This window comes from Achroia grisella, unplaced genomic scaffold, assembly GCF_030625045.1.
Source record: "Achroia grisella isolate CSIRO2021 unplaced genomic scaffold, CSIRO_AGI_Agris_v1 utg782, whole genome shotgun sequence".
NCBI classification, from domain to species: domain Eukaryota; kingdom Metazoa; phylum Arthropoda; class Insecta; order Lepidoptera; family Pyralidae; genus Achroia; species Achroia grisella.
The window spans coordinates 79,251-322,098 of NW_026713022.1; the positions used below are offsets into that span (position 1 = coordinate 79,251).

Consider the following 242,848-nt stretch of genomic DNA (forward strand, 5'->3'; position numbering starts at 1 on the left):
CGTTTCAATCAGAATTAATATTTATGTTAAAAATAATCTAAAGATTTTATTCAATGTTGAATTGTGTTTTTTTTACGTAAGATGCAAACACATAAAGAAATAAAACAACAGAAAAAGGAAAGACGTTAAGAATAATAGTAATATATATACTATAACAACATAATGTATTAATAAAAAATACTTTATATTCTCAGGGTGTCACGGTGATCCTATTTTATTCAACATTTTGAAATAAATACCTAGGTATATAGGTATGTCAAAAGCACTGTGTTTCAAGTCTCAGGTAATATCACTAGGGTGACATTTGTCTGTGTTAGTCACCTGTGTCGCTGTATCCCTATATTATTGATGCTACACGCCTCTTCACTCCCTTTTGCGACGCATACTAATGTAGGCATATCATTGACAACTTGACAAGATTATAGTAACCTTCATACAGGGTTGCCATTTGCTGTAATTGAAGTTTTATGTTTACAAAAAGTTGGAAGCATTTTACTTAATTAATCATATGTATACCTTTGCATATGTAAACATATAGAAACGTTAAATCTGTATTTAGAAATACTGTATTATAAAGGAATAGTGGAGAAACAAATAGTGGACTTTTTTAAATATTTTATTATTTGATACCAGTATTGTATTAGGATAAGTACCTTAAAAATCATTTTGAAAGATTGTTTAACCAGTTGGTTATATATTCAATATTTTTTTTATTTGAGTATTAAATTGAATTAGTGCTAATTGGTGGTTTATATTCATCACTTAAACTTAAAAATGTAAAGTAATAATAAAATTATTTAAAAGAGCAACACGCAAGTTTCTTGCTCGGTCTTCTTGTGATGAGACAGCTTTCCGAATGAGCGGTAGTTTAAAAAAATGTAATAACTATTCAAAAGTGCTTCAATGTAAGTTTATTTGAATAAATGATTTTCTGTTCTATTCTATTCTTTACGAACTATAGGCATTAGATATTTACGACTCGACAATTGTAAGATACCAATACAATTTTCATGATCAATTGGCAATATACTATCCATAACAAGACTGCAACATGACCCCATTACTACTGGAGTTTGATCCATAGCCATATCCAATCTGTAATCAATACCGAGCCCTTCAATAACCTTACCGTTTATTTTATCGCTTACAACAACCGTTACTCCTTCAATAGTAGTACATGCTACAAACTTTCCCTATTCCAATCACCATTTATATTACCAGTAGATCAAAACTTACACTAGCTGTATTTCTAATCTATGGTCACGTAGTTCATAAGCGCACGCAACGGTGTCTTTTATTACGATCAGTCGCGCCCCTATTCAACTCTTATCGAGATCTCACAGCTTCCTAAATTAGAATCGAGATGGTGAGATTATCGTCAATCGAAAAGGGTGCAGAGACGTCATGCTGTGATCATATTGGGGTCACTAGTATGCGGCCACCTGTACGACGACGGGGATATACCTACATCCAAACAATTTGTATTTTGTTTTCGAGACGTTAATTACAACGATAAATACACAAAGGTTTTTCGTTCCGTATTGGGTGTGGTAAATAAAGTCGGTATGTTGTTCTACCCTTCCGTTTCTTATGGACATAGTCGATAGATAGAATAACATTCTGTTATTCTACATTTGATTTCCGTTTGGGCGAATTGAGCTTACAAACTTTTTCTAAAGATGTTATCTATCTATCTATCTAAAGATATACAATTCTAGGTCCTCCTGGTGATAACATGTTATAATAAATAACACGAAATAACACCACTTGTTTAATTAACAAGCTAGATTCATTAGACTGGGTTACGCATTGTAATGGAAACCAAAATTTAGACAAACTATGCGCGCAAAAATAAACTCTGAGTTAGCGTCACAGGAGACAATCAATATTGCCATAATTGATGTTGGCGGCCGACCGCCACGAACTCTTTTGATATTTTCATCATTTTAAAATTTATATTTTTAGAACAGTTCTTTTTATATGCCATGTTTTTTATACATTTCGCTTATTTACCGTATTTTGTAGATGTATTTTAATATATTATACTATTATAATCTACGTCTTTTCACGATTCAACCATTCAGTCCACATATCTGTTATAACTTGTATAAAATATACAACAATATATATGAGACAACGCACGATAAAGATAATGTCTTTATCTAAAGATATTTTCATAATATGTTTAGATTGCTGAGATTCATTTTGTTTTTACAAAAAATAACTCGAAACACGTAAATCCGGAGAAACATGAATATTATGTTCATATTAAAGATTAAATTGGTTATTAAACGTTACAAGAAATTAGACGAACACGCCAATTGCTAATGACTACAAGCTAATAGGTACTTTATATTGTAGTTTTACATTGATTCTTCAGGGTAATGAACTATAGTCTTATGGGCATAATGAGATACTGTCGTGATTACTTGCATACTTGTATGCAAATTATTTAGTGTGGAAATTATTTTGCTATGTCTGTAGTCACTTAAGTAGTTTGTCTGTTCAAATTAATTTCTAAATATATCAATTTTATAATGCCTTGAATTGAATGGCAATCATTCAATCAAGAATAATAAATATGAAAATGCTACCATAAGCTTATCAGACATAACAAAATTGAAAGATGGCTATATGATAGGAACTTTTCGTAAAACAATAAAAAAGGTTTCCATATGTATATGTACATTTATGTACATATATGTATACATTAATGATGGAAATGTTCATTACGTTGTATTAAATATATTTCAGTCATATAGGCCTACTCTTGCAAGGCCACTGCTCTGCTATTCTAAATAAAGAAACGGACCAAATATAGGACTATATAAGCTGATGGTTTTGTATGCAAGAGTCGTACTGAATAGCCTTAATATGGACGTGCTTATATCTTATCCGTTCATAAGCGAACAACTGGTCAGTTCGTCATGGTATGTCATATTAACAGAGCAATTCTTATTACTCATAAATGTCAATAGCCGCCGAAATACCTACCAGTATCTCCGGGCCCGAAAATAGAAAGTAGAAAAATATCTTAACATATACCATACATTAAAAATTTTTATTTAGTTCAATTTTTATTTAGCTCTGTAGTTGAAGCTCCTTTCAAGCATAAAATTGCCTGTGCCAGAAGGCTCCACTCTGCCATATATACTTAGTTTATAGAAGTTTTGAAGTACCTGCATGTTCTATTAAAATAATTAAAACAATAATTTGTCTCAAATACGAATTTAGATAATAAACAAAATCATCGTCTCATGTGTGTAGTTATCAATGTAAAGATCGCTCAGTAATATAGAAAGCTTCCCTAGGATATAGTTTTTCCAGAAATTCTTGACTGCATACACAGATTAGTGTGACATATTACCTATTTACTCTAACATTCTTCTTCACGTATATTAGTCCATCGGTGACACCTTTCATATTCAAAAATATTTAGTCGTTATAACCACAGATAACATAATTTGTTATAACTATTACGGGATGTCTTATCTCTCTTATTTTGACAACCGTGCATACAAAATTGTAATGGTAAAACATTTTTTTCATATTTACAAGCAGTAAACGTATTTAATCTATCCACCATGGGAGTTTTAAATAAAATCTCCCTGATGGAAAATATGCATAATGTAAGTATATACGTACACAACTTTTCTGCGTATTTGTGATAGTGGTTATCTTTGAAGAAAAAAATCTTCTAATCTACTCATGCAATTTTTCTTAGTATTTATCATTGCTAACTATAAGTAAGTATACATTTTTTACTTAGATATGAACTGATATTATTAATATAAACATACATCTGTCTGTTTATTACATTTTCAAGTGAGTTTACGCAGAATCGACGAACTTCAAAGATAGATTATAGACTTATAAAAACTCTGTTACAAAATATGAACCAAACTCGTATAATATCTAAGATTTATCGACTGTTAAACAATAAAATATTAAAACATGTAAATTGTGCACTTGGCATGACAACTTCAGGTAGTATGAAATGAACCACGAATCAAGTTCATAGCGGCACTATGTAAAATATACAGCCACCTGATGGTAACTGGCAACCACTTATCATCCAAGTCGTTCGTTACCTTTTCTCCAATCTGTTAATAAGAAGTAATTATGACAAGAATTCTATCAAATTGTTGGGAGGATGCATGAGGATAGCTAAAAACTAAAACGTGCTCATGAATATCAGGTAGCGATTAGCTTGTTTACAAAATCACTATCATAAATGTATGAAAATGTTAAAATATCTAGTATTGCCTACGATATTTCGTAAAGGAAATATAATTATTTTTTACTTTTTAAAACTAGCTTAAAAGTCGATACTTATCACCGGCTGTATTATAATTACTACTTTCACAATGTAATGATATTGTTTTACATTCTTATATATTAATTTACGTACTGAATCTGATATGATAGTGAACTAAAATTTATAAGATTTTAGTCTACACACAAAATAAAATCCCCGTAGATAGTATACACCGTCGTTAATGTAATAAGTAACAACAATAGTTGCGAAGTAACTATTTTGTAAATTCGTCATTACCCTTCATTAAAGGGCCAGAACTTTCTATTATGCATAAAGACCTTAAGTATAGACTCTTGGCCTCTTCACAAAACGTCGGTACAAGGGTCTCGGGTCAGTTTGACCTATAATTAACCCGATGTGGTGCTTGAATTTCACAATACTAATAGTACCTGTTGAAATATGTATCGTTACTAAAGTCGTTTCATTCATCGCATATTGAACGACCTGGGAATGACCAAATCTAAACATTCTCGTATAACAATAACAATAATATTGTATACACTTACATGAATGCTGATAAAATATCTGAAGATGATGGCAATACATACCTGAAAATAATAAATAATGTGCTTAATATATTATAATTTACAACAAATATACGTACATATATAAACGTATATAAAATACTAAAAAATATTATATAAGGAAAAATAATTGACCATATGACAATTTTATTGTTTGTTTTTTATTTACTTTACTATAAGTAAATAAGAAACAAACAAGAAAATTGTAATATAGAAAAGATCTGCAAAGACACATTACATGAACTACACAAACCGAGAAGGATAGATGAAATTGATGTAAGTACACTAATGACGCCTACTGTTGTGAATGCCGCAAGCATGATTAGACAAAGTTGTTGATAGTATACAATAATACCACAGAGGATTACACATAGTGAAAGCTTTTTAGTCCGTGGTAATTCTGGAAAGTTGTGTCCATTGAATGTAGTGGTATCTTTTTCTTTGAGTAATACTAGTTTCTAGATTGAGCTAGGTCCTAATTCTAGGAACATTTTGGCCTTGGTGGCAATCACCACCATAATTGTGTCAATAAAAGTAATTACTATGCATCATAAATCACTACATAATTGAAAGTGTGTAATGGAAAGTCGCCAGTACTATTTTCTTTCATAACATGCAAATAGCATTTCGTCCGGTTTTCGCTAATCTCGTACCTGACATACAATTGTTATCTCAACTTGTTCTAAATCTTGTTTCAAATCACCGTCATTCCGATGAGAACTTGATCAAGTCAAACTCGATTGTACGCAATTTGCATCATTTTGCCATCTGTCTTTTGATATTTTAGGTTTGTGGATAACTGTGTGAATTAGTTAACAGTATTTCATTTAAGTATAGTTGTGTTCTTTATTAGCTGCAGATATTTATATGAATGGTAAGATGTGCCTTTTCATTTTTAATGACCTATTCCTGTTTTTATCACGATTTTGTATTTGCTACAGATGTTTTAAAAGCTTCTTTAATTACAACATAATATCATTAATATTTAAAACTATACAACGGATTTTAAAGTCTTTTTTTTTAATACATAGAGTGATGGAAGAGGAAAATTGTACATGTACACCCGTGCTAAGCCGGGCCGAGTAGCTAGTAAATACATAAAATATACTTTCGGTGCGATACATGATGTATATTTTAAGGTTTCTTTTACACATTACACTCCAAATATTGAAAGTACCCATAAGACATTTTTGATTCATCAGAAATTTATTTTGAACTTGTTTGGTAACAGTATTATTTACAGTATTAATAACTATAATATAGGAAGAGACAAAGAGAGAGAAGAATGTCGAGTATTACGAGTACCTGCAAACTGCAGAAAAACTTTATGGTGCAAATAAAAGCAGACAATATAGTTACGATATTAGCGTCATGTTTTGCGGTTGGAGATGGTAGAAACGTTGTCAAGTCTTCAAGGCTACGGCTTAAATACTTGTTTAATGGTACTACGTACTTGAGTAATATATCACATTTGATTGCAGCACCCACACAGGGTATCAGTATCAATATCTGGGTATCAGCAATGGTGTAAATGAGATATAACTTTTCCAGAATGCATGTTGATACTTCACAATTGCATGAAATAATTTAAAAAATATAAATAAAAAAATTCTTTTCTCAATAGTGATATAATTAACATATTTATTTAAATACCTATTTCTACAAATCCCGCTATTTTAATTTAATCTGTCCGTGATTGCTATCGCGCGAAGTCTGAAGCAGAAGCAGCTTATTGTCACTTTAATCCAACGTCAAGTATAACGACCCTAATAAGCCATAATTAAAAAAGCAACAGTGGCAAATATATTTCCAACGTCAACTAACATCGCTATATTGTACCTAAATGATTATAACCTTTTTGCCAAAGAAGATCATTATAGAATATATTTAGTAGAAATGATATTCACTTTTTAAATATCTTTGATAATTTAGATTTTTTTTAAGAATTAATGCCTCATAGGTAAAATAAACAAAATGTCTTGTTTCTTACATTTTTTATTTGAAATTCGTATGAAAAACGGAATAATGTCACGATTATAACTTATTTCATGAAAACTTATTATTACATTTCATAGAATTAGGGGCAAGCCAATACTTCAAGCTGTAGTAATTTAGTAAACAGTTTCCTAGTAATCGAAACAGTAATTATGACCCCATAAAATGCGCAATCGATAATGTAGGTGAAAGTAAATAGACACAGGCCTTCGGCGAAATTCCTTAAGAATTAGAACAGACCTGATTTCATGTCAATTTTGCACAGTCGCTTAAACTTTCATTTCGATAAAATAATTGTATGCATCAGCTATGATTATTGTAAACAGTTTCAAGACGTATATAATTATTGTAAAGCGTCACCATCAAAATAATTATTCTTCTAATAGTAAATAGAGCAAATTTATGAAAATTTATTCTCTCTAAATTTTAGCACAATTTATACTGCAAAAAATAAACGCGTAAGAACCGGTTCTAATCATTATAAAAGCTAATTGCCTGATACTTAAGTATGTGTACTCAGAGAGATGAGGTAGAGTTGTGGTATTGACATTAAAGGATATACAAATAAACGCATAGACGTCAGAAATTGCATTTATGTTCATTTATAATTAATTGTTATATAATCTTATAATAAGGTCTAATACTGTAAATATTGAAAAGAAAAATATTACAATCTTAAATTATTGGTAAGAAAAATAATCAAATGGACTTGATGATGACATGATGACACATATTATTTATATTTTTGTACATTACCTTATTCGATATATTTATAAAATCTATACAGATTATTATTTAGTCAGGAGAAAATTATTTCCGTTTTGGTCTACTACATTAGTATTATCACAAAAATTTAACTTTCGTAAGTTATCTTTCTCTTGTTATATTAAGTTTATTCAGAACTAACATTGTATTTACAGTAAATACACGCTTGACGATACTGTAACACCGCCGTAATCTTTGTGTGGCTGTATACCTTAATTTGAAATTATGGTCCGCTGTTACGACCCTCGCAACCTAACTCCAGGCTTTGTCGAGGAAATCTATAGACTTTGATTAAAACTAAACGAGGTTACTTTTAATCGACTCCCGTTATTACGAAATGTTTAATTTGCTGTGTTTAGAAATTGATGCCTTGGGAGCACAATCAATCATTTCTCGGTGAAATCGTGTTACAGTGTCTGATAGGTAGTGCATTTAATATTTATATCGTCCTTTCCTAGTGCATACAATAATTGCTCTTCAAGTTAATCGAGTTCACACCACAATATTAAATTTAGGCAAGGAATAGTACATATTTAGTATTATATATAGTATTAATTACACAATATCAAATATAGGTATATCTAGTATTTGATTATTGGTATTTGTCTTTTCAATTTATACGTAATACTAGATTTAATATTTTTTGTCTTTGGTGATTCATTTATTGTAATATATCTTTATTTCTCATATTTTGATAATAATCGATATCTTTGATAAATAATCACTTTTAAAGTTTTTAATTATATTAATGACTTTAGTAATTTTACATGTTCAATAATAATAGTCAAAGTACCAACTGAGAAGGTGTAGCGCTAGGTAGAGCACTCTACTTGTTTGCCAATGACTCCAGATTAGATCCAATTCAATTATTTGTATTTATGACTTAAGTATATTAGTTTATGAGATATTCTATTTATGTATTTGCAAACAAATAGATAAGTAAGTTTATATCAGTTGTCTAATACCCATAGACCAAGTTCCGCTTAGTTGAGGACGATTTAATAAACCACATATAAAAAGATTAACGTTATAATAAAACATGAAGAGTATCTTGAAAGCAAATAAATAAGTAGACTATTTATATTCATACCCGATGACAACTATAGACCACTAATATACATATGCATTGATGAGAACTTACAATTTCTGTAGATATTGATCACGCCTAATAACTTTAAAATATACAAAGATGATAATACTACAAAAGATAATAACACCATACACAATACAGAGTTAAATACACGGGAACATCTAAAAATTTTTTAAGATTCTGTGCGGTGTTTTATTCCAAAAGGGGGTGATATTTAATGTTTTTTGGACAATAGCGGCACAATGGGTTTTTATATCACAGTGCGACCCAGTGGCACCGAAGATGTTCTCACAAAACGACAATGGGACACAAAAGGATGCTGTTATTCACACAGTTAACTCTTTATTACATTATACTGTTTACTGTTAATGGGAGTATGGATAGACAGATGTCTTACAGGTTGATGTTTTATTAAGTAATAAGTTGAGATGCATTAAGATGTGAAGGCTATTTTATCCATCCATACTTTTATACTAATATTACAAACACGTAAATGTTTATCTATCTGTGCTGTATGTCTGTATTATCTTTTCATTAATAAATAGCTGTACGAATCATAATGTTTAACGTAAAGATACAATTTATTTGATTTATAATAATATTACAGCATAAAAAAATAAACGGTAACTGCTACAGATATAAGCCTGACACATTTTAGTTGCCTTCTAGAATTTTAATAATACACAATTTACTAAGAATATAGTTCTAATTATTAGTTTTAATAACTAGATCCGACGCTAACTCTGGAAAGAATTTTCAATCGAATACTTTAAGGAATTTGCAAGCAGATAAATTTTAAAACATCCTGTAGATTGATCTAGTTCACGGCGCAAGGTGAAGCGAGACAAGTGTACAACAATACTTATAAAGGGAATAAAAACTGAAAACAACGCCATGAAACTACCCTTCTCTTATAAAAAGGTCGTCAACCTTTCTTTGTATTTTTTCTTAAACTCACCCTTTCACTTTTGTTTACTTACTTTAAATTTGTGGTATGAACGTTGAGGAATATTCGACGCTTTCCACTTTTATTTAAGAATTTGTGGTCTTCTACTTTCTTAATACTTCGTAACCATGACTGTTGTTTTTATTATATTTTCGTTATTCACCTTAGATATTGAGCTTTAAGTTTTCACGCATAATAGCTGTGGTATTAATAGTGTAATTAACCTTAAACCTTAGTTTAAAAAAAGATTAATACAATTATTTCTTTAACTAAAATATTAAAACAATTTAATTTCAATCAGCACATTTCAAGCTACACAATGTTTAAGTTCCGGTAATTATGTAGTGATACTTATCTCGTAAATTCTAGTACTGAAACACTAATTTGAATAGCTCGAACTGAGCTACGAATGCCTGCTTTTTTTAAATACAGTAATTTCTAACATTATGTAACGTGAGACGTCTCCACAATAGTCATAAAATATTACTTAATCTCCACTATGCTTTAGAGCTGTATAGAATGACATTCTTGCTTCACAATAAGTGAAATGGGAGGTATTAAAGACATTCTCGCCACAATAGATCTTTGAATGGTATTGTCCAATTCTTCGCCTTCGAACATGCATTGACTTTTAAGGGCCTAATGTGAAATTTGGGCAGGATTATGTTACGTATGAGAATGTGAGTAATGAGTGTGATATATTAGCTAGTTTATTAGTAGTACTCCCCACATAGTTAAAAAAATCTTAATTCACCAACATGACTCTATAAAGTCGTCTCCGCCAGCAGTTTGCTTTGAGAGCTGTGTTTCGGTTCTGTAAATTAGTTAAGGTAGTGAAATAACAGAATAAAATGTATAACATCCTATTTACGATTTCTTGAGCGTCACATGTTAAAGTGATATCATACTGTTCATATATACTGAATATTATCTCAGCTCATTTGCCATTTTAACCAGATAAATAGAAAACGTGATTACCATCCTGAATCAATGAATAAAGCTAAATTTTGCTGAAGAAAGGCTACTCTTATAAATATTTGACTGCCTCGGTGGTCAAGCGGTTTAGCACACCGTTTTACTTCGGATATTCGCGGGTTCGATTCCTCGCACGATGCAAACATTTGTTCATGAGTATGATGTATGAATGTATGTCTCGGTGCTGTTTATAGAAAAAAAAAGGATTTAAATATTTCTATTAGTTGTCTAGTCCCCATAATATCTGACTAGCTTGAGACTAAATGGCATTGTGGGAATTGGTTATTAATATGATTAATATTGACATTTAACAAAATTGTGTCGATGAGCAATTTATAAACTGAATTTCTGTTTGAAGGGCGAGATATTGCAGTGATTACCGCATACGAAAGCATGACACCTTAGGTGTAGCCATATAGTGATGTAATGCCTGAGGAAGGAATAACATCACAATAGGGCTACCACAGGCACCATATGATTATCCATAGTGATGTTCATACCTATACGTAGACAACTTTAAATGTAATGTAAATGTAACTTTAGTGTAAAATTATTTATTTTCAGGTAGGCCGTCAACTATTCCAGTTATATAAATAAATACAGCTCACAATAATTAGTACTCGTAAAGTCTACTATTTGAGGATGTCGCAGTTATTGATGAGGTATAAAGTTACACTGACCACCTTTTGAATCATAGGGTTGTCCATTCTTCCATGCATGCATTAGGGTTAGACCCCTCATTGTCACGTAGTATTGCATAATGCATATGTGTTACATTACAATACTTCTAAGTCCGGATTACAAGGGCTTTTGATTTGTTTGAATAAAAGTAAAATGTATGCAGAAATGTATTTTGCAATAGTAATGGGATTATGCGCAATACTTCAGAATGAAGTGTACAAATACTTGAATTTGGTGATATGGACTTTTTATATGGTAATTATGCCATAAAAATATATGATTACTCAAATTAAATTATTCTTTTTATTTCGAATTTATTCTTTATTCTATTTTCACGAAAAATAAAACATGTAATATTATATAATTAAAAGCATACTATTATGTCATATATATGCTCATAAATGTAGGTATGTAATGTAACAACTTGAACCGGTGTAGCAGTACTGCTAATATATTTTAGTGTATATACGAGTATATATTACCTTACTGGAGAACTAAGTAGATCCGTTGAGCAAGTAAAGTGACTGTGAATATCTAATAAATACATATATTTTACAATGTTCATTTTAAAATGGAGAAATAAAAAGAATATATATTTCAACAAAATTATATAATTAGGTATGTGATGATGTCTATAGTAAGTCATATGACTGAGAAATTGATATAGAACATCCGTTATTAAACTTTTAATCTTTCAAAACTAAGAGTTGTTTATATGTAGGTATTAACTTGCTACTTTTATACCATCACTGCTATATATACGTTACAAAATACTTTGTAGTTTAAGACTTAGAATTATCGAAATTAACATAATCGAAGCAAGCATCCATGAACACGTAGTGTAAAGAAATTTTGGGGCTTATAATCAACAAATGAAAGGGTACGTAAGGGTTTGCATAAATTAACTAATTTGAACCCTAACAGAGCACCATAAGATTTATAATAGTTTATTTTCTTAATACAGAATTTTAAAAGTTGTGATTTTTATTTCTTACTATAAGGGCACTGACCTCAACAAAATCGTATTTAAATTTTTTGAGGTGCTAACAATAAATTAACGTGTAAATATATTGCCATGCTATTGTACTTACCCTATAGCTCTTATTAAAAGTTTTGTTCAGTAAGTTCATGGCTATAAACCACAACTTTATCAATAAGCGAAAGCAACATGAATGAAAAATTTCCATCTCCGTCTAAAATAACTAAATTACGAAATTTAGCAGCAATGTTCTTTGGTCCTTCTACTACTCTAAATGCGTCATAGGCATTCCTATAGGGATTTATTTCAAAATTTCGATCCTCAAATTGCGATAGATTTATTATCTAGTCTTATTCAGGTAAAATCATATCTGCAACTTAAACTTAACATATACGTATATATAGGTATAATATATATGATTTAATTTTCAATTATATTTTAAAAACATTCCATAGTCAACATTGTAACATTTGTCCTTCATAGTTTTAAACTTACGAATCGAAACATAGCTAAACTGGGTCATCTCACCTATTTTCTAGCGTCATCACTAGTCTTTAAATGAATATGACCGGAAAAGTAACGCAACGGAAACCCCAATTCGCACATAACAATAAAAATAACGTGAAAAATGTGCGAGTGGAGGTAATAAAAATGGCAATAATATCTCCGTAGTTGATAAAAGGACATGCCCAAATTGAAAGGGCGACGTTTTTATAGGGCGATAAAATGCGTTCGCAGACATTGCAACTTTTAAATAACGAACGATATTTAATCATAAGTATTAAAGAAATTAAAGTTTAATATATTTTGTAACGCATCATTCACACGTTTGCTTCTGTATAAACCTTCTAGAAGCAATTATCTAAATGACAGTTAGTCTATAATGAAAAAATAATGAGTTCTTCTTCATAATTTAATTTAATAATAAAACTACAATAAATAAAGGATAGTTTGCACTTCTTAATTTAATTGTCATATTCCTAAATTTTCTTTAATTTATATTTTAGACCTTAAAATAAAGGAAGTTTGCTATTGTCAGTGTAACTGCCATATTTCTAGTTTTCTTTAATGGGCTGTATTTCAGACTATTTAACTTTACTTATATACGTAACAAAGTAAGTCAACTTCTACCATCTTCTTTTTACAAAACTGATTAAAATCTATTTGTTAATTTTAATTATTACATAATAAGGTTTTCATATGCAATAAAAACTTACATTTTGTAATACTGAATATAATAATTTTTTAAGGAATTAATTTCTAAAAATATCATTTGTCTAATATCTAAGTAGGCGAATTAATATTGACTTTAATTTAAACTTCAACTTTACCCTGTCTATTAACATACTTAGATATTATTAGATATTGGAATTGTTCTAATTCGTGTTGTTATTGTAGTGGACCACATCCATACTAATATAAAATTATAAGTATATCCGTTTATCTCTTAAACTGTTTGTGACATTTACACGCCTAACAGCTGAACTGTATCACGACGATATACATACATATCGTTTATTTTAAAAGAAGCAGTCGAAGTCGCTTATCAAGTCATTATTAATATTTCTATTATATGTATCAGTAACGTGCTGATTTATCTTACTTATAATTAAATTGTAATTCGCAATGTACCAACGTACGCTTCAAATTCATTTTATATGATTATTATGGAATATCTAATATCTCTTTTTTAATTAAGCATATTATGAATTTCAAATAACAACTAGTAAACTTCAGTAACTAAATATTTGAACAGACAAACATACCCAATAAAATCATACAACAAGGGGATCTTTATTGTAACATGAGTGTTCCACTTCAAATTGCAAACCATTGTCCCACTCATATTTGGTAACCTTTTTTGCAATGTTATAAAAACAAACTTTTTGTTTGTCTGTAGTTGGTAAACTCATTCGAATAAACATATTTGCGGTCTAGCATTTGATTGTTGTATTTTAGATTTTATGTCCTCTGAATACGGATTTGAATTTATTAATGAAACCATAGCTGTTTCACCAGTATATGAAGTTCATTGAATGAAAAAACCTAACTGATTAGTATTATGGGAACAACCACCAGATGGTTATACTAAATGGCGTATCTTATCAACTTAATTAATATTTTATCAGAGCTTTCCAGCCTAATTGTTTTTGACATTAATAGCCAATTAATTATCAATCGATTTCTAACTCGATAATAAAAACAGATGGCACGTTATATTTTTTATGTTCCTTTACACATTTGAGTGTACTAAGACGTGATATAGTCTTTAGATATATTATTATAGCTTATATACTAAATACTTTTTATATGGTAGTAGTAAATATTTGATAAGCAAAGAAAATTTCTAGACTTTGTGTTTTTTTGTGAAATCATAAGAAATATTTTGTGGTATTTTCGACAAAATTTAGATACGTCTCCACGTATCTAAATTTTGTCGCTAGTTTTGTTATTGTAACAATAAAATATTATTTTTTTTATTTACATGAAATTACTTTAGGCTTTCATGTCAAAAATGGCTATTAGTTGTATTTATTATTATAAATACAAGTCTTGGCACGAAGATATAATCAAACTCATTATGACAAAAACTAGCTTCTAACTTTAATTTTATTTTGCATGTGCAGCTGTTAATTTTTATCTGTACAATAACTGTATCTATACAACAAGTTTAAACTAGTCAAACTGGTATAAATATGAGATATAATTCAATATGATAACTGCTAAAAATATGGACAAAGCAACACCTTTATGAAGTGTTATTTAAGTTAGAAAAGTTTGGTAAAAGTATAGACCTTTTATAACTATTAGTATACATCTGCTTCCTTTCTGTATAAAAGTATATTATCGAATATAAAAATCGAGTCGAATATATTGAATTGAACATTTTGTTGATCGGAACAGCCGGATATGCTGTCCTGTTATGGAACAATTCCTTTGACCCTCAACTACTACTGTGCACGATATACTAGTTTACAATTTTTTTCTATATTTAGACTGAGATAACTTAGATTTATTTAAGACAAGGTGGATATTTGTCATTGATCTCATATTGATTTGTGGCTCAGGCGCCGTTTATACAGTCAGCTTAATATATGTAGATCATAGTGAAATTACGGCGAAATGATTGTAATTTTTTGGGAATTCATCATTGATTCTAACCATGGTTACAAAAGAGTTTTCGGCAACGCGAATGTGACACCCCTGTTATTTAAGGCGTAGCAGTGTTTAATATTGACAATAAATACATATTACACTTACCGTAGTCTACGCTACGGTAAGTGTTTACCACATTAATTTCATAATTGTGTAAAACAATATGTATTTATTTCGTAATACCACAGATAACATAATATTACATAGTAATACGTAATTGAGAATGGGAAAGCGTAAGCGCCATAGCTTACATGACATGTACATATATACTTCTTAAAAATACTGTTTAGTTTCAGAGATGCAGTAGGCTTATTGCAGTGATAAAAATAATAAAGTAATTTTGTATGTACGCAGTGGAATATACATATTTTATTTAGGTAGGTACATATAATAAATATAATCCATTTATTTAATATTTGGTTTTAACAAAAATAAATTGGTTGTTGAATATTATTTATAAACTCTATAAATATTATGTTATATTCATATAGGTATATACAAGCCTTCTGAGAAATCACTGCAATCTTCTGAGTGGTGGTATCTCTCATCGGTTATATTGAATGTTCTGTATTACACATATAAATACCTATATAAAATGTAGAAATAGCCAATTAGGCAAATGTATATAGTATTAGGGAGGTATTTGCAAACAGCAAGTCATGAAAATAAGCTAAACCTTTCCATTACTTAAGGCAGATAATAAAAGCTATTTAAAGAGCAAAAGACGTTTTTCTCAATTATACACGTTCCAAATAAAAGTGAAATTACTACTGCTGTTACCCCATAAATTATGCGTTAGCTCGGGTAATAAAGTCAAGGTTCTCACCCCTATTTTCTTAAGATAAATGAGTCGGCAACTGGCATTATCAGGGTTCTGTAAACGATATTATAGATGGATCAAATTTTTATGCGTTTCAATCAAATTATTACGCCGCGCCGTCTAATGAATTAGGACAAATTTTAAGATTGGAAGTTTTGATGTTCGATTATAGAGTAAAATGGGCTCATATCGAAATGAGTAACGAAATCAGAAATTATTTTCTTTACTTTCTTGATTTTCTTTTCAAATATATTTATTTGTATATTATATAGTAATTATTTATTAAAAGTAAATATTTAAAAATACTGGACCTACAATTCGAGAAGCCTACTCGCAACCAACCAATTGTTTACTAATATCAAACAACACAGTATTAAAAGGAATACGCCACGGTTCCGCGTCATTTAAATTTTATAAAAAGACCTTATTTCGGGTAAGTTACAAAAAATATCTTTTAAGTAATTAACTTTCTGCCCTTTCAGTGAACTAACCGACGCAACTACTTACGACGTTACAAACAGGATAATTAAAGAGTGCTGTACAATTTGAGATTACTTTTTCCGTCGGAAATAATTAAGAAATGTCAGAAAGTTAGCGTTAATTAAATCAGAACAAGAGAAGTAACGAAGCGTAATAGTTACGCGTGCACGGTCATAAACGAGCACAACTTTTAAACTTTTGTAACTTTTTTAGAAATTTTTATTGCTATTTGCCCTTAACAATATTATCTCTAGGCTTATCCATACAAGATCTGAATAGTACTTACTTGTTCATGTAACATATTATTAATAATTTACTGTTAAGACGTGAGGAAAACAGCCTTATTATTTACCAATTAAGCACTTCGTTCAAATTATGATGGAAAGCATGTTGATACACACTTGAAAATAGACGAAGGCAAACGTTTACGTGGTCGCTAAAAATAGATCATTCATGTTGTGCTTATTCAAGAAACATCAAAGTCAAGGTAACTACTGTTTTGAGTTCCGACGATACACTGCCAAGTTCATAACCTATATTGTAAAATACTCTTTACGCTCCTATCTTCAAGATTTTAACTTATACTGATCTGATTACTTAAACATATATGTAGTTATGATAAAATACCTTTGTTTATTGTTGATAAAGGGTTAATGAATACTCACTTCTAGGTTTGAATTCTATATTATACTTTATTCATGAAGTATAGGAGTGCTCTCTGGTCTGGGAGCAAAATTAACATTTGAAAATTAGGTAAGGATATTTCTTTTATAATTGTTCCAATTTTATTTTTGTTTCTTTAATGGCGGGCATTCCAAAAGATGTTTCTTAAATTGCAAAAACTCCATCATATTTTTATCCATATGACTAAAATGATAAATAATATAGCATCTACTATACTACTAGATACTATTAAGACACAACATAAACTTAACTGAATAATTGTTCATTGTGGATAAGTAAATGAATAGCCTTTGGAATCTAAATAATCGATAGCTTCGGTGGACTCGCGGTTTAGCACATCATTCCGATGGTCGCGGGTTCGATTCTTTGGATGATGTTAATATTTGTATTCATAAGTACGATTGTTTGTATTCTGGGCGTATTCTGCGTATATATTTACAAAAAAAATGTATTTTAGTGTTTCAGTCGATAGTCTAGTACACATATCACATGCTCATACTCTACCCATAACACTCGATGTAGATGTGTGAATTGTTCAGTGTTATTACTGTGACAATAGTGGAACAGATTAAATCGTGGTGTATAGTAGTAGTAACTATAGTAATCGCTGCACAGCACTATAAAGTTCAAAAAGTTTGAATCAACCAGGAACTGCGGCGCAGTTGATTCTGTGCAATTAAACTACGATGCTTTCTGCAGTTTTTTGCTTCCCCACTTTTTCGTGAAGTAGGTCAACAAAAGTGTTCATTATGAATTACATTTTTTTATGAATAGTACACCGAGTTGTTAATAAAATAACGATTAAAGTACTAATATACGAGAAGGTGGGGATACGGGATAGATACTTACAGAATGTTTTGATTTTTACAAAGCCTTAGTGTAATATTTCTAAAGATAATGGGATATAAAGAGAGTCAACCATGTAAATGTTTATATTTATAAAATTTTGTGTATTAAGATTATTATACTTAATAGTTTATTCTAACGTAAAATACTGTCAGTCTCGTTGAATATAATTTAAAACAGTTTGTTTACAATTTTGGTCAATCTGTCTATCTAAGGTGCATAGATATTTAATAATAATGCTGTACAATTTAAGGGGTTGATGTTCATTTGGTATGAGTTTTACGTTTTTACAAAAAATCCATCACACACGTGTAACAATTGGTTATTTTAAATTTAAAAAAAGGGTGATTCGCTACCTCAATGCGTACTCGGAAATTAAAAATGCAATCTTTTGTCAAAAATTCTTCTACTATGCGCGTTGAAAAAACAATTTTTAATTTCGATTTCAAGTATTAGAACTTCATTCGAACACGCGTACGACAAAATTAATTAGTTCCATCAATCATTGTGTGAATGGTGTCGGGGAAGCGGCCCACTGCGTTTGAAAAAGACCAACTATGAGATGGGTCTGTCAGAAAATAAATGTAACGTGATTCCAGTATTGTGCATCAACCCCTTCGTTGTCGTTGTGAGTAAAAAATGCTTATTTTTTTAAATCCAGGTTATGACGTGCGCATCGGGCGGGTTATTCAATGCTGGGCGGAGATTCGTGGTGACAATGTTTTGAATATGGTTATTTTTATTTAGATTTGAAGAGTACACGCAGTGTATCTCGCTTTAGAATTACGGTACTTATTTTTATTCAATTTGCATATATTTAATATATATAGCAACGACTTGCGAATATTGTCAAGTAAAAAAAGTTGTCTACATTGCTTTTATAGGTCTAAATAACCCACCTTTGAAATATTTTGTAATTAAAGTAATATATTTATGTTCTATAAAATATAATTTATAAATACCGTATTTATACAGGACATGTAATGTCCTATCCTGTATTTATACAGGATAGGACACTATCAATAATGCATTCAAATCAATTATATTGATTAAATAATTTTAATAATAATATGTGGTTAAAGAATATGGTAGGGACAATACTATAGGATTCTATTTCAGTTTGTTTCCCCATAAAAAATAGAAAAAGCAAGTAATTAGTAACAAAAGTCTGTCAAACTAGAAGCTGTAGTGATTTCAATAAGAATATCGGAATTCGATCAATGTTATGTCTCATTATTACATGAATAAACTAACATAGTTTTGACAATCGGCTTAATTAAACCTACGAAATAAATTTCTATTTAAAAAAAAGTTGTACTCTATGGTGTAATCACGCATGTCGGCCGTTGTGCGTAGCAAAGTTATGTTATGAAATAACTTTGGTGTTCGTTAAAACAGAATAAAGTTAAAATTATTATATTAAATGAATCGCACCCTTAAAAATTCGCTTTTTCAACTTTAATATAAAGGGTATAGACATTCATCAGTGACGTACAATTATTTACATACATAAAGGCGAAAGTTTGAATGTGACAGCAATCTATCATTCGGTGACAATGCGCACGCGCCTTTTTCGAGCGACTTTTTTGACACTGTTAGGTAGGGACTTCCGTAGCAGTGCCTGTTTATACATTGTGGGGTGGGGTATTCTTTGACGATTAAGTGATATCGCGACTACTAGCCAAAATAGTACAAATTAACAGATTCAATTTCATAATTAAAATTATATATCTGCCGTATTAGTTATAGATATTACTACCATACAATTCAAAATTCACACAAATATCAATGAAGGTCCACAATTCTATGTTGATATTACCCTTTGCGTGGGTTTTTGAAAAATAATACTTTTACTATGAAAACAAACAGAGAAACGAGTTGAATATGTATAAAACAATATTTTCTACTTCAAAAGGCATTGACAAAACCATAGACACGTTGCTGTAAAACGGTGCATTGAGCACAGTAATAATAAATGTTATTTGCAGTATTGCAGACTACTCTTTTGTGGGTTGTATCAGAGGACTAACTAAAATAGTCAATCTATTATAAAAGTTATGTGTTTCGTACATACACATGTATCGTAAACTATATATAATACGCAATAATATTATAAAGATGTACAATTGCATTTTAAAGATAATATTTTTTTTCTTACAAAGTTAATTTTAAGATTTTAAATGGAAAGAAATTATTATAATGTATAATATACGCTAGCTGAGCCAGCGATTACCTATATATTTTAACAATACCGTTTGTAAACCAATTGTAATAAAATAAGCAATAATTAAAAATGAATGGGACTGACGTAAATACTGACAAAAATGGATAAGTTCCTAATAACGAAAAAAAACTAATTCATAGTCAAAGCTTTATTAATATAAAATTGACAAATGTAATTTTTTCCAATAAACACGAAGTGTCATTGTTCAAAGACGTTGAATTTATTTATTGATAGATATGATATAGATATAATAAATATATATAATATTATATTTGATTATATATATAATAAATATAAATTATATATATATAATATGATTTATATTTATTGATTATATACATTTATACGAGTAGATATACCGTATTTAAAATACGAGTATATAAATAATTGTGATCAAATAAACTAAGTAGATACTTAATAAATTAATACCTACTTAAGATATTACTAAATATAATTTTTCCACTTATTAACAGGCAACGTTGACCAGCCAATCCTATTTTTATTTAGAGAGTTATTTCAGTGTTATAGAACACCTAAAAAATAACCAAACAATATTATAAACACAAATATATACAAACAGAAATGGTGGGCTTGACACATTAACATTGTCATAACGCAGTTTGAATACATTTGGCATAACAATGACGATCTCGCACATCTTTTTTCTTCAATAAAGAGTCTCATTTGCATTTGTCATTTGTTGGACGTCACTATCAGTCAGTAACAAAAGAATTCGGAAATATTTTTAAAACATATTGTTACAGTTCGGTACGAATGTTGCGAAGCTAAAAAAACTTTGATTGACTCGTAACATGTGATGATTTCAACTGTATGTATAATCAATCAAGCGTACCTACAGTGTACAAAGATAGCATACGTAGACTTTGTACGAAATGTATACTTCTTTTAATTTGACGTGCTCGTTATTTATAGGTGGTATAATTAGTAAAAATCACGGGATCTTACCACATTTTATTTTTATCGAGTTTCGGTAGTGTTTCAACCGTCCTGATCGTAATTACATACGTGACTTATTAAATACGTTACATTATTAAATACGTAATATGGATATCGTGGTAAGATCCTGTTTTTTAATAATTACTCATAAGAAGTACTACTCATTTACGTAGGTAGACCGTACTCTTATCTATTTCAGCCGCCAAGCAGCTGGCTTTGTAAGATGTGTTTAGCTTGATAGATGAAATAAGGCAGTGAAACTGGTAAGATACAGGATAAAGGGTATGACATCTTAGTTCTCTGGAATTTCAACCCATGAGTTGTATTACATGATAAGCTATTACATGATAACGTGTCCGTAGTGCTGTTTATGTATACAGGGACAGTTACCGGTTACCACCAAGTGGGTCGTTAGCATGTTTGTCAATACAATAGCATAAAAGACATATCTAAAAGTAATCTCAAACGATTAAAGGCTATACTTAAATAAAAAGTAACACCTATACTGAGAACCCTCTTTTTTAAATATTTCACATAGTACATATTATTTCTTCATAATTTAAATAAAAGAAACAATAACACAGTGCTAGCTTTTAAAAGCATAATACAGTAAAGAACACCTGTTGTGATGAATTACTCAATTAATTGTAAAAAATATAATTAATAGGTACAGAACAGAACCAATCTGCGAGGAACCTTTGCAATCTAATTTTAACGTTTGTTTGCATTGTGAGAAAAAATAACCCCAAATTATGGTGCGTTGTTAATTTGCAAACATTTGCATACGGTGGTTCACCTTTTTGTTTCATTTCTCGCAGCAATTTGTTAAAACATACTGTTATAAATAGAACAAGGTGACTCAGTAAGGTATACATAGGACACAATATAAAATATTGGTTTAGAACTATTATTATACAATAATATAGATAGTAATAATAAAACTACTAGCAACCCGTTCCGGATTCACACGGGTACATCGCAATTCTTTCTCTGTTTAGTAATAGGCATTATACGTAAATACAAATCTGCCTCTTGAATCACTCTATCTACTGCTGAAAACTTCATTTTCATTACATAAATTTGTATGAAAAGCATTATTGTTAATAACAATTTATTTGTCTTGACGTTACAAAAACTGTTTATTGATATCAAACTCTGTTACGGTACCATTGTATGTAACTTCTGTTTTCATTAACCCTCATAAATTTTATCTACGAACTCCAAATCGAAATTCTGTGTGAGTATAAACAGACACGGAAAGTACAGTTACGACATATATTTATCGTGTACTGAAAATATAAATAACTAGGGCTCCATAAAAAAGACAAAATAAAGGTCACGAACCCAATAAACCCACTCCAATCTACGCTGTCACAAAAAAATAACAATTACTCCATCTATTTTAAGGGTATTATTTGGGAATACCTATTCGATTTATCACTGTTCCAAAATTTTGCAAATACTGTTTTTTTGGGGTGATACTGAAATACGTAACATCGGGCTATCGTTAAAAATGGCAACAGTAAATATTACTTCCGTACTACAAAAAATTAAATACACGTTTTAATATCAGTATTAGAGAAATTGTTTACCATAACTATTACGGGTCCTTTACAAGCCAACTTTTACTATAATTACTGCACTACTTCCATATACATATATATTAAGAGTTTGTTTATTCTTTTAAGAAGAGTTTGTTTGTTTCATTACGATTTTTCGATATTTTGGTGTTATTACACTTTTGTTTTTTTTATACCATGTTTGTGGCAAACAAGTATACGGCGGCGGTTCTGAACGGTAACCGTAACCTACGGACGCTTGAAATACCCTGGTATTAGTATATAGGGGTATATACCGAAATTCATGATAAAACCCCATACTAGTAGTGTTTATAGAAAACCTCGACAGATCGATACATTCTACAATCTCAGTGTACGCGGCTCCTCTAAAACCGCACTATCCGAGATCACTTAGGTTCCAGGATTTACGGACAATATATTATATTTCACCGAAATATCAACATTACAAATAAAACTGTCCTCCCATTTACACACACCATTATATTTTTAAAGTGGTACTGTTGTCTATAATATTATCGTAATAAAATAAATTTAGAATGATAGTAAGTAACTATTATACATGTCCGGCGCACCGATTTCTCTTCATAAGAAAAAAATATCATCCAGCAATTACTACAGAGGCTTGGTATAGGGTTATGCTGGACTTATGAAAAAAATGTAATATATATTAATAATAATAATAATCTCAGGACTCACAGCGCCATCTAGACCGAAGTTAAGTTAGCTAAATCTTGAGTACTAGATAACTGATACAAATATATAGATATATATTTTTTTCGTATATATCAATACACATATCTAGGTGTACCTACTCATATATTAAACATCTCAGTAATCTTGTGAAATTTGTTAAACAGTAAATCTGCTTGTCGTTTATCTAGAAAAAATGAGATAGCTTTGTCCTAAGTCCCAACAAAAAGGTATATTTACATTCAATTTGTTTGCGGACTCGTTTCTCTATACAATTGTATCCTTTTTCATCGTGTTTTTTGTTCCCAGTAAATTTTGTTGTTGATTTGTATGCTTTGCTTTGACCTACCGCAAATGGAGTGTGTATTGAATAAATTGACTCCGAATCTGCATATTTTTGTTACATTATAATTTAAAACAAGAAAAAGTGAATATACAACTTTGAAATACTAATTATAAAAGTTTATAAGAAAGGTATTCATTAATCAAGGTGTTTAATTGGAGTGGTTCAATTGGATTGTATGTAAGTTGTGCAAACAAATTCAATGTTAAAAAAAGGTATGACTCTCTTTTTTTATTATTGGATAATTTAAAAAATCTTAGCGTATAATAAAAATTATGTGACTTATACAATAAGACAATTAAAAATATTTTAAATACCTACTATAAGTGCACAAAACAAGATGTAATAAAAATATTTAGGTATGCATTAATTCAGACCGACATATGGTTTATATAGTTAAAATATAAGTTCACCAAGCTCAGAGTCGTCAGTTTCTACTTCTGTGATATATATGTCAATTTTAATCATCAATAATCACCTTTTATTCCAATAAATGGCAAACAGCAATGAACTAGATATATTGCAAAATCAAAAATAAATTTCACCAAAGCATTTTAAACATAAAGCGAGCTTAATGTTCTAGAAATCAAAGTTATCTTTTAGATCAGCTACCACCGGTAACACGCGACAAGCCGATAGTACAAAATAAATCGCCCGTGAAAATTGTACATAATCGTAAATAAAGAGCGGGCATAACACCAACAATGCACTCTTGACTCGACAATAACTGACGCGTTTTTGTCAAACCCCTTTTTCTGGATTAAAGCAATAAATTACGTCAGACCAATCTGACAGTGACCATAATATAGCCCCGTTTCCGATTTGAAAAAGCTGAGAATAATGATACACTATGTTGTAGATTGAAACAGTGAGGGTTCTATTTGAAGTATTGTAAAATTATTATCCTTACCTAAAATTATTCTTATTTAAATTTACTTGTAAGTATTTATGATTAAAGTAAGTCATCTAATCCAATATCATGTTTTAATGTGGGTCAGTTTTGCCGTTCATGAACATCAAGTTTTTTTCCCTTCCATCCAGTTCAGTCAACAAACAACAAATTGTCATCTGTAAGAAATTCTGATCTAATTTGAGAATTTTATGAATTGTTTCAAAAGGTAAACATTCGTTTAGAAAAGTATTTCATTTCAGCTTATCGGCTCCAACGGTGCAAAACGGATTCAATAAAAATAAATTTAATTTATTAACTAATGCAATACTGAATGTAAGTACTTAACAGACTATATTATACACGATTTACTTAAAAAATATACTTCATAAACTTTTTTCTGTACTCACGGAACCCTATAACATAAATTGAACGGTCACAGTTGCTGATTACGGACAATCGCACGCGTCTCTTATTAAATTATAAAGAAAATAAACCGGTGACAACAGTGTAACATTAAAACATCGTATGTTTCATACAATTTGCAAGTGTTATAAGACATTTTGATATGAACTGCTATTGGGTAGGGGAGCCACCGGAAAGGACCATTGCCACGTGTCTTCCAGGTGGGTGTGATTTTTTGTGCTATACTGTGGACGGAAACAATCTTCTTTCACCGGTTATTATTCCAGTTATTTGAATAATGTGTTAAGTGTTACATATTCAAGAATGTTTTTAGTATATTTTAAATTTGCAATTGTATGTCCCAATTATTTCCATTTTGGTTTTAAATATAATGTTTTAATTTTCGTAACATTTAAATTAATATAATTACAATTAAATTAGTTGTAAATCAATATACACTCATGAATGATTTTGGAAATCAAGATTTAGTTTCGATATTCGCACATATTTTTAATTAATGCATGTTTTCGTAAACAAAGTCCTTATTCAGTTATAAGTTTATTTAGAAATTGATCTGATCAGAAATATTTATTATTAATTTAAGGCAAGTTTATAACGATGTGTTTAAATTCAAAATGAAATAATAAAGACAAATGTTGATGAAAGTTACACAATTTAATACCTACGCGTATGACTGTTAGTAAAGTTTTCATGTTAAACTGAAGACCTTACTTGAATGAAAATTGGCAAAGTTAAAGTTTGAAATCTAATGTGAGACAGGTGACACTGTTATTAGATATGTGTAGAATGAAGTTCGGTGTCTTGAAGTAGGTAGAAGATATTAATAATCTACAGGTATCATATAACAAAGACTAAACGTAGCTATCTTTATATGAAAGGTATATAAAAAAAACTATATCTAATGAACTATCAAGGTACCAGAATCCAAAACAATAATTATTAGATTTTTTTACTATCGTTTCTTTTGTGCGCGTCAATCTCAGAAATGGCATCACAAATGTGCGTGCAGTTATCTCCTACTCTCAAAAACTTCACGAAACAAAAAGATTTTTTTTATTATTGAAATCGGTATAAATTCAAATTCAAATTTTTTCAAATTCAAAAATCATTTATTCATGTAGGACATTTTAGCCGCTTATGAACGTCAAATTTTAACATTCTAATTTTATTTTTTTCCCTACCGTCCAGTTCGGTATATAGATCCAATTGAGAAGAACTGGCAAGAAACTCAATTGAATTACTTTTTTTTTAAAGCCAGTTTATTTACAATGTATATTTATATAGGTGCCTATGTCTAACATTAAATGAAAATTCAGTGCATGAACAACTATTGCCATGCACACTCGTCATTCAAGTAATCGTTTAGTGAGTAATAGGCTTTGCTCAGTAAATATGATTTAACAGATGTTTTGAATTTATTTAAGGGTAATTCCAACATATCCTTTGGTATCTTATTGTAAATTTTTATACCTATTCCCATAAAATACCTATTAACTTTTTCTAAACGATACTTGGGGACAAAAACAAAATTAAACAAAAACTTATATGAGAACGAAGTATTGTGTTCAGCATGTATTTATATAAAAACTCTCATTTTTCACTTTCATTTTCCTCACTTGAAGTTCGCTAAACATATTTAAAAATTTTGCTGACTATACGACGCATAATCGAAATAACAAAACATGATACAGACCACTGACCCTCAATATTATTATGTTTCGTTATTGTATTTATTTACCATAGCCATAACATTATTACAAATAACTTTCTTAGCAACATCTGTCTGTACGTTTAATGACTGGAAGACTTTCTTTGCTAAATGAGCCGAGACAAGGAGTTTCTTGTTCCATGACGTCGTTAATTATCTACAGGTTGTATATAACTTACCTATAACAGTTTTATTACTTCGATTAAAGTTTAAATTGAATTTTATTAAGCTGACAAGCAATTATCAAGTGCACCACTTGATAATTGCTACGAATACTAACAGTCGTTTATATACATGAACAGCACTACGGACAACATGTTATTCTATGGTGCCTGTGGTACCACTCATGCATTGTCATTCCAGGGTAGAATTTTCAAGTCCCTTGTCGTGTAATTTCACTCAACAACTAAATAACAACCTTCAACCGAAACACATCTTACAAAGCAAGCTCCTTAGAGGCTGAAATAGGCAGGCTGTTTTTTACTAAGCCTACCTCGGTCACTTGTCATTAATTACACGAGTAATGAGCAGTGAGACGTATTACAATTGAGTTGTAATTGTAATAATGGCTATGATTATCACTAATGAAACATAATGCTTTCCGATAAATGTTTTTGTAGGTATAAGGAAATCGATACATTGGAATCCATAGATATAAACAGAACGCAGTAACTCAATTTACAGGAAAACTAAGCGTGTCGCTCCTAAATTACTTCTCCCTATGTCGGATCGAAGAGGAAGACATACTGCGGCTATCGTAAATAATGAAAGAAAGGCAAAGCAATGTGTTTTTATTTTTTCAGTTCAATTAGCCCAACAATATCTAAAACTATTCCAAAATTTCAAGCCTATAATTTTGTAATGACAGATAATTTATTCTGTTATGAGAAATGTAAACTAAAAAAATGTAAACTCTGGAACATTTGCAACATTTCGGGAAATTCTGTTACTCTTTGTAGATAAAGTTCATTAGTTCAATATAAAGCGCTGTGACAAAGATAAAAGCAATGAAGGGAAAGAGACAAGCATGCACTGTAAGGGATATTTAATGCGTTTCAAGCTTTTTGGTTCGGAACTATAAAATGAGACCACTGTTTGTATTAGTAATCGATGCTTATATCCCATAGTGTGTTACACTTACAAAGTAGACACTAACAGATAGGTTAAGTACATTACAAACTCACTGGTACACTATCATTGTTGCCTAATTAGATTCAGTTATCTAATGAACCTCCCGCAGGCCTGTCTCGTCTGTAAATTGCTTGCGCAGTAAGTATGATATGCTCCAGAGATTATTAGGACGTAAGGTAACTAACTGGTCAGAACGAAACTTGTTGACGAGTGAATTAATTGTAAGTTATAAATGTACCAAAAAATATTATGTATTTGTTACTAAATATTTTCTATGTATATGTAAATATAAAACGGCTGATTGAGATCACCATCCGAATGTTTTTTTATTTACGGATTATCATCCACAAAAGTAAAAACATTGTAATGGTGCCAACGGTATACGTTAGCAGGCTAACAGTGAAATATAATAGTACAAGCATGTGGTTAGTCAGATTTAGAACGAATTACAATACTCAGGTATCTACATGATTTCTAAGATCATTTGAGTTTATTTTTCATTATTCCCTTAATAAGTTTGCTCGAATTTTTTTGTTAGACTACTTAGAAGCCTCGTCTCCAGTAAGGCGCGGTAATCAGGCCTATATCCACAGGAACTTGCCATCGTGCGAGGGATAGGTAAAAACGAGTTGTAACCAATAGTATAATACTACTGAGTGCCCCTCGTACTATATTTTTTATGATGCATGAAAAAGGTGTTTGTAATGCATAGGATCTACCTGAGTACCTCGTACTTCCAGGTGAACTGTGCCTGGATGGAATCATTGCTTTTATGTAAAAAAAAAATTGGTAAATTAAAAATATTTTTTTTTATTACCATAGATAACATAATCTATACTCTATACATATAAATAAAATTGGAGTGTCTGTTTGTAATATTGAAATAACCGTTTTTACTACATGCGTATGAATATAAATACGGTACATACACCAAAATAACATTTTTTACAATTTTTGTCTGTCTGTCTGTTTGTTCCGGCTAATCTCTGAAATAGCGGGACCGATTTTGACGGGACTTTTATTGGCAGGTAGCTGATGTTATAAAGAGTAACTAAGGCAACTTTATTTTAGAAAAGTATAGTTACATTTCACGCGGACGAAGTCGCGGGTGCAGCTAATATTACATATTATTACTATTCACTTCGCTATTGTAACTATATATTAGTCTCATCTCACAAAACAAGAAATTTACTCTACAGAGTATGGTATAGCGCCATCTATTCGTACAAAAGTGAACTACTAAACATAAATGTCAGGTGTAGGTAGTGACATCTAGTAATACATTGGAGTAAGCTACGAGTAAGTCGATGACTATGAATCAAATAATTCACAATGTGACTGTCAGATTGCAGTAAAATGTAATTCAATGCAATATTCTAAATAATAATTCACTTTCGTGAAATTTCGTCAAAAGTACGTCTAAAATATATTTTCTGTTCCAACAGAATAATAACTATCTTTCGTGAGACTAAAACAGGCTCACACAGAAGCTCCGGCAATTTTAAAAGTATCATCGTATTTTTTTTGACAATATTATCGAATACCTGCGACAAAAAATTGGCATACTAATGTAGTGGTACATTTATCTTACGTCATTCGATTAAGAATAACACTAATGATATTTAGCTACATAACAAAGGTTAAGTAATAAAAAACACGTTCTAAGTTTTATAAATAACCCTCTTTCCAGTAAAGTACCGGAGCATTTCATACTCGCAGCACACCATTTTTGTACGTACATACAAATAGGTGGGTAGGTGTTATTTTATTCTAAACTGCGAGAATATAAGAAAACCTCGGCTCTGAGTACATTCCGTAATTTGAGCATTCACGGTTGAAAGCTCCTCTGAATATAATAAATAAAAATGTTCGTGTTGAGTGCACTATTTGGGGACATTCCACGCTTAGTCAGTTTGTATGTAATAAAAGAATCAACAGATTCCATTTTAATATCTAATATGGAGTACAAAATTAAACGCTTCCCCTAATGTTCATTTATCCATACCGTCCAATATTTGTTTTCTTTTACCCAAATTTGTGGACATTGGTCCGCAGTTTCGAGGGCAGGCGTGATCCATTTTAATGAAACTGTATGGGGCAAGTCGTGTAAACAGTATCGTATTACGTTGTGCAGTTGCTTCGGTGCCATTTCGCGATAATAACATTTTTATATTAGATTTCCTGCACATTCTATTATGTTTACTACTAGTTGTATCCGCGGTTTCACTTGCATAAAATTTATAGCCTATAGGTTATTCTTATATATAATCTATATTATTGCAAGGTTTCAATAAAATTCATTCAGTAGTTTTCGCGTGAAAGAACAACATCCATACTCACAAACTTTCGCGTTTATAATATTAGTAAGACTTAGTTTGTATGCTTTGGTGTGACTTTAGCCGTATTGCAAATTTAAGTTGTGTTGTTAAAATACTTTTTATTATATTACAGTATAATTAATATTGCATTTCATTTCAGGTCCAGTGAGAATCGAATCTCTATTCGTCCAAAAAACCATCTTGGCGAATTCGCCATAATTACATTAAAAAAATTACTCATACTCATTAAAAAAATCATTGCTCAAACAGTAGGTACTAAGTAAGTATAATATAACTCAGAATAATTTATATTCTATTTTGAAACTAATGTTTATTTTGCAGTAATATTTTATAAGTAGTAAAACAATTATCACTAAAGACGAAAACACAGTAAGTTCACTTGACATGTCAATAATTTACTATCATATAATTGAGAAGCGAAAAATACGGAAAGGTCCAGCTTATAATAATAAATATTTACAGTACCTATATTGGATTCTTTATAATATATTATTAAATATGTTTGACCCTGCTTTGAGAAAGTAAGCTAGGATATATAATACATCCTTACAGTCAATATATTTCGATTAGCCCTTCCCTTTACATGATTGAATGACAAACAGACTCAGTCACGTCTATCGGAAGCCAAAGTTATGCAATATCACGACTCCTATAGAATAAGAATATCGATGGATAATATTATTAGCCCTCTACCATCGCAAGATTAAATCTGTATTTAAAATTTTATAGGTTTGTTACACTTTTTTTTAGTAAATTACATACATTTATACGGAATTAAATTAGATTTATGTTATTTACAAAACTTAGAACGTCATTTTAATATTTCAGAAATTTAATTACATATCTAAATATATAAAAAAGATATTGAAATAAAAATGGTGGAATGTTACTCCAAATTTTGACGTTTTAATTCAATTTCAAGTGTCAGTTTTCAGAATGACCATACCTTCAAGTGAATAATAAGACCATGTATTTTATCTTTCATATATTTAAACCTATTTGATTTTTATGTGACCAATATCAGTACTATTACAGTGTATAGTTATGATATCATCGTATCGCCCACGCAAACGCATTATCTTCAGTTCCCGTGGGAATTGCAGGAAGTCCTTTCGTAGTCTTACACTTTGTTAGTCTGCAATAGTACCTATATATATAGATAATAGTTTGTAGTTCAAATTCCATTGTTAATTACTGCAAATTACAGACAGTGTCTCATGGATCTAGAAAGTTATATTATTGACCCAATCACATGATTTTTTAAGTAACTGGATTGGTAATGAAGCAGATTATCCTGTGACTTGATAGTAGGTGATACTGTCGCCTGAACAACACTGCGATTTATACGTCATCACATGACACCTATGATGCCACTCATACGAGGATTAAAATGTCTTGCCTCCGCACTCCATAATATCACTGCCTTATCTCGCCCTTCAACCGAAATATATCTCACAAAGCAAGTAACTTAGCGCCTAATATAGGTGTGACAGATGAGTAACTACGGATAAGTTTGTACCTAGATTATATACATTAATTTCGATTTCGATTTTTCGATTATACAAATACAAGAAATCATATACAATGATATAATATTTAAAATGCAGTGGTGGGTTGGGAATTATAATAAATTCCCAATCCACCACTGCAATAATGAGATATTAAACGACCTACAATATTGCACAATTTATAGGTCTAGACAACTATTACCGCAACTAATGCTAGGAACAACGTACGTAATGATATTAAGCACGTGTCGCGTTATCCAACTTGATATTAAATCCAGAAGCCATTTTATATTGTTATTCAGGTTATATTTGTCGCCATAATAGCATATCTTTCTCTCACTCTTAAGCTACAATTATAAAACACTTTTCCCTGACTATTTGTAATATCAAAAACAGCCAAAAAGAATTTTAAACATTACTTTCGAAACTGAACGACACCACTCGTGCAAAGTCTCAGTCAATAACTAGTTTGATATTATTGTGAAGTTTTACTCCATTCCATAACTTTTCTACCCCATCGACCATCGCTGACTCGGCTGATATGCCTGACCCACTGCCACTTCAGCTTTAAGAGCTGTTGTCCACTTTGATCCTCCTTCGAAATTCCTCGTTTTATATCATATGCTTTAGAAAAACTCCGAGCATACCTACAGCTCTCCATCCGCCCACTGTACGATTTTTAATTTAGGAACTAGGCCTACGGTTAGCGCTCATGTTTCTGCTATACATGTAATTACTGTATTTTCAATATTAATAGACAATAAAAATAACAACTAAAAAAACTAATCTTCTTAACCTGCAGTTTAGTAGGTATTATATCTTCTAAATAGCAGACATTTTGAAAATAATGTTATAGAACAACAATTCTGTAGTTTTATAATCAAAGTCTCATGTTCTGTAGTTTTAAATATAAGCACCTAAGATGTAATCCCACTGGATATAATATCAATATTAAACTCAGACGAGAGAGTATAACAACAATAAAAACCTCTACAAAGTCTTCACTAATAAACCTTGAAAAGTATTCAATATCGGTTTCAAGCTGTCTTTTGTTAGAACTTTTAATTAAAACTCGAAAATCTAGTGACTTTTAACGAATGGAGGTCGTAGCCATCGTTAGTCTCGATCGAGAAAATAGAAGATAGTTTTCTGATTTCTCAGTGAAACTGAGTCGAATTCCCGTTCGATTATCTTTGATATCAAATAATGCGAACTTACCTTGTTATAATAACACCATTATAAAACGATCCGTCTGTATGTCGTATTCAAACGATGAGAGGTCTTGAGGTAATGGTCGTTTTAGAGATATTTTATTGTAAGCGATATTTTCTCGGTATTGGGGATAAAGTGACGCTGTAACGAGAGTATGGCTTCGATAGGTATACTTTCGTCATACGTGACAACAGAGTGAAAATTATTATCAGTTAGAACATCAAGTATATATTCCCTAAAAATATATTTTGACTTCTAAATTCATGATTAAATTTGCTTTTCTGCTAAAAAGTAAGTACTTAACTTGAAAAATATTGATTTGTATTTAATTTCAAATAGTGACTTAGTTACTAAAACGGTGTCAATATTAATTAACCAAAGTCTTGTTATTTATTACTAAAGTTGGGTTATTTCTTGATTAACCTAACCAATTTTTTCAGTGTGTCCTTCTTTGGCTGAGTAATATTTGATGAATGTAAGTCCTCCTAAGTTTTAATCTAAGATTTGATTCATTGGTACACATACCATGAATAAATTATCATTCAAATGATTTCAACGATTTAACTATGAGTAACGATTTATAAATAAAATAAACATGTCATAAACACCTATAAAACTAATATTTTAATAAACATAGAACTAGCAGTAATTCGCGATATTATTCGTATCTGAGTCAAGTCAGAAAGAAAGATTCCTATAGCTATGCTAATATAGTATATACAATTAATCACTACATCAAATTTCATTCAAATTTCTTCAGCCGTTTAATTACAAACGTACTAATATCAAGTTTAATTATAAACATCATAATATAATGTAATATGTATACATTTGAATTACAAACATATCTGTACAAACTTTGACATTAACGTCACAGATAATATAATTGTATGAAATTTTAATTATGTTCATTACTTCAGATCTGAGTGAAAATTTGTAAGTAATGTAAAGTACATTAAGATTTAAAAAAAAAATTCTAAATATATCGAGACATAGTTACGAATAACAATAAGAAGTTATACCACCACAGTAAAATATTAATAACAGGTATGATTTAGAATACGATTCCCATTTATCATTAAACTATTACTGAAGTTTTGGAAGTAGACGTTGAAAATTAGTTGGAAACTTCAAACGTTATATCTAACTTCAAATGATACGTAATATCTATTACTTTATAGAGGTGAAATTGTTTATATATAATTTTCTATAATTGAGATTCTGAGGTAATATATCTAGAAAATTATGATATTATACTTATTTTTATCTACTTTTTATGTGGACATTATTTAAAATATTAGGTATTCTTGATTTTTTTTTTATTATTTGATAATAATAACAAAAATATATAACAATTGAGTACGCATATTATTTTATGATTTTATTTCATTTTTGTATATTAACCCAACGATAACATATAAAATAAATTTGCAAAGATTTACCAGAAAATATTTTAAGATTATCGGTGTCTACAGGTTTTTTTTACAAATACTTACATGCGAGTATGTAATTGAGTACGAATTATAGTAAGAACCAAAATATTTTTATAAGTAACCATACATAAATGTAGTATAAAGTATTTTATGCATATTATATATCAGTATAATTCATAAGTCATCATTACATATGCAGCGTCAATGTAAACACATTATAATTTTTCGCATGGATTCACATTTCCTCCCTTTTCTCGCTCATCTCATGCATATTTTATAATTTCAAGCATTACAAATGCAAACTGTCAACATAAATATTTCTCTCCCTGTCATCTTTATTCTGTACCAAGTAAAGTCATTGTCCGGTAACAATTAAGTTGTAATAGAATCTAATGGATGTAGAAGCTTAACAGTTAATAATTTTATAAGTATAGATACTCCAAATAGAACCACTGTTGATACATAAGTAGAATTTCCAAAAAGTCGCCTGCTTGGCATTATGTGGGTCTTATAGACTCACTGTTTGGACACTGAAATAGGTTCTAACTTATTTTAGTCGTGTCAACAGTTTGTCTTGTATACTAAGTCTTAGATGAAGGGTCAATAACGTAGTGTCATTACCCAATTGGAGGTACAATATTTAAGTTCTCCGCTGCTGGAGGACTTAAATATCGTACCTATATATATCACGGACGTCATATGATTACGTGATGTCCGTAATGCTGTGACTGCATATAGCCGACTTATTACTTACCATCAGCCAACATCATCACCATTCTAATTAATAAAAAATAAATTGATAACTAATATAATCAACGTGATTTTAATGATTATGAATGTAGATCCTGAGAAGAAACGGCAAGAAACAGAACAAAGTTTTTCCAAATCAAACAATTTACTTATTTACAAATTGTTTGAAGTACCCGAACTTACAGTACGATTTAATAATTATAATGGAATGAGATATACTGATTGTGTAAATCACTTTTCATTAATATTCTTTTATATTCAATTTTAAAATCATTCACCATTAAAATTAGTTTAGGGCTGTAAAGATTTGCTTACTCCTCTCGTGGTACTGATTTATGTATTTATCTTTGTCCATTTTTTATTCGTGATAGGATTCATGAAGGATATATATGCATTGTTGAAGATGACATCTAGCTTTAATTTAATCTACGTACTTACTTCTTCTTCAATTTCTTTTTACATCTCTATTTTCATCGAGATGTTTATAAGTCATCTATATTTATGTTACCTATAGTATATATGTCTGTCTGTCTGTTGCTTACTTTTTCACTGCTGAATGCTTGTGTAATATGTACGTATACGTAAACGACATAGGTTTTTTTTTATTAAAAACGAAGATAGTGTAACTTGTTATTTGATACTCATAAGTTGACGATATTGTCATATATTAGGCCATTTTATTACAGCTCAAAAAATATCGAACAGACTTGTGAATTTCTTCTGTTCGTGACTTTTCTTTTACTTAGACATTTATATCTTAATAGAAAATAAACTAGGAACACACTGGCGATCTGCTCATCTAACGTTATATTTTGTGTCACGGCTCGTTACCCGCCAAGCGGATTCTATGCACACCGTTGTGTAACAGGCAACAGCGCGGTTAATTATAAGTCACTGTAGCACGGCCTTATTGCATAATACTGTTCGTTGTACTAATTATTCGATAATTTAATTGTATTTTTAGATCAAGTGCAATCGTGTACAATGCCGTTGTTGTTATCCTAGAAAGTGTTAACTATAGGGCAATTATTTCTTTAATTTAATGTTTGGAACATGATACGTTTAAAATTGGGAGCAGAATGGTAAGAAGGTATATGGAGGGCGTTTCGCCTTTGATCGACTTCCTAAATAAAGAGGTTCCCAATTTGGTAGTATATTTTTAAAAGACTGGCAAAAGCCTGATTGCTTTTTCTTGCCAATCATAAATATTGTCCGCGTCACTGACTACCTAAGGTCAATAATTTATAATATATATAATATTTGTACGTAACCACGTTACAGAAGATTTGTCTGAGTAAACTGTATGAAGATTAAAAATATAACTGCTTAACAAAATATGGGTAGGTTACAAGTAGGTTATCCAAAGCTAAATCCATTATAATGATTTGTCTGACCTATCTTAGATTACATCTGTGCGTATATATTTTTAATTAAACAATATACACTATGGCGTCTACAAAGTAGTAAGATTTTTGTCTTGATCAAATTTTGATTCTGTTTTCAACGTTTTCCCACAACATTTGCTTTTACATGTTTTTTTAGTATACGTTTTCAAATAAAGTTCTGATAGGTGCTACCTTATACTAAGGATAATAAAATGTTTCTGAATTTGTTTTTTCCTAGACGACGTCACTGCCAAACGGCGACGGCTGAGTGACGCCCCGCAGGACGGTTTCATTTAGTTTTACGATCACAAACAATGTTCCAGCTTCTTGCAAATATTACATAGAAAACATGCCGTTGACCTTTGATATTGTTATGCATTAATATAGGACAACAATGTAGGACGAGTTTTTGTACTACGTCTAGCATATCAGTAGGTAGACGAATGAGATGAATAGGAAAATAATATGCTTGTTGAAGATTGAGAAAGAGGAAAGTAAACAAATACCGATTATTTATTCACTTTCAGACGGGATCATTCTCAAATTTCTTTCGTTTGGGGTTTCAATAAAAGTAAGCAAATTTAGCTAACAGTCAATCCCACATTTTACTGATTTAAAAAAAAATCTGCGAGACTACATCTATCACCTATGCCAGCGTACTAGCTTGCTTTGTAAATTGGGCTTAATAGTTGAATTGTGAGACAAAACTGTGAAATTACAGGATGGCATTATGATGCATGATCTTAGTCCTCCCGAAATGGCAACGCATGAGTTGCAACGTGCTTAAGGTGTCACTCATGAGAGTCCCCAGCTCGGTCCCCATTCAAGTTACATAAATAAAAATCTTTCTGGCACTACACTGCTAGTACTGGCTAGATATACTAGAAAAATATATTGTTATTTATATGAAGTTATAATGATAACTTCATATAAATAACAATATATTTTTCTAATGCATCTAAAACTGTTTTACTTGCTTTTATAGTACTTAAAACTACCCGTTAAATGCGACTTCGTCGTCGTTGAATTTTACAAAAATGCACCAAACACGGTTGTTAACGCACAGTTAACGAAATCTTACAATTTCTATACTCCAAAAAAACTTATTTATTTTAATAACAAAAAAGAGACCTACGGAAATGGTAACAATATATTACCCGTGACTACGTCCACGTAAATTTAACAAAAAAGTGTACAATTAGTTCGCAGAGTTTTCGAAGACTTAATAACTTTGGGTAAATCATAAGTTAACTCGACCGTTCTGACAGGGTCACATTGTCCAAATTAGAATTTCATTAAGAAATTCAAATGTATCCCACACCAAGTCAAATTAGGACAAAAATAAGACTATTACTAGTGATTTACCATCTGAGATACGTAAACAGCAATCCGCGATGTTCCTATAAAAAGTTATTTGCGAAATTATACCGGGCGGCGCCGTTCGGCCGGTCAGCCTTAAAATCGATACGAGGTGCAAGGAATAGAATATAATTACATATTAATAGTCACAAAACATTAATACTTATTGGAGACATGTATTCTGAGAGCGTTATGGCCTGATGGTTTAGTATATCAACTTACACAAGTTCGAATCTGGGCGGTTTAAAGAAAAACTTGTGCGTCAAATTATATTTCTAACCAACTCTCCGCGGAGGGATCTAGAGATAACATGACCATAAAATAATTTAAGAGACGGCAGTAGACTCGTCTTTTGCCACATTTGATTCAAATATATCCAGTAAAATATTGGCATGTTAAATATTGCGCAAATTGAAATATCCTATAGAGAGGAATAGAATACCTACTTCTTACGGCAGGTTTCATCGTAAACCGTGTATACCTGTATACCTACTTACAAGTAGGCAGAAGTTGATAGTCTACAAAACGGTACATAGTGCCTAGGTTAGTCGTTCAAAAGAGATAGAAAAATATGTCAATCGATAGTGCTACTTCCGTGACCAAATTGGAAGCGCACTCGGCTCAGATAGCTGGTAGATAAAGGTTCGAAACCTTTAATATATTATATATACCTTTACATAACTAAGCCTTGCCTAAAGGTAACAATCGATTTACAAATAAGGAGAAAAATCTTAAATAGATTTTACATTGTGTACAGAACTGAGAACTTTTTTTATACGTGAATTTATTTTCACATATCTTTTTACTTAATCGGTGCGGTGGACTAATGTGACCGTAACAGTAGTTTTTGAATCCTTAATAACGCGATTGAAGTCGATTTTTTGTGGTCTAAACACGGTATAATCCATTGTAACATTGAGTATTTTTTTTTATTAATATAGTTTGTTCGTATGTATATGGCACATTAATATTTTCATTATTGGTTGTCTGCCAATTTAGAGTAAATACATATAAATATTCTCTATTTAATTTTGCCTTTTTTATCCAGATGCTTTTAAACAGACACCTATATATTTATTGTTTCAACATTTTAATTGTATCGTTTCATAGTATATTCGTTTCATAACGTATCAACTAAACCTATGTAGTTGCGGTGACTCAGTGTATTATTTTTATTCTAATAATACTATGGAAACATACCTTTATTATCAAAACTACATAAATAACGATACAGTATTTTAAGCTTAGGATTTTCAATTCGAAACTGGGTTTAAGTCTGCAATATCAGCTTAAGTTTTAAGGCGGATTAACAAACAAGATTTTACTGTATTAGTTTGTGGGGGTTCCCTGAATAATTCAGTAGATGGTATGATCTCGGTTAGTATTCTTACTTGAAGTTTTAGCGATATAGATAGTTTGCCTTATGTTACAGATTGGTATTATGGATTATTATATAATTGCTATAACAGCAAAATTTGAAATTACTACGAATTATTACCAGATTAGCCTTTATTATGTTATATTTAAAGATGTGCGAATTACAATAAAGTTTAATAGAAATAATATTTATTTAATGTTCTCGATCATTATCAAATAATGATGTTAGTCTATAAGGTATTTATTATATAGGCCATTGCCTGAAATAAATGATTTGGTTGCATAATTGTTTTAATCATTTTTTACTGTCGTCACTGTGATAATGTACGTATAAGAGATATACAGATAGTATAGCTCTTTTATGTAATGTGTGCAGTCATAGGTTATTGAATTATTCACAAAGAATAAAAAATCACCCCAACTGCTTAATAAAATGTATAACCTAATTTGTTGTTGTTACTAGTAGCAAAAACCCCGCTAAATGGAGTTATATTTTTGAAAAACTAAACAATAATACAGTACAGCCGTTTTGGTTCGTTTTCCGCACGATACATTAATTTGCATTCCTGAATAAGAATTTTGGATAGGTTTCGGTACTGTAACTATGCAAGTAGGTATATATTGTGTATATATTATCAAATAATATATTTCTATTAGCCATAGTACTGTTTAGATTGGAACTAGTTCACGCTGTGTAAATTATCTTATTATTATTATTATAAAACATACCCATTTTGCTGCGGCTCCGGATTCTCGTCGGCGTCATTGCTGACAATGGACTCTAACATTTGTATCTTCAACATTGTAGAACGTCACATGACAACAAATTAACACTATCACTCATTCAATTTACTGAACATTGAAACACACTCATCACAGTCAACTGATCCTTCTTCTTCACTTCATTGGTAGCGGATTGTTACATGAATCTGAAACAAAAGAAGTACTATTTTAGAACGTTCAAGACGAAACAAATTATTGTACATATTCTATTCTTAGGTATGACTTTAGACTATTTTTATGTGCCATTAGGTCACAGGAAGCACAGATAGATCCGTTTGAAATTTATGAATTATAATTCATTTTTAGACTAATGCAAATTATTTTTTTTTTTGCTGTAGAAAGTGACTCAGTGACTACTCTGTATAGGAAACTGTAATGTTTAGAGTTTAGTCCCGCCTTACAATTAGGCATACATAAACGTAATATTTTTCTAGAATGGTGATGATATGTTCATTTATCCGTATAATAGACGTTCCTAGTAACGCAAACGAAGTCAAGAGTAAGAGATAGAAATAAATAAAATTTCTATAGTACTTCTGAATATAATAATATCTGTTCCATCAGCTCTTTGAGCAATTTAAAACTTGGTTCGTGTTCGGTGTTTCCACTTTCTTTGATCGTTAATTAATTTGAATAATCTTTAGTATAAGTTCCATTACGTCAACTATGTTTTTAATGTAGTAGCAAAATTCTAGGCCTTAATATGAGTTTTAACACATGTTATCAATAGATTCGTATGATACATCTCATGTATAGGGAATTTCACTGCCCTATCTCATTTTTGATCTGAAACACATATAACATAAATTTAATTATATATAAGTATAGTTATATCCTATGAGTAAACAAATACTACTAATATATATCTTCCATTGTCAAGCCGACCAGAATACAACTTCTGGGTACCATAAAATCTCCCAAGAGTGTTATTCGTTAACAATAAGCCTAAGTCGCCCCGTCATCTTTTTCTATTATCCACAACCGTAGCAATTTATGTCAGGTACCTGAATGCCCTTCGCATCATATTGAGAAATAAGGGTAGTAATATTTTTTCACTATGATTTCTGTAACTCGATTTTAAAGTTTTGGGTATTTTTGAGTATATATAGATTTTTGGGCTCGTTGTGTGGGAGGAGTCCGTTTCTACGCGGTAAGTGCGACGTTGAGTTCAAGCGCATACAAATTTAGATGGATGTGAAGTACTCGAAAGTATGGAACTATGATCAAGCAGCGTAATACTGTTTGGTGTGGAAAGCGAAGTGCCTAGCACTCAACACCACCGACGTAGAAGATATGACTTCTCTTTTGGAAGGTGGGGCGGAAGGAATTAGTAGTAATGGGGCTTGTGACTCCAGAAACCATCTATTCTATAAAATTTTATCTAATAGGTCTGACATCTTCATTTCATCATCATGTAGGCGAGATCATACATAATTTGAACATGAATGATTAATCTTATTATAATATTAGTGATATCGTTTCTCTGATAGGAGTAGGCTTCCTTAAATACAATAATTATTATTATATATCATATTCTTAACCATAAATCTCTTTATATAGTGACAAAACTTCTTCAAATTTCTCTTCCTTCCAAAAACAGTCAACATACCACCTCCTCAACATGATTCATAGTGACTCATGCGTAGAAACTTTCTAAATATATGAACAAATTATTTGTGTTGACATATATTAAAATGACCAACTGATTATAAATGTGTGAGCCACAGTTTCAAATTAAATTATAAATCAATGATAAGATTGATTAAAATATTTGTTTAGGACTGATAAGCGAGTACGACTTTAAATATGCCCTTGTTACAAAAACAAAAATTTGAACAGAGGCATGAATTTTCACTGGGTACTAATGTGTTTACTTTTGTGTTACGAAGCTCGAATAGTAGGTAGTAATAATATTATAGTAACCGATTTTAATATGATGTTAATACTACCAAATTATTTTTAGCACTAATTATAAACTGTATTACTAGCAACAGAAACTAGACTGAGATATATTCAAACAGTGCTGAAGTCAATAGCAACCCTAATTAATAAACAGAAATAGTATTCAAATGTAAATAACCCTTTGACTTTTAATTATGCTTATAGTATTAATTCATATCTAGTTTAAGCCAACCAACATTAACCTACGAATGGCTCAGTTGTTCTGCCAAAACAAAGTTCCTTTTGAGATGTTTCTAATGAGTCCTTTCTTTGCAGATGTTACAGGAATATTCTTGTACACAACAAAATGGCGCAATAAATTGCTGCTCGCTTGGCTCAGGTGTTTGTTGTAATGATACGATTCCTGAAAGCCTTTTGAGGATGTCGGATTTGTTTGTGGATAGCTTTATGTCACAATAGAGGTATCAAATTTCTACCATTTTTACAAATTTGTATAAATTATTAAACATATGTATAATGTTGAACAGGCAGAGATTTTTGAACTTATATACGTGGGTACGCCTATCTCACTTGTTTTCACCGATGAATGTTAATATGTTGATAAAGAATATTTATTATTTAGATTTAATATATTATCAATATTAACATTATAAAGGTAAAGTGTATCGATTGCAAGAAACACCTGTACCCGCAAATAATAATTTACTATCACATCGCGTGACAAACTATAAAGAATATGCATTCTTTAAATATGCATCCGTTTTGAAGTCAAAAAGAATAATTTATTGAACCCGTATTTCCTCATTACTTTATCGGTGCCTATTTATATTACCTCAACCTGCACTACTGCTGTTTAAGATAAATATTAAAAAGGTTGTGTTTATTTAATTTGTTGTAAAGAACGGATATTTATAGATATATACCAGGAAAATTTAAATAAACTAACAACGTAAATTTACAAATATGTATAATTGTTAATTATTTATACAAATCTACCTAGTTACCTATGTGACAAATGAAATAAATAAATTTAAGTAAAACAATTAAACTTTTAGTATTTAGTAAATAATTGAATTAAAAAATGGTGTCAAATAACCTCTTCTGCGGTGATGGTGAGAACAGTAAATTGAACTCTAACCACACGGAGTCGAGGAAGATAGTCCGGCGCTAAACCTCTCCCTCAAACTCTTTTATTTCACATTACACATTAAATTTGAATTTTGAGCTGCGTTTAGAATGGTGCAGGTAAGTATCAAATCAGTCAATCAAACAAGTCATTTCATTGGTCACACTAATAGTGTACGACTTACCGAGAAGAGAGGGACACCCGATTTATTTTATTGCATTGTGGTATTTCATTTCAAATTTAACATAAACATTATAGCGCGATTTGGGAGACACTTTTCATGTAAATGTTTAGTTTAAAATTAGCGTATTTCTTTAAATAATCGGTAGTAAGATATTAATATGGTATCAGTGTACTAGAATATTTCAATTAATTCTTAAACTATGATATTTTCTGTTAATATGTCGTCTGCTTATGTTAATATATTACTACTACTGCCATCTAGTTTTTATTCCTATTACTACTTTTTGTATTATTTTTTGAGGGTACTCTAAAAAGACGTAATTGGACATCAGTTCACAATTGTGGAAATAAATTGCTGTTATACGTAATACCTACTAGGTACTTGAAGATTGCAAGTTATTGATAGAAATTAATCCTTAAAGGAAAATGCAACTAATATTCGTAAACAGGTAAACCGGATTAGTACCTACGTTTAATTGTTGCAATAAGTATCATAATATTTATATGTTGTTCTAATTATTTTACAAAGTCTGTCTGGTTGGTTTTTTCCTGTACCTAATGTTTATTGTATAAGCATTAGCAATAATGTTACATGCTTATCCTAATAATTAGGATAAGCATGTAACATTATTCATAACTTTAGTCAACTTATTCTATTCTAAACTAATATAAATATGATAATTTCCATTCTATTGCTAATAAAATGTAAAAAATATTATTAGATATATTTGTATTGTAACTAGGTACAGACCAATTTACCATATATGTATACAAGAATTTTATATATTAAAAATAAATTATTACATAACATTTTATTTCATAAAAATTTATAGGTCCATTTATGATAAATGTCTAGTTATAGAATGTTATTCTTATTAATAGGAAAGTGAAGTATAAATCATTCACATTTATTAAAGAATTTAGCTAACTTTGTAAGTTATACGATAGTTCGCCATAATCTGGTAAACAAAAAGGGTTGTGTTTATGTTTTTTTTTGAAATTGAGTTTATATGTCTAGAAAGTATATATAGTATTGTGTATAAAAAAGTCGCGAAAGTAGGTTTATCTATCTGTTAGTTACTTTTTCATGACTGAACTGCTGAACAGATTTAAATTCAATTTCACATAAAGTTAAATGAAGAATGTATATATGTATATGTAGCTATTTTATAATATGTATACTAGCTGACCCGTGGATCTTCGTCTGAGTTATTCACATTTTACTCGTTTTTGCATATTTTTTCATGCAGCTCCGCTCATATTGGTCGTAGTCGTTATATTATGAATGTATCCGTTTTTTATATTTGAAATTTCATTATTATTGTTAGAATTACGTGTTGATGAAATAGCTTGTTAAATTGGTGTGGTAGAACTGCATTTGACGAAAGACGTCTAAAACACCTTATCTGTGTGCAACAAAAGTACGAGACGTTTATCAGCAGTAACAAAGATCACAATAGACTACGATAAAACTGTATTGTATTCTAAAACTACCCAAATCTGAGCAGGTAGAAATACTAAAACGCGCTTTTAAAATTTTTCTACATTTCACTATATATACTGTTTTTAAAGATTTCTAGGGGGCGTCCGTTTCTCCGCGTTGAACCAGTTGGAAAAAACAGGAGCTGGTAAAATTCCTGTAACGTTGACGAAGGTGACGGTGTTTTTACCGTGACCTGATTTCTCCAGTGACTACCTCCTTTGATGATGACTCCGGTACTTGGCACTGAGTGCATGCCTGATCGTCTCAACACTAACGTCGAAGAGTTTTTGACGCCCTTTTGGTGGTGATTCATCCTAAACTGGATCATTTATTCTAATCAGGGAATTCATCCCCACACGCTAGAACCTAAGTGATCTCGGACAATATGGTTTCAGAGGAGCTTCTTTTAGCGTACACTTACTTAGATTGTGGAATGAACTATCAGCCGAGGTTTTCTCACAAGACAGCAGCATAGGGTTTTTTAAGAACGGTATATTAAGGTTTCTAAAGGATCGGCAATGCACACGTAACACCCCTGGCGTTTCAGGTATCCATAGGCTACGGTAACCATTTACCATCAGATGGACCGTATTTTTGATTGCCATTATAATAGTATAAAAAAATAGACTTGAAAGGGACTCCAAACCTTAACTAGACAAAGTAAGTATTATACATATATCAAGACACTTTAACGTAGTGACTTCTTTATAGCTAACAGATTTGACTGTCTGACTGAGTAATGCATGTATAAAACCCTGATGTGGAATCTGAAGTCCTGACTACGTGATTTAATTTTAAATAGGAATAAGTCTCATTTTAGGTTTGCATGATGTAATGAAATATTTACATATGGGACTATGGTTATTGTGAACTGATCTTGACCACCGAGCTACCAGCATGTTAAGAACTATGTATTAAGTTTATAGACAATATAATAATTGTATTATTTCCAAGAAATTAATGCAACTAACTTCTCCATGCTAATTAGCTTCCACTAGTCTTACTATACTTGGCTACGCCTTTTTGGCTTCACACCTGCAAATAGGTCACATATTACGCAATTATTAAATAACATACACTCTTAACACAATGTAACTTTGACGCATTTATTAGCGTCATAACGTCCTTATTGCAACGTCGCCGTACGTCGCTCTTGTTACGAGTTACCTCAACAAAGAGCGGACAAAATAATAGGTCGTTTATAGCAGGTAATATTACTGGGTTTTCGTATAAAATGATACTTTTTGTTTATATTGTTAATATTTATAATAAAAAAGTAACTAGTTGGTGCTTCTACAGGGAAAATATACAAAAAACATTGGTGGATCTTATAAACACAAAAACAATTATAGTTAGAATTCTTGTCTGTAAGTCTATGAGTTTGTGCGTTGTAATCAGAAAGTAATAAATTGTACTTAAAATATAGTGTTTATTCTATACTAATTGTTTTACAGATAAAAAAGTTATATTGGTATGAAGTCGAGAGTTCAGCTACTTTAATAAAGACAGTAATTCCTAAGAACACGAAATTTGTTAGTCTTGTTGTTAGGAATGTGACGAATGTAGAGTAACTTTAATGCTATATTTTGTACAGTAAATAAACTTTTCTGATCTGTGCTGTTATCTATCATATATTAATGTCATACTACTGGATGATTTTACGTAACATATGTTATTAATGTTATACAATCATTTAAAAATTGTATTACTATTATTTAAAAAAATACTTTAATTACAATACAACAAAACGCTAAAATATAGAAATATATATATATATATATCATATATGATATACTTAAGTTAAAATATGTTATATTTTCTTTAAAGACGTATAATATAATTTCAACTATGTAATGCTAACAATAATAACGACCAAGAAGCCTTCATCAAACACAAAATCATTTATTCATGATGAATCATTAATTCATAGTTACTTAGGCAAATAAATGTTTTATTGCTACCATCTGGCTAAGTCTTACGTTTCAGTTTAGAAGATGTGTCAAGAAACTTAACTATTGATCATTTTAAATTCAAAATATTTATAATTATTTACTTATTTCTGTCTAATATAAAATAAAAAATCCCATACATATACTAATTTAATGCAGGCTTATTGAGATAACATAATATGTTAAACATACGAAAATCACGTTATAGAAAATTATTTATGAAATATCTCTAATGTCTAAAGGAAATCATTCAAAGGAAAGAAATAAATCTTTACAAGTAACTTTTCACTTAAATTTTTGTGAGTAACTTCTTGTTCACTTTTTTATTTTGATACTTTTGTTGCTTCGTGTCTTCATAAAAATGTATTTGTCTTTTATTAACTAACCTACCAATGGGTTATAATTTTACCTTAATTAGAATATTTCCATCTAAATATATATATATACATATATATGATATTGTGGAAAGTTTTTTTATTTTTCAGTAGCAACTATTTTATGCCACTTTTAATAATTGAAGAGTGCCTTAACGTATTCTGATACTATTTTACCGTCCTGGGTGGTCTTGAAATAGCCATAGCAAATAACATAGTTGCGCGGATAAAATGCAACTTTTATTAGAAGCATCATAAATTTTCCAAATGGACTTTATTTGTAGTTTACAACTCCTGTGGTGACAAGTCGGCTATCATGCTGGTAGCGATAGCAATAAAAATGGTATACAGAAAAACTGTATTATAAAATGAACAAGATAAATCGAACTATTTAAAACTATAAATATGTAATAAAAAATGACAGATACAGTAGTTAATTCTATAAATAGTGTTCTCTTTATCTTACTAATATATGTAGATATGTATACCTGACACGAAAGTTTGTATGTGTAGCTGGATGTTTGTTATGGTTTCACACAAAAACTACTTCAATTTTGATGAAATTTTAGAATAATATAGCTTATATACCACATTAAAACATACACTATAAAATTTATTTTAGTACATTAACTTTACATTTCCTGTCGACATTAACTTTTGACAATAATAATATACAGATAAAGCGTTTATTTGATTATTACAAATCAGCCAAAATTAAAAACTTATATAAAACAATTTGTTACTTAATTTTGCTGACCATATCTTTATCATAAGTACTGGAAAGCGACAGATAATACATTGCTTTGTTCTTTTTTGCTATCGACTATTTATGTGTATAATTAAAACACTGTATGTACTATGGTATATATAAATATAGTTTTATTACTCCTCAGCAACGAAAAGCATTTATTTGTGTATTTCATTATAATAAGATAATTAAATATCTTATTATAATGAAATACACAAATAAACGAACAACAAGGTGTATATTTGTAGCTTGTCGAAATTATGGTATTTATATATTTTTTTAATTATAAATCTAAATTTAAATATAAACTGTGATTAGCTGAATTAAATCTTATTGGTTATCCTAATTTGGTTAATTAATCAAACCGTTTACAGTTTTTTATGTATACACTATCAGAGTGGGGTCTGATAGTGTATACATAAAAAACTGAGGAAGTTGAAACCCATCTCGGAATAGAGTATAATGCGATATGTTCGCCATACGTACCTACAAATTATTTTCGTCAATGAAATTGACAGTGGTAACACATATTGATTGATTTATTACTCTGAAAGTTTATTTGTTAAATAATTTGAATCTTAAAAGTCTATAAGTATGGAAAGATAGACGGTTGAATGTATGTTTGTTACTTTTTTACTCAAATACTACTGAATGGATTTTGATGATACTTTACTGTAATATAGCTTATATATAGGAATATAATAACACAGCTACAAATTTCATGCGGGTGAAACATCGGGCACAGATAGTAATTTATAAATATTTCGTATTAAAACTATATTACACAAACTATCGTATATTACAACCTGTGTAACCTACATTATATTAATCTACTCGTATGTACTTGGAAGTGATTCGTAGGTGCATAATGTTTCATGGTCGACTGATGTCGATGATTAAAAATGAAAACTCGATGCACCGATGTGAGTCCGAATGGAACAGTCCGTTCAATATCACAAGGTTATTTGATAACATATGGCATATGTTATTAGAAATAAATGTGCTTTTACTACTAGTAGTCTACGAAGAACCCGAATATTATTTATATATTATTTGGTAATGCCCTCGACCTGGATCACTGGGTGTTACAGATTCGAATCATAACAGATAAAGCTAATGGCAATAAATTAAAAATAACATTACCTGTGGTCAACAGGTGTTGGTGAAATTTTGAATTTTTTATTCTATTGGTCCCCTTTACTAAATAAAAACAGAACATCTTCAACCCAATAATATATATTAATTATAATATTATCACACATGTCTAACTGTTGGAAAATGCAATAATAAAATCTAGCATTAAGCATATTCATTTCAACCTTCAGAGCGCTGAGTTTCTTAACTCAACTAAGGATACTTTTAAAAGTTAATGCACTTCACAATAGTTACCAATTCTGAATTTACTGCTGCAGTTTGATTTATTTCACGACTAAATATTCTTAATTTACCACATTGTAAGTACTTACTACACTTCTCCCCTTTATCATTAATCACCATTGTAGTATAAAAAAAATTGATTGTGGGTCCCATTCCTGCATTATACACACCTTATATCTATTTATATAAGATGCTTTTTTTATAATACCAATTGACATTGTATTTATATAAGTTTATTAGTTGTTTAATATCTATTACTGTGCTCAGGCTGTGACTAGATAGTATTTCATATGCCCGAGACTTATTATTATTAAGTCAACAACGGAGCCTGGGTTCTTTAGACCAAGCTAGTATTGATAGAGAAGAACCCTCATTTTTGTTTGTTATTGCCCTTTTGTGTGTCGGCTAGATCTTGTTTATTATTGCTTACTTCAATATTTCCTTTTGTATGAAATATAGCCCAGTATTGGAGTATAATCCTGACCGGTTCAGCCCTTTTGAGGCTATATCAAAGGTTTATTTTCATTTCTATTTATCCCCGTGTACTGAATTGAAGAAAGAGTAGGGTATCTTCTCGATATATAAGGATATACATCAACTTTTTGCCACACTAGTTAGGCGACTGATTGGGTTTTCTTAAGAGTTATCTTTTATTAGTATGTTGTGGAATAGAAAGCGGTGAAAGAGAATTATGTTTTCTTGTCATATATTTTCTATGTATATTATGTAAAAATTATATAAGTATATATTATTGCCAAATAAATATATACTTAGGTATTTCTATTATTGGCTAGTAACCTGACTACAAGCTTTACTACTTACCTGCGTCATTATTGTTTACAATATCCTAATATGTAGTTGTAAAAGGATTGTAAAAAAGTGTAAGAAAGTACTTTATCAGTAGTCCAGTCCACGCTTTGTCAGTCGGGTTTCTTCTTATACATATCTTTTCTATACAGGAATAATCTGTATAGAAAAGATAGGTAATTAATGATAAGGCACAAATTGTTATCATTTCTCATTATTTTCTGGTATTATTGTTTTTTTACCTTGTATATATATTAGTATATATAACTGAGTATCACTGAATTTTAGCTTAGACAAATTAAGAACAATTTTTGAAAATTATTTCTAATCATTAGATAGTAGACATTACGAAGGAAATAAAATAATGATGATGATAAAAGTAATAAGAAAAATATAAAAATACATTAAGAAATTTATGAATAAAACCTACTGTTCGATGTTCAACAAATATCAAAAGACATATATAGACAAAAGTATGTTTTGTATATAAATGTGCAAATAATAAGAAGTCTCACGGAGATGAATGAAACGCGTGATAATTGATGAGACAATAATAAATATGGTTGTCGACTATTATAACGCAAAGGGGAATGTATACATGGGTTCGGCTTCATAAATATACGAGTATTAGATGGCAGGGTGGATGGTTGTAAATTATGTTAAAATTAAGAAAATAACGACGTTCATTACGTTTTAATGATTCAAAGTTGAATACCATTTCATAGTAAATTACTATAAATATATAATGATTATTTCTTCCTTCTATTTTATTGAGGTCAACAAACAGTGCATAAAATGTTAATTAGTACAGTATATTTATATCTTATTGCACAGCAATACCATTAACCACATTTTTTTATACAACAGTAGTATTATTAGTGATAACACAACTTAGTAGTAGTAGTATCAACGATACAATTAACAGGTAGAAATCTGAATCATATTTGCAAAAATCAATTCAAGTATTGCATTAACATATTTTTGAAGTTACTAATACGAGTTACAATAATATCAATAGAACAAAATTTTACGTGTTATCTGATTTATAAGTTGAGGAAGTAAATACAACGACATGAAGTTCTAGCATACGATTAATAAACATGTTTTTATTTTTATATATTACTTACTCATTAATATATATATATACCTATATAGTATTTAATTATTAAATGATGACGTACGAAGTAAGCTTACCTAATATTTTCGTAAGCACCATGGGCTTCGTACATATTACCTCCATGCGTATGCCATGTTGTGGAGGACTGAGCTGACATAAGTTATCTTACATTACCTTTTATGTCAAGAGCCTCATCTTGAGAGACCTCGTTATACCCATAAAGTAACGTAATATATAGTCTGTATTCTATTTTCAGAATTAACGAGAAAAATTCGGAGTACGTAGTTTTCTGCTTCTCCTGATATATAAAAGGACAATAATAAAACCGGATGAAATGGAATAAAATTCCTTTATACAATATTACAGTAAGTACAAATAAGCTGACGGCTCACCTGGTGGAAAGTGATAACCGTTGTTTATACTTGTACACTTGAAATAAAATGTATTTATTTGCTTTAAAAATAAATATCTATAAAAATTAGGAATGCAACACTTATTTTCATTAGGTCTTAATCAATATTAGTTACAGGTAAGATATACTATTAATTTTATGAATAAATAATTACCGTAACTGTTAGCGAGAAATTAATTAGATGTCTAAAAAATGCAACATTTTCATTGTAAAGTGAAAATTTGAAAGTAATTTGTGTAGCTTTTGGCTACATACGTTACATACGATTTACTAATGAACTACAAAGTGAAATTTTTGCGATTATATGGCATAACTAGCCTAGTCTAGAGTAACTTACTAGACAATGTTATATATACTTGATTCCTAAACAGGTTGTCATTCTATATACAGTATCTAGTAGTTATTCTATGCTAACACATAGATACGCAAAGATACCTTCATATTATTAAAAACCTCTTCGATTTGTCGTTTGAAAATACACTATAACATGTCTCTCTGAATTTCAGATCCTATGATGGCCGTGAAATTGGCATAGCCAGGGCCAGAATTAACAGGTGTTGATGGCTGGGCAGATTCCAGTTGGATACACCCTCTTTGATCATTGGATGCGTACGTAACGACGACGTCACGCATTGAAATTGTAGACCTTGGGTGCGTCGGCGGGTTTTCATTATACATATAATACTTTTAATAGTAAGAAAAAAAGGTCAGAACAGACGCATCCAATCCTAAAAACTACGACGTCGTACAAACAGAACATATACAACAGTTTTTTCAGCATTTTTTACATGTTTGATATCAACAAACGTGTTTACGGCACACTTGATAACGGTCTCGATGGTCAGTTTAGCACATCGCCTTGCTTCCAATGATCGCGAGTACGATTCCTCGCATGTTACAAACATTTGTATTCATGAGTATGATTGTTGTTTCAGTCAGTTTTCTGTGCATAATATGTATTTACAAAAAAAATCTATGTATTTGTAACAGCTGTCTAGTACCCATAGGATAAGCTCTGCTTACCGTGAGGCTAAAGAGCGGTGTGCTAAGGTGTGCAGGGTTATTTATTTATTTAATTACTGTTAAAGTATATTGTTGGTATTTCAAAGCAATAAAACTGGTATTATTACTCAATAGTAGTAAATGTCTATTATAATCTTCTAGGTACATAACAATAGTACATATTCATTACAGACGTCCGCTGAAGCAGAAGGTCTCCTTAAAGTTGCTGCGGTTTCGGTTAACTCACTTTGATTAATTATCTTCAGCGGTTCATGAATGATTCAAAATGTGTTTCTTAGTTACCTACGTAATTGTGGTACACATATTATGTAGTATTGTAGAAAATCATACAATTCGCAACAATACTAATGTAATAATAGCAGTTTTGTAACCAATTTAAAAGGGAGGAGCTTTTATGTTTGTAGACAATGTACATATGTTTTATGTATCTTTATCATTTGTGGATCGATTTTGAAATTATTCCATTAGGGTCACCTATAAGAGCCTTTGACAAATTGCTATATTTAAAATAACATTCACAGTAATAAAAAATAAATTTGAAAATATACGCAAGGGAGATATTTTGTAAGACTTACAAAATATCTCCCTTGCTCCCTTTTATGAAAAGTGGTAATAATTCATGTAAATATGAACATTACGTATATTTTCAAATTTATTTTTTATTATGAGTATCTTGATAAAGGTATTTTCTGTATTAGAGATTAAATTGTTTATTAGCTTTCAGAAAGAAATACTATTAACGTTATTACGTTGGAGCATAGTCACGTTAATAGTATTTCTTTCTAGCAGAAAAAACGAGGTCGAATTTAAGATTAACTAGTTGAAATCTTTGTCGTGGGTTTCTTTCATATCCAGAAAGACCATCTGTTAAAAGCAACATATGACAATATATATATTTACTTAACGGAGAGCCCGTTAAGTATAAAGTTTTGGTATAATGGTGTGGTTTATCCACTTATGCTGGCTACGGTGCATTGGTGGAAGATGATGGAATGTGGATGAAGTCAGATTTGTTAGACAGACGAGGGGTATTCATCAGAAATTGAAGTAGTTCTTGTGACCTCTACGTGGGACCTCAGTTGTTACGCGAGTCCCCCTACAGTTTCCAAGTGGACCCGAGTAAAAGCTGAGGAGTTCGTTAACTGACAACTAACCTCCATTACTAACAATCCCTTTCTTTCAACATAATTTAATACGAATAAAATGTCAGTTACGTATCCAATGGAAAGTTAGGTAAACTATGTAGGTACCGTCTAAGAAACCTAATACCCTTAGGATGTACTGAGAATACTGTATACCTTATAAATAAGCACGTAAATAATTCTCAAAGTGTAAGTTACCTCCTACGCCAGTACATAGGGGCCATTCTTGAACGTCAAAGTTTCTTCCCATTATTAGGATTGGCGAAGTTCGTACTTTACTACTTGCAGAACTCATACTAATATCGCTAGTAATTTGAGAACACCTTTCATAAATTGTAGGTGACGAAGACGCTCAGGTTAATGAGTTCCATATAGCTGATGAGATAAATAAAACAAGTTCCCAAAATTACGCGAGTAAATGGGATGGACTGGTATAAGTATTCAATTACTTTGGTGTTAATTAATGTTATTTTTTATTTAATACGTAACTCATTAATGTTTAACATGTTGAATTATTATATTTGAATTTATATACTTCTTTACAATTGTATTTATTTCTAAATATACAACCTAACAATCATAATTGCAAATCAATATTGATAATAACATAGTAGGGATGTTTATAATAAATGTAAGTAACTTTTATTTTATTTCCATAATACTGAAATGATTGACTTGAGAAATAATATGTAAAAGATTAAACGTATTATTACTGTTCTACTTAAAATTGCATAAGGATCGTCAAAATTTTGGATTATTAAATAAATTACTTGGCTGACTACTCCATCCAGGGCATTCGCAACGGACGTACATACATTCATTATTAAATCTTAACTTAAAGCTGAGAACACTCCTGTGCAACACTAAATTGATATATATTTTATGTAATAACATAGATTCTTTCCGCGTTTCCGACAATGCCATCTTATACTGTCACTTAAGTTTACGTTGGGGATATGTAGGCATGAGATGGGATATTACTCGGTGATTTCCCAAAAGTATTCTCTATTCTCCGTCATTGCGTATTTTTAATACATACTTGATTCTCATTATTTAATTCTGTTGACTCCGCAATATGAGTGAGCACTTTTACATCTGGCTGCGTGTGACTATATTCATGTCGATGCCATCTAAATTGATTGGTGCAAGAATTTAATAAAAATCTAATCCGTTAAATCTCAATAAATAAAAAAAACGTGCATTCTCAATCAATTTTTGAGTGAAAAATACTAATATTACTATCGTGAAGAATCTTTTTCAATGAAAGGTATCCATAAAACTCATCTATTCCTAATTATCAAAGGTAATTTTGAGAGCCTTTGCGTTATTTCGACGGACGGACCCTAAACTTCTTGTATAATTAAGACAAGTGTTCACCTTATTTGAGTAATATAACACCTTCTGGGTAAAATTGGCAAGTAATAAGTTATCGTATCATTATTATCGTAATCTACTCTAATATTATAAAGAGAGTTTGTTAAGGGATTTGAAAAATTCCAGTAACTGAAGGGAATAAAGATCCAAATGAACATATCTAGCGAATTAGCACACCACTTCGCTTCTGATGGTCAGGTATTCGATTCCTCGCAGGATGCAAACATTTATATTAATGAGAATGATTACTTGCATTTCTCTGGGTTTCTTCTATGTGTGTTGTATACCTATTAACAAAAAAATGTATATAAATATATTTTTATCAGTTATCTTAATTTAAGACTAAATGGCGCTGTGTTAATTGTCCAGTGATATTCTTGTTTTTGTTGTAAACATATAAGGAAATTAATATTAAAATATAAGAAATATATCGATCCAATAGGCAAGACATTTTTTATTAATTTTTCTATAGTGTAAGGGCACTAATTCATTAAATCCAGATTAAGTACGCAATAGCTAGCGATTAACCAAGAATTAAACTTCGTTACTACAAAGTAAATCCATTGTAGTAGAATAATAGGGTGAACGATAGACGGTCCTATATAACAGAAAGTTTCAGGCATTTGAAGTAATTTGACCTTTAGGTGGGATTAGGAACGTTAACTCTACAAACTAACTACATTTATGCTGAAATAAACTAATAACAATTAACCAAATGTTATCTCATGGTATTACGTTGATGAGTTAAATAAACACGTATACAACGATAATAGGGTCTCGCCGCTAAAATAGAATTAATACAAAATTAAATTCCCAAACTAAGACTTCATAGTTGAACAATTTTAATTTAAATTGATGAGATGATACATTTAAAAATGTTTAAAATTACAATTTTAAGTAACCCCTTTAATTTTAAGTAAGCTATAAGTTATTAAAGTACTTTTAAAACTCTAATAAATAATAGGTAACGAACAACTTGATCACGTTAGATGTTTATTATCTATGACCAAACCAATATTGATGAAAATTTACAGTAATATACCTTATACATCAGAATAATACATAGGATATAATTTAAAAAGTAAGTTATATAGGTATCACTATAATTAAGTTATCTATAATCTTAAATAACAATAGGTTAGTAGTAAAGTAAAAGTAGACATACAAATAAACCGGAGAAGGAAATCTCTTAAGTTTTACGAAGGAAATTTGCGACATGAGAGGGTTGCTGACGTGTTTCCGCCCCTTTAAGAGCCTCTAGCCTTTTTTTTTTAATATACTGGTAACGCAATCTCAATGAACAACGACATATAGTAAGCAGTAGCCTGTTAAAATAAATTTTCTAAATAAGAACTTAAACTTTATGTTTCAGCGTAGAAGGTCTATTATTACCTATTCCTTAACTCACCGTCAGAACCGCAGCGCAGACTTTCACTAGGCTTCTAAATTCAACTACTTCACATAATACAACTACATTATATCAACAATTTTAGAACTTATCGGGCGAGAGGAAATGATTCACGAAATTAAACTCTGGCTTTGTTACTAATATAATTTATTTCAAAATATTTTTTTCCTGGTTTCGTATTAAATAGCCAAAATTACAAATCTTTAAATATTTAAAAAATACAATAAAGTAAAATATTCTTATTTCTACCGGCTCTGCCGTACAAATAAATACAACAAATACATCTCAATTTCATAAAAATCGTTCAGACCGTTTCGGAGGAGTTCGATAAAAAACACGCAAGATATTTATGATGTAAATATAAGTATATTAAATATTTATTTATTTTTATACTATATTACATACTATTAATAAACTTCTAATTCATAACCACGTGACGGGAAATGGCAGAGCTCTATTATTTTATTATCGATTAAACAATATAACCAATGTAAAATTTTATGAGTCGTTGCAGGATGAACGATCATTCAATTAATAAACATTAATGGAACGAAGTTCAAGGTGAAAGTCGTGATGTTTCGAGTATTATTTATTTTTACAACATGATTTTATATTCAATACCCGTAGGTTGCTTGATGGCTTCGATGGTCTAGTGATTAAGATCAATGTCCTTACTTCCGATGGTGTCGGGTTCGATTCATCGCAAGATGCAAACATTTGTATGTGTATGATTGTTTGTATTGATCTAGGTGTTTTCTATATATTATTTATGTATTTACAAAATATATATATATTTTAGTATTTCTATCAAATGTAAAATACTCACAATACAAGCTCTGCTTACCTTGGGACTAGATGGTGCTGTGTAAATAGTTTAGATTTAATAAAAAATGAACGAATGGCTATCCATGGCTATATATTCAATTTAAGTAATGTTATGTAAAAAGTTAGAGTAAAGAAGAAAATAACCAATTATAGATACCGAGATTTTAATTCATTCTTTAAAAAATTAAGAATTCACTCCTTATAACCTTATAACTCATAACATTGGTTGAAAATATGTGGAGATTATATAACCCTCTTATATCCGCTCTTAGCAATCTCAAGATAGTCTACCGTCTTCGTAATAATCCATTTTAACGTCCCACTATTTACTGGGCACGGGTCGCTTTCCATTAGAGGAGGATATTGATCTACTATTACTATTATGGTCAGGCAATTTGTAATAAGGATAGGTCTTGAGTTTACCTATTCTTCTATTTATGTTTTATTCCATTAAATCGTTTATTCCTGCCTAAGAATGCAAAAGAGTGTTGATATTATCACCATCATCACCATTAGTCATCAAACTAAGGTTTCGTAGTATTTCAAAACCTTTAATGTTTTTAAATATCATTGTTTTTTTAACAACATAAAATCTATAAAAGCATACATGAAAATAAAATAAAAATCGGTTTGTCGTTAAGTATTTATTGTGTCTTAACTAGAATTTACGAGTAAATTCATTTTATTTGCAGATTGTTACTCGACCTCAGTTTGCTACCGCCACATTGCTTTTTATTGAGCTCGTAAAGAAAGAATTGCTATAAATTCTTAGAATGAATTCTCTAAATTACAGTTACATTGGAGCGGTCGTTTGTATATGGAAAGTTTAAGGGTAGTATGTAGAATAAAATATACAGAAGAACTTATTTTTAATGTACATGACAACTAAAGTGGTAAGTTACCTAGTAGTTTTGCCGTGAACTTCAGCTTGGATGATAGTTTAGAATAAAGTGTTCCTCTGTATTATATATTGTCAGAAATTTTTAACTATCATAAAAATTTTTATCCATAACAATGATTAACGAGTGTACAATAGTAAAAAGTTTTCACACAAATGAAGTAAGAAAACTAATAGTTGGTAAATTTTTTCCACTTCTCAGCGATTACAGAGTACGACATTGGAATGTTACAATTTCCTACTGTAACAATTCCTTAATAATTGTTTCCAACACTTCGATGCAAGGTATATGTGTCATATGAATCTTCTCATGTTTTGAGGAGAGTACTATCCGTAGCATATATTTATATACATATATATTATGTATTTTTATAGTGGAAATATGATTCTAATATAGAGATCAAAAGGATATCATCTATCACTATTATTATGCATGCAGAAGCACCGAAATTTGACACCTACGAGTATATCGGAGAATTCATAAAAACCTTCAATAACGTCGTCCATTTCGTGAGCAATATAAGGGTATTTTATTCTTTGTAGGTGACGAAATCTCCATTCAAATCCATATCATAAAGGATTGACATTTTCATCCCATATTGCTCTCAAATGTCGACAGTGCCTATTTCGGAAAGTTAATATTATGAAGTATCGGTGAATAGAAAATATAGGTAGTACATTTATTGAAATGCACATATAGCAAAAATATAGATTTGAAAAAACTAGTAGTAAACGAGAATTTAAAAAGTATTCTTTTTTTAATTTCCCGGAGCTAAAGAATGCTTCTTATTTTTTTTTTGATGACAATCATAAATGCAACAACATACCTACTTGCTGTTTCATTTATCATCCAAATTAGTTCATGTGACGTTTACCTTCCATTTTTATGTCATTATAATTCCACAACAGTACAACAATAGTTGTCTACAACAAGAACGCACGTAGAACACCTAAATTATAGTCACACCGCCATTGTTCCTGTCAATGAATATTCCATGCGCGCGCGCATACAGTGTTAAATATTTCGTTAGAAAGTCTCCGAGGAACTCTCGGATTTGTTTAAGGACAATGAACATTCATAATAATGTTTTTCTGATTTTATTATTTTATCATAATTTGTCGCTAATATGGAAATTTAAAGTATATAATTTAAATTTCCATATTAAAGACAGCTTGACCAACTTACTCTTGATATAACATTTTTTATACCTTCAAAAAGGGAGAATTTTATCTATTCGACTGTATTTTATATGTGTCTTACCACCTAACGTTCCTGTAATATAACAGATTTTGATGACCTTATTTGTTCGAGTTTGTTAAAGCTATAAATTTTGTGCTTCTCAAGTGAGCCCACGATTTGTTTATTGATTAACGTTTCATTGAGACGATTTTCTCTCTTATATTATTACATATATATTACCACATATTGTGGTATAGTGGTATCTTTTTACTAAATAGCGGAACCTTTAGAAGGATAGCTGTATCTGAATCTATCGACTTTAATAGATTCCTGTTGAGTAGATGTGTGAAGTCGATTTCAATAGAGGCCTGGTAAATAGTAGTTATGTGTGTATATATAGTATGTGACATGTGATTACATAGACAGTAGTAATTAATTTAATTAATTTTCCAATACTTCACAGATCTTGCACAAGGCAACTCAAAGTCATCAGACAGTTACACAAGCGATACAATAACAGTAACATTAACGTTTTGTTAACAAAACACCGGTCGTTAGTTGTTTTTCACAATTCCCTTGCCATTGTTTCGTTAAAAGGCGATTGAAATAATTATTCTCACGTTCCAGAAGATATGAGCTATTGTCGTGGGTAAGGTTCTTCAATAGTATAGTACTTTCGACGTGCGATATCGAATTTCTATAGATATTTTATTTACACGATACTACTATACTAGTTACATGACTATGATACGATATATATTACAAGAGCAACGAATAGTACGAGGTATGTAAAGGAAGTGATCGTTCTAGGCACAACAACTCCCGAACCAGACCTTCTTGATGCTTGAAAAAACAAAAAAATGTTTTTTAATTATTGTTTTTATTTAGGTATAACATATTTAATTAATTAAATTAATATATGTCATTTGAATATTTATAGTAAAGACTAATTGTGCCACCAATAAGAATAAAAAAATTACCAAAATTAATTTAGAAGATAACGTATAATCGACTGTATTATCATGAACTTTTAAAATTACACATGGTACCTACTTACATATGAAATATTTAACCCGATCATTCTTTGTTCGAGATTTCAATATCAAATTCTTAAGATTTCCACTGCCATAATTTCATATTTCGAATATACATACACGATGTGAAATTATACGATAAGAATATTTTAGACCTCAAGAACGAGAACGCATGCATAGTATCGCGAGCGTCACGTGCATAACGTGAAATGCTGTTTTCATTGTGAGTTCCGGGACTTTTTAGCCGAATGACGTATTTTATATAGGTAATCTATAATCTAATATATCAAATCAAATCTAATATATCAACTTACTAAAAATATATTTGTATGACGTACAAAGTAGCTTACTTATTGAAATAAAATTAACATGTCAAATGCAGCCTCGCCTCCCGATACAATCTGTACCTACGGTTAGTGTGCCATACTAACCTTTGGTTACACAACGTCCTTGGTAGCATTGTTGCCTGAAATAATTTTTTCAATTCCTTACTATTTATTATTTACAATTTATCATGAATTTTATAATGTTCTAAAAAGTTCTAAAAGTTTAAAAATAAAGCAGTATTATTATTAAATTGACACTGTCTGAAAACAATTTATTATTGTAAATTTACTGATAGGCGCCTTAACATTTTTACATGATTACTAATAAATTGTAATTGTTCCAATAATAATAGTATTTAATAAGCATTATTATTACTCGTAATTATGACTTTATGTATAATACAATCATGCAAAAATAATATATTAAGCATTTGTAATACATATTCTCATTCTCATCTCGTATCTCATTGCGTGCTCTGTCTCAACTATTTTAACCTCTGAGTAGCTTGCTTTGTAAGTTCTGTTTCGGGTAAAGGATGTGACATGAAGTGAAACTACAGAGATGCAGTCACGACAGCCTAGTCTTCCCAAATGGCAGCATATTCCACAGTGTTCACTCGAAATTATATAAAGTTTTAGTTTTACCGAGACTGATTTCGGACATAGTCTTCTGCGTGCTCTGTCTCAACTATTTTAACCTCTGCTTGCTTTGTAAGTTCTGTTGTTCGGGTAAAGTATGTGATATGGGGTGAAACTACATAGTATGGAGGCAGATAACCTATTTTCCCAATTAGCGACATATGCAAACGAACCATTAGAACTAAACGCTACTACTGAAATCGTCAATATATTGTTTATACATTAGTTGTTAATTTATACATTTTATTAGGTTAGGTATCATCATTATCATTTTCAAGTATTTCAGACAAAATAATATATAGTCTTAAAATATTATGAATACATTCCAGAGGTTTCAATATATTTACACAGTGTAAAGCCGATCTCGCTTTTCTGCCTTACCCGGCAACAACACAATAAGGTTCGACACACTGCTTTGCGCTGATACGCTCCTTTGACATGTCTTGGCTACTCACAATGGCGTGAACTGAATGAATTTCTCGCTTTCACTCTTTATTTAATACTAGTTGTTGCTCTATGTAATTTTGTGTAGTCGTGGCTTCATGTGAGATTGTGTTATTTATTAAAACAAATAATAAGTTTTAAAAATGACCTATGAATAAGAATCATGTTTAAATATAAGAAATACCAAAGATAATTTCGCACTTCACCTGCAATGAGCAATATTTAATTGTATTTCAAAATTAACAGGTAATGTACAGCGAGGTATGCTAGGTGTGAAGTTTGTGACCTACTGGCTGTCATCCTCGTGTTTGTTTTCCATTTTATGAGATAAAAGATAGGCATGTCTGTCCTCGTGCAACATGTACAGGTCAATTTTAAATAAGAGTCGACGTGGAAAGGTAAGAAACATGGATACGTTTATAGTATTAGTATAAATGACTGTATAAATGCTTCGCTTGATACACATTTTAATACAAGTTGCAGACATCACCAATATCAACAATCAATATTTTTAAAACATAGGATGTACAATAATAAATTGAATTTACTATATTTTTGCCTTTAGAAACAATAATTTCAACTTCATCCGTAAGTCTTTAGGATGCAATGCGGCGAATTCGTCCCAATAAGATGAACATATGAAATGAACATAAGTTTTAATAAAGTCTTAATTTTTAAAACTTATGTTTATATAATTTTATTGGCAATATTATGTTTTTGCATTTATTTTATATTGGCAAAATAAAGTAGTACTTTATTTAAGTGTGATAATTAAATAGTACTACTACTATTCGAATAGAAAGTACCTACATCACAGAAATAGTGATATAAATATTAACTACCCACAGCTTGACACGATTAAGTTCCAGATATTCATAATTCAAGGAAATATCCTGTTTTAATAATACGGGAATTCTGAATTATATAATGGTTCGCTTGAACGAAACAAGATGTCTACTCTCTAAATTTTACTCATAATTACACAAGTTTAATAATTATTGTTGGATATCGTGCCAAGTTCAGTTTCATTTGTTAAGGAAGCGATGGTTAAAACATGGTTAGATAATATACCTAATACGCTTAACATTAGAGTACAAAATTGGATTACATTTTTTTCGTATTTTTCAGTCCGATCCATTATTACATATCTATAATATAATACTACCTTCTACACAGCCGATGCTATAACTTAAGAACGCATTTTTCTTTTCTATGTCTTAGTTTTTCCATTTATCAAGTGACACCTGTCAAAGTAACAAGAACTCACTACAAGGGCTTTAGAGATATCATTAGTTTGGGAAAAAATAAAATCTGTAATGCTAATATTATTCCTTTATCTATATATTTATTTATTATTAATATATTATTATATATATTTATTTTTATACGTACGACTCGGTCCATTTTATTCTTAAATTTTAACTGTTTCTAATATTTCGTTGATGGATTTTACTGAACGATAAATTAAGAAAATTGGACGATTGAATGCACGAACTGCTAGACAGTTCGTGCATTTACTGTCTAACAAATCTGTCAGTAAACATTAATAAATGAAGTATACCTATATGAAACCTTAACCAAAAGAGTAAAAAATAATTATTATATGTACAAGCAATCTTGTAATGGAATGCAATTTTGTCAGTACTTTTATCTGAGTATATTATTAACCTACTTCCTATAAAATACGTGCCTCGCATTTCTACCCAATACCCTTTGAATCCATCCAATTCATTCAACCTACATTCATAAACTACTCTTACTAAAATTTAAACTAAAATAGTATAATTTCTTTTTAAAAATAGTGAATGCCTTTTTACATTTCCATGAAAATGTAAAAGGCATTCACTATTTTTGTAATCAAAATCATAATTATTATGATTAAATCAAGTGTTAAATAAATTTATATATTGTACTAAATTAAAATTATTTTTTTATAATTCTTCATGTATACGAGTTATGCCTTTAGATTTTGAACATATTTTTCTAGTTTTACGATCTATAAATGACTATACTTAATACTTCTGCATACAAACCCAATTTTTTATAGATGCTTACTTTTAATATTTTGGTGCATGAAAATTTCAAATGATATTTTAAAATGTAGTATCGTTAATTTGTATATTTACTTCAAGGTCAGATTTTTCTTAACCTTCTTTATACACTTATACATTACATTTTCATCAAATTAGACGTTTCTCTAGAAGATTGATTTGGCATTATTCAGGTTTTTTAAATTTTGTAAACGATTGTGTAACCAGACCTTATATTATCCTTATCATCTAATACAGGTTGTGATCTACTTACTTATAAGATTCGATATTGGAGTGCTCTAATCTCGCACAGTGTTATTTGTATACTAAGCGTACTTCCAGAATCTTTTTTAATGATAAGAAAATGATCAGAGAATGGAAAAAAAAATTCTTGACATTGGATAAATAAGAAAATAACGATTTTCTTTGAACGAGCCTATTATTTTTTAGTGTTTCAAACTTATCAAAAATTATAGATAAATGAATACTTTTCGGAGTATCGCATTTAAAAAAAATTAAATACGAGCTCCTGTAACTATAACATACCCATTTCCCTGGAAGGGGATTGTTAGTCATGTGAACCAATAACACGATGGCTAGAAATGCACCATTCCAGTTTGACCTCCACACGGTTCCCCTTGTAAACCATCGTGGTAAATTGCTATTTGCCAAGATGAGCTAACTGACCTGACCTCATGTTCATTTTATCATCCTCCAATGGTGCCCCGCCAGCGTAAACCGTTAGCGCAATGCAGCCGACATTATTTTATTATAATCCATAAAAAAACATTGCCTTTTCGTGTAAAATATAAGACGTCTCACGAGCAACTCGGTACTGATGTAGCCATAAATGACGTGCTTTTCAGGAATAGAGGGCAATAAAATGTGTAAGGAATCTTTAACGATTTTAGACGTTGTATAATAGTTGCTGTACGGAAAGGAGTAGTATTTATTTTGTCTTCGTATGGCGATCAAGCTGATGGCCCGATAAAAAGTGGTATACGTCGTCTATATACAAGATTAGTAGCACGAGTTTCACCGAATACACTATGACTCTCTTGCATTACCATTCTTGAGGACTAAAGTGATATACCTTTTCTTTAGTTTATTTATATAGTTATGTCCTCTCTAGTAACATATATTATTGTACATTCAGAGTAGATTGTCTCACTGAACAATATTCTCAAAAGCCTTAGCCTATGTAAAAGTGACTTGAGCTACGAAAATATTCTTTGTATATATTATAGAATAATCTTTGTAAATCAAACTTCTCATAGAAGATAAGAAAAGTCATAATGTTGCTATATAAATTATTGATCAAATTGCAGTTAAATCTGTTAATAAATAGAAAAAAATATTTTACTGTTTGGTGGTAACAATTTTCTATAATATTTGTCTCTGTTCTTTTTTTTGCTAATTATTGCTCAGGTTACGATATATACCGACATAGATAAGCTTTTCCATATCCATTATATAGAATCAAATAATCATATACTAAAACAGGACAGTACAGCTAAGTTTTTAAATAATATAATTTAAATAAATGATAAATCCTGATTGTAACTATAACGTATGGCAACATTACTTGCGGCGTACTACAAGTCGTAAATTACCTCAAGGCAGCAATGGGATTGAATTCTTTCCTTAGCAAATATGTCACCCAACATTCATTTAGAAGATAGAAATATAAAATAGGAAAAATTACATTTCCATTAATCCCGACTGGAATTTTTTTTACAGACTCACGTACAAAGATAAATTGTATCATGTTTTTCTATAACTAATTATAGAAGAAATATTGAGATTTCTGTAATATATGTAATGTAATTCTAACTGTGTCTAATGTCGATATAACATTCAAAATAAAGAGGAAGTAGATTGTTAGTAATATGGACTGATGACACTAACACAAGCAATGTATCATGACAAATTGACTCGGTTCCCCTGGAATTATTCATGCTACATTCCTGGAGAATTTGTCATGATGGGCTAATTGACCTGATCTCTTAATCTGGTGCCCACCAATGGAAGATGATGAGACCAGGCCGATGTAAATCGTTAGCGTAGGCGCATGCTCCATTGCATTATCTTCAATTAAAACTAACTATCAACATATTGATGGAGAAAGAAGAATTTATTAAAAAAAAGGAGAAAGTTTAGTATTTTAGCAGCGATACGCTGCTAAAATACTATGAAGACATACATATATTAAAAATATAAGTAATTGCTATCTGTACATGGAGTATATGAAAAACAGCTATTACTGGGCGTCGTTATTAATGTCACAGAATACAAAATTATGATTGTTAGATTATATAGCTCTTTGCCTATGCGATTATGCGCATTAATGTCAGATACGGATTAATCAATTTGGGTGTGGATTGTACTATTGTGTTGTGATTTGAATTGGGTACGTAACATTTAGTATAGGCTTAGCCAGACTTTGGTAAACTTGTAATTCGAATTTGAAGTATTAAGTAATTGTCTAGGCATGCAAACCATACTTACAAAATTTGAATTTTTTTGTATTTGGAATTTGACATTATTAAATACATATACCTATATTGTTATATGTACAATATTTGTATTTTATAATACATATTTATAAATAATTACCGCAATATTTGTTTGTTTGTAATACTTTATTGTACAATATTATTATAAATAAAAGGATACAATAGACTCAAAAAAAAATGCGTACAATGGCGGACTTATCCCAAAAGAGAGATTTCTTCCAGTCAACCTTTGAGTTACTGAGAGGAATTGTGGAGTGGTGGAAATAGGTACAATAAATAATACGCGTCACAATGCAAATGCCATGCATAAAAGATTAGCAATACTATATAAATTAATTTAGTATAAATAATAAGAATTAACTACTTACGGATTTAATAAAATAATAAATAAAATAAAAATCATTTCTTTTGCGATTACGAATATTTTTAAGGCATAATTACAATTAAATGTGAATCGAAAGTTAAAACAAATTGGTATTGTATTGTAACAAAAATTTAGCAAACGTCGGAAATAATTGGAATGTACCTACAAGTTAATTATAAAATATAACTGTTGCTTGTTTCAATTGTTGTTATTAATCAACAAATATTTAACGAACGCTGAATAATTTACGACTGACAAAGTTTCAATTATCAAGTACAATCATTATTACTTTTGAGTATTTTTTTCAGTACATAATTAAAGGAATACAAAGTTTATAACTAAAGATATAAATACATTTTGAACACTAATCTATCAAATTATTACGAATAGAATACCCAAATAATTTCAATAGTTATTCTTTTATTCTACCGTTCATTCGGAATTCAGACTTAAATATATTCAATGAAGTTATTAGATCATATTATGTATCAAAGATCTACTTTTAGTGAATTTAGACTAACATTAAAAAACTAAATTCCTACTATAAAAAATGTTTCGTGAAGAAAACTAAAAGAACTATGAAAATTAAACTAAAAATAAAGAATATAATCTTACAATTTAAGTTTATGATTTGGCTACAACTACTACTACTGTAAAAAAGTTTATGTTCCCTAATATTCAAAACAAACCGATCGTGAGCAGATTAAAAATATTTGCATATCACATATGGAAATGTTATTCAGCTGTATTAACTATATGAAATGATTAAATTTTCATGATTATCCAAATGATCTTAATTGTAAAGACAAAGACTTATCAAATAAGGAGACGAATGAACTCATAAGTATTATATAAAAATGAGAATATTCCCCGTAATTGATTAATTTGGTGTGAGCACATTGCATGCAGAGGCTCAAAAGTCATGTTTTATGTGAATGACAAAGGGACGAGATAAGAAAAGAATCAGGATAAAAGTGTTAAATTTAAAATGCAAAATATAAAACAGAGTTCAGGTGTCATGGACAGAAATAGAAAGACGTACAGTAACCAATTTTACCAGGAAGCTTGTACGTTTCTGGGAGGAGCTTGGCTGGTTACTTTAGTATAGGCTGGGCTCTACACATATAACGGCTTAAATGAGAGACTAATATATAGTATAACACACAACATTCTGGTGAAAGATCTGAAGTATTACGTATTTTTGTGTATATTAACAAGATTAACATATTATATCAAATAGACATGAATGCGTTGTGACAAGATGTGACGAATAACATAGATTACGGATGAAATGTGAATAAGACGAATGGCGAATAAGTTCCCCTAGTCATTGCCCTCGCATAATATGTAGGGATTATCTGCCGCACTAGAACATATAAATGAGCAGAAACTACATCTTTTATAATAATCATGATATCTGCTATAGAAAATTGACAAATATTGTGTTTAGATTATATATTATGATCCCATTGGGGGACGTATAGGAAACGTATCTGACCGACATAAAAGAATACATATTAAATTTATACAATTAGTAACATTTCTAGCCGACTTCGCAAATTAATGCGGGAGATGTCAATACATTTTATACACATTTCCCTGCAACAGTAGATGAAATTATAATGAAATGTGACTTATCCAGTGTTACGTGTACTATGACGCTGACATTTGACAATGCCTCTGACTAAACCATCCACTAAACCACCACCAAGTCTATTACTACAATATTATTATATTTAGATACAATGCCATTGAAAAGCAAGTAGCCAATTTCATAGTAAATGGTTGACGACGTGTGATTACATTAGATGCATTTAAGAAGCTCATATTGAGAAACTGATGAATAAGAACCAATTCATTTAACTATGTAATTTAGTTCACTTTTGTGACGTAGGTTCCAGTTAATTCTATCACTGATGAGATATTCCAGACCTAAGATGATATTCCAGAATTAAAATAACGGTTAGCGCAAATCATATTTCTAATCCCACGACATACAAACTTGATTACGTATTTTTCGGCAAACTAAATTACAATTGCCATAATTTGATATTCATTTCTTAGGTGAACTGACACTGATTTGTATATACCTTTGTTGTGTGATGTAGATTAGTTAAATTGAACCGTCATCAATTGTAATAAATAAGTCTTTTAATCTTGATTTACTATTTTTTTATTCATAATCTAGATACCTTGACATCTTTTCTATTAGTTTTTACTGTAAAGCAAAATGATGTGTTAGTTAAATTAAAAGATAAGAGGTATCACATCTTAGTTTCTGGAATGGCAACGCATGATTGGAATTGTGAGTATTCCTTGATAACGTGATGTCCGTAGTACTATCTATAATATATATATTTATATATATAGATGTAGGTCACCGCTTACTATCAATTGTGGTATTAGCTTGTCAGGCATTCCAACTACATAAATCAGCACCACACGAATTTATAGTTGTATGACCTTCATTACCTAATGTAATCCTAGTAATTTAAATTATAGCACACAATATTTTTCTAACATTTCTTTGGATCTGTATTTGTAATTGACATTTTATGAATTCGTTGAGTCTTCAGACCCAATAAATCAATCAATGCAAATTACCAGCGTAATAGATGTCTGATAAATAGTCTGATTTATGTCATACAAAATTGAATACGAAAAATATGAACTCATTGATCCCTGATAACAATAATAACCAGTCAGTAAATTATATTTACTCTGAACCATTGATTTTCTACCTACTTCTTCTTGTGTCATAAGACGTGACTAAAGAATTACATCATTCTATTGCTTAGGAATTATTTATAAACATTATCTATACATCACAGTCTAAAAACAGCTACTCGTCAGTGTATTGTTTTCATTTCAGAACTGTATTTTAATTTCATTCTCATTTTGATTGACCTATATATTATAGTTTACTTAAATACTGAATACTTAATTCTAGAAGTGAAGCTTAAGCGTGAAACAATAGATTGAAGCAAAATCACTAGAGACAAGATTAATTTACCGAGAAACCATAATATAACACACTATAATATAATACTAAGTTATCATTGAGTAAATAGTAAAATATACTTTCTATAATAAATTTAGGGATATATAATACTCCAAACTATTATATATTATGTGGGATTAGGTACCTAAGGAACTAAAAATAGGACTCTATATTTAAAAACAGCAATGAGAACCTATTAACCATATACCATGCCCATGAAGTATTTATATTGAAAAAAAAAAGTGAATTAAAATACTTGCAGATATAAATATAATGGAAAGTTGTAGAAAGTTATATTGCAAAGTTAAAAATCCAATCTTCCTTCATTATACATATTCTAAATACGTATAAAAACAACATACTCTCTTTATAACAACTCATCATCATCACATAGTTCAAAGCTATACGTAAAGTAATAAAAATTAAATTGTATAATATTGAAAAAATAACACAGAAAAATAGTTTTCGATTTTAAAATAAAAATAATTCATAATTTCATTTTAAATAATTATAATGAAATAAAATTCCTTCTCGGAGATTTAGAAGGGAGTGTAATTAATCTTGTGATGTTATCCCAGTTGAATGGACGTTGTACGTTCTCAAGGGTACTTAGCTGAAGTGGTTCGAACTGGACGTCTTGCCAAACATAGTACTCAATCATGCCGCATCTTGATTTAACAGCCTTGAAATTGATGGGATAAAACAAACTTAGACCTATAAAAGTTCCTTAAGTTGTTTTGTAAAATATTCCTTAATACTTTAAGGCCGTTTTTTATGTTTTGTACACTTTCTAACAAATATACTAAAATAAAAAAAATATATACATTTTTGTAAAATAAAATTAATTATACTTTTATTTAATTAATTTCTTTTTATTACCAAAAAAGTATTCAGTAACAAAATTATACCTAATCCTAATATTACGTTGCTTACTTTATTGAAGCAAAAAAAAAATTAAATGTACCTATATATACTACTGTTATATAATATTTTTCTTTATATTTGTGGTCTGTTGTCAGTCTAATACTATACTAGTTTAAATACTAAATAATACTAAATTCTATACAAATATTATAAAAGTAGAGAACGGATTGTGTTGTGAGGTAAAACAAAGTAACATACTCTGGAACTACTGCATTATTATCAAAAATACTTTAACAGTTTGAAAAGTCCATTTCGGAGGCACATATAGACATTTCTTACATTGACCGTTTCAAAACTGGCGTGCACAATTGTAAACATAAGATATAATTTAATATATACAAAACTTACAAAGTTATATGTACCATACTGTTTGTCTGTTATGTTCTTTGTTCTCTTATTATGTACCTCAAAAGTAAAAGCCGGAGCGCGTATTAAGGTATAATGTCCTTCCTATTTTCTGAGGATTATTCCTCAAAAAATAGGAAGGATACTACACTTAATAATGCTCTTCTAAGATGAATACACTGGTTGCTGCTTACCTGCAACAAAAATTAAATCATAATATTATTATTCAAAATAATGTGGACAGTTTATTTTGTATCTTTTCATAGTTGATTTCACTCGAAATCAAAATTATGACTTTATACTCCTACGCAACTTTATAATACGTAGTCATATTGTATAACGCATTATTATAAGTTAATAATATATTCTATTGGATTCGGATTAGCTCATCCATGATTGAAAAAACTTCTCAATTCTTACGTAAGTACTTATACAAATGTCTTTGTTGACTTTCAACAAGTGCTTAGTACGTTTTAGACTTATAGGTAAATGGTAGGTGGCAAGTATAAGAGTATGTATCGTGCGAGGAATCGAACTCGCGACCTACGGGAGGCAATATAATAAATCCTTTGACCACCAGACCGTCAGTTATAGGTACTATAAATGAATATTCATAAATACCTATATGTGTAATTACATTCCTGAAAATTTAGTAGTTAAGTCCTATGTTGTCACCAAAGTGATGTGCCACCAAATTTTCAATCAACATACCAATTGTATTTTTATGTAAGAACTGTATATTTATGAAGTATATATGCTTTTGATACTACTTACTTTGATCTCCTGTTTAAGCCCCTTCCATGTAATTTTTTAACATAAATTTAATCTATGGTCATAGTCGCGATATAATCTATCATTTAAAATTTTATTAAGATACATTCAGCTGTTGAAATGGTAACAAACAGACAAATAGAGAGACAAATACATTGTTGTATTTATAATAATGATATGAATTACTCTTTAAGTAATATATTATTATTTTTTTTAATTATAAACCTACTTACAGGAAAAATATTTTCTATTCTAATTTTAAGTAACGATTTGTTGGCACATCTTGCGAATACTTTATACAAGTCACGTCATCAACTAATGTAAGCAAACTGAATCCGAACGGCTGATTGAAATGGGATTATACAAATCTCCAGAGTTTCGCCTAAGAAAGTCCCCGGGGATATCTTCAGGGGTAAATTGGAACATTGTGAACACGACTTGTTGGTGTAGACCGCTAGGCTCTTATCGTTTACTACAAACTTCTCCGCAGAAAGTACCTTAGAGAATGTTGATTGAAATAATATTTGCTCAAAAAATATTTTGAATAAATTTAAAACTGTGCTAGTTTTATTAATCTTGTTAAATAATTAAGATTTTAATTAGTTTATGACTTACTTATGATTAGTTTATGGTTGTTTCGTTTAAAATTACATATTTTTTTATGACAAGCAAACGGCCCTTCTGTTAGTAAATGGTATATAGGCTATGGAGGCCTGAGACACCAGGTATGTATGTCAGTTTCGTGAAAACCTTTACTATAATAACAATAATATATTTTTATTTCAGGCAACTTAATATTATGACAACAATAGCACATATGTATATACATGAGTACAGTAGTTTGTATCAGTCTGGGTATTTTCTATGCATATTATGTATATATTATCTATGCATATTATATATGTTAAAATAATCAACAGTCTAACAATAATCTAAGCAAGCAGCAACAATCTAAGCATTTATATCAGTTGTCTAGTACCCATAACACAAGCTCTGCTGGCCTTGGGACCAGACGGCATTGTATGAATTGTCCGGGTGTATTATTATTATTATTAATTTAGTTTTCTTAAAAAAAAAGTAACGATATCACCGGGATGTCATCATAATTAAGTTATTATATATATATATATATATATATATATATATATATATATATATATATATATTAATAATTTTAAATCATACGTACCTACATACTATTATATTCATACGTAAATGTCTCAAAAGCACCTTTTGTTTTTATTCGTCACCGTAACGTATTATGTAGATTCTTAATCTAACAGATCGCAAAGCAATCATACAGCGGATTCAACTGGGAATGAATTTTATCATCACTTAAGCTAGGCCGCGACTTTTTTAAGAAGTAGAAGTTGAACATCAGATAAAACAGTAAAAAACTTTTTCCATCTCGGATAAATATAATTTTCGCATTACCTAACAAAATGACCTCAAGGGCGAAGCGGAGGCACTGGCTGTAAATAAATTATTTAGAAAAAAGTTACCGGAGTGAGGTCTCGATAAGATTATGCAAATCTACCACGTAGGGACTGCCATTGTACTTACCTGGAAGGGACTCGTCTAACTGTAGCGTGCACATAGTCATGATGTAACTTTGACTTTTTGTCATATTTTGTTTCTAAAAGTTCGGGAACGTGATTTTTTTTAATAATTGGAATGGCAAGCGTCGGGTGTGCTAGCTAACCGCACATCTGACGTTAAGCTTTTTTTTCGGACTACTCTAATGCTATTGGTCGCAGTTGCCTTTACAGCTTTACCGGGTGGTAGGGGGCGAGTGCAGATGGCGCTCCAAAACCCGCAGAAGGACTTATGAAGCGGTTTAAGGCCAACTCCCGCCTGACGGGTACGACTTTAGCCTGAGGGCACCGCTACGGGTTCGAAACTCGGCTCAGACCATCGTAATTTCGATCCCCATTTGAATTGGACAGGGGATCGCTCGGAGGGGCGACCGGGGGCACCCGTGTGGAAGTAACCGTGGCCTATATACACGAATAACACTGCGGGTATTAAGCTTTCATGTGACACCTGCGATATCACCTACGCATTGCCAGTCAAGAAGCCTAAGATATAATGCTTCACTGCTTAATCGCACATTGCAACCGAAACACAACTTTCAAAGCAAGCTGCATAGCGGCTGAAATAGGCTGACGTTCCCCTCAGTGTAATTTACGGATCTGGCCTGATGGAAAGTGTCAACAGTCGCCAATATATATTATAGAACATTAATAGCACCTCGAAAGTCACATCATCATGTGAGTGTCAATTATGGGATGGTACATATTGCCATTCCTAACAACTAAGGTGCTATCCGTGTCTTAAAAGTATAGAAAAGTATTGTATTTGTACACTAAACCGTACTGCGGTTGATTTTGACTTTTACATAAGTGAATGCTGCGTAAGTAACCATTTTCTGTTTTGATTTGGTTTCAATCATTACAAATTGTACTGACTGATAAACATACACAATTAAAAAAAATTACTAAATCGATAGTTCATTATTGCACACTTTGCCAATTATTCAAGTTAGCATATCCTCGTTTATTTAGTAACATATAAAATAGTCTTTAAAAAAATACAGTTGTAGTACAACAATATGTATAATCGAAATAAGACTCTTTATTAGTTACTACAAAAACATGTATACATTTGTTTTCAGACGAAAAAATATTATCTTATTATTACTAGAGAGTACTAATATAATAAATAAACTTTATAGTAGTTACATAACTAAATAAATATCTTAACTGGATATGAGCCGAGAAAAATAGAAATTGTCCGTACACCCACAATATCAATCATTTGTATTGTTACCCTATTCCCTTCTGGCAACAAACATTTAAAATAGAAATCATCAAGACTTTTCCATAGAGCAAATATAATTATATCGCGGATATTGAATTTAAATGAAAAAGTTATTATTGAACATTGTATAAAAGTTTCTTCCTACAATAAAATATTATATTTTAAACATAGATGGAAACTCACTACTACATAACGGTAATAAAAACGTTATATTTCACAAAAGGAATTCATGTAAATGTTTGTTCATTCGCTTCATATATATATGGGTAGAGGAGTAGGTATACAAATTTAGTTTCAGATATATTTCCGCTACAATAAAAAATTAAAGTGCTTTTTTTTTCAAGTATCTATTTGTTGGCTTGTTTTAGCCTTTTGTTTATTAATTTTACGATAATATGATGACTATACAATGACACTGAGTAGGCACTGATGACGAAGGTAGAAGTAGGTGATATCAACTATATTTTTGAAACTTTCTTCGCAATGTGTGAAATTTCTTCTGCAAACAAAAAAGGTATAAAAGTAGAGATTTCAAATGAATAACAAGCTCTTATCTACCATGTCATCCAATTAAATATACGAGGATAGTTGGTATATGAATTTATGAGAAATTCCTCATCGTTTTGAAGTGGTTCCACTGTACTTGTGAAATCCATAAAGTAGGCAATATCTAGTACAAAGCAGCCATTCATCTACTATCTGGTTGGTCATTTATAGAGAGATGAAACAAGGTCCCGGTAGTGAGGTGCAAAGCTTCATCGATATCTGTAGCAAATACGATGATGAAATCCCAAACATATATGATCTCGTAAGACAAATAAGCACAATTTTTTTCCAATAAGTATTGGAAAATTTCAAACAAACATCTGCTAAATTTAAATAAAAATTCCTTGGAAAAAATATTTCTTAAAAAAACATATGTTACTGAGATAGGGACTGTAACCTATGGCAATTATTCTTAATTAGATCATAGGTTATACATATATATGAATCTAAATATAATGACATCAACGCAGATAAATTATGAAAAAGAATTCAACGAAATTCGATAATTTTCTGTACCCAGTAACATAAATTCAGTTAATTTGCTTTCTGTAATTTATATGCAACTGCCGATATGTAACATTTGTCTCATCACTTGCTGGTGCCGCAATGTCGAAAGGGTGCAGTGCTTCAGCAGTCGACGACGCGCTGACATCTGACTAGAGAAAGGTCAGTGACCCGCGTCTATCTACTAGTATGGCCAACTTCAAATATAACTAAAGATCACTAAATTTGTATATCATTAATATAAAAAAGCAGGATTTTTATTTACTTCGGAGTATTTTTTTCATATTGTATGTATCTACTAAACTACTTTTTTAAGATCTTACTAAACTTATTTGATATTTAAAATTCAAACATATTAATTTATATACACAATGAATATTATGTAGAAAAAAGTGATATGTTACATTAGATAAAGCGCGTAATCTTTCTGTTTTCTTTTTTAAATACGTATTTGTTTTTTTTCTATTAAATACATATGGACAAAAACACGGAATAAACTTTAAACTTGTCCTACAAAATAAATAATACAAAGTAACCCTAGAACTATACTGAATTGCTAGTGGACATTTTATTGCGCCTCCAAGATTATTCAATCATGGTGCCTTATCTTTATTACTATAAAACTCTTTTGTTTATTTATTGAAATGTTAGTCTATCTATCCAAGATTTACGCATGCAGTTTTAAAGAAACAGCCTGTTCTAACTAAAATCTATATAAAATATTACCTACCAATACAATGGTTAATAATAATGTATTTGACTTCTCTTGACTTCTAATAATAATGTATTTGACTTCTCTATATAATTCAATTATTTATTTTTATTTTATTTACTATTTTACTTTCAATTTTTTACTTGACTTCATTTCATTTATTGCGACTTGACAAAATAAATATCATTGGCTATTTGAACTTCACTCCGAAGTTTAAATCACATTTATCGGTCTCCTATAAATAAATGCGAATGAAATCTGACATTTATTACTTAATTCTGCAAAAACAAGGAACGTGATCTCATAAAATGTCGTATTACGTTGTAAATAATGGATATAATAAGATTATTTTGAATTTGTTTTATACGAATTCAAAAGGTTACGAAAAAGAGCGTGTATTAGATAGTCCTCGAATTTATGTTGGTCATTTATTTATTCTTGCCTATTTATTTCTTAATTGTTTTTTGATTATTTACTCAAATTTATATGAATCTACTCTCTTTCTGTATAATCAGGGATTCTTTCTGGAAACTTAATATTTTGTTATAATGTTGAGACACTTAACGGTACAGTAAATACAGTCTATTTTATTAGTATTTGCAGTTCTGCTTACATATGAGATATACATAGATATTACGAGTATAAGAGAAAAAATATATTAAACTAATACAACCTTTAATGTACAGACTTAAAATGATACAAATTGATGAATCTATTGTAATTCTTCTTATTTTCATAATATTGAAATCACTACTTATAATTTGTGAAAGCGCGCTCAGGTATTAGATGGATATTATTATATTTTAGGAATAGTCTAAATGTATATATTTTAATATTCTTAAAAGTACCTTATGCAACCGTGTTTAAAATCGCATTTTCGTTGCTACCGCATCAAACTCTGTGTTTATTCATATTGTTCTGATATAAACCACAAAAGGTCGAATGGGCCGAATTTGCCAAATCAAAGTCAACATATAACAAGAATTGCCATACGAATTCCATAAGGACAACTTTACTAAACTAGACGCGTATCAAAATAACCCTTTCGGTGATTTCCCTAGAGATTTCTATGATGACAAGAGATATATCTGCTCATGTTTGGTTGGTAATAATAAAATAATTTAGATGAAGTTTGACTCCATATGATGAGGTATTCAATAGATTATATAATTATTAAGCGTAGTATGATATTAACTTTCACAAACAGATACATTTTGGTAAAATTAAAAGATGTATTAATTTGGATATCGAATGCAGATTCGGTGGCAAAAGAATTCAGTTGTCACAGTACGAGTTGATTTTATATATCCATCAGATCATACATGATAACATTTACTTATTTTCCAATATGTGTAAAATTATCACAATCTTTACTTATATAATCAATGTACTCCTTTGATCCATCAGTCAATGACAATTTCTTTATAATATAAATTGAATATTCTAATATTGAAATTGTTATCTGTAAAAAAATGTCTATAAAAATTTAATTAGGCTTATAAAAATAGATCCTCATTTAAAAATGTAATAAACCTGTAATTTACGCGAAGAACCTTTGAATTTTCATCAGTTTTCCTTTGACGAATCTTGTTAACGGAAAATCTGGGTCGGGTGTTAGATAAAGTCATAATTATTGCTTTTATAACTTTCAAATTTATTTTTATATAAAACGCAGAGTTCTTATAGATGTTATACATAGCTGTATATGTATATGACTTGAACTGGAAGAAAGTATCACGTTTCCATAAAAAAGAGATAAAAATAGCGAACGTGTATAAAGGAGCACGATATTGAAGGCGTAATTCTAGCTGTTTTCAAAATATTCCACATAAATATAAAGAAAAGTTGTTTGTGATATCACAAAATCTACTTTCGCATGTCAAGTACAAAAATTTCTTTGTTTCTTTCAGTAACGTTTCAAAAATAATACCTTGGTGATAAGTCTTAATATATATATATAGTAGTCGTATATAGAACTACGTTCCTAATCTCGTTGTGAACAAAATAAAGATATAAAAGTAAAATTCGAAACTGACGAAAACTGACCCTTTGAGGTAAATAAGATTATTTTTTGTAGCTGTGTACATTCTTCTATTCTTTTTTCGTACTTAAATTATTTTGCTTGCCATATTTACAGATACCTAATTTTCGTTAAAACAATGATTAATATTTTTATTATAAAACAACTCAAGTACCTGTATAGATTGATTATAAAATACATTTAATTAATAGCAATTATGGTTATTCTAAAATTTAATACATTTCGTTAATTTATATATTTATATAATTATATATTAGACAATTTTCATTTATTAAATACTTATTCAATAAGTAATACTATATACTGCAATATTCTCTTATCTGTGGTAATACTAATATTTTTCATATAAAATCTAATATTTTCATTGTTCGATCACACGTTTTGCCTGACAGGGGTATAATTTACCTATTAATTATAATTGCAATTACCGACATGTCTCAACCCTGGATCACAAAGTAAATGAAATTTGATACTCATAACATAATATTTCACGTTATTTTATTATACACTGTCTACTTCACAGGTTAAAGAAACATTTCTATAATAATTTATAACCATTTTAGACTTCCAGTGCATATATAAGTTGATTAACTAAGGTTATTATATCGCAAACACTATTATATATATGAATATGAAATGATGAGAGACAAAGCGTGCAAATAATCATCGTTTGCCCTGAATGAGACTAGATTAACAATATTGTTTGCTTCTGTTAAGTGTTTATTGTGTAATTTGTGTCATATTCGGATACGATGTATAGATGAGCACAATGAATGGTATGAAATGATCAGAAAAACGTCAATTTTGTATACAAAAATGAAGATATTATTAAACATGATTAAATTAAGAAACATTATTAGCTAGTTGAGCCCAGAATTTGCATCAGTATAATTTTTTGTTTCCAAAAACGATCGAAATAAATCAAGCACAAAATTTTAAGTAAAAGTTACCACGACGCATTTATGATAATCGCACTCAAATCGGATAAGCCATTACTGAGATTAACGCGACGAAACACACTGACATATAGACAGTTAAAAAACAACAATCATAGTTTTGGGTTCTGTTGCGTTGATAAAGTCCCTCGCAATTTTTTCATGTACGGACAGCAATCAGTCATATTAATAGTAGAGATATTATACCGATATGTATTTCTATAAATAATTAATGAGTCGATCCTGAATTATTAAATTCAGTTTATAATCAATAAAATTGTGTCGAGTAAATAGGCAACCATCTAATCAAGGGTACCTCGAGACTGTACGTGTATCATCTGTACCTAAATCAGCAAACAAAACACGTATTATTCATGGCAGTATCTCCCTAGCAAATGTTTCGTTGTTGTCCCTAATGAAATGTTGGACACTAATTAATTTTGGTCGGTACCAAAATTGACCTATGCCCGCAGACTAGCGGTGGCAACCCTCAATGACGCTGTAAAGAAAATTAGACGTTATGCAATGGTAATAGCATCACTATTTCACTTAGCAAATATTGTAAATTAGTGCTTCATTAAGCGTGGTTAACAATAGTTATCTACAAGTAAAAGTGCAATAAGGTCAGCACGTCCGGAATTATAAGTTCGTGTATAAAAGTTAATGTACTGTATTAAGTTATTATACAGTACATTTCTCTATACAGGGTTAGTCGTAAAGCGTACAAGCCAAAAGCAAAAAGCCATGTAGTAAAGTCATGATACTATACTGGTTTTCAGCATTTTGTTTTTGTAACGATTCTAATGTTGTTATCTGACCTTTACCGTTTCACAGGACTAAAATGGGGGCTATGCAGAGGGTACTCCAAAATCCGTAGAAGAATTCATTGAAATTCAAAATATCTTTACTCATGTAGGTCTGTCAAATCTACCGTCAGTTCAGAATGATTTCGAGATGAAGAATGAATGAGAGAAGATGAAGAACTGACAAGAAACTCAGCTAGTATTATTTTCAAGTAAATGTTGTACATGTGTACAATAATACCGATTCACTTTTAAATTAAAATTTGAGAGAATAGAGTGACCACCAGCATGTGCTATTGCAAACAAGCCAGTCTCAGTATGGACCTGCTGAAGGCCAACTCTAGCTTGACAGATACAATAATTTACCGGAAACAAAGTGTTAATCTCAAAACTGATCTTTTTTATAATAATGTATCAATTGTATCAATTTATAAATGAATTACAAAGGTTTAAATAATTTAAAATTTTCTTATTTACTTTTTGTGGAAATTTGTTATGTTTCATGAATGGTTTTTGACTTGGACATATACTATAATAACTCAGAAATGTATTCAGGTATTCAGTAACAAGTAACTTCTACTGGTTAGGCTATATGGCTGGCTACGCATAGGGCCTCACTTTAGTAGCGAGTGATAATAAAATATTGATTGAAACGTTTTCATTTCTTTCATATAGTTTCTGAAAAGTATGTCACTTCATAAAAATTATATATAAAATATATTATTTGCCCAAAAGTGTCCTACTTAGAATGACTCATGATCAACTATACCATGATTCAGCAAGTTTTTACAACCTATGACCTTTGCCGATACAGTCGTGAAGAAAAATGCTTCCATTTACAGTCGTCTTTACTGCTTTACCGTTAGAGTTCGAAATAGGCCGAAATCATATGTTCAATCAAATGTAGCAAGGTTGATAGCAAATTCATGATGCCCTGATTTATATCGCCTGAAGACAGATTGCGGTCTGTTTACCTACTGCCTTTTTACGGGTACTTTGATAAGAATACTGATAAAAGTTAAGTTCTTCCTTTGTTATATACAACATATAGTGTGATTTGTATTTTGTATTTTGCATAAGTATCAATAACAGATAAGAATAAACTTTTGAAAACACTGGGAACAACTGTATATCGATTATTTATATTATTAACCGGGTCTTAACATGGCTAATTTTATGACAACTAAAAAATATTTTAATTATTCAAATTTTAATAATTTACCTCTCTCGACGTTTCGACTAGGTTGCACTAGCCGTGGGCACCTTTACTTGCCATAAAATTAGTTCGTAATAATATAAATAATGTATATTAAACACGAAAGTTTAAAAATAACAACTCTATGTCGAATTATAATAAGTACAAGAATTTATTATTTAGAACTCATGATATTCAGCTCGGAATATAGTTTGAGCCGAGAAGAAGTGACAAAAACTTGGTTCAAACACTTAATAAATGCAATTATACAGAGTTGAAATAAGTTTATACTAAGAATAGAACTGATAGCGACAAATTGTAATATTTTGATTAGAACTTAGAATCATCATGTACAAATTGTCCAATGCAATCCATATCTTATTTTCTATCGTTCAACGTACAAAATACCAAAATAAATATTTAGACAGCAATTAATGGCCTATTTTGTATACCTAGATAAAAAATAGGAAATTAATTGCTGTCTAAATATTTATTTTGGTAGAAATAGGTAATCTCTATAACCATATGAGTTGTCAAAAACTCTCTTTCACTAGTAATTACTCATACGTATAAAGTACCCATTTCTATCAGAATAGAGAACCAAACTACAATCCATGTCGTATTTATATCGCAGTACATGAATCTGCACGATATCAATAAAAATCTCGTAATTTCCGATTCTAATAAAAAGTAAATAAATCATCGTGATGACCGAGTTGAGTGGTTAACGTTCCTACCACTACAGTCTGGTGTAGTATTAATTAACTGCCAGTTTATTCTGAACTGACTTTACAAGGTTCATTGGATTCCGTAATGGAGAAATCAATATTTATTCTAATCCAGTTTTACAGTTCTATAAAATAAACCTGAATATTTACCTACCCCATATGTCACCGATGTTTCACTAAGGGATACTTGGTAAAAGGCCATCAGCTTGTCTACCATTCCAGTTTCATAAAACTGAAACCTGATGCGAAGATATAGATAGATAAATAAATTGGTATAATACGATTTTATTACAAAAAACAACTTATCAATTATAAAATTATGCAAAAATTAATTTATTTGATGATTACCAGTTTTAGGAATACGACCACGGATGAGGCCATATTGGAGATCTGAGTACCTGTGAATCAGATTCAGAATCTACGAGTCTGCTGCAAATAATTTCGCGAGTTTCTTGAGTCGGTAATACTTCAATATAGGAAAACATCGGCTTACGAACAACAGGTGCCTTGACCCAGTTATCCGTGCATCGACAAACTCGCAAACAACGGTTCAAACACGTGAGCATGGACTATTATGAGGTGCATCTACACAACCTAATATATATATATGGATATATATTAAGTTGTGTAGATGTATACATTAGTAGGATTTCTTCATTATTAATCCATAATATTAATGAAGAAATCTATACTAATGTTATAAGTGTGAATATTTAAAAGTAGAATTAATGAATGGCTATTTGTTACTCTTTGATGCAAATACTATTGGATGAATTTGATTTGGAATAAATTTGGTGTACAGATAGATAACCCTTGGAGAATTAACTTGACCTATCTAAGTATTTATACTTAGATTTTTTTGTAAATACATACATAATATATGTATATAGAAAACATCCAGATCGATACAAACAATCATACGCATGAATAAAAATGTTTGCATCGTGCGAGGCATCGAGCCCGCGACCATCGGAAATAAAAGGGTGTGCTAAACTGCTAGACCACCGAGGCCGTCGACTAGATGATATCCTTAATTACAGTCTAATAACTAATTCACGTGTACAGTCATGGAATACTAAATTTATGCATTAAATAATAAATTTATTTCCGTCACTCATTTCAGAACAGCTACACTAATTTTTGTGTTTATATATACTACAACAAATTATATGCAAGTGATAAATTTAGACAAAAAAAAAATTAATTAAAAAATACATATACAGAAGGCAAGTTTTGGAATCGTTCTCGTAACAGTGTGAAAACGGAATTCTATTCTAAGTTGATATTTAATTATGTAGATATATTTAGGGACTATAATTATTGTATATTTAATACATGAAGTCTCTCTGTAGCCACGGTCCGGGTAAATTTATAATCCCTCTGTACCTCTACGTTTCCCTTCAACAAAAGTACATAATCTACGCCCTTCCCGTGTTGTTACTGTTAAATTCGCCTACATATAAGTAGATATTATTCCGGTTATCTACATCATTTTTATACTCATTACTTCCCTTGTTTTAAAATGTGTATATTGTAAACATTAATTAAAAATGTGAGGTAGTATATGCAATATACAGAAATACACTGAATATAAAAAGCACATGGTAATCATACAAAATATTTGTGTGATTACCACGTGCTTTTCATATTGTTTTTATAATTGCTTCTATTCTTTATACTATTAAGTCAATACTGGATAAAAGATTTTCTATAAATGCCAAAATGTTGTTTTTAATTCAACTAAAACTACAAACAAAAGAATTCAAATGTTATCTATATTAAGTCCTTACAATTTGATAAAAAATAACCTGCCACGATATCGATCCAACAACATCAAATACATATCATCATTAATTAAACAGTTAACTTGCTTTTGCCAGTTTATACGTAAGAAGGTAACAGACACATATTTTCACACTTACAATAGTAGTATGTATTAGTAATATGTATGTACTACTTTATTACATTTCACTAATTGAACAAAATGTACTTTTTGTGATAAAAATTAGTATGAACTAAAACCTAAATATACTACTTACACACACAAAGAACGGCATGCATTTCTATAATTAAAAATATGACGTTAAAGGTTTTCTACCCACTCCTCATTTTCACGTCATATTTATAGCTGAAACCGTCATTCGGTGGTTATGTGGATATATAATTAACTCACTATAGTCGTGACTATGCTAATGTACCTAAAATGAATGTTTTATTTTAATGCTGGCGGACACTGGTAGAGATTATGAATAATGTATAGGAGTATGTATATACTCGTAATGCCATATAACTTGTAATAGTAATATTAATAAAATAGTAAATTTCTAGCTTATAAGCATTCTTCTCATTCGATACATCCTTGACAGAACGGTTGTGGTCATTGTGAGGTGGGGTACGAGGCTAATGCTGACAGCTCGCCATTTGTCTCTACTGGCTGCCATTACTGCTGCTGGTATACTCGAGGAGTGGACCGCCTATTGCTGCTTTGACTTGGTTGTTCCATCGCATGGGTGTGGACGAACACCCATGCGAACAACCCAGAGTTGACGGTACTCCGGCAACTCTGTTTTATACGACAAATCGCTCAATGGTTGCGTCGTTTCTTTGTGAGACGTGACCGAAGAAAGTAAAATGCGCGAGTGTGTTATTGCTGAAAGACGCTGTGTAATGCTGTGTTCTTCGAGTACAGAAACATTTGTCCTAAATTCAGTCCATGATACCCGAAGTATTCTTCTCCAGCACCACATACCTAATACAAATTTATTTAAATCAAATTGAAAACATATTTTAAAATATACCTACTATGTAGTTTACTTTCTATGTATATTATTTACCATTAAAATTTACATGGGAAATATTTTAAGCATATGAAAGTAGCATACAAAAATTACAATAAATCTCGGAAATCTGTAAATGTGGAATGTACTCAAAAACGAACATAAAAAGGCTACAAAACTACCCCCAGAGGAGTTTCAGTATTGCACCTATTAATCAATGTACATAGTACAAAAATACAATTTACATTGCGAACTGAATTTCAGTACAATTTTAGCTTTGCTTCGATTTTATTATTATAATTAGTTTTTAACTTTGTTACTTTTTTTGGTATCCTTAATATAATTGTTGAAAAGGTATATACGAGTAATTATATAGTAATTATTACATATCTAGTAAAACATTTTGATATTTGCTCATTATTGCACGTAATTCTGGGTCACTTATGAAATATGTTTTAAGTAGGTATAATTCTAACTTGGCCTTCTATACTTCAACTCGTTTCTTGATTTTTTACTACTGGTTTTGTTTTTGTTCTTACTCTGAATATGTTTGCAAAGATAAATCGTTTTCATGATTTATCCTCAACTCATTCTACCATCAACATATGAAGTCCTTTTTTTCAATAAATTGAATTTCTGAACTGACGTGCGAAAACTTTGACTGCGCGAAATTGTAATTCAATTGTCCGTTGCACCGACTCCGTTTATTATGTTAAAATAGTCGCCGCGCCGTGAGAACAAGTTTTGATATAACTTAATAAAAATTAGATGGTAAAACAATCATTATCCTTAATATTTTTTAGATTTATTAGTATATTTACAACTTAAGTAAAGCTTAATGTAGTTATAGTAAAAACATTGTACGTAATCTGTCACAAGAGTTAAAAGAAATGTCCAATTAGGTACTTATAATGTTATTAAATCCTGCCTTTAATAATATTTACCCTCTATAATTTTAATATTAATAAATTGTGGTAATAAAAATAAAAAACTTAATAAATTAAATTAGTAATTTCATAACTTACTTATTAACTTTTTATTAATTAAAATATTCTCAAATTAATGAGTTATAAATGCATATGTTCTGAATCGTCTTTACGATTTACATAGTAGCCAGAACTGCTAAATTAAAATGAACTATAATAAAATAGTATTAATAATGAAACATTCCGTACAGTAAACTATTCTGAGTGTACGGAGACTTCTGGAGTCTTGTGGAGTAAAGTGGAATAAGTATATGGTAGAAAACGATAAATCACTTAATCATATTTTTGAAATAACGCAACATTCGTGATAACAATTTCAAATTCACTACTGTACGAGACAATTAGTCTGTATATTTGTTCAATTATTATTGTAATTACAGAGCTGTATGCTGGACTACAGTTTAATGTTTACTATAACGCGACCTATAACATAATATAAAAAATTACACCATCTGGGATTAAGGTCATGAACATATTTATTGTTACTCCCTGGACGTTCAAAGATTACGGACTCCATAAACAATAATGGTTTCTTGTTATTATTACATAAAAAGTTTTATTAGTACTTTATGGCAGTTTCTTTCTGATGTAGTTATATCGTTATTATATTTTCTTAAAAAGATTTATAGGTGCTCTGTAAAATTACACGTGTAAGGTTCGTTCCTTTCGTTTTCATGTAAGTAATTAAGTGAGTTGAAATAAAAATATAGTTGTACTCGTAAAACTAATACCTAAGTACTGAAAAATCACGCCATAAAAAATAGGAAACAAGAAATTAGTATTCCAGGTCGTCCGGTGATTACAGTATTTTATTTTTTATAACTTTTATTGTATATGGCAACTACCTATGCAACTTTATATCATCCAAAATATTATCACATTAAAATGTTAACGGTATAATAAAACACGAAGCAATCTGTATCCGCAGTGTCTAGACTCCAGACTATACTCCAGAGTTTTGCTGGCTATTTGCCATATATTCAAGAATCATGCTTTCAAGTTTAAACTACAGAGTTGTACACTTTAATACTCGTAAATATTTTTGTTAAGGTATTGCACAATTACAAATCTAAGAAAACATTGTCACAAAAATATTCCAATTTTGACGAAATTAATTAACCCCTTTTGATCAATATTTGAATTATTTTAATTGGCATACATATATTACTTCAAAAGATAGATAAATATATTCCAGTACACTGAAATACACAAATTCACAAAATATTAGGGATAATAAAAAATATAATGAAATACTATATATAAATCTGAAACTATCTAAAAATGTCAGATTTTATATTTCACAGCCAGTGTAGTAGTCATAACTATAATATGACTATGTTAACAATAATATAATATTTTCGTTTGGTAACTACAGTTGATGCCCTAGGAAGTTTAGCTTATTTATATAGTTAAATATTTTACGGATTCGTTAATTTATAATGACATTATGAACTTTAACTATTGTCAATAATATTTCAAAATTATAACAAATAAAAGTACTTACAAAGTTTGTTAAATCTATTTATAAAAATATTCTTCTATTTCAATGCGTAATGTATAGGAAAAACATCAGACTAAGTGATAAAAATTTAATAATCATTATTTGTGGCGCCAACTTACTACCTACTAACATATATGCACACAACTATAAAGCGGATGTTAAAAGACTGCCTCTTTTAAGAAGGTAGCAAATACAGCTAGAAAGGGAAAACACAACAAAAAGAATCGCTAAACCTGTACCAGATTTGTGGCTGGTGGAGTAATTGTAGATACATATCCTTTTAGAAATAACCCCAGAAGTGGTGATTATCGATAAAGTTATTGATTGAACAAAATATCGTACAACACAAATATACAGTCTAATTGCTCATAACTATGCATTCATAATTTAAAGCGTAGAGGAAGACGTTATGCATAGTTCTCTGCATGGATACCTGTGCCTTACCTGTTTTAAGGAATAATGTTTGCTTTGCAAGCTGTATCTCAGATCAGAGTAATCACTGGATACTCAGGAATGACACCTCAAGTTCCCAGCCATGGAAATATATAAGCACGCGTACTATGCTACATTATTTTTGTGGTGCTGTTCCTCTGTACTAATATTATAAATATAAATTAATTGTTTCTTTTGTAAGCTTGTAATAATTAAACTCAAAACTACTTAACTGATTTTATATATTCATGAACATGGGTTTGCCTTTAAATTTAATAAAAGTTTGACGTCCCTACAGTACTTGTAGTTTGATGGTGGGGATCGTTATTAGCTGTGTATATTTGTAACAGGCAAAATTTCTTTTTTCATAAACGTTGTTGTTGATCGCCGCTGTAGGACGATATTTGTACTGTTTATCTACAAAACTGCAACAATACAATAAACTTACATAATAAAATTTTATGTATTAAATTACCGGTATGTCTATAATAATAACGCTCACCCACTTATCTTAAACTGTTCTTGCGTTCATGATAATAAAATTACGATCCAAGCTGTAATGTATTGTGCAATAAGAGTGCGTAACGTTATTGTACGCAATGTGCTATCTAACGTTGTATTATTGGGTGCATTGTTGTCTTTTCTTTTGTTTAGTTTTTTTTGCAACAGTATCAGTATAGTACTATTTGTAGAGGTTAACGGTTGCTTGATTAAAGACTTATTATAGTGGGGATTCATATTGCGAATTTGAAAAATGGTGACAACTCTCCTGATGAAAACAGCCAATAAAAAAATGGAACAGTAGGTACTACTATAAATCATATACGTTAATAATTGATAAATCTTGCCACTTGCTGCTTTTGTTCATGTCAGGTATTATTACCACTTGAAATTGCTGTTCCGTTAGCAAATTTACTATTCCAAACATATAGGCAAATCTAGTATACCATCATTCCATTATAATAGATCAGTACTTTATTTGGACACAATAAGCTAATTGGTTTTCTTAGGAAATACACCATCAGTGTATCACTAAAGGGAAATAGCTATTTTGATGTGTTTCTTTTGATTTTCCAGTTCTACATCTGTGAGTCCTGATAGATTATAGTGAATTCTGATTGTTTTGTTGCTAGTAGCTTGCCATTCCTATTATAAATTTTATTTTCATGCTATTTTTTTATGACACTTTTGCCTGGCTTGCGATATATCCTTGCGTCCTCTTTGAAAATATATACATGTAAAAATCTCAAATCTCTGGTTTTAGTAATTACTCAATTAATTGATCACTATAAGACCGACTTCGTATCAATTCGAAATTAGTCTGTCCGAATAAACTTCTACGCAATCACTAACCATGTATGTAATACAGTAACGTTACAAGATTTGTAGGATAGAATCGAATATAGAACTTCAAGAAAAGGTTGTGTTCTATTGAGCTATACTGTTTAATATGTACTTTATTTTACGCAAAACGTAGTAGTAAAGTTGGACTGTTTTTTTTAACCGAAAATATTACTTTTAATGTTATTTAAGAAAGCAGTTCTTTATAGTACCCAATCGACCTCTCACCAAAATAATGTATCAAACAAAATTTAAAAAAAAAAAATAATTTCTTAAAAAAAAGGAAGAAGAAAGTCAACGTAAATACTTAAATGTATATGTAAACAAAGGAATTTAATACTTTTTGTTTCTACATAATTACTGATACAGTAATATACGAAAAGATCAGACCGTAACGGAAGTAAATACGAGTTGAAGACAAGCGTCTCGAAATATGAAACGGAGAATTGTGTAACATACACATTATTGCAAATGACCGTACTGCTTTTGGGAATCTTAAATAAATAGTATGAATAAGTTTGGTTTTTAGTGAGACATTTAAAACTCTTACAGAAACTAATTAAGTTTGTGTTCAATTTGTCAATAATGAGCCCTTTAGTAGAAGGTATTGTAGTATTCCGTATGTTCTTATATTAGTTGGAGATGGCTAGATTCATTGCGGGAGCGTCATTTAATGGGAAACATGATAAATACAATATAAACTGTAATATGTAGCTATAAACTGTTTTAAATTTCTAAAGTATATTTATAAAGACGAAAGATTTTATTTTTTTAGTATAATGTATAAATATAATATAATATAATAATTTTCAATACTTTACCGTATTTAAAATTATTATTATTATTATCACAAAACTATACCAACGAATAACACGGGGTGAATATTATTATTAATATAAAATATATAATTATAATACCACCAGTGCCAAATCGGGGTAAGTGGCTAGTGATGAATAAACTTTCAAACTCTGTCTCCCTGTATACATACTATACTATGTGGCATCAAAAAACATACGTTTCCACTTATGAATTCGTTTATATCCACTCCACTAAATAATTCTAACGTGCTTTTACTTGTTTGAAGAAGTCCTTTTACGCTTCAGTAAGTGGACGGATCGGGTTGTTTCAGCAAATAAAAAGCAGGACAGTCATCTTATCTTGAAATGTTAGATAGCAAAACATTTTCCATTTGAATACATCTATGAATATTCTCAGAGAGAATAATGCTGAAACATGTTGCTAATAGATTACTATCGATTTATGTAGTTTTATCTGGTATTTCTCTGCTATTATAAATATTGTTTGTTGGATACGTATCAAAGAATAGAATAGGTATATTTATTTACTTATATAACAATCTCTACGCCGCGTAATAGATAGCATACCAAAAAGTATGCTATCTATTAACCTGGTATAATATCTATATGTTTATTATAAATTTATATCTGGCCAATAGTTTTTGGATGAAAGAGTAACAAACATGCATCCATTCATCGTCACAAACATGTGCATTTCTATTATTAATAGGATATTAACATAAGCATATAGCCTGCTCTTTAAAATAGATCATCAACTGAGAGCGTAACAAACAGGCTCAGAACTATTAGGTAGATGAATTTCATTCATGACCATATCGCAGACAGACTGTCACAGTTTCCTTATACCTTTCATATGCTATTGTCTTAAAGGTTAGTTTAATAGAATATTTAATTATAGGATACTACCTCAGTCTCACGTATTCCAGCTATACCAACGGCGAAGCAGCATGCTATGTAAGATGTATTGCAGTTAAAGGGGTAAGGCAGTTTAATTACAGGATAAGAGGCATAAGATTCTTCTATTAATCCATATCACGAATAATCGTTTATAAAGTTGCACTCCGATAAGATATATAGCATCAAATGTGTCGTAAAGTTCATATTTGTCAATAAAAACAAAAGGTAGAGCAAAATAGATAACACATAATTGTCACCTATTTTGTTCTATATAAACGTATACAAATATATTTATATATTGATGTTTTTTATTTAGTCTACTATACATTTTATTTTCTAGTAATCTATTTATTTCTCGGGGTGCAACTTTACGCACGCGTATGTAGTGTAGAATCATAGAAGAACAAACATATAGAGTCATTACTAAGCGGGATCGACTAAATCTATAAAAATTAACCATAACGTTATGTTCCATACAAGAAAAATAGAAAATATATTATTACTGCCAAAAAAATAAATAAAAAAAATTGGATATATCGTTTCAAAATAGAACGATGAGCTCTATCGATTGGCATATTTACTTAAATGCTATTTTTAATGAAATACAATGTGCCTTTTTAAATTTTCGACAGTGTGTGACGGTTACTTTTTACTATCAAGTGGTCCATCAGCTTGTTTGCGATTACAAATGTAAGTTCGCTGAAAACTGTCAAGGGTACGAAATTTGAAAGAAACTTGTTTGGAGAATTGTCGATGTACAGACTTCGTGACTACTTCTCCTAATGTGGTTATATACATCGATTATTACCACAAACAGTAAAAGTTTATACAAACAAAGCATCTAAGAACTAGTTTAACGATAAAACTAAATTTGTGTCACCCAGGAAAGTTTTAATGTTACGAGTTGGTCTATCAGCTCTTTATGTACTAAGTATTAAACTTTGCTTAGACGAAAAACATTCAAATATTTACGACAAATGTAGCAAACATTTGATTTTTATTTCATGTAGATTTATTTACAAAAAAGCATAATTAAATAACGAAGAGATTTTATTTTATTTGTGTAGTCTAAGATCAGTACTCATGTTTATATTATAATTGTATTTTACTGAGAGAAACACAAAGTACATCTGTTTCATGGGAAACGAGGTTCTGTAAACATTACAATATTAGAACAATTCAATGGACATAATCCATACTAATATTATAAATACAAAAGTATGTATGTCAGTCTAGTTCTTACATTTTCACATCTAATCGGCTGACCTTAGAGATATTTTACATAAAATATCACGACGGGCTTCGTGATATTTTATGTAAAATATCTCTAATACTTTTGAATTTATTATATTAGTATTTAATGTTCAGTTATACCATAGATAACGTAATACTTAGTCATTATTTGATGGTTCATCTTACCATGATTTGTCGGTCATTTAGATATAACAAATAATTAGACTACATAGTTTAAACTGCAGAACTGTAGTATGAAATAAAGTGTTGTTATCACATTGGAAATAAAAGAGATAAAGTAGTAAATGGTACTATAAAATAAACTTTATGTAAAACTCCATTAAATTCTGATAAACTGAAGCATATTACACTTTGACCTTGATCATTAGAACGTATTGTGTCAGAAATTCATTCAATTAATCTTGCCATTGCATATGGTTATCGGCTGTGCCGGCTTGCAAAAGCCAGATGTTTGATATCTATACGCAAACATTGTTTGCACAGTTGTTGGTTGATGGATTCCATATCTGTTTCGACCAATAATATCCTTGTTGATAATATATTATGAATACTATGATTGATTTCGCCTGTAAATGCATATCTTGATTAATAATGAGCTCTGTGCAACTGCAGATTTTATAGTAACACACTATAGATATTTGCGTGAGTGAACTTTTTTAATTTAACTTCGCGTTACGGCTCGAATAATGACTAGGGAATACGGCATTTTACAGTAGTATAGTACAGTATTTTATATGCCCAATGATTAAATCCGTACTAATTTTATAAATGTGAAAGTGAGTTTGTTTATTTGTCGCCACACATAGCTCCAAAGTAAGATACAATAGCTGACAGAGCATACGTCGTCCTGCTCGTAAAAGCAGCCTACCGGGTCCAATTGTGTGTACAACGATACAGGAATTCATCGAAATATTCATTTAAATTTGTCTAAGCGTTTAGGTATTAATATTATTATTTTTCTTGGATGGTTACTGTTATTACTCATATATAAAACATCGGTACTACTACGTGGGTTCATCATTGTAAAAGCCTAAACAATCTAGCAATATATTACAGTCGGTGTTCCAACTTCGTATTATTGATGATGTAATTTTGATAACATAGAGTCCCGATTTACTGAGCACTATGGAGTGAGACCTTAACAAGGTCATAGGTTCATTAGTCTGGGTCGTACGGTGAATCCACCGAATCGTAGTCACTCTGGATTCTTTTTCTTATCACTTTATTACCAGATGTCTGTAAATACTTCAAGAGGCATTTAGGACCAATTTTTATTTAGTTTCTTTATCTTATATTTGTCTATAAAATTATTCTATTAAAGATTGGTCTTAAAGGATATATATAGGCGACATCTAGTGCTAGGACTTATAAAAAGTAAAGTAAAATTAGAAATAAGATTTAAAACTTTTGTACATATTATACATTCGCGTTGTCGATATAGCGTGATAAGCTGAAATATTGTGTTATATTTGACTTTTGGTTAGTATACGTTTTAACACTAACCCTGTATAGTTCTTTGGTGATGAATCGATAATACTTCGCATATTTTATTCTCTGTCACTCCGATTTCCATGCGTCATCATTATATTGCGTATTTTAAACCTTAGAAACCGTGAATAATAATACAGAAAGAACCCAAATATTACCAAAAAGTTTAACGGTAGTCGCACAATATTATAACTATAAATATAAAATACTATAAAGTATGTAAATGACTTATACTTACTGTTTGTGTACGAGATATATGGAGCGGCTAATTTTCTAGGCGCCGTTGTTTTAGTGTATTCTGTATTACATTGCTTTGTTTCTAGAGCAAGGATTAAGGAATTACTAGACTCGGTGTAGTCTTGTAGTGTGTAGGTAACCAAGTAATTGTTTAATTAACCTTGTATATTTGAGAGATCCTTTTTATTAGTACCTACCGCATTAACTGTTTTAAATGATAGTGGTTTTAATCAAACATTCACTATCTTTTTGTATATTTTACCAATTACAGAGGAAACTTTTAAACATTTTATGGTATTTGCTTAGTTTATTTACTATTATACTAACTGTAGGCTTTTTTAAAATATTGCAAATAAAAAATCAAAACGTCCAACTACTCTATGTAACGTTCTTCTTTTTTATGTACATTTTATAATCCTGTCGAGGCGAAAACTGTCTACCAGTCTGTTCGTATGTTTGTCTATTAAGGTTTCGCTTAAAAGCAATTTCATGAAAAATAATGAAATTTATTCATTTTTTATTTAAAGAAAATATAATATAATGGAGCTATTTAATTTTTAATAAAAAATACCTTATAGAATAAAAAGAAGTAATACAGATCACATCGTTTTTTAAAAGGTTCTTCTGTGTCCCAAATTTAATTTCTTATAATCGATTTTGTTGCGTAAAATATATTTATAGATAGCAAAATACATAATATATGTTTACTAGAGATTCCACAATTACGAAGTAACTTTCAGAGTTTCGGGTATGTTTGTACACCTTAACCCCATCTATAAAGGTAAATTTACATTGGGTCACTTACAGACGTCAGTACTGACACGTACTTTATGTACGTTTATATAACGTATATATTATTTAATAGTATAATGTGTGTTGTTTTATCTAAATATATTCAAAATTTTTATTTGCTACTTGTTTATCGAATTTCGTACAGATATAACAGTTCAATGCAGAATACTGAAATGCTGTCAAGGACTAATAAGGATAAAATTTGTATATGATACCGGCTCTTGTCATCAAGGTTTTAGGTAAATATAATAAAATGTAATAAAAGAATATCAATAAGGAAGAATAATTTTGGGAAAACTGTTGTAGGAGTTTTGGAGAGAAGTTGATGTCATTATATGCGATACACAATATTGTAAGCTGTGGTTATAGAAAGTACCTGTTTCTCTACAAAAAAAGGTGTTGTAGTTTTATATATTATATATATATATATATATATATATATCTATCTATAGGTTAAAAATACAGAAAAAGACTTGGAATATGGAGACATTAGGAAACGATTGTCGAGACAATGAAATATAACCAAAAATATACAAGAAAAGAACTATAAATTTAAATACAAATTTAAAATATCTTTCTGATCTCTTATATGCTATTAGTAAGCTTTCAAAAATAATCTATTAATTAATAATTGTTTTTTTTATACAGAATATAACATCTATATAGTCAATGTGATTATAGAGCAAAGTTATGAAACAATGAAAACAACATCAGGGAAGCGAAAATCCTCTCGCGGCCTACAATAATATTATTTTTATTATACCTCTGCAGAACATGGCGGCTAACTGACTACAGAGATATCTAATTTACCCGTGCCACGTTGAAAAAAAAATATCTCTAGCTCTTGAAATTCTAAATTATGATAATTAAAATGAATTATGTCGCATAAATACAGACCAATTAGTTTTAAAATTAAGGTACATATTTAAATGCGGGACGCACTTTTATGAAATGGCTGGAATAATTCGAGTAACTTATTTTCATTTGTATAACTACATTTAATTGTATTATTTATATAGTACTAGGTTTTGCTATTTCAAAAACTATTTAACATTAAACAATTTTGACAAAACATTAAAATTTTTAACAATTATTAAAATTGTTCAGTAGTTTTAATTTTTTATTGAGTTTTGTTTCAAGCAACCACTTTTGATAAAATAAATACTCAATGAACATCTGAGTGAATATGAATAACATTTTCTTTCTGGTTAGATATATCCTAATTCATGCATACAAATGCGCTGATTACATGTAATTCTAGTAATATTCTAAAAGTAAACGTTTATTTGTTTAAAGACAAAAACGTCATTTCGTAGTTATTGAAATCATTTACTTTTCTTGAAGATAATTAGTATATAAAAAATACATAAATTAAATGAACATTATTTACACGTAAATAAAATTGATTAAATTAGTACATATGAGACAATTATGAAATAATGAATCTATTCTAATACTGTAATACTAAAAAAATATTAAGCTCACAAGAAAACCGATGTAAAGCATTTTAAAAAAACCTACTCGAGAATGGCGACTTGCGGTATTCTTCACCCCAATCCAGTACTTAAAACGGAAGATAAGGCACGTGCCAACAATTGAAAGGAACCTAAATTGCTTAAGTACCCTCCAGTATCCTTACAATGTGATTGCGAAAGATAACTTGTGTTTAAATAAGGACTCTTACGATCTATGGCACGTACTATAATGGAGTAGGCACTTGATACGTTTATGTCGTGTCACCATTTTGTGGCCACGTAAGCTATTCAATTGAATCATTTTGTTTTGACGATTAAAATTAATATGTATAACTTACTATTTTTTTATGTAACGTAAATGTAATGTAAAAAATGTAAACCTTAGATTTTTTTTTAAATTTGTTTAAGTAAATAATTCAATAGATAGCACTTATTATTGATTGACATATTTATCTAAACATGAACTGTATTTGAAAGAAAATGCATTTTCCCTTATTGTTATTTTCGACCCAGTGTACGACGCCGCGCCGGCACGACGTGTGTGTACTGAACGATAGAGCTTAATATCTATTTACAATTTGTTTAACCTACTTGATGGGAAAAGAAATTATGGTGTTTACAAATGGTGTGTAATTAATACTTATCATATTTACAGACATCACATCGATAATGAAGAAAGTGGGTTTCGTTTTATTTGACAATAACAGTCGAATACAGGCCAACCGTACATCGGTAAAGGTTTATTGAATTATTTACAAGAAAATTATTTTATTAATATTATACGGGAGTAGGTACAATATAGTCGGTAAAATATATATTATGAGAACTGAAATGATGTGACTCCATACTAAGTAATTTCACTGCTATCTACATTCAAACCGAAGTACTAAATTGCAATATTACATATTCGTTTTATTACAGCTGTGCTCAAGGGAGTATCACAGGAAGGTAAATATTATCCTTACATAAACATTGACTCTTCGGAGTAATACTATAAATATATTATTACATTTTTCCCATGCTGTTAAACAACTATTTGTATTTTCTATAGATATATTCGGATTCTCTGAAGACTTCAGACTAAATATTAAACTATGAATTATACGAATAATATCTATAAACGTGTTTATGTTATCATGTAGATGCCACTTTTTATGTGAATATACTATTATTAAGTTTAGTTAAAAATAATTTTCTGATCGTACTATAGCTATTTAAAAACAAACAAATATGTACATTATTTAATACTGAGATAGTATGAAATACGCTGGGTCTGTTGGTAATTTATAATTATTACGGTGTATACATAAATTATTTCGTCATTAATTAATTATGTAACCCTTGACATAAACTGTCATGTATACCGCATGCATATACATATATATTCACACATCTAAAGTACAGAGTAGCTATTTTTGTATATGTGTAGTGAATAGTATAATAAGTTGTAACCGTGTATATATCAATGAAAGAACTACAGATATGACGCTATTATGTAATGTCCGTGATGCAACTCATGCGGTCCCATTTCGGAGGGCTAATATGTCATGCCTCTTATCTTGTAATTAATCTGCCTTATCTCATTCTTCAACTGAAACACATCCCTAAAGACACTACAGGTACCCGAGATGTTTACACACTCCGAAAACTTAGATATTTTGACTCCGTTCAAAGCTGAGTTATGGGATTTTTCTGGAATACATATTGAGCCTTGGTGGAGAATTTAATTTCTAGTGTTAATTTTAATACCTGTATGAGTAAAATTTCAGTGTACCAATCGACAATTTACATTCAACCCAAGACGAAACGTAGCTCATAAATAATATTGTTACGATAAATATTTCATGTATATAATATGTACAATTAAATATTACATAATATATTACAACGAAATTAAAAAAAAAACATTTCATTAGACTATGTATAAATAAATGCAAACACAAAGATAAAAACCTCTTAAGAGAAGGTGGCATTGAATAAACAATCAAATATTTATCTTGAACGATCAGACGATAGTCGCCGCAACGGATTTCAAAGTTAAATTACTATCTTTGTGTTTATTTGATTACGAACACAACAATGAGCTTTAATGGAAATCCTTATACTCGACAAGCAGCTACAAAACGAAGGGTGCGAATAAATCTAATTGACGGGAAGGCATCCCGCGGTGTTCATGAAATATAGATGAGATACCTGGGAGCATGATGGATAACGCAATCCTGGTCCATGTGTATGGCATAAATGAAATACCCACTACCAGTGTATCATCATTAGTTTTATAACTTTATTACTGCTAGGTAATATTTACAGCTTTGCCACTTGTGCTTTACCACTAGCAGAATACAGCAGTTTTTTCTCGGACTACTGTAATGCTTTGCTGGACGTTAGTGGGCGAGTGCAGATGACACTCCAAACAAACAGACGGACATAAGAAGCGACAGAACACCAACTCCTGCCTGACGAATATGACTTTAGAAGGAGTTCGAAGCTCGGCTCAGACAGTCATAATTTCGATTCCGTTTTGAATTGAACGGAGGATCGTTCGGCGGAGCCTATTAGCAGTGCAGATGCATTACGTTTTACGTAACAGATTTCAGGGGGATCGCAAATAACCTATTATAATTTAGAATCTTCGGAATTGGCGTGTATAAATATAGTATACGAGTCATATACTTTGAAGTACAATTATAAATAAAAATAACAAAAAATATAAAGAACATTCTTTATATTTTTGTTATTTTATATAGTGAAATAAAAGAATTGTCTTTCTTATTATATTTTATTTAGAAACTATTGAGTTTCTAAATAAAATATAATAAAATAGATGGTAATGTTTCGATGTTTGTTGCTTTTTACGCTAACCCACGTATTTGAACGAAATTTTGTACACAGATAGATCATATAGTATAGACGACATGAGAGAAATGAATTCACGAATAGCCATAAGACAAGGTCTGTAGCATATAAACCACAAACAAACCTATATAATTAAAAGTTAAGTATTAACGAGTACAAGTATCTTACAAAATATCATTATCTCTATTTACAAATAGATCAGACATTAAATTTTCTACGATGCTAAAACTCGGAATGATCGCTCCAAAACACAAGCTTATCTTTTAATAAAACAACAAAGCCAACCTCGTAATCCAAATACAAAACTAATTTCAAACTTAATCACGACCAAAAGTTTCTAAATATGATTTATTTTAAATCGCAGCTATTTATCCTGTTAAATTATTAACAATAAGTTTATTACTGTATTCGTAAAAAATACCCTTAATACCTTTACCCTTTAACTACCTTTATCTTTAATATTTGATTTTATTTTACTGAGAATGTATTACAATGACAAAAGTTTTTTTTCTATTGTATTGTATTTCACTATCTAAATTAATGTTATAAATGTCTGTATTTCTGTATCACCCCTTCGCGGCTAAACGGCAGAAAATTGATTATTTCTATTACTATTTCACAAAAAACTGAATAATTCAGATAGCTTTTTCATTATAAATACTCTTTAAAAAATCCATATTCTCGTAGTCTGAAAATATCTTTTATGAGTAACCCTCAAACGTCAATAGTCACGTTAATATTTGCATGAAGTTTTCAATAATAAGAGTCCGCATTGCGTACAGTTCTGAGTTAATATATGCTTATCATATAGATAGGTATATATATTTACTAATAATATAAAGAGGTAAGCACGAGTGAGTCATCAACAGTAAGCGGCAAACTTCTAAAGTGTCGTTTAAAATATAGATGGACTACAGTAGATTCGTTGTAGCATACGATAGATAAAAATGGTAGAAATGCAAAATGCTCCGTTCAAAAGATGGCAACAGTGTCTGCTTTTAATAAACTTTAAATAACTTATAGTATTTTCTGAGAATTTTTAACAATATTTACTTAATTAATTCGAAACATATCTAATATCTTAAAGCAACGTACGTTTTTTGAAATAATACTCCTATGATTTATCAACGTAATTATCGAATTTAGAGAGAAAAACCAAAATATGCAGAAAATCCAAATATTTCTTTATTCATTTTGCAAAAATGTAAAATATATACTTTCTAATCAAACTCTTATGATTCATCAACGTATTTATCGAATTTTAAAATGAAAACAGCAACATGTAAACATAAATTTATTGGTTCATTTTGTAAAATTATTGTACAGTTGTATATGTATATGTAAAGAATATTTTTTCCACAATATGCAGTATTCATACAATGCACGATTATATTGGGGAAGTTCTATCAAGAACTTTTAGGCATGAATGATTCACATCTGGTTCGACTGTGGAGTTTACTTTACATTAAAGTATAAATTATTTACAAATCGGGCGGAGAATTTTCTACCTGTATACTGAAGTCATTGTTTCAACCCAAGATTGGATTTTGGCTTCAACTAAGTTATATGTATTGCTACCTCTATTTTGGTTATCGCGATATTTGTCTTTCAAAGAAAATGTCTATTTTTATGTATGTTTATATGAACGTGTAAGTTTGAAAAGGGAGAGGACGTTCAAAAGAGAGGTGGATGAATTGTGTGAAAGATGATATGAATAAAAGGAGAGTATGCTCAGACATGACGGCCAATTGGGTGGAAAAGGACATACTGCGCTGACCCCAAACAACGGGAAAAAGGCAATGTTGATCTTCGATGCGACATGTAGCTTAAACAGATTTTAATTTATGACGGGATTTAATAAATAGAATGGCGTTAAATATTTTTAAATACTACATAATATAATCTTTTAATGGTATATCCCATTTCAGTTACGACATTTAAAAAGGAGACATATTTAAGATAACATAGAATGAATAATTGATCTATACATTAGATGGTCCTGTTCATCTCCATCCTATCATACATATTTATATATTGTAACCTAACATATAACTAATCCTAATAGTATTTTACTTACTAACCTACTTCTATTTGAGATCTGTAGTATATGAAATATGTTGTGAACTCTAAGATCGATACTCTCATTAGATAATTCAACATTGTTATCCATGGAAGGGGTAAGTAACTTATTGAATGCCGTGCTCCCTTCAAAACCCCTAGCGTAAAATATTCATAGCTTTCTAGGCCAGTAGACCCTCTAACAAAAACCGTTTGTACATTAGTTTATAGTTCAATGAAAAACCACCAACTGTGTATGTGTATATATATATACATTTGTATAGGTAAATACGCATTTATATAACACACAAGTTGTCCTTACATATGCTAAACTACAGAATAGAATAGAAAATCATTTATTCAAATAAATTTAAGCACTTTTGAATTGAATAGTCAACATTATTTTTTAAATCTACCGCTTATTCGGAAAGCTGTATCATCACAAGAAGAATGAGCAAGAAACTTACATTTTACAAGTCGAAACGTGTGAATACAAACTACCAACCAGCACTAATTTATTTAGGCTGAAATATAAAAACACATTAAGACTAAATCAGTCGTAGTGATAAGAGCAGACCAGTCCTTACAAGCAACACTCGTTCACGAGTATGACGGATGAGCCAGTCGTCACTGCGCTCCACCATATTTTAGGGAGCCCAATGTCCCAATGAATGAATGAATGATATTTGTAAGTAATCGAATTTTTGGATAAAATATGATTAATAAAAATATGGTACTATATACGAAAAGAAGCTGCAATGCATAATTCAAATGACGGAAAAACATTTGTTTTGCAGAATTAGGTTTTAAAAATCTTAAAAATGATGTCCAATGTAGTCTTTAGCCCAATGTTCATAATCTTATTTGTTATATTTAATGTCAATTTCCAAAAAACTGATATTAATTATGACAAATTGTATTTTGACAGAAAAACATAATACGATGACCGTCACCATTCTATGTTTTACTGTCTCGATAGTCATTAACCGGTTTTAAGCCAACGACAACATCACTAATAAGGAGCTTCTGTTATGAGTCAATATAAATAACTAAACATCTTATATTTGAAAACGATTTTCAACTTTAACACCTTGTTATAGAGCTTCTCCTATTATGTCTATGTCTATTGATGTGGTAACGGAATTTCTATCCAATGGTGAGAGATAGCTGATCTAACGCCTGGTTTTCTTTTTTACTGATTTAATTTTCAACGTAAGCATCGTTTACTTATGCTAAGCTCTTATAAGTATTATTTATCATGTTGTTCCATTATTACTCACCAATTTTTTGATACAGATTATTATTTAAAAGATATATTTTCAAAAAGATTAATTTTTCATACAATTTTATAAATTCTTAAAATGGACAAATTATAAAAATTGTTAGAATGTTGACAATGACTCTGCAATTAAAATCATGAAGATATTATTAGTATGGAATAATAACAATTCGTATACACGCGTAAATCAAGAGTCCATTACACATTTAACTCTAAAATGAATACATATTTAGGATCAAAATAAATTATTATTAATAAACAGTCCCTCGTTATAGTAAATTTGTTAACGGTTAAATTTCGATAATGACACCTAAAGACAAGAATTTTTCTACTGAAATTTATTATTATGGCTATTAAATTAAATTGGAGATGATATTATTCTTTCTTTGAGGAGCACTCTTCTTGAAATTCAAATTCATTATAAATTTTTATACTAAAAAGTAGTAACAAAAAAATACCGTTTCTAAATTTAAACAGAAAAAGTTATTGAATACATATATAAACGTCGCAAATTTATATAAACAATATGTCAAATAATAATGTACCACTAATGTATTTAATGAAAAATTACCTACTGCCTCCCAGGAGAATCGTTGTCTACTTTGGCATGAGAGGTACCTACACAGATAATCCAAATTATTCCTAATTATTTTACGAATATAATCTACTCCTTCCGTCTACACTAAAATTATAACGTGGCCACTAAAGAAGATGATATCATAAGGACGAAATAAGTCAGGTTAGTTAGCCCCATCGTGACAACCAGAAATTAACCGATGTATTAATGAGAACCTCATGGAGTGCGTCCATACACAGTACTAGCAATGGTGCTAATATTTCGCATTACTAACAGTCACCTCCATCTTACACCAGAATTACTTGTAACCTTAACTCTGTTCCAAGACAAAGTATAAAAAATTGGATAAATAATCTAAAATATAGACTAGTCTCTTACTGGTAAAAATAATCTTATTCTTAACTAAGTAGGCACGTAAGTGATCAATTATGAATTTTATTTAAAAAAATGTACAGTAGTCATAGCTATACATATAGTTTCTGATGCCAATGTTATACGTACATTTTGTCAACGATAGAATGTAATATTTGGCGTAGTTGACACTATTTGGCAGAATGATAGTGGAAATGTGATAGATGTGACGTAATGCGTGTTTAGCAAAACATGGTAGACAGATATTACGTTTTATTGTATTAAAAATACGTAAATAGTTTTCAATTCATTATTGAGAATTTAGGTAAGTATTGGAAAAATATAAATTTTACTAAACATTTAAGTTCTTATTTATATTACCATGCCTTTTCCTTAAACCCCTACTGTCTAGACAGTTAATCTAATAGTAACAAAACAGTTACTTTGAGGTTATGTCATCTACAGGGAATTCGTATAAATGCCTTACGCGATCGTTTTCTGTGAAGATATTTTCATGATTAAATGATTGATTTAATTTGTTTCAGATTCTAGATTGAGCATATCAAGATTCCAAATAATTCAAAGTTCCAGGGTTCAAAGGGTTTTTAAAAAGAAGACGCCAAGTGTTTTTTTGTAGGCAGTGAAAACATGACTTAATGCTGATCACGGAATAATAATACCTGGAAACTATTTAGTGGCTGATAGATTTTCTTTTATAATTTCTAATAATCTAATTTATAATAATCATTATTTCAACTAGGTACTATATGCCTTATTCATGGCAGGACCTATAGAGATAGAGTGTGGGCTCACGTATCTATCCTTATATAGATATATATTTCTTTCTTATGTATCGTTCACTTTCATAACTAGATATTAGAGAAAAACGATACCTTTTAAATTATATTACGAATCACCATAACAAAGAAAAATAAGGTATTATGTACTATCAGTATCAAGTTTGGTGAGGAAATTATTCATTGTAACGTTTTGGGAAAAAAATCCATTAACATTTACTGAATGAAGTATCGTCTGCGTACTGGGAAATAAAAGATGAATGAATGCCCGATTTAAATTAATCAACCCACACATTATATATTATATTAGCATTATGAATTGAAAATCACGCATTGTAATTGTAAATCGAGGCACTTGCATTGTAAAGCAGGTTTAACTTACACGACATGATTGTATATTGTAACATCTTAAAGAAATAGCTATTATGGATAGTTATGAATTTATGATATATGAATTATTACATAGTTGCAAGGTTCTTAGAATCAATAAAATGTCTACTACATACGTAGGGTTAGTTCATATTTAAACATAATTTTAATATCTAATAACAGAATTTCCATGTATATAATATTTAATTAGCTGTAAGTTATGTATATATTAAGATTTTTTATTCAAATATATGTATGTTATTATACATATGAAGTAATATACATATTTATTACATACTGTAAGGTATATAACTATTTAATGTTGTTACATAATAATCAATATTTATTTTCCGAAGCAGGAACCGTATTAATAACATATATTTTTTTCATTTATGTTGGCAAATTCATACATATTCAGTTTTAAATTTAAAAGAGAACTTAATTGATATCAAATTAATTGCAAATTGAAATGGGAGGAGGAGGCGCTGACTAAAACTGTAGTACCAACAATGTGATGACTTGATTGACACTTGATGCAGAACTACGTGTATCATCATTAATTCAAAATTTTGACAAGCTCACAAACATGTACTCGCAACAAAACTAATTAAAGAACAAGAATAGGCTTTGCAATGCTGAATTCCAAATTCTAGGAGAAACGTGCAATGAATAGTCAAATCGGCAGCCGTAACAGTGCACAATGCCTGTAATTATTCAACATAGGCTTAAAATCGTAAGCATACGAGTACTATTAAGGTGTTACTCATATATGAAATTAAATACAATACTGTATATTGTATAGTTTCATTTAATGATAATGAAATCATGCATCCGCCTGTGTTAGTGATATATACTGGCAGGGTTGGAGTGGAAAACCATATGATATGGTGAGAAGTCGTGTATTATTATTTCCAAGTAGGACCGTGTCGAAGTCTAAGATGATAGGGTACATAATTAGCGATGGACAGTATGTATCCCCCAATACAATTATATCTGCAACTGATGATCTAATACATATAAACACTTATTACATTTTGTGGCGTCAGTTTGGTGCTCTTCGTATATTTTTATGAATATAATATAGCGCCATTTATATCATCATTCATCACGTAGATCGTAACCTCGTTTGTTGTTTCAATTATTAAAAATAAATTATAAATACTTATTTACTTCATAAAATTAATATATCTTTGTGAAAGTAATTTTACTCCACTATATTTATGCAATTAAACTCTTTATGTGCAAATCTTATAGATATATAATAAAACACGAACTGAAGGCGACACTTCCGTTCATGCAGTCATTCGTTATTTGCAACCAGTCCGAGTAATTTCCGCCAAAATCTCTCCGCCTCTATATGTATGCGTTTATACTCGTAAAACTCACTGTTTGTTAGTCTCGCTAAAACCGAGAACTGCTTAATCAACTTAAATCAATTGTTATTTGGTTTATTCTCGAGATTCTATAGAAAAAGAAAAATGAGAGATACAGTATTATTTAACATCGGAATCATTATTGATTTAATATAATTATGTGCTAGAGATGTCTTGAGTAAAATTTAATATACAGTCTAACATATAGATACATATATCATTTTATGTGTATAATTTTTTATTTTAAGTAACTGAATTTATCCGAAAACGATGCGGCGGTTTGATCGTTCTATGCTATGTTAGATTCAAGTGCAATCAGCAAAATATAAGCATGTTAAATGTTACGACCAGTTCAACAGTTGACAATATTTCTAACTAACCCATCTAATATACGCCGTGAAGATATTTTTTTATTTTAAAATGTATACTAAACGGAAACAGAATGCGAACTACAGATCTTTTGTTGGAAACAACTTACTGAACCACTGCGACCCATGATATCGTTAATACATTTTTAATGACCTGTCCTTTTTATGAAGTCTCTAGAGGAGGATCGTTGTCCTTTTATAACTCCCTCGGAGATACTTTTGGCCTTTCTATAATCTATTAAATAATAACAAAAATGTTACAGATAACGTAATATATTAGTAGACTATCAGTAAAGAGAATGCTTAATAAAACTCTATTTTAGAGCAATAATAATAACAGCGTATCTTCACGACTATTCTCACAGATGGGATAGGCAAAAGCATTATCAATTATAGACGTGTCCATCAGGCCTGATGACGTAGAGTAAAATACATCTTATATCTAATATAGCTTAACAAGTTGGGTTGTTAGTAATCAAGACTTATATTCCAAAAGCTAGCAAATAGAATAGTTACTATAAACGATATAATTTATATATAATCTACTCGCTACCGGTCAGTAGTTATTTAACTTATCTCGTCCTCTTTCAAGACTCTTCAACTTAATTAGCTATCAACAGCTTCAACTTATTATTATATTTTTCAATAATATATGGAATATAGATGTATGGATATATGTATATGAAACATAGAGAAAAGTAAACCTCTTTCTTTACGGGGTTATACTGAGAGATCCGAAATTAAAGGTGAAAAAAAATTACATACATTGCTTGATCTCATCCGTCATCCACTTTCATTACAGTTCTCATATCGTATATTCGGCGACAGTTCCGGAAACTCATATATATATTTACTAGCTGTTTCCGCTCCTCAGTCCGCGTGGAATTTAACTTTATTTTTCTAAAATCAAAGTAGCCATTTTGTTCGTCTTAATTTATTCGTTCCATTAGGTACTGATAGGTTCAAACTAATACATTGACATCCTGCATTATCCCTTATTTTATCCCCATGGGGGTTGAATTTATCAAAATCCTATTTAAGCGAAAGTCTTCAACATAGTAGCTCCAATCTTTAATTTCAGTTCAATCAGTCGAAAATCTAAGAACATTTATACAAACTTTCATCCCCTATTTTATTCCCTTAGGGGTGGAATTTATCAAAATCCTTTCTTAGCGTAGGCCTACGTCAATTTCATGCTGAAATATTCAGGCTGAAATTTGGCAACATCTACCTGCATGCCAAATTTCAGCCCGATCCGTCTAGTGGTTTGGGCTGTGCGTTGATAGATCACTATGTCAGTCACCTTTGAGTTATATATATATTTCGATACTAAACTTTGAATCCGAATTTTAACCATTATTAGTTTTAATTATTGACGATAATAATCTTACTAATATATTATAAATACGAAAGTTTGTAAGTATTGCCGGATAGTTACTCTCAAGCAAAAACTACTGACAAACGTATTTTGATAAAACTACATTAATATATGTAGCTTGTACATAATATTACAATAATTAAAAATTGTGGTTTAAAAATTATACTTAGAGAAAGGATTTAAAATTATAGACAGTATCTAGATAAATTTGAGAGAGATAGAGAGGTAGTTAGACTAACTTCATAATCCTATCGTCTTGAAAAATAAAAAAGTACATACATGCGTATACCATTAGCGTAGACAAGAGCACCATTCCAATATCAGCAATTAAAAAATCATGGTATAATCTGAATAATGTTACCTAAATTGCTAGAAACTAATAGGATTCTTTAAGGATTTACCCACCCAAAAATTGTTTCAGGCTGAAAAGTAAACTGAGGTATCTAATTTATATATTTTTCATAAAAAAAATAATAATAGTATTTACTCATAATTGTGACCTGTTTGCTGCATACCGTCAAGGCGTCATGCCTTTTTCAGCAGGTCTCGGCAACGTGCGTGAGCCCCATCGTGATCTGCATCAGCAATCAGAATTATCAGCATGATCATGAGTTCTCATGCATGAGCACATTTTTTCAGATTTAGAAGTCACATTTATTATTATAATTTTATATTTCATAATAATAAGCGCCTATTGAAACTTGTCAAAACTGCTTTATAAACGACATAAAATATGACACTACCTATTCTAGTGCTCTTTGTGATGATGAAAATAAATTAAGGTAAGTAAATAAATATATAAAAAACTTTTAAATAAGATTTGATGCGAAGTTATTCAATAGGTAAATTCAATAGGTAAAACAATAATTAAAAATTGCATCATTACATACTGGTGAAATCGTACAAACTCGCAGCCGAAAAAACTACCGGCCGACACATTTTTCGTGTGCACTGTTAGAAAAAAAGAACAAACGTAACATGCATTACCTGGAAAATTGTGAGCCAACGAACTGCAATAATTTTCACTGTGTCTTCAAAATCCCACTTGAAACAGTATTTTTATATTATCCACACAACACTATTTACACTTGGCTACAAAATGTATAAAAAAATATTCTAAATTCAAAATATGTTTTTAAATTTGGACCTGTATATTCTACTTACGAATCCGTTTTGTTTACAATGTTCCGCGATATTATGAGCATGCATCAAGTAATCGAACGAGCTCTCTCTCCGGTTGTACACTGCGAACTGGATAGCCGACAGCGGATGGCGGGTGGCGTGCTGTAGCGATGAAAATGTATATTCGCCTGTTGAGTACGGAAAATGTCGCATAGCGTACAGTGGTTTGTTTATTTTCCAATTGAACTATGAACAAATATTTTACTCCGCTAAAACATGTTAGCACAATATTGGATTTCGAAATTCCGTTTTTATATGACTGTGACACAATTCAATTGTAATTTTAGCGACACTTTTCTGTTAGTATGAAAAGTGCATGCATCCCAATCGAATTTTCTAGATTTTATAATTTCTAATAATGTAAACCTTAACCCTGCATTTGACTTAATCCCAAAAGCAAAAACAATATAAAACTAATACAATTTAATAAAGAGACAATCATTGTTACAAAATAATTCAATGTTATAAAAAATTATGATAGAGATATATATCATAATTTTTTATAATAAATAACATGGTTGTAACAAGAACATTACTGTAACAAGTATATTACTGCATATGCATGGTATTCTTTCTTTCATTACAATTGTATGTTTATGCGTATCATCTTATTACATAGGTATATGCAATTAATACATTGTGTTATATTACACAGCATTCAGTGCCTTAATAGCTGCTAAAATTACTTCATATACATATATAATGCATTGAAGTTAAATAAACAAATGAATATGGGTATATTTTTCTACTGTACACAATGAAGTACATATCGTAATAAGGCTTCGTAACTGAAGATAAACATGATCTGGTATCAGCAAGTCGAAGCGTGACAGCTTTTGATGGCTTCACTCCCGTGGAGATGAAACGGAAAAATTCTCAGTTGTCATCATTAGCATGAAACCAATGCAAAAGAGAGTAATTACTTGTATGCCTCTATTAGATGTAATATAGGCTAGTAATAACGATAATACAAGCCAATTACAGACTATGTACCTACAATACTTATGATATTTACCACTACTTTTATTGTAATCAAAATTAAAATAAAAAAAATACCGGTCTATATTTATTTGCAAAGAAGGAAATTCTAGGCAGGAATTCCAATTTATATTTTCCCAAATGAAAATCATTGAATATGATCAAGACTGGCAGTCTTGATCATATTCAATGTATTTATAAAACTATAATATATCAGTAAAATCGTATATCATATCTATTAAGTAGTTATATCTTTGATACATTATGAATACAAACTGCAGATGAATTCAATTCCACTCACCACCAACCAATAATTTGATATACTTAATTAGAACGCACTAAACACTTGAATATACATAGATTTTCTAGTATTTCACTTAGACGATGAGTAATGTCAAACTCACAGGTACTAACAGTAGTCATAATAATGTTAGTGTACACACGAACAGAATAATCTTGGTTCTGAATAATATATTCAATTTCAAAAATAGAATTGGACGAATACTGAATTATTTGCTACATAATCTATGAACGCAGGGTACGCTATCATTAATAATAACTTAACGATAATAAGAAAACTACGATAAAGAAATTAACTATATGTCACGCCATTTACGTGCGTTCCATTTCTTTTTGTAATAAGTACTTATAACACGCACATTTTGATTAAATTATTTTTTTTTACTTAATGAGAGTGATGCGCAGTTTAATCTTTTAAATACAATGTTATTCCTAAGCCGCAGGCGCTGTAATATATCACCAACAACTAATTGATATCGCAAGATATTATTTCGATTGGTCATACAAAAATAAACAAATATTCTTCTTACAGCCTATATATACCTCAAGTATAGGCTGCCAATTCTTTGCTATATTCCTTTAAAACTACCCGACATTCATGATTAGTGGAATGGAGCTTAAACAAAAAAAGCAGGACTGCGACTTTCAAATATCGCTTAAACTCAGGAACAACAACCGAAAGCTTCGGAAATAACTATGTCATACATAGCACAACCTTTGTTCTTTTTGTCTAACGGTGGCATATCTCAATTTTATATAGTTATTAGCAGTATTGTAGTTTCTGTTAACATACAAAAATTATTAAGTGTGAAGTGTACCTTGGACTTCACTATATATTTTGTAATATCCTTGTTCCGTGATGTTATGATGCTATGTAACTTATGTACCTAAGTCATATAAAAAATATGTTCCATTCCACACTCGATCTTGACCGGTCAAATACATTGTTGTGGGGGGAAGGTGATTATTAGTAATGTGGGCTATTACTCCATTGCTAGCAGTGTACCAGGTCAGGTTGACCTCCACGCGGTTCCCCCTGGACACCATTGTGGTAAATTGGTATTTGTCAAGATGGGCTAACTGACCTGACTGCTCATTTTATCATTCTCCATATGTCAGCGTAAACCATTAGCGCATGAGGGTGCCTCATTAATAAAAAACACATTTAAAGAAACTGCCTAGTTTGAATATTATGAGAAAGCATATCAGGAAAATGAAATCAATGTAATATATTTTGGCAAAGACATTAGCTAATATGTAAATATTCAGTCAGTGGATTGCCTTTTTTATGTTCATCCATTACCCTTGGTTCAACGACCCGCCCTGTTGTACTTACAACCATTTTTCGTAGCGTGACGTCCTATGTTCCAATTAATAATTCTATATTTGGACATCGATACCAAGTTATGAGAACCTTTGTAGTACAAAATATAATTAAAAATAAAATATACAATTTCGCCTTCTTTGTACCACTGTAGTGGCCTGATTATAAAAGGATAACTAGTAGAAATCGTCGCCTACAGACTTCACAAAGTACACGCTAACGCACAGAATACCCCATGCGTTACTAATACCACAGATAAGGTAGCATTCTGATACTTAGGTACTATTCATGAGGACTAGAGTGTTGTCTCCGTATGCGTAATTTGAACTCTGTTCTGTATGTAATACACAAGATGGCGACATGACACAGAGGAATTTTCAGGAAAATTCAGATTACTTCATGGGTCTGTATCAAAGAAATGCTTATGAAATTGTGAACCATCTATGGAACAAATTGTTTTCAATAAAAATGAAGAGACAGAGAGTAGTAGAGAAGTAGGCACGTAAACTTTTTTTAAACTAACACACTTGATTGCAATTTTACTTCAGCAGACATTGGAACATTGTATTTATATCATCAAAATATAACGAAGGTTGTATGAATTTGCATTGTATGTTTTAGACTATAGTGAATAAGTTTTATATTTTGGATGATTAAATGGAGACAAAGTGTAGAAGTTATGTTTACTTATATAAACATATACATGCATAAATCTTTTTAATTACGTAAAATATAAAAGTGTCATTTGTATCTATAAATATAAATATAATAAATAATAATGTTTTATTGTAAAGATACAATAGATTAACATGGTGAGTTTTATTTATTTCATCAACATTTTGAACCATTCCAATAAATGCGTCCTTATAGAATTACGATATGTCTAGGAAACTTCAAAAACAGGTTATTGTATAATATTACATTCTTTATTCAAAAGATATATTTTCTTGATGTCATAAGACACATATAAATAATTATTTAGGTCAGGTACATAAAAAATTAGTTTTTTTTTAAAACGGCTATTTTAACCAATTTACTATAGTAATCCAGTTAACGTCAGTACGTGTAAAATTAATATAGGCAAATGTAAAACATTACTTGTTTATTTTTGCACCGCACTTGCCTTTGCATACTGATAAATTAATAATTTCACCTGGAACTCCCCTTGAGTTTCAGCTTTTTATCAAACCCTAGTTCCACTTTGATTATAAATGTACTGAAATGACTTCAATGTCATTGGAATAAGGGTGAAGATCAGTCTCGACTGCAGACTCAACTTAGGATGTAGTGATGTAACTAGTGATGTACATTTCATTGTATTCACACTAATATAGGTCGGTGTAGGGATAACAAATGTATTTTAGCAAAAATATCACATTTTCAAATTAACTTCAAATGTTTTACTATTAGATATATAAATAAGTAATTGTGGTTTTACATAGGTATTTTTACAGTTTTGTATAAGTTCTCTGAGTTCTATTTTAATGATAAATACGATACAAATCAATTTAGTCCGAGAGATAAACTGGTTTACCCTAAATGCCGTTTAACTAAAGTGAGCAATTTGTTTTATGGCAATTGCGCAAGGTTTTATTACAAATTGTCTGAGTCTGCCCTAAATCTGTCAGAAAAATAAGATTCACAACACAAAAAAATTCTTTGTGAAAACTTATCATAAAATTGAGGGGGTGTAGAAAAAACTAACTTAAATAGCAATATTATCTAATTACTCAAAGAATAAGTAGCGGTTTCTATGTTGATTGTGCCACGCCCCCTCCTTGTTAATGGGTAACCTTAAAAACATATTAATTTAAAAACTTAAAAATATATCTATTTACACATGCAAGTTTCTTGCTCAATCGTTCCGAATGAGTGGTAGAATATAAAAAATATGACTGACTATTCAAAAGTGCTTATATTAAGTTTGTTTGAATAAAAAATATTTCTATTTCTAGATAGATTTTACTGCGACGTGCCTTGAATTTATCATAACAAATAAGTAAATTTATATATTATATTGTAATAATATAAATATAAATTGCTGTACTTGTTCTTGCTGAGACCTAAAACCAGCCTAAAAGAAAAAAAAGCCATATGACCGAAAAGTTTGAGAGGAAAGTTGAATATGAAAATTACTATTAGATTAATTTTAACTTAATCGTTATTGCAATATTATTTATATTGTGGTTTTATCTGTTTACTCCTTTAGTTCCATTAGCTCATTGTTTTATTTTACAAAATACTTCTTCATTACTCGTCTAGACTACAATAATATCTATCAATAAAAACTAAAATATTATTACTATGTTATTCACAAATGTAAGTTTAAAATAAAAGTAATATTTCACATTTTTGATACGTCATATTAATGAGCTTTCAAGAGCTTGTCAGCCTGTAACTGACAGTTAACAATGTTCTCAGAATAAATTATTTTATAATACATGAATAAAAAGCAATGAAAATTATAATAAAACGATTATTTATATCAAGACATTTATAAGAATTGCAATCTTTGTTTATTTTTATTTTTCTCTGTCAGTTATTCACTTGTCGTTGAAGAAGTAGAAAGTAAATAAAAGAATAATACAAACATCGTTATTAGAAACACGACAATAACTTTTGAGTAATTTGCAAACTTCCAAATGGAATTTCGAATTCTATTTCGATCTCGGAGATTGTTATTTCTATTTAAAAACAAAATCCATTTTCCACGTAGCTTCTCAAGCGGTTTTGGATTTGTATCCTTGGTTTCACCCGCTTGATATTTATACTCGTAGTCTATGTGTTATTATGATGTACAAGCGATATTTTTTTAAAGGTTCGTTGAAATTCATTCAGTAATTTGCGTAAAAGAGTAACAAACATTCATCCATTTCACAAACTTCCGATTTTGTAATATTAGTAAGATGTAAGATTAATTTTGTAATATATACTTGTTTATATATAAAAAATGAATAAAACCATTAACAAAAGAGATCATTCTTCCCGGGTATATTTTTTACTTACATTACAAAGGAAAGGCCTACGTAATACTTTTTATTAATAATACAACAAGAATAGCATCAGAGGGAAGGAAGGATGATGTGGAAATCAGATTAGTTCATCTTGACTATTTCACCTGCCTTGCATGCATGTCGATCTGATAGAACTATTAATCCCCTTGCTAGCAATGGATCTAATAGTATTGAATACTAACAGTTCTACCGTACGTTACGTTAACTTCTACCGTATCTACATTAAAATATAATAATAAAATATACTCAAAATGTTACCCAGTCCCAATTGGAATCTCTAAGACCAAATGAAAGTGAATTTTAATCTCGTCAAAGGAATAATGAAATGCAAGACTGGAAGGGTCCTCTTTCGGGACTCGTCCGCTTTTGAGATGTGTACTTTCTGAGTAATGAAGGTGAGACTCACTTTTGTTATTACTATTCAAATAAACCTGGAGTGCCATTTACTGTATTGTTGAGCTTTAAATGACGTCATATCATTACAAGTCCTCTTAAATTATTGACCGAATACTTAAGCTGAATACAATTTAAATTATTCTTATAACAATATATCCATATTATATACAATAGTATACCTGTACGTACTCAATACGTAATGTTATTTATCTTAAATCCGGAAATTGTGACAACACAGAAACTGTCTGTTTGTCTGTTGGTCTGTTAATATTTCACGTAAAAACTGCTGAGACAATGAGAATGAAATTTCCGCACAATATGACAACGTAATGAAATGAAGACTGTTTATTGTTCCTATCCCAATATATAGGTTAAAACCTAAAGTAATACTTGTCCAAGGGAAATATTTATTTTAGTGAATATTTTTAGTACACATATTACAATTTTAATATCTAATTAATATAATATAAAATTATAAATATCATTATATTGTTCAGATAGTATTAAATATGTAAAAATAATTATTTCCTTGTTTGTTCGTATTGTAAATGACCTATAGTGAATAAACTGTAATAGTAGAATTTTAAAGATCTTAGAAAGAATTTGTAATCTACGATACAGAATTGAATAGGAACTCGAGACCTCAATTACGCAACGTGCATAGATAGCGCTTGCACTGCGGTATAGAGGTCAATAATTTTGAACTAATACATTAGGGAAGAGTTTCATCACATCAATCCCCAGATTTGATTTCGATATTCATGGCCAATAAATCTTAGCTATATATTAAACCAATCAGTTCTATTGAAATGCCAATACCCGAGGGTCGGGCCCCTCGGAACTGAATTATCCCATTAACCACAGGAATGGAGTCATCAACGCGCGAAACTACACTGCTTCCTCGCCACACGGTCGGTGAAGCTATTTTCTTATAAAATTGTTTTAATTAGATATAAATTTATTATAAAATTATAATTTTAGTACAAATATGATTGTCATGAAGTGGATTATCTTGTATATAATAACATCTAAATTATTCTAAATGTAATAATTATACCTGAAATATACGACGTCATGTTATATAAAGGTTTTTTTTTTATAATTGGTGATTATGGCAATTGTTCGCCTACGCTAACATTTACGCTGGCTGGACATCAGTGGAGGATGATAAAATGAAGATGAGATTAGGTCAGTTAGAGCATTGTGGCAAATTCACCAGGAACGTATCACGATGGTTTCCAAAAGGGACCGGGTGGAGATCAACCTGTTACAGTACATTACTAACAATCCCATTACCCCGAAGAATATGTGTAAAATTTAGTTTTTTTATGTTTTTTAAACATATACATAATTAATACTGTTATTATTATCTCCAGGTAAGTGGAGCGAAGATGTAGGTAGAGCCTGTTAAGATAAGAAACTAAATTAAAACATGTTTTTTTTACAAAATTGTAAATTATATTGAAATAAATGAAATGGCCTTTGTAAGTACATTTTGATCGCCATCCATAATATTGTAAAAGTGAAAGCTGTTTACTTGTTTCATATGTCATGACTAAATTGCTGAACAGTTCTTAAGTAGACGTGAAGTGATGTCGCGGGATATGGCTAATTGTATAAATATTTGCTATATCTAAAAATTTCTAGAGTTCAATGTAGCTAATTGTCTATTAATTTTTATAATGTACCTAATACAGCTGCATATATTGGTACAACTTATGCCGAGGGTAACAAAGTTAGTTGTAACACAGGTTATAGCAAGGCAGCTCACCGGATATCCAGATCGAGTTGCAGCGGACGTTTGGTCCAGTTATGCTATGAGATACACTAACTAATATTATAAATGGAAAAGTGAGTTTGTTACTCTTTCACACTTTACAGGTTTAGCAGTAATAGTAATATGATTTATAGGTACGAGTACAAACGTATATTTGAGACAAGACAAGAGAGGAAACTCTAAAAAGGAATAAATTTGCTCCGTGACTTTATAAAATAGTCTTCCTCGATAAATGGGCTATCCAACACTAAAATTGAATTTTGTTGTTTTGTTCAAATTGAATTTTCCTGAGATTAGCGTGTTCAACTTTTTATCTTTATTTATATTTAATTAACAGCCTTAAATATGTTTTAAGCTTCTAGCTTTAAAAATAATGACACCTTCATACAATCTTTTATAAGATTTTAATTTTAATCTTTTATTCCAGTTGTCATGAAAAGAGGCAATGATGTGAAATGATTATTATACAAATATACACAGTACACCATACTTTCATCTCCTCTTTCAATCCTATACAACCCTTTTTCTCATTAAGAAGTAGCATATGTCCTTTGCAGGGTCAAGACTATCTGTGTACCAAATTTCATTTAAATTGGTTCAGTAGTTTTGGCGTGAAAATGTGACAGACATAGTTACTTTCGCGTTTATAATATTAGTAAGGATATGCTGCTATACATCAGTAGCATTATCATTATAAGAAATCTAGACATGTTTTAGCTATATAACATAATATAACTAAGTAACCAATACTACTATATTAGAATACTCTCTATATTTAAGTTAATCCGGCGATATCGCAGCGAGCATGACGGACGTCCGGACCGGAATGTATTCGACGTTCAGTTATAAATCGTATGTTTATTGATGCTATATGGATGAACATAAATATTTTTTTAGAATATGTATCAATTTAATTCTATTTTAAGCTTTAATATTTTCTTAACCTAGTTTAAGTACTTTATTGCTTATCTTAATGACTGGCTCTGTAAGAAAAAAGGGGTTTAGCTAGAGGTATGTGAAAAAGATTGGTGAAAGTCTTGTTCGGACTTGTGCAGCACCATTCGTTACTTTTAGAGTTCTATTGTTAATCAAAAGAATTGTAAAAGCTATTTAAATAATATTTTTAGTTGAAATTATAAATAACTGGCAGTCCCGGCAAACGTTATTTAGCCATAAAAATGAAGTACAAATATCGGTATTAAAGATAGGTGACAGAAGGGTGAAAATTTAAGAGTTTGTTTATAATGTAGAAATAAATATGAAAGTATTGTAGAAAATGTAAGAGATGGATAACTGATTTAGAGGTATGAAAAAGAGATAGTAGCCGATTTTCAGGCCTACTGACTATGCGTAACAAATTTTAAGAAATTTGTCTGCATGACCAATTTTTTCTCATGCCGTATCGGAGAGAATTCTATATAGTATTTAAATAGCTTTGACTATATATACATTTTCATATATATAGTCAAAGCTATACCCTTGAAAAATTATTTGTAGACAAGTTGTAACATGAACAGTAGATTTTAAGATTTATATGGGCCAATCCCGGCGGCACTGCAATGCCGGGCCGACCCGTGACGGGAGTGGAGCGAGCCCCGAACATCCCGTCGATTTACAAAAATCAGTTTAATATACTGGTCCCTCAGTGAGGGAACTTTCAGATATTAAGCTGAAAAGAACAGATACTACACTTTGATCTTAGCCAAAAGGCCGAGAAGCGATACTGACGAATGGCCGGTCCAAGGAGGTCATAGAATGTAAAAAAATATTTATATCGCGTTGTAGAAAACTTTGTAGAATGCTCTCAGCGACATCTATCGAAAAAGCGATGTACTACTTAGTATCATCTTAGTTTGTGACGGTAATTAAAGGTAAGATTAAAGTGTAATGTTAGTCTTTATTATACGTATAAGTAATTTATTAATATAGTTTTTATTATTTTTCATTATAAATATTTAATAGTTAGGATCACTGGAAGAAGATAACATACTACGCCGACTCCAAATAATTGGATGAAGGAAAGGCAATTTATTTGTTACATATCGTTATAGTGGTTTAGATAGTTTAAGATAGTGATATACTACTATCTTTAAAACGGAACCACGATATTGTGTGCACAGTCCAGTTCGGTTTAAACCTCGTTACAGTAATATCTTCCTTCGTTTAAACGCTACAGTAGCTACGCTAAGTAAAACAAGAATTTCATAGTCTTCGTGATTCGTTGCCGTTTCCGCCCCGTGGTAAAAGGGTCAGGATTGATCAGATGTTAAAAGGATTGCAAGTCTGCTTTTTTCGATGTTAACATGATTCAAGTCATTGTTTTTAGAACAAGACAACGATTTTGTCAAAGCCACAGGTGTTCATGAATCCACGTAATTGACGCTTACGCGCTTTACGCTCCTGACATTTGTCCCTTTTACTTCTTCCGGAGTGTAGGAGAAAATTTCATATTAGTAATAACAAATATATTTGTTATGCTATTTGAAGTAAAAAAAAAACATTGTATAATTGAAATAACGTGTATTTTACACTTTTCAGTATCAATAGAATATTAATTTCATTATTATTAAACCTATGATTACAAAAATAACTATCCCTATATCAACTATTAAACATATTCATAATTACATTCACATACATTACATGTTTTGCCTTTACGATAACTTATTATAACATTTCCTAGCTGAATTCAAAATATTAAGTATTTTGAATGAAAATATTTCGAATTGACTATTTACAATGAAAGAAATCAATGAATACTTAATTTATATGACTATTTTATATGCTGATGTTATACAATAATGACAAGTCTTAAATTATGTCATGTTTTGGAGATAGCTACCGTTACAATATTTAGTACATGACAAACTAAACGATCAGTAGAATCTTATAAAACAGTTAGTGGATTTCGTAAACTTTAATTACACATATAGATTATTTAATTTACAATATAACTAATTATTAATAAAGGCTCTATTTTTATGATAATGCATTTACCAAATGTATAAATGTTTGAGCACCATGATGATATAGTAAAAGAATATAACATTTTTATCACAACTTAATATATTGGCATTTTTATATAGCGCAAATAACGCAATCCCCATTACTGAAGCAGGTATTATATGACTTAACCAAACAAAAATAAATTTTAATAAATATAAAATATTTAAATAAAAATTATCAAAGAATAAAATTCATATTACATATTGATTAAAACAAATTAAGGTATATTTCGTTTCAACACGAATAACGTAATACATTTTTATAATAGTTTATTATTATAATCATTGGATTAAATTTATTATTATTCTATTAGGTATAATGGCAATAGGTAATTCATTCAGGCAAATGACTATTAGGGACTGCGTTCTGCAATAATCTTAAAATTTATGTAAGTAAACATTGTACAAATAAGTTCTTAGATTACTGGATACGCAAGAAATTTTATTATATAATACATTTTTTTAAATGTGGAGATAAATGTGGTAACATTATTTTAATAACCTGTACAATAAATAACTAGTAAATTAATATAAAACTTGGGCTTGTACGATGGCAAAAATGCCAATAAAGTACCTTGGATGTTAAGGCCGAACCACAGAACAGCAAAAGAGGAAATACAATTATAAATGATAATAATAAAATTGCACTTTCAATTATGAGAAACAAAATGCATTCATTACATACAAATTTTATTTAAAATGTTCGTATAATGTCCATTTACAATTAACCACAACTGCAGTAGATTATTTATTTTTATAAATGAATTTCTATTAATGGTAATAATTTAAAGAATGATTAGTAATTAATATATTATAGTTGACATTGACATTTTAAATACATTATGAAGACTCGAAATTTGGAATAATGATACGCTATCACATAATATTTACAATTTAAGTTCATATTTAATGGCAAGCCTATTTAAAAGTATATAGAATTAAGATCTGTGAATTATTTGCTAATGTAGTAGAATATTATGATTTAACATAAAAGTATGTACTCAATAAATTTATTAGTTTATTGCCATTAACAGCACGTTATTCGAATAGTAACTTTATAGTTTTAGTAGGAAAGCCAACTGAAAAAAACAAAATATAGATGGCACGATGTATCGCCACTTTTTTAATATAAAAAATTATTAAACGTAACACCAATATCAGCTAGTTGGAGTGTATTTTTCGAGGGTGATTCTATGTAATCGTCATATGCAGTGTAATTAATCTACAAATATGTATCTTTGCATTCATGACATAAGACTCGGGGCATATTTAACAATAATCTTTTCAATCTTTCTCTATGATAAATATTAATAAAAGTATCGGCGTACAATACGATATGACCCCCAATAATTTGGATCGATATGTTTGTTGTTTGTGATTGTGCATTTTATCTACACTTACCAATTTTTAGTCCAACCGTATACCCAAGTTTAGCTCATGTGTTACATTATACAATACAGGTAGTGCTACCCACTGCTGAGGAGCAAATCTGTTAGGTCGATTTCCTGAGTTGAGTTGACTAATATAATGGGCCCTATCAACTGAATGACATATTTTATCGTGCATAGCATATACCAATGGCTGTAGTGTTCCTATATATTATATATTGTTAGATCATCAATGAACAATTAAAGGCGCAATTTATTTACTGTATAATTAAGTCTAATGTTTTATATATTATAGAATTTTGCTGGCAAATTTGAAAATTGAAATATTGTGGTTTTTGTTTAAAATGTGGCATCCCATCCAGAGAGGTCGTCGGGTGGCGGTTCATCGGCATCGGGCGGGTATTGGTCGAAGTTATGCGTGTCAACTGCGGACTTCACGACCGGCGTGATTGGTGGGTCCAAGGTGCGCTGCGCGAGACCCTCCCAGTTGAAACCATCGAACCATCTGGAAAGAAAATAGATTGTGTTGTTATGTCCACCACCTATCTCTTTCTCATATATTTTGCTTCGACCTCAAGGTTGTCTCCAAGAGATCGTTTAGCAATAAGACCACCTTTCGTGCTAGTTATTGTATTTTCTATTAATTAAAAATTTAAATAGAAAATTAACATTTGTAAATAACTACTAAACTGTAATCTCTTAATGAATAAAATTTAAAATTTCCTATAAACTCTTTTTCTTTTAAATTATGAAAGCAGATGTAATGAACACGACAACAATGCATTAACTAAAGAGGATCTATTACATGTGTGACATTATTATAAATAAGGAGTAAAACCATAGTATCAGTGGTTCCTATACATTACAACAGTTGCTTTTAAAATGATTTGGGTTAAGGTATTTAAGGTTTTTATTTTTTTAATAAAAATTATATCTATATCCTAAATAATATTATCATGTTTCATATCATTTATATAATGTGTACAGCAATTCATAATTTTTAGGATTGTGAATTTAAATTTGTACTCACTTGTGTTTCTGTATCTCAGTGATGCCTCCTCTCTGGTAGCCAAGTCGTTCGGCAGGGTTGTCGCGGCAGAGTTTCTTTATGAGGTTGGCTGCGTTTCTAGTTATAGATCGCGGGAACTCCACCGCATCTATACCCTTTAGAATCTTGTTGTAGATCTTCATTGGGTCCGCTCCAGTGAAGGGTGGTGACCCAGTGAGTAATTCGAACATAAGCACACCTGTAACACATAGGTTTAGAGCTATTATAATTTCTCATAAAAATAAGACTTCATCACCTCATTGTTCTTGTATCTATTTTGTTTTATAATTGAAAATTAATCGAATTTTATGGACTAGTATTTATTTAATATGTAGACCTCAGTCCATACAGTAATCGTTTTTTGTATATATATTTTTTATACATATATAATTATAATTTTCACGTGTTTACTACACATTTGTGGCGTAATAATAACATTTAAATCCTAGCTATCCGTATAGTATTTGTTGATTATAAGAATCAAGTTGTGGCAATTTCAATTCTCCCGCGGAATTATTTGACAAATGAAGTTCTTGTTCATATGTTCAAGAGGCCAAAAGATCCTACAAGAGTTCATGAGTTCTCTGACGGCAGGAGTCACCGAAGGGCACTGTTAGTAATGAGAACTAGTGCACCATTACAACCAATATACTTACTATGACAGAGACCTCTGGAAAGCATCGTGTTAAATTCCTAGTGAATTTGTTGTGTTATGTTCTTCCATAAAAAGTATTTTAGTAGCGTCCTTAAAATACCAAGCGTTGGGGGGGGGGGGGGGGGGATTGTTAGTAAAGTCAAAATTGTTAGCAATGTACCAAGTCAGGTTGACCTCACGCGAATCCCCCTGGAAACCATCATGTTAAATTTCTAGTGAATTTATCACGACATATATATAGGCCAACTGACCTGACCTACTGCTCATTTTATCATCCTCCACTGGTGCTCGCACAGCGTTAGTGCTGGCAAGTGCACCATAACTTATTGTCCTCCTATATAAAAAAGATTTAAGCATTTTAAAGTAGGAACTTACCTAGCGACCAATAGTCGGCGCTGATATCGTGACCTCGGTTCATGATAACTTCGGGTGCAACGTATTCAGGAGTACCGCAGAACGTCCAAGTCTTACGGCTCGCCTGTAGCTTTTTGGAGAAACCGAAATCGACTAATTTCACGTAGCCTTTGGAGTCTAATAGTAAATTTTCTGGTTTGAGATCCCTGAAATTTCACACAGCGTCATCTAGACCCAAATTAGGCTACCTAAAGCTTGTGTTATGGGTACTAGACAACTGATACAAATACACAGATATTTTTTTTTGTAAATACATACATATTATACATAGAAAACACCCAGACCGATACAAACAATCATACTCATGAATACAAATGTTTGTGCCGTGCGAGGAATCGAACCCGCGACCATCGGTCGTAAAGCGGTGTGCTACACCGCTAGACCACCGAGGTCGTCACTCATTATATCACATTTAAAAACGCAAGCTGAGTGGGTGACTCAGACGACATTATGAAAAGTCGATTTACCTAGTCTAGTCTACCATACCCGATAAAAACAATGAAAAATAGTTAAAAATATTGCCCGATAGTCTTCGTCTGTGAGTAGGTATAGTTTCTAAATACGATTAGAATTAAATCATGAAGTTGTTATACTAAAATAAAATATTGTAACATATTATTCGGTATATTTATAGGCAGATATGATAACTTTCATATACAACATTACATAATTAACTTTTAAGAACTACCCTTAACGTCCATAACCTAACCTTAATCACACATTTGTCATCCAGCAACTCGTATCTAATGCTAAATGTAACTATTTAAAATTTGATGTTACACTACATCAGTCCATTATCATGATAATCCATTATCATTAAGTTAACAATGTGTGAAAGATACAATAAAGGAGTGACTTGCCTAACAAAAATATGAGTGATTAAATTTGTTAGAAAAACAATAATTGTCAATGACTAAACGCATGCTGATGGAATAGTTTCATTAATTCGATTCAAACAGAAACTCAAAATCCTTTAGGCCTCTTCTTATACAAGTCGTATTTTTATCTGTCGTCATATGTCTTCGGATTATCTATACACTATGTACTCTGTAGTCTATGAAAGAAATAATAATATATTTTCTTTTATCTATAGTCATTTATTTTCTATTATTATCATTTAGATTTTTATAATAGTTCATTCCCCCTCGCGGACATAGCTGATACTCCTTGTTTTACTACTTGAGTGATTCCACACTTGTGCTTTATTATTTTGTATTGCTGTGGCACACATGCAGATTTACTCATATTCAATTGTATTGATTTAAATATCCTGCAATTATACTGTTTGTTATCAAACCTGTATCTGTGTACTAAGATACAAATAAAAATTCTTATATATATTCTTGGATAATCTATCTGTTGAGGTTTTATGTACAATTCTTTTTTCTATGTCATTTTTTGAAAAGAGAGAATGTCTTATTTTTATGTGTAATTATTATATAATTTAGAAATTTTGCAATAAACAATATTTTCTGTTCAGCTTTTTTCCTTTCCTAAAACGAGCCGTCCACATATTGGCGACCGTGACAGGACACAAACCTGCAATCTTCGGATTGACTAGAGGTTTGACATCACAGAATATATGTAGTGTATTGTCACTAATTTCAATTAAACTTTGACTTAAACGTCTTGGTATTCTATAATACATTGTTCCAGGATATCTATATTCTGTGACCAGTCATGGACTCCTCTTTCAATGTCTTTTGGAAGTTCATTATCCCAGTAAATATTTTTCTCCCAGCATTTTTGTATCAATAATTTGGGGATTAATGTCGTATCTAATTAATAATTATCTCTCCCTCTCTACCTAATTAATAATCTATCTATGTATTTAAGTCTGTTAATTATTACCTGTAAATAATATTTCTAGAATGTAGATAATGGAAGGCTTCTACTACGCAAGCAGTATAGAATCTTGTCGTTGCATCGTCAAATTGACCTGAAATTAAATATTTGTTTAACGTTAAAAACATGTGTAGATGTTTTATTAGAGGATTCTTTATTCTTATATAAATTAAAACCCGACATGATAAATTACATGAAGTGTTCATTATGGGATGATTTAATATTATAATAAAATTACCTCTATCTCTTAAAATAGTCCATAACTCTCCTCCGAGACAAGTTTCCATCAGCATATACAAGTACTTGCGGTCTTTGAAGGTTTTAAACAGCTTCACAATAAATTCGCAGTTCATTTCTGACATTATTTCCTTTTCGGACATTATGTGTTGCTGCTGTCTCGTCTCAACGATCTGGGCTTTCTTCATTTGCTTCAATGCAAATGATCGACTCGGATCTCCTTGTATTTGTACCAGTTCCACTCTCCCGAAGCCACCTATACCGAGAGTTGCTATGATACGGAGATCTGACAGACGTAAATTGGCGAATTCTTCGTTTAATCTGTAATGACAATAAATATTTCTTTAATATTTAATTTACTTCAAACTATTCTATAGCTGTTGACCGTATTTGTCCTTTACAGTTCCACTGGCCTTTTCGTTTTTATGAATAAGAGACATTAACCTACTTGGATACAAAAAAATGTATTCAAGTAAACAAATGTTTTTATAAATATAGTCATTGTGAGTGAATTATCAGTCAATGTCTTTATATCAAAATTACAATAGTGTAAATTATGCGATGTCTTCGTTGATATCAAATCGATGCAGTCTCACTGCTATATCTATTGTTCGAGTTGCAACTATAGTTACCTATATTTGTACAAAAACGCGGGAATCCAATCATATCTTACAATGGCTCGTTTTAATTTAAATTTTCTATGCCAACGAGGAAAGTTAATAACTAGTTATTAAAACTATTTGACATTGACAGCAAGTTTCTCGAAGAAAGTAATGAAAAATTTACTCAACATCTACTACTTACCATATTGGAACAATATCCTCATAATTGATTGCACGAAAAAAAAATAAGAATTATGAACATTGATACAAAGTCACATTTTCATTATGATTTTGTGATTAAGTACACCGAAATTGACTATTGTTCTAAGTAAAAAAGACTAATAGCAACACAATAGATTAAATGCACTGGCATGAAGTCTTAAATCCATTGTGAGCTAAGTCAAAGGCTGGCTTTGATGTTTTGTAAGAACTTGACATAGGAAGCTTGCATGCAGTGAAGTCATCGATTGATACGAGGACATTCGTTGCAAACATGAGTCATTATATTACTGTACAAATCATGTTACTGCCATAATTGTTGTTCTTTAGCACTCCTTTTGTAATGTCTCCAAAGTCATCTCTTGTAATTTTAATTCGGAATTTATTCTTATTGGTAATTATTTCTAATTGTAAGTATAATACAATTGTAATTATTTACTATTACAATTTATAGTAACTCATAAAGCAGATATTAAACCACAGCTGTTATTCAGGAAAGAACTACAAAGTATCTAACTAATTCAATTTATAGTAAATTTAAAAAAGTGACATTCATTAACTGATTCGTCTGTGAGTTTAATATTGAAAATCTGCTTTTTGTTCATTTAATGTATAATAATATAATACTAATTTCCAAATAACATTTTAACTAAATATTTATAAAAAAAATCATTTTCATTTATCATATCATTCATTTTATTAATTCGTTGTTAATAAAAAACTGCAAGCTGCTAAAAAAATAGAAAAGAAAGAGATACAGCATGCTATTAAGTATCACACAATAACAGCCTTGTTAAAATTGCTTCACTATGTTCAATGTAAAAATAGAGATCGGAACTAATTTAGAAAAATTTTCTTAAACTGGTTCCACTTATGTTATTTGTGCGACTTGTCTTTGCTGTGGCATAGAGGTCAGCCGTTATTTTAAGATATAGATCCGGAGAATAGATCTACTGACCTTAACGCTGATTATTCTTGCTGAAACTAGTAAAATGCAGATAAATTCTTACCTTTGTCTACTTTCGCCTTCGTCTTTATACTTGGTACGAATTTCGTCTAGAGTCGATATGAGTTGGTTGAATGTCTCCCGATCGATGACGAGGCACGTGCATCCTTCTGGTGAGTCACAGATGATATTTGCTGTCCGAAGATCATCCCTGAAAATTAGACGGAATGCAATGAAAAATATTGCTCTTGTCGCAAAGGCAATCGTACTAAGGTACTACCACTCTCCTTTTATGCATTTCATTCACATAGTCCATTCATCTTTTCTACGCTCATCTCTTTCTATTATTATTAAAAAAATAAAATGATGACTGATTGATCTCGGAAGTGAGAGCTTATATCGTTTCTACGATCATGAAATTTTGCTCAAGGGTTGAACTTCACAACGACGTAATTAAGCGATTATCGGCAAATATGAATATTACAAAATATTTAAAGATATCAGTTTAATATATTGCAAGAATAAATTGCAATAAAATACGAGTATAATAGGAAGATATGTTTTATAAATTACTCATTTTTAGTATAGAAAATAACTGCCTTGTTACTAAATGAAAATATTATTAATATTATTGAAATTTTAAGAGGACTATACATTTTTCTTTTTATTAATTGTATTTATTGAACTATATTAGAGATTGGATAATAAATGTATGATTGGTTAACATTTATTCTGATAGATCTAAAACGAATTCGAAACACAACGATTAATAAAGCATGGATACAGAGTTGGTTGCTCTATTCTTAAAATAAAATCACTACGATTTTATTATCAAACATGTATGTCTAGTAAACTTATAATAATGACACCAATCAATATTAGCACGTACCCTTGCAACGCTTTTTCTCCGAAGAAATCACCTTTCGTTAGTGTTCTAATGAATTTCTCATCGTTACTGTTCGGTTGCTTCTGGGTCACTTTTACCTGAAATGAACAAAAAGCACGAATACTATTAATAACTCGTGGAATAAAGATACTTTATTCAGGTATAAATAGATTCTCATTCTTATGGGCCTGTATTTTATTTGTTTATAAAACAACAAGATAAATTTCACCCAATAAATCAAATAAGTTTGCTTGTTTATTCGTAAACATTCTAAAATGCAATTCTTGTATTTAATCAAAATAGAGAAAATAAATAACTTTCAACCCTTTCTATAACCTATTCACAAAACTGTAACTAACCCCTCAATATTAATTTTATCTATTAAAGCGACAAAACATAGTTCTCTTTTAAAATAGGAAAACAGGTAGTAAAAAAGGGACTAAACTAAAGAGTAAGTAGTATGCCAGTTACATTTAATTTGACCTAATTTTAGATTAATGTGAATATGAGAATATGTTTTGATCGAGATTCATCACGTATACAACTACTAGTGATCTCGACTGCGTGAAATTTTCGATAACTTCATGCTATAATATCCACGAACAACCGGCGTGCTATTTTTAACCCAAATTCTATTTTTGAAGAACAAGTTGTTTAGCTGTGACACCTAATAGAAAGTTATATGCATTCTTTTGAGATAATAAGAAACATGATGACGTTATAAGTTAGGAGATCAAAATTACGATATATTTAATATGGGTCATATAGATGTAATGCATACGGTTTGTATGGGTAAACTAGAACCTGGTGGGAAACAGGTTTGACCAAGATAATTATCCATAGAAAACCGGCGTCAATATCGAAAGTTGTCATTAAAATCCGGATGTACAACATTACAAAACTAGCATAACGTAATAGGTATATGACGCGAATCCTAAAAACAAATATTTTAAGAGACTTTACTCTATAACATACAATACACGAATCGATACGAATCGATATCGAAATGCACTAAAAAAGAATAAATAACTATGCATTTTATATACTTTTTAATGACATGGATTTATTCATAAAATTTCTTTTTCAAACACCTAATAATAATTTTCCGGTAAAGTGTAAATTAAACATTGAGCAATGAGAGCAAAAAAAGCTTGGAGGCAATGCGATAACAACGGAAATGAGATAACACCGTTTGAAGTAACAACCGTCTGGCCAAACAAACCGGACAGTTTCAAAAGAAAAATAAACGGGAACCTACTTTCCGCTCCAATGGTTATTTGACAAGATCGTCTTATTTACACTTAGCAAAAATCATAATCATCAGATTTAATTATGTGGTTTCTATCTAGTATTTAATTTAATCTATGTTTACCGCCGTGACAGCGACATTTTGCACTTTCTCTCGTTATTGATGGAAAATTTTCCCGTTTTGATAATTTTTATGGATAAAGACACTCAATAGTGAAACGCTATTTCTGCTACTTGTTACTGAAGTAAGTCTATTATATGTATGTTTTATTTAGTATCCTACATATTAGTATCTTATAGAAGACAGTTTTGTTTCTTTCTATTTTTAGAATATTTTGTTCAATTATATATTTTTGTCTTATAAAACCTAATGAATAAAATTAAAGATATTTATGAAGGATCTGACTATTGACACGCAAGGTATAGCTATATTAATAACCCGTTAATCATTTATCTGATTTGTAAACAGTGTTTTGTCAATAAATGTAATTATTATTGCCTTTTTTTTGTATGCAATACCTAATAGTACTATTTTTTATGATGTAAACCATTTATTATTAAGTTGGCGATAAATAGATTGGCAGATTGCTGAAATATTCTAGTTATTGATGCAATGATTAAGTCATTGGCTGCATCTCGTAAGAATGACATTGCTTCACTATTAAAGCTCCTAATGTCAGTATTATTTCTATTTCATAATTAAGAACAATGATCTCGCGAAATATATTCTCTCATAGAATTTGGTTAAATTAGCTATTAATACAAATTACAATTGTTACTTCAAACTAAATAATTTAGGTCATGTACAAGATATTTTACGTTACTTGCATATTGTAGACAATTTTTTTTTGTTAAATGTACAAGATGGGTTAGGGTATCAAAAAGAAATTCATAGGTAACATTAAGCACTACAATTATTAGACCCCCAAAGTATTACCTTTTGTAATACTAGAGGTCTAATAATTTTAATGTGTCTAGTAATGTGAATTACAATTAATTCAACGACGATATTAAAAAACTATATTAACTAGTGTACATAGTGTAGATCCCGTTTTATTCTCTTTGGACTACAGGCGCTCAAAATATTCAACGAAGAATGTTCCACCTATTTATTAGGAGTAGATAATTCCCACAAAGGCATACAAAAATCTGGCCTCAAAATACCATACGTCCCTCTCGCCAGCGATCAGTGCGCTGACCTTGCAGCACAATAGCGCGGCGTTTGGCCTTAACAGTCTTTAAACAGACCAAACATTAAAACATAAGCAGTCACATAGAATAGTTTCTGAATAAACTCTAGCACAGGCTATATCACATTTGGAAAGTTACAAACTACAGTATCTAAAAATAATTATTAATCTGTAAAGTGGTTAAACTGTATATTCGTAATTCCTTCTCTATTTATTGGTCAGTTAGTAACATTTTTGCTTTGCAGAATTATAAGCTACACAAATGCCAAGGTGAACCTCTTACACAGTCACCCATGTCTGACGCGATCAGTATTATACATTTTCACATGAATTTAAATGGATAATAAAGGAACTGTTGCGACTATATTAATATTAATTCTGAGAACCGTCTCAAATTTGTTTCGAAAGTTAATATATTAAAAATTGAATGTAAATAAGAAACTTTCGTTGTTAATTTTGTATGATGAAATAAGAGATCCAATTGTTATGTCATCATATTTGTTCAGATTGAAAGCGAAGTTGTGTTTATTTGAAATGGATTGGATTACCATTATGGTTCAAATCCTATGTTTATAAACATGGTATGCTCGTGTACGAGTAAGGCACGTAGTTCATAGATTGTGCGAACGTCTCGAAAGTTGTACCGCAGAATGAAAGTGAAATTGTTGACTCTCGTTAGACAATCTTCACAGAAAAGATGAAATGAATTTCTATTCAACACAATGTCATCAAAACTGATTACAACGTTCCATGTAGATAGATTACAGTTACAAATTGATGATTGAATATATACTGCAGTCTTTAAAAGACAACTGTCATTATAGAGAAAAGTTAAGTGATTCTGCATTGGATTACCAGCATAATACATTTTATAGGCTGGCTAAAAGAAATTTATACGCTCTTATGAACGGTAGCAATACACGTCTTAAAATATAAAAAAGGGACTCGATAAAAACTGAATACATTAAATAACAGCTTTTTTATAAGTAAAGCGAAGAATAGGTCAACGAAAACATAACGTATTTATAGAAATAGAATAAAAACAATAGTGACACATCGCTTGGACTAAAATATTACAATTCTCGTATCTTATTAGTTATGGTTGATTATTGTTATGTCAACATTAGACAAATATACACATTTTAAAACTTAACTAAAAACTCGTTTGTTTATTAGTATACTAGTTAATTCAAATATTGATATATTTATATTCTTTGAAAATTACAAATGCAACATGCTATATGCATGTTACTGAAATTGCAATGATGAAATAGAAAAAGAACTTAACATTAGTAAAAAATAAATACCATTATGTCGTAAGTGTAACTTGACATTCAATGCAGTAATTTGAAATAAAATAAATACAACTATAAATTATTGTGTCTATATTTGTATCAATAATGAAGACTTCGAAACCCGTAACGAATTGTAAATAAAACCAGGATTGAAACCGGTACAGGCTCGCCAGACGTATGGCCGCCGAACAAAAATAAACCGGATATATTAAAACACTTACCTGTCCCTTAGAAATAATGAAGAATGTGTCACCACGCGCTCCTTGCCTGATAATGTAGTCACCGTTCTGATAGTGCGTCTCTTCCAAAACGTCAGATATTTTGATAAGCGTATCTTCGGGTAGGTCTTTAAAGATCGGCACACTGTTGAAAAAAAAAATAAGTCTTTTCACTTTATATACTAATATTACATTTAAATAAGACAATACTTAAGAAAAATCCTTTCGATAAAAAAATTTATAATCGGTTTGTATATCGGAATCTCCAAAATTTAAATCCGTTAAAAAACCTTTTATATCGTAAATGGGAGTTGAAATATTAAAGAGGAATGCGATGAAGTAGGGTTGTAAGGTGTAAATTTACACAACAATACTAATAATTATTTTGTCATAATAAGTCGGCTCTGTGTCTTTGTTATTCTTAGTCGAATAATAAAAGTATCCGGTTATTTATACGATTATTTTCAGACTAGTGTTTCTCCAACGTAGGCGTTCGTCGAACACACACACAGCTTAGACGCCGCGAATATCCAACGCTGACGTTGCGTAAACGCTATCAGTTATTAGCTCTCGGAGACGCATCGTGATCCTGAGTTGTGGAGCTTGTTTTATGATGAAATGAATCAGCAAATTCACGGTGGTGCGTTCGTGATTGTATACATGACACTACTTCAGGGCTAAACTCTCCTATCATTTTATTTAAATGTAAACTAGGCATACATTGACTAAACGTCCATGCTGTGCATATACTATATTCTGCAAACTTTTAGACTGGAGATATGCAAATAAGATTTGGCCAATTGGAATTCGATTTTATATTTAATTAGTATAATCAAAATTTTATAACATCATGAATAATATATATATCTGTCAAAATAAAGCATAGTACCTAAGAAGAAATAAAAATGTCGGCAAAGCAAATTAGAAAACATGTGATAATTATGAATTTTTATTTTAGTGATGCATATCTTTCTTGATCTTATAGAATAATTTCATAAATACGTTATCAGCATATATATAAAAAGGAAAACAATGAAATCACGAAAATAAAATTATTAATAATTAAACATTTTTGGTCCATTGAGAAACAAATGCATTACCTAAATAAAAACAAGAATTCGTATTCCATAAAACGCAAGTATTAAAACTGAAAACAAGGTTCGAAGGATGTTTTAAATTTTCCTTAAAAATAAAATAAAATAATCACTAAATCCACCATTGCATTAGTTTTACGCAATATAAAATTCTAACAATTGTGTTAAGAATAACACGTTCTAAAAATTGTTTTAAGCGCTCACGTACTCCTTTGGTTCAACTTGGATACGTGATGCTTAAAGTATTTTGCAATAAAAACAAAATACGTATATATGTAAGTATATAGTTATAAAGTAACAGTACTAAATCGAAATTAATAGTAGCTATTATAAAACTACCTTAATATAAATTTGATAAACTTTAGTAGATTCGATCGATAAAAACGATATCATATGATAATATTAATTTAAATGTTTTATTTTGTAATAAAATATCCATTATTCAAATAGAGTATTGAAAGTTTCAAAAGTCTATGACTATGACTCCGCCATTGTATTGTAAACGATGATTATTACATAAAGAACTTTAAATAGTATGTATTTGTGATGGTTAACTATCAGATATTCTTTATTTTAATTCTATAGCTACAACAGTCATTCATTATGTATTACTCCGTAACTAGTCAAAGTATGTCGAGGTAATTAGGAGGAAAACGCAAGACACAAAAGTATTCATTTTAGAATTGACCACAGTTCATGACTATATCCATGAATTAAAAAATAGATACTATTTAATGTTTATTTTATTTAAAATCATTATATTTAAATCAAGTATTCCTATTGTTGTATTTTAAAATATTCAAACAAAATCATTTTTGGACTACTGACAATGTAAAATCGGCAATCGTCATTTAATGTAACTTTTAGAACTAGTCATGTCTTCTTTATGCCTCTTCTGAGGATTAAAGAGTACATACATACACTACTTGAAACTACACTATTTTATAAACTTCCAATTAAAATTATATAGTTGTAATGTGGGTTTATCGTAAATTTAATACAATTTTAAACAATATTAGAGATCTAATTAGTTGAATTTGATAATTTAAAAAGAAACAAATGTAAATTATAATACAGTAATATATAACTTAAATTCAGAAATATGCATAAACATGAGAATTTTTAAGAAACTTGTATATAAAAGTGATAAATTTTTTATTACCATTACGAACATCTTTAAAGAAGCTACACAAGTATCATTATAATAAACAGTCTTAACATTGTCAACTTTTATCAAGATCGAATTCTGTATTCCTAGAACCTATGAGTTGGAGTGGTGAAAGGACTTCAATTGAAATGCCATGAGACTGCAACATGACGCTTGTTTCGTAAATTGCGCACGAGTGCTTGGGTAACTGCAGTGACAAAATTTCGTCAACAATGCCTTTGTTTTATAGTTCGTTAAACATTTTATAAAAAAACGCTTTAGTATCATGTAATGCTTGGTGGGAGGTTTGTATTTATTCTCAGAACATTAATCTATGAAGCATGCATGCACTTCCATGAGACCTTGAACACCTAAATAAAACGCAAGTCATAAGTAAGAATATACTTGTATCTAGTGGCCGACTTTGCGAAATGGCAATAATTACTAAATAGATAAATAATTTTAATATTAATGAACCTAGACATTTAAGATTTTAACATATACTCATACTAGACTTGGGTAATAATATAGACAATAGCATTTTCGCAAGGATATACGCAGATCTTGTGCTGGTTAAATGTCTTGCATCATAATTATAATAGCATAGTTATTGACCATCTTACATTTTTATTTGCATACAAGAAACTACTTAAAAAAAAGAAAAAGAAAGAAATTATAAATATGATTTTAGAAGAACGCCTTTGGTAAAAGCTTGGATTAAGTGAACTTTAGTAGATAGGATTATACTACTATTCGTAATTAAAATATTAATACACTAGGAATATAATCAACAAATCTTTACACAATAATTAGGTATCTTTTATTAATTTTGAGTAATAAACTATGCAGTAGATTATTATTGTCACAAAACATTATTTCTACTTGAATTAACACTAATAGCTATACAATACCATTAGATGGGACAATTGCTTTGAATTTCAATTAGATCTTTTCAAATCAAAGTCAATTTGAGAACATTCATTTTAAAAACCAGTAGGTAAAGTATAATATTAACTTTGATTTTTCGATTATTGTGTATCATGCCTACAGACGTTATTCATAACAATGCCCATAAATAAATGTAAATGTCGATACTGACGAAAGCAGAAGAATGGAACGTTGTCCTACCCATTGCATTTGCATAAGTGTCTTGGAGGTCAATATCCCTTTATGTCATCGGTAATGCACTCACAAGCAGTTTGTTCTTGTAAACGCATATTTAAATAGAACCCTTTTTTTGAAACTTGAACATCAACATAAGATTTACTGCTATTTATTTTATAATCGTTGGTGTTTTTACATTCAAATATACTATTATAAACATTTTAATAGGTACTAGTATTGATAATTATTATCAAAGTAAAGATATATATATAAGAGTACATTAAACAAAAGTATGTACCTATGGAAATAACCATTATTTTATGAGAAACTAAAATAAAGTATAAATGTGCTCCTAATGATGTCAACATATATTTTTAAAATAAATGATTTACTGAAATTCAACATAAGATAGTAATAATTACAAACACATTCACCATATGTCCAAGTAAGACACGTGTTTTATATCTATCAAAGTGTCAAAATAGATTTAGTAAAATTACCACCGAGCGATATGAGGTTACTGTCCGCATTAACGTAAACAATTTGTCAAGTCTCATTAGGAAGGAAAGCTAGAATAACTCATTCTAAATACAGACAGCCTTTCAAGTGAATTGAACTTTTAGATAGTAAGTCTAAATCGTGACTCCGCATTTTTTTTATATGAATGCTACCTATTATTAAATAAAGAACCACAAATGATTGTAGCTCTTTTTAATCCATTGAAATTGCTTGAAAACTCAGAATCATTCTAATTTTATTGCAATTTGTAAAATACATATTTGTTTAGAAATTTATGATGTTTATTTTTTTATACAAATACTAAGAAAAAGGCAAAGCATTTGATGGCCCATTTTATGGAAAGTGGAAAACGTCGCCTATTATGTCAGGTAAAGCACGGCACGGACATTATAAAATACACAAATACACTGTGATGGGCATAGTAACTCGTAGTATATCTCATGCGACTATGTTCTTATTCTTGAGGATTAATGGTATATTAGTACTATAGCCTATTTGTAATTATTCTATAAAATCAACAATCACATTATTAGAACTTAACGTTTCCTCGTAAGAACTTTGAGTTTTGCTCAAGGCTTTATATGTCAAATTAGAGCTATATAAATTAGAGAGTCACATATATTTTTGTAACAAAATGTTCGACTTAATTTTGAGGATTTATAAAACACTCTGTTCAAGTCATAATGTTGAGTTTCGTAAGAATGACACCATTGCCACTGCTATCAGTATTGACCTCGTTAACTTCTATGACAATCCATCAGACAATGAAATTTTAGTCAAATCCTTGTACTCGTTATGAAAAAATAAATATAATAATAAAATAAATATACTAATAAAGTAACAAAGATTTTATTTGTTATAAAATTCATATTAATAATTATTATTGCATTTAATTACAGGCTCAACTATTCGTGAATGAAAACGAAACATTTTCAATTGACTTCAGAAGGAGTTTCTAATTCCAACTCTATTTGCTGGCATCATTAGCAATAAATTCGTATAAAACAACACTGATTCTGAACCAAACCGATTTTAATTATTTAATCGACGGTTTCTTTTCCTGTTTTGGTCCTATCCTAACAAAGACTCTACTTTTGTTTGTGGTTTGTGTGTTTGTGTTTTTATATTACAAACTTACCTCTTCAAGAAATCAGTATATTCAGCCTGTCGTATAAGTCCAGTTCTCATCATAATGGTCTGGAAGCATTGACGTTCAATGGCCCATAGCCGACAATCGGTTGCTGCTTTTATGGTGGCTGTTCTCTTGCAATTGTAGAGGATGGCCAGTTCACCGAACACCTTGCCCGGTGCCATCGTACTGAGGTATTTGTTCTCTCTTGATACTTCCACTCTGCCCTCTAAAAAAAAAAGAAATGCAGTTTTTAATATTATTTTATAAATAATATTAATGAAAACGTAATATTAAGCAGTGTTTAATATTACATTTTCATTTTCAGAAAACCCAATGTTTTAAGTTACAGCAAATTTCTGTTTGTTAGAAAATTTACGGAATGGTTTTAGATATTTGTACATTCATTATTAATAATTAGATGGATGAGATGGATCATACTTAGATTAACAAATTAGATACTTTTTATTACAAATAATGAATACAGATAACATAGCGTAATTGGAATTGCATTAAAAATTGGAACGATTTTCTAAATGCAATTTTAGGAAACAATTCATCTATTGTAAATATGCAAGTAATGAGATATTTTATATTTTGAACCACAACACAAACAATGAACGTTATACTACATTTTATAAGATATACATATGTATTTACGTACATACGTATAAAATCTTTCCGGAAAACAACGTTTACAAACACTTCACACATTCAAGGTTTTAAATGCCAAAACAGTCATCGTGCCGGACATTGATGACTCATGATACAGTGTCAACAAAATATGTATAATTAAAATTATCTATCAGTTTTGATATAATAATATGATTACTATAGGTCTCTAAGTGTATTCGATATGGCAAAGCAAATCGAATAGAGCAGCTCTTTAATTTTTTAAAATAATATATAATAGTATGAAATTCCATTATTATCGCAATAAAATTACCTATACCCTCTAGCTAGTACTGCAGATAATTTGGTAGCACCGTATACATTTCCACTAATATATTTTTCTTAGTTCTTTACTTCTCTGTGAAACAACATCATCTATTGTATTCTTACAACAGGCATAAGTGAGATACGGTATCTGTCTCAATTTGTATGAAACTAAGCGTATCATCACTAACTACTAAATTGCTTGCCTGAATGCTACAAAAGCTATTTTTTAAAAGGTATTATACTTCATTCTTACGTAAAATGCCATTTATATATAGCTTTTCTTAAAATTGTAAAATTTTAAAATAATTGTAAGTAATAATAATTAATCTAATATATTAAATATAAATTCTTAAACCTTAGTGGGTACTGTTCACGTGGGAGTTTCAGGACAACCATTAGAATGTTTCCGTAAAAAAACTCTACTCCACTTTGCCATTTTATATTTTATGTGGTTTGATAGATCAGTTATAAATGTCCTCTATTTACATATATGAGTATAACTCATAATTACAAATAATCGACCAATAATAACTTTAAAGTAATAAAAATATAAAAAATATTTTATGATGGATATTATCGGTACATTTATTATGAAATAACTCTTAAAAACACAGTTTCATAACGTTTTATTACTGCAAATATGAAACAGAAAACTAGAGGTTATATAAAACCAGTTAATATTATGTCTATAAAATAAAACACGATTTGAACTTTCACCTGTAGTCTTATACGAAGCAAGATGTATCGTAACACTTTCATTTTTAAGATCATATATAAATTATGAATATTTAATTATAACTATAAATTTCTATGAATATTCATGTAGTTATATATAGGTACATTGAGGGTTAATATTAATATGAAAATAAAATAAAAAATAAAAGTAATAATATATGATTGCTCAATACTTAAATTATATTTGTTATTACGTAAAATAGAAACCTGTATATGTAAATTTATGCTGTAATAGAAATTTTAAATTTTATTACGGGGCATACGATAGTGAAAATAATGCAACATTCTAAAATCCATATACTAAATATATATATTTAAGTATCTATAAAAAATTATAACCTATAAGACTTAAATTTAACAAATTCTTGACATTTAAGTGTGACATAGCTATGTTTACATATTTATTTTGCACAGCATTCGTGTTTAATTTATGCTTGCTTTGTTTATTTTATTGTAATACTAATATTATAAGGTGATGACATTAACAAAATTGTACATATAATCTATATATCATCAAAAAAAGATATTGTATTAAGATTACAAAGCTGCAAACAAAGAGGTAGGTATTTTATTCTCACGATCATATGTTTCTTCGCACGATACTTATGCGCCAACCCTGAAGAAATAATTATATTTAGTTACGTTAAAAAATTGTTGTATTATTTTACTTTATATTATTACTACATATATATATATGAATGAACCCGCATAATGTTGTTTTACCCAATCGCATTTATTCAAGACGCAATTATTCAAGTAGGACCAACTAAGAAAGTCAGCGAAACTTAATAAAAATGGTTATATGTACTTTGACTGAATTTGTCTGCGTGGGTACCTATGTCATACCCATTTAAGCCAGCCGCATAGCAGATACTTTGCAAACTGTTTTCGTGGAGGGTGAGATATCAAGATATGGTGATACTAGATAGTAGGTACTTACGAAAGCATATCATAGCAACATCTTATTCCTCCAGAATGAGAATGCGATTTCATAATGGATGCGGTTTAGGGTTAACACTTAATATCAGGTGGTTCATGAACTTGTTTAGCATTTCAGTTGTTAAATTGAAGGTCATGTATATGCTCATTTTTAAATCATCTACGTCAATGTAAGAAAAATATTTGTACCATAAAATACAATAATACTTCATCAAATCATCATTTCATTTTACGCACGCTTAAGCATACGTCAATGCTCCAAAATAATGTTTGGAAACACAAACAATAGATATCTAAGTAACAAACTCAGTATATGTGCAAATTGTTATATCATTGTTTGAGTTCTACATATGTTTTTAGTCAAAAAAGCCATTCGATTGGAAGTTTACTGAAGGCGTTTGTTGCCCGGGTCACCACCAATATTATGCCCACCTTCATGAAGGAGGTATATCAGCTGCTGTGACAGATTGCCTGAATGTCACAGCAGCCGTGCCGTGACCAACACAGTCAATTTCAATAATAGCTTGAAATAAATAAGTAAACTACACTTTAGAAGAACTAAATAATTTGAAATTACTACAGGAATACAATCTTTTCAGCAATATTCATAGTTGAGACAGCAATATTGTATGCTCTACCATGTCTTTCCGCGATAAATGCACATTTTCACGGAAAAAGGTTTAGATAAAAATATATCTATATAGTAAAATCTTACGATACAAGTTTTATCACTCTCTCAGGTATACTTTATGTAAAAAAATTAATTGCCTCTTCGGCATTTCTTATTACAAAATATTGTAACATAATATAGTATTCTATATGAAGGACTTAGTCTTTGTTGCGGCATTGAATATACGCCGGTTACTCGAAATTGTGTGTAAAAACTAATAATAATATAAATGTAAGACATTGCTTATATCGTCCTTTTTAATGACTCAAGTATTCGTTATTAAAAGTACGCTTGACATTAAGAAGAACCAAATGCTTTCTTGAGGCTAGAATAAAATTTAATTGAATATAAAAAGTATTACATAATAAAATAGTAATTTTTATAAAATTCTACTTCTATTTCGTTAAAAGTTACATGCTTAACATTTAAATCCGTTACATTATCAAGCATTGATAACAAGAAGGATAATCAGTAACTAAAATAATGTCATTTTCTGCTCAATAAAAGCTACTTATATTGCTGTATACTACGCAAACTAAGATTTCAATATTAAAACGAAAAACCAATTATTTAAGGAATATTTTATTATATATACATATATTTTTTTGGCTTAAAGAGACTTCCCTTTGGAGATAATCTATGCGTAATTGGGAACTAGGTTCACAACATTGCTTCACGTAATCAACGTAATATTTAACATGACGTCAGAGGACAGACTCTATCATGTGGTATTATAGTTATGGTAAACGAGAAATATGTAGATTCCTAATTGAAATATTAATATAGTGTGATATATAATATGTAATTATAACACAAGATTTAGAAATTTAAAAATTGCTTAACATATATTTCATGTGAAACTTTGTTAAGTTATCAATATTGTGCAAAACTTACAACTATTTCCAAACTACACTTTAAATCCTGATAATTTTGTCACTATCTCCTCAACAACACAACTCAACATCTCAACAATAACTACTTTTTGAAATAAACCTTCCGAAATAGACGGAGATGGTAGACCAAATATGTGGAGAAACCTCTATATTACCTTAATAACATAAAAAATATCATCATTACATAGTATCTATAAAGTAAAGTCATTGTCGCTGTCTGTTCCTATGTATAGAGTGATTCTAGAGGATGGTTTACATATATAATACATATACACCCGTGCGAAGCAGGGTCGAGTAGCTAGTTAATATATAATAGTAGAACCTTCTACATATACTAATGATATACAAATAAATTGAGAACATCATCATCATGGGGTAAGTTACATTTAGACGTCCTAGTTAGAATTGTAATTGGTCCTAGTTTTCGGGTTCCTTACTTGTAGTGGAATACCCGTAACTTATATGTTACATCTACAATAACCCATAGTAATACATACATATCACACACAATACAGTATTAAATTGTGTTGTTAACGACATGCGAAAAAGTACTAATAAGTACTAATAAGAATTTTTCAATGAAGTCTATATAATAATAATATTTAGAGAACATGTTAAAGTTAAAGCTGGCGATTACTAAGAATAATTTTAAATCATATTTAGCAAAATACTATCAAGAGAATTGTTGTACAATAAGCTGTGTTATTTACGGTCCTCCACTGCTCGTATTCATGCATGATTTAATGTGAAACTAGGGCGAAACCTAACTAACTTTAATTGATATGCCGGTCTCGATGTGTTTAGCAACTGCTAAGTGACTCAATACGATGCCTTGGCATCTGTTCGCCTATATCTTATATGGAGTTGTTATTTTGAAATATATACAAGCAACCAATTTGCGTATGAATATAATGTTTTAAATATACGTACGCTAAGTACGTCCTCACAGAAATGTTTCTGATGCTGTTGTTATTATTAGTTGTATTAGGAGACAATAAATACTACAACTAAATCAAATTCCAATTTACAAATACTGGTGCAGCTATAGGTTACTTGGAATTGTCGAAATTCATATATAATATCAGTTGATACCTACCTTTTTTCTCATAAAATATGTACATCAATCAATTTCTCTGAATACACGAGATTGTGTAAAATTAAACCATGACAACCTATATTAAGATAAAGTACGCAACTTCAGTGCACAAAATATATGAAATATTTACCTGATTCTTCATTTCTTAATTGTTTTTCTATTTCTTTATCGCTAGCCTCCTCCAGTCGCGTAACATCAAGTAATACACCAGCATCTAGAGAAGCTTCTGTAGCATTACTATCACGTTGGCATAGATTTCCCGTTCTTCTCTTCCTCATTCCGTATGTATGAACAGGCACTATTAATTTAGGACGTGGTATGGAAAAGTCTGAGTCCGAACCACTAGAGGAACTTTTAGCACTTCTAGATAAAACACCATTACTATTTATTACACGATCTTCATTTACACGTTCTTTTGAAACACCAAAGGACAAAATGTCATTAAATCTGTCATACCTATCCTCACTTTTTACTCTCACTGTATTATACATTTTTCCATATTTTTCGCGTTTAATTTTAGTTGGTTTACTATTTATAGTCCGATTTTCACTTTCTTTCCCCAATTCAACATTGTGAAATCCATTGCTTGTTGGATCTACAGCTAGTTGTTTAGTTTGCCCTTTATACATTCCGTACTCCATCATAGTCAGCTGTTCGCTCGGCGACAGATTACGTTTTGGTTGAGTGACAGTAACGCCATTGCGAGACTTATTATCAGGTTGAACGACGTCAAGATAAGCTCGAAGTGGGGCTCTTCCTTCGCTCTTAACTCTCATAGATTTAGAACGAAAACTTGGCTTAACATTTTCGATACGTGCAATTCGTTCGTTCGCAATTTGTGTAGTGTGATTAGGAAGTTGTTCGCATGTAGATAATGACTCATTAATGGGCCGCATGTACAGACCTAAATCTTCCGCTTCGCAATCCACTTGGAGATCTTGTTTCCCTAATCTAGATTTCATCGGACTCAAATCTAAAGTTGCCATTGTATTAATTAATTGATACATTTTATCGTTGCTAAAATTACTTACATTTTCATGATGTGTATCACTATTATGTTGTGGTTTATCTTTTTTTGGATCTTTTATCAATTGTTTTATTTTATCACTATCAGTGTCATTATTTTGTTGACTAACTCTTGAATAATATTCATAATAAGATTCCGATGAGGGATCTGCTGGTACTGGCCCAGGATCAGGTAATGGATAATTATTTTTCTTTGAATCTGCCTTTCTCTGTCTATGTGCATATTTAAGAGAATCTTTACGCTGTGGTGGAATAGGAGGCTGTCTTCCGTGCGATCCAAATGCTTCAATATCCCACTCCGTAAAATTCCTTCTTTTAACTCGTCTCAGTGTTGAAGGTTTATATCCATTTGGCATGTCTTTGAAACTATAACTATGTTTCAATTTATTTTGTGCAACGAGGTTGTTATTTGCTCTGGCCTTCTCTTCTATATTTTGTTGGTATTTTGCTAATTGAGATATGTTTTCATTGGATACATTATGAACATAGTTATAAGCATTGTCTGGCGAAGAATATATCTTGGTGTCATAACTTTTGTCATTTGTATGACCCACGTCCCTCCAAGATTTACTTCTAGAAATAGAATTATATTTTGATTTATTCGAGCCATTGTCACTTTCATTATAGGTACTGAGATTTCGAGCTCCAACCCAATTTGCGGCATATACTAGGTCCATAGTTCTGTCACTAATAGAAAGCCAAGGGTCCTCCATGACCGCTTTTCCTGGATAATGCTTAAGTTTCATTTTGCTCTGATTATAATCATCATCTTTGTTTTGGAGTCATGAAGTAATTTTGCAGTAAATTGATGAAAACATGATAATTTAGAATCCATTTTTCGAATATAGGGTAAGTATGTATTTAATTGCAGAGTTTAATAGTAACTTAATAATGTTGCACACTTATTTTTTAGAGATTCATTATTATAAACGTTGTGTTCCATATTTACCTAAATAATCAAAACTGTATTAAATAATTACTAATTTTAAATAAATATATAGTAGTTTATAAATAGTATAACAATGGAATGATTTTGCAACACTACATTTTGAGGTTAATAATAAGATTTATTACACAAAATATTTGATTGTATTTTTTATACATAAACCTGGTCATTTCGCAACAAGAGCAGATGCACCACTGGATACAAACACACATTGCCCAAGATAGCCTTTAGAGCAATACGGTATAGCACAAGGAAGTGGCCAGTAATCTTGAGAGACTATCAAACTAATGCAAATGGAATCACATTACGTAATAATTAGATAATGGGGCTGAGCGAGTGTAAGCCGTTCGCATCTGCCACAGAAGTCAGCTTATAAAATTTATTGTTGTTATTGTAATATATGCACTTTCACTTGTATACTTTTTCACTTCTTTGCGAATATCAAAACGTTATTTAAGTGTTGATAAATAAGTACGAATGTATCAATAGTGATATGTACGTAAATAAGATTTTAATGCACTAATGAATTTAATCAATCATTAAACGCATGATCAAGTTAGTAGGAAACGATTTCTAGACACCAAGCAATGAACGGGTAAAAACCAGTTCATTGGTCCACATATGCAGTCGACTGGTCAGTGATGATACGTGAGAATTGTATCCAGAAACATATGAGAAATCAATGATTACAATTAACAAAAGAGCGAGTAAACAAATAATTTCTATGACTCGGAAGAAAATTGTTGATTTTCTACATAATGAATAATTCTATTGTCTATCTAATAATAATGAACTAATGTAAATCTGTAGCTGAAATATGTAGGATCACAGTTTATTTAATTGAATTTATAAAGTTATTGACATATGTTTTTTAAATAAGTACCTATCGTTTCAAGGTTTGGCAATATCTTGTTTGTTAAAAAATACTTACACAAAATTATTTTTTTTATCCTGATATAGCAACTCAAAAATCAATTTATATACTTCGTAATTATTTAATTTACTAGTAGTATGCGTCGGTGTAATTTAAGGATAGGACAGTATAACAATGTAAATGTAAAATTGTTAATAGGCTAAGTGTTACTAGGCTCTCTGGCATAAAATAGTGTCTATCTAGTGAATGTGTTTAAATTAATAATGAAACAGTTATCCACAAAGGAGGAGCCTTTATTTCTCCAATTCAACTCGCTGCTAGCATGACATGTAAAGAACGCTTATTCATATAAATAGATTTTGATTGGCTGATATAAAAACATTAACTATACACAAAAGAGCAACTTTTATTCTCTGACCAACTAGAACTAAGAATAGATTTTAGAATTTAAATCATCAAACAATGTTATGCACTCTTATATTGTAACATGATCGTAACGTAGATAAACTAGATGCAATATAGAAATACTGACTTTCTATGCTCTGATGGCCTTAATAATTGACTTAAGTAGTATTAATATCTCGATAAGATTACAATCACCTATGTGCCTTATTGTTAGACATACAATGTATTATCAAAGTAAAGTCAGAACAACTTTCTAAACAGCCTTATATTTAGATGAAACTAAAAATATACACTAAAATGTAGTAGGTAATTTGAATAATGCTGAAGTAATAACGAATATTCAATTCAAATTAGTTTCAATTAGTGAACTAGTTCCATTTGATCCAGTAAATGTAGTGATCATCAGCGGTAAATAGAAGTTACTCGTTAGTAATTCTCGTATGGTAAGCAAGTCTGAAGACAGACATAGAAAGCTCAGGTCTCGAATATTATTATGCTAAAATATCTTTACCGCGAAGACCACGTTCCGAAATACTTTCACGGCATTTACGAGTAGTGCACGCAAACACAAACTGCTTGCAATAACCTTCTTGGTGCATGAGACCCCTCGTAATTCAATTTTCAGGTCAGAATTTAATGCTTTTATTATAAATTTAACCATATTATTAAATTATTTTTATAACAACAACATTAAACTTAAAGTCAATTCACAAAATCATTCCATGGTTATAATATATACAGAGAGACATTATATTTTGACTTAACATTAATTTTAAACAATAGATTTATTTCAATAAGCATAAGCGCTATAAGCACTGAGTATCCTCTAGTTACATTCGATACGATGACAGCTGCATCTTCAGCGAAAAAACCATTTCGATGTATTAACATATTTCAACACAACATTACCACCGTTAAACTAAATTGTTCTATAGAAACTATTTATTTATAACGCAAACACTTCCAAACTATAGGTCATTGTTTCGTTAACGTTGAACACAATCGCGGCTATTACAAATTTGAAACGCGAGACGTCGAAAACGTAGCGACCAATCACGACAGCGTCACTTCGCCTACTGACTTTACTGCTCTACTCACTCAAATCCGATCGACTCCTGCGCACGCATCGCTGGCGCGTGCGAATGAGAAACAGTTATCGTGGATAGAGACAAAACATGTGTACCTGAATTTAAATAAAAAGCTTCTGTCACAAAAGGTGAGCAAGATGCTACTCTATAATTATTATAGTCTTTGACAAGACGCTGAACTTACTCTGTATAATAGAGTACTATTATAGTACCTATTTCTAGTTATTATTGAATAATTATTTCATTAATATTGCTTATAATATAATTTAATTATATCTATATCAGTTGTTTGTTTTTTCTAAAAATGACGTGCAATATTAGTAAAACTCAAACGGATGCTAAAAGTAGAGCGACATTTTAAAAAGTTATTAGCGAAGGCGAACAAAAAAGTGAATCAATGCAAGGCATCGTCCGTGACCGAATAGTTACTGAAATATTTGTAAACTGAAGGTCAAAACCTTTGGAACAATCACTTACATAAGTATATTTGGTAATAAGTTATTATTAGATAAATCATTATTGAACTTTTTATAGCCTTTCGTCAAATTGAAGTATAAAAAATGACTAATAATTTCAGTTTCTAATATTGATTTTACTAATATATCGCAATATTTACGTCATTCGAGAGCCTTGATATATATATTCTAAAATATATTCAAATTTACTAACTTTCATCAGCTAATAAAATTAATTAAATTTTAATATAAAATCGTCTCGCCTACAAAGTATTATACAAAAACTAATTCAACTTACATGTTAAGATTTATAACGACTCTGATTACAACCAATGTTTTTTCTATAGTAACTATGTCTTTTGTTTATTCAGTTGCTTTATTATCTAAATTAAAATATTCTGTAATATTATTTCTTGATATTACATTGGAATATTATCTCCCTTAACACACCTATATAATATAGAATTTAAAGAAATAAACCATATAAGAATCAATTAAAAACCATAAAAGTTAAACAAATAAAATTCTCAAAGCATTTGTTTGGGATACTTTTACTTTTTTTACATCTAGCATGAAAAATTTCATATTTTTAACTTACAAGTTTGCTGACCATGACTTCATAATTCAAATACCATAATCAAATTCACAAAACTTATTACATATCGGGCAGATTAAAAATAACGGTGATATTTTTTTTGGATAGTTTTCGTCGGGTTAGTAAAGCATTAGACAATGATGCTCTACAAGGGTTCTCTATAAGGGCGCTCTATAAGGGTTAGACGATATAGTTCAACCTATAACTTATGCCCGGGCAAGGAGCGCAAGCTCGAGGCCCGTACCCAGCAGCGGTCCAGTTAGGACCAGCGGACGACCCAAATAATAATAATAACATTTGAAAATCGGTAAGCAAGTTATATGAAAGGTACTATATTGGAATATGCAACTTGATATTTTTATAAGAGTGACGAATATATGTAGTCTTAATTTTTATATGTACTAATATGTCGAAGTAAAATGTCTTACAAATATTTTCAAACAGATAATCTGAGGTGTACAAAGTTCCCAACTTTTAAAAATGGCGTAACTTTACACTAATAAAGCTAAACAGTTTCAGTATACAGATTATATACAGATGCTACCTTTACGCAATTTTTCTCATCTCGATTGCGCATCTAATATAGTAATCGTAAAAACTTAAAGTATCTAATCTTAAAAATACTGAGTATGATATTATGTAAAGCATGCAGATTGGCAGAAATCATGATAAACTAATGACAATATATGCGAAGGTTGTTGTTGTAGTAGTTCTAGATGAAGTTCACGAACCGAAAGTTCGAGTAAAAGTAGAAATGCTAATCGGATGCTATCTTCAGATTTCATTTGTGACGCAATCGCGCGGTCAAGGCTGCAAAGATCACGGTTTCACTTTCTCATCGTACAATGGACGTTTGTAAACCATGTGGCATCGTGATCTATGTCTGGCTTTTCATAATGTACTGCAGCACAAAGAAAATCTTAAACATAATAGAGGCCATTATGTATTTTCATCAAAGTACCATAAACACCTCTCTTCCACTCTGGCCTAAGCCAACACGTCACGTGAAAGCTTTCATGTGTGTTTTTGAGTTACACTACAAAATGTTCTTTCATATATTAAGTGCTCGGTCTAGTTCAAACATTGTTTTAGTAGTTTTTATTGTTACCAATAAATTATATTTTTTTGTTAACTATCAAGTTTTATTTGCTGTAAATCTAATAATCTATAAATATTAGCTCAACTTTAATTTTTTTTCTTTCAAATACGAAAAGTGTTCCAAGTCTTTACCGCCCTACATAGTATAATATAAAAGTAAGTTTAATGTTAGTACCATATAATTTACGATAAAATTATTACCATTACTTACTAATTAATTATAAAACTGATATTCGACATTAAGAATTTAAAACATTGTAGTATATTTCGTCATAATACGCAAGTTGGTAACAATAATTTGAATGAAACAAGTTATGAATACAATCGCCATGCTCTCTTGGCATGTTTAATTGAACAATGAAATTATGAACTATGTGCCATGCGGGTAGTCTCCCCTTCTTTACAAATATAACACATGCCCTATAGTATTGTATTATTACGAATGAAGTGTTCAACATCTCGTGTGTAATATGCATTAATATTCCTATTCATTGAAATATCGCATAAGAATTCAAATAATTTTGGTTATCGTTGTTGTTTTGCATTTGTTTTTTATCTAATGCTAAGTAAAAATTATTGTATGTTATGTAACTCATTTATATCATATATCTTTTGTTATGAAAAATGTAGTCTATATAATAGAGCTGAGCCTAAAGAATACGTATCATATCAAATTGATGACAAAATAATAATAAAAACTATACACCAGGTACCGATTAAATATATTGAAATATTTATTATATACCTAAGTTTTGTTACTGATATCAAAATATTATAGGAAGATGCAAACAGATAAAGAAATAGAAAAAATATATAATTTACTTAATTATTCACCGGATTTCACTGTCTCGTTGTCATCTATAAAAACATTTAATTCACTTTGAAAGTTTAATGAATACTTAATTGATTACTGCACGGTGTACGTAGCATTTCTTAGAGAAATCGCTTGATATGGATGGTCACTTCAGCAGAATGCAGTTATGAGTACATAATAGATAATGAACTTTAATGCTTTACAGTTTAATTTCAAATTAGTTTTTTAAATTAATATGGCATTAACATAACTGTATCTACATCTTACCTGACCGAATATTTTATAGACAATATAAAATAAATAAAAGAAATTTTCTTATTCATCATAGCTACTATGGTCTTAATTCAGTTTTGTTCTAGTCTTATTAGCAAGAGCTCTAAACGCTTTAAAGCTGACATACTAACTATTTTATGTATGTACTTACTTAATTTTTAATTTACTTAAGTACTTATTAGTAAAGCAAAATAGAACTATTGCTCTACATAACATATGTATAACTATGTAATAATGTAACCTTTAGACAGAAATAAATTTAAAAAAAGTGCAGTTCACATTTATATTCATTGTTATGTCTCATTTGTCACAAGTAATTATTATTATCATTTAAAGCGCACTGAAGTACAATCATTAAATGTGTTAATTGTTAATTAATTAACATATTTTATCACTTGAAGGTTTGCAAGAAGCACACTTATGGAACTTGCTTTGGGTTCATATTATATCTTTGTTAAAAATTACGAAACATTTTGTGGTTATACGACAATGAATATAGATGATTATTTTTTAAGAATACGATAGGAACAATTGTGTATGAAATAATATAAAAACACTACTACTAAAGATTAAAGATTAAAACAATTTCGTAACAGTAAACTCAATGTAAAAATAATGCTTCCGTAATGCACAATCCATCTGTGTTATACGACAATTTTGACACAATAATGTCAGAATGCATGAAACATTAAATCTTGTATTGTGCAACGTCCCCTAGTTACTCGGAAATTGCTTGATGCAACAATTTGAACGAACCATGACATGTTATTGCAACATAACACCATAATTTATGATACTTCTATAACACTTAATGCACTAACATTAAGTGTTAAACATACAAGGTTATTATAGATTGTAATCGAATAGAAGGTATCAGTGTAACATTATATCAACATATGGTTCCTTTCACAATGCTAAACATTTACTTAACATCCGCAACAATCCATTAAGATCCAATTGCTAATGAACAGAGGTATCTTCTTTATCTTTATACATATAAAAAATCTAAAATTGTGACGAGGCATAAACTGCCTACGTGTATTAAGGTTTCAGGTAAAAACTACTGGAGAAATTACGGTGAATTTATCACAGAATATCTTGTTAAACATCGTGCAACACAGTTGAGAAAATAATCCCTAAAGGGAATTAATTAATTTTGTGAATAATTTTAATACGCCATGCTCTATTTTTTTTGTAAAATAATTTACGAAATATAATAAAGTAATACATGCCTTATATTGTTATCGTATTGTCAATTTCATAAATAAACGATTTAAAATTATACACGACTACGAAGTTACGGGCACCTCTAATTCTATAATAATTTTAAATAAACTGGAGTACGGGATGTCTAGTTAGTCGTTAAAATAAAATAAAAATATATATATAAGCCTGTTCAGATCATTATTTCTAATGATTCTTGTATTACCTCTTATCATACTTCTTTTCTCTTCCATAGAATTGATTGATGATTGATTATACGAAGCAAACTGCTGAGAAAAATGGCTATGTAAGGCGTCATATCTCTCAAATAAATAAACCATTCAAAGTGTACATTGTTATAAACCAATGATTGATAATGATATCTAGGACGTAATTTACAAGTCTTTTAGGGTGAGTACAAATGCTAAGTAAATAAGAGTAAAAATTAATTAAATATACCACTCTAATAATTTAATAACACTACTAGTAATGTAATAACTTCTAAGAGACGTGATATCAACATTATTCAATATAAATATTTGTGTTCGAAATACCTAATAATGCGTATACAGAGAATTCCGTATCCTCATATAATATTATATTGTTTATATTTATTGAACGTGTACATGAATTGGTATTGCCATTACAGCTAGTCGTAGTAGTATTAATGTAATACTAATATGATATATACCATATCAAAATTAAAACAAATAATTATAATTTCTAAATAAACTACTAAAAATATATGAATAGACTAAAGAAGTAGGAAAGAAACTATTGTTAATCTATTCCGATCTAGATATATTTAATTATAAACGACTGTTTACAATGGAATAAGGCATTAAAATCAAAATTTTCTGTATATTACAATAAAAAAGGGTCATTTTCACCTTTTGATTGTTTATTTAAATGTATATTAAATAAAGTTAATAAATTTCATTTAACAGAGCCATTTTATTTTCGCTAAGTAAGAATTTCATACATACATTTACTACCATATTTATTTCATACTTATTTCTATTATTATTTTCTATTATGATTTCAAGCATAGATTATTTCTTACACAATGAATAGACAATCGAATTGTTATCAAGAAACAAAAGTGTATATATAATATAATATCAAAATTATAAATATCTAATAGATAACATAAATATAGCGAAATAGTTGGTACGTCATAATAAATGAATACGTAATAAATGATAAACATGTATAAATTATCTGTATAAAATGGTATTCTGGGTTAGAAGGATCTTTACTGATAATAATGTTATCAAATTTTGGGTCAACTTGAGTTTAACGACTAAATAAACGAACTAATACCATATACAATTTTTAACATCCTAACATGTATGATAATGTTATAAAAATAAACCTCTTCTGGCAAAATATTGACATATAATATAATATATCATTTTTGATAAACACAGATATCTAATAAATATAATAAAATCTTACTTTATCAGCAAGAGATATATACACTGGCAAATATGCATCTAAATATATCTAGTGGAAGCGTAGAGCGATACATCGCGATTATATACATTGCTTGTCATTATCGCAAAAGATGATGATATAATATATTATTACAGTTTGTTATCATCTAAAAATATAAACGGAGCAATTCTTGTATACACATTTTGAACACAGACGAACGAACGAATTCGTAAAGATTAAGTGTCTTTATTTCTTATAATTTTATTCTTTATTTGTATGTGTCAGTACAGCCGATCGGGTATACGGAATAATTGTTCCATCATCATTCACAAAATTCAGTTCTAATTCATCATAGGTAGAGAATAATTTACAATGGTGATTAAATAAAAAAATACATCTTAAAAATACATTGTCACGTTGATAATTGAGTCACACACTAAATGAATTTTGATCCACGTCTTTTGTCATTACTCACGAACCGAGCAAGAATACTATAATATCCTTGAAAAGGTATAAGTTTATTACGTACAATTTATTCTTGAGTGTAAAAAATAGACGGTAACTTATCTGAGTTAACTTATTTTAAGAAGTTGAATTTAATCGATGTTAACAGATTGATACTTGTTACGTTAATTACATTGTTGTTTTATAAAACTAAATTAATAAAATAAAATAAACGGTTTAACAAATAAGTCTAAATTTAGAGCAACAATATATATATATATATATATCTGCCAATAATTCTTTTCTAATGAAAACCAACTTCAATAGATATATAATTAGTATGAAACTATTACATAAACAAATCCTATGCTTAAAAAATCTAATAAATCTATAGTGTAAAATACAATCGAGAACCTTCTAAAACTACATACCTACAAAACATACGTAACAGAAAACTACATTAGGAACGGAAACAAGGAAACCCGTCACACCTGTATTAGGTGTAAACCAGGAACATGGAGCATCGATTATCGTATCCACAAGCATAAACAAGCAGACTACCAGCCCATTACCTACTAATAACGTACATTACCGGCTTACACTGTCAGTTATGTACTCATAAAGCTTCGCAAACAGCACTGGATTGATTCACTTTCACTTGTAAACTCGATTAAGCATAAAGAAATATCCGATTGATATTGGCGTGACGTCATCTGTCTTATAACAAAAAACAGCAAGGTCTCTCTATTCTCCATCTCCGGTAGCCAAGGTTAGAACACGATCATGCATTGTCAAAGTTGATTAACTTTTTGTCAAAGACCAATTTCAAAATAGGAACAAATAATTTTCGGTAGGTACAGAATATAATTTTAGTATAGAATTTATAGGGTACCAAACTAAAAAAAATAATAGTTCTTTTTGTCAAAATCGTATAGATACTCTTGACCTACTCAACATGAAAGCAGATATATAAAAAAACTTTTTTATAAATGGTAAAACATAATACAACTTTTTAAAATTCTTTGTTTTAGAAGTTTTATCCGCTTTTTATAATAATTTAAAATTTAAAACAACATTAACAATGAATGTAATAATAAATATAATTACTGAAATAATACATCACGATTACTGTATAATAAATTTTAACAGCTGGTATAATTAGAGGATGATATTAGGAAGTTATTATTCCTAGCAGGAACACTACTAGATAATAGTAAGAAGTTTAAGCAATAATATGATTTAGGTACTCTTTTTTCCGGTAATATTTGATGAAACGTAAGTATTTCATACCAGCATAGTACTAATAGTAGGCTTGTTTTTGTTGTTTGCAGCGTAGGTTGGACTCCCTAAAATTATATTTGGATGGTTCATACTCTTGAAAGTATTCTAATTGTTTACTCTAGTAATTTTTTTCTTATTTTGACTATAACTTTGAATGTTTATGCATACTTACTATAAGCTATTAACTGATTAAACACACGGCCGTTGCTGCTGCATGTACATATAAATGGAAATTTTTTACAACGGTTTTTGTAGCAACTAACATCACTAAAGCAGTCATTTTCTGAAAACCGTAAACTAATTACAACTACAAACATATTTCAGGTTTCGTTGACTTTTACGAGTATATGATACATTGTAGTAGATAAAACCAGCTTCCGTAGAAAATCTAAGTCCTTTTTTGTTTAGATAGTTTTATTGCTTTTAGTTTAGGTACTATTTTACTTAAAATATATACATTCACTTAAGTATATTAATTAATAGAAGCATTCGTTTGAATAAAATATTCGATAAACAAAATAGCGGGTGATACCGTATCAAAGCCGCTAGTTTAACTGAGATGTTACATTTTGTTCTGTTAACTCTGTAACGGTAGTCATTTTCAATTTAGAAGTTGTTGACATATTTATAATTTATTACTCGTACTTTTTTGTTTGTTTTGAGCAATTGGAATGGCAAACAAGGTAACGCTTGATGGTAAGTGGTAATCGATATCTCCATACATAAGCAGCACCATAGATGTAACGTTATATGTGATGACTATAATACCACTGACTAGCATTTGCACTCCAGAGCATGAAAATGTACTACTAACTTTCATGACAGAAACACATCTTAGAAATCAAGCTGCCTGGCATTTGAAATAGGTAAGACAGAGTTTATACAAAGTGTAAAGTATACCTACCATGGTAAACTTCAGCACAATAATGAAAATGTTATGAACTAAAATAAAGAATAACAATTCGACTTTCGTATCTACATTATTACGTATTCCGGATCGTAACTTACACAATATTTGTACGCATTAAGCGTCACGAAATGATGTCACCCCACCGGTAAAGGTGATAGGCTTTCACATCGGAACAAGAACTGTGTCTGAACGTTGATTGAACCGAATGTAAACAGTTTGCTCATGCAAATGAACTGTCACTCTATTCTACAATTGTTAAAGCCGAAATTTTGTTTCCTTTCCGCTGTAGAACAATTTAAAGTATTAATTTAATAAATAAAATCTTGTTTTCGGTCTTAACTTGCAACTGTAATTAATTACGTGGAATATTTATTACGGTATGAATTGTTACCAGTGTAATTTCGAATGTATTTAAAATAAATTAAAAGGAACTAAATACACACAAAAATAAAAATGTTCATGAATTATTCTTGTCTATATCATATACCTACAAGTATATGAAAATAAAAAATAGGAAAGAAAGAATACTGGGTCAGTACTATACATATTCTGAGTGACACACACGTCACAATTAGAGAAGTTGAATGGGCATTGCGGAATTCCGTAAGGCCTGTATCTCCTGGACTACATATACTACTCCTCCTACCTCCCTAGAGAGACATGGCAGTTTCATTTGATTAATACAATAATCAAAACGGAGTTTTGATAATGACCACTAAATTAAATGAAACCAATTTTGTTAGTTACATAGTTTGATACATATACTATTTAAAAACACTTAAAACTAATAGTTCAGTAACTTAAAAATAGGTGTCTATGTTATTTTGCAATATCACCTTTTTAATTGACTACAATATTAAAAAGATATTTGTTTTAAAATTGCTAAATGCTCATTATTAAAAGTCCTTTTATATTAATTATTATAACACTCCTTACGTTAATTTGATACTTGACTACGAGGTGTGACTCTATGCTCATCCTCCACTGATGTTCCGCCAGCGTATACCTACCGTTAGCGTATACGGAAGCACCATTTCATCATCCATAAAATATCATAAAAAAGAAATGCAATTACTAATACAAGTCTTGATCACATATTATTAAAGTATATTTTACGTAATTAGATTTACGTCACGTCGCCTAACATCAATATAGCACGCTTCATATTGAAAGTTTATTAATGTTTCTAAATTATATATTATTAAAGTTACATAATTCTATCATAACAATATTATTCAACTAGTTTCTTATGCTCTGAGTCATCATTGTGTGGTTACTGGTGACCTTACTGACCCTTGCCGATTTTCACCAAGTTATGATATAATATTATGTTTTTTATTGTATTATTTGTGACCATGGTCATGTAATAACTTGTATTGAATGTTTTTGTGACAAATAATTGGAATACAGTTTGGGCCTGCGTTAAATAAAATTCTCAAAATGGCAGCCAAAGTTTTTTTTGTAGTAACCACGTAATTGAAGATTGCGGAAACATATTTATAATACTTAATACTCGTTAAAAATGTAATTAAATCTTTGAATAATGAGTAGGTAAATTGAACAGACTGATTACTCAAGTGATTATATTTTGGTAGTCTTTGTAAAAAAGTCTGCGTGTGTACCTCAGTCTTGTCTGTTTCATCTGCTAAGCAGGTTGCTTTTCCTTCCACCTTCCATTCAACTTAAACACGCTGCAACAAAGCAGTTTTTAAGTTGAAGGGTGGAGATAAAGAAGTGAAATTAGAGGATCTTATAGCATTTCGGAATAGCAACGATGTTTATCACGGGGTCATATGATAATGTGATATCCGTGGCGCTGTTCATGTATGTATATAGGCTATGTCTATACACTTACCATCATACAATATAAATCTAATTTGTTCTAAAATCCTCACTTAGGTGGTATCAATTATTAATTTCATAGTAACCCAAGTAATATCTTACTTACACAGTAGTTAGCGATATAATAGATTTATTTTGTGTTATAGCTTTTTTTGAGCACAAAGGTAAACAAAAACGGTATATTTTTTATAATAAACTAATATTTAATAATTAATTGATAAATAATATTAAAATTGATAATTATTTTATCCGCATCGTGAGTACGAGATCGCACACGTAAAACAATAAGATATTATATAAAAAATATAAGTTTTGTGAAATCGACTCTAAAGTTTTAATTTTAATGTCTAATTCCAAATTTAATTACTGCAGTATTAAGCGTGAAATATTATAGTTTTGTAAATGTTATTAATAAATATTGTTCATATGTTCTGACATTCAAATATGCAAATAAACATAAAAAAATATCAGAATCAAAATAATCTAATGGAACACGATTTCTAATTGAATATGAACCGTGAAACACGATGCACCTACTTTTTCTATAGTAAACCAAAAGATGACCTTGCGATGAGCCCCGAGGTCTATTGATAACATTTCTAATGACCTCACAGCATGCTATGGCTAATAGGGATGTAAAAAATATCGATTATAGAAATAAAACGACTTTTTAAATAACCACCTTTGAAATCTATTTTAATATTTATGACAATCGATTAATTAATTATTAAATAATTTGCGTATGAGATTTATTTCGACTAATTGACCTAAAAAAGTTAGGTTAGTTGCAAAATAAAAATTTATGGAAAAAAGCGATTATTACGCTAACAAAAATATTTTAGTAATTAATCGATCGATCGATAATATAATCCGATTTTATACAGAATGTAACATCCCTAACAGCGTGTAAATTGTAATAACAAAATGGCAGCGTTACATGTATATTAATTTTAAATACCAAGCTCTAGTAATTACGTAGTATTTGTTACAATTTGTAAGGCTCGTTACACATTAACTGTTGGAGCAATAAGCGTTGAACTATGAAGTACATACATAAAAAAATGTTTTGAACAGAGTATTTAATAAACCAGAATTTTAATTACATAACTTGCATGCAAATTTGCAGTTAATAAATAAAACAGAGATCATTGTTAAATACTACGCTCGAAATTATAATATATATAATCAAATATATATTTATTAATTTATTTCATGTAGATCTATCACAGAGTCTTATGTTATGTCAAATCTACCATTAGTTCGGAGTGCTTTCGAACTGAGAAGAACCGACAAGAAACTCAGCACGTATTCTATTCAAATAAGCTTATACATGTTTACAATAATACAGATTCATTTTTATATTCAAGAAGTATTTGTATAAATTTAGCCTCGGTGGTCCATTCGCTTTACTTCCGACGTAAGTCGAGACAGTGACCACTAGATCACGACGCTCTTCATAATTTTTATATAACTAATTGAATACCAAACCAAACAAGTTTACGGCCAAACTGACGGTAAATTTAAACTGGCGTCTATTCACTTATACCTATATCAATAATAATAATATAATATACCTGACCAAATCACACCGTGCCATCTAGTTCCAAGGTAAGTTACTAGATAAGTGATATAAATACATGGATACATTTTTTTTGTTATTCTATTATACTGTGTATGTACACAATATACCTATAGAGAAAACACCCTAGACCAATACAAATGAAATAAACTCATCAATACATATACTTGTATCGTGCGAGGAAACAAACCCGCGACCATCGGAAGTAAAGCGATGTGCTAAACTGCTAGACCACCGAGGTCGTCAAATGTCGTTTATGTTTTTATTGTCACGCTATATGTAATAGGCAAGTTATGGCCACCTAATGAGAGCGCAGTGTTGTAATAATGATGATGGCTGATAATAATAATAATATAATAATAAAACTATTCGTATATAACATTTATGCAAGTTCAAATATGTTATACGAGCGGGAAACCGGGTCCCTCGTTAAATTTCATTAACAAATATAGCCTATGTGTTATTCTGCTACATAAACTAAATTACTGTAAAGTTTCATCAAAATCCGTTCAGTAGTTTTTGCGTGAAACAGTAACAAATATCCATACATAAACTTTGGCGTTTATAATATTATTAAAATATTACATTTATTAATTTATAATAATATACACTATAACATTTTCCACGTAGTTTATTCATCAAACGAAGAAAAGTGAAGAAGTAAAGACCCTGATATTTTGAAATGTAATAATAATTTAAGTTTATTCCTTTAAATTAGCTACCATTAAGAATTACAATCTAAATATCAGAAAGTTGAACCGAAATATACATTTCAGATTACATATAATAAATAAATAAATTATTCATAGTAATATTAAATATATGAAAGAGTGCCTGTGTGCCTAATTGTAACCGATCATAGTGAAATTTGGCATAAATATAACATATACTGCAATTTTTTTTTCAGATGTAAGATAACCGCTTTTCTTTTAACTCTTAAAACTGTGGTAAAACCTAACTTGATGCTAAAAAAGCAGACAAAGTCACATGTAATATCTTATACTATATTATATATATATACTATATAGCTCCATGTAATTTTGAAAAATTAAAAATTGACGATTTATTTGCAATTTCCTTCTTTCCTTCCCTGATGGTTACTTTCTATAGATACATTGATTAATGTATTACGATAATTATAAATAATTATACATCTAGCTTTACATGTATGCAAGAATAAACCGCATAGTGCGTGTAGAGTAACACTAAAGTGTAGGAAAAGCCGGTGTCACGCTGCTGGCTTTTCTGCTTTCTCGACGCCTCTAGAAAGTACTCGCTCTAGTGAGTACTACTACATACTTGATATAATAATTATTATGTTTACACTAAACTCTTGCTGATTGGAAATTATATATTCTGTCTTTTGTAATAGAAACAAAATTATATTCATTTTGTAATTTTCTCTCTAGGATATCTAATAGCTTTATTACTTTGAATGTCGGTAATTTCGATACTTTAAATAGATCATATATATCATACTTATCAAACCCGAGGCAATAATTTATATAATTGCCGGGACTCTACTCGTATAAAATTGATACTATAGCAATAATAAAAAGTATCATCTTAGCCAGGCTCTCCGGTGGAAATAATATGCAATACGTATTCTTTTCACAAAATGTAATAGTTTTATGATGCTAATTTATTATTTACTTAAAATAACCCCTCTTATATACCATATCATATCACAGTAATAAATACTCTATATATAAGCATTTATACCTCAAATAGAATAATCATAATCCATCTACAACGTTGAAAGTGTATTTGCTTTATTTTGTTATAAACAATGTAATAAGTTTAATAAAATAACAAAGTATTCATAAAATCCGTTAAAATTAAAATAAAATATTCATAAAATTTAGTAAGCAATTCCTACGAAAGTACTTACCCCATTAGAAACTTGGCGTGAAGATAATAAATTAATAAATACATGTAAGTAACTAGCGGCGTCTATGAAGGTATTAAGGCAACTAATATTCTACAAGCTGCCATCTATTAAGTAATAGTGCCAATGAAACTACTATCACCTATTGAAGCTAGTTTTGCTATTCACCGCTAGATGACACTAGTATGAACTAGCTCATTTAGCATGTCAAAAACAAGTGTTTAATCGTTGTTAACTGCATAAAACGATCAATACATTGATATTATAAACTAATAAAAAAAAGAAAAATCATGCAACTGACCTTCCATAACATACACAATACTGCCGACATCTCCTTCTTTGATGATAATACTCCCTGCCGCGTATTCTACTGGATACATGCAATCCACTATTTCCCGGATCTGAGTCATTTCCAGATTCTTCATGAAGTCATTGTCTAAAATCGCACCCTTGATCAGTTCCCGTGATCTGAAAGTGAAATACAAAGTAAATTAGTTCCTGTAAACATCAACTCAAATTTTTTATCTATGTCTAGTAACCAAAAAGACGGTTTAATTTGAAAGAAAGAAATTTGTTAAAAGGCTTTAAAATGCGGTGTTTCTTTGGAATTTGGGATATTGTGAGATATTTTAAACTGTCTATAAGTTCATGTCTATTAAATTAAGCAACGAGTATTAAGTACATTTCATTAAATTAATGGCCAGCTTATTTGTCATTATAGCGAATTGTATGAAAAAATCTGCAATTCTCTCCCTTATTTTATGTTCCACCTTACTTTCATACAAATAGACAATATTAATCCTTTTTCAACATTGATCTTTTATGTCTTATTCCATAACACCCTCTTTCTTTACAATCATTGTACACAATTTTACACAAAGTTGTAACTTGCAAAAAGAAATCTATAAATAGCACTCGATAAGTTGTGTAATTGTCTGATAAATGACAAGTTAGGGTTCCGTATTGATTAACTAATACTGCATTTTTATAATAAAGGGAAATTGTTGCTGCTTCGCATATAGTCATGAGCATCACGTATATAAAACATTAGCATCTGTTTGTATTTCAGATTATTATGTGCTATATGATCGCTTTGAATCCTTTCATGATTCAGACATGACATCCTTTTAAAGGCAGTTCCGTTTGCGCGCGTCGACGGACAACTAATCCTTGTATGTTGTATTACGTAAATACAATTGAATGTCATTTTAAAATTATATCTAATACATGATCGAACTAAGAATATTAATTTATTACTTGAGTTTTGACGTAATTTAATTAAAGTCAAAATGAAACATTTTTCATTTGGCGTTTTCCAAGATATAGTAGATACATTAATTTATACTTTTTAAATTGAACCTGAAGTGTTTTGTTATGTAACACGAATGGCAAAGTTAATGGTCCGATAGGTGTAACTCACCTAGCAACCAAAATATATCTTACTTAATAGATTTGTATTACTTTGTTAAATTCTGCTACCATTAGCGTACGTGAGACCTCAAATATTCAGTGACCACCGCTACTAGAAGCGTTACTAGTTACGACTTTTTCTATTGGTCATCAAATTCCGACTGTTATTAAATCTACACCCATATGGCGCCACGTGTTTCGCCTCTGAATGAGCCATCATCAAGTCACCTCGGTAACAGTTTGGTAGTTATTATAAGTTTGACTGTTCGGGGATCAGGCTACTACTTTACAGTATGGTCGCCGAACTATTAATACATCACTTAAACAAAATAATATAAATCCATTAAGTAACGAAACGGACTTCCTCAAAATAACACATAATTCGATAAAATAGAAACACATCTTGTAGAGCAAGCTGCTTGACGACTGAAATAGGTAAGGCAGCAGTCTGATGACTTGTACGTAGTCTACGTCGATAAAAGAAGCACTTAGTACTTGCATATTCGACTCACACTTGGCGCTTTTTAATTAGTGGCAATTAAGAAACAATTCTATTGTTGCCATTGATAAGTATTATTATGGACATGAAAAAATTACAGTGCATGAAAATCAACCTTAGCATGTAGCGCGAAGATAAATATTGCGGAGAATGTGTTTTACAAAGTAAATAAGTTAAAATACTACGAAGTCTTGTGAGATATAAATTCTCCATTTGTCAGTAAACTTCGCGAGTAAAATTAGAAATACAAAATTTTGTAAATAATATGAATAACTAGGTACCCAATTCATACTCGTATATATCCTGCTTTAATGTTGTTTTTTCATGCAATATTCTAGTTTCTAATTTCACTGTATAAATAAAAAAAATAATTCAATAAATCTACTTTCTAATTTTTTCCCGAATAATAAAAAATATCATAATCCGCATTAGGTACTAGGACACTATATGCTCTTATTATAGGAATAAAACATTTGGAAGAACTAATTAAATATACAAGTCTATAATTGTTTTAGGGTAAAGGTAAAAATTAATGTAGATTATTATAATTTAATTAGGCAGCTGTTTTTCACTTGCAATATAAACAAAAAAAAATGTTATATACTAATATTACAAGCAATATTATAAGACCGTTCTTGATTTGCGATATGCTATATAATATCATTATATTATTTACCCATTATACTTGAAACGGTTATCGATAAAGATACATTGTTAATAATTTTAAATAATGATGTAAATTGCATAAAATTATGGTTATAAAATTATATTGATGTCTATAAAGAGAAATATTGGAGTAGCAAATTTTGCAGACATAGGTATATATAAGTATTATAATCATATCTATTATTATACGTAAACGGCAACCTGGAACTTAATATTATATCTAGATGAAAAAATTCAAAATTATTATCTGCTTTTAAATCAGTACTCTTCGTTATTTTAATATATAATAAAATAACGAAGAGAACAGAATTAATATTCCTTTGTTATTTTAATATATATTTGGAACGAATTGCACCAGTTTTAAATCCTGAAATTAACAGCACGATAGTATATAGTTCACTACCATTCATTGAATGCACACGATTTTTGCATACCACAATGTAAAAATCGTGTGCACGTCACGTAAAAAACCCTACACTGCAACATTGCCACACCCACATTTTTCTTCGACGTAAGCAAAAATATTTTTATATATAAAATTAAAACGCTTTACATGTGTCATTATATTTATGTTTAGTAGAAATATGGTTGAAGGAAACCTCTGTGCCTTACCGCCGTAATATTATCATTAATTATTTATTAATTTTGCAGAACTGTATAATATTATTATACAGTGACAGTGGTATTTCATTATAATCAAGATATTTGGAAAATAAACTACAGCTTATGAACGTCTACAATTTTATCAGTAGAATTTGATACTCATTTTTGACAAGGATTAAAAAAAGGTAGAGAAAGAAATAGAGACAAAAATAAGGAACGTCTCCCTCTTAACTTCTTAAAATCTCAGGAATGCTTTCCGTCCATTCCCTGATTATCCCTAGTATTTGAAAGGTATAAACACGTTGACATCTTGTTATAATCTATTAGACCTTGTAATTTTCACACATAATTTAATGCGAACAGGAAGTACTCAGCCTACAAAATTGCGGTAACATATCTAATAGCACTGTCCCTAATGGTAATTATCAGCAAATTGCAATGTAATTCGTATATTAGAACATCAACAAAATTACTACCATAAATAACTATCAATGAATATCGTGACACAGCCGTTGGCGAGGACAATGTACATAAAGTTCGAACGTAATTATACCAAATAGGTACGACCGAAGGCACACTGGCTGACACAGGTCGACCTCGAGTACATAACTCCCTGCATAGAAGAAATTCAATCTCCACCTTGGGTGATTGATAGATAACACTACATTGTGCTGGTATTACATACATATCAACTAGTAGATATCTCACAATTTGTGAGTTACAAATTGGTCATAGACAGCTAATATACGAGTATATTGTAACAATGCATTTGAATAATATAATATATCTGCAATATTAGTATTATAAATCCTGGCTACGAAAGATAATGACACGACAACATAAACTTCAAATATGTTCTAATATTAGAGTCCAAAGCCTTATGTTGCAATATAAGACTATATATTTAATAGGCAGTATTTTAGAATGTTTCACATTTACTGCTCTTAAAACAAAGATATATAAAATTAACTACTCATAAATTTTATATCTGTCGTCACATGTTTACTAAAATACAAATATTCGGTTCAGATCCCAATTAGGTTTTACAATGTCGTTATTACAATTGATGGTACGGCAACCAATCGTATGGGGCGTACAGTAAATTCGCAACGTAATATGAACGTTGTGTTAACGAGCGCTCGTCCATAACTCATAAACTGTGTCAATTTTATTTATGCAAACCAATATTACGTATTAATTTGTAGTATTTTAATAAAGCTTTGTTTGCAGATTATTATTCGTTTGCATTTATTAGTTATTATCGTTGAAATTATGAGAGAAATATATGATATATACCAAACATGTTTCCATTATTATAGAACTTTTTAGTCTTAACTTACTTTTTACTTTTAGGTATCTTCACCAATTTGAGTTCGTGATCTTGAGTCAACGATGATAACGGTTCCGCTGATATGGCAGTTCTCTTGAGTCGTGGTTCACCAAGCGGTAACACCCTGGTATTTTCCACACCTGGCGTTTTTATAACAAAGCCTTCATCTTCTGAACCATTTCTGTGATTATCTATTATTTGTTGTGTCAAAGGTTTGACGACTTGTCTAAATTTGTCTATTTCATTTTTGAGATATCGTATTGTTGTATCTTTTTCGTCAATCTCGTTTTCCAGTAATGCTATTATTTTGTCTCTCCTCTTCAATTCCTCCGTCTTTTCCATCAACATACGTTTCATATCTAATAGTTTCTTTTCTAGTTTAAAATTATGATCTAATTTGCACGGGGTTGTATGTGTTTGTGCCATTTTTTTTCACTAAAATTTTACCGATAGTCTCATTAACTTCAATTTTTTCTGAATTTACACCATCACTTTAAATATTTGCCACATTCCATTACCAAAACGATTTTATAAGTATTAACAGTCACTATACTAATGAGTAGTATTTCAGTTAGCACATGACTCTATCTAGAGATAAATATAATATATTACAGTTGATTAAGAATAATAAAACAGATATACCAATACTTAACTGGGTTTTCTTTACTACATAGGCCAGCCAGTGTCCAGAATATTAATCATATTGAAGAAGCTATGTCATAACGATACCTACCTATTGTTTGTAACAATTGTTTCAGTCTCAAATTCATATCCATTGTTTGATTGATTACTCAGCGAATCCTTTATCCATTAATAAAAATAGTACATCACACATGTTTAGAAACAAATTCGATATTTGAAATATTCCAAGAAATTATGAAAATTATTACAATACATAATTGATTTAAAATGGCTTTGATATTTTTTGAGTTACAGAATCTAAATGTGATTTTGCAATGAATTTTATAATTATAATTAACCACATGTATTAAAAGTCGTTATGTAAGGTTAGTTAAACCACTATTTAATTACTAGTCTAAATAATATAAAACAAATTACAGATCTAATTTGCATTAGGTTGCTAAAATAAATACAGCGAGGAATGGACGAAATAAAATAACGCAATTGACAGTTAAGATGTAAGTTAATGCAGCATTAGGAAATAAGGACTTATAGTCTTTATTAAATATAGTCTATATTAAAACTAAAAAGACAGTCACATCTGTAACATTTCTTAAACTTGGGTCTTATCGCATTAATTATCTTGTCCCGTGTATCTGTTTGCCAAATGTCTTGAATAGTTATAATAACATCTGAAATTATATTTAGAGATGCATTTCTGTCAAACTCTTTATTAGCGTGACATTTATCGTACACATATTGCGTCAACAAATTAGCATTTGTATGACCGATTACATTGTGGACAATTATGAGTATGTTGTATAATATGTATATCAGCATCCACAATTAGTCGGTACGCGTGGGCGATATTGTTACGTTAAGGTCGTTCAACTAACACATGGTCCCTTTCTAAGTTACTGAAAGGTCATTAGAATTCTGTATAGTCATAATAATAAATTTCTGAAAATTTGGAATTTCTTGACACATCTAGGCACCGCACCAGAATTGAACCTGAGTCTCCGTTACCCGTCACAGTAAAAAGTATACGGGGTTCTATCAGTTCTTAAAAGCCTTTCAATTTCCTACAATTTCTTACATATATGAATAACAGGGGCTACTGAGATATCAGGTCTGATATTTGGTGTATATTTATTGAAAAATTGAATAAGAATAAGATCAAAAGTTTTGTAGTCTACACAATAAATATTTTTACTATATTTAATTGCTGAGTTGAAATCTAATCCAATAAAGCTACTATATTACAGCTGGTTCCAGCTGTAATATAGTTAGCTTTATTGCTCCGGCACGAGGCCATCTTTGATGAGACAAATTACATTTGGATTCAAATGTTTTTAACGATTATATCAAGTGACAGCATAATAAAATTATATTACATATCAATAATAACTGACAATTTCTATGGTAATATAATAATAATAATCAATAATAGGTCCAACAGAAATTGTTAGTATTTTAACAGATTTAATTTTGGATATGTTTTTTGCTAGTAGTTCTATTGTTTACTCTTCTGTATATTGTTTTATATTATGTATGTTATTTAAATGTAGAGATGTAGAATATCTTAAATGTAATGGATTAAGGGACCATATTAGGCACATTGATTGAAGTAGAAAAAGTATAATCCATCACATTTAAAATAAGTATTGTTGCTAAGTAACAGTTTGTATGTAACGTGCAACTGCAATCGGAACGAAATAAATTATATTTACTACTATATATGTAATCCACTGAATATCTCTATCAAATTTAAGCTAGTTTTGCTATTTTTATGTATTTATCAATGATAAAAGTAGCCCATAATGATGTGGCTTATTTAACACTAACGTAGATTATAATACCAATAGCAAAATTAAAACACTATATCTAATGCCTCTCGATGAAATTATTGATAAAGAAACTAAAGAGGGATTAACTCTATTCCATTTCATTGATACCCGTGAATAGTTTATAAGATAAGATAATATGAATATTATTCTAATCAGTAATTAAATTTATGATTTTGAATCATAAAAATAAACTTCAAAGCTAAGAATTTATTATAACCCCTATATAAATGAGTATTACGCCTGTACTGAACAGTATCGTTAAAATCGGACTAATATGTAGAAAAAATATTTTCTATTCAAGTCGCTAGAAAAAGTAACTTTAGGAAAGTAAATGTAAGCTTGTAAATATGCGGTAGTCATGATACATCTGAGTGAGAACGGTTTCGAACTCGACCTAGACCCGTTTTCTCTTTGATTTTGGACGTAAGCCCAAAATACAAGTGCTGTAACGTTAAGTCTTATCTATTAACAATTTTTTCCTGGGAGGGTACGTTATTATTTTTTTCATTAACCATGTTGTCATTTAGTATACATTGTGCTACTTTCTAGAGTTTTAAATACATTACTATCACAAAATATAAATATGATATTTTAAATTTTATACGGATATCAAAAACAGAACTTCTACTATAGAATTATAGTTAAATTATTTAATTACTACTTTTTAGACAATGAAAATGTTTTTATTAATGTTTTCTTAATTCATGTCTATATTACGTAAGGATTCCCTCTTGCAAATTTCTTACAATTGTGTCGAGTAAAGTACTAAAGTACAAACTATAAGAGTAATAAAATTGGTTATACATTGATAGATCAGTGAGACAGTACAAGCCGTTTAATAGATAATATGAACTCGTAGTTAATCCATGTATTATTATAATTGCCATAAACATGTTTCATCTATAATAAGCCAATAAAGATCAAGGTTTTTAATATTAATTTTTGTAACCATAAAGGTTAAAAAAATAATTGAAGTAATCTATAATCAAATAGTAGTTGATATGACACATTAATTAATGAAATTAATCAAAATAAAACGTCATCAAATAATTTTACGTTAAATCTAGACTAGATAAGTTATTATATTTTTTAGTTTCAGCGTAGGCCGCCATTTATTACTAGACCTATCGATTAAATAGATGCACAAAATTTATACATAGATTTATTTTTATTTTACCTGACCAGTTTCGCCTTTTCTGGACAATATCAATGGTTGACATAGGTATGTAATATATTTTTTACTCAGATCAATCAATTGAAAACAAAATATATATATATACATAATTATAAATGTTTTTGTAAAATACTAGCTATCCGTCCCAGCTTCGCATGGATGTTTCACGAATCTTTGAATTTCTAGGATTGTTCTAAACTATAACACGCGTAATAAACCTTCCTTTTGAATAATTAAAAGAATTTCTTTAGTGACTTATGTAAAAATCCTGTATCGTACGTAGTAGTATTAATAGAAATATAGGAAACATAATATATGAAATAAATGTTTATTATGAAATGAACCCTAATACATTTGCACTTGGCATTAAAATGAATGATCTTGAAATGTTTATTGACATAGATATGGTGTATGTAGACGATGTGACAGGAATCTCTAGACACCATTTAAATATTGCATACATTTATAAAGCTTGTCTCTACTGCAATATAGATATTAAATTAAAATATAAAAAAATATAAAATAATATCTAAATATCTAATAATCAATATATAAAATATTGATGATTTAGTTTGTCTCTACGCAATACAGGTATTTAAAAAATCACGAATATTTTAGTTATAAATATGTAATTGGTTGAGCTATTGTATATTATTGGATCATTTCTCTTATCATTTTTCATAGGTTAAATGTAAATGAGCATTTTAATTAAAAAAAATTAAGTATTATCCTCAAGTGAATAACATGATATTCGATTTGAATAAATTTATTTAAATATTAGATGTAATGTTGAGTAACTGATTATAGGTTACTTGCATATATTTACTTCGGTGACACTTTCACACGTTATGCTTTATAAAACTGCAAAAAAGGCATTTAACTCGTCTGTATATATCGAATCAATTCTAAAAATATGAGTCGTTAGATTTTTTGTTTTTTAAACCAAATCTATTCACTGGCAAAATATGTTTCTTTTGCAATGGGATAATAATGTGGTTGAAAATACAAAGCTATTTATTATTCTTACTTATTTTTTTGTACTTTTACATTCAGAACTTTTATTCTGATCTGGAACTGAAATCACTGAAGAAATTGTTTTAATGGAAAAATAACTTGAAAATCTTCACTTCAAATGAACTATTATACAACGTAATAACGTAACGGTATTTATTATTATCTAAAAGCTGGATAATCTCCATCATATCATGCTGACGTCACCTGTTCATTTAAGCCAGTTTCAGGCCACGTTGACAGACTACAGACTAATGCTATTTATGGGGTTTGACGTTATCGCGACTTGAAACAACAAAAACCATTAGGGAAAACGGCCGGTGGAGTGCCGGTTCTTGTATAATATTTTTCTATTCACAATTACTATTATCTAAAAAGGTAACAGATTTCATTAGTCCAGTAGTAAAAACTCTTATAAACAGAGTGCAGATTCTATATTCGTACCTTTATAAATATCCATGTGCAAAAATGATTTCAAATATTTTAGAGAGATAGATAGATTATGTTATTTGTTCAAACTATTGTAGATATTGGTGATAGATGCCTAGAATCTAGAGATAAAACTGAGATTTCGTGGTTGTCTTAAAATATTCTAAGCCAAAAAAGCTAAAGTTAAATCAAAAGTTATGATCAAAGTTATGCAGAGTATTACTAACTTTGCGTATCTATCTCGAACAGCCAATGCCCTGCTCGAGATAGAAACGCAAGGGCAATCTTTAGATAGAAAATCATAAATGTAAAAGAAAAGAAAAAATCGAGTATTCTTATGTAGAATCTTTATGTAATCAATCATTAAGCATAATTAATAATTATTTACAATCAATCGATTATCTAAAACATAACATTGTATTTTCTATCATAATGAGTTAAACAAATACAGTATAGAAAAGAACGTTTACTGAGTTTAGAAATAAATCTGTCCAACGTGTCATTCATTCTAAATTTCAAAGAAGATAGCCAAAGCAAACAGAATTGTTTATTTTAAACATTTTCTTTACATATACTAGAGTAGTATCTATACTAATGTTAAAAATACGAAAGTAATTCCGTCTTACTACATTTTTCTACAAAAATAAAACTTGAAAGTTTATATGGGGAAACATTATTTCTCATATAAGTCGATGAGTATCATTACTTTTGTAGGAGGTATACTACCGACGCTTAAGTCACATCTACCGTCAGTAGGTATTAATACTAAACGCTTACTTAAGTACTACTTGAAATACTATACCTACAGAAGAAATCGTGAGCATGATCTAATACGTTATCGAGATTTTATAGATATGAGAATGAATGTTAAATCCAAATATCAGAATTGCGAAATATATAATATTATAAAACCAACTCTGTGTCTCACTGAAAAACATTTGGAATTCGAATATCTGCGCTAATTTTCTATACAAAGAACACCAAAAAAATCTAATGATGATAATCTCTAAATCTAATGCTGAAGTCATATTTATGGTGAATTTAAAATGTTTGCCAAAGTAAATTTCAATGCAAAACACTTCTACTTTGTAATAAAACTTACTAATAGATATCAAAATATAAATTTGAAATCGGGAATAGAGCCAGACCGGACGGCAATATATTTGTAATTTATTTCGTTATTACTTTTTGTAATTATAATATTATAAATTATAGAGATAATGTACAAAAACATATGCCTAACGCATTTTTGTCTGACTTTCAATACAAGTATTACTTAGTAAAGTAATACTTAGAAAAACACATTAATGTAAAGTAACCAGGTGGTAAAGCTCCATGAGACACTAGGGAACTCATGATGACGAGTAGATCAGTCGTTACAATTATATTCTTCGTTTACCACTTTAATGTACCAGATATAGAAAAGGATTTAAAAACAATTTATTAGAACTAGTACAGAAGGCCATCTTATTGCTAAGCAATCTCTTCCAGACAACTTTTTGCTAGAAAAAGTAAAGATTTGACAGAAGATAACTGGTGCACGTTGCAACATAAATACATAGATTTAGGAATAACTATTAAAAACTGGTAAAAAAATACTAATATCAGTGTGTGTTCATTTATATATGACCAATAATAAGTAATGCTGATTTCTCTCGCGCATTTTAACAGGGGTTTCATATAGGTAGATCGGACCTTGACATACATTTATTTCTGAAGAAATGCACGTCTGTCACGATTGTTAAAAAAACCGCAAAGGTTGATGTCACCGGAGAGGAAAATAGCATGGCCGTCACTTAATGTGATATTTTCAGAATGACAGTCTTCGGACACGACTACTGAATATAATATTACCACTAAGAAAAATACTCGGCTTATATTGTACATTGCAAATAAGTATCTATTGAAAATAACTGAAGAGATCACTTACACGATATCTTAGCAAACACAAACCAAAAATATTTACATTGAGTTTTCAAATATGTTGAGTTTATTCAATGTCATGTTATGACCTACAGGTATCAGCGCTATATGTTTTAGTGATTTAAATTCTCCAAGTAATACTTAAACAACATTAGTTTCAATATTATGACTGTCACAATGAAACAAAGTCACAACACATTTTGATGATATGTACAGTATATGCATCGTTGTTTATTTTGTGCAAATTCATGATGATGTTAATTGAAGTAAGTAAGTTAATTGAAAATATGTGACATAATAATTAAAGAAATGGAATCACACTAAGGTGATGTATTTTAAGAAATTAAGTATCAATCAAAAAAACTTGGCTCTAGCTAGACAAATATTAATGGTAGCTAAAACAGATGTTAAAACAATCTAAATATAGAGCCAATGAATAAACTAAACATAGTCTGCTCAGTAAGAACACAGAGATAGTGTAGATACGTTAGCGAATTCATTCTATTCAATGCAAATTTACCGGAAACAAAATTATGCTAAGTACGATAATACTGCCATGTCTAAGATATATTATATATTATATATTAAACACAATAGTCCTGTACAGTTATTTTGATATGTGAATAACGTAAAATGAATAACATTAACGTTTTGCGTCTTTTGATCTTGTTGTTCGAGATACGAAAACTAAAAGACGTTAACAGATTACCATAACAAAGCTAATCTACCAGAAAAAAAACAAATATACAAGAAAAAATAGACAGCAGGATTGTAAGAATAATAAAACTTGTTAGATTTCTGATAATACAAAAATAGCAATGGATCTAAAAGAAGGTATCGACAAAGCGCAAGACAATCGTATAAAAAACCTACCGGAAGATAACGGACGAAGGCTGGACTCGATAGTAACAAAACGCAGTGCACTACTATGTTAACCAATCACGTAGATATATCTACGAAAAATTTATGTAACAAAAACTACAGGAACTGTACCCGATTCAACATATGAACAGTAAGGACAATATCTATCAAATGGAATCATGTCACGTTATGTTTACAGTTTGCATTTATTTAGTACTCATAGTAGGCCTCAATATTAAATCTACTCTTGTTATTACAGTTAATTTGTTTTAACAGAATCCTTTCAGAGTTAATGTAATTCATCTGTTATTTATTTCACAATATCTGCTATATTAAACAATGTTTGAACAAATAAAGCATGATATTAACGTCATCATATTTTTAATCTTACAGTAAATGTATTGTGAAATAAATGTAATTATGAATAAAAATATAACTCCCTAAAGTGCACTAAAAAAATTCAAAAATTAATACTCGGTGTGAATTTAAACAAAACCCTATCGCATGAAGAAAATCAAATTGTCTGTCAAGGATTGTTCTTAACCTAATTTTGCTATCATTCAACTGAAAATCAATTTAGTACAATACGAAAAGCTTCATTATTAGTGAAAATACATGAATAACTGCGAATATCTTCCCAGAAGTGCATTTAAAAGGCTTCAAAAAAGTTACATAACGTAATCAATTATCTCATACAATTTTAAGATAAATGTATGTCGCCAATTAATTAATCATTAGGTACTGTCAACGTTAGCTTTGACCGATTGGCAATCAGTTATACTTTTCATTTCATTGCGATTTTAATCTTGACAGTTTTGTCGAATCGTTTTTTTAATGCGACTATAGAGATAAAGATCTGGATACACAGATTGATAGGTGTTTGTGTAATATAATAACTGTATTACAATGTAACTTACATTTAGATATTTTTAAAATCTGTTTCATATAACAAAGTAACATATGTTTACATATACCATATATGTATTGAACCAAAACTATTTTTTTTATTGTAGCAACAGAAGATAAAATAACAAAATTTTAGGATTATATCAATCTATTTTACAGCGGTACCGGTATCGCAAACATTACTGCACAGAAATGAAAACATATATGCAATACAATGTATCGATAGAGGATTAACTTAAAATATAGCCTACATTTTATAGGAGTAAAAGAGTTTATTATGTTCGCTAGTTTATAAATGAATTGATATATTTAAACGAGTATTGTAATTACATTATCTCATAGTTTTATGTCTAATGGTGATTAACATTATGGAAAATCGATCCTAGTTAATATAATGTTTGTTTAAGTATCTTGAAAATTTAAGTTACAAAAACGTCATGAGTTTTTGATTTTTACTACTATTCACATACAGGATTTGAATATACCTATTACTATCTATGAACAAAAATTGTCGGAAAAGCAAAGGCATGGTAGCTACTTTCTTCCTAGTCTTTATGACGCAAATATGGCATCTATATAATAATAATTAATTGAATCCCATAAAATACACCTGGAATTATTTACGACGTTATTGGTCAGAAATAGATTAGGAATAGTAATGGAACATTTAAAGGTTAAATTATGCTTGTTGAAAAAACTGCCTTAAAAATAAATAATCACAGGTATTTTATTTATTTTATAATAAAAAAATATATTAAAACTTTTTTGAACACTGGCTGGCCAAAACACAATCAACTAGCTCTTTACTAATATGTTTTTAAAAATAAATTACGTTCGATAAATATTCAAATTTTACGAGCGCGTTACAGTATAAAGTTCGCTACGTTATACCGGTTCGAACGCCGCGCTTGAACTAGATGGCCGACGTCTGGTATTAACATTGCTCGAGCAAGTCTTCTGCAAGCCTATTATAATTTCTCATTCTTAAATAACTTGATTGTTGTTGATGAATTCATTGACATGAGAGTTGACCGCTTGGTACAGCCAATAAAAACTATTTATGTCTATGGGACCTTCTGGTAACGCAATGTAAACAAACTGAGGATTATGAATTCTATTACAATGATATGTACTATATTTTTACTTAAAAAACAAGATTGCAACATTATTGCATATTATGAAATTTCGTTATCACCAATACCTACTGATCTAATGATGGAACAAAGCAGATTTTAAAAACCAAAAATTCAATATCTAGTCATGACACTGAACGACTTTTCCAAAGGTAAGTCAAAATGTCAAAGTAAGAGAACAATTTTTGCTAAGTAATTAATCAGATATTTTTTTTCATAAATATCATCCTAATGAAAGGCAAAATTAGAATAGAATTAGAATTACCACAATTCTTCGGAAAAATTATAAATTTCACAAAAATTATTGCTGGGTTTTTTTCTTTTATTTTTCTTCACGTTACATTTAATTAGACCCAACTATATATTTGCACAAACATTCAGTAGATAAACATGCTCACAAGTGTTATCTCAGGTGGAATAGTCAGACATTTAACATTGAATGAGATTACGTTTCGAATAAAATATTCATTCCTCTCGATATTAACTAATACAACAGTGGGGTATATATTTAGCTATTTTGAGTAAATCATTGCCAAAATATTTTTGTCGACGTTCATATCTCATCTGTCGCCAAGCAGTCTGCTTTGTAAGTTGAAGGGTCGACATAAGGCACATTGCCTTATTAAAGGCATGAAGTTACAGAATACGAGACATGATATCTTAAGCCTCCGAAATGGTAAAGCTTGAGGTGTTACGTTCGTCACATGATCACGTTAAGACCGTGGTGCCGTTCATACCATAAGGTAGATCGCCGCCAGTTCGTTTGCAATTCTAATTACATAAAAAATTGCGTATAGAAATTACGTTTAATATAAGTATATCCATAAAGTTTTATTGCATAGAGACGTTTATTTGGATGCTAGCCTTGTACTAATATCCAGTTTTTTTGGCATTATGTACAACTTAACCTTGAAATTGCCATAAATGTCTAAACGTGGAATATTTTAGCGAGGTTTATTTTATAAATAGATATATACCTAGTTTAATTATTATCGTTAGGGTTAACGCAAACAGAGGCAGGAAAAAGGGATATGATTTAATGTTAATTGAATGTTATTAAAAGCCACATGTAACTTGTAAAACAATTTTTTAATATGCGATTGTAATTCAGTAATTGTAAAAAATATCAATCATGTCCTTGAGTAATGAAATAAAAGCCAGTTATATATATAACGAAATAAACAAATATACCTACCTATGGTTAAATTCCGTAGTCAATATAAAAATATATAATCACGTTTTATGGCTATTATCTATTTCATGAAAATATCTATTATGAATATAATTGCTTACATGTATTTTTAAAGGTTTCACAAAACCAAATCTCAAATACTTATTATTCTTACATGTTTCTATACCCCATCTGAATGTTAACTTTAGGTACAGAAGTTTCGAGGTAGAGTATAAAGTCGTTACACTTTCTGCACTGATGAACGGATCCTAACGAAATTTGACATAAAGATACAGAGGTATGCTTTATAAAAAGTTGTCTGCGTAAGTACCTCAGTGTCATCTATTTCAACCAAGCACCTATCTTTCTAAGCTTTGGTTCGGTTATAGATAAGACAAATTAACTGTTACCAAACATGAGATTTCAATCCTACGGAGTGGCAACGCATGAACAGGTATTACATGTTTCACGTGATAACGTGATATTCCTTGCTGTTCATGTATAAATGCGACGGTTATCACGCAACATCGGATGAGCTATCTTTTTTGCTATTCCAATTACATAAGATATTAAATTACATTTTTAATTTAATCTCTTATGCCGTTTCATCATGGAATGCTGGATAGCAACTGCTAAAATGCACTATCCGGTTCAAATATAAACTGACATTTCACGAGTAGGTGTTACCTACTGACGAATCGGCAGTGTTATTTGAAGATCAAAGAGATGATTGAAGTGTAAATAAATAGAATCCACCTAAACTTAATGCACTCCAGTATCTTTCGTCTATTCCGCGCTTGATTCAGTAAATCAATTTATATATGTTCAAATATAAATATAAGCACATCATAAGATATTCTGACCTTAGAAACTAGTATGTAGGCCAGGGGACCACGGTACCATGTTAGTTTAACCTCCACGCGGTCTCACCTGGAAACCGTAGTACTTTAATTGCTGATGAATTCGTTGCGAAGGGCTAACTGACCGGACTGATGATGATGATAACATCATCTTTTCATTCTTGTTGGTACTTCGCCAGCGTATATGCAGTACGTTAAGTCAAATTCATATGATATGAATTGAAGTCATGTGAAGATAAGTTCGATTCTCGAATGAAAATTGCAAGCATTTCAAAAATATTTCTGTATTTCTCACAATGCCCGCTGTCTTGTTTCTCAAATAAACATACCTACCTAATTATTTTTAATTTCAGCAAACAATAAAATATTATTTTGTCTATTGTCAAAGATGTTACGAATAGTTCAGTTGTTGGCATTGTAGACTTGCAGTTCATTGTACAGAAATATAAACAGACGATTTACGAGACAGTCAGAAGCGCCATCTAGCAACTAAATTAAAACTACCTTAAGATACCTATACAGTCCATTCAACACCGCCATCTACCGCATGCTTTATAAACTAAAAATATCTTCCACTGAATAACAGATGGCACACGTAGCTATAGTATCTACGATTTCGTATATTTCAAACTTAATATTTTCAAACAATAAACTGCAATAATAAAAATATTTAAATGTCATTTGTGGTTAGTTCCAGCCACAACTGTCTTTATTAATAGGTATCTTAATGCTCTGAATGGGTCAAATTGATTGCGTAGTGGGTAGTTTATTGTTAATGTAGCGTATGCCTTGTTGACGGTCTATAAATAGAATAGACGCTCAAATGACAATAGTAGGTACCTATCAAGTTTGTCATTCGTTGGTGGAACATATATAATGATCTTGATGTCTCGGGCAGCATTGTTGTTCAATTCCTCGATATTTTGGGAGTTTAACAGCTACTGTAAAATCGTTTATATATTCTTTACATAGCATAAAAAATGCCGTCACAGACAACGCTTAGATCTTTTAAATTACGCAATGGACTTTAATGTAGTTTTCAACAATAGATAGTGATTCAAGAGGAAGATTTATACGTATATTAAAGTTGAGTAATTAAAGATTTGTAATGCACCTTTGCGAAGCGGGGAGGGGTCGCTAGTATAACAAAATCTGTTACAAAACAGAACTAGAAATGGAAATTGAAATTATAACAACTTCCACAGTTTTTTTTATATTGTAATTATAAATCTATCTGCTGTAATGGGATATGCTGGTACACCAGTGGATAACGATAAGATGGCATGACGTCAGATCTGTTGTCCCATGCTACAGATTTGTCTTCATTGATATTCTATCATCATCCACTGGTGTCCCACCGAGAGCGTGAAGGTAGAGTAGAGCATGAAGGTAAGGTACACTGTAATCAATTACGCTACTAGTTCCTATTGCTTATAGTCCTTTCCCTCTGAGCTAATGTACGTACCCCCTAGCGATCTATCTTAATGCAAATACATTGTATCAGGAGTCATAAGGATGATATTTTATCCCAATAACTAATTTACAATGGTGTTAAAATTGGGATCATAATTTGTGCAGACAAAGTCGCGGGTAACAGGTGGTATTATATAAATAGGTTTGTTGTTCATAATATTATTATTATACCTATACAATTATACACTTGGCAACATAAACTAGGACAACTCATAAAAATAATTCACATTGATGACACGGCTACCCAATACAAACAATGAAAACAATAAATAGTTGAATGGAAATGTAATTGATGCAAATAAAATAGATGGTCATGGTCCGTCGATTCTAGAACATTGAATAGATAAAAGGCTACAAATAGAGGCAAATAATGGTATTTTAATATAACAACCAATATCGAGCAAACTCAGGAAAATCGGAACGACACCACGTGACTTAATGACACAATATTTTAAAAGTTCTAGATAATACAGACAAATCGACGGGAATATGTTAACTATGGATTAAATACTGGACTTCTACGCTTCGAAATTAAATTTTACTCGATAACATCTACTTTTTTTGGTAATAAAAAACAGCTCCGCCCTCGTTATAGACTCTACCTTCACGTCAAACTTTAAGATTCTTTCAGTCTTGTAAAGGTAAACTTATACTATTATAATAGTAGTGTATTAAATATATACATATTACTTCATATATTTCAAGAGAATCTCAGTATGTATAAAGGGTCTTTCGTATAAAGTACAATATGTGACTAGCTAATGCGCATAAATTAATATAAGTTGTCCTCGAGAAACAATCTATTTATTGGTGAAAACTGGTTTAAAATCTATTCAACACTTTATTAACGCATAAGACAAACGGCACAGCGGGGGACTTTGCGTTTACAATGTATTGATAACAGATGTCAATCAACTTAAAAATGTTAAGTCGGTTATAATAAATGGTAGGCAGTACAAGTATACCCATATAGATTCCGAGATTATTGAGTAACTAACAAGCAAGCTGTCATGGAAACACATGTGTAAGTGAAAAAATGTGAGAAATTGCATTAGGTTTAGGTCACATTGTAATTTCGAAAACCTAATGGTAAAAATATATTTTAATAGAAATATGATACAACATTGAAATTAATTGAATGTATTCTATAATACTATATTTATATAATGTAGAAAACCCCTTTTGCTGTGGCTCCGCAATTCCAGAACACGTCCATTACCATCTCTAAGAACATTGGGATTCTCGGTGTCGACATCTCTAGCACAGTTGAGTTCCGTAGTCACCTCGAAGAAAAGGTCAAGCTGGCGTCCAAAAAGCTCGGTGTGCTGAATAGAGCGAGGCGGTACTTCACTGCGAACCAGAGACTTCTATTGTATAAGTCGCAAGTTCGGTCACACATGGAGTACTGCTCTCATCTTTGGGCAGGAGCACCTGGAAGCTCGGTCCTTTTGACTCGGTTCAGAGACGTGCTATGAGAATTGTCGATGATCCCAATCTCTCAAACGGTATCGAACCACTTAGCTTGAGGCGAGACTTCGCATCGCTTTGTGTGTTCTACCGAATATACAACGGACTGTGTTCTGATGAATTGTTTGACATGATGCACACTACACTTAGATTGTGGAATGAACTTCCTGCCGAGGTTTTCCCACGAGACTACAGCATTGGGTTTTTCAAGAAGGGTATATTAAGGTTTCTTAAGGGTCGGCAACGCGTATGTGACACCCCTGGTGTTTCAGGCGTCCATAGGCTACGGTAACCGTTTACCATCAGATGGGCCGTATGCTTGTTTGTCACCTAAGTGGTATAAAAAAAAATATAAATCATATCCATCCATCCATTATCTTACCAAAAAAAGGGTAGGTTTAAATTCAAGACGATATTTTTATATCGACAAATCCTTAATATAATCCAAAAATAGCTAAATTATCGTCATTGTTTTGGCAGTGATAGTTGAAAAATAAATAATATTTTATTACTTTTCAATCACATACATACATTTGCCGTTAACATTTTGACACCATTCGCTACATTTATTATACAGCATCGACGACATATAACGAATGAGCTAATCGGTAAAACTACATCGGTAAATGTATGTATCTATGATCGTTTAAGAGAATGGAGTCTGGGCTGACTGATTGTTGTGTAGCACTCGTGATATGTAATAGAGTGTTGTGCCAGGTGTCAAACAGACCGAGTACTTGCTTGACAGGGCGGACAACGCGAACTGGGCGTGACGATTAATCCGATTAAACCAATCGATACTGACCGACAGATATTAGAGAGGTGTCAGCGTAATTTAACAGGCTTAACATATGATCTAAGAACATATTTTGAATATTACATTAATCGATTGTTAAAGGGCTGTTTTCCACCTGAATAATACGCTACATTAAAAAAGAAACAATATTGTGTATGAAGTGAACAAAAACGATTCTTTGCAAATGTTGAATGTAGCTGAACAACATGTAGAACATATATTATTTTAATGCCCAAGGTTGATAATACCTCTAAATTTATTACCCCATAAGTTCCCGTCTTCTATAAATATTTTATATTTTTACCTTCATCTACTCTGCTCTGGTTCTTTAATAAATGTAAGAAACTTTTATGTTGTGAGAGCAGAATCTAAAATTTCTATTTTATATTATTACAAAATTAAACTTATTTATATGTATTATATTGTATGTAAAACCTAACTATTCCAAAAATGCTTAATATAGAGAATCTCGTAATTTCTATATATCCTACGGAAACTCCCACAAGAACGGAGATGACGAATTCGTACGGGCAAATCTGCAGGAAACAACTAGTTTAAAATGAAATTATGTTATACCAAATTCCACAAACATCTCTGTCTAGTGGAAAATAGGTACACTTTTATTGGTCTATTTCTGTACGCGAATACATTAACTCTATGTGTGCCGCCATGAAGTAGGTACTATTTATCATAGCTTGCGGTGTCAGTTTTATTTTCCGTGACGTAACAGAAATCCCTACGGATCCCCATTGGAGTTTCTGAGTAGGTGGTACCTACTCAGAATTTCCAAACAGTCAATAATTTGTCTACAACAAACATAATAAAATATTTCAGCATGTGTCCTATTCTAGTGAGCACAACGACCTCCGAGTTACAGCAGTTCCTACGAATATCCTCTCTACAGCTGTTATGTTTTCACATCCCTCAAAACTGCATGTATAAATTTTTTTTATTTACTACAAACTTAATTTTCGTCACATCCTTTCATTGCTAAATTTTCTAACAAAAATATTTCCAAGGACAATTACATGAGGCCTGTCATATTCCATAAGGCGAAACCCATAGTAATATGATGACGCCGACCTCAACTGATTGTAATACAGTATACGAAAAATGTTCTTGACCATCACCTATTTTTTTAGTTTATGACGCCCTCGGTGCTCTAGCACACACCTTACTTCCGAAGGTCGCGGGTTCGATTCCTTACAGTACTTATGACAATGATTTTTTGTATCGGTCTGTCATGTTTCCTATATATATTATGTATGTATTTACAAAAAAAAATGCTTTTAAGTGTTTATATTAGTTGTTTAGTATCCATTACTCAAGCTCTGCTTAGCTTGGGTCTACATGATGTTGTTTGAATTGTCCTCAGTTACTTTTATTATCAAACGTACTGAATGCGTTCAAGTTAAACCTTCAATCAACGTTGTCAAATTACACGACACCTACGACGTATCTATATATTTTTTACTATTTAAATATGCACAGATATGACACGAGTGAATGGCAATGACAACTGGTATAAATGTGTATTTAATTAAACATGAGAAATACTTAAGCGTTAACGATGCGCTATAGTATATACATTACCAATTCAAGCGAAACTTGAATGACAACTGCACTTATAGGGAGGGTCTTAGTTCAGCCTATAGTGTCACTTAACGGTAATCCATGGAAACTACCTTAGGTAATTAAAATGAATAATTCAAGATTTTGTACCACAAAAACATACTTTGATATAATCGACCGATTGTAAAAAGAATAATAATATTCATATAGCAAACTACTTGATACATTTATATTGCAATTGTATTTTTTGGCGCATTTCTTTTTACAGCATTCTATATTATTTCGCTGTTATATCAGAAGTTCTATTTCTGTTCTAGTTCTGTTATATCAGAAGTACCTGGAATTATCACCTACCAGGTTCATTCAATACCTCTGCTTCAGTTCAGAATTAACAATAGCTTAACAAAGCATATGTTTTCAAGATTTCATTCTATTCGACGGCCTTGATTGTTCTTGCGGTTTAGCACATCGCTTTACTTCCGATGGTCGTGGATTAGATTCCTCGCACGGTGCAAACATTTGTATTCATGAGTAGGACTATTTGTATCGGTCTGAGTGTTTTCTATGTGTATTATGTATGTATTTACAAGAAATAAATATCTAAGTATTTATATCAGTTGTCTATATAGTACCCATAACATAAGATCTGCTTACAGTGGGAAAACATGGCGCTGTGTTAGTGTGTATGTCCAGGGTTATTTATTCGACTGGTGTTTGTTAAAATAGTAACCATTTACGATACTCTGCCAGTAAAATTGTTGATGTGTCAACATACAAAATTATTATTTGATTCATATTTATTCTTAGTAGATATTTACAATTAATTGGCTTTTTGTTTACTGACATACCTACACTATTTAGTTTTTAATTGTAAATAGGTAGAACTCTAGTGGTTGATCAGAGTAATTTCAAATTAATTTGTATAAATAGTGATGTTTAATATTATTTTTAATTATATTCTTTGTATTTCTTAATATAATCTATTTTAATTATATAGTAGTTTTTCATTACAAACTAAAAATAATAATATAATAAAATGGAATTATAAAATTTACAATACTATTTAAAACTCAAGGGATTGTTAATTCAAGTAATTTGTTGTGTTTGCTTAAATTCGCAATGCAATAAACCGTCCACTTTTGGGTGTATTCCGTAATTAAATAATTCAATAAACCAGCTTGAAAATTTACTGCTTTGTCCATTTTTTGTCAGTAATTGTACGTAATTCTGTTTATGTTGTGGAGGTAATTGTCATATGGTGAACTTATTTGGTGGTCCACAATTTTAATGTCCTTTCCATCAAAATCACTCGGCTGATACTTAATTTGACACCAACTTTTATGTTAAGGTATATTAAAATGTGAGTCAATGTAAAGGTTGATCGTGAATCAGGTTTTAATCACAGATAAGAAATGTGTTAATAATTTCATTTTTCATTTCCTTAATTTAAGTGATACGTCAAAGTGTAATCACACTACATTGACTTAAATGTGTTAAGATAAAATTTCAGATGCGATTGGTTTTCGACTGTCTGCCAAAAGGTTGTCGTAAAAAGACTTCACCGTCGACTGTTTTTCCCTATATATTTTTTTTAATACACTATGTACAGGTAAATACCTACCACCAAATGAGTGATTTCTAAAAAAAATAACTTTATGTTTTAATCCTGCATTGTTCTTTATTCTTAACTACCTGGTTACAAGTCCTCAATCTTGTTGTGTTATTTTAGCACAAATCTATCCATTAAAATAAATACGAAGACAGTAAGTAAAGGAAAGATATCCTGATTCATTTTACCCCAAAATTTTTAGTTTAGGATATTCGTATAAATGGCTCCTGGACTACATTTAAGAATGCAACGTATAATTGCTTGCAGATTTATCTAACTTACTATTAGAAGATCTTCTGTTCTAGGAAAGTTATTAGAAACTCATTACAGAGTTCACCGACACTATACTGCGTTCTTGACCATAAACAAAGCGTTTTTGTATGCATACTGCGTACCATGAAATGGTTTATGTAGCTAATGTTCCTTTTGATTACACTGTATCTTTGTTTAGTCTTATCATACTTGGTTGCATAATAATTATTTAGACATTTATTGTCAATAAATTATTATTGTGTTTGATAATTTTTAAATACAAAGTGGTAAAGTGTGAGTTGGAATTCGCATACCGAAAGAACTGTGCTAGTTTTTATATCGATCTATTACTCGCTGTCTCTAAACTTTACAGTTTTAAATATAACTAAATATATGATTTTATCTCCTTGTGAGTCGACAACAGAAATAGCGTGGATATATCAGCGTCAAAAAAGCTTAGGATCGCTTCTTTCCGAACTACGGTGTATAACTAAAATATGTCTTTGGTCATTTCTGTCATAAGTTGAAACTACGCCACACAATATAACACGCATATGTTCAAATTTTTCCCTTTCATATGTAATACATCATAAACTTGAAAGCTTACTCAAAATTCGAGCCCTCTCTTCGGAGGGCGCTGGTAGTAAGAATATAATATACCTATTTTTTATTTTCAATAATAATACAGTATCTAAAACTATTCTAAATTTGAAACGATGTCAAAAGAATTTGAGTGCAGCTTTGTGAAATACCTTTTAAATAGTCAAAAGCATTATAAAGAAATATCTTAGCACTGTATAACATCGATGGATTTGATTAAATGCGTATTATTAATCTAAAGCTTATTAATTTTATAGTAATTGTTCTTAATAAACAAAGTAGCAAAAGAACAGTGAAACTCTCCTCTTAACATTTACCTATGAAAGGACGTAAACATCAGTAATAAATTCTATAGGACATAATAACATGAACGACTATAATTTATCAGATATCAAATCAATGGGTCAAACCTGACGTAAGTACAAAGTTTAATATATGATTACACAGTAAAATAGATCACTTGATTATTTATGTATGTTTACTATGATTTGAATAAATAATATTAAGTTTTCCATATGCATATGCATAATATTAATCGTGTAGGGTGGCCAAAAAATAGGAATATAAGAGATTACGGTATGCATAGTGTGGCAAATAAGCCAAATAAGCGGTAGTCATAATCACATAAGTAGTCTTATTTTTTGCAAATAAATATTTAGAACATATTTTTTCTCACGATGGTATAACTGGAGTGTTTGAAATTTAGTATACTGAGCTATGATGTTTTTACAACGATATACATAGAAAATGTTATTAATTATGTTGACTTCCGTTCTAATACTCACATATTAATTGATCATTATTTATTATTATCATAAGATTAAAGTAGCCTGTACACAAAGTAGATAGGTTAATTTTCAACTTGGTTTTTGTATTACTTATGTACTATAAATACATAGACATTAAACTGTAATAGTTAGTACAGGTATAAAAAAACGTAAATTGCGTAAAAGTTATCACGCCCTTTTACACAGTCATTAAGTTATTTTGAACATAAACTTTAAGTAACAAACAAAATAAACATATCACTTGCGGGCAGAAAACAGCATTCTTATGCTGATTAATGTATGCAATCGCTCTCGAGTCGATATTTTACCCCGACATAATCACATTAAGTTAAAATGAAGATGCGACTCAATCACAATAATGTTTTTTAATACCAGTTTCCAAAAATAAATCTTCAATCCGACGGAATTATTCTTGTTTTCTTCAGCGATATTTTGACAAAATTGAATAATTTAATTTACACTTCTCGAAACAATAATGCTTATTGCCATAATTGTCTTTATTGTTCTTTCTTGTGTATTCACATATATAGAAAAAAATCGGCAGATAAAATATAGGCTGCTGCAGTAACATAAACTAGTACTTAAAGCAAAAATATTTAGGTTTTGATTACCTATCAATTGTTAAACGCATCATCTATTACTAATGATGTAGAGAACTCTAGAGAACAGAACAACTATAAAACTCAGCTAAGCCTCATTGTTTGCCTACTGTTGAATTTAAAAGATGAGTTACCCATAATCATCAGATTATACGGGCGAAACATAGCAAGTTATATTTTCATTCTGTTTAGATTTTGTACAAAATATATTCTCGTTGTGTACTCCTAATAGGATTTTCATATATTCATTATGTTTTTTGTTATATTAGTAATAAGTATTGTAAACAATGTAGGTAAATAACGAGACAAGTTCGCATTGTAGCGTAGAACATTGTTTCATTCATGGCCCCATCGGAAACGACCCAGTTCTTTCGTTGCCCGCTTCCGTCGAAGATCGCATATTAAAGACACATCCATCATGTGACTGACTCATCATACTGGAAGAGTCGTTCAGCTGACAAATAAAACACCTACAAGAATATGCATCACAATATCTTGTAAACATTTATAAGCACTAGTACATGCGAATTTCGAAATCTTAAAAATCTAATTAAAGTTCTTTCATTGTGTTTTTTATAAACATTCATATTTGAAATAGAACATTATGAATTATAAAACTTGCTTTATTCAACTTACTATAAAAACTTCTATGAAGAACAAAAGCTGTTTATACGTAGGTATACCTAATAATTTTAGTTCAAAAACAGTTTTAGGCGAATGTTTGATACAACAGAGAATGTTTCGTTTTAAATTTTAGCAGAAGAAACAAAAACATTTAAAAATCATATTTAAACAGTATTATAAAAGAAATTATAACTACTTAGTATAGTAGTATAGCTTAACTCTCGGAGCATCGGAACGGAAAAACTAGCTGGAAAAGTTATGTTGCTAAGTTTTGACCATATTTATGAAAATAGAGAGAGGAAATTTTTATGGTATTATTTTGTAGAACTGAGTGTATCTTTATTGGCCATTACTTTAACAGCAAATTTTAAGTATTAATTAGTGGGTGTGATTTTGCAGTATTTAAAAATTAATGGTCTCAAACAGGTTGTTTTCTCATCGAACGGTAACTGCTAATTACCTACCTGTATGCAAGATCTTCCATTACAGATGCATTGCGGACTTTGCCGAGTCGGTATGGAAGTTTTGATTCAATAGTTTAATAGCATGCATTGCATTTCCAAAATCATCACACAATTAATGAATAATTAAAAAAACAAATAATCATTGTTTTTATTTTTTTTTAAATATATCATAACAATAATATTTTGTATATATACATTATAGAGGTAGATTTTGTACAAAGTTGTCTATGTGTTTAACTCATTCTCGCCTATTTCTTGTTTGGTTTGTGATGTGTTTCGGTTGAAGGGTGAAAAAAGCCAGTGAAAAGTTAGTCTTCGTATATATATATACTGGTATATGGTAAACTTACAAAGCTGTCGACTTTCTTTACTATGCTGTAAACAAGTTTTACAAGTTGTGCATCTACATTATCTGTAGAGTAGTTAAACTATTAATTACTCTATAAGTAATTTACTGTAGGTATGTATTTATCATTGCCATCTAATTTCAAAAACAATACTAGTATATAATTATTATAAAAACTAACCATTGCATGTTTACATCAAGCCTATATAACGTACAATATCTATATGACTAAATAAATATAATGTACGTTATATACATATTATCTGTAAAAAACAATTTAAACTTAAATAAATTATTGATATAATACAACTTTTTGTTTTATGGATCGTATAGAAAATTTGTCATACACACAGAGTTGACACAGAGCAGAAAATAGCAGAATTAGTGAATGCGGATGACTGCGAACATTAACAAATGGAAGGAAAAATAATTTTATATACTAATTTGAGTTAGATAGTAGTACTTAGCTAAGAAGCTTACTGACCAATTAGAGTAGGTATTTAATTTAAGAAAATGTATATTACAACAGAGTTTATTATTGAATGGCAGGTTACCTGTAAACTGCCATTTAATAAATATTATCTTTCTTTATATATTGTAAAATAGCTTTATCCACGACTACGTATGCTTTTTTAGATAAAAGATATCCTATGTCCGTCCTATATCTTCACGTAAAATTTCATTTAGATCACTTCAGCTGCTTAGTTGTAAAAAGATAACAAAGATACAGACACACACGCGTTCGAATTAATTATAATATAATGAATATGGACATACTTTCCTTCGTATCTATATGGATTCTATTTACCTTAAATTTACGTCAAGCCCAAACGATTTAGGATAGGAGACGAAAAATAAAAATCGGCACGACCCAATATCAAGACGTCACAATCAAAAGTAAATTAATAATTGGTTCGTATGTCACAGTACTTGAATTTCACTTTATCTCTAGGGAGATCCGTAACCGCCCAAGTACCAGCGGCGGGTGCTGGCAGGGAGCGGGCCTAATTCCTAAGCATCACATATGTTTAAGCGTAATGTAATCATATATGGCAAAATAATGTCAAGTATGTCAAGAAAATGAATAAATAAAATAAAAGGATCGAGCGATTAATATGTGTAATATAATAAAGTATTAATATTGTTTGTTACAACTCTCAAACATGACACAATTATTTATAAACATTTTATAAAAGACAAGTGCTGTTATCTGTTACATTGTCAATGAGAAGGTTCATAATATTATGATTAATTGATTGCGAAATGAATAAAATTAATCATTGCCGCCAATGTTGCTGCTACTTAATAATCCATTAGTTTTGCGGATAAAACGTTGGTACGACACTTGGATATTATGACTTCACTGTAAACATTAATATCTATAAATATTAACATTGATAAATCAAAGAAATACTATGTATTTTTTATTCTGTGTCATAAACTGAAACAGAATCTAGAAATGGACATGGTCTCAGTTGGCTTTCAGTCGCTCCATAAGTCCTCGCCTCCATTAGTCCCCTATCGTCCTGTAAAGCTAACAGGCCAGCTGAGGCCAACAGCGATATAGTATGCCCAAAAAAAAATGTGTAAGAATTGTATATGAAATTAATTCGGATTTAGTATATCAAATATACTACTATTAAATATATCAAAGAAGAAGTATAGAGACATTCGTTTTAGTGTACTAAAACAATATACAAGCTGAAAGCCTCATAATCACTAACCGTCGCCTGTGTACATGAACAGCACCATAGATATCACATGATAATGTGATGTCCGTGGTAACTCTCATATGTTGCCATTCATAAACATACCTCACTGTAATTTCGGTACCTAATCTCAAGCTTCAACAGCAACACATTTCACAAAATAATCTGTTTAGCGGCTGAAATGTGAAATTGTACATTTCACATTGTACAACAATGAAGTGTCACATATATGTTTTGGTGATCTGTATTACAGGTTATGCCTATCTCAGACACCAGCTCCTCACAGCAAATCGAGTCAAATAGTTAATTAAGTATTTTACTATAAAGAATACTACATGTATTGTTGCCATCATGTTTGTGAGGAGAAATAAATAAATCATATTATTACTATTATTATTATATGTAGAATCAAATGTTAGACATAAATTGTAGTCATATCTAAAAATAAAGTGCAGTCTGCATCCTGTGATGTTACGCAACAAAATACAAATTTTTATTCAACATAATGCTATTCTTAGCGAAGTGAAAACTTTTAAGGAATTTATGACATTATTATTTAATTACTTAAAAGAAAAGAGAAATAGAGAAAGTATTTTGAAGTTTGTTATCTAATTTTTTATTTTTAAATATATTATTTTTTCTTATAAATGAAAATATGGCCTAGAATATGTAATTGTTTCTGTAAAATATTGAAAGGTTATATAATAATAACACGACGAACGATCTATATTCTTCTTGTTTTATTTGTTCATCATACGTCATTCGTATGACTATTTGTCACTAAAAACAACTAAAGAGCCAGTAAAGACATAAAAGTTTGGACAATAATTCACGACTCCAAATAGCGACAAAATTTATCACCGCCCTAATTTGGCAACAATTAGCAATAATAAACCATTGACAATAAAAAATATAATGTAGCATATATCCTCACAATTTCATTAAATATTACAGCCCAGATGTCCTTCCATTTGTGTTTATGCCCGGCACTTGTTTAATAAAACGAACATTGCTTGAATGACTTGACACACATTGGTCAGCAAAGAAATTCCCGTGTTAGTTCAAACATCCTCGATTAAGTAATAAGAGTTAATGTTAATTAACTAAAACTATAATTTTATATCATACAATATAGTCTTTTGTTTTCTTTACATATAATAGAATAGTGATAAGACAAATAGGATATATTTGTGTGTGTAAGGTATCTATATATAACGTAAAAAAGAATGAAGGAATTACGGTAAAATTTTCACAGAATAAGATGTTAAATATGAAACTATAGGTTAAAGAGAACGGAGAAGCCTGTCCAAGGTGTTAAATATTTTAGAATATATTTTTATAATCCGTTACCTACTATTTTTTAAATAACTATTTTATTTATTGTTGTTATTGGTTGATTATTATTTATAGATGGCGTTTATAAATAAACACATGAACTAATTATGGACAGAACTACTAGCAAATAATAATTACATGATTACACATTTAGTTATGTGTCATAACGTACTTTAAATACAACAAATTTATGTTTAATGATAAATGTAATATACAAATAAGTTAGGTATATATTTGCGTTGTGGTATTTTAGAATTTTGTATAGTAATGTTATTATATTCTTATATTCTTTACGGTACTACTATAACCAGGAACATCCTACCGAGGAAGTGACACTTGATATCTCGATTTATGTATGATTATTGTTTAGTGTACACATATCAAATATATTTTAAAGCACACTTAATTATTATATGAAATCAACAGTATCAAGCGACATCAAAGAGAGAAATTTTACTATCAGAAATGTATTGTTTCGATTTTTTAATGATATAGTTACTGCAATGACTCGAAAAGGGGGATAAAAAATCTTCACACCTGCACACAGGGCTGCCAGGTTTTTTTCAAAGGAATACTGATCATGGATCAAAAATTAATAGTTTAAATAATTTATTATTTATTTACAAAATACTTACCACTGCTATAGTTAATAATATTAAAACAGTTTTTATTTACTTTTCACCTATACATAGTCACTGAATCTAGGTAAGGTATGTATACCTATGTAGATCCAGTGAAATGAGACTGTCGAATCGTTTATTAAGGACGAAAAACATTGCACTACACGTACTTCGGTATTTTTATAATACCAAATACCGTGCGGAAATACCGAACGGTTCAGCAAAATACCGAAAAACAGGCAACCCTGTTTGTACCAGTAATTTACGGAGGCGTAGCTATAAAGTCCAATTTGGACAACATGATTTCTCTCATTGCCATTTTGGGATTTATCAATTGCGATCGACGTATGTATTATTATTGGTCTGTTCAATTTGTTATGTGGTCAATGTATCGTGCCGGATAATTAAGATATCTGAGAAACAATTAACAATATAAAATTCTACTATTACGAAAAAGAGAAATTAATTAATTAAATGTACATAAGAATTATTCTTGTTTTAAAATACTGTGAATTACTTGATTCTAGCTGCTAAACTTATAAAGTTTTGATATTGAGTTTATTTTATAACCACATACCAATTATTACGTATGTTAGATACTATTCTTGGATTAACATTTTTCTTTTGATTAGGTATATCTCGTTTCAGGGTAATGTTAACTTGTTATCTAGTTGCAATGCAATCTTTTATTGCCACTTCATAGACCATATAAAATGTTAATAAACAGTATTCAGTTTATATCATTCCTATAATTATGTATGAAATATGCATATACTTGAGAACAAAATGCAATAACTAGTAGTCCTACTACTAATCTATATCTGACAAGTTCGATTGCGGTAACTGATAATGAAGCATAATTTAATGGCCAACTAAATGATAATAATCAACGCAATGATATAAACTGAGTGGAGGTAAGACCGCATTTAATTAGAGTTAATTGATATATGACATCTCTTGTAGACATTGTCGTTATGAAAAAGTTTCTACATACGTACATGTGTTTATACATTCTACAAGAGTCCATTTATGTTTAACATTTAATCATTCTGTTATAAATACACTTATCAATAAAATATCGAGGTATACTTTAGACTTTATAAAAAAGATACCTGCTTGTGTACCTCTGCCTTACTTCTAAACAGCTTGCTTTATAAAATGTGTTTCAGTTGATGGTTTATGGAAGGCAGTAAAATCACGGGATATACGACATCGAATTCCTCCGGAATGGGAATGAACGTGATAAGATTCAAATATATAGGCAACGGCAGCTTATAATCAACTGGTCAGCCGCATGCTAACCATTATTGATAAATTAAAAAATACATATATATAAATAAGCTATTTTTGTACGTAAATATAATACGAAAAATGACACTTGCAAAAATATTTTAAAATTATAATCTTTATTATTGGAAATTTATAATATATAATAAATATCCAATTACTAATTTTTAAGTATACGAACGAAAAGTAAACGATAATAGTGCCGACAAAGGGACTAATAAAACTTCAAAATACACTAATTTCAATAATGACATTGCTTAAACAACGTTTTTAGCATACGAGTGAGATGGTATAACGATAAGGATAATCAGTAAGGTTATCTAATTACCTTGAACCGCTACTTTTGACTGTATTTTTAAACTGGCAATAAATGCTAATGAAATACACAGAGTATCTAGATAGAATTGTACTTTGTACATCATCATACATAATAGATAAACTTATTACGAATGATGATTAGTCTAGTTAGACTTTGATGAAGTTTACAGTAAAATTATTTAATGTCATATTTCTCTTTTAAAAATATTCATTCTATGTATGAATATACATTGGTGCTTGTAAAAGATATAGTAGGGTTGGTTATTTTCTTTAAACAGTACCTACTTAGAAACCTAAAGAAGATCTAATATTAGGAACGGAACAACACTATTTTCTGGCCTATTTTATTTACTTCTTATTTTTTAATCAATATTTTCATGTCTATGTATTATATTTTATCTAAGTATATCTTATTTTCACATTTTACCAATAATAATAATTTTAATCTGTATTTTAAAGTATTTATTTCTACATCTACATCAAGGTGTATTATTCCTAACATTTTGGTGTTATGCAATTATTCATACATCATGACGAACAATATACTCTCAAGATACATGAAGACGAACGCTTTGGTTTTTTTTATATATTTTTAACGTTCAAATTATTGAGGTATGGTAATTATAGATATATTGTTTATTTGTTTGTAACTAATTACACTCAAAATGTTCATAAGAATAGACAACACATAATACGACATAAAATTTATAAAATGAATGCTTTTAGGATTTTTGCCTCATAATCTTTGTGACATACGTATATTACGTTTGAATAGACAAACAGGTAAAATCCATGGGAGCTATACGTACACCATAGAAGGCATTTACAAAGATGTAAAGGATAAGAATAACCAAAACTATACCTCCCGCATACTACCATTACGCATACTGATGACTCTCTTTAAATTCATGATAGCATTCTCATTATTACAACTAGGATGTGTTTTGAGGTAATCAGTGGTACTGCTTCGAATACTAATAAATAGTAATTCGATTTAAAGCGTCGTGATCTAGTACCTTAGACCACCAAAGATTTTGAGTTAATATCTGCTCGACACCATATAACTTTTATGTCAATTTATATTATTGAATAAACTAAACATACAGTCAGAGTAACATTGGTTAGCTCGCCTATTGCCGTTGGATTCAAACATAATCACCGAAAGGCAGACATATAACGTGTCACGTTCACCACAGCGTTGACGGTTAGTAATAATTGTTAATTTATATTATTTAATAAACTAAATAAACTGTCTGAGTAAGATTGGTAGTTGGTAATACTACTGACTGCCTCATTTTTTATACTACAACGGTGTGAAACAAGCAACGGCCCATATATCTAATGGTAACTGGTTTCCGTAACCTATGGACGCCTGAAACACCAGGTGTGCCACGAACGCGTTGCTAAAACCTTAATATACCCTTCTTGATAACGAGAAAACAATCTTGAAGATTTATTATTATGGAATCAGAAGACAAATTTTGTTTTACATATAATCGATTACACAACGATTTTAGATTTCTTAGGTCATGTGTAATTTAATTGACAGACATAATTGAGAGGCAAAAATATACATTTTTTAATTAGTTCTGAGTACAATTTGTAGAAGTATGTGGTGTATTTTTCATTAACCCGTTTAAATGTTTTAATTGGAGGGACAAGCAGTCGATTGCAATATATAGGTATAAGCAGCAAGTTATGCTTTTAACAGCATTATTATATAGCAGTATTTACAATTCTAATTCGTTACACTCTTTTAAAATGTCTCTTCGTAATAATTGGAGGAATATTATGTTTTTAAAATGACTAAAGTCTCTTCAGCCTACCTCCACTATTTTTGTAACAATTGAATAATTTATATACCTAATTAATAAAACCTAAATTTGAATGTGGAATTAATAACTACTATGATAGTCTATGATATATAATATATTTAGCATAATCATGACATCGATAATCATCAAGGAGATGATCATCGATTTGTGTACATAATCTTCAAAACTGTCGACCGTTATACGGCAAGTCAGTAAATATTTTTATGGCATGTCACTAAATATTTTTTCTTTATGTAATTGTAATAATAAACAACCTGAAGACCCACCCTACTGATGGTAAGTGATAACGGTTCCCTACATACATGAACAACACAGGTGTGTCACATCAATCTAAACCACGGAGATATGATGTTACAAGACAACAGTCATGCGTTGCTGTTCTAGAGGATTAAGATGTCATGCATGCTGTAATTTTTTGCCTTATCTCGCTCTTCAACCAAAACATATCGTACAAAGGATGCTGCTTGAAATAGACGAGACAAAGGTAACTGCGCAAACGAAGTGTACTTTATTTAAGGGAATAGCCAGGATAATGTTTTCTGTTGACTATGCTTTTAAATTTTGGGGAATAGTAATAATTTCTGCAGTTTGGTGGATAAATAGAATTTTAAGTTTCGATATAATTAGAAAATGCGTGTTATAACTGCGCTTACGCTTCCTATGTATTTTTTAACTTTCACAGGTTATCTTTCCATCCGTATGTTTAAACATCTGGTAAATAATAATTCATATCTGTAATAATATTATAAAACAAAATCCCAAACCAGTTTTGTCTATATGTTTGCGATAGCCTTACATTACTAAACAAATTATAATGCGATTTATTTATCAACAGAGTAATTTCAAAGGAAGGTTTAGTTACAATATAATTTTCTACAACCCTTGCGAAACCAGGGACGGTCTGTAGTATATTAATAAAACAACACTTAATTGTGAGATTTTATAAATACCAATCTACGTTATGTAGTTTTGTAATTATAAAATACTTCTGTTTTATACTATATACGGTGAGTGGAGTACGAGTAGTTGCAACATTTGAAGTTGTTGATACGGTTATTTTTTTCTTTTCCTTAAATTATTTATCACAGTTCAGATAACATACCCATTGAAAGATATCGTGACATATTACTAACGACTGTATATATTTATTTAGTTATGTAATTAAAATTGTATTTTGATAGCAAACTAAATTTATCGATTTATTCGTATAAACTGACAAGTATATATTTAATATGTAATAATAATAATAAACTATTATTATATTTTTTATTGGAATGCCAAATAAGCTGACGGTCCGCCTGATGGTACCAGTATGTGGTAAGCCGCTAATATACTAAAACAGTAATAAAGACCATATGAGGGGACGTCCGTGTGTTGCTCTGCCGAAGACTAAGAAGTCTTTCATCCTGTAATTTCATTGCCTTCTTACAATCTTCAATTAAAACAGAAAGCTAATTGCTTAGTGGTTGAAACAGGTGAGCCCGTGGTACTCTCATAGATAACTTTTTAAATAGAGTCTATCTCTGTGATATACCGATGTCCATCACATTTTTTTTTTATTTCCTGGTGTCCATAGACTGTACAATATATGGTCTACGGACACCAGGAAAACGAATAGGTTAACGAAAAAACGAATTTACTAGTAATTTAAAATTTTAAAAATAAGTTATATTTAATCTGCGTTTCGCAGAAGATGGAAGTAAATATTCTTTTATATAAAATTACTAATTTCTTTGTAATATGGTTAATAGGTTCTAGAATTGGTTTTCTTATTTCAAGTAAATAATATATTTTAAATAGATCATATTATACTATTTGTAAAGCCGAAATAGGAAGCATTCAGAATGTTATCTAAACTTAATTCTTTTAACTACAAGTGTCAATCACGCATACGACTCGCCTGGTGTCAAGCGACTGTAAACATGTCAGTGACCCTCATTTTATGAACAGGGTGCTTTAAGAACATCCGTGTTGGAAACCCTCATAAATGTAATGACGATTATTAAGCAGTCAGACAGGTCAATTTAAAGATGGCAAAACATACATACATCTGGATATTTACCTAGATGATTGACACGTTAATGTCATTTTTTTGTATAAGTAATATAATTCATTCTTTTTTATATCACTTATTTTTGATATAATCATGTTTCAGACTTAAAAAATGAACAGATTCCCAATTTAAATATTTGTCAATGAATTAATTAGGATATTTTTTAACCACCTGTGGTCCCGTAGGTGGATAATGAAGGTGGATAGCGATGGTCCTTTTTATCACACTTTAAGTTTTTGTCTTGACTTAAATTCATGATATTAAGACCCTAAATACTCCCAAATGGCTCCCTATTCATCTTCAACGTGAAATGCATATCCTTACCACTCTATATAACATATACTCTATAATCCCAACTCTCCATCGTACCTTCGCTCCCGGTTTCAATTACTACCTTCTCCAACCCGTCCAAAACGATTCTGTCAAGTCCAGTCCAGAATGCTAAAACTTCGCAGCTGTAGAACCCATTTTATGGGTAACTCGTTCTCTTTTCGAGCTGCTTCTTTGTGGAATAAGCTGCCCAAGTACATTCAAGACAATCTTTTCATCACTACTTTTAAAAAAAGATTAAAATCTTATTTCCTCTCTACCAATACATGAAGCTGTTTCAAAAACAATCATCTTATTAATATTTAATCGCTTATTGTATTTATGTACATGCTTAGGTCGTTATGTATTTATATAGTCATATATATATGCTTTGATATACTTAGTATAGTATCTGGTTATATATGTATTATAATATGTAGATTTATTAACTGTACATAGTAATATTCTATTTGTGTATTTAGAACTCTTGCACTACCAGTATCCGCTAAATATGTCCACTGTCACAGTGTTAGGATGGCGGGAAGAGATCTCTTTCAGAGATAAGCCCACCCTTGCTCACATTTTTATTTATAAATATGTTGTTTCTTACAATGTATATAAGTGCAATAAAGAATATAAATACAAATTTTGTACGGTATGTACAAACACAAGTCAATTAAGGCTCGTCTATTTTCTTGAATATTGAATATCACACAGTGTTACTGATTAATCGAGTACAAAACTACAATAAAATTGTAGCTGCTTGTATGAAATTAGAAATTTATCATCATCGTTCTTCCGTGCTTTGCTTTTATAATTTGGGAAAGGATAGAGTATTGTTTTTTGTCCATTCTGTATTGACTAATTATCCCTTTGGACATTGAACATTCTATTCTTGAATCCCTATACAGTATCTACCTAAATTATATTGGTACTGTATGTTAATTTCTTATTATTTTATATGTTTTACAACCGTCGTGATAATAAGTAGAATGGAAGGGATATAAGCACATTATAATACTACAGGTATGATACCCGTACTGTGCTTATGTTTGCTCTTAAACTTCAACGGCCTTATTACAAAAAGATAAACCTGGTTTAGCACTAGTAATAAACCATTCACCAATATATTCCTTATTACAAAATGAAGTTTATCTCTAAATTGTGATTCGTCTATGGTCTAAAGTTAGACCTGCGATGCCCCTAGTTTAACAGTGGTCTAAATGCAAAAATACAAACTCCATTTTAAAAATTCTATTGTAAGTTGTAGTTTTTGGAAAAATATTTTAACTAAATTAAAAATATATTAACTAAAAATATTTAAAGCAAATTTTACGACAATAAAAATATATAAAAGACGTTATTTGTTATTTTTTCACTCATTTGACTTTGAAATAGTCACCATTCGAACGATCCAATAAAAATATCTCGCCGTTCCTTTTCTCCGTATAGGACTCCTACTTGTAATTTAAAACTGATTTTCAGCCTAATAGTACATTAATAAATATTATATATTAATGAAATAGTTATAATGAAGACATAGATGAATAGAAATAAATTTATTTTTAGTTTATACATTTTTCTTTGAACTAATATTATTTTTGATCTTTTCAGTTTTCTGGTAAAATGGAACGTAATTGTACGGTGACAGACATGAGTGACTGATTTCTGTATGGAATACATAATGAACGATTTAACTGTAGTACTAAGTAGTCCTCTGTTAGATCTGGATTCGTAATAATGTTAGGTTTATTCCAAGTATTAACTTCAGGAATGGTTTAAACCACGACCATTTAGACCACGTTTCGTCCGAGTTTTAACAGATTTTTTGTAATAAGACCGTATGTGTTTTAGACCATAACACAGAGGAAATAGTATTATTCTCTATTTTGTATTTTTTTAAACTACAACTTTAACAAGTATTTAACTTATCACATGTTAAATGGCCACTTTTACCAAATAAAATGCTAATTTTGCAGAGCTATGCCTTAAAGTTACCCTGCAAAATTACAATACAGTATCAAGTACATATTGCAAAAGAAATTTGCGCCTGTTCTGAAATCGTTCTTAGAATAGTCGTTGTGGGAAGAATAACTATATTACAGTAACAATAATAGTACGATACTTCGATATGGAGCTAATATCAGTAATATAAGCATTTGTTTAATGGAAAGTCTTTAAAACCGCATTATTTCTTATTTAAACATCATTTATTGTAAAGGCTCCCTCGATTGCACGGTGTAATGGAAAAATATATCGATTTTTTATTTTATTTGTAATACTTTATAGAACATTGTTAACTCGGCTTTGGAGTAAGATTAAATGCCCAGAATATAAAGATTTTGGCACACGTACTCAATTTTTCACATTTATTTTAAACAAACTTTTGTCTATTTCTACACTATTTTTATCACAGATATGGGTTTGAATAGATATAGCAGCTTCATCTACTATTTTTATCATATATATTGTCGCTAATACGACCTAGCGTTGAAGTGCCTATTTGGACTTCGCTCATATTTTAACTAGAAGTTTCTGCTCATTTAGACAGATATAATTTATAGATAGTTATGAAACTCATTAATTTAAGATTTGATGTCAAAAGGTTTAGGCTGTACACAGAAGTAGTACTTATTACGATATTTTGAGTATTTGCTAGAAATAGTACGTAGCAGAGAAGTAGCTTTTGTAAAAATACTGATACTAGAAATAAAACAATATCTACCTAGTATCTAACTTACGATGTTTATGTCAAATTAAGTCCCAGCATTTGCTTAAAGAATTTAATTTTCATTGTTCTTTAATAATTTTAATAAATATATTTGTTTTACTAATTTACAAGTATCTACCGACTGTTGCTTATACTGATAAAATAGAAGGGAGCAGTTATCGCATTAAGTGACAGGAAAGACGTAATGACATGAGTCTTTTATGCTTTATCTAAATGTGAATTACTAATTTAAATAGATTACAGTACAAAAACGTCTATTTCAGTTATATGTCATATATTGAAAATAAGGTGACCTAATGTTGTGTTTTTTAAATGGCTTGAATTTCTTTTTGTCTTGTACAGAATAATTAGAAAATTAATAATGAACAATTTCAAAATGGTCTTTTGTTTATATTAGTAACATTCGTACGTTCTGACCGAATGTTACTAGTTCAATTTCGTCTACTTAAATACCTTCAGAGCTTAAGTTTTCTAAAGTTTATTATATCGATTATAAGGCTGTAAATATAGTACCAACTACTACCATCAATCTCAGGTTATGTGTGTAAATTAGTACCTACACACGAATTCTATTAATGTGAGGTATTTATATATTGACCAATCAATAAATGAATACCTCACGTTAATAGAACTCATTTATTTTAAATTAATCCTTGATTAAACATATAATATATATGAATTTGGAAAATATATTTGAATGAAAAATTTAAATAACTACTTATTTGAATTTTTCTCATACAAAGTACTTCATAAAATTACAAAATATTATATGTCAATTCACAGTAAAATAAAGTAGTATTGAAAGTTATAGTGGTAACCGATGTAGTTAGATATATTGTTAATTCAAAACACTAACTAATGTAAAAATATTTGAGTCAAGGGCACAGAAAAGATAACTCTAATGCATTCATTGACGATTCGTTTGAATTCTATAATATCTGTAAAATGCATATATCCGTATTGTAATTGTGTCGTAACAGTTATTTTTAAAATGTATAGAAATATTATTTTTAGTACATTGTTAACTAAATAAAGGAAAATTATTCGAAAATAAAGTTAAAAGTTGTCTCTGAAAAGAATAAAAATTCAAAAAATCATAACAAATCTATTATTTCACGCAGGTATTTACTATATTGTGATATTGTTTTGTAATTAATAAACAGAGTTGTTATAATTTCTTGTCTTTTTAAATTAACAACAACTCAGATAATGTTACCGTCGTTAATTTTTAGTACTGCTACTTGAGTTAATTCATTGTATACTAATAATAATATACTTAAATTATGAATTATTCATTCAGGTTATTATGTGGGATTATCGCGATAATATCGTTATATGCAGATAAAAAATACGTTTGTTAGATTAATTTATACTGAATGAACAATACAATGTTATTGGTTTTAATGTTGTATGAAAAAGATACTCACGTGTCACTCTTATCATAAGTAGGGAACGTCTGGTGAGCCAAATCCTGCAGTGATGAGCTCGTTTGTGGCTCGGCTGAGATACCTTGAGCTCTCTGTTTTCTGGGTCCTCTGGACCCCCTCACATACTGCTGATAAGGGAACACGCTCTGCAATTTATCCAACTGCGAGCGTAGTTCTAACATCTCCTGGTCGCGTTGCTTCAACAACGCCTCCAACTCCCTAATTCTTTCGACTAGGGGCTGCATATCATTAGTTATCGTTGCATTAGCAACACAATTCTCCGAGTCTGTATTCATCGCGCTCGGAGTCCCCATTATACCATTTATTTCAGCTTCTCTATACGTTTCGCTCAACGCTCGTCTGTCTCCGTTGACTGTAGGCGCCACGGTAAGCGCTCCTCCACCTGTATTCACTACCGACCTCGGCTCATCGTCACCAGCAGCTCGCTGTGACGATCCAAAGCAGAGGTTGTCGAAACACACGCGCATTCACTCGGCTACCGAGCACTGCACAGAACCACTGGGGATCCGGGTTACACTTGGGTTTGTAAAGTTAACGCGTTTGTCCACTAGCACTATGTTTTGTAACGGTTTGTGAGCACGGTTTAGTGGGGAAGCGCAGGATGTATGTGGGCTGGCTGCGTGCGAGTCGTGCGGCGCGGGCGCGGACGAGCGATACAGTGCAGATGCGCGCACGCCGCCTGCCTCTTGTTGTGCCGTCAGCCTCGCGTGCCTCTGCGACACCCTGAAAATTACATTTTGTTATTCCACATGCTTTATTTCACCTGTCAAAATAAAACACTAAAAACATGTAATATTACAATTAAAGATTTGTGATTCTATTTATGGTATGGGTTTCATTACGTCAGTGTTTTAAAGATTCAAATATCCTCACCGTTTCTTCACACTACATTTATGAGAATATCATGTATTTTAGACAGTTTTAGAAAACTTAAAGACTGTACAAATAGAAACTTACGCAATAAAAATAAGCTAATTTTACCTAAATGCCGCCTGCACAAAGTCAGTAATTATTCTATTAATAAACTGCCAGAATCTGCACTAAATCTGACAGAGAGGCAATTCAAATCTTATATTAAACAATTTTTATGTAAGAAAGCCTATTAATAGACGAACTAGAAGAAACATATGTAATTATATAGCATACAATATAAAATTGCTTTCTTGATTCAATTATTTTAGAAATATGAAAGCGTAGCGGGTTTTGTATTAATTGCCGCATGCACATGTGAAATGTGAATTTAAACATCAGATGGCAATTGTGAGTAGCTATGACGTGGTCTGGTGTTTTGAGTAGTCATGCTCACTAAAATGTCCAGACTTGTGGCGGCGTGGTGGGCCGGGTCATTGGGCTCCCTAAAATATGGTCGAGCGCAGTGATTTATCCGTCATATGAACGGGTGCTGCTTGTAGGGACTGGTCTGCTCTAAATGACTGATTTCCTCTTATTAATTGTTTAACCAGTTGGTTATGTATTCAATATTTTTTTCTTTTTGAGTATTTAATTGAATTAGTGCTAATCGGTGGTTTGTATTCACACACTTAAACTTAAATTGTAAGTTATTATTTAAAAGAGCAACACACAAGTTTCTTGCTTGTTCTTCTTGTGATGAGACAGCATTCCGAATGAGCGGTAGATTAAAAAAAAAAAAAAATGTTTGACTATTCAAAAGTGCTTCAATGTAAGTTTATTTGAATAAATGATTTTCTATTCTATTCTAAAGATTCCCATGTCGTACAGAATTTTCATAACTGGTCTAATATTAAAATTTTATTAATATTGAACATGTCATTAATAAGTAAATAAATAAAAAACGCTCACAACTTTGAACATTGCCACCAAGTTTTAGGCTAAGCAAATCTTGTATTATATTATTCGGGTCGACAATGCGTACTTACGTAGGACGCCTGAAACACTGTAGGGTGTCAAGTACTTGATATACACGGTATTTGAGGATTATCTACGATATATAAGTAAATATTATATATAATTAAATAGAACACAAATGTTCGAGGGATCGAACCGACGTAGTACTAGACTATATGCCGCTACACCACCAAGGTTATCAATAAGTGACTTTATGCATTTTCCATTGCAATCAGAAAATACTAGTAGATGTCGATTTATAGAACCATATAAACATACAGATATAATAATATTGTTTACTGCACTCGTTATACTTTTGATTATCGATGACGCTCCGTTTGCTACAGATTAATATTTCTTAAGTAGATGAATTTGTTACAGTCTGATAACAGGCTTAATTGTAATATTAAAACATAATAATAACATACATAAAGAATAATATTGTATATATTTTCAATTATTACAATAACATCAATAACGATTACCTCGGCTAAATCCATTAGTCATATAAGTACACTAGAGAGGCACCCTGACGTCGATACAAACATATAAACCTTTGTAAGTTTTGTACCTATTAACATAATATAGCCCATATAACCCATGTAACAAACAAGACCTTTCAAACAGTGATAGAATATCTGCAGGTATATCTGGTTTACTTCACTTTAATTTACTTTCGTCATAACAAGATCTATCGACTCTTTATAATATTAGCATAAATAGTAATATAAAATACTTAATTTCGAATAATTATCTATTAAGAAGATAAAATATCAACATTACTATTATATTTTTTTTAAAAAAGCTCACGACACGGTGTTCACGCAAGCAAAGTCACAGTAAACAGATAGTATGTAATATATTATTTTGACAGATGTTAGCTTGGCTGCGATAACTACTGGTAAGACTATATACAAGGCCATGTCAAAAATATCCAAGAATCTCTTCCAGTTATATCTATAAACCCATTTTCGTAGATAAGCAAAACAATGAAATAACATAAACATGTCAAGAATTAATGGAAAATATGTTACACATTATATCAATGACAAATCTGTGATCAGTGGTCACCTGACTAATGACGAAATTCACCACATGACCGATAAGTTATCTGCTACATAACATCTTTCTCAATATCTAGTCAAGACGAGTTTGTGGAGAGAAATTGATTATAAGGATGAATTAAGAAAATCCATTTTTTTAACAATGACAACCTTAATCAATATTTTAAGTTACATACAATCAATATTTATGATACAACAATAAGAAACAGAAGAAAGAATAATAAACCCTCTATAAACTGGCTTTAAAAAATTCAGTTGAGTTTCTTGCCAGTTCTTAGTTGAATCTGTACACTGAATTAAAAATATGAATAAAAAAAATTTGACGCCCATAGTCGGGTAAAATGTCCTACATGCATAAATGATTTTTCATTTGATTTAATTTGATTTACCATACACTATACTACTACCGACTTCAAAAGGATTTCTTTCCAATTTTTTTATATTTTAAGATTATAAAATTCGGGAATTGAACCAGCACCCAACTAACTCCAACCTCGGCTACGTGGATTTAATATAATGCTTATATATTAATAAAGGGTATACCATCCCAAAAGTAAAGTACAAACAATACTCATGAAACTAAAACACTCAACAAAACAAAATTCTAGGGATTGAGCTTCCACGAATTTCTAAAAACATATTTTCAATTTTTCACTTTATTCCTAAGGAAATATGTTCCATTTTATGAATATATTCACTCGCTTTTGTTTTAGTACCTATACTTTTTATTTTAATGTAAATTCGATTTCTAAGTATACTCTGGTATTAAAGGTACTAGGACTTCTAACAACTATATAAAATAACCACTGATAATATGAATAATGCTAGATGAGCCCATAAAAACTCATGGTAGCTGTGAGGAAATGGATGCAACTAGCGGATGGATGCGCATCGTCATAATTTCTGTCATTAAATTCACTAACAGTGACCAGACTGAAATGATGATGATGATATTATAAATATAAGTTATGTTCAACACAGCTCCAATAAATATATTTTAAACTTTTGATGAGCCTCTCCAGGCCATACTCTTACCTTAAGTTTTTTACATTGAAGTTACATAGTTCAACAGATACAGTAAATGCTTTGAAATTCTAAACTTTTGTAGCAGAAAAGTCACTTAAATCACTTGTATTTTTTTAAAATTGTTATCTTATTTACTATGTATATTTTAAATACTTTTTAGTATTCATAGAAGCAGATATATTAAGATATTGGACGCGTGTCAACTGTTTTAAATTTATTTGCAATTACCGCCACCTGTTTCTTAATTTGTATCGGGCAACAAGATCCCGCTAACTGCACTTGAGGTCGCTGTATTACTTTATAGCTTGACTGGATATTAGAAAGTTGCTAACCATCTATCTGTATTTAAATTATTAGACATATTCTTTAAATTCCATAGATTCACAAAACGCTGTCCATGAGGCCATTGGTTTCTGAATAGGTACAATGTTTGTTATATTGCTCACTTTGTTTATACATTTTATTTCCATATCTTATAACTTGTGAAAACTTCAGAAGTATTTACAAGTAGATAAAACGTGATTCAACTTGTTGGGCTATATAATATAATATTATTTGTTCAATAGTTAAAAGTATAATTACTTAACGATCTATACGAATACTAGCTACTCGCCCCGGCTTCGCACGGGTGTACATGTATTGTATATATAAACCTTCCTCTAAAATCACTCTATCTATTAAAATTCTACCACTTCAATCCGTTGGGTAGTTTTAAAGATTTAAGTATACATAGGGGATAGACAGCGACAGCGACTTTATTTTATACTATATAATGAATTGATTATGAATTTAATACAAAACTTATAATTGTTCTGTTAAATACGTATATTTTTAACGTAACTGGAATGGTATACATATAAGTATGACAGGCTCACAACATATATCGAAATGTCCATTCTATCTTTAATATTATATGAAAGTATATGTATCCTGTAATTTCAATATAAAAAATATGGCTATTTTTGGACGTGTATTTGAATATGATTTTTAATATCCATATGTATAGGAAATTATAAAAGTGTCTCTAAATTCTTGTAATGAACAGGTGTTCATAATGAAAATGTACCTACCTATTCAGAATTATCAAATATAATTCTGAATTCTACTTTTTCCATAATAAAAACAAAGTTTGTTATATTGTAATAATAAGTAATAAACATATGCATTGTATTTAGATAAGTGTATAAACCATTAATGACTACAATAATCATTGGATTGAATTATTATTATTGTACATAGAATTAATATTATTACGATTAGAGAACGAATTATCCTAATCTATATTATTGTATAAATCAAATTTGATTATAAGTGCGGTAAGTAATCGTAGGTTCACAGGCATTTAGTTAATTTGAAATGCCTGTGAAGTGGCAATCTATTGAAATTCAGTCATTTTCCTAATCTAAACTATATTCTATCTAAATCTCATGACTAATATCTTCAAATGGCAAATTCACAGTGACAATTACAAAATTTGTTCAAAATCAGTCCATTCTAGTCAACAGAATCGCAATTCTGGTAATGTTTGTAATAATTTTAATTAGAGAATTGATTTTGGTGACACTTTTGAAATCAACAGTTTACTTCCGTGTCTATAATAAATTTTACTATGGATATAATCCAATTTTTTGCAAGTATTTAATTCATCCGTGTAATTGTCACAAGCATAGGTAGAAATTTAAAAATATTAATGAAAGTAGAAAAATAACAAATACTGTACAAATTATATAACAAATAAACGAAAGAGTATATGGTTAGAATCCTCAAAATAAAAAAGTATATAAATTGAAAAATTTAAATGTAATCGTTTTCAACGTTGGTTTAATAAAGAAATCTTGGTGTGACGTAATAACTTGCAAACCTTACAAAAGGACATTTGAACAGCAATAACTGTTAATTGCTATATTATGGTGCTCTCTGATAATGCGTTAGAAACATTTGTAATGCCATTAACTTCATGGATAATAGGTGTTTACGATAATGCACGGTACACGAGACAAATTTTCCGTCCCTAACCGCATTAAGATCAACACTTGCCAATGTCAATAAATAACTTAAACCTACAGTATAAAATTATAATATTAAGTTACTACCAACGTTGAAAATTTTACAATGGATGCTAAATCCATAACATACCTATTTACTGATATATCATAGTATCATTCTATCACAACATCGGGAAGTGTTGTGATAGAATGGTGGTTTGAAATATTTTCAGTTAAAGGTACTAAAATTTCTCTGTGAGTTGAAAATACATCTTTGGATGAAATAAATAACATGAATTATCATAATCTTAGATTCACGATAGGTAATGTATGAAATAACGACGATACTAAAAATACAGATCCAAATATATCGCATAAAAATTCCACTCTCCTTAATTTGGTATAGAAAGTTTAGTTTATTGCTTCAATGATTGGTGGATTGTCGGAGTTAAATATATTATTAATAGCCAAAAATAAGAACGATGAAAAATAAAAAATTGACGGTGAAAATATACTCATTAAAAATAAGTCAACTTTCAATAGCCCTATTATATAAGTGTGTGGCCAAGTGTGAGGCACGTAGCCAATATAAATTAGAAGTGTTTTCATTATAAATCAAATTAATCAATCCAAGGTTCATGGAGACTGACTGTCCAAACATGGAAAGATTTTCTTTTAAAAAGAGAAATATTAATGACATACATAGGTAATGATATGATAATGGTAAGCAACCTTACCCCAGTTTAGTTAGTGGGTGTTCTTGTTCCGTATTAATTGTTCATTTCCGGTGGGTGTACATAAATATCTATAGAAGACAATATAAAGGGTACCTCATATACACACAATCATGAGGCGCTGGGTAGGACAAAATGTCAAACTTCCAAGGTCTAAAACTTCTTTATACTAACATTAAAAATATATAAAGTGTAATAGAACAAATGTATCTGATTATATTTCACTCAGATATTAAATAACATAAGATTCTTTTCATTATGATTCGAGAGAAAATTATCAGAAGTAAGATTATGTACAACCGAAACGGCTTCTGTTTTTTTAAGTGTTAGTTAAACAGCTGTTTTCTTAATTTTGTAAATATTAGAAAAAGTTTTAAATAAAAAAGAATATTTAATAAATAATGCCTACTGAAAAGTCATAATTTATGTATAAAAAGTAAACATATTAACGGTGATAGCTAGGTCATGTTCAATTGTTCCTTTTCCACTTTCATGACAGGGTACTGTATAAAGCTATTTATAATTGAGTTCAATAGCACACCCGATAGATTGGGCGACAGGTAGTACAGTAATAGTAATTTCATATGAAATTCATTGTCAAAACAGAACAAAGGTAAATATTAAGTTAATCACGTAACCACGCGGTTTGTACGAGGGTTTAAATGTTTTTGTATATGTTAACATACATACACTAAACAGCCTGTGTTATTATACATATCGCTTAGTGTATATTATCACCAATTTGATTGATATCCGCCACGAACTCCGTTGACCGATTTATACAAAGAATATTAGAAAAATAGGTAACATAAATATCTTTGTTCTTATTAAGAAGGATACGATTATAATATTCTCGATATGCTGAATGAAACTGTGTATGGTGACAATTTTATTATATTTTCTTGACCAATTCCAGAATCATATAATTTTGTTAAAGTACTGACTAAATAAAATTTCATGGCAATACAATCGAAAGCTGTCAAATGATATTCTTGAATACAGTCATTCAAATTAATATCTTACAATTATTAAAATACAAAATATTATTTCATTATTTATAAATATAAATAAATATTTATCTGATATACAAAATGCGCAGACTTCACTTGTGGTAAGGTTTGTCTGCTGGACTCATACAGGTCCTCTGCTAAACATTCCGTATATTAAAATTGGCCAAAACAATATAAGCCAATAGAAAAATAGGTAATTCTTTTAATGAAATAAAATTTTATTCATCTTTTTAATGATTAATAAAATTTTATTTCAACATTTATTCTACAGAAATTAATCTATATTTATCTTTCAGTGGTTTCATAACTTAATTATTTGTAACAGTTCAATTATACTATGGTATCTATTATAATGTACCTGTACCTGTTAATTTTCATTAATTTATCATCATTACTACAGTACTTAGCCACGGACAAGTGCGTGCTCATAGCCTTATGCATAAACGTCAATCATTTTCAACACAATAATTACAAGTGACGCAGTTTTCTGAGTAATTTTACATAATCAAAAGCTTTACAATTACAGTTTTAAATTTGGAATTTAAGAGCGTAATTGTAAAGCTTTTCATAGAATTAATAAGTGCTATATTCAATTAAGAGACATATAAAACAAGTGAACGAGTACCTCTACATATACATACTTTTTGGAATATTGTTTTAGAAAGCGGCAGGTATATATATAGACGTTTACGTTAATTTACTTAAACTCTCTTTAATCTTTAATACTCTATATTTAAAATATATTAGAATTCTCCAGTGACGATAAACAACAAAAATATAATATGAGTGATGGTTTCCTTCCTTGGCGACTCGAATCCTCATTATATATTTGCAGCCCAGAATTTTCCGACCTAGACTGTACTTTCGACAATAATTACCTTTTTATTTTTTTTTAACAGATACAAATTAATGGCTCTGCGTAGAGATTTAGTAATGAGGATTAAAAAATAACTGATATGACTTTATCCGCATCCTACTTCCACTGGTATCCCGGACGCGTATACTGTCAGAGCATTATAGCACCATTCTTATTCAATATAAAATTAGTAAATAAATATTGATAAAGATAAAATAAAAATATTTAGGTAATAATTTAAATATGAATAATAGTAAAATGAATTTATACGACCCTATTATCCAGTCAACACCTGCAAGGCTTTATTAGAAGGCGTGTACTGGAGTGAAACGTGAATACTTAACTATTTTAATGTCATGGTAAATCATCACGACGATTAGAGTAAAATATTGCAGTGTTGTTTCCTTCAATCGCATAGAAAATATATTTTATTAACTATTACATTAGATGGGTATTACATTATCCGATTTACAATAAAATATTATATATTTACCTAAAATTCATAAATATCTTGAGTAGAAGTGATGGATTATTTATTTTGTTTATTTCGAAACTATTACAGTAACATGTTGTAAATTAAAATATAAAATGATACGATTTTTAGATTTATATATGTGTTAAATTTTCTCTGGTGATGATTCCTAGGTAGAGGAAACAATGAAATTAAATATATTTCTGAGTGCCAATGACTTGTTTCGCTCGGACTGTTTCATTTGATTGTCTGTGAAATAGCTTATGTCTATTATTTTTAAAGCGCGAAATTAAAATTATTTTATCATGTACAGTCACTTATACGTCGTTATTTTTATCTGTATCCCTAGTTCCCTACTGAAAAGTTAGGCTAGTTACATTAGTTAAGAAGAACTGACAGGAAACTTCACTGATACATTACTGTAAGAGAACGACAAAATTATATGATAATGTAATAACTCCATAAAGCTGTACACTCTGGCAACTATTATATACTCTGATAATGTATATATAATATATTACAATATTTATAGTGCAAGCATTTTCCTCCATTATTACCATACTGACATTATTTATTATAATAACTATTTCACATATACTAATGTAATTATTTATAAACTCATTCGACCTGTCGCAGTTCATTTTTAACTAACTATAAATAGTAGTATATATTTATTTGTAGAAACGAGAATTCAAATGAAACCAGTTTACTTGAAGTTGCTAAAGAAATATGGTATGCCATTAATTAATGTCCATAGCCTTTACCGCTAATTAAACAGTAACATACACAACAAAAAAATACTATGAACCGAAATAAGAATGAATAACGATATAATTTCTAAATAAAATACTGTTATTTTTTTTTTCAAAGTAACATTAGCATAATTATCTTGTTGTGTGTGTGTCTGATTAAGTAAAAAACATAGTAAACATTGATAAATTTCATCTTGATAAAATTTCTTCCTTAATTTAATTCATTCAGAATGCAAGAAGCATTCTAAACTTAATAATGAAATTCATTTTTTTTATAAATAATTAAAATAATCTAATTAGAGAAATGGAGAACTCGCCCTACCCTATAAAATTATTTCAGTTTGCTACATTATATTCACACTAATTGCCAAATGTCAACTTTAACAAAAAAAAATATTAAAAAAAATATAATATAAAAATATAAATATACATTATAAGCGATTACCAACGATAATAATTATTGATATTTTATATATAACATATAAATATTATATCTATTTCACTACTCAGAAAATGTCTGACTAACATATATATCGTAAGTTTTGCATCTTACAACAATACTTGCAAAGGAGACGCCCCACTTTATGCTTTTTTGTGAGGCGACATTCACTGAAATTAGGACTATTTGCTCATCATCAAGTTATTTGTGGTATGACTGACCCGTTGTCTTAATATTTACAATTATATTCTTAGTCTTTTTATTTTCTCTGTAGTCAAATATTAGTGCCGAAGAGACTACATATAACTTTCTGCAATCTTTAAAAACAAATACCGTATTTTTCAAGATACCTACCAGTATTTGACCCAGCTAGTTCATTACCGAATCCATTAGCAAAATTAATTTATTGCTTTAAAAATCTAATGATTTTTACAGGGACTTTATCCACATGACCGTGATAAATGGTATTAAATTTCATTCTCCATCTCAATTACTATCTATAGCCTAATGTATTTAATAGCCTAAGGTACTTGTCTATTGACTTACATAATATATTTACAAAAAAAAAGTTATTTATAGCAGTTATCCAGTACATATATTTTATGTCCTTTAAACTTAGTTATATTGTTTTACAATTATGTAATGAGAATTATTTTCCACAACCAAATTATTTTCCATACAGTTTATACCTATTTTTATTTTTCATAGATGAACATGGAATGGTTCATATGCGTTGGCGATACACAAGTGATGGATGGTAGCGATAGCATGATCAGTCAATAGTTAGATTGCTTAAGTCAATGTGACGAATCCACCAAGATTTGACTACGATGGTTGATAGCTATGGGTCTCTAGTTGCGATTATTAGCAATCCCGTCTCTTCTCCCATAATGTAATAATAAAAACTGTACACGATAATGAAATCTCTACGCACAAATGTTCCACCATGGTCCTGGACACGAATATTTATTTGTTGTTGATTTAAACAAGTGACCAGATAAAGTATCTTGTCATGGTTATATTTACCACAAGTTGTAACTCTCTCCTCTTTCCCATCTATTTTTAGACTGGTTCAATTAAATCCAATTCCACACCGCCAATGCGATGTCACATGTTCAATTATGTGGTTTACAAAGTCACTAGTCTGCCGCGGCATTTAAAGAAATCGCGTTTATTTAGAATTGAGAATAATTGCTCTTCATTGACCAGCGTTATTTAACAAAGTATGTAACATCCATTAACTTTATTATTATCTGTTTGGAAATAATATTCTGTTATTTAAAAGCTTATATCTGCTGTTTTCAGCTTTAATAGTAAATGCTGGAGTATGTCATCATGGAAAGGAAAAATATTAAGTAGACACCGTTTTGTTGTTGTTAGCTATTTATATTGCTAATAAAAATTGTATGTATTATTTATGTTTTAAACTGCATAATTAAAACGGTTTTAATTTTTTTTCACAGTTGTCTACAATTGTATAGAAATATAGCTTTAAATAACATTTTAATTTCACACTCACAATTTATTTAATGTGTAGAATAATATAAAATATTTTATATAACAGCAAGAGAAATAGTTGGACTGGCGGACGGATATTTTTTTATTCTAGTATTATTGAACAATAATATTCTACTCATTAGGGCACATTTCTACTTCTACGAGTATACCTCTAACCAATGCCCACATAATGTTACGTAGCATTCCTGAATTGTCAACATTATTGCAGTGGTAGGTACGTAGAAATAATGACTTTGTATCATTTATAACCATTTATCAATGTTATTTAGAGCAAATGTCAGTAGAACCACAATGGAAATAGATACAATAGTTGCACTGTCAATAGTAAATTAAATGCATAAACACATGACCGCAGCTTGGATGACTGTTTGTTTATATTTGTACATACAGCCTATTACATTCGAACTAAAATCAAACTTAATTAATATTTATTGACTGTCAATTCGGACGCATACAAACAATCTAGTCATAAGTGATTGAAATAAAGTGACTAAAGTAAGCAATTGTGACTTGATAACTGGGAAATTTTAACATATAACTTAAAATCATCATGCATTAAATGAAAATTAAATCTATGTGTTTAATATTTATTTTTATACTACGAATGTAGCATACGGTCCATCTGATGGTAAACGGACGCCTATGGATGCCCGAAGCGGAGTTACGTGCGCGTTGCCAACCCTTATAAACCTTATGGGGTTCTTGAAAATCCCCGTAATCTGTCAAGAAAACCTTTTAATATTACAATATTACTTATAAGTTAATTATACTATAAAGTTAAGTTACATTTACAGTGCATTTTCCAAAGTTTGTAATTTTTAGTTAACCCAGTGTTATACTAGGCATGAGATATGATATGACTTTATGATTCTAAACCTACTGCTACATACATATATACTACACAATACGATACAGGGCTCCGTTGTTAAGGGTATACCAAGCCCAAATTTAGGAAGAATACCCATGACGCTGAATCAGTTTCGCTTAGAAATAAAGTAAAAAAACACATATTTGGGATTTTCATATAAAATGAATTATAAAAACATATTAGCCTAATGACGTAGGTAATTTAATAAAACTGCATTTGAATAACTAATATTAGATACCTATTAGTAATATAACAAAACTCGCGATAAATTAATAAATACATAATACTCACAGTAATACGTCAATTTGAAATGAAGTGTGAAGAAAATGTTTTGACAATGTAACTCAGTAATCGGAAACATTCTCACAATGTAATAAATATTAATATTCTCCTTTTATGGAACCTTCAAAATAATTTCGAACCACTGTCCTCTGTATCCGGGTGTTTCAATAAAAAGGCCGTTTCGGCATTTGATTGACAGATTCCTTTCAATGAGGTGTCGGCAATATGTTGAGTGGGGTCTCTCTTTTAATGTTGCATTTAAATATGAATACAAATCTATCCGCTTAATTTACAGATTATAATTATAAATAATGAAATAAATAAATACAAATAAGTAAATAAATATTTTTTTGTTTCTTATAGATAAAGAAATACGCAACCTCTATGATCTATAACCACAGAATAGAAAAGTAAGCAGTTCTGTTTTTAAAACTATGAACATGCTCAAAAATACATACATATATATATCCCTGATTTGTCTTCACAAATATAGGTGTTTTCTAAGGAAACTCATTTCATTCACAAACTTTCCTACATATCAGGCAGGTACTTTTTACAATTGAACACTCATCGGGTTTTCATGATGTCTATAGTATTAAAAATTATTTTAAAACAAATGAGAAATTTAGGACCTCCTTAGAACCACACTAACGTTAATTTGATATTTGTCTTACTTTTTATATGTAATAGGCTAATTTAATTCAAATACTTTGTAAACAGATTAATCTAAACAAATAAATAGAATTAAATTTTCTATTTGTAATTTTAAATTAATCAGCTTTTCACTAAGTGCATATGAATGTATACGGTAATAACATCAAAAATATATATTAATAGGTACATAATAGTTAAATTCCACGCAGACGAACTCGAAGTTAAGTAATAAATAAAATATAATCAAAATTAAACATTACTCATAATATGATGAATAAAATTAATTAAAATTTATAAATTTTATTCATCACATTATGAAGATTTAATAATTATTAAAATTCATTAATTTCAAATTTGTTACAAACTAACAGCAACTTTGTTAACGTAAAAGAGCCCAGGCCGAGTTGATTTTTGTAATGCTTAACGATGACGCATATGCGGTCTGTGCCTCATTTAGCGAGTGAGTTGTAATTGAAACCTCGTGATATGATACATAAACCGTACATATATATAATATTACGCGCGAATGTATTGAGGTTCAATCTACTATACATTTTATATGCCTGTCTCGTTACACGATAGTTTAAAACTGAAATCGAGGTTCTATTATGTTTCTAGCCTGTTTACAAAAAAAAATATTACGTTTAATTAATAATTCAGTTTTACTTAATAAAAAGTAACATCAAATTTAGCACGGCCAATAAATATTATTATTACCATAATAATATTAAATTTACAATTATTACAATTACAAAAATATACATTGACAAAATTTCAATTTGATATAGGATACGTACAGCAAAAAAATATTTTCGCATAAAAATACCGTCGAATTGATAATCTTATTTTTAAGTCGGATGGTAACTGCAATATTATTGTGAACTAGATTATACCCGCGACTTCGTCAGCTTTTTGTTTGAGATTAAATTTTACTTATGACTATTTTACATAACCTCGATATTATTTCAATTATTCTGAATAGTTATCTTTTATAATTGACGGATGTGCATGATATGTACGTACTGACATAAATATATTAATATTACAATTGAAAACTCCTATCTAATCTTAATCAATTAAAAAGATAACGGTCATTGATCTCTGTATAGGACAATTACCTTTTTGTTTTTACACAATAAAGGCAAATATATAAAGATTTCTATTTTCTTACAGAGTATCTATTTGGGCTTAGTATAGATATAGTTGTGAATAATTGATAGAGAGAGAATATAAATAATAAGGATTTTAATACAAAAATGCCAAAAATAAAGGGAACAAAGTTTTGTTTAGCAATGGTCCTAACCTACGTAACAGAGAAAGAATCGCAGATGTATACAAGTTTGTGTATGTAAGTACTTACACCATTTCTCAATATGTCAAAACTGGCCATAAACAAACTATAAAAGTCAATATGTGAAAGTGTTGAAACGTGAAAGTGTCAACTAGTCCTAATCTAGAAAATGTAATAATAGGCTTATATTTTTAGTTACTTTTGTTTGTAGGTGTAATGTAGGTTCTATTTTAAAATCGGAACTGTTTTATTTTTTCTTTATTTTTACATATACTGATCTATATAATATCATAAAACCGTAGCGAGGCGAAAACTGTCGGTTACGTAAAAACCGCTTTAGGATTTAGATGAAATTTTCTCAGAATATATTCTTACTATAAATGTGGATAAAATATAGGCTAAAGAAATCTATTAGGGATATCTTTTAATTAATAACACTACATAATACATACTTAATTTAAATTTAGTAATTAAATCTTATTAATTTTATAAACACCATAGGTATATCATAAAAACTGAATCGATTTACTCGATCCTTTGAAATCTATTTAAGACTTGGTCAAAATACGCCGTTCAAACATTTATGTGTACCATATAACTCCTAGGGCTTATGTAGGTTTAAAGCAGTAACAGTTGTGTGTGTCATTAAAACCAGTGATAAACAACCAAGTTCAATGGCTTAATGTACCTTCCGACTCACTTTGTGGATTTACTTTAATTCCACAAAACAAATATTTGAAATTGAAATATCTTATATTATGTACCAAAGCAGGATTTAGACTCAACCGTACGTGAAAAACAACAATATATTTTGTTGTTTTCAAATATAACAAACAATTTCCTTATTTATTATTACTGCGTAATTGTATATTATTACTGTGTACTGAGTTATTTCAGAAACTTAGTAGTGTCTTTTTGTCAAGAAGTAAAAGAAAATATTATTCCAAAAATAAATAAAGTAAAATACTTATACAATGTATATACATAATTCCCATGTATCCCCATCCCGTCCCCAGGATATCGTATAGGCTATTATGAATACAAAGTACAAATAGATGGAAAAAACAAAATAAATTTCTATAATGCTATGTCCAATTAATTATCTAGCTGATGGTTATGGTTATGGTTCCTAGTGTCAGGAGTGACCCTAGCATTCTGCAGTAGGATGTTTATATGAATTAGTAAAGATAAAAATAATGGGCTAAGATTAAGTGTGACATTCTACATATTTATACTGCTCATAACTGTCAACAAACTTGACTAACTATATTAAACATGAATTAATGTTTTACTTTCTTAGTCAAGCAGGTTCTATTTATAAAAATGAGTTGAAATTATGAATAATTACTGAAGAATGTTTGCTGATAAACAGGAATTTAATTAACACGAAAACTTGTGTAGTGATTGCAAACAGGAATAAACACATGCATATTATATTTCATATCATTCCATTTCAAACATGATACATAGTTATTCTTTAACATTATATTAATGTTCTGTTCAATTCAATTCTCTTCCTGTTCAATTTATATAACTTATTCATATAAATTGAAAATATATCAGTATTATTTACTTTTCATTCTTAATTTAAAATATAATACAAATTAAATAGAATATATATTAATAATTTAATCTGTGTATTCTATTCAGCTAAATATGAAGTTACGTTCCACGCAACAGAATACCTATGTGAAGTGTAAAAGTATATTATTTTATTATGATTATTATTCTATAAGTTTGTATTTGTATACTATAATATTTCCAGATTAATATTTTCTTCTATATGTAAATTTTATTAGAGCAATGAATATGTTACTGTTATAAGAAATGGGCACAAGCAGAGTATGACACAATAAGTCGATTTAGTTCAATTGAAAAATACTTTCGCAGGTCACAGATCAAATTTTAATAGATAGACATGCTTCATCGCGTTAGTATCTACGAACTCTTTATCATTGCTACATGATCGAAAATCTCTAATAATCTTACATATTAGGAATCAATTATCATTATGACAAGGAGTTAATATAATATTATTATATATAATTTATTCCACGTGGTCCTAGCACATATTGAGAAAAAATTTCAATAAGATATTTTCTCAACAAACTGTACAAGGCTGTAATGGAAGGATATAACTACACGCAAGGAAATATCTAATAGTTATACACCTAAAGTGAGGTAGTAGTGAGCGTGTTTTATAAAAGTTAGTTCTATCTTTTATTCGTAAAAGGGTAAAATAGACGGACACACGTTCGCATTTATTATATTAAAGTGAATAGCTGCATAGATTTTCCCGCCAATACCATGAGGAACATAATAATTTAGTTCATGTTCTTACCATAAAAAGACAGCAACTATTTTATTACATAACGATACAGTTCTGTTTGTTTATTATATTTTGTTACTTACTATGATTAAAACATATTTTTAGTATGTGAGCGGTGTGCGGTGTTTCTTTTATCTAGATGTTTTATGTATATATAGATATGTACCATCCGTTTTACGAGATAGAAAGGAAATTGTCACTAATGGAGAATATTATTCCTAGGGATGCGTATACTGTAATGACCACGCATTCATCCCAGAAACTATCGTGGTTAAGTTCTGATAAATTCGCCACCACAGAGTAACACCTGATTTCATCCGTCACTACTGAATCATGGTTTAATCATACACAATTACCTATACAGCTATAATATACTCTTTAATAACTGGATTCGGAAAATATTGTCCTATGAAAATAAAGGTATGAAACGCAAGTAAATCGCTCGCGTAGTTTAATGAAATAACAACAAAAGAACAGTAATATAAATTTTCTTATACGTGTCCACACGGTTTTCCTATACAGTTTCACCACGACGCGACGTCGATATTAGGCTAAGTCCTTCTACCCCATCAGGAGTTATATTTGTAAAGGTATAGGTTACGGTGACCGTTTGTTTGCTTGTTTGCCATTATCGTAGTATAAAAAAATACTATTATTTTCATTAAAACCGCGTGGTCATGTGATTAGTGTAGTTTCATTGGGTTTGATTAGTTTTTATTTCAAAATTTGGAATTTTATGAATACTATTAGGTTTAAAATTTAAACGCCTTATACTACCACGTATAGTGGGTACCGATCTATGTTTGGAATTCTTTATATATATTATATCTTTATACCAAGTGTGAAATCTTTAGAAAATAATATTTATATTTACTGTATATTTAAGTCCATTTCATTGCCAATATATCAGAAATATTCCAAACGATAAATAGTAGTTTGGTTGATGCTTACCGAAAACGATACAGCAATCTGAAATAAACAGAACTCAGTCTAGCCAGCACTGATATCCACACATCAATATTATCACTTGTCAACTGTACCACGAATAAATTTAGACAATATATTATCTATGTGACACTGATTTAATGTTAACAAACGTACTTCGATTTTCGACGCAAACGATATATTTAAAGATAATTGTATATCTGTGAGTGGAGACGAGCGCACTTGATAAAGCCGGGTGGACAATAAATTTATATTGAGACGCTAACGTAGTAGTTGGGTAGATTGTTTATGGCATCGCCACATTGCGGTCGGAGCGGGACAGTAGTGGGACGCCAGCGATAATCGTACTAAATATCATACAAACATACATTTGTATGACTTAAAGCATTCTATGGAAGCATTCGGTTCACCTGATAGTAAATTCTTGCTGCTGTAAAATTCTTACATGAAAGAATGAAATTAGAAATATGTAGGCGGTCTTTTTGGACCGATGACGGTTAGCGGGGAAATGAGATAAAAATTTAAAAAAGGATACATTTAAAGCCTATCTCTCAATCTATCCTTTTAAAAATTTTTGTCGAGTTGTTCGAGCCTATTTATTCACCATGCGATTACGGTAACCCTTATAGTTATATATTATTGTTAATTTACCTGATGTTAAGTGATACATCTGGTAAATTAGTACCGTAGTTATAATCTATGAAACTAGATGAAGATGATTCGTACACCAGTCAGTTCTTTGAGAAAAGAAATATTACGTAAAATGTAATATTTCTTTTGTCAATTGCAATAGATTTCATATTTTACTTTAAATTTGCAGATACAAGTATTACTGTAAGATTCGCAATCATTAATCAAATTATAATTGCATAACTGAATATTTCTATCATGAATACCAGAATCTGTTTCAAATTTCAAAACTTTTCAAGCTCTCAATCTGGCTCGTCGTGACACGTAAGCTTGTGGTGTTCCACTATTGTCACGCTTCGCTCGCAATGTGACAAAGGCTTTTTACTGATACTAGCCACTTTGACGCGGTGTAAGACAAAGGCGCGAGACAATTATGGGTTATCTTTAGGTCTGATAAGATTTTTCACCGGTTTGATCCGGTTATACAAAATATCTTAAAAAATATTACATAATATCTTTATCTGCTGTAGATTTTCAAGCGACTAAAGAATATAAAGCAGAAATAGTTTTCGGATGTATGTTGGTAAGTAGATATGCCTTGAGTTTTAATATTTTTATTTAAAATTGTTTACTTATTTGTTGTTATTCGAATTGAAATATATATCAAGATATTCTGTTTGTGCTGTGTATTCTGGTCGTATCTTATGAGATCCTGAGGATAAAACTATAGCGTTGCAAATTGCACTCTTCATTTCTCACCAATAATAAAATCATGTCTTTTTGTCTGTTTGTACGTACCCGCTGATCTCAGAAACGACTTATCGGACTTGTTTGCGGTTTTCACTGATACCTGACTGATTAGAGCAAGCTTCATTTGCAATCGGTTTTAATAAATATAAATATCATATAAATTTGCGAAATACCAGTAGTATTATTGGCAGAATGGAGAAACAGAGTCGAGACCATTTCTGTCTCGACTCCTCAACCAGCTATCCCCAATTCCTATGAGAATTGCAGAAAATCCTTTGAATGTAAGTCTCATTTTAAATTTTCTAATCCCGGCGTGCCTAGTAGACTGTGCGTGGATTGATCAGTCAAGATAATGATTTTATATATAGATATGTAAATTATTATGCTGACTGATCAATCAATCAATGATATATGTATATTTCCTGTGAAGAATGATAAGATTGTTAAAAATAGACATATTTAATTATTGCTATTTTATAGGTATATAACTAGATAATTTTATAATTACAGAATATATACATATAATAAAGATCGTCGTGGTCTAGTGGTTTGCCCTGACTTATACCTAGTCGGGAGTCTGGTCAACTCCAAAAAAATGTTACATCTTCGTTGAAGGAAACCCCGATATAAAATCAAAATGACGGTGGTAAATTCGCTTCCCGCCACTTTGGATTTAAATATACTCAGCGAAATATGGACATGTCAAGTGTTGCGTTCGTTCCAATATCGACAGATGAAATATTTATTTAATTTAACTTCAATGCACACAATAGAAAAATATAGTACAGTACATTTGACTGACTTAACACCATGCGGCATTTTCTACCAGTAAGCAATGCCTCCGATTACCCCATCATCAACGGGATAATGGGTTTTAGATACAGCTCATTAATATAAGAGATTAGATTAGGAGTTAAACAGGAATTAAAATTTGGTGCACCCGCGTGCGATAACCCTAACACCCGCGGAGGTCAGGTCAGTCAGAGTAAAGTGACAAATAGACCACGATGGTTCCTTGGGGTACCATGTAGAGGTAGATCTGGCATGATACATTACTATGGTTTCTAGTCGCTTAACAATCTCCTTCTTCTCAAAGTGAGATCTTAATAAATTATGTAGTACCGAAGAGACATCAGTCAAAAGTCAAAACTACAATATAAGCATATGTATCTAAGAAGAGTCTTTCAGACTTCAGTTTATAATATGTATACACTTGTATAGAATATGAAATCAAATCAAATTAAAAATAATTTATTCAATAAGGACACTTTACCCGCTTAGGAACGTCAAATATTTTGTATTAATTTTTTCCCTACCGTCCAGTTCAGTGTCCAAGAGAGACATTTTTATAACATGGGTCAACCGGTAACGTAATGCGTTCTATACCATGCACTTGCACAAGGTCGGTATTCCAACGAGCTTTGACAAGTGCACTACCGTGGTAAAAAATACATTCGGTCAAGCATGACTTCCGGTCTATCAGAACATTACCGGACAGCTGTAATTAGAACTAATGGTATTATTGTTTTTATATGTTTAATCAATTTATAATTTTATCATGTACTGATGTATGTATAATAATTTATGAAAAGAAGGAAATATTTTTCACAGATATGTGTATGTAGAAAGAAATAATAATGTCATTTGTACAGCGTTTGTAAAAAAAGTTTTAACATTCTGAGATTATTATTGCGAGTTGCCCTTGCCATCTAGCGTCGAATAGCGGAACTATTACTAGTTTCTTAAAGAAACGTATAGATGGCGTACTGCAAATAAATATTAAATAATTAAGTTATTATTCTGAAGATTTCACATATTTAAGTAGTTGTAAAACATTACATTTTAAATTTGTGCTATATTTGTCATTATGTTTTCAATGACCGGTTCCGATAATTATTAACACAATCAAACGTAAGGTAATATAGGATGATAGACAAAATAAAATATTATGGTTATTTACGATAAATGGGTAAGTTATTTATATCAGACTACAATAATAATAATATCAGGTCCTGGTATTTAATTACATTAATAGATAAAAAATCGTTTTGTTTTTATTTACGTATATATATGCTTGCTATTCTTATAGTTCCTATATTATGTAAAATATTACCCTAAAAGTATGTTTTTTATGACTATGATAGTAAATTTCTAGAAAAGATAACATTATTTATTTACCCACTATTGCGCATTATATATGGGCGTGATATTGATACGAGAGTATTTTTCTTATTTACTTAATATACGTTGACAACAATACCACAACATTAAATTAGAATAATGCATATTTTTAACCCCGACGCAAAAAGTGGCATGTTATAAGTTTTACGGGTCTGCGTCTGTTTGTAGCATGGCAACTACTAAACGAATGGAGATGGTGATTTTCTTTTATGCGTTTCTTTTTTTTGGAAGCTTCGAAGCGACGACGTGTTTATTACTAGTAATGTAGAATTTATCTACAGTTGGTTGTTACGAGCGATTTCGTTTGCATTTTTTCAGATAAAGAGAGCCTAAGTCCATCCTCGTGACATAATCTGTCTTTACGTCATTTCATTAAGATGTTAGTGTTTAGTGTTAGCTGTTTAGTGGGACCACCAAACAGACAGACATATTTCAGCACGTATTAATATAAGTATGAATTACCATTCTGGATTCTGGATCTGGATTCTCTTGCTTTGATTTATTTACAATTAATTGTCTATAATTGTGGGATATGTTCTAATTTATGAAATAGTTGTTGAAATATTTAAAAAATGTTAATTTATTAAAAATATTTGTATTGGGTTATTGCTTTTATTGCCTCTAAGTAATATCTAAGTAATATCAATGACTCGATTATGCTGCAAATTAAGTTACTGGGTACTACTAGGTACTAGGTAATAAATATCCGGTCAAAATTTAAAATAATATTTATTTTATATAGGTCATTTACTATGTGTATAAAAAATGCAAAATTATTTCAAATATTGCAAGTATACCTTTCAAATGGACATATAATATAATAGTTATTTTGAACTTTCAAATTTATTACAGATTTTACATGACATCACAATCTTAGTGATATCTTAAACCTAAAAAAATGTAGCTTAAAATTGTATAGATTCGTTCCTTAACGTAATTGAACTGTAGGCAATGAAAATTAAAAGTATATAATTAAACGAACGATAAAATTCTGTTTGAAAATTGCGCCTGCGAAACCTCATCAGGTAGTAAAATCATTTACATGATACATTAAATTATATTAATGGAATGGATGAATCATACTGTGACTTTCAAAATGTACTGTTTTATTTATATTTTATTCGTTAATTACCTCCGTACCATATGTAATATAAATAGTAATAAATTCATTTTACTGTCCGACTGTTAATGGTACGAGATTGACAGCCACCATGTTTAAAATCCTTAGGAAAAGTATGTAGTAGACTGTGTTACGGATAAAAATCAAGCATTTTATAAATATAAATTGTACCAATATATTTATGTACATAAATTGATTAATCTTCATCTTTTCTCAATCTCAAACGTAATTTGTCTTTACCACTACCCTTATCAAACAAAAATCAATCATTCTGTTTGGAAATTTGATTTCTGTTTAATTGTCACTTCAGTGTTATGAATAAACAGATATCTGATCTATTTATTATTGCAATATCGCATACGTAATAATAGAGAATCATATGACGTACCTGCAAATGTGGTGGGCATGTAAAAAGATCTTACCTTATTATTTCAAATAATATACACATATAGAAACCGTCACAACTGATGGGGTAGTCAGAGGAAAATGAACTGATTATGTCATAGTGAACGCAAGACTTGACATGGCCACATTTCGCTGGGCAAGTTTGAACTTTGAATGCAACGTGGGAGGGTGCGTGTCATATTTTAGTTTTGTTATCGGTATTTTCTTTACCGTAGAGTTAGTAAGAAACATGAATCAATACATAAAGATTTTTATTGTGCCGATGAAATGAAGAAACGACATTTTAGGCTAGTCATACCACTCTCATATTTCAAAATTAATTATTTATTAACTTCAGTACACACAATACAAAAGGTACCTAGTACAGTAAGTACATTTGGTAGATTTAACACCATGCGGTATTTTCTACTAGTCAACTGTAGCTGGTGCAGAGAATTATTGGTGAATAATTATAATGTGTATTTTATGGTATAGTTACAAAATCAATTATTTATTTTATTTTTGATTCTTGTAGTATTTATATACCGACAACGTCACACTAAAGAGCGTATTTGATAATTTGTTTAATATTGGGTTGTTTGTGACACTGCCTACGTGAATGCACTCACGTAACAAATAACTAAAAATGATTAGAAAACGAACTTTGTGTAGTTTATGATAGTGCGAGTGCATTGTTTGTATGTGGGTTGTAACAAGAATGAATGACAGAACGATAACAAAAGCATTTTAATGGATAAAACATATTTAATAGGTTTGTACCTAAAGTATTTTTTTAAAGGTTTATGCTTGCCTTCATTGTAATAATATACATATATTAAAGTTACAAATTGTTGGTATTTATTTTCAATGGTAACACCTACTACGTTGTCTTGTCACATAACTACCAACTTAAAATTAAACAGACACACGTCGTTATTTAGACAATCCAACATAAAAAAAATTAAAATGTAAATTTCTCGTAAATCCTCCTATATTTATTTCATTTATGTTTCCCATTTTCTTTGCCAAACGAATAAATTAATAATTAGATAGGAATAATACGTTTATTTTAATTCAATTTCGAAAGCGCGTTTTAGTCACATATGATTGTCAGTGTTTTTTACATTATTTTTTAACTAGTTGAGAACTGGCAAGAAACGAGTCGAGGCTATTCTTTTTATTTTATTTTATTATAAATCAACATATCAAACTAATCAATGACATTTAAATATAGATTTTGCGCTGTCTTTGCGACGTACATATATTTGATCCGTTTTAACGCACCTTGTACTCAACCGCTTTCTATTTGGGGATAAAAAATGTTACAAAAAATACGTGAATGCAAAACTTAGCACAAAATAAGGGAATGGCTAACCTTCTATCACTTGAAACTAAAAAATACAATTCTATTATTACAAAGGTGTACATAAGAAATCCGTCTATTGAGATAACTCTAGCATTGTTCTTTTACCTACCTATGATACCTTCAATGTATTCTTTTAGTTTAAGTTTTTTAATATAGTACAATACAGGTTTACTAGCAAATAAGATATAATAGAATCAGGGTTCTAATCTTTAAAAAAAGGAAAAATAATATGAAATTGTAGGTATACCTCAATTTTGCTCTCTAACCTCGTACATCTATTAAATATTTTGACATCCCTGACTACAAAATTAATAGGCACATCAATGGTGAACAAAAGTTACAAACTATATTTGCATACGATACATCGGTTCGTGCGGAGGTAGGTACAAATACGTAAGGAAAGTAGATCATAATATTACTCATTCGTCGGTTTTCTATATACAAATAACAGACAGGTATTATACTATGGCTCACATTCTTAACAGGAAAACACCAACAGATGACAGGGTATACGTCAATAATAAATTTTGAAATCCAAACCTTACGATTAGGTAAGATATTATTAAATACTGTTCTTTCGGTTTGCATTATCATTATCAAAGGAATGTGCGCTAGAACCGGTTTAGGTTAGTTGAGCTCGTTCAGATTGCTCGTTTAGTAGCATGGTTTAATGTTTAACCACTGATCCACGTCGTCTACGCACGAAAATGGTTTTAGAAGAATAGCGTGCTTAGTATTTCTTTTGACAATACACGATGCAATTATAGGTATAAAAAGAAATAAGAATGTTGAATATTGCAGTTATATACGTCTACGAATAAATTAAAATTATTCTATATTTCAAATAAATTTCTATTATTCTATGTTTTAAAATATGTATGTATAAAAAATTCAATTGTTGTGAAAGATGCAGATTAAATTTGTAATCTACATATTCCAATTATACACAATTTCTCCTCAAAGAATGTTAAATACATATATTTTTAATTGTTCAGACCAGAATTATGAAATATTTTTTGACTTATCATCTATAAATAATAAAATCATAACATGTTATTATGTTATACCTTGTATTGTGAGTCACATCCTCTTAGCTATAAATAGATTTAATGATAACGTAGTTATAAATTTCTATAATTACAGATAATCTAATCAATTACTGATTAATCTAATTTATGTACCAAGTCATTCTTATACCGAGTAATTCCGATATAGAAATCACTTGGCAACGACGTAACACGATTATGCTAAATCCCTTGTATATAAGAACACACTGTAATAGGTACTTATGATCTTGTTGCCTCCAATATAAGTTCTACATATATCAGGCTGACCTCTACACAGTCACTCCTGAAAACCGTCGTGGTTGATTCCTGGTGCATGTGGTTACGTTAGGCTAATTGAGTTAACTCCATTGTCACACTAATAATTTCTTCCTGCTCATCTAATATTCAATGTTATCGCAGGCGGAAGAACCATTGCTTGATTATCAATCAAATATTTACCAGTAGTCTAAGTTGCCTATACTTTACATGTATATGTGTCTAGGAAAAAAACAGCTTTGTAAAATCATACTATGATATTATATTTTTAGATAAATAATCTAAAACAACGTCAGTTTAAAGGATTGATGGAGCGGTGGCTGATAACATTGTAGGTAAATGTGACAAGATCACAATTGGACAGAGTCCAACCGTTAAGGATATCGCTGAACGTCTGGCTTTAGCTATTTCGGAATACAATGCGTTTATATGACGCATCCCGCACTCAAACATTTGGTTTAAACGGGCACCGTGATATACTTGGCCTCATTTTACGACACAAACATGAAAATTAACATCTGTCACGTATTATGTTCTAAATGTCTAAGTACACTATGCTAAATTATTATTACGGTAATAAGTTCACATTACGAAAGTCGAAATTTAGAAGTTTTCTTTATTTTGAGGTATACAATACTACAATATATAAATTACAATTTCTTTTAACATACACTATGTTAATCTATACAATTTTTTTATCTACACTATGTAAATAAATCTTGAAGAATACATGCGTAATTGTCTATTGTATTATTTTTAGCCGAATTTTATTGAAATTTATGTAGAGCACCAATTTTTCAATACTATACTACGGGTTCATGAACTAACAGATTATTTTTAAAATAATAATCTTTGGGAACAGATATATCAAGTAGTTTTGACGACTTATAATTCCTTAAAAAATAACTATTAAAATGCTATTTTTTAACCATTAATCAAAATTAGAGATTTAATTTTGCACGCTTATATTCAACATTACGGTATAAATGCAATAAAATATACTATAAAAATTAATACACCCACTTAGCATGCTTACATGAGTAAATAAACTATACCAAAATAGATCTAAATTGTGTAAGATCTTTAGAATCTATTTGACTGTTACGTTTACTCATTCGAAATGACTGTTCGACCAGTTCTAAAAATAGATTCGTTGAATTGGGATGGACACAGATACATAACCGCTGCAACCAGACGTGACTGGACATATATTATTGTGTCCATATTTAGCATCATTGAATACGCTCCGACGATTTGTTGTTACTCGTATCATAAGTGTTCTTAACAGCTCTTTTAAAAATAGCATATTATTATTATATAGGTTTTGTCGGACATAGGATTTGTATATGCATTGCATTAAGTAGATGGAAAACTCGTCAAATTATTTCACAATATTAATTTTCTACAAAACACATTTAGTGAGCACTCTTTCTGCATCCATCTTGATTCTAAAATTATTCGTTACGGAATCCCAACAATTTTAGATTCTGAAATAAATATTTCTAATCTTAATAATATGAGTGAGATAGAAAGGTGGATATCGTTTTAATACGAGATATTGAAATCTGTCGTAGATTGTCATTGTTAAGGACTTCGGTTATGCCTCTAGATCCTGGAATTTCACTGTCACCGTTTTAACTAAGATGACAACAGAACAAGTTTCGGAAGGTAGATATAATTGATGCATACAGGTAACTTTGTACAGCCTCTGGTAATAAATACTTTATTAGATTACTTATGATGATTTAATTAACCATAAATACAAATACAGATTTTACGTACTGCAATTTTTACTGCAAGTACATTGATATATCAGTGAATATAATTGATTTTGTACATGACAAAATTCTCATTCAATAGATTTGCAAATAAAATTAAATTTTATCCTAACCCAGATATAATAGAAGTCAGGGATACGTAAGATTTTATCAGTATTTGTGTCATATGATATCACTCATATTATCTTATCTGACTTATTTACGGAAACGCGAGATTAGTAAATTGAAACTATTCATTATATAATATCTAAATAAGCTATTAGCTAAGTACGTACTAATGGTGCATCTAACTTTGTAACAAACATCGAGTAAGGTACGACATCCATCTGTGTACATCTGTTTGTCCTTTCCTGTCGCCAAGTTGTGTTAAAGTCAAAGAATTGGCATAATGCCTTAGTCTTCAAAAATGTCATTGAAGTAGTCAACGGCAGATTTTCAGCTTCAACATAAGAAATAAACAGCATGCTCATTGTAGCGCGAATGGTCTATGACAGGATTCAGCATTTAACCATGATATACCTAGATATAATTGGTAGTCTAGTCATTAAAATGTTCATGCGATTGCAAACGATTACAAGTATAATAATATGGTTGGGTTTTATGGCTATTCGACCTTTGCTATGTCATTTCGTATAATATTATCACGTACAGCAGATAATTATGCCTTAGGTACGTCTATTGAAATATGTCAATAACGAGTAAATATATATAGAAACTGTAAATGAATTTATTCGTACTGCAGGGCTATACAAGACAGTCGATAGTTACCACCTTTCATGAGCCCGTCGGCTTGTTTGTAATTCCAGCAGTATAAAATAAAATTTAATACAATGTAATGTACACAGTATGTGCAGAAAATTTTGAATGAGTATGAATAAATCAGTATATTTATTCAACGTCTTGGAAAAAACGAGATTTGCATTTATTTATTTATCTTGTAAAACGTTTGATGTCTGCATATACCTACGTTAAACTCTGTTTGTTCTACAACAACCGTAAACAATGTTTGTTGATTGAGCAGTGTTAAAATTAAAAAACGACACGTACCGTTATCACTGGAACCTTGTAAAATGGGACCAAATTTAAATAGGTAGGTATTTGTAGAGTATTTGCCTATCCATGAAGGTAATAACTGTTATTATTATCTTCATAATAACGTCATTGATGCAAATTAGATAAGAGCAAGGCTTCAGCATATGATGGCTTTGTTTATATTAAATTATAACGCTATCGTCCCTAAGTGTTTATATTGATATACTGTTAAATATATTTTTATTTGTTTACAGTTCACTGATTTTTCGTCATATCAAACAATGCAAGCCTTTTTGCCGATTAAGTCGTTCATATAGAAATATGATGCTTATGAATTTACATGTAATTACAGTACATTTTTACATGTACCTACTACGTACTAATTTCGTCAAAGAAAGTATTAATTTATAACGTTTCTTTTTCATTTATTTCATTCATGACATGCCAGAAGATGAAGTTAAAAACCAGAAGTGCAAGGTATGAATTAGGTTTTGTTAGAAGATACCCATGAAAGTAATGCATGGAAGGATAATAAAGGTCAAGTAATATCTGATATACAAAAATTAACAGATAATATGACTGATGCATTTATCTACAGATGATTTTGTGTCAATTTTAGAGTCATTGTCGTATATCCTCTTCTTTCAGTCTTCATATATGTTTTCCGTAAATATTATACCAAACCACGTCATAATAAATTGTTTAGTTAAATTGTAACATACAACTTCATTACAAATTAACCTAATGATGGGCACTGGTTTCTCTTGTCTTATCTTATGCCTCTGTATTATGCTGTACTCTGCAATCAACATCTTAAAACATCCATGAGAAAAATGACATTGTATTCTTGCTTTGCTACGATTCTGAGTTAGTACGTAGTTATTTTCACGCATTACCCGAGTCGTGTCTCAAATTGAACGTATCTTTATGTCATTATACATTATTTAGACATGACATGCAGTTTTCATTTTCAAATTTAGATAACTATTTATAAAGCACACATATGTGGTATTTATTCATGTTTGTGTTCTGCGGAGATGGAACCCGCAACAATAAAAAAAATGTGGCAGACATAAACGCTGCACCACCGAGGTCGTCTGACAGACTTATATTTATATCATTATCATCATCTATTGTAAACATCGTATTCCGGATTCTATTACGCAGGAATCAAATAACTGTATATTTGTAGAAATAAAGGAAATATCAACGAAGTTTTATATCTATAATATATAGTTTTAAGAACTTTACATGCAGTAGTTCAAAGTATTGAAATATGTATGCAAATTACAACACCTAGCAACTCATGTTTATACAAGTTGCCGCTTTGAACAGATTTTTAAAAAATGTGTGCATAAATATAATATGATATGAAAATCATAATCATATTATATTCTTTATTGCACTTTTTTAAGTCCTAGATAGAATACAAGTTGGAAATTTTGTTAACACAGGAGTACATACTCGTATCTCGAAAAGAGACCTCTTCCAGTCAACCCAAAATAAAATAAATAATTAAAATTATAGTGAGTTCACTAATGTTATTAATATTATATATGAAAATTTATGAAACGATGTTTAAGTTATAATAATTTATTATTGCTTAGACGGCTGAAAGAACTTAATTTATGGCAATATAAGCATTGGTTCTAATTTAAACTTTGGATACTTTTGCCATATTGTCGAACAAAGATATACTCACAGCTAGATTTACCGACAAAATGCGTTTATAAACCGAATATTATTTGGTTAAGAGTTGGCTAAAAGCAATGTCTTAAACATTGCTTTTAATGAAGGTCACTTGGCCAACACACCTGTTGCAGCTGTGTTAGGTATACCTATCGTTTGTAGCAAAACATGCCCTAGGTATCTTCTTTACCTGGTGTCAAATTACAAACATACGTATATATACATCATCAAACTTTGAAATCGAACGAGGGACTAGTAAAATTGCTACGATTGAGGTTTCAAGTCATAGAATACATAAATCGTTGTCAGCATAACGGAACATTGTTAATATGGCCCGTTATTCACAGAGCAACATATTTTGGATCTTATTTCAATCCACCGCCAAGTTGTGCAGTATATATCATAGATTTTATAGAATATATTGATGGAAAAAATCTATACAGTGTTTACATGATAAAATTAAGACAAAATTAATGTAAAGTTGCGATGCCCCTATAACTTTGCCATATACCTAACTATGTTACCTTCATCGTAACAGCTTGGCTATATGTAATTACATAAATTAAATCCTAACTCTAAGTACTAGAAATCATAAAAAAATGTATTATAATATAAGTCCCAAATTACAAAATATAACAACAAAGGCAGCGACAATTCAAACTAAACGACACTGCAAGAGAATTAAAAAATATATATACAGTTTACGTGATTAAAATTAATCAGCAATGACTAAATAAACATTTCTTTAATTTAATATAGCCACATATACTAATAAGATATATACATATAAGAGCATAAGACATAACTGCTCATGTACTGGTAAAATGCCGGTGGTTTGTAGAATATGGTATTGCAAAGACCGAGATTCCTTACAGATGTCTGCGCAATTCTTCTAGATTTTACTTATTAACCACACTTCTGCGGAACGACCCCATCCCGAAAATAAATTTAGTATGAAAAATGGGAATTCTTCCCAATATCAACTACCTAAAACTGGGATTAGAAGGGGGAAGGGGATTGTTAGTAATGTGGACTGTTGATCTCATTGCTAGCAATGTACCATGTCAGGTTGACCTCCACGCGGTCCCCCCTGGAAACCATCGTGATAAGTTCTTGGTGAATTTGTCATGATGGGCTAACTGACCTGACCTCATGCTCATCTTATCATCCTCCACTGGTGCCCCGCCAGCGTAAACCGTTAGCGAAGGCGGGTGCACCATTCCATTATTATCCACAAAAAAAAAACTGGGATTAGAACCTTGCGGCTAGCTTCTAACCAGAGGTTAACAAGTAAATAAACAAACAAAATATTTTGATGAGAATAAACAGCTGTGCAAATCATGTCTATATACATGAATAATTCTTTGAACCATCTTGAACTGCGACTTGTTATTGAGAAGTTTATATGTAAATAAACTTATAATTACCCTGGTGTTGCTCATGGGCGGCGGTAATCACCATCAGGTGAGCTGCAAGCTCTTTTATCTCCTATGTATAAAATATACTTTTTTTTAACTTTTTCGGCAACCTAGAAAGTTCATATGTACATACATTTGGACTTCTTAAGCTGCCGAAAAAGTTCACAAAACATTATAATCATTAGGTTGTTAATTTAGTTAGGTTTAATGATGTTTTTGATTTCAATTATAATGCGATATTCTCTAGGTTGATCCACGACATACTAGTAAGAGGCAATCGCAATGTTATAATATAAGTACTATATGTATTTACAGTCAAGAAAAGTGTTATATATTAGAATAATACCACTTTTCTTAATTATACTTTCAAGTTGAACTAATGTCGTAAGGAATAAATATTCGATTATTAGTCTGTAAAAGAAAATTTAAAGAAATATTTTACCGATTTAAAAATATATTATATTTCTATTTCTTGTCTAGTAACAAGTGATTTTAGTATAGCTTGGTAATCACTCTACATTTTATTCATTCAAATAAGGTTATACAAAGCTAATATAATGTATTCTAGTCTATACTACCATAGAATGAGTTTGTATCCAGGTATGATAATTGAACAGGGAATAATTTACGGTATTCAGAGTTTACCTACAGTAGCGAAATTAATAATAATACGAATCGTATTTTTTAATAAAACTGATTGTCTATACATAATTTTCATTTCTAAACCGATTTTAATGGTAGCTACTTACTTTAATTTAACGAAAGGTTTTAAGCCCATACTAGTTTCGTTAAGATTGAAGGAGATTTGTATGTGGAATATTTTTTTAATTAACTACTATTACTCATTGTAAAATATATGGATACAATTTAATTAGAGTATCTTTAAATTATTACCACAGACTAATTTAGTTCCGTAGCTGGCGCTAAATAATATAGATTTATAGCCCCAACGGAAGACAGTCCAACAGCCAAAAGCAACCAATAATATTAGTTTATTGGCAAATTGCCATAATTTGCACGTGTTACGAGAAGTGATTAGTGATGACATACGAAGTTACGGTTATTTTTTATAAAACTTTCCTAATGTAATTCCGAGGTAGAATCTTTTTACGTTATTGACAAGTTTATGATGCGGGCGAGTATGGGGGTACTATAAAATATTATTACGTAGATATTTATTCAGTGCCACGTAAGGATTATGCTTGAATAAGGTTTGTTGGATTATTATTATTATATAAAGAAAGAAAGAAAATCTCTATTGACAATCACTGATATACTCATATACACATTCATTCATTCATAATTTAAGAGCTACGCTCTTGTCGGTGGAGCTCTTGCTATATACACATAACAATTAAAAAAAAATATTATAAGAATTTATGGTAACATATCATATCATAACCTATTTTACTCTTTTCTATTATTCTATCTATCTATTATCATATTCTTTCTGAATAAAAACAATAATCAAGGAGTCCAATAACTAAAATAGGTATATTAAGTTTTTATAAATAAGGAGAAATGAAAATTTATTTTATGTTTACCTATTACCCAATTAGCTTATTATTAAAGATGTGCCGCAAATATACTTTATGGTGTTTACATGAACATCGATTAACGCAATGCGTCTGAAAGCATAAACTGTTTGAACAACAAGACATTTGCCGGCGTGTAAGAAGTTCATCTAAAAATAAAATGTAATATTTCACTTCCTAATGTAATACGTGTAATATAGTTATATGATAAATTAATTTAACTTACCCTAGAAAACCTTACCTTACTTACCTTGGATGTACCTAACACCCATAAACACCTGTCCATGTCGTAAGATGTTCAGTTGACGGAAATAATATTTGATTTCAAACTATGCAAACTTATGAGAAAAAATGGGTAATGGTTAAATGGGTAGCTATACTACATATTTACGATGCAGTAAAATAACGTGTTATTTAAGTCTTGTCAGATCTAAATATTTAAATACCTTAAACCAAAGTGAGTTTTAGTTGCCACGCAGAATGAACGTGAATAGAATAATTACTAGTGATGTGCGTATTGTAATTTCTTTCAAGGAATATAAAATATCCTTAAGAATACAGTTAGTTTCTAGGTATATATATTTAACTATGAAAGCATAAAATATTGTTGAAACAGTTCATATAAAAATTTACGGTTGCTATTTTTATCTTAAGCGAAAACGATTTTATTAAGGTGTAACGTCACTTTTGTGGTTGTTATAAACTAAATAAGGACAGTATAAAATAAATATACGATAATACACTCTCAAAAACATGCGAAATTTAACAGTAGGTTGTTTTAACTTTGTCACATTCACTCGTTTATTGTTACTGTCATTGTACTGTATCCGGTATCAATTAACCGTGTTGCTTCATCCGCATGATTATAGGTAGCGACATACCTATTTTTATTTCTTAGAGTAATATATATTATATTGTTTTTTATTCTTATAAAAGGATGATTTAATTTACGCACGTCTCATGCTATAGATTAATCAGTTATCACAAATCTCTTGGTCACGGTTAAGGGTGTGGTTAAGATAACTCGAACACGCGTAGTATTTTAACGATTTCTTGCATAGTGTACTTACTACGTAATTCTACCCACGGACACCTGGCTTTAAATACATGTCACATACATTGCATACACTTGTGTGAACGAGGAATGTATAAAACTTAGTTTTGAAATAAAAAGTAAATGTTATATAAAAAAACTGTAATATTTGGTTTTAAAACACGTAATAATAATAATTATTATTATTATGTCAGAACAATTCACACAGCGCCATCTGGACCCAAGTTAAGCTAGCTAAAGCTTGTTTTATGGGTACTAGAAAACTGATATAAATACATAGATAATTTTTTTTTCGTAAATACCTACATATTATACATAGAAAACACCCAGACCGATACAAACAATCATAGTCATGAATACAAATGTTTGTGCAGTGCAAGGAATCGAACCCGCGATCATCGGTAAAGCGGTGTGCTAGAGCGCTAAACCACCGAGGTTGTCAAAATTTGTAATATTTGTTAACTATCTCTTCTCGGTTTTTTTATTCCACTTTTCTTTTTCTGGTATTAAATAGGTCCCCAGGAGATGACAGAATAAGAATACATTTAATCCCCTGAACATTAAGTAAGAAAGTAAGAGACTCTTTCTTTTAAACTGTTCTAATGCTGTTGGCCGAAATAAAAAAAAAAAGCTGTGGGCCCTAGCTAGTATCGGCATTAGAATAGCTGGCTTTACAACTTGCAACGGACGACAATGGTGGAGTATAGAAGGCACTCCAAGCTGTCAGATTTAACTTTGTCAACTTATGGAATTATTAAATAACTCCTTGAGTTATGCAATTTCATGTAAGAACCTAGAGGAACAAACAAGCTATGAGTCACTTGGTATGAAAAACAGTACAGATGTACTTCATTATAACAATATTCAATAGATTTTAAAATAATCTATGTTTACCTATCCTAATGTAAAATCACAAAATTTTAGAATTGGGTTTAACCCTACGTTTTATTACGTTAACTTTATTATTTATTAATGATTTCATTTAACGGTTTAATACCTTTTTAGACATTTTCCTTATAAAAACTGGAAATATCTAATAAAAACAGTGTGACATTGGAAGAAGTTACACCTTTTAATTTTCCTTAAAATGACAAAAGACTAGTGAAGTTTACTTCTTTTTTTATGAATAATGTGAACAGACTGTTTTTAGAAACTTTATTTTAAATGGGTTTAATCAACTGAATGTGTCATTTACGCAATTATACAGGCAGGTCTAATTGCGTGGAAGATTTCAATAAAGCGACCGTATGTGCCACAAAAATAAATAAGTTCTGCCGTATATGTAACTAAGATGGCCATTGACCATGCCAACAAGTACTATCTATTATTACATATGTTTTCATGTTATTATTATTTCATATGAGTACAACAAACTATAAATATTTATTATACTATAAGTGCTTCACAACAAGTTACTCTAATTTTAGAACTTATTTATAGATTCACGGTTTCCTTGTTTGTTTTCCATACATAATTATTATTGTGGTTAATATATCATAATTGAAATATATTTAACAGTCAGATTCATATCCTCCAAAGAGTATAGAAATATAATCTCTTTACCAAACTTTCTATTGTTAGTTTTAAAATTAACAAGAAAGATGTTTTTTTTAAGTTTAGTGGTTTTTATATGTTTTTGTATGTGTTCAGGTAAAGAATCAGGCAGAGAAATAAAAGCCAGGTAGATAAGAATAAAAAAATGGCTTTTTAACAATTTACTTGTATTGATGATGGATTAGGGACAAAGAGATGCCGAGATTCATTACATATTATAACATACAAGTATTGTATTATAATCTATGAATATATTAAAAATGAAACTGATCGCTGTTTGGACATGGAAGATACCAATATGGATACATGAGACAAACAGTTTTTGAGGGACTCTATCAAGTAACAGAAACCAAAACAATGATTATTAAAATTTTGTCTCTTTCCCTATGCTTATGAACATTAACCTCAAAAACAGCGTAATGGATTTAGGTGCGGTTTTCACTAATGTACTGTTGCTTCACTTCTTTTTTTATTAATTTACAAACATACCTTATAAACCATTATTCTGAATACTACAGGTACAAAGTCGGGGCCTAGGAAAGATTAATATAATATATACTGTACCTGCATGTAATAATATAATATAAGAAAATGCATTAAATCTAAAATGAAATGTATAATCTTACCAATCTATTTTTCTCTTACTTTACTTTTTTACTCATCAAATCAAACACGTTCAAGAGAAAGAATACTGGAAATATCCTTATACAGAAACACCTGATCGACGTAGTATTAATACTAAAATTCTATGAAGAGAGATCTATGACTAGTCCATGTCGATGATGGTTCAATTATGATTAAGATCCCGTAAGACATCCTTAAGAAAAATATTCACTACTTTACCCCCCTCTGTTTTAGGATTTTATCTTAGGTACACAGAATAATTAGTGACATAAAGTGTCTGTTGTGTAGAGCCATATATCCCATCTAATAACGAACATCTGTGTGCATTCCCACTACATCCACAGTCGAGTTAATGTAGGAATAATTACATAAATGTAACCTATATTAACTAGTAGGTATATAAAAAACAGTCAAGGAGACAATCATTGTATGTGCTGAAGATATTTTTGGAAACAGACATTATGAACTCGAGCTTTGAATTCGCATGTATTTGAATGGAAAATTACAAATTTCAAATTCGTGACGAAACAGCCATTGTTTGAAAGGTATTAGATGCAAAAATATGTAATTTATTTCTATATGTAAAGTAAGACACGATTCTTGTATCCATTTTAATTTGTATTGAATACTTCACTAATATAATTTAGTTTGTTGGAATACTAGCAACCCGCTCCGGTGTCCCACGGCTAGTAGAGCATATAATAGCGAATAGACTGGAGATATCATGCTGCATAGCCGCGTTGTTGTATGGTATAAAAAGTTATTACATTATTATACAGTGTATATGAAATATTTAAGATTGGTTATTTCATTTTACAATGATTAATAAGCATCTTGTTGTTATATGCTTGTTGTGATACAAGCATACAACAACAATAGCAACAGTATTCAGTAGTTTTGAAATTATCGCAAATACAGAGCTGATCCGGATGCTCCAGATAAATTTTGTTTTTTAATAGGTATAGATAAATTATTTAAATATAAATAAATAGATTTAATTATATTTAAATAATTTACATTGTTCCTTTTTTACTGAGGAAGACTCTTAAAACTTGACAGGAAGTCTTATTTGATTTTCCACTAATATAATATAATAGCATTATAGTATTTATTCATTGCATATGTAACATAGCATCTTAATATATATATATATATAATTTTTCTATTCAGGGATTTTGATGAAAAATTGTATGCATATTTTGATCGATTCCTGGATGGTTTAAACCATTTAAACGTAGTAGGTGGCGTTGCTTTTTTTATCACAACGACGTCTGTTGGGACTGTACTAGCATCAGTTTATAATCAGTATATAAGCATATTTTTATAGTAACTTTCATCTGAAAGCGAAAACCAGAAATCAACTTCCATGGTAGGCTTGATGACGTAGAGGTCGAACTGATATCCGATTGCTAGTAATGAAGCATAAAAAATTGTATAGATACATCTGAATTAAGATAAGTAAGAAATTAAGATGTAGGCAATATTTATTATTATAGTATTATAAATAGCTATAATAAGCAGTAATAAATACAAATCAGCTATTTACACTCAATGCACGACAATACCTCGAAACGTCGCATTTTACCCTAGTCACGTGTCCTGACTAAGGAATACTTCTCGAGTTTTGCATGTTTGCATTATTCATATAGAATATCGACCTACACTAGTTCCAAGTAAAATTAAAGTGCTTCATTTCCAAGCAATAAAAAATACGTATACGTTTCAAGAATACCTACTACATTTCATAGCAATACTTTGGCAGAAGCGTATTTAAACACTATATTCGACAAATTAATGAGCAATATAATAATCAAGAAAAGTTTTCCGATGGATGGGTATATTTTTATCTAACAACCTTTCAATAATCTTGAGCCTTGATATCGACTGGAGATATTTTATTTTGAAATCCAATATCAAAAGTCAATGCAATGATCTTCATTGCATTGACCTTTAATGTTAACCTGCAAGACAGTATTTATAAACAATAAATGTGGTGACTGAACTTCAAGGAGATGGATAAATCTTAAAATAGAAATTATCTTATTAGTATAACGGCTAAGTAACAACTTGCTATTTCTGGAACTAAAGAATGTGTTTGTGTTATCTGATCGAATCATTCTTGGTAATTAAACACCAGTATTACATCAGTATTTAAATGAATTGCTAGTATCTATTTCAGAAAAAAGAAGAAACAAATGATAAATTAGACGTGAATAATAAAATATATCCTATTTTCGTTTATAGAATTTATTTTGAGATCGTTAAGAAAATATATCATAATTCGCGATTCGTCTTATTACCAACGTATCCACAAACAATTCCATTTGACGGTTGATGAAATTAATTTGAATATCAGAGTAAAACTATTTAGATAATAACTATGATGATGACGGATTAAGAATTATAGTATTTTATTCCATTAAAATAAGAAATGAGATCATTAGTTATTTAATTATTTGATTGTATCTCATTTTTAACACTATTATGTAGTAATATCTATAGGGAAACACAATCGATGGAATGGTTTGACATGATATCTGCAACAATCTTCTAGCATCGCACAGCACGCTATCAGCAACAGAGTTTCTTCTCATACCTATACACTCAGATTGTAGAAGGAACTACGTGCCTAAGTTTTCTATATAGACTACAGCAAAGGGTGTTTTCATGAATGATGTATTAAGGTTTCTTAATGCTCTGTAATACGGACTGGCCACTGTGGTGTTTGCCATCAAATCCTTGATATTTTTTATACCAAAAGTTCTGTAAAATATCAAAATTATAATGCGACTTTTTGAATAATTTGGAATCCAAGTAAGTAAATTGAATGACTCTAATTTAAGAATATAAGATGCTTTATTTTAAAGGTTTATACTGGAACGACCCACCCGCCTGCGCTAACGGTTTACGCTGGCACGGCACCAGTGGAGGTTGACAAAATGAGCATGATGTCTGGTTCAGTAAGCCCATCTTGATAAATGACACTATGGTTTATATGGAACCGCGTGGGCGTCAATAGAACATGGTACCCCGCTAGCAATTTGGTAATTAGTCCACATTACTAATAATCCCTTTCCCCCATAAGAGGTATTTAGATAATGTGTTATGTATAACATCCTTGCTATCCTACTAATATAGGACATTTAAATAATATTATCTATCGAATGATACTTCGTAAGCCATCATATCTATATTCTAATTAAGTGTAATATTAAATACTTAAATCAGATACAGCAATTACAACGTTAGCCTTTAGTTGTAGGTATCTAATTAAGAATATCTGATTGGACTTAAATAACTATGTATAGTGATATCTACATCCTGTACTCTCTAATATTAGTAGATATAAGACGTATCTATTTATATTACGATACCTACCATGTAAATTTTCTCAATTTATCTATTACAAACGTATATAGGTTATTTAATGGAAGTTTACCAGATTAATATAATATAGAGCGTCTACGTTCCACTCAGCCTATATCTAAATTTCTCTGTTATAATATATGTATGTCGATAGCGATTGAATTCGGCAAAATTTTTAGGTAGTGACGTCAAGATAAAAACAAATAGTTATCGATCTCACAGTTACACTGATATAAGTGAGCTATAAGTCCCTACTTCCAATATTATTATTATAAAATCATTATTATTTGCCAGATTACAATTATCTCGTGAATTTGTATTTATTATCTATCAGATATCTACAACAAACATTAAAGTTAAGATAAAGAAACCTTGAAATAATGTAAGGTTTTTAGAAGTCATTAGAGTTGAATCACTCAATATCCAAAGCAAAAAATTGCATTTGTAAAATATTATCAAGAGTGTTATCAATTAAATATATAAACAGATAACATTCATGACAGAATATTGGTCCTAGATAGAATATTAATATCTACATACCTAAATATTAGTAATTTATTTACTTCAGATTTTAAATTATAAAAAATATAATAGAAACCTACTTAATGTATAGCTTAGCATCTTTGATACCTAATCAAAGATGCTAAGCTATGCATTAAGTTAAACTTCTGATTAAAATAGGTTCTCATGTATTATTGTTTTTGTAGGTAAATAATGACATTTGTTTAAATAGCACGAAAAACAGTAGTCCTTTGGCAAGGCAAGTAAACACATGATCCTGCCTCACAGAGTAGGCGAAGCACAGCTTAAAGTAAAGTAAACTGTTGATTAACCGCCATTACTGTGCATGCTATTTTTAGAATCCGCACAGAGATCACGTCTTTGTCTGCTGTAATGTAAATGGCTATCAAACGTTCATGTCCCCGCTCGACAAGCCGGCGAACAAACGATCAAAACATCTACTTACATAACCTTAAAATACATCAATGTAACGTAAACACGTTACTTACCCAGTCCATTACACAGCGTATTCCACATTTTGACAGTCATTTTGAAGTTGCACTATGAATATAAGAATGTATATAACATGTTCACTATACTGTAACGTTATATAGATTGGCTGGTAACGTCACGTCATTTTGACAGGTGTGACGTTGTAACTGCCACCTTACGCGGGCGGGACACGCGCGATATATCCTGGCGTTATGGTGTTGTCTTTTACCAAATAGCATAATTTGGGGATTGAAACGTGAAGAGCAAAACTCGTCTTGGCTGCTCGCGGCCAATGAACGGCGCGGCCCGATGAGCCAAGGTCACTGGAAGCAGAACTTGCAGCGCGGGATGGCCAATAGAGGGCAGCACGACGCGAGAACGATAAATACGAGTTGCTTGTGTGCGACCCGTATGCCAACTAAACTAACAGAAACATTTTACGCTCACAGCTCAAGATGAGTCGATAAGCGGTATATGGTATAAATAAAAACGCGCTTCATTGTGAATATGAATGAATGGGCAATCGACGGGATATAGATAGATATATAATAGTAATAAAATTAAAAGTTGGATTTTAATTACAAGTACATTTTATCTTTTTAATAATGTAGTAAAATACATAAAAGATACCCTGTATCTACTTAGATATATAAGTGTATATATAAATGTACAGGATTTTACATATTATAACATAACATTACTATATAAATAATATTAACCAAATCCATATCATATTTGAGATAAGATCAGATAAGAGCTAGCTACTACGGAAATTTACTGACACCAAGTGGATGTCTACTTCTACTTGGCTGTATGAGCTCGGGTGTGTAAAATTTTAATAAATTAATATTTTTTTAAATATACAATAAACGAGCATACGGCGAGGTCGATGGCAACACCCAATGCAGCCCTTGAACTCTTGGAACAGA

The 242,848-nt window shown here is 30.1% G+C and overlaps 2 protein-coding genes and 1 non-coding gene across 5 annotated transcripts; all 3 read right to left on the reverse strand.

Annotated features, from left to right (window-relative positions):
• Positions 1-118,263: 118,263 nt before the first annotated feature.
• LOC131851417 (U2 spliceosomal RNA) lies at positions 118,264-118,456 on the reverse strand. Its single transcript, XR_009357886.1, has one exon. It is a non-coding gene; the product is annotated as a U2 spliceosomal RNA (small nuclear RNA).
• A 2,961-nt stretch (positions 118,457-121,417) lies between these two features.
• On the reverse strand, positions 121,418-242,326 carry LOC131851319 (cGMP-dependent protein kinase, isozyme 2 forms cD4/T1/T3A/T3B). 3 transcript variants are annotated; one of them, XM_059201806.1, is made up of 12 exons: positions 241,937-242,326; positions 201,012-201,755; positions 160,655-160,821; positions 136,933-137,152; positions 131,934-132,075; positions 127,983-128,077; positions 127,158-127,304; positions 125,328-125,647; positions 125,096-125,183; positions 123,206-123,390; positions 122,158-122,374; positions 121,418-121,632 (listed from the first exon to the last, which is right to left on the reverse strand). In XM_059201806.1, exons 2-12 carry the CDS (start codon positions 201,497-201,499, stop codon positions 121,467-121,469), a joined length of 2,235 nt encoding a protein of 744 aa, XP_059057789.1. In that variant the 5' UTR covers positions 201,500-201,755; positions 241,937-242,326; the 3' UTR covers positions 121,418-121,466. The 3 variants fall into 3 exon arrangements, with proteins under 3 accessions (XP_059057789.1, XP_059057790.1, XP_059057788.1); XM_059201807.1 differs by lacking the exon at positions 241,937-242,326 and adding an exon at positions 219,130-219,320; XM_059201805.1 differs by lacking the exons at positions 160,655-160,821; positions 201,012-201,755; positions 241,937-242,326 and adding exons at positions 142,326-144,170; positions 146,290-146,497.
• LOC131851255 (uncharacterized) lies at positions 164,868-165,287 on the reverse strand. The gene has a single exon (XM_059201727.1). It carries the CDS (start codon positions 165,285-165,287, stop codon positions 164,868-164,870), a length of 420 nt encoding a protein of 139 aa, XP_059057710.1.
• Positions 242,327-242,848: the final 522 nt, after the last annotated feature.

Bases quoted from the DNA above. Each gene is read 5' to 3' on its own strand.
- LOC131851319 (XM_059201805.1), bottom strand. From the start codon at position 143,967: ATGAAACTTAAGCATTATCCAGGAAAAGCGGTCATGGAGGACCCTTGG. The intron at 132,076-136,932 runs GTAAGTTTGTAA...TTTTTTCAACAG, and splicing joins TATACTGATTTCTTGAAGAG to TGTGCCGATCTTTAAAGACC. The intron at 125,648-127,157 runs GTAAGAATTTAT...TTGTCATTACAG, and splicing joins GAAGGCGAAAGTAGACAAAG to ATTAAACGAAGAATTCGCCA.
- LOC131851255 (XM_059201727.1), bottom strand. From the start codon at position 165,287: ATGGCACAAACACATACAACCCCGTGCAAATTAGATCATAATTTTAAA.